The 288,358-nt window shown below is 33.2% G+C and overlaps 8 protein-coding genes across 22 annotated transcripts; 3 read left to right on the top strand and 5 right to left on the bottom strand.

The window, feature by feature from the left end:
• Positions 1-15,624: 15,624 nt before the first annotated feature.
• On the bottom strand, positions 15,625-41,797 carry LOC126772165 (prominin-1-A). 3 transcript variants are annotated; one of them, XM_050492371.1, is made up of 19 exons: positions 40,748-41,797; positions 40,616-40,671; positions 32,709-32,932; positions 29,989-30,176; positions 28,861-28,956; positions 28,066-28,268; positions 27,644-27,779; positions 27,066-27,236; positions 26,603-26,702; positions 25,738-25,819; positions 24,478-24,653; positions 23,995-24,216; positions 23,555-23,670; positions 22,009-22,199; positions 20,010-20,168; positions 18,135-18,268; positions 17,487-17,507; positions 17,335-17,394; positions 15,625-15,782 (listed from the first exon to the last, which is right to left on the bottom strand). In XM_050492371.1, the coding sequence occupies exons 1-19, from the start codon at positions 41,763-41,765 to the stop codon at positions 15,749-15,751; spliced, it is 3,387 nt and encodes a 1,128-aa protein (XP_050348328.1). In that variant the 5' UTR covers positions 41,766-41,797; the 3' UTR covers positions 15,625-15,748. The 3 variants fall into 3 exon arrangements, with proteins under 3 accessions (XP_050348328.1, XP_050348329.1, XP_050348331.1); XM_050492372.1 differs by having other exon boundaries at positions 17,487-17,510; positions 24,478-24,641; XM_050492374.1 differs by lacking the exon at positions 17,487-17,507.
• A 16,176-nt stretch (positions 41,798-57,973) lies between these two features.
• On the bottom strand, positions 57,974-71,841 carry LOC126772246 (circadian clock-controlled protein daywake-like). The gene is made up of 5 exons (XM_050492526.1): positions 71,626-71,841; positions 66,287-66,506; positions 60,103-60,233; positions 59,563-59,718; positions 57,974-58,229 (listed from the first exon to the last, which is right to left on the bottom strand). The coding sequence occupies exons 1-5, from the start codon at positions 71,705-71,707 to the stop codon at positions 58,066-58,068; spliced, it is 753 nt and encodes a 250-aa protein (XP_050348483.1). The 5' UTR covers positions 71,708-71,841; the 3' UTR covers positions 57,974-58,065.
• A 9,774-nt stretch (positions 71,842-81,615) lies between these two features.
• Positions 81,616-97,358, bottom strand: LOC126772245 (circadian clock-controlled protein daywake-like). The gene is made up of 5 exons (XM_050492525.1): positions 97,086-97,358; positions 87,119-87,338; positions 85,106-85,236; positions 84,580-84,735; positions 81,616-81,874 (listed from the first exon to the last, which is right to left on the bottom strand). Exons 1-5 carry the CDS (start codon positions 97,165-97,167, stop codon positions 81,708-81,710), a joined length of 756 nt encoding a protein of 251 aa, XP_050348482.1. The 5' UTR covers positions 97,168-97,358; the 3' UTR covers positions 81,616-81,707.
• Positions 97,359-109,004: 11,646 nt separating this feature from the next.
• On the top strand, positions 109,005-113,376 carry LOC126772244 (uncharacterized). The gene is made up of 5 exons (XM_050492524.1): positions 109,005-109,088; positions 109,347-109,572; positions 110,442-110,596; positions 112,613-112,768; positions 113,147-113,376. The coding sequence occupies exons 1-5, from the start codon at positions 109,025-109,027 to the stop codon at positions 113,320-113,322; spliced, it is 777 nt and encodes a 258-aa protein (XP_050348481.1). The 5' UTR covers positions 109,005-109,024; the 3' UTR covers positions 113,323-113,376.
• Positions 113,377-122,010: 8,634 nt separating this feature from the next.
• On the top strand, positions 122,011-126,872 carry LOC126772243 (uncharacterized). The gene is made up of 5 exons (XM_050492523.1): positions 122,011-122,200; positions 122,533-122,758; positions 124,264-124,415; positions 124,898-125,056; positions 126,652-126,872. The coding sequence occupies exons 1-5, from the start codon at positions 122,137-122,139 to the stop codon at positions 126,828-126,830; spliced, it is 780 nt and encodes a 259-aa protein (XP_050348480.1). The 5' UTR covers positions 122,011-122,136; the 3' UTR covers positions 126,831-126,872.
• A 30,731-nt stretch (positions 126,873-157,603) lies between these two features.
• LOC126772546 (uncharacterized) lies at positions 157,604-192,216 on the top strand. Its single transcript, XM_050492946.1, has 5 exons — positions 157,604-157,761; positions 173,131-173,344; positions 173,926-174,056; positions 174,576-174,728; positions 192,065-192,216. The coding sequence occupies exons 1-5, from the start codon at positions 157,692-157,694 to the stop codon at positions 192,214-192,216; spliced, it is 720 nt and encodes a 239-aa protein (XP_050348903.1). The 5' UTR covers positions 157,604-157,691.
• A 13,453-nt stretch (positions 192,217-205,669) lies between these two features.
• On the bottom strand, positions 205,670-260,251 carry LOC126772252 (uncharacterized). Of its 13 annotated transcripts, XM_050492538.1 has the most exons (7): positions 239,505-239,691; positions 238,377-239,088; positions 236,698-236,923; positions 236,282-236,495; positions 235,275-235,405; positions 234,260-234,412; positions 233,632-233,865 (listed from the first exon to the last, which is right to left on the bottom strand). In XM_050492538.1, the coding sequence occupies exons 3-7, from the start codon at positions 236,765-236,767 to the stop codon at positions 233,714-233,716; spliced, it is 720 nt and encodes a 239-aa protein (XP_050348495.1). In that variant the 5' UTR covers positions 236,768-236,923; positions 238,377-239,088; positions 239,505-239,691; the 3' UTR covers positions 233,632-233,713. The 13 variants fall into 13 exon arrangements, 9 of the variants coding, with proteins under 9 accessions (XP_050348494.1, XP_050348493.1, XP_050348492.1 ...); XM_050492537.1 differs by lacking the exons at positions 233,632-233,865; positions 234,260-234,412; positions 235,275-235,405; ... (2 more) ...; positions 238,377-239,088; positions 239,505-239,691 and adding exons at positions 205,670-205,822; positions 206,162-206,314; positions 207,252-207,272; ... (1 more) ...; positions 246,326-246,539; positions 246,742-246,853; XM_050492536.1 differs by lacking the exons at positions 233,632-233,865; positions 234,260-234,412; positions 236,282-236,495; ... (1 more) ...; positions 238,377-239,088; positions 239,505-239,691 and adding exons at positions 205,670-205,822; positions 206,162-206,314; positions 246,326-246,539; positions 246,742-246,853.
• An 8,335-nt stretch (positions 260,252-268,586) lies between these two features.
• On the bottom strand, positions 268,587-269,417 carry LOC126772545 (uncharacterized). The gene has a single exon (XM_050492945.1). The coding sequence runs from the start codon at positions 269,415-269,417 to the stop codon at positions 268,587-268,589; it is 831 nt and encodes a 276-aa protein (XP_050348902.1).
• Between the last annotated feature and the right edge of the window lie 18,941 nt (positions 269,418-288,358).

The raw sequence follows: 288,358 nt of genomic DNA, 5'->3' as shown, positions 1-288,358 counted from the left end.
TCCACTTAAACTGCTCTGAAAGAGAAGGTTTAGAGCTTATTCTATTACGCGGTATGTAATGTAAAGCAAGATACACACGTGGCAGAATTTCATCTTAGACGCGTAATTCATCATAATCTCCACGAACATGAGATGATTTATAAGCACAAATTATTGGAGTATAAAAAAAAATATCTTGTCCTGTATAATTATTTTTATTTGCAAAAGGAAGGTAGACTTGGTTGCTCAAAGACATTACAAGTAAGAAGTGTAAATCATTCAATGCTTTGATAAATATAAGATGATGATGATGTTGATGAACTAACGATGAGGCGTGACGCCTAAGTTTTAATTTTTAATAATTGCAATTAAAAAGTACATTGATATTTCAAACGACCTTTTATCGCAAGTGTCCCACGCTGAGGCAGTTGACATTATTTTTATAACATTCTTTACATTAATTGTCACTAAAACTATTTAAGATCTGTATAGTAAAGTATAAGTACATAATTTGTTTTTGTACTACGCAATAATTTAATTATATTAATGAATTCAGTGGATAAGTAAAATATAAATTATATATAATTATAAGTATTTTTTTATTATAACAGTGACATATCTTGATATAACCCACGTATCTGTAATTACACTGACTGTTCAGGTTTTACACAACGCCCTATACTGAATACAAAATACAAAACAGTATTTATCAATGAAATACTGTAATCTAGTTCCTTGTTTCTTTTTATAAATAGTCATATTGCTGTTAAAATCATCGTTCCAGTAAACATCTGTTTATCGTACAATTGTAACACTATAGGTCTCGACTGAACGCTTGATATCGCGTACTCGACATTTAATGGAATGCGTGGGATTATAACAAAATGTAAGTATCATCGTGTTATCGAAATGCTTTTCGATTTGAGGTTTATATTGATATTATTATTTATTTTATTTATAAAAAAATTAAGATTTCAGATCAGGACATAGCTATATAAATATATTTATTACAGATACAATTTAATAAGTCCATCAACTTAGTTAACAAAAAAACAGACCATAGCGAACATTTTAATCTGTAAACATATCGTTTTATAAAAAATCATTCCACAATCTCTCAATCAAATGATGCTAATGATTCACTGTTGCAAAACATTGAATTTTAAAGTTTAGTTTATATACAAATTATTTTCTTAACAAATTAAACCAATATCATTATTAAGTCAATTGCTTGTCAAATGATATTTTATGAAATTCAAAACTGGTCTGGTACCTATATTATTTATTTGTAGACTCTTTTATATGAAGACGAAAATAGGATTCATTTCGTATTGCCATTAGTTGGTTGTGAAATAAAGATTTTTCAGTTGTTTATGATCAAATGGAAGGACCATTTGATATTCAACAACTTTCATAGACTGACTATGTCAGGCACGTATGCAAAACTGTATTATTTAAACAAACTAATATTATTATATATTAGAGAAAGTAGTTAATTTCATAATATTGTGTAATATTAAAAAGACGTAAGTGAAATTTTGAGGATACAAAAATGCTTGTAATTTAATTTGCTTTTAACAGTTCTCTTATTTACTTTTTGTAGCTAAATATTGTGTGAGAAATTGGTTTAAACGTTTTTGTGAAAACCGTGATTTGCCGCACTTGTGAAGTCCATGCTTTGCAAGTCTTTGAAGCGAGCCTAAAATATTGGAAATAGTTGCTAGGTAATCATGTGGTAGATTTTCATTCGACACAATCATGCAGGCTCTTTAATGACATTATATGCCACCCTTATATGACCCACAAAAACGAATATGAATGAATATTCAGAGATGTTTGACTGGGTTTGAGCCCGTAATCTTGAACACATGTGTTCTAACAACCCCGCCAATTCGGCTCGACTGTGTAGATGCTTTGTTTAATTTTATTATTATATTCGTAAATGTTTTATCACTTAATAATTTATTATAATTAAATTAAATATAATACATTATCAAGATACATTTTTATAAAACAATATTCGAACCTTGAATCTAAAAATATGAAGAATTATCGCAACAAATTTTAAAATTCTTTTCACAAGCTAGCGCATTTATTAATAAGTTACAATGTTTTAATAAACGCTCCGTGTAATTAATTTTAACTTCAATGTTATAACATTTTCAAACACGCCTGGTATCGCGGGAATGTTCTAAAAAATAATTCGCGAGTTTTCAATTGATATAAATTTGACACCAATAAATTCTTACCATTTTATTACATAATGTCATAATACATTAAAAGGCTTTCTATACGAGATTATATAGATAATAAAAAAGCGCCGACTTTGTATTTCGATATTATACGTTTCAACAAATGATATGTAATTCATTTTAATAAGTAAAATAATATGCTGTTTGAGTTTCTCGCCAGTTCTTTTCAGTAGGATCAACAATCTTGATCGAAATGAGAACGAAAAATTAAATTGCGAAAAAACGATTCAAAAATAGGTCAACTATACCGAATATATTTTAATTTTACTACAGACATATTTTGATATGATTACATAATATTAATCATTATATTGGATGCGGGCAGCGCAAGATCGGCCAACGTGGAAATCCTTGGGGGAGGCCTTTGTCAAGCAGTGGACGTCCTTCGGCTGATATGATGATGATGAATCATTATAAACCTAAACCTCTATTTTTTATTAACCTTTAAAATTATAAGGGCTATTATTGAATGAATAAAGTAGCACCCAACTTGTATTCATCTAGATTCTAGGTAGTATTTAGCCCTTTTAGATTTCCGTATTGCTGTTGCAAGCAGTATAATAACTTTCCGGGCATAATTTAAATTATTATATGTTAGCGTAAGAAACATATTTCTATCTAAGTACTAGACTTCCTCCTTGGTCTAGTGACTTCATGTAAGGCCCCAGATCCGGAGGTCCTGGGTACAATTCCCAGGTCGGGCCAATAAAAAGTTATTGGGGTTTTCTGTCAGAAAATTCTCAGTAGCAGCCCGGAGTGTGGAAGTTGAAAGTGTGTACACTCCAGTACCTCGGAAAGCACATAAAGCCGTTGGTCCTACGCCTGATCTCTTTCCGGTCGTGTCGGATTGCCGTCCCATCCGATTATAAGAGTTAGGGAATAGAGAGTGCACTTGTGTTTGCGCACACACTTGTGCACTATAATATCTCCTGCGTAGTTGGCTAATCTCTCTTGAAATTGGCCGCCGTGACCGAAATCGGTCTGGAGAACAATATTATTATTCTATCTAAGGACTATTAAAATATGTAATATAAAAGGTTTGTTTTTATATAGGTATAAATGTTATGTAATAAGAATACTATTGTGTGTTAATTTTTTGTCGATAATGTGAATGGATTTTAGTTCGATGTATAATTTGAAATAGGTTACTTCGCACCTTCTATTTAGTGAACAAGATTTCTGAGTTGAATTAGCTACTAATAGCACACAGAAGGGCTCATTACGGGGATTGGTACCATCTCGACAAATTTAAACAAATAAGAAGTAACAAAAGTCGGCTTATAATTTTTTTTTAATTTCAACTATATTTGATTCAATTTTAAGATTTCATTTGTTTTCAATTTTTCAAATAAAATCGAACCGAATAAACCAGTTGTTGATTAACATTAAAATTTTATCATATTAGTTATTGATTTGAATTTTATTAATTTCAACTATTCTTGATTCAATTTTAAGATTTCATTTGTTTTCAATTTTTGCTGTTCGTCAAATATCTGTCAAATAAAATCGAACCGAATAAACCAGTTGTTGATTAACATTACAATTTTATCGTTCTGTAATTATTGACTAATTTGAATTGGTTTAGTTAAAATTAAAAAAAAAACATCATTTACCTAATATTAGTGATTGTGTAATAAAAATATTGTGACATAAGTTTGTAGCGTAAAATAATTAACGTTATGATTAAATGGAACATAATAATTATAATGTATAATTTGAATAAAATTAAGCCTTTAATTATATTTTTTCCGTTTATCTTAAAATAATTTTACTTTAAATACTAATTACTTCAACTACAAAATGAAATGTGTACAGTAATAGTTGCCAAGTCAATAGCAATGAATCAAAAATTTCGTCACTGGTATTTATCATCATGACGTTTAAGTATACCGCAGGTTTCGCAAGGTGGGCATGGTCGTGCGTAGAAACATACGCGTTTATCTGGATCTAGATCAGACTTTTGTGGTGAAAGGTCAATAAACCCACGTTGTGAAACACAAGCTAACTGTGAAATTGATCGGGATAGCGTATCGAAAGTGCATTACAAAAGAACCGAGTACTTAAACCATTAGGCATTGCGATATATTATGCATTATCTAGATTTTATAAATATAGGTTCGAATGCTTTGAATTTTACTTTGGATAAAACTTATGTAAGTTTTCTTGCGCATTAATAGTTGGTTTGTTGGTTTTATCAAAAGGTCGAAGTTGAATCAATATGAAAGTAGATTGTCTTGACCAATAAGTAAAAGTTATACTTTCTGTTTAAAAGTCTCAATAGTATTATTGACAAATAAAGTTTCTCTCCTAAATAGATAGACTATTACCTTATTCAGTGTCAGCGGGATGTTAAAGCTTATTAGGAGAAATTGAGAGAAAAACATTGTATTTTTTATGGGATTTTATTCCACAGTTATAACAATATCTATTCATACTGTAGTTTCAAATTTATTATCACAAATACACTTATTAACAATAAGCTAATTATACGCAAATAATACAAAAACGTGACTGCTTCATTCACAACTGATGCTATAAAGATGATTCAATCGCATCAGTGATGTAATATTATGCAGTTGTTCTAAGAAGCGCGGGTTCAGACGCGCTGTCTTTAGTAGATTGCTGGTCGTTGGCATTAGTCTAGAAGTTCAAGGTTAAAGCTCATCTTCATTTTGTGTACATATTCGCTATGAATGATAAAAATATATTCGATGGACATGGCATCCTTACTAATATTATAACGGTAAAAGTATGTTTGTTCGTTTTTCTCTTTTACGTAATAATGGAAGCGAACGGCTGACCTGATAAGAGTAGATATAAATTCGCAATTTATTACTTAAATTCAAAAATGGACTTAATCCGTCTACGATATATGTACTCTATATAAGGTTGTGTATTGTTATTGTAATTTTGTGTTTTTACTAAAATGTAGTACAAATAATAATTTGTGTTAATTAATTGTAGGTAGAAATAGCCATTTATACAGTTTACAAACATTTACATTAATATCAATTTATAAACTAAACCGAAAAACTAATTGTATTAAAATAAAAGTGAATAAAGTTCGTTTCTTTTTTTCATTCGCATTACAATTCTATGTCAATAAATATCGAAATATTGCAGACGCTTCTTTTGGACGGGGAAAGTCAGGTATTCTTGCCGAAGTTAAAATGTTTGACGCCTTGCAACGTGCGAAATTATAATCAGGTTGCGGTACGCATAATTCTATTCACTACTCTGACTGATAGCACTATACGAGCGTCTTGCGTAACTAAACCATATTTGGCAAGTACATATGTACATATATTTGAACAGAACTCTCCGGGATTAATGTATTTGACTTGATATATTACAGCGAAAGAAACTGTACGTTTATATGTTGCACCTTATGACAGCAGTTCGCGTTCCATGTTGCAGTTGTCTCAAAGATACCCCTACAATATATGACAGACGTTATTGATCACTAGCATCCTCTGGATCTCTAACTTTTGTGAGCACTGGACTGACACTGTTTGGTCATTTGCCAAACTTAAAAGCCATCTGTTAGGAATATGTCAGTCATTCTTGTCAGTTAAATCAGTGACAATAGTGTATAGTTGAATAAACAGAGACTAAAGACAAATAATAACAATAACATTTTAGAAAATTTAGGTCTAAGAAAGAGGGATCAAGGAAAGAGTAGCACCATATTATCGGCTATCACCAGCGTAAACTAAATTGTTGATTCAAACGCTGTGTGCATGGCAATCGATTTTGGTGCTCAGCTTCTCTATCAGGCCATTTACATATGTACATGTTGAAAAGGTCCGACGATGTAACGTACACCGCATTCTAACCTATTTTCGTTAGAAAGCGTATCAGACGTTTCAATTTGTTTTTTTTTGCCATATCATCAAAACATTTATAATGCTACAAGGCATTTTATATTCACAGTTTTGACTGCAGCCAATTATATTGTTAGGTCAAAAACTTAGATCCATCAACAGAATTATTTAAAAAAGTCGAATTTATTCACATTTACATTACAATTATGTGCGTTAAAAATCAGTTATATAACCTATATAATTAAAAAGATGATGAGTGTATCACTCAATTTATTCATACAAACCATTAAAAAATAAACGTATCTATGCATGTTTCATGTTGAGCTTAATATCCATTATTTATTTCCACGATTGTGTCTATCACAATATTCGCAGTTCAAGGTGATTTTTACTCATGATTTTATTTATTATTTTTATATTATTTGAATTTATTAAGCGGTCACTGACGTGAGTGGAGTGCTTTACATAGTAAGCTTCAAACTCGTATTTGAGTTTTTATCTTTTACCTGCCTCGTTGGTCCAGTGGCTTGACGTAAGGCCACAGACTCTGAGGTTCTGGGTTCAATTTCCAAGTCGGGCCAGTAAAAAGTTATTGGGTTTTTCTGTCATTCTCAGTAGCAGCTCGGAGTCTGGAAGTTGGAAGTGTATATACTCCTGTGCCTCGGAAAGCACGTAATTCCGTTGTTCAAACGCCTGAACTCTTTCCGGTCGTGTCGGATTGACGTCCCATCGGATTATGAGATTTAGGGAATAGAGAGTGCACCTGTGTTTGCGCACACACTTGTGCACTATAATAGCTCCTGCGCCGTGGCTGAAATCGGTCTGGAGGACAGTATTATTATTTAATATTTTTATCTAATCTATGTACTGTATATCAATATCGGTGTACTCATATATGTTAGGAGCTCATATAAATAACATGACATAACTTCATTCATCATCATTCATCTTAATATAATTCCATAGGACTGTCAAGTATATGAAAAGCTTATAGCGTACCTACTCGCACGTTGATCGTTCGCTGGTAGATCGTTACGTAACTACCACTAAAGCGAACGCTTTAAAATAATTGCGTATGCATTGAATGATTGTCGAAAATGCGTTTATTTCTCGTTCATTAGACTGAATAAGAGCATGGATATCGATGGTGGCAAACGCCTTTTTTACTTCAAAACGGGGCTAAAAATCCATGGATTTAGTGCTCAAAGCACATCCAGTTATCCGAAAATATGAATTGTCTGAATGCTTTTCAAGGTTTTTGAACCCACGCAAACATTGAACCCAACTTTTAATTGATAAAACTAGAAGCCGGCATGATTTTTTACTCATTACTTTTGGCTTATCTCACAGTATTTATATGGATATAGAATTTCCTTATAGATTTCATCAACCAATATGATCAAGTGATTTGGAATGAATTTGATTTTAAAATTTTAGAATAAAGGATTGTATTGTATGTACGTACACAAGCGAAAAAAGGCTGGAATTTACTTGAAATTTTTGTCACGCTGATAGCAACATTCCACATCGAAAGAGTCCAGTATGTTACTAGGAATTAAAATCAAAAAATATATTTAAAAAATATAGTAGCATAACATGCTACTCTAAAGATATATTATTGTAATACTAGCGCATAGAAGCCACATTAAGTTTAGAACAAAAATGATAACAGATTAATGCTGTCATAGACCTTGTGATCATGTTCTCTTGATTAATTTAATGTACTGTACTGTACTGTAACAGCCTGTGAATGTCCTACTGCTGGGCTAAAAATTTGACACATGCAGGATGTTTTTCTTCACCGTCAAGCACGAAATGAATTATAAACACAAATTAAGCAAATGAAAATTCCGTGGTGCTAGGCCGGGTTTGAACCCACGATCATCGGTTAAGATTCACGCGTTCTAATCATTCAATCAGGCCATCTCGGCTGTCAAAGCGATGGTGGTAAGAACGCGTGATTAATTTAATAGGTATATGTAAAATAAGGCTTTCGTGGAGAAAATCACAATTTTTATATCAATTTCATCAAATTGATTTTCAAGTTTAATGAATTCTTTAATAATATCAATTACTTTGCCTCCTATGATTCCATCAAATTTGCGAAGGTTATAATGTATAGTATATATACATAGTTTAAATAGAAAAGGGCCCAGTGTAGTGTGCAAGAATTTATCTTGCCGAATGCCTCCTTTTGAAGTAATTGTATCTTAGTTAAATTTAAATCACTGGTTACATTAGAAACCGTTGAATGTTTTAATGGAAGGCTGTGTGTAACAGGTAAAATTATTTTTTTAACCTAATCTTTTAAACAGTCGTCCATTCGCACATTGAGGACATTTTAAGAGGTCCGTCCGGTATGATCATGTCTATTGATCATGGTATAATTGTTTTGATTTTATTAATAGAAATATAACTTACATAATTGTAAGCCTTCTAGAGAACTAATAGTAATACTAACATAGTCATGTTTTGTGTGACACACTTAGGTAATATCCTTTTAACTCTTGTATAAATATTAATATTTTTTTCGTTGTTTCCTTTTAAGTATTGCATGTATAAAATAAGACTTAGACGTATTGAAAGTTTATTTTATTCCGAAACAAATATTGTGTTAGTTGCAGAATATGTTTATTTTTATCTATAATAAAATAATATAATAAATGAGAATGTAATGAATTCGAAAAAAAATTCTCGCAAAATTACTATAATTTATCTATTCTAAAGCGAAAAAAAAATGCTAATAATGAGTTGGATTCGAGCACTGAAGATTCCGTTGCAACCCTGTAATTGTTATTATGTATACTGTCATAATCATTGTTACTTGTATTATGTAAGTAATATATGTATTATTGGTATAAACATACAGGTCTATTTATAGCTGGAAAATGCTTTTATCCAGGGATAAATACTGATAGACGAGCAACACCGTTTGGACAGACAGACGGGCTGACAACGTATTACGTTCGCTTAGCGTTTCAGCCTTTGGACAAGGCATCTTAAAAAAACGAGCAGAATTTAACAAGGACGAATGCTAGAGAATCCAGAGATTACATGTTACTTTGAATACTTAGTAAAAGATAATTAATTTGAAAATTCTGTGCCAAGGTGACTCAAGTGTAATCACGTTGTCTTTACAAAAAAAAATAATGATTATTTTTTGTATATTTGTTTTATAATTTAATATATACATTAATTGTTACAGTAGAGCATTTTTATAGAATACAATTGTAAAATTTATGCAGTTTTGTGTTTATCCTTACCTTGTTAGTTTCTTTTGTAAACGAGATTCACCTTTTATCGAATATTAAATAATGATTTTATTGCTGTCATATAAATAGTTTTGGTGTTAAATAATATTAAAATAAAGGTATCTGCAACTATTTATTTTATGTTTATGGCGTACAAACAAACAGCTTACTAACTACTGCCATTATATTATTTTAATTAATAATAATCTGCGAGTACTATTATTAGTGAACTATTATTAAATTTATATCTGAATATCGTTCTATTTATACGTAAAAATAGAAAAAAAAACGATAACAATAAGAAAATCTATATACAATTGAGTTAGTTATATCTATCATCACGGTGTATCAAGGGTACGTTTATCTATAGTAATCTTGTACCATAGTCATGATCATAATAAATTATATCTTGTGGTCACAATAGCCGGTGTTAATCTGTAGGCACTGTGTTGCAACTGATTCGTGTAAGGCCGCGCTGAAATGTTAACTGGTCAAGTTTGCTTGATGGATCATTACCAACTTGTGTAATACACAGATTACAGTTTTCAACATTAAGTACCTAGATTTCCTCTTAATTGGAGCGGTGGGAACGTATTTTATAACGATTTGCAATTTCATTCTCTTGATAACGTAGTGCCGACCCTGTTCTTAATAAATAGTCCGAACACCGGAAACGAACTAAGAATTATATTTATATCGTAATAAAAAATTACATCTGTTAAAACATATAGAAATTTTTATTAATTAAAAAATATGTTAAATATGTCTATTTTCGATCAGTATCAGATTTAAATATTGCAATAAATTAAATTAATTTGACAATTACTGTATACGTGTGAAGAAACTACTTTTAATACATAAAATCGTTTTAACGATTACTTAAAAGAATTCGAGATGGCTCTGTGGTAAGAACGCGTGAATCTTAACCGATGATCGTGGGTCAACAAGCCCGGGCCAGCACCACTGAATTTTCATGTGCTTAATTTGTGATTATAATTCATCTCGTGCTTTACGGTGAAGGAAAACATCGTGAGGAAACCTGCATGTGTCTAATTTCACTGAAATTCTGCCACATGTGAATTCTACCAACCCGCATTGGAGCAGCGTGGTGGAATAAGCTCCAAACCTTTCCTCAAAAAGAGGAGAGGAGGCCTTTAGCCCAGCAGTGGGACATTCACAGGTTGTTACGGTAAAAGAATTCGATAAATTTCTATTTTTATTTCTTTTAAATTATATGATGATTTATAAAAGTCCCTTATTTATTTACTAAATAATCCAATTTACAAGTAAAATCTCTTAAGATCGCCTTTCTATCTAATTACTTGCTTTATCCCGAACGGGCCAGTAAATCGAGGCCTTATTGAGGTAATAGGGTGGAGCAAGAGACAGTCCGTTACAGCAAATATTTAAGAGCCCAGTTTCTAAATGTCACAAATCAACAGCGATCTCATTATGAAATCATGGATATAAATTGTATATATATAACTTTATGTAATTAAGATGTTGATATTTAAACATTATTCAAGAACGTATTGGCTATAAATAGATAAAAAACTCGCATATTAATATTCTAAAAACGTATAACATTAAAAGATTAAATAATTTAACCGACTTTGAAAATAAATTGATTAGTTTTTCGGCTTTTATTATATTATATGTTTTTTTTTTGTATACAGGTAGGCGGACGAGCATATGGGCTACCTGTTGGTAAATAGTTACCAATGCCCAGCACCATTGGCATTGTAAGAAATTTTAACCATCGCTTACATCGCCAATGTGCCACCAACCTTGGGAACTAAGATGTTATGTCCCTAGTGTCTGTAATTACACTGGCTCACTATCTAATGAGTGGGTGGCACCTACCCAGCGAGCTTGCGCGAAGCCCTACCATCAGTATGTGATATTTTCGCTGATCGTTTGGCGGTAGGTCTACCGCCAAGTGTATGTACACATGTTCTACCTCCAAGCAGCAATACATATATCGGTGTGTTCCGGTTTGAAGGGTAAGGGAGCCATTGTAACTGCAGGCAAAAGGGACATTGCATCTTAGTTCCCAATGTTGGTGGCCGATTATAAGGAACGCTCTTCTACCTTCCATGGGTGGAAACTCAGGGATTCGCAACTTTTGGCATAAGCACTTGATATCTTGTCTGTTTTTGGTCCCTTTTTTAATCTATACATAATTTAGTGTTTTTAAATTACATCGTTATAATATCATCGGAATAGTATTTTAATGACTAATACTTTGAGAAATAACACATTAAAATAAATAACAGGCAGATTATTTTCATGCAACTCTAACTATTAACAAACTGGAAGCTTTCAAGGTGCACTACTTTACCCTTTATACATATATATATCGTATAGATACTTATAGATTAATAAGACAGTATGCTAAAAACTTATGCATCGTATTAAAAATTGACTTCGTAAGTATGCCTAAATGTACTACGCTTTAAATAAAAACTTAACAATATATATATATATATAAATATATAAAATTGATATATCAAGTTGTTATCAGTAATCAAGTTAGATATTGAGAATCTCGTCCTCTTTTGAAGTCATTTGATATTTGGTATACGGTTACTTAACCGATGATATATGATACAACTGATGGTGCCGATATTCAAATCATGTGTAATCAACGGATTTGGCTCAACGCCAATACTTAAATGTCAAATGTTGGCGAAGCAGGTTTTTATTGTTTCCGCTTCCGTTCACAGAATCCTTGTTTTGATAGTAACAGGTAGGGCGCCATAAAATATTATATTTACCCATTTTATTTAGGTCGCCGAAACCTATAAGTTGTATGCCCTTTATTTATTGTTATGTGAAATCCATGGCTATTTGTAGCATGTTGAATTGGTTGTTTTGCTATCGGGAAAGCAAGCGTGAAACCTGAATCGTGCGCTGTGAAAACGTACAAGAAAAGATATAGTGGGAAAACTGGACTAAAGAAAGCAATATGAAGAGGAAAAGCATTTATTGGAACGGAAAATTATATTTACTAAATAAAGGTCGGTGTAAAAGTCAATAGCACCTTTTTATATTTTAACATAAATGAATACAGTTTATAACATGTAAGTATATTAGGTATTATAAAAATTCTAAGAAAGTTTTGTTGGTACATACTACATCACTCTATAAAATTCAGTGACTATAAAATGTGTAACTCAACTGAAGGTTGTGGGTTCAGGCCCGGGCGAGTACCACTAAGCTTTCATGTGCTTAATTTGTATTTGTAATTCATCTCGTCATAGTGATAAAACCTGCATGTGTCACCGTCGGTGGGCTCCATACCTTCTCCTCAAGATCTTAAGGTTTTCCCAGCAGTTAATACTTGATTTCGAGAACACTAAGTATCCCATGTATAGGCAACTCGTGTTGTACTAAGTGAAACGTCAGTTCACCTGAGTGTTGCACTCAAATTTTATCTTGAAAAACTGTAATCGTGTCCATAGAAGTTTGATTTTAAAAGAATTATCTATTGTACTTGTTTTTCTAAATAAAGGCAAATTTATTTTACTATTTAAATTGCGAGAATTAGTGTGTGTCTAAGATAAAATTACTTTTACTTAAGTTATATAATTACTTATAAGAAATTAATAATTCTACCACATTGTCGATTAAATCTCTAATTGATTCAATGTGACACGTAACTATTACTAATAAAATACATCCGCCGTAAATGTCAATGTTTATATATGTATATACATATGTAGCATATAAGATAATATTTATGAAGTCTGATTCATTTATAATTCTGCTCAGAACAATAATTTATTTCTATAGTTTAATCTAAAACCTATTAAATGTAGAAAATAATATTCAAATCCATCAATAGTAAAAGAAATAATACCGTTGAATTTGAATAATAAAATCAATAGGGCAGAGAACACCATGATTAATAAAGCTGTCATTAACATCCATCCTATAGACACAACAGGAAGACAATATATTTAAAAAAAACTGTTTTTAATCTAGATATTTGTAATAACTTCTGTTTATATGATCGATGTCTTTCAGATCAATTTCGGCCACGGTGATCAATCTCAAGAGAGATTAGCCAACTACGCAGAAGATATAATGGTGCACAAGTGTGTGCGCAAACACAGGTGCAATTTCTATTCCCTAACTTTCACAATCCGATGGGACGGCAAACTGACACGACCGGAAAGAGTTCTGACGCAAGAACAACGGCTTTACGTGCTTTCCGAGGCACGGGAGTGTACATACTTCCAACTTCCAGACGCCGGGCTGCTAATGAGGATTTTCTGACAGAAAAACCCAATAACTTTTTTATTGGCCCGACCTGGGAAATGAACCCAGGACCTCCGGGTCTGCGGTCTTACATCAAGCCACTAAACCAATGAGACAGATCGAAAAGTTTAAGGATTTAATAACTAGATAGTAAAATAATTTGTGATTAGATCATAAACTCTCTTAATAAATATTGTAAATACGAAAATACAGATATCCATAAACCTCACTAATTAGCTCTATGGTTAGTACAAATATTTGTCATGACGGAATTTGCAACCGCGATTCTATTCCAGAACACAGTCATGTCACCGCACATATATCTAAGTATATAATGGTACATGATTTACGTCTCTGTAAATGAGTTAATATTTATATGTCCATATTATAAGCTGTGTCTAAGCGAGTTATGATATTTTGACCATAAGGCTTAAGGCATTGTAGGTCACACGTGTTGTTAATATGCAACTGCATTGCCACTGGATATACCACGGACGCCCACTCACTTATAACGATTACATTTTGCATAGTTTAAAGTATTATATAAATAAATACTATCCACGATAAATATTTTGTAAAAATAGTTTTATTGATATTAATTAGTTTTATAAATATCACTCCAAATTTATTTAAATTTTATTTTAATCGTTTATTTATACATATAATATAACCTATAGCAAATTTTATGGCATATGATTTATACGCACATATACAAATTGATTACATTTTTATGTATACGCGTATATGTATATATTATGTTCAGATAGAGTAGGTAGAGGTTATAAATCTCACTTTTGTTCGTTGACTTTTGGACATAGGTCGTGCTTATGGAGTGTAAAGTTGAAGAGATATATCTCATATGGGACAACAATCGAAAATTTGTCTACTGAAAAGTGAAATAAGGTTTCTATAAATTTCCAGAATATCTCTAATGTAGGACTAGGTATTAAATGAAATTAGCGTTTATGCATTTATTGATAAATTTGACTAAAATGATCATTTGAAAATAACTTTTAAAAGTGGATGATTTACTTTCTCTATTTTCATTTTACTCTAACGAGTTTAAGCACGTTCCTTCAAGCACTCTTTTAGTCCAGCAGCACCATCTAAATTTCATTTTTTTATGGTGTACAAAAAATATTAACCATTTTTTACATCGCCAACGCGCCACCAATCTTGGAAACGAAGATGTTATGTCCCTTGTGCATCTAATTATCCCTTGTGCATCTAATTATACTGGCTGAATCACCCTTCAAACCGGAACGCAACAATACTATGTATTGGTATTTAGCGGTAGAATATCAGATGTGGGTGGTACCTATGCAGACGGGCTTGCACAAAGCCCTACCACGTAGTATACACAAAGATTAACTTTAAGGTTAATTGGCACATAAAAATAAATTGGTGTAAAGAAATTTAGGTTTTATGAGTAAAAAAATAAGGTTCACAATAATTATATACTTATATTGCTTGTTGCTATTTCTAAAATAACATTATCGAAACATTTTAACAATACAAACATTATTGTTTATTAGCTCTTGCAATTTAAACAGTAGCAAAATTAATAGAGTACATCATATAAAACATAACATTAACTATGAGTTAATTAAATTATTTATTAGATACATAATATTTGTACAATTAGGAAAACAGTAATTTGTTATACTCGTCGAATTAACACAGATGCCTAATGACACTTTAGCGATTGCTTTCTATCATTTGGCACTATCGTAATTTATTTAATATTTAATAAAATATTTTTAGCCGTATAAAATATAATCTTATTATATTGATTACAAATAAAAAATCCATGTAACTTTTTTGCAAAATTCAAAGAAAGCAGCACACAATATTAGATCTATACAGTTGTACATATACATATAGGCGATATCAATATGTATATATATATATATATATATATATATATATATATATATATATATATATATACTATATTAATATTTTGAATGCCTATTGCAATTGAAAACCTTAAAAAATTTATAATGACTATCATCTATATTTTATATTGTTTGAAAAATTATCTTGATTAACACAAAGCTGTTGCTAATAATAATAAACTTTAGGATACACTTTTGTGCTGGAAGGTAACATTCGATTTACTTCAACGCCTTTATTAAAATCCAAATCTGATCCACTTTCCATATTAGTAAATGTATAATCACCAACTGTCGTTTGTAGGTGGCGGCGGAGGTCTGGAAAATGAATTACTTAGTATTACACTAGTTCTATGTAATTATATGATAGTGCATTTGCTTTGTTGATCTAGTGGTTAGTTTATACGGCTGCAGATCTTGAGGTTCTGGGTTCAAACACTGGAAAAGATTAGTATAAAGTTTATGGTGTTTTGTCAAAACATTCTTAGTTTAAGAATTGATTAACATTATTATCATTGCCCATGCATCGGAGAGTCCTGCGCCTGAACTCACTCTGGTCGTGTCGGATTGCCATCCCATCGGATTATGAGAATGAGGGAATAGATAGTGCAGCCGTGCTTGCATTACTTGATTTATACTTGAGCTCTGTAATTTCCTGTGCGCTTGGCTAACTTAATGGCTACTTAATTTTCGTTGCTACAGATGAGAAATTTTAAATTATGTAATTAATTTATCGTTTCTATTATATTTAATTATTTTTCCTATTAAGTGTATTAATGTAATATAATTCTCGTAAAACTAAGAAAATTTTATTTAAATAATAAATAAATCCTACACGAAATTAGATTTTACAAATGAAGACGTAAAAGTATTTCTGCAGATTTAATAAATAACAAAACATGTTGTTGGTTTAGTAAATATTTCAATCCTACCAAATAATATAAAGCGGCAATTCATTTTGCGAGTAGGCTATTTAACACTTAATAAATTCCTTATTGGATTAAGTCCACCTTTGTACCTTGAATATTTAAAATAACATTAATGTTTTTTTCTGAATGAATACTTTTCGTGTTACATGTACAAAAATAAGAAAAAAAAAAACTAAACCACGATTAACGTATTATTGTTTTTGGTGCAAATTACCTACTTTTCTGATATACTAAGACGCAAAGTATATTATAAAAAGTAATATTTTATGTATATAAGATATAACTATGTAGATTTTGTCATATATTTACAAATTAACACAAACAAAACTCACGGACAAAGAGCGCGGAGATACAATCATTAATAAATATATTTTTATTAAATAAATTTTATTCAATGTTATTGCAAATACTTAAAATAAAAGGTAAATTATTTACGTTATTTTATAGTATATAACCCAGCGGCTTACCGCATGAAATATATACTACATATTTCCTGGCTTATGTGTACAATATACAATACTCATAATAACTATAGATGACAAAAACTTATATCACACACGAAAGTCATGCGATTTGTGATATGCGGTTTCATGATCTAATACTTACATAAAATAAGCATTTTGCATAATTTAAATATTACATAATATGTTATGTACTTTAAGGGCATTTCTACAATCGAATTCCAACGATGTTTTTTTAAAAAATAATTACATTATATAACAGAAAAATTATATATGAGAATAGTACTATGTACACACAACAGTTGTAGTTGTTATATCGTGAAAACAATTAGGAAGTTATTTCAAAGTCAGTTTGGGTAAGCAATGTATTTATTATATATTTTTTTCATAATTAAATTTTTTATTAGGCATTATAATATGTTTTGTAGAAGAGCTTAGTTAAATATTGAATTGTGGAAGGTAGGTTAATATTTGACTAACCCTGGGGTGGTCCAATTTGCGTCGTCACATGGTGCAGTTGCAGGTGTTCCAGGCTCCTGTCTGTTTGAATTTAATAAGTATCAAAAATAAAACATAAAGCAGAATATTAAATCATTAAGACAATTTCTATGAATACACAAAAGCGATAGTACCTCACTTCAGAGCAGAGTTCCCTGCTTAGAAAATGTGAATTTCAACCGAAGATTGTGATTCAAATCCCGGGCAAGCACAACCAATATAACAATAAACCAACATAATATTATCATTGTAACTAATTTAAATTACTAATTAATTCTAATATGAGGATTCAAAAGTGTTTGTACCAAAACCATTTCTTATGGATTTCTTTTAATGCAAATGGGCCAGCTGATTGTAAATGGCATTATATCGCCAATGCACCACCAACCTTGGAAACTAAGATGTTATGCCCCTTGTGCCTGTAGCTACACTACTATGTAATGCTGTTAGGCAGCAGAGTATGCCCAACCAAAGGTAACATACGTTATACTAGAAATATTAAATGCTTTTTAGTTTTTCGTTTTTAGCTGAAATAACTGACTGAATAATAATGTAATATTTTGTTTAGCGAAATCGTCTATCTACATATTGTGCCTCACATGAATGTAGGCGTTAGTTCCGTGGCTATAATAATATATATTCGGAGAAAGATTTACAACTTTATTTACTCATAGGCTCAACCAAATATTCTCTTATAATAGCGATTATAGATCAAAAAATATAATATTAATAATAATCCGACGAGTACATTTAAAACAAAAACATATCCAATCCACACATACCCTAAGCTTGCCAGTGACAATGTTTCCAGTGTTCTCAGCTTCTTGCTGTACGCTCTCCATAGTTTCACACATAATGGAGTGAAAACTGTGCACCAAACTAACCCTAGAAGAAATCCACAGAGCCACCAGCCGTTCTGAAACAATAATTGGTTAAAAATTATTATTTAAAATTTGATATTTACTATTAAAATGACGAGATGGCCTAGTGGTTAGAACGCGTGAATCTTAACCGATAATCGTGGGTTCAAACCCGGGCAAGCAGCACTGAATTTTCATGTGCTTAATTTGTATTTATAATTCATCCCGTGCTTGACCGTGAAGGAAAACATCGTGAGGAAACCTGCATTTGTCTAATTTCATGAAAATTATGCCACATGTGTATTCTACCAAACCGTATTGGACCAGCGTGGTGGAATAAGCTCCAAACCTTCTCATCAAAAGGGAGAGAAGACCTTAGCCCAGCAGTGGGTACAGAACAGTAACTGTTACTGTTCTGTACTCAAATTACTTTGATCTTGTAATCATTATACCAATAAAAATAGAAAAGTAGGAAAGAAGTTTGCTTTAATATTAAATACTTGATCTTAATATAGCATGTTGTTAATTCTTTTTTATTTAGTTGTTTATATCTCAGAGGTACATAATCTAAAGAAAAAATTCCAACCCGAAGAGTGAAATGACTGAAAGAATGTTAAGAAACTAGTTTTAAGAAAATATTTAAAAATAAACACTAACAATGATACTAAGGAGTAGTATTTTCTTTCTTTGTATGGTTACACAATAAATAGTCCGCATAGCTGATATTTACAAGTTAGATAAAGAAGTTTCGTATTATGTTAAATTATATCCCTACTTTTTTTAATTTAATGAAATCAATGATGCATGCAAATCACGAATGCCAACAATGTCATTGTTTGTACAATATGATTGTAAAGCAAGGTTTTTTAAACAATACTAGTTTTGCAACACGAGAATGAATGAATCGTTTTATACGCTACAACAAAGGTGCCCAAATAACCATTTCGAATTGCATTAAATGCATATAATTATAACGTTTACAATTTCATACATATTATGTTATGAAATATTAATATTATTTAAATAGATAGACAGCTCAATGGTCCTTTTGTCTGTCTAACAGAAATTAAAAACCAAATGACTGGAAAAATCCTTACAAATGCGATGTGAAGGTTTTTGTTGTAGGATGTACTAATAATTCTATTTCCCGTGAGACTCGCATATTTCCCGCAAATTTTGCTAACAATAAAAGTTTGAATTTGATTTAAAAATGGAATTAAGATTATAAAATACATTAGATTGTTGCTTTAGTCGCTAAATTATAAGACCGCAGATCACGAGGTCTTTGGTCCAAGCCCCGAGTCGAGTCATTTAAAAGTTATTGACTTTATCTCTCGAGAAATTCTCTATAGCAGTCCGATGTCTGGAAGTCGACAGTATTTGTACTCCCGTATTCCGGCAAGCACGCAATGCCTGATGGTCTTGACTGGCGTCTGAACGTTTTCGGTCGTATTGGATTTGCCGTCTCATTGGATTATAAGTGACAGAAGAGAGAATAGTTACTTATAGTTGAGCACACACTTGTGTATAATACGTTCCAATATCGGTCAGGTGGGCAGCATTATTGTATTTGATATTAAAACTTAATATATAATCCGGAACCGAAGGTTTTATAAGTTTTAAAGGCTTTATATACTCGTCCACCAAAAATCAAAGCATTATAGGCAAATCGCACTGCCACCATAAGAAATGGTTTTTAGTGCTTATAGTGTCAATATAAATGTAATGAGCAAACTACTTTGCAACTGGTGAGCGAATGAAATAAAAAAAACATTTCGCCAATTAGAATCACCTTACCAAAGCTGAAACGTATTTGGTGCATAACAACGTCCTGATGGCCGCAAACACGGCAAACAACGGTCCGCAGCGCGCTGCGTGCTCATTCACAGCGTCGATCGCATGTGTACGCCAACCAGCTGCATGTGCTATCAGTCGTGATACGAAGATTGATAACTTCTGTAAAATATAAAAATCTTAATTTATCATATTTCGTTATAAATTTAAGAAAATTAAACTATAACAAAAATGTATATATATATATATATATCATACATATATCATTTAGATGTTTTATGAAAATTATTATATAGTTTTAAAATGAGGATAAAGTAAACGAAGTCGAAGATAAAATAGTGGATCCCGGTGCGTGCCAAAAAACGTTAAAAATAACAAATAAACGAAACCTTTGTATGTAAGATTTGTAGATCTCCGAAATATCTATGGATAAATCTGTTAAACTTTAAATCCATCATATTGACATCTAAACCTTACTATTTTATGTTAAAAAATGGAAAAATTAAAAAATAGCTTTAATTCAACGCATTTGTCATCAGGGTCAGCTTGGGATAATACTGATACATTATTTGATATAAATATATTAGAGAAAGAGCCCTTATTTTTCAGTAAAATAATAACCGTAAATGTTCTATCGCTGAGCTAAAGCCTATTTTCCTCGTAAGGATAAGATTTGGAGTATTTTCCATCTGGCAGCACTTTATCCGATTCACGGAAGTTTCATTCACCGCTGAGTAAGAGTACACAACAAAGTTGAATGTACAAAAATGAAGCGCATGAAACTCAATTTGAACCCGCAGTCTTCGGTTAAGAATCTAGCTCCACTGTAGTATATAACAAAAAAAAGTTCTACGAAAAGCATACATTAATGACAGGCAATTTAAAAAAGTCTCTCATTATTTTGGAAAACAGTATGCTCGACGAAGTCCCAAGTGTGACTATTTATTTTATCTTATTTTCAATAAAATAAATCGGTTCAGACATTTTCAAATAGTATTAATGAACGTATTAATAAAAGGAATACACCCGTCAAATATATAACATTCTTTTATATTTAATCTTTTTTTATTAATACTTCTTAATATATTTTAACCAGGTTTCCAATGATGATAGACTTATTCTAAATCGGTTTAGTAGTAGTATATATGATTCCAAAAAAAACTAATCTTTCCTCTTTGTTAGTATAGACATAAATATCAAATTATATAATTATAAGTTTCATTTGATCATTTTTAACAGATATTGTAACATAAATTAATTCATTATTGTAAGTTTATATTTAAATTTAACAATAATATTGAATAAAATAATGTTTATCTAACTAGGATTTATTTTTAGAAATGTAAAAGTGAAGCCTGTAAATGTCACACTAAAGATAATTCAGTAGTGCTTGCCCGGGTTTGAACCTACAGTCTTCAGTTAAAATTCTTCGTTCATTCGTGTTTATTGGTTAGGCCACTGGCCTATCTCTACACATTTCATATTAAGGGTAAAGAAATTAAATGTCAAAACAGTGTTTATTAATGAGCCGCACGTAGCAGCCTAATTGTTTTGTATGTATAATATTCCGGTTTATTTGTGGTTTGGACGTGAAGGAATAAAGTGCCAAAATGCTTAATTAAAATACTACAATCATGTAGTACAGTATAATAAAACATGCACTTCATTATACAGTATACAGCTAACTGTGTAATCCTAGTCGAATAAACGCTGACAAAACTATAATTTGTTTAAGCTGTATCAAATGTGTCGTGACTACCTAATGTGGCCAGATACTAGATCTCGACTTCCTGGGTTAAAATCTTGGGGGTAACGAGTAGAAAGTCCTATCGGAACAGCACAGACAGAAAATAGAGAATTCACATAATTTGCGCAATTGGCTAGTCTCTCTTGAGAATTGATTCGGATTATGGAAACTTTATTAATTCAGTCATTATTAAACTTTGAATTAAATTAAATATTTAGCATACAATTTGAAATAATAAATGAATTATTGACTAACCTTCTGAGCTATAACGTCTCCTTGGTTGTCGATGTAGAATTGCGCTGTGTGAATGTGACTTAGAGATATGTTTAGTTTTCGACGAAATGGCATCATTTGCAGTTCAAGTTCCGTCAATTTGAAGACTAACTCAGTTCTCAGCTGCTCCAATGGTTTTATATTTGATAGATGAAGCCTTTGTGTTCTTGTCGCTAAAAATAAAAAATGCCATTCAACTGTTATTTCATGTTAACATATATTATATATTGCATATATGAATATAATATTATGTATTAACATACATTATGTATTGCATATATAGATATAATATTTATCCATAGGGATAAATATTTGTAAATTTTGCCGTATGTGTGACGTCATGTGGCGTTTACAACTGCTTAGAATGAAACAAAATTCAAAGTAAAAATTATGAATGAAAATCAAACGATTTCAAAAAATACAAAACCATGGTCCCATTATTTTATATTTAGTTTCAATTTATGTAATAATATATAAATGTTGAAAAAATGAAATATTTTCAATCGAAAGACAATTAAGATTAAGTGATACTGCTAGACGTCCTGACGTTATAGCTTTGAAGTATTCGCCTCGTATGACTGTAATATTACTGTTGTTGGTTAATGTGTTAAAACTTTACTGCAGAGAAAATAAGTTTCATCAATTTAAATGTCCACTATCATACAAATGATTAAAAAGTAATTTAGTTATTTAACCTTAATTCAATGGAAACTTTACGTCTGGTCTAATAAAACCAGGGTGGTTTTTATTAGGTCCGTACAAGTAATTTATATCCAGAGAGGAGAATATAAGCCGACCTTTAGTGAAGCTTTCGACTTAGATTGGGGTAAAAACGGGAAGTTCGTATAAAGACGAAGGCGTAACTTCAACTTCACCCTTAAGAGATCGTAAGAGCCTCTTTATTGGATGAACTGACTATATATTAAGAAGTTTGTAAGCTAATCAAATTTTTGTATAATTAAAAAAGTCTAACATCTTTTTGTTTTGTGTGTTCGATATTAAGTAAAACTATGGGGAGTAAGCATTAAAATTTGTAGGTTTGAAAACTTTAAGAACATTACATGTATATAGGATTGTAATTCATTAAACCTGTGACGCTTGATTTAAAATATTATTACACATTACTCTGTATTATAATACAATATCGTAAAAATAAAATCCCGCAGACCATTTTACAAATAAATAATTTACACGCTCATGTTACATAAGCATTAAAAGACAAGACATTATATCTACTGTACAAGACTATATAGATGGTTAAAAGGCTTGTTCAAGACTAATTCTTGATTTTCATACAGGCAGCATAAATTTAATTGTATAATTATGACGTATATAATGTATTTTATGAAACAAAGTAAGTTTCTTGGCAGTTTTTATGTAGCCAGGAATATACATTCCGAACCAATGGTATCTTTAAATTAAATTAAATCTTGAAAAATAACGATTCAAAAGTCCTTTTGAGAATCTACTCTTTTTCACTTCTTTTTGAATTTTGATTTATTTTATTTTATTTTGTTAATATACATACCAAGGGTCTCTAACCTTCCCGCAGTATTCAAATCGGATACTTGTACTGCAACATTTTCTAACTGGTCAACGAAGGATGGTAAATCCTTACCCACCACCGGTCCATTGAATTCCATTCTTAAATATTAAAAAACTATATATTTAAAAAACTATTATGTTAGTCACATTAAAAAAAGGAAATGAGATATTCGATATTAAAAAAAAAACACGAGCAATTCAATAAACAGTTATTTCGTTTTGGAATTAGATTAAATATATTACGACAATTTGAGGTTTATTATATTTTTACCATTCAGCAGTGCTATTTTTTACAACTCAGTACTTTATCGTCGTATTGTAGTCAATTTCGCATATCAATGTTTCACATACAAATATTTCACAATCGTCTTCGAGTTTTTTCTTACAGAATAGTTCAACTGAAACGATTGCTTTTAAACTTACCTATATTTTGTCAAATTGACATCGGAGACAAAGAGTATTCGATTCAGGAACTTATTGAAATTATCCGATATTGTCTTCAGAAAGCCAACATCGATAGTAGTCGATAATCTTTTCAAATCATCTTGAAGCTCGTCCCATTCAAAGTAAGACGTTTCTTTGTTCACATCTAATATTTTTTCTAATTGAAAAACGCTGTACGCTGGCTCATTCTTTTCACATTCTCTGAACAATAAATGAAATGTATGACATGGATTCACTTTTAGATATCATTATAGCTTTAATGATTAATTACTGGAGCCTTGTAGTAAAAGAAAGTAACTAAACTAATTAAAACGGAAGAAGGAAGAGGTTTTGTGTTCAATGCCTGCTTATTCATTTATTCATATCTTTTTTATCATTAAAAAAAAAATAAAAACATTTCTTATATTTAGTTTCGAATATAACGAATATAAAAGTATTGCTTAAAATAAAACGACATGTTACCTTAAGATGTCTTTGACAGATACTTCGATGGTTACATTGTCTAAATCTTTGAATAAAACGTCGAAAATACCCTCGTTATCTGATAATAAAGGTGACGGCTTATCTAAAAGCGTCGATAAAGTCTTGTACTGTTGTGTGTCCCACAAAATTTGGCATGCATATACCTGAAATAATAGCTAATTTGAAAAAATATAAAAAGGTTTATGAATAAATTACATCATTTTAACTACTTTATTTGGTGGTAGGGTGTGCAAGTTCGTCTGGGTAGGTACCACCCACTCATCGCATATTCTACCGCCAAACAGCAATACTTAGTATTGCTATGTTCCAATTTGAAGGGCCAGCAAAACTACAGGCACAAGGGCCGTAACATTTTAGTTCTCAAGGATGATTAATATTTCTTGCAGTGCCAATGTCTATGGGTGGTGCTCACTGACCTGGTGGCTCATTTTCCAGTCTGACTGATCATATAAAATAAATAATAATAAATTCTTGAAAATTTAAAATTAAAAGTACAACACACACCTCGTCGAGTAATATTACTGTGAATATTAAAAGCGAATAGCCTATTATAAAAGACTGAGCAAACAATATTAAATTGAAATTGCTAATAAATAACATGCAGGCGTCGAGTATGTTAAAGTAAGTTAAATTAAATTTATTGAGATGAAAATTAAAAACAAATATACAGAGTGGATTTGATTAAAAATTAAAATATCACGCTTAATCTTTTACCATTTCATTATTGCTTTTTTTAGTAACTTGTATGCTCAGTCCGATTCATAAAATATTTATAAGAATTATTATATTTACTGGTGGTAGGGCTTTGTGCAAGCTTGCTGGGTAGGAACCACCCACTCATCAGATAATCTACCGCAAAACAGCGGTACTTGGTTTTGTTGTGTTTCGGTTTGAAGGGTGAGTGAGCCAGTGTAATTACAGGCACAAGGGACATAACATCTTGGTTTCCAAGGTTGGTGGCGCATTGGCGATGTAAGCGATGGTTTACATTTCTTACAATGTCAATGTCTATGGGCGTTGGTGATCACTTACCATCAGGTGGCCGATATGCTCGTCCGTCTACTTATTCTATAAAAATATGTTTATATTTCTAACGGCGATTTAAAATGTTTGCCATTAATTGTTTTTCATATCAGATCTTATGGTTCCCGTGATTTTCTACTTACCCTTAGAGCAAAGTTGATACAATTACAATTTCTATGACTTATTTTACTTTAAAAAATTAAAATGGTTACGTACCTCAACATGACCCGCGATGAGAAAGGTCGCACATATTAAGCTCCATAATATTATAGAAGTGATGCAAATGCAGAAAGAAGAGCTGAAACAAAATACTTAAATTATGAAAAAATATTACCATATATTTTCTATAATATTTGTTTATATTTACTACAAAATATTTTTTGGGTTATTTTATTAGTTTCTATAATAATTCATAAGCAGTTGTGGTTTCTCCTTAAATTCTATGTTAAATATGCCTCACATTATGCTCTTTTAATTACTATTTGAATATTAAGATGCATGTTTAAAATAATCATATTATATTATAAATTAATACGCTTAAAATACCTAATCAATAAGTTTAAGTAAATAAGAAGAAGAATTATAATAATTAGACAGGTTATTCAGAATTTTAATTTTGATTGATAGGAGTCCAACAATGTTAATAAATTAACAAGACTATGTTTAATGTAATGTTTTTATTATACTTCTATTAAACACCTTAAGTATATTAAAATGTATATGAAACCGAAACAGACGTTTTTCTAGAAAAAACTGCTCGAACTCCTAGACAACTAGACTCGAAATTTCATAATAGTCGTTTAAATAGATTTAATTTTGAGGAGTCTCACAATCATGTCCTACACAACGAAAGCATACCAACCCTGGGAACTAAGATGTTATGTTCCTCAATACTCTGGCTTAATATAATACCAAGTATTGCTGGTTGGCACCACCTTCTTAGCTCAATTATTATGTTCTTAGAACATTGCTAAAAATATTTATTAAATTTTCAAGTCTTAAACTTGAGACAAGTACGAATAGTTTTTTGTTTTTAAGTAGACGATTTCCTTTATGGTAACTTGGCCTTATAAGTACTTACACTTGTAATGTCCTTTTTGCATGGATTTTTGCATTTCCACATCCACAAAACATCGCAAATAAAACGAGCGTCATCACGAAACTGAGGGACACGTTGCAAGCTGTCAATAAAAAAATATATATTTTTACAGATCACATTGTTCGATCATCATTTTTTCAGCGACAAAATTATAATAGGCGAATAATGTAACTTCTATGTATTACTATGAGTATAGTTGTATGTACATTCTGACACATGTGTCATAATCACATCCACTACTATGCATTGAAAAGGAGAGGCGCAATAAGCTCCAAGTCTTTTCCTTTAGCTAGGAGTGGACATTTATGGGGTAATATTTTTCTCAAATTTTTTAGTCACTTCACCTGATATATTTGTCGTTTTAGAAGATTTTAAATCTATGATATATTACGTAGTGTAAACTAATAGGTATTCAATGAGTAATAAATAACTCACTGAGACTCACCTAACAATATTATCCATCTCCATAGATCATACTTGTGCACTCTGTCCAACCCAGTGTCGAACTGTCTCGCGAGGCTATGCAAAGCTGAAGTGAGATGGCGCACTATGTCGCTCAACACTCTTGCGGAATTATGAACAGATTGTCTTCGGTTTTCTATATCTTGCAGGATATCTTTATGGCGAAATATTAAAATAAATAAAGAATTTAAAATAAGTTTTGTTTATAATGTGTTATTCAATTAAGCAATGCAATTAATTGAAATCAAACTTCTGCACGCATTACCTATTTTGATTTATTTGATCGAGTTTTTTCTTACTTCATATTTAGACATTTAAATTATTGTTAGTTAAAAAATAATTGCGCATTGAAAACCTCTTATACTAACGACTATATTAATAGCTTGAGCGCTACGGGTTTTAATCATCGTGGAATTCTATAATTTTCTCAACTTTTTTAATTGCATTGCATTTTTTTCACAACTCTAATCTCTTTGTAATCTATGTTAAAAAATGTTGTAAAGATAAAAAATATATTTAAAATATTAGATTTTAACTATTGCAAATGTAAAGGGACTTTACCTGCTCTGACAAGTTCCGTTTGCGAATATATAGCAGAAGGCAGGGTACGGAACTCTTTTCTAGCAGCGGATATGGCGTGAGTAAGGTTAATGACTCCAAGATCTTTCAATTCAAGTAACTGGTGCTCTTGAAGTATCTGTTAAAATAGTTGTAATTCATTAGGAGTTTGTTTTAAATACAACTACAATTTACGTTACAACGCACAACTACATTGTTTATTGTTTCATTCTTAATATATGATGATAATAAATGATTCTTTTAAAATGGTCTGTGTTTCTTAAAAAACAGAATTAAAGAATCCCTTACTTGAATTTTTAATCCATTTATTAGCTTAAAATATTACTTTATAGATTGCCTGTTAAATCTAGATTAAAAAATTCTTAAAATTGGTAATTAAGCGTTATTCGTATTATTATACTTACTGAATCAAATTTCATCATAATATGCAAGGAATTTGTATTAAGTGTATCACATAGAGGAGCATCTCTTTCAACGCAGTTTTTCTTCAAACTATCTAGTTGTTGAGCCAAGTCTTTAATTTTATCTGAAGTTGCTATTGCTAACAGACCAGCTTTGTGACATACATCACGCAATGATGACACTTTCATAGATAAATCCTCACTCTCTGTAATAAAAGACAAACTTTAATGAAAATAAGGCCCAGAAACCAAGGATTATCTTATATTTTAATAAGTAAGGCACAATATAGCGTGAGTGTCAAGTGGTATGTCCATATTGTATTGTTGGTGAATGAGTATTGTTTGGCGTGCTTATCCAACCACTAGTAAGGTATATCGTTTATTAAGAAAAGTTTGTATAAACTAATATGACAAACCATTTGGTGTATGATGTATTATTTAAAAATGCAGATGAAATCGCAAAGTATTTACCAGTAGGTACCACCTACTCATCAGATATTCTCCTGTAAAACAACAAAAAAACAGTAATTGGTATTATTGTGTTCCGGTTTGAAGCGATGTAAGGGATGGTTAACATTTCTTACAATGCCAATATCTATGGGCGTTGGTGATCACTTACTATGCTTACCAATTCTTTAATATATATGTATTATATATATTTATTACTTCTTATAAAAAATATATTAAGTATTATGAATGCATTTGTTTTCAGGTATCAATTTAAAAATAATTTCTCATAGATAGATTCTCTTTTAAATAATTAACATTAAAGCTGGTCTTCATCTTCATGTTAGGTACCTGTTATTATATCTGCTAGTGAATCAAGAACTAGATCAATGCCACTCTCCGAAGCTATTGCCTGCTGTATCGGTTGTCCAAGAAGCGTCTCTGCCTCTAAAACAAGTTTAAAGAATTTAATTTTTAACTTACCTATTAGAACGAAATAATGATTTTTTTAATTTATATATATTTGGTAATGTAAAAAGATAACATTCTACTATTTTAGGTTAATTAGTTTATTTAATAGAACCTTGCAAAATTTTGTTTTTGTTAAATATTGGTCCAGTTGATAAAGATTATTAAAAATGAGAAATTTTTTATATATTTATTTCTAAGAAGGTAACAGCATATTTGTATAAAAAAAATCTCATACTCTATAAAACACCTTATAAAAAAATTAAATACTTAAGATATTTTTAACTGAAAGTAACGGTATGGCCACTGTTTCTAAAATAATTGCGAGAACAATATTATTAATAAAATCCAAAAAAGTATTTTGTGAAATATATTTTGTATAAAACGATTTGATATTTGGAGATCTTTTTAACTATAAAGAGTACACTAGTCCTCTTACGATATAATGTAACCTGTCATCAGTGATTTCTTGCCGGAAATTCAAGGTTTACTTCATAAAATGTGCGTAAAATTTTGCGGGACGAATTTATTAGAAGAAATATATTTTCTTTAATATTTTACGATTTATTTTGTTATTTTAACTTTATACTATTATAAACTTCTTATTTGTTATGAACTGAAAAGTAAACTTTCATAGATTATGAAAATATACAATAGTTGTGTTTTAAAGTGAGAGCTAGGACTGGACAGTGGCAAGAACCCATACAATTTAACCCAAGATTGTGGCATCAAACTCAGCAATCACCACTGTGCTTTCATGTGTCTAATGTGTGTATAATTCATTTGTCCTTAAAAAGAACAACAAAAATACATAATGACACAAAGAGAAACAATTACTTACACAATGTACAATTACGCAATCAACATAAAGCAGCGTGGTGAAATAAGCTTCAAACCTTCTTCTTAAGAGAGAAGTAAGTGTCGGATATATATTTATTGTATGTATATGTTACATTTATTGACTATTCTTAATACAAGATATTATAATTTATATTCCTTTTTATAACTCACCTCTTAAATCCTCTTTATAAGCGTAATATACCATATCTATAGGTGGAACAAGGCTGTGGTGTAATTCTTGCGCAGCTGTCGAAAGCCAAGATGCTATATCTGCGCATGCGCAACTAATGATATTTCGACTCTCAGCTACAGCCAGCCGTGATTGTTCATTACTTAAAACCATTCCTGATATGAGGAAACTGAAAAAATACATTTTTTTTTAATAATCGTTTTTAGACATTTGTGTTTGCAGTCTTATTTAAAATATTAGAAAATGTAAATCACATGTGTGTACATATTTTATACTACATATATTAAAACTATTATTAGAAATAAATCCCGGTTACACTGTCTGTATTTCATTTCAATCCATTTCGTTCAGCCGTTACGTAATGATAGAGTAACAAACATTCATCGAAACAAAGTTATACATTTAGAATAACAAATGTTATTTGTATTTTGAAATAAACAACACCAAAGATATATGACCAATAACAATGAAAAATCGGAAAAGAATATAATATACAAAGCATATGCAATATATATTTAAAAATGGATCGTCTTCTTCGCACTTGTTTGACAAATCTAAGGTTCTTTTATCATTTCAAGATTGCTTTTGTTAAAAAAAATCCGTTCCATAGATAAAAATATATAAAAAGGTATAAAACTTTTTATTTCATGAAGTCGAAGCCAATTAGCGAGAACGCATTAACTTTACCTGTTTCAATGTTATGACAAGGTCTCTGAAGGATAGCTACAAGTAAATCATGAGTTGTTTTTGCCAACAATGTTACACTTGTAACAACATCAAAACTTTTTTTTAAATACGCCCGATCAGCTATGTATTGAGTTGATTTAAGTTGGTGAACTATCAGTATATTATGGATTAAGTCGTTTCGTTTTTAGTATTTTGACAAGTAACTAGAGAGAGTTAACTAGAGGGTAGTCACTCTCACACAAACCGGAGAATAAAAAGGCATTTCTAATATTCTTTTTTTTAACACTTCACGTGCTTCCTTAATCGTATATTCCTGTTGTAGCGAGTATCTAATTTAATTAGCTGGCAAGCAAGTATACTCGCACAAGAATGCGCGATAAAAATCACGTAAACTCCTACGTCATATGTTTACGAAAAAATTTAATTAATTATTATTTATTATTTTTGTGTATAAATGGTGTGTTGTCCGTAAAGTAAGAGGCATTCTTTTGTAAGCGTATACAAAAGAATGCTTCTTACTTTAATCCTCCTCCTGATCCTGGTTTAATAAACAAAGTCTAAATTCACTTGGCTATCTTTAATAGTAAGGTATATTATATATATATTTAAGTAAGTGGTATCGGTATATATCGCCATACCACTTCACTGTTATTAGTTTTTTTGTATTAATTTTATAAATAATAACACATATTAGTTTAGGATAGCGCAATACAATTAAGTCTTACTCTGCACCGCTTATAGTTTTACTGTGCGTTGTAAGATTAAAATCAAATAAACAACATACTTATAAAACAAGGTTTGAGCTTATAATTATTAGGAAATAAAAATTACTAAGAAGGTAACATTAGATTTTTATAGTTTCTCATTACTTAACATAATGACATATTTATTTTTCGATTGGTTGATATTGTTAAAGTCGAGATGGCCTAGTGGTTAGAACGCGTGAATCTTAACCGATGATCGTGGGTTCAAACCCGGGCAAGCACCACTGAATTTTCATGTGCTTAATTCGTGTTTATAATTCATCTCGTGCTTGACGGTGAAGGAAAACATCGTGAGGAAACCTGCTTGTATCTAATTTCATTGAAATTCTGCCACATGTGTATTCTACCAACCCGTATTGGAATAAGCTCCAAACCTTCTCCTCAAAAGGGAGAGGAGGCCTTAGCCCAGCAGGACATTAACAGGTTGTTACTATTACTGTACTGATATTGTTAGGAACTATAAATGACTTTACTAATTAGTTTATCATTTTATGACTCTCTTTATACGCCGCTTACATAACAAAACGGTATAGTTTTGTAAAAAAATTGTAATTGTATTTCTTTCATTACTCGGGATACGTGTAAGAATCGGGTAAGATTTGGGATACGATTATTATTAAATCCAGTTCCATCTGTGTTTATTGTAGTACTTTTATATCTGTGTATTAGCAAATTGAAATTACAATAAAACATGATCGGATTCTTAGGTTGTTGTATCTAATTCTATAATAACGTTACCTGCTGTAATTTTATTGAAAAATATTTTACGTCATAGTTTTGACATGGTTATAATACACGATATATCTTCTTTCGCTTGTAATAATTTGCTATTGAAAAGACTTGAGCGTGAATGCGATAGTGGTACTTTATTGTCCCCATTCTGATATCGTATCCATAACTGCGTTAAAACCTTTAGTCAGGAGTTCGCACTTGGTAATATCGCTAGGACCGTCATTAACGGTGTAATGCTTTGCGTTCCCGAGATTTCTACCTGCTTCCAATAGTCTTGAGAGCTCTTAATTGGATTGGCGGCGGTTTGGGAATAGAAAGTCTAATGGTATCTTATTTACTTCAAGAACATTCTCCTCTATTTGTTTTGAAGTTCTTTTATTTTTGCGTCCAATTGTATTAAGGTTTGTAGTCACTATTATTAACTCTTACTCGTAAATAAACTTACCACGTGACGTTATGGCTATGTTAATGATAATTTTTTAAATTATTCGAAAATATTAATACACGAACATACTTACCAGCTAATGAGTAGGAACAGGAAAGTGAAGATAACTATAATCTTGCTATGGCAGTCTCTCCTCTCTGGCTCCAGAAATAGAGTTCCAGATTCGATTTCATCGGTGCATTTTGATTTTGAGAATAATGAAATTAAACTTAATATGAAGAGATATAGAGGAATAATCAGAGCGAAAATTCCAAATATAATTATGAACACCAAAAACGATGACTCCACCCTTATTGACTGTAAAAAAGTTAGACAAATTAAATAGTAGTCATTTATAAAAGTAAAATAGATATTATTAGTTTTTAGTGATATATTTGGCTGTGGCGGATGTCTGTCCTTAATATTATAAAAAAATATTTAAGAATTATGATAATGTCGTTATTTTTTAAGATATAATATCTGTATAATCAAAAAAACAGTCGCGTGAAGTAAATTTACCATAACGTCATACAATGTATATATTACGAAACGTGTATTTGAATTACACTTATCAGGCTGGACGAAAAAAAAATCATGTACAATATGCTTGTGTTTTGACAAACGTTACAATTCTATGGCTTTAATACATGTACACTTAAGATCAATGCGATCTTTGTGTGGTCATCAAAAATTTATTAGAAAATCCAAAAATAGCAATAAAATGATATTAACGGCTTGACTTAAAACTACTTATAGTAATATATAAAGTAAGGTATAAATAAACCTCTTTTTAAAGGTTAAGCTGTTGTTCTTTTTTTAAATTATTAAAATAACAAGAACTGTAGTAATGAATGACAACTAGGGATCATTTTCTAGTTAAAGTTGCCAGGGTGTATTTAAATATTTATAATTAAAAAAAAGCTACTATTTGATTAGCCTCGTTAGTCTAGTTAGATTGGTTCAGCTTAGCTTATAAAGCTGTACCAACAAAGAGTTATTGAGTGTTTTTTAACTTTATTGTTTCCAAAGAATTGTAGGGTGAAAAGGCACAATTAACGTCATTTAGTTATTATCTGCCAGATGAACTATTGGCTAAGCAGATGATCACGATAATCTCGAAATTTGGAAGTCGATCTTACTTATTTTTTTAGTCTTTTTTTCTTTTGGTTGATTTTCATGAAATGTGAACATACGTGAACATACGTGAATATACGTAAAAATCTAACACATTTATTAATAGAGAACAGTAATTATCTATCAGTCAAATGAAATGTTAACGCGTACACATTAATCCAAGGCGAACAATTACACCCCTCATAATATAAATATATTGTTATGTCAGAAACAGACATTGGTCATAATGCGAAGTATCCATATCAACGATGACCAAATCTTGCTAGATAAGCGATAAGCTCATTTGCTAATGAGATACAATCTCATTACTCTGAGTATTTGCTCTGATAACATTTTTTATTTGTGTAAAAACTGCGGCACTTGGGCTCTAATGGATTAAGTTCGGTATGTCTATATCTGGTGTGTATGCAATTCACTCTTTTCACTGATTTATTTATGCTTATTTTTAATTTTTGAACAAATATAAAATAATACACGTTTAAGATTAATTATTATTTATAATAAATAAGTTATTGACTGATAAAAAAAAACATTAAAAGTATCATTCGCACGCATGTTAGTAGGGTTATTTCTTGGGCTTCAAACTTGCTTCGAACTAAATTACATTAAAATCGGTTTGGTGGATTAACCGTGAAAGCGTAACAGATAGGCAGACATACCTTAAATATAAGTATAGATTATATTTGGAAAATCAATAGGGTAGGATTTAAATCTGTCCCTAAGTGAATGTTCATATTTCCTGTATCATTGAAACTACTGAACGTAAGGTTTGAAAATAAAAAAAAACGGAATATAACGGGTACCAGTATCAGCTTAAAAGATAACCAAAAAAAATTCCTAAATCTATAAATTTCATCGAGTAACGATAATAATAATATATAACATAATAGTACGGTTTCGATCCGCACTTTACCAGTTTTGATTTATACATTTAAAAAAATGGATTTCAACGACACCAATTTGTAAATTTATACTATAAAAATATACCATATTTTGAAATTGCAAATTCATAAAGATTTTCCATAAATTTTCAATAATGATTATGGTCGAGCTCTGGCAACTAAGCAAACACTATTTTAAATTGAACCTATAACATGTTGATAGCAAATGTATTTATAAAATGAATTTAAATAAAATAACTCCTACTTGAATAAATATTTCGATTTTGATTAGATTATAAAGGATTTTATAATAACCCCGCGACAGATACAACAAATAACAGTAGTGAGCCATTGTAACTACAGGCACAAGGGTCATAACGTCTATAGGCGGTGAAGACATACCATCTGCTGGTCTGTCTATAGATAATATAAATTTTATAAAATAAATATTTCAGGATTCAATTAGCTCACACAATAAAACAAAAAAAATAGTTGACAAGTAGTTATGAGGAGAGACAAAAGCGGTAATATATTAACAAAAAGTTGATTCCAAGGCCTTTGATTGTAAATCGCAACAATCTCCTTTGATTGTAAATCGCAGCTTATACTCGTATTATTACAAGCGTACATTTTCTTGGCGACATTAACCTCCATTTTGGCGCTATCGACTTACAGGAAACGATCCTTTTAAAATGTCAATGTCAGCGTGTGGATCTCTTTTGTTAAATCGAGTACAGTTTTACAACGTAAGCATATTACTGACAGCCATTAAACAGAAGATATGAACTCATTTGAACTTTAACATAATAAATTATGTTTTATTATTAACTGTAGTTAATTATCCGGAAATTCTGAAAATAATTCTGTGGCTGAATTTGAACAACGGAATCAAATTCTATACTCTATCCTCACTTCAGAAATAAGAAATATTTTTATATACAAATAATTCTTATAAATATTTTATGGAAGTACAAGTCTGGATAGGTTAATATTATTATTAAAGCTTAAAGAAATTGCTTCTCCAAAATCACCAAGATTGTTTTGAACTCCATCTTGACGCGAAAATCGACGCGAGAGGGTTCCGTACCGAGCTTTCGCGCTTAAAATATTTTGCAAAAAATAAAACTATGATATCCTTAATACTATTAAATTTATAAAGTCAACAACTCTGTGTCAAAATCAGTATATGATTGGCGACAGATATAACCAATCGTCTTACAAAGTATTCTTTATTTTTAAATCATTTTTTAAGTAACTAAAATGTTATTACAGAAATGCTTATTTTTAATAGTGCTCTTTGTTATATTTAGTTGTGGTGATTCGAAAATCGCTCGTAAGTATATAAATATGAATATACATATAATATTTAAATGTTATCAATTAATAATTAAAGTGCTTTTATGACTTGTTAATTGAAAAATAATAGCGATTTATCTAAAAGAGGTAAAAGGTATTTTTTATTCTTTTATTTCTTTCTTTACTAACTTTTCGTCTTGAATTTTTGGTTTTAGTTTTTGTGTTATAATGGATTTTTTACAGTTCCGTTATATTTTATTATTAATTAATTTTATTTACTATTTAATAAGGCGAGCATGCTGATACTAAGTAGGAATTTACAGAAGTTGCAACTTTATTTTTAATATCGGTTACAGCGATTTAAATTAGTTTTTAACTACTTTGAACTGATGGTTTAGTGACTGCACAAAGAGATTATTCTTTTGTTATTGTTTTAGTTTGTTATCGTAGAGCAAGTATTTATTAAATAAGACCAATAGTAAATAAGACCAACTGTAGAAAAGCTATTACTTATTTATATAAACACTTTAGGCATATTAAAACTAATGTTAATTAACTTGTCTTATCGTAATTGATAAGATTAAGAAAATAAAATATTATTATTCTGTATGAATAAAATGTTATAAATTAACTGAGTTTTATGTATTTCTCATAAAAAACAAGTGTTCAACAAATAATTTACAATGAGACAAACTTTTATATAAATTAAAATTCTAACCTCTGATTCACAATAAACAATATTTAATTTGAAAAAAAAAGTATATTAATTTAGGCTTATAAGACAAAGAAATAATTAAAAAGAAAAAAAAAAGAATAATTACACTTACAAAACCAAATAAAATGACCTCAAAAATAATTATTTACAAGGAACAATTTTTTTTTTGTTCTTATTTATACTATAGCTTATAGAAGATACAAATTAATATACAAAGATAATTTATAATTGAAGAAAAAAAAATTAAAGAGCTTGTTCCTCAAAATGAAGACGACGACGACGCTTATTTATTTTAGTAATATGTTTTTTTTTTTATTTAGTTTCTCAAAAATTTTAGGAACATATGTTAACAAATGGTGATATATATATTTCATTGTAAATAGGTTGGCAGACTGTCAAATGGCTCACCTGAATATAAGTGGTCACCACAGCCATCAGTGGTCACCTTAGACTTTGGCACTGCAAAAAATATTAACCAACCCTTACATCGCCAATGCGCCATCAATCTTGGGAACTGATTTTATGTCTTTTAAGTCTCTAGTAAAATGCTCATTAATCATAGCAGGTAATATTATCTGGCGGTAGAATTTGAGTAGTGTTGAGTGGAGGATACCTAACTAGGCGGGCTTGTTCAAAGCCCTACCACCAAAAATATGGCGTTTTTATTAATGTTATTACTCATTTATTAATACTAAAGTTTCTTTTAGCGGATTACATAGTGCTTTGCCCGGGACTAAAATCAGAATGTCTGAAAAAAAGTATACAGGAAACAATACCACATTTCGTTAAGGGACTGCCAACTTTTGGAATTAATACAACAGATCCTTTTTACGAGAACATTATCGAATGGGATCTGCCTGGTAAAATAAAAGTTGAAATGACTGATGTAGTTATGACCGGACTAAGGAATTGCGTAATAGATTCAGTTGTGTGAGTTAAAATAGTTTTTGGTTTATATTATTGATATATGTCTATTTATTACTCCATTAAGCCAAGGAATTCCCAGTAACATCCCATTCCCAGTAACATCCCATTCCCAGTAACAGCCCATTCCCAGTAACAGCCCAAGTTTTTATTGTGGTTGTGTTAATTAATTTCAGGCATTAATGTAAGCTTAACTAAAATGTTGTGAGCTTATTCAACGTTTATATTTTTTAAATTTGGAAATTTTGTGCTTAAGAATATTTGCTTACTATAATTTATCAGGCGAATGATCGAAACAGAAAAATCTGAAACTCTAAACTGCTTGACTGATTGAGGAATATTTTTATAATATATATGTTATATGAGATTGTGGTAAATAGATATGCCAGGATATATTCAGAGGCGCAGTAAAATCTGGATCCAATAGGAGGAGCTGTCTAATGATAATTATTAATTTTTGATACATTAATATTTTATATATTCAAAGGCAAAGATGCAACGTAGTTAAGTAGTTTATTTAGATTTTTTTAAGGTCAAATATATATAAATATTAGGTATTATAAAATATTATATAAAATAGCGTGATTGTTGGTTATTGGCCATAAGGCCAGTATTGTTAAATCGACGATAGTTTTAATTGTAAAATATTTTTCGACATCTACGTATTAATAAATCGATATAAAAATGTTTAATATATATAAATTACAAACTAATGTTTCAGGTTCAAAGAACTTGATGCTTATTTAAATACGACTTGTAAGTTGCTTCTAGAAGGAAAATACAAGGCCACTGGTCAGATATTGATCTTTTCATTAAATGGGGATGGAGAGGCCAAAATAAACTCTCGTAAGTGTTTGACAAATACTTTATAAATTTAATAGAAATTAATGAGTAAATGTGAAAGTGAGTTTATTTGTCACGCTTTCACGTCTTAACCAGTATCTATTCACTAAATATAATAATAACTATTCATCAAAGTTTGCGTAGACGTTATAAGGAACACCGAAAACGACATAACAATATCGTTCATTGCAACCCTTACACAAAGGAGACTTGTTTTTAATAAGTGTGTTACCTTGTATTTACTAATGTATTTAATTATATATATTTTTTTAATGTGATCATTGTATTTTAGCCAGTATAACGTTAAGTTTCATGGCCAAGTTTGAAGACAGAACTCACAATGATGTTATCTATCGCGAAATTAAAAACTACAAAGTTGTATATAATTACAATGAAAAGGTCGACTTCTTCATTACAAATCTCTATAAAGGGAATTCTGAAATTAGTAAGTAAATTGTAAAATTATAATAGTTAGTTTATTTAAGTAAATTATACGATTAAATATAGCTAAAATCACGTGTTCTCGAAATTCGATTTCTATTTTGTCAAATTCGAACACTTATTATTTATGCGTCCTTGGCACAGCACTTCAGTTAGTACAAGTAATGTAACTTAATTTATTTATAATAATTATGTTCATAATATGTAATATTATTTTATTTTTTTATATTTCAGGTCAGGAAATACTGAAATTCATAAATGATAACTGGCAACTTATGATAAATGAGTTCGGCAAGCCACTTATTGAAACGCTAATAAATAATGTTTTTAAATCTGTCAAGAAGTTCTTTCGTTCAGTTCCACGAGATGAGATAATAATTCCTTAATATGATTGAAAAATAATATTAATACATATAGTATTTATACGTTAATAAGCAATACAGAGTGTGCATCCGAAATCGAAACGAGGGCACTATTTGGAAAAGAGCGATACTTAAAAACCTCAATTTCATCAATAAAAACTTCACATTATTAGCTTCACTTTTTAATTATGTTTTTTTTAAGTTGCAATGCTTCACTGTTTTCTTGTAGTAACCAACGTTGTAGTTTAAATTTATGAAAAACTGATTACGATCAGGGTAACCGACCATGAACAATATGCGCGTTCTATAAAGCTTTATGCTCTGTGTATTAATATTTATTAAAATTATTAGAAAAAGCAAAGAGTTTTACTCAAATGGATTAGCCAAAGACTGAAGTCAAAATACTAAATTCAAATAATAATAAGAAACCAAAAAAAAAGTTGTTTAAAAAAGTATTAACTAGAGAATTAGACAAAACGCACGCATTGATAATTTGTATTGACGTATATCGATATACAATGCTACATGTTTTGGGGAGAAAATTAGGTCAAGACGCATAGTAAAACATGTATTAAATCCGGGGAGCACTACTGAGTTTTAAAAATAAATTGAAATTAAAGTCTCAATGAATACGTTATTAGATATTAATACAATTTAATATATTTTTAAATGAGCGGTTTTAAAATTTTAAAATTAAATTTTTCTTGTTACCTAATAAAGGAGTCTTATAAAAATGTACTTAAAACACGCACCCACGTGTAACTTTAACTTTACATGAAGATATAGTGTAGATGAAATAAAAAAAAACTGTTTTGTTATATTACATTATATTGGTAAACTACAATACATTTCTGTACAAAAACGATAGTTGTTTTTAGTTTCCATTATTTGTTGAGTACAATAGTATGGGCTCCGGGCAGTGTGCCCGCTTGCTAAAAGCATTTGAAGTTCAGTTTTCTTTGTGTTAAAAGTTAAAACTTAAGTCTTAAGAAAATTCAACCGCAAGTGATCTTACAAATATAAGTATGAGTGTATTATGCAAGAGATATAGCGGGTTCAAGGGTAGTAACTAAAACAAATTACGCAAGTGAAAATATAATAGTACCTAACTATTATTTTTTCACTTGCTTAATTTGTGTTTATTTCAACCCATGCGGTGAAGACCAATATCCTGAAAAAAACCTGTATATATCTGATGCAAAACCATGTGCATCCACCAACCCACATTGGAGCAGCGTTGTGGATTATATATCTCTTCATAAGAAGAGGAGCCAATTAGCTGTCAGACCTTTATAGTCTGTTACTGTACTTACACAACATATTTTAATTAAAATAGCAATTTTTTATAGCGAATGTTATTAACATTAATATAAGTATATATTAATATATATAATATATTATCTACCTTTAGAAATGAATATGGGAACGCCGATTTACCCATTGCGATCTCCTTGACAAGACCTGAGAATTAATAAAATGTCGTAAATTTTATTTTAATGTTATATATTATGTAGTAAGCGTAATTATAAAAACTTACCAACTGGATAGTCGAATAAATTGATCACTGAAAAGAACTTGGACATAAATGTAAACGGATAAAATCCCTCTTCCAATTTAAATTTTGGTATTAAATAAGTTTGCTTTTGAGGTAAACTACTGAATTTAATATTACTTCTGTCTTTTGTTATCTCTACATAAAAGTCATCTCTTTTGGTCTCTTTTATGTAATTTATAGAGTTTTCCGTCACGATATCAAGCGTTACGTTAATTTGTTCAGTAAATTCTTTTAATATGTTCTTTGTAATCGGTATAAATGGTATTGTATTTTTTGTACTTGACGATGTTGACAATTCTAATGCTGTTGGCGATAGTAAAGTATCTTTTGTTGAAACATCAGGATCTTCATTGTTCGCAGCTCTAAATATATTGAATTTTTCGAGCCATGCGCTTAAAGCGGTTGTGCTGCTAACATTTAAAGAATTTCTTTTATTTAAAATATTTCTGTAACTTTTAATATTTTCAATGTCAATATTTCTTGAATTCTCTATATCGGTATACGATTTTGCGCCAATGTTAGCTGTATCCGTATTATCTCTATAAACATTCTCAAAACAATTATCCCAAACTAAATTTAAAGATTCTTTTGAATTATAAACTTTATCATCTTCCAATTCATTTTTCTTTCCATCTTGAAAATTCCCGTTGAATAAAAATAATTCACTGTTTCCTCCGTCTCGATCATTTCTCATTTTTTTACCGACGTTCGTTTCCCCAATCGGATGGAATGTTGAAATTGCTCGGAAATTTTCTTCTTGTACATCGAGAGAGTAACTTGGTACATTTGTATCGAAGACATCCAGATTGCTTCCGGGAGAGACCACGGGCGTCTCTTCCGACGTCGAACGGATTTGTTGGATTTGCAAGGCAAAAACCTTAGCCAAGGCACTCGGCTCTAACGTCTTTACTTCTGTCGGTAAGTCACAGTTCGTTCGTGATATAACAAGATTTGTTTGTAAGATTATTAAACCAAGTGTAAGCACTGACTTTTTACTCATTATAATATAATATGTTTCTATATTTTCTGTTCACGTCGTATAATTGATAATATCGACGAAGTACTGCGGTGCGGGGCATTGAACAGAGGATTTGTAGCACTTAGCAGTCTGCCGTACTCCACTTACGGGATTATGAGAAGTGTAATCAAATACAAAATATTACTTTAAAATAACATATTTTAGAAATATATGGAAAACTTGCTTAACATGTTTTTATTTTATTCAAAATACACATTGATTTTTTGTTTAAAAATTGATATTAAATAAAATTAATTAATGCGATCATCGTAGTTAGTTAGTTTATTAAAAGTAAGATAGCGGAAACTTTATTTATAAAAAAAATAAGTTCAATAGATATAATATCTCTAAAATGAATCTCAACTTTTATAATTTTGTTACTAATTGATTTGTTTTCCATTAATGATATGTTTTCCATTTACGTGTTAATTAATTGTTCTTAGTGAGATAAAAATAAACATATTTTTATAACGAAATTTATAAATAAAAGACGTGAAATTTCGCGATGTAGTATGTATATTATCCATTACAAACATTCTTGATTTTATGTGTTAATCACATAATTATACAAGCTTAAATTAAAATAATAGATTTAACCTTTATCTGCTCATCATTTTGAAACGACGCCATAAATCGTTAAGCCTCACAAATTCTGCGGAAACTTCTTAGTTAGTGTTTAATCTGACATTTGACCAACAAACCACCAAGGTTTAAGAAACTTAAGAACTTTGTAACCGAATACGTAAAGTTTTAACACCTTTGAAAATCATTCTCAAGTAATATTATTTAATGACTTAAGCGTGTTGAGTAATTTCTCATTGATTAAACTAGAACGAAATTTAACAAGTACTATAATTAAATTTTAACGAGTCGGAATTTGCTCAGTGGCTGTATTTAAATCTTAACAATAGATTGGGATTTCAAACTCAGGCAAATACCACAAATTTGTCATGTACTTAAATGTGTTATTAATTTATCTTGTGCTCGGTGGTAAAGGAAAACGTCGTGAGGTAGCCTGCATGAGTCGGATACATTTTGCTAAAAGTGTGTCAAAAGAGGCCATCATATTTTGTTATCGTTAGTTTTTATTTGAATGTTAAGTTAGCCTATAATTGATGTATATTTTGTAACATTATTTTAAAATAAGCAATAAGAAAATGTTTCTCTTAATATATAGTAACGTTTGCGTCCTAATGAATAAAATAAATAACATAAAAATAATACATAGGGACAGTAACTGACTTTTACTATTCTACATACTTAAAATATATGTTTTAAATTAAAATTTGTATGATGCATCTTTAGTTAGCTTTATTTAACTTATCGTTACCATCAGATCCGCTTTAAAAGCATTATTTACGATATCTATAACAGGTGGTACCATGCTATGGTATAATTCCAGCGCTGCGGTCGAACCATCACGACGGTAGACAATTCGCTATACATTTTTTAATAGACAAATATTGTTAATAAGAATTTTGCTTTTGGATTTTTAAGACAGTTTTTCCACATTTGTGCCCAATACGTATCGTATTCTATATCTTACACGTACATTACCTCCTTGAATAATTCATTGCACTATTCAGACCTGATGTCGTATTGAAATTTATTCCTACAAAATGCTGCATTACGTCAATTTACATTTTAGTTTTACGTTCATTTTGCTTGAAGTATATGAAAACATGAAATACTTTGACAAAATTTAAAAATTTACAACTTACTTTCGTTTGCTGATACTATGACAAAATATTTATTGATTTATCTGCTTTACGCGTATTCTGCCCACGTGACAGCAATTTGAATATCGTAAACATAGTGCTTTAGGTCATCATTTCTAAGAATTTTCAATCTTAAAAAGAGGAATAGCATAAGAATCTGTTAACTGTTCAAAGAAATACCGACCCTAAATTCAAAGGTATAAATAGTTACAATTTCTCCTTTCCTGTGGCAACGGAATGAGGGCACGTGACCGTTAAGGTATGTATGTGTGTTATGTCAACATGCTGCTTTTCTTTTGGCAAGATTTTCTGAGATTTTTTAAGCTAAATTGACTAGTCGCAGGTGGTTGAAGAGAAACAGGTCAGCGGGTCTCGGCGGCATGTCATGTTCATGTGTCACCAGGGTCGCATACAAGACGATTTCTTACAAGAAAAAAAGTCAAATACGTATGTGTATTTACTATATATTACTATATATATATTACTCACATTTTTAAATTTATTCAAAATTCATTTAGAAATTTAAAATGACATTCATTTATGAAATATAAAAAAGATTTTAACACATATAAAATAGACACTAAATTGTAAATAAAAAAAGAAAATTTTCATGTTCTTAATTATTTCAACTACGTTATTTAAAAATCCCGCCCTGGCCCATATTTCTATTAATTACCGTGACAACTAGGGCGTGGTATCTATCTCACGCTAGCCGAAGTCTACCTATTGCACGCTCTAAACATAATGAACAAGAATTGATTAAAAGTTTAAATAAAAGCCTTATCTCATTATCTTGCTACCTCGTACAACAAATATTTTATTTATTAATGTTAAATTAATGTTAATCAATATATGAAATCAAAATTAACGAAAAATTAATTCATCATCATCATATCAGCCGGGTAACGTCTACTGCTGGTCAAAGCCAAGGATTTCCAGCATCCAACGGCTTCCCACGACCCTTGAAATATCATCGGTCCCCCTTGCAAGGGGCTTGTCCACGTTGCGTCTTCCGGTTCGTGGTCGCCACTCGAGAACCTTTCTGCCCCAGCGGCCGTCAGCTCTGCAAACGAAGTGCTCGACCCAAGCCACATCAATTACGCAATTGATAAAAAAAAAAAATGTAAAAAGAAGTGTTTACTTTGTTTTGCAATCAATATCAATTCAAAGATGTAATCAACTAAATTGTAAATTATTTAAATTAGTTTTATTAACGCCTTAGCAATTTCAAAGATTCGTTGGTAGCTCACGAAATCGAACATAAATATAGCTTAGGGTTACCGTGTAAAAAAATTGAGCCCCTTTTTGAGTTTAAAATTAAGCATTCGTTAGAAAATTAATTATGTTACTTGTGCACCGTAATTATAATGAATATTCGTATTAAAGAGTTACAAAGAGAAATCTGCTTGGAAAATTAATGCTTAACTAGACGACAACCCTACATTGGATGCGCTTAGAAATGACCGAAGATTTATAGGCAATTTCCTTTAATATCTCAGCTTTAACTTAGTTTCAAAGATTTAATTTTGAGTGTCGAGTAACTCGATTAATTTCAAGATGGACCTTTTGATTAAATATCTGCAATCGGTAAAAGAAATTGAGAGCACGTTACTTTTTGTTGACTTATTTCATTAACTCAATGCTTGATATTGCTTTTCTAATCCTTATTATTACTTTATAAAGTATTCGAAAAATCGTCATTGAAACATAAATATGGCTCGAATGAATTTATAGACGGTATGAGAACTTATTTGAAAACTTTTTCTAAACGCGTCTGTTGGGAAAACTACTGGCTTTTGGCTGCATTGCAAACTCTAGTTCGATAAAAAAAAAAACATTCGTTTGATTCGTTTTTAATTGGATTTATTCACGGTGGAACTTTGTGACAAATCATGAGGTATAATATTAATAAATCACATAATAATAAATATTAACCCTCATTTAATTACATTTTAGATAGATGGTGAAAAAAGTAGTTGTAGTTAGTAAAATTGACTTATCAGGACATATCACTGTGTATGCTGACGATACTTGCCTTTTTATTTTACCAGAAATATAAAAGAAAAAGAAGAAATTGACCAAACACCATCTAAATAAATATAACGGTGTATTATTTACCGAAAAATACAAAAGTGTGTGAAAATATTTTTTATTTTTACTGTTTTGTAAGAGAAAACGTACATGTGTAAAATTCTATACTTACATAAATATTTAAATTTTAATGTTACTAAATTAATGAAGCGCATGTGTATTTTTTGGATTATTGTAGCATGTACTTACTGCCACAGATATAATAAAGCTAAGGTATAATAAAGCTAATTAACCTAAAAAACAACCTGGCTTTGAACTCAAATATAATATGTTTAATACAGGCATCCTTAAATAGTTAATTTTGTGATCGACATTTGCGTAAAACCAACCTCAGGGAAAGTGACAGACAACGTTTTAAAATTCACATAAATAATTAAAAAGGGCTTAAAAATGTAATCTCTGGTAAATAATCAAAAAAAAAAATTTTATTAACATTGTAATAAAAAATCACCTCATTACTCATTCGGGAAATGTTGACAATAGACTTATAATGAATATTATATCACCATAAGTGCGTTTCGTGTATTCTTCAAATCTTATAATTATTATGATCATTGTCGCATTATGTTTGAATTTTTTACACTTCACGACCGTATTCTGCGTTTCAATTTTGTTTTTACACTCAATCGAGTGATCTTCTTTTTTTTATAGTATGAGTTGGCGGGCGAGCATATGGGCCACCTGATGGTAAGTGGTCACCAACGCCCATAGACATTGGCATTGTGAGAAATGTTAACCATCGCTTACATCGCCAATGCGTCACCTATCTTGGGAACTAAGATGTTATGTCCCTTGTATCTGTAATTACGCTGCCTCACTCACCTTTCAAATCGGAACAAAACAATAGCAAGTACTGCTGTTTTGCGGTAGAATATCTGATGAGTGGGTGGTACCTACCCAGACGGGCTTGCACAAAGCCCTACCACCAGTAATTCTTTATAATTAATTTATACTTGTTTCCGTCGTTACCGTATGCCATATGTTTATGACATCATAATGATAACATATTATTTCTTCATAAACATAAAGCTATTGGCGATTATTTTTCTTGAGGTTTATGCCATAAACCAATTATATCATGATTCTTCAAAGAAATCCCGAAGCTATTGATAGCGGTATTGCTCGAAATGCACACGAAATACAATTAGGAAGTCAAACACTAAGGCTGCTAGTGGTTCAAACTAGATTTAATTACAGTTTCATAGCACTTAAGGGTTTCATCGGAAGTGCTCTTGCTGGATATTGTGCTTCCACATCCTAATCTAATTTATAAATTTGTTATAAAACTATATATAAAGATATAAATTGTAATGAATACCATTTTTAATGAATTAAAATATAGCACTTTTTGTTAATACTTAATTTATTCTGTTACTTAAAACCTATTTAGCGTATTGCCACGCCATTTTTTTCCCTGCCATACATAAGAAAAAAGTTTTAAGAAGAGCGAAATACTCTTATGAAATATGTAATACTTCTGTAAATTTTATTTTTAAATCTTTATATATAACTTTTAGTTTATTTAAGCATGTATTATCTCCTTTATTAAGTTGTATTTAAGTGAAATACTATTTAATAACATTATCTTATTTATTGTTTCAAGAACTTTTAATCTTATTTGATTTTTTTCATAAATTAAAAAAAAGTTTTCATTAGAACTTTATTCTATGATCAATCGACATCGCAATTGTATTCCATTTCATTATTCAAATCAAAATTCCAAAAAGGGTATAATGATACAAAACAAAATTCCAAAATAAATAAATTTATCATTATTATTTTAATGCTAAATGAATCATATTTAAGGCAGTAAATAACAGCAGATTCGAGTCATCTTGTCAAAAGTATTAAAGGTTTTAAACATACAAAACTTACGCCATAAATAACATAACAATGATATATAACCTTAGAATTAATTTGTACCTGTTTAAAACTTATTTTATTGAAAAGAGTTATAGAATGATGAATGGTAAATTGTTTTAAAATTATACGACGGAAATTGAAATAAAGAAGACGGTTTTGATTTTTACTATATTTACACAGAAATCACTTATTATATTATTATATTATGAATATACCTGGAAATATATGGAACATATTTTATAGATATACATATTATTTTACCTCATATAAAACCGTACAGTAATTCTGTAAAAATAAACTCACTGAAATATTAGAAAGTGGTTCTTGCAACATTTACTATTACAATCATAACATTTAAAGGACATACGTTTCAAAACATATTGAAATTTCAGCCCTAAAGGCATAAAAGTACTAGGACTTTTAAAAAGAGTATTATAAGAATCTAAGAATTTTAAGGTGAGAAGTAATTTACAATACTATACATATTTTTTTTATAGTACTTTTAACTATATTAGGTTAAGATGTTGATTTTTTTTATAGTACTTTTAACTATATTAGGTTAAGATGTTGATTTTTTTGTGTATCCTGTGTTTTAAGTATTTGTGACATAATAACATTTGCTTTTGTTTTATTATATTATTTTAATCAGTGTACACATTGTTTAAGAACCAAATAAATACATTAATTAATAAACAAGCGTATATCGGTAAGTCGGCTTACAACATTACAAGAGTGTATTCTGATAAAATAGCAATGCTGGTTAAAATTTAAAAATAATTACATTTCATTATACAAATCATGATATGACATCAGTGCACATATTGCTCGGGAGAATCAACTGATTTCCGCTTATACGCACTGTCGTCCAAGCATTTTTTTCTCACATTTCGTTGACATTTATCATTATATTTAACCGACTTCAAAAACAAACAAACCTCCTATTGTTGCCTAACAGTACAGTAGAGTAACAGCCTGTGAATGTCCCACTGCTGGGCTTAGGCCTCTTTTCCCTCTTTGAGGAGAAGGTATGGAGCTTATTCCACCACGCTGCTCCAATGCGGGTTGGTGGAATACACATGTGGCAGATTTTCAGTGAAATTAGACACATGCAGGTTTCCTCGCGATGTTTTCCTTCACCGTATAGCACGAGATGAATTAAAATCATAAATTAAGAACATAAAAATTCAGTGGTGCTTGCCCGGGTTTGAACCCATGATCATCGGTTAAGATTCACACGTTCTTACCACTGGGCCATTGCCTAAACTGTATGTTATTTAAAAAGATTTTTTTGTGATTTTTCGTGTAAATCTCCAGAAATCACAACTGTTTTATGATAGGTCTCAAGGTTCTCTTACGTAATTATTTTTCGTTGATCTCGTTAACATTTCCTATACGTATAGTCTTTGTTAGTAAGTCAAAATCCTTATTTGATTTGGCTTTTTTGTTACGAAGCTTATGTTGTAACTTTCCCTGTAATTTATAATATAATTATGTATATGAAGGTATAGCAATTAGTACAGAAAATATTAAATGCTTGATTATGCTCATAATATATCTACAGATTTTACCACTTATTATATAAAAACAATAAATTATAATTATTATGTTATTACAATTCTGACAATTTATTTCATACCTCAGTTTTATTGTTTTCTGGCTTAAGGGATGACTGTACAGTGTAACTAGCGGCGTAAGGGATATGACATATTAGTTACCAAAATTGGTTGTTATGTCCTTTGTGCCTCTACTTACACTGGCTCACTCATTCTTTAACCGGAAAATAACACTACAAAGTTTTGTTGTTTGGTGATACAACTCTGATGAGTGGCTTGGGGTGAGGTATTTGTGCAACCAACTAAACTAAGTGAATTAAAAATTAAAAATATATATGACTTCTGTTATTGATATAATATAAATAAATTGAGTTAATTATTAATTACACACATTTTATAGCAGGTTACCAATTAAACTTTTAAAATTACATATATAAAACAAAAGTGAAGAAAAATAAGAAAAATAATCATAATAATGTGACGAATTTAGATGAAATATCATCATTATCTATAAAAGCATTTACCGCTGAAAGAGAGAAAGATTGGTTCACGTATACATCATTAAGAATCGACGTTGACAGAATGCGAATATCCCATGTCCTCGGCCACGATGCCTATCTGTTCTTGTCTATATTTTATAAATCACGGACACTATTTCATTGAGAGAATACACCGTTCCAAAATCGAATCATATGAATTTTTTTTTTTCTCTAAAATAAATAAATATTAATAAAAGTTTGAAATGCACAAATTTGGAGAATGACAACCTTATGGAGTGATGTACGGCTTGAGAACGTCGTAAATATTGAAATTTAGTTTTGTGAAAATCTTTGGGATCTCAAACAGGTTTATTTATTTTATTCAGGAATAGCATTTTAATAGAATAAACTTATCATAATATTATTTTAAATACATATTTGTTTACCTGGGTGACGTCACGTCGGTAAATAATAGTTGCTAGTATATATTAAAAATAATGATAAATTTCAATATCGCTAGTACTTGTACTTTAATTTCAAATCCTCAATTATATCTCGTTTACAAAACACGTGTATGAAGCCTATGTAATGGAGTGTTTTTCGTGTAGTTTATTTTTACAGGCTTCATGGAACTAACGACTGCCAAAATAATTTTAATATTCATCATTTTCTTAACGATACCATATAATAATTATAGGTCTTGATTCTAACTTTTAAACCTATTTTAAATATAACAGTAGTAAAAGCTTAACTGACTTAAAGTATGTAAGTAGCGCCTACAATTATTATCTTAGCAATTATTGTGTAAGGTGATTTGGGGTACTTTTGTTAACAACTCTATATAAGTTTTTTTTTTATTTGACAGTGAGAGGATTTAAATAGGCCCGTATTACATATACACATACCAACAAGGCAGCTTATCAATCAATTAACAAATGCGAGCATTGTAGGACGTTGCTTGATGTTTTTATTATTACGATCGATGTGACAGCTTAGAATCATCTATACAAATTAATTGGAACCTGTTCCCACATTGTTTGTAGCACTCGGTTTAATGTAATCCGTGCTTTAAAACTAAAAACGTATAATAAGGTATCATTTCGATTATTTATGTGGAAAATGGTCTAGCGTGACTGTTAACTCTAAGATTTATCCAGTACTTGTTTTTCCCTAGACACAGCAATCATTGCTCAACTGTAATCAGGTAGTAATCCCAGTTACGCTTTGGTCATTAGGCACAGTCAGGGGATGTATTTAAAGATGTGGCTATGAATTAATATATATGTATAAACTTCTTTAATGATGGCAGTTACATTACCTTCTATTTTATATAGAATTCCATTTTTAAGCTATGTGCTTAAAAATGGAATTCACGTGGCACTGAAGTAAATTATCGATAATCTTTGATAAAATTTAATTTGTAAATAATAGAATCGACTATCAAAATATATTTTGAATCGATATTTTACAGGATAATTTAATTTAAAGTAACCACAGATTCGAAATGAAGATTTTACGGAGAAATGCAGTTAAGAAACTTAGTAGTTACTATTCCACCAATTAGGAAAGTTAGTGTCTGAATAATTTTAATTATAATGTACAAGCAAATAAACATGTGGCCTGCATGAAAATCAACAAATATCTACTTACTCTACGCTTATCATCTAGACATAATATTCGAAATTAACATATATTTATAAATATATTGATGTAGTCATATATATTAAGTCTGCCTCCGTCAAATCAAATCAAATTAAAATTTGGTATATGCCAAAACAATTAAAATAAACTCTATACATTTACAAGAAATTTAAACATAAAATTAACAACTAAACATTATTTTTTATAGTTGATAATTTTCAATATGCCACCAAGTTTGACCTGGTTAATGAGCATTGAACTATCATCACAAATAATGCGTAATATTATAATCATTTGCAAATTATAATATATAATATTACAAAACAGCATGACTTGAACCTAGGTGACTCCAGTTTTTAGCCCAAGGTACTCCGCTAATGACGCTAAGAGTCTAAGATCTTCTATCTTTCATACGATACAAGTTGCATCGTTCAAAGGTTTTTAGGTTTATATTTTTATTTTATAACTCGTAGACTTCTTAATCAAGGTTTCGATAATAATACTACGATTACCTTGACTCAATTATTCCTGTCCAGAAATGGATGTATTTATTAAAATTGCTGTTATAATTACAGGCTTATTTTATGAATGTATACAAACAGTTCACCAATTACGTTTTAAAATTACATGTAATGTACTAGACTTATAATTGACTTAGGATAAAATATATTTTATTGCAGCTCTTTAATGTATATTATCAATCAATAGCGCTGCAAATATGTAAAAAAAGGATACTATATTAGGCACATGAATGTCTCTAAGACTGATATTCGAAATACTAGAATATATTCGAAATGTCATTTTGTCAGCTTTGGATTGTCCAAGAAAATATTTTGTGAAAGATTACAAAAAAAATGTTTGTCAATTTATGTATATGTCCTGTGATTTTGATTTCAACTATGTGCCCTTTTCTTACTTATCAAGAATGCTAATAGCTACCCCCATCTACTATTATACTCATGTATATGTGTAAATCTAAAAAAATAGGTACTGACGTTACGTGCTTGAGTTCAAAAAGTGAGTCGCTGAAGAACTCCTATTTCTGCTGGTATTAATGCTGGTTATGTGCAAAATATATTGAAATTGTCACGTATCATAGGAAAGAGACTAAGGACATGAGCAATTGCCAGTAAAACTAAAGGCAATGTTTTTTTTTCATGGAAATGTTTTGTAATTACACTGTTGTTATGAGTGGGTGGGTAGTGGCAGACGAGCTTGCACAAAGTCCTACCACCGGTAAAATATTTCTTGCAGAGCCAATGTCTATGGTGGTGACCACTTACCATCATGTGGCCCATTTCCCATCTGCATACCTATTTTATACAAAATAAATATCTTGTCTACACATTAAAAGTATTCATAAAATCAAAATGTTACCTTAATAAATTCGAATGAAATGAACTTATTTTTTTTTCTGTAACTATTTGCTCTAATAAAGGCTAAGCTTTTTGGAGACTTAATTATAATTATTATATTTAGAACGTGAAAAAAATAAAATGAATAATGTTATAATTTTATTTGATCGTGAATTGTACAAGAAGTGAAGCGATACGATTATAAGGGTTTTGCGCTTATATCTCGGTCAAGGCTCTCGAGCGAGAAATAAAATTTTAAATTCTAAAATTATGAATAAGACATGATTTTGAATAAATTTATATTCATTTAAATTACGATACATTTTACATAAAATTAATTTTGTTACGTTATTACGTGATATAATTTTAGTTTGAATGATAATAATGTAATTTAAAATGCTTGGTGTAAACAAAAAAACACCTCATTAAGTTGCCGATGCTGAATAAAATTATGATCTTTTTTAATTTTTTTTTATTCTGTATTTATATATGTATATTTGTTCGTTGCTAAGCCATTCGTCTTCAGCTAAACTTTGATGAGCTGTTTTGCGTAAGCAAATGAAGATGAAGATCCAAAAAAACAAGAATTTTTCTTTGTGTGTTTATCCTTCACTATAAACGTTCTATGTAGACCGTTGACCCGTGACCTGTGCGAAGCTGGGATGTAAAGTGTAATATAATAATGTATAAGAAGCTTCACTATATAATAGACTATGCAACAATACTAATTACATTAGATACGGCACATGTAGTTCAAGGTTCTAAATGTCGGAAGGCTTGTTTTGCTTAGTGATAACTAATCAAGTTAAAAGTTTCTGGTGTTGATGTAGGCGTTAATGTAATAATCGAATTTGCCACTCCAGCTCTCTACAGTATGATTTTTTTTTTCATCGACCTAGTTTCTTTGGATATAAAACATATTTTAAGACTTGGCGAATTTTATAATATTTTGTATATTATAACTATTTTATAACTTTGACAGCAGCTTGACATAATTCCGACTTAATATTATGTGTAGACAAATGGGACTTCTAGGGACCTTCCTAAGTTAATAAACTTTGTCAGCTTAGAAAATAGCTCATGTTTTTATTACCTTTTTATCTAAGATGATAGTTAACACGGGATGTATTGATATATGTTAAAACTATCATTAAGCTGGCTTACGTTACCGTATGTATTATAATGCCCAATTTCTATTACACGTACTGGCACGTCATATTTCTGCATAAATAATGCAGAAATGCAAAAATTCTGCATAAAAGTGTATTATGTAATAAGGATACCATCTCGTGTGATTTACTAAAGAAGCCCGACAAGCGTCCATCGTTGCCTACTCCACGTTATATAATAAATTTCGCTCGCTTATTCTCTTATAAGTAACATGAGTGATAATATTTTTTAGTCATTGCATGCATTTTAGTCTCTGAATAATATTTAAATTAATTTATTATGCTAGAAGAATTATCTTCAAGAATATACTTTGAGAAGTTAAGAGAATCATATCATAAATTATGAATCTGAATGAAATCTATAAAACATATAGCTGTTAGTTCTATAATGCAAGGAAAATTCTTAACTTTTCATTCTCCGAGCCATTGGACAATAAGCTAGGGTTTGGTTAGTTGAACAAGTTCATTCAAGTTGTTACGTCCACAAGACGCTGGTTTTCGAATAAGCTAAGTCTTGTTCAGAGTCTGACCTAACTGTTTAATTTAATCGAACAAGATAATATTGTAATTCAATGTATTTTTATTCAAAATATATACTTTACATCTTTTTTTTTATTTTTTACATCTATTACTTAAATTGTCCTTTTGGGATAGATGTGACATTTGCGAGAATATTTTATAACTTACGTGTAAAATAGAAACGGAACTCAGTGCCACGGAATATTTATATTCGCTGGTCTTATTTAATTTTTAAGGAAATATTGTGTATTTTCTGTTACTGTCGTAATTCATTCGAAAACGTATATTTAATTATTTAACATATTTTAAAACTGTGACCATATATTACTTGATTTTCTTTCTGAGTTTTTAATACTTAAATAAGTATTTGTTATTTATTTAGATCAATACAGCTTAACAAAAAAATTGCATTGAAGCTAACGTTTTTTTTTTTTGGTTACGAGTACATACTTTCAAAGGCGCGCAAATACACACATACAAACATGTTTGCATACATACATAAGTGCACGAACGCACTGGTGTTAGGGCTTTGTGCAAGTTCGTCTATTGAGGTACCCACTTATCAGAACGGAAAAACTATTATACCAAAAACAGCAGTACTAGTTATTGGTGTATTCTGGTTTGAAGGGTGAGTAAGTCAGGATGATTACAGACACAAGGGACATAACATCTTGGTTTCCAAGGTTTGTGGGGCATTGGTGATGTAAGCGATTGTTAACATTTCTTATAATGCCAATGTCTATGGGCGTTGGTGACCACTTACCATCAGGTGGCACATCCTTGTCTTCTTAGTCTAAAATGTTGATAAAGTTACATAATATTGTCAGTAAAATTTATTTACAGATTATGTTACGTACAAATAATGTAAATCCGCACAGTGGGTTTTTTTAATAATACGTTTTTTGAATAAAAAATTATTGAACAAATTGCACATATACAAAAGTATTCGTGCAATTTGTTCAATGAATTAAATTAGTATGATTCGTCACGTTTACTTTTTATTGTATATAATTACTTTTGTTATTAGTGGTCCTATTGCTTTGAGTAAATCTATTTGAGTGTGTCCCACTTAGTCAGTTCTACCGTTAAAGAACGAATTTAAATGATCCTATTATCTACATTCAAAGTTAAAGCTAAAATCTTCAGTTAAAAATTTGCTAGCGGATTTACTTTAGTTATTTTATTTACTACTCAGTAGGATTATTCTTTTTTCATCAATTGTTCTTCCTTTGCACCTAATTAAGAACAATCTTTGAGATTAAAAGTCGTGTATAGAATATCATCTAGACTCTAGTATAATGGGCCTTAATCACGGAAAAAGCGCTTAGCACGGCCAAAAATTAAAGTTAAAAATATGTATTAGCTGCTGCGTACTATCTTAACGAAAAAACATTGGAATATCGTTTATAAAATGAGAGTCAAAATAGTCTGGGTTGGTTGCATAGAATTCAGATCCTATGCAGCTATATTTCATGAAATATTTCATAAAATAAAATAGAAGATGTATTTCAGAATTGTTATGAAGTGGTTTGTACATCACTTATTTCGAAGTCAAGTTTGCACGTTTGAGGCAAAATATTGGAAGTATGAAAGGAATATTCAAGCGAATATATTTTCAGAGATAATGATGCGGGTGACATCGATTTGTGGTATATAGGACATATATATTGAAATGTCATGTGCACTCTCATCTAAAAATTATAATGAAGACGTCAACGTCGAAAACAGATATTTTATATTTAATGATAACATTTTAATCCTAACCTAAAATAACTTATTTGGTTTTTTACTATTTATGCTTATTAAAAACTATATATATTTCGTGAGATCACTGTATAGAGACATGCTAATTTTATAAAGTTGTGTTCAGGTCTGTTTCAAAAAACAAGTGCACTTTTTATTTTTTAGCTCTCATAATCCGATGGAATGCCAAACCCAACATTAACAGAAATAATTCAGGCGCAGGACCGACGGATTTACATGTCCGGCCGACGCTGCCAAATTCCAGACTTCTCACTGTTACTGAGTATTACTCGATAGAAAACTTTTACATTCTAACCAGGATTGTCCAGATCTTAACTCGCACCTCGAGGTCTGTAGCTTTGTAAGCTATCCACTAGACTAACGAGAAACTCTCACTCTCTTCATATAAATGATATTAACGTAAAAAGTGAACGCTTTATGTCGGGTTTCTGTTCAATTGGCAGCGACTTGGAAAAGGCGTGTCTAGATCTTGTCTAACTGTGACTGATGATTGTTTGAACAAGACATATTGGTTACCACTGCTACCACTGTTTTTAACCCACAAATGAACTTTTGATTTATTTTTATAACAAAACATATTTTATATATGCATAGAATCAAAATCAATAAAATATTTTATATAAGCAATTTTATCATTACTTAAGCATGTTTGTTTTTATTTTATTTTTTTGTTATTTGCATTAACTAGTGCTTATGAATAAATATTTTTGCACACATTTATCTTATACATAAAAAATTGTCTGTTTTTGTTCGAACGAATAAAATTACAGACAGAGATATAAATAAATCTATTATTGACACTAGGCGGTATATTTATTAATTTATACAATAACTTTACAAATTGCTTATACAAATAGCTTTAAAATTTAATTCAAATATTACTAATTGAAATTGTTGACGAAATATTTATGCCCTCTGTTACTAATAGTTGTTGGCCGCGACGTCAACCGCGGCTCCTGTTGTCGAAATCGTGTAGTGGAAAATTAAGTTTTAGCTTCATTATAATGCTTCGAAGTTTTCAAATCAAATAAATTGAGCTCAAAAGAATAGTAGCCATTACAGGGTTCCACTTTCCACTTTTTGGCTACATCATTAGATCAGCTTCATCGTACGTCGATGCTGTGAAGGACGTATTAAGAATCTTGTGCACATTCTCCAAATAGTAACCTTTAAAAGACTTACATACTTTACGTCAATGTTTTAAAGTGTATATATATGTAAAGAATTTGTGTAAATCAACGATGCATCGCCAATTATTTTAATTATAATTTTGGATGAAGCAACTCATATATATCTATTAAGTTATTATTAAAGATTATTTATCAACAGATTTATTTGTGCAACAATATTTATTTTTAAAAGCTTAAGGATACAAAGACGAAACCGACCTAAGTTAAAAAATAACAACTATATGTTTAAAAGACTAAATGAATCTATTTAAAAAACTTATTTTACTATAATTGAATATAAAGAAACGAGTATGTTTACAGAAAAATAAAAATTCGAGGCACGGTAGCAAGAAACCTTAAATCACTTTAATCGACCTACATTCACCTGCTTAGTGAATCAAGTGGCAGAGCTGCATCAAGGCTTCCAATGCAGAATGGCAATCCTTTCCTTTTATATTTATTAACTTCTCGACAAAGTCATATATAAGTATAATATAAGTAAAATCATTTCTTACAATATTACCAAAAGCCATAGAATAAATCTTAACTTCACCTATGAGTTCATGTTATTTCAATTATAAAATTAGGTAAAATTATAGAACTGATTGTTAAACTACCTACTAGGAGTTCCACCCAATAAATTTTTGACGTTTTCGATGCTGGTGACATGCAGGTTGTATACAACGATTTTGTAGAAGAAATACGACCTAAGTGATATAATTTTTTTTTTATCTGTGGAATAATTAGTTATAATTACTATTTTAATATTTTTAACAAATTATTAAAAATAGTGTATAAAAAAACTACAGTGTAATTTATTTATGGTGTACCTATTTTTTGCACATTTTATTTGTTACAAAACCAAATAATTGGTGAATTCAATACAATACTTATATTTTAGTTTTCAATTAAATATATATTTCTTAAAACCAACTATTATAATATAATAAGATGTCTTAAATTATGTAGGTATAGGAACGTTTATGAGTTCTTCGTAAGGGACAATTAAGAAAAACTTTTCCATAGTCCGTATCGCTAAATCAACAGCATATTCAACAAAAGGCTTCCCGAATTCTTCTGCTACCGTCTTCCAGTTTTCATTTAAGAACTTTAATACTGTTTCACCTGATAAAATAAAATATTTAATGAGTATTATTGAAGCTATAAACGTAAAAATAGTGTTTTATTAATTTAAGTACAGATGCTAAACTGACCGGCTGGTAAATATATATCACTTGAAAATTTTGACATGTTATTTGCCTATTTAATGTTTTGCCACTTTCAATCATAGCATCACAGTTTTTATTTTCTTAGCATATTTTGTTCTGGGTAGTAAAATTTACTTGTTATACCAAGACAGAGTAAAAAGGAGGATTATTGCTTGATGGTATTTCATAAGAAATCTAGGTAGATTGCCTTGTATTAAACATACCAGTTAATGAAAGGATTAATGCAATTCAATTAATGCAAATATGAAAAAAAAAAATTTTATGCGATAAAATATAAATGTCAATCAAAAAAAAAAAATAGAAATAAATGTTTAAGATCAGTAAAAGGTCATTGTATTTATTAGTCAGTCACAGGTCAATCAAAAATGACGCCATTGATGACGTAAATGCGTCATTAACGATTATAAAACTCGTTTTAAATATATATATTTGCGCAATTTTCTAGATGAACATAGAAGGTTTACTATAATATTAATGAAGATATACGATACAAAACAGCCTGACTTTTAAAAAATCTTTTCTACATTTTATAAGAAATATAATTTCTTCAGATATTGAAATGACTTGAATTTTGATTTCGTAGAAAATGGTGTAACAATATATTAAGCCTTTGTTACTGTTTTTTAATGTGGTCTTTAGTCTGAAAACGTATTTTGTAAAAAATAAAAAAAATATTAAAATACATAAAATGTGGTAATATTATCGTTGTTGTTAATAATAATCAGATCATAACAGGTAACTTAACAAAATATATGTTGATATTTGGAACGGTCCTTGGGTCTATTTTTACCCAATAGACATAAGGTTGCAAGTTTTAAGGGCATAGGTACAAAATGAGATGGTAGTAAGAACGCGTGAATCTTATCCGATGAACGTGGGTTCAAACCCGGGCAAGTGTGCTTGACGGTGAAGGAAAACATCGTGAGGAAACCTGCATGTGACTAATTTCACTGAAATTCTGCCACATGTGTATTCCACCAACCCACATTGGAGCAGCGTAATGGAATAAGCTCCAAACCTTCTCCTCAAAAAGGGAGAGAAGGCCTTAGCTCAGCAGTGGGACATACACAGGCTGTTACTGTAGGCACAAAATGGGCTAAAATTTCTGCTTTTCTGTCAAAGAATTCAATTTAGAATTTAAAATTAAGAAGAAAAGGGAAATTACCAGTGGTACACGGGTGCAACTCAAGTTAAGCCTAAACAAAGTTATAACATAAAAATATACTCACTTAATTCCTGACTTTCTTTAAAGAGATTTTTAAGATCGAACATGACGCGATCTCCGTAGTCAAATGAATATTTGTAGTTTTTTATGGCGAAATGATTGACTCCCTTTTCATCTTTGATGTACTTTGTGTTTATGTCAACTTTCATTCTGAGGTTAACTGGAATTAATTTAAATCAAAATAGTATGATGTTCCATGTTATTTTGTATTTATCAAACATATAACATATATATGGTCAATTTAATTTTAATCTTAAGGCTAAAAGCTTAAGGCTACCTTAAATTTGACTGAAGATGCATCTTCCATGATGGTAAAATGAATGTGGGATACGAGAGATTCGGTACTTATATTTAAAAGGTCATATCATTTTATAACAATCATAACACTAACTTATCACTAAATATTGTAAAAGAAATAGTTTCCTATAAATAATTTAAAATAAGAACACACTACAAAAATTGTTTCACAAAAGTGTTTACAAAAATCGTATTTTTGCATTACAGTTTTAAAAATTTATTTAGTAAATAAATTTAATATTCTCACCTAATTTAACTTTAGCATCACCTTCACCATTGATTGGGAAAAGCAAGATTTTCCCGACAGCATCATATTGTCCTTTGATGGTTAAGTTGCAGTGGAACTCTAATACGAAATGCCTTTTCTCCAACTCCGATCTGAAAGTTATATAAAGTGTATTCATTACTTTTATTATAAATAATACTGGTTTCACCCTCGGCTTCGCTAGCTATGTTTAGGTATTAGGTATAATAAAATTGATTATGACCTGGGGTTCATTGGGGTTCAAATTTTATCAAAATCGCTTCTCTGGTTTAGCCGTGAACAGTGTAAGAAACATACAGAACTACTTTCCTATTTATAATATTAGTATATGTATATACATTATAATGAATATATTAAATACACATTAAATGCAACGGATGTGAAACTAGTAGCATAGAACTTTGTTGAAATACTTTATAAAAATCTAGAACAGCTTAATGCGCAGGAGATATTCTAGTTCTTAATTGTGTGCGCAAACACATGTGCAGTCTATCCCGTCACTCTAATAATCCGATTGGTCGGCAGCCTGACATGATGAAGAGAGCTTAGACGCAGGAATTATAGGCTTTACATACTTACGGAAGAGTGTTCACACAGTCAGATTCCAAACATCGGGCGACTACTGAGAATTTATTTGCAGAAAATTCTGGTTTTATCGGATTCAGACCGGGGATTAAACCCCGGACCTCGTGATCTGAAGCCTTATAAATTACGAACCAGACCAAATAGAAAAACAAATACATAAGGAATAATTCCGTTTTTAGAAAAATCGTTATTTTAAAAGTGTGAAGAATACATTTATATATATTGGAAAATATGGTCATGGAATTATATGTTATGGATTAATAATTAAATAAATATGTATATTAGGTCCTTACATATGGAATTAGCGTTTTGTCGTACTGACCACTTTGATCTGAAATATCTCCTCTTTGGTTAAGAATTCCAAATTCAAATTTATTAATTCAAGTTTTGAAAACAGTCATTCATTTGTTTTTTCTCATTATTTTTTTCTTTGGCGTCGCTTATTACCGCACAATGGAAAACATGAACAATCGGTATATTTACGAGTACGAGTTTCACTGTGGCACCAGTGCTGCAGAAATAGCTCGAAGGATTAATGATGTGTTCGGAGCTGGTGTCGCAAAAGAGAGCACGGTACGTTTTAGGTTTCAACGTTTTCGTTCTGGAAATTTCGACCTTCAGAACCAACCCCGTGGATGGCCGGAGAACAAAGTGGAAAATAAAGAATTAAAGGCTATTTTGGATGCGGATCCATCACAAAGTACTTCAGAGATAGCTGCAGGCTTCGGGGTAAGTGAAAAAACTGTATTAATCCACTTGAAGCAAATCGAGAAAGTAAAAAAGCTTGAACGATGGGTACCTCATGAATTGAGTGAATCGAACTTGCAAACACGCGTCGACTGCTGTGTTACTTTGCTCAACCGACACAATAATGAAGGGATTTTAAATCGAATCATTACTTGTGATGAAAAGTGGATACTCTACGATAATTGGAAGTGCTTGTCGCAATGGCTGAACCCTGGAGACCCCGCCAAATCCTGCCCTAAACGAAAATTGACTCAGAAAAAGTTACTTGTGAATGTTTGGTGGACTAGCGCCGGTGTCGTTCACTATAGCTTCCTAAAATCTGGCCAAACAATTACGGCAGATATTTATTGTCAGCAACTGCTAACCATGAAGGAAGAACTAGCTACTAAACCGAGATTGGTCAATCGCTCTAGGCCACTGCTGTTTCACGACAATGCAAGATCACATCCGTAACCGTAACCGTAACAGCCTGTGAATGTCCCACTGCTGGGCTAAAGGCCTCCTCTCCTCTTTTTGAGGAGAAGGTTTGGAGCTTATTCCACCACGCTGCTCCAATGCGGGTTGGTAGAATTCACATGTGGCAGAATTTCAGTGAAATTAGACACATGCAGGTTTCCTCACGATGTTTTCCTTCACCGTAAAGCACGAGATGAATTATAATCACAAATTAAGCACATGAAAATTCAGTGGTGCTTGCCCGGGTTTGAACCCACGATCATCGGTTAAGATTTACGCGTTCTTACCACAGGGCCATCTCGGCTATTATAATTATTATATTCGGCTATATTAAGATCACATACTGCACAACAAACAACCACTAAGTTAGATGAGCTACAATTGAAATGTCTGCGACATCCACCGAACTCCCCGGACCTTGCTCCAACAGAGTACCATTTTTTCCGGAATTTGGACAACTTCTTAGAAGGAAAAAAAATCAACTCCGATGCGGCAGTCCAAACCGCCTTCAAAAAATGTTTTTTTTTTGTAAAGGGATCAATGAACTACCTTTGAGATGGCAAAAGTGCATAGATAACAACGGTGCAGACTTTGATTAATTAATTATATTTTACAAAAAAAATTGATTTTATGTTCCTCCCGTACAAAACGCCAATTTATATGTAATATTTTCTGAGTAATCTAGAAAAGCCAATAATATTCAAATGAATGTAAATTCAATAAAAGTTAAACAAACGTAATTTTTTAAGCTCGAATCATAGCCAGTTTTTTCTTATATATTATTATTGCTTATTACCTTGCTAAGGTCAAGAACGGTTACATAGTTATTAAGTAACGTACAATTAATATAAAACGTGGTAGCTATAAACATGTAAATATGTTTACTAAACTCCTCGAAATAATACATAACTATAGATTTAAGTTCCGAAGTCAATGTTTAATTGGTTTTAACTTAGAAATGCAATAATTTGTAATTGTAATAAAATATAATTGAATAAGTAATAATTTCATCTTATAGATGATTACATTTATTATTAAGCCATTGCCAAAAAAATAGGCGATTGAGAGATAGATACTATGTTATGATTATTATAATATTTGTTATCTTGACCGACCTCAAGGTCAGGAAAAAATGGCTTTAGATAAAAGTTTTGTGTCAAGGAATTTTACATTGCCTGCAGTGCTATTCTGTAAGAACCCACTTCATTACTCATCTATGAAATGTTGACAGCCGACTAATTGGATATAATATTTCGGTGCGAGTATTTTTTTACATGTTATTATTATTATGGTAAATGCACATATTTTCTGACATTCCACGACCGTTTAGCGATGAGTATCGAGTGTTAAAGAATAGCAAATGCTACTGAATTCGACAGTCGGGACGTCATGGTAGCATGCGCAAGCGATTCTGTGCTGCCCCCCGAACAGATGGAGAGGATACCGCTGGTTTTTTAGTGAGTATTCTGACGCTTTCAGCGCTAGTGAGCCCCACTTATGTGAAAGGCGTAAACAAGTTTTTCCAGCGACAAAAAAAACTAGCTACTGAATTAGGAAATTGGAAGTGTTGCACTCGCTCAATAATCACATATAACTCTCGATTCTGCATCTGATCTCATTCCGGTCGTGTTGGATTGCTATTCCACTGTGTCGGATTTTGAGAGCGAGGGAATTGGTAGAATTGTGGCACAAGCTTGCGCATGCGTAATTTGCCGCAGAGATTGAACGCCATTACCGTTTAGGCAGAAGTTTTTTAATTTCATTAGTTATATTTAAACACAAAAATCTCATAAATAATAAATTAATTTAACGTTTCTTTTTGTTTACCTATATAAGTGTAATACCAGGAGTATTACAGGTAGCTTATTACGGATAGGAGGTACCCTCTTTCAGTTATATCGTCTTAACTAGAAACTAATAAATATAAATATTTGTAATCTTGAATATAAAAAAAAAAATATATTATAAGGACTGCTTGTGTAATGATTTAATATTAATCTCCACATTAAATATATGTTATAAACAAAATAAATTACAATAAAGAAATATATAACTAACAAGTATTATGATTACCATCATAGTAATTCACCAATCCAAACTTGATAAATGATAATCTATTAGAATTGATTGATGTATTTTTAAATACATATTTAATAAATATACATTAAAAACCAATTTAAAATAAATGTTGCTTATTACCTAATGACCTTGAGTCATATTTTAATAATGTGTACAAAAATAGCTAATATCTAGCCTTACAATGCTTTTTATATTTGTTTTGAAATATCCCATACGACTTTACTAAAATATTTTCCATCTTTCTCTCATCAAGTTGAACGGTATAAAAGTCAGTAACAGCCTGTTAATGTCCCACTGCTGGGCTAAGGCCTCCTCTCCCTTTTTGGGGAGAAGGTTTGGAGCTTATTCCACCACCCTGCTCCAATGCGGGTTGGTGGAATACACATGTGGCACAATTTCGATGAAATTAGACACATGCAGGTTTCCTCACGATGTTTTCCTTCACGGTCAAGCACGATGTGGCTATGTGGCTTATCTTAGTCTATGTGGCTTGGTATAAAAGTTGCAAAATTGTGACAAAATGCATTGTATATCTTCACCATGAAAAATTAAATGTACTTGCCAATTTTGATGAAAAGATTTCTTAATCTATTAATGTCAAATCTATAATAACGAATACAAATTACCATTTTATATTTACTATTTGAGGATGTTAATATTTATGAATAAAATTTGCTTATTGTAGATAATTTTTATGATGTTTGTATTTAGTGTGGATTATTCTTACAACAATATAAATTGTTATGTACGCAAAGCGTTTTTGAACTGTGTGGATGTAAGCTAACTTAAACGTCATTATATCTAAAACTCTTATAATTACGTTAATCTGAACAAAAAGAGAGTACCAGTTCCATGCCTACATTCGTTAAACTGTGACTTAGATTGAATAAAAAACATCAGTAACCAGTAAAAGTAGTGTGAACGAAGTTCACAGAAGAAATCAGTTGGGCTGTAAGAACAAACTAGAAACTCACCGCAGTAAACAGTCATATCAGAAAGTGGTTTACGACTTTGACCATAATAAACATTTCAAGAATCAAAATAGTATATCATCATAAGTCGGTTTTCGAAATTATATGTGTGAAGTGAATTCATCGGTTAAGTGAATTCTTATAAAATTGAACAACAATTTCGATTTCTTTAGAAAGGATTTAAAACAGTATTTTTTGTGCATCTTAGGCTTTCTTTCTATGATATATGTAGTAGGTTTTAATGTGCTTCTTGTAATAATAATTATTAAAAAAAATATGGCTTGCCTTTTTTAAACAATCGAGAAATAAACTGAAGTTCCAATTAGCAGATATAATTCACAATGTAATAAAACTCGAATGGAACAGTATCTTTAGCTTAAATAACGATGTCTTGAATTCAAGTGAGTTGTCCAGCTTAATTACTTTATTATTTTAAATTTTGTAGACAATTTCATAATTATTAATAGTTTAATTGCGATCCTAGTATTTTGACATGATATCCAACAGCATTACATATCAGATGTTTTTCACTTTCTCTTATAATAAATTAAAAGTTAACATTATTACAACATTCAGATAAAACCTTTTACAAATACCTTTTAAGAAATAGATGCTCAAAAACGAGGGGTAAGTATATTAATTTCTATTTATGACATATACATTTATTTGCATATAGTTTATTATGTATTTTATTTGTGGTATAGAGTAACTACTGATTTTCTTGGCGGCTTTTCTCGGTTGTATTTACATAGGGAACCGGTTACGGCTTAAAATTGAGTTTAATCAAAAATTGAACTATTAGTATTTTGCGAATTGTTTACCATTTCTCATTATTTGTATAATTCATTTAATTTTTTATTGTTATAATTTGTCAATATCGATTAACGCCATTAATCAGCCACGATGACCAGCTTTGTCAATCCATCAAAATTTGACCAGCGACTGATTGACTTCAATCATTAACTGAAACGCATATAAACAGGCCGCTGAGTATTGCATCGATGATGCATGAATGATTATGCTGAATTATAAAATCGTACTATAAAATGTAATACTGCACTTAAATTTATGTTTCCTACATTACTTAAAAAGGAACTTGGCTGCTATGCTGGCGCAATTGTTAATTTATAGGGCTGCATTCCATAATTTCTGGGTTCAAAACTAGGTCCGGAAGGCTGCCATAGTGGCAGCCCGTCTAGAAAATGACAGTGATACAATACTCCCGTGAATCGGAAAGTACGCTAAGCTTGGATTTGCGCTTGATGTTTTTCAGGTTGTGATTTCTGTCGCATTTTGTTTTATCGAGAAAAAACATTATAATAACTTACATAACGTTGTCAACGATGCACTTCTTGAAACCTGTTACTTTTCCTTGATAGAACGTCACTTTGAGACCATTTAGAGGTATCGATAGTTTCTCTATAACAAAAGGGTCTAAAGATGGAACGCCGAGATGAGGAATTCCCTTTACAAATTCAGGGATGGCATCTTGTGTTGATTTCACCAAACATTCTCTTGTGGTCGCGTTGCAGGGATGAATGAAGTCCGCTGTAATGAAAATATTTGTTATATTAGAAGTCTATATTTACATGCAAATATTTCTGTCACAAAATTTATGGTAACCACTAAACTTCAAAAAATATATGTATCTTATAGTATTCCCCCCTATAAGCATTAAAACAAAATGAAAAAGTGTTTATATAAGAAACAATAGGAAATTATGTTTGTTAAATATATTAATTTTTTAAATTATTTTCGATTTATATGGCATTTTGCATATAGACAAATGAATTTTGTAAACAGTATGAGGACGGTAGACGATAGATGTAATTTATTTTAATTATGAATTTTGTTATGTTTTCAGTGTCAGTCGTGTGTTAATTGCAAATTGTTTGACTGAATAGAAACGGTCTACTTGTCGGTATACATATCAATTAGTGTCTATAAAATAAGACTATCTGATCCCGAACTAAGCAGAGCTCGTACTATGGAAATCAGACAACTGATATACTACATATACTACTTTTCTTTTGTAAATATATACTTATATAGATAATTACACCCCAGACTTTGGACAAACAGACATGTTTATAAAAACAAATGTCTGCCCTGGGTGGGAATCGAACCCACGATCTGCGGCGCGAAAGGCAAGTATCTACCAACCACGCCAACCAGCTCGTCTTAAATTACCAATGTTTAAATAAAACATGCTGTTGAGTATTAACAAAATATATTGAAAAAGCCATTATATTACAGTGGATATAATCTTAATCGAGGAGATTTTTTAATTCAGGCAAGTAATACTGAATTTTCATGGGCTGTTTGTGTTATTACTTAATCTTAAATGCGCCAAAATGTGGTTGAGCAGTGCGGTGAATTGAACTCCGTATCATTTCCCGTAAAAGGTGAAAATATATTTGCAGATTTCCATTATTCCCCATTTATTAAGCCCATAGGTTGTTTTTATTTCTATAACTACCTTCTTAGCAATGTGCCAATTTTGACTCAGCTATACAAGGCTGTCTTTAATAGTTCGAGACAAGGTTTGACATTATGCCATATTTGGTTATAATTTTAAGATAAGGTGGTAATCATTTAAAAGCCTGTTAAAAGGATTACAGCACACAATATTAATTATAATATGCAATCTCTTGTAAGCCGCGCTATATATTGTTCATGATACGAGAAAATCTTCGGGTTTGTGGACGGCGCTTCGTGCAATTCCCTGTAATTGCATTTCAGATCCTCAGCAGACGATACAAAGATAGTCTCAATAGCTATCTAGCTAAAATATGTCTTATTGTTATGGAAATAAAGCCTAGTTGATTGATGAACAAAACTGAGATTATTGTATATCGGTACTATGACAAGTATAATTATTATATAATAAGTATATAAAATAAATTTACAAATTTTTATATTTTTGTCATATTTATAAATTGGATTGCCTATTTGTCATTTGTTATAAATTGGATTTTGTCATATTTATAAATTGGATAAGAATACGTGAATCTTAGACGATGATTGCTGTTACACTCAGACAAGCACCACTGAATTTTCATGTGTAAACAAATTTGAGTTTATCTCGTGCTCGTCGATGAAGAAGAACATCGTGTGAATACACCAACGCGCATTTGAGCAGAACAGTGGAATAAGCTCGAAGCCTTCTCATTATACGTTTAAAGGTATTGCTACTACTAATATTTTAAAGTTTGACCTTTTGAATAAGCAATTTGTATTTGTGCTTAACTGAAAAAGTAAATATAAATTAATATCTACCTGAGAACATTAATATGAATGACGTAACAATCGTAAATATTTACATAAACGTTTATATCCAGTTGTTTCTTGTAATATTTACTGATGACATTGTCGACTGTATGTCTAACACATTAATAAAATTCTTAATGACTAAACATGAATATCATTCATTTTGTCGTCAAGATGTTTTGATACATGTTTTTATGTAAACAGTATTCTAGATTAAAAAATATAAATATAATGCGACTCGAAATTTTGTAATGAAACGATTGCATCTTTTTTACTAGGGAAAGTAATAAACAAACGTATGGAATGTTTGTCAATTATCTTCTATCAATAAGCGTAATATGAATTTACGCTTTGATCTTAAGTAATAATTATTCGTTTCATTTTAGCAGCCCTTACATCTTGTTGACCTCGCATAGTTATCTCCTCTCGTTGATAAAGCACTAACTTGTAGTTAAGATGACATCTTCAACAAATTATGCAGAAATGTTTATAATCTTACTTGAATTAGTTTCTCTTTCTTTCAATTTATGAATAAGTCATTTAACAGTAAATAATATTTTTGTTTTGTGTAAATCATGATCATCATTCTGTTTTCTATATCACAGTAAAACGAATAAAAAATTTGATAGAATTTTTCTTTTATTTTGATTAGTGTTTTTTTATAGTTTTATAGTATAGGTAGGCGGACGAGCATAAGAGCCTCCTGATGGTAAGTGGTCACCAACGCTCATAGCTTTGGGAACTAAGGTGTTATGTCCGTTGTGCCTGTGATTACACTGGCTCACTTACTCTTTAATCCGGAACACAACAATATCGAGTACTGCTGTTTTGCGGTAGAATATCTGATGGTATTTACCCAGACGAGATTGCACAAAGCCCTACTACCAGTAGTGCTTAACACATCGAACGGCGTCGAACTATTCCTAAATAATTATAGAAGACATATTTTTGAAAATAGTATGTAAAATAATTCTTACAAAAAAGAATTTCTATAAATTTACGGCTTTAAAAAAATGCGATACAATAGAACCTCTGTAAGTCGAACTTGAACGAAGACGCCAAAAAATTCGAGTTATAGAGTTTTCGACTTATAGAGGACGTCGACTTAAGTGCATTTTGTCTGGATATGTTTGACTTCTAGAGGTTAAGATTTATTTCAACTAATTTTGAGTTATCATTTCATAGAATTTAATACATACAATTTTTTTTCGAGTTATACAGCGAAAATATGTCCTAAATTACTTGTAGGGACTCACTAATTATTTCGACTTATAGAGTGGCCAGATTTCGAGCAATGGAGGTTTTAGGGCTTGAAGGAAACGAAAAAAAACATTTTTTGAGTTTGAAAGGTTTTCGACTTATAGAGGTTTATATATATATTAAGAATTGGTGGATAATTTAAATTGAAAATAACCTTTTTTGCATGTAAAAGTCTTAAGAATTCCTTTTGAACAAAATATTTAGATGTAAGACTAGTTTTTTTAAAAGCATTAAACTATGTTTGAATAAAAAGCTAGCTTGGCGTGGAATAAAATTAATGAGCACTATGTGAGCAGATAGATAACTTGGATAATAATATTTGCTTCTAAATCTTAAATCTAATAGAATCATAAATATATGTTTATGTAATTTTATAATTTTACTTTTCTTAAGCAGGAATTTTACTTCTAGTATAATATGTAGTAACGCTTGGCCCGTGCCTTATCCCGCGTCATAATCGAAATTCTAGTTAAACGGTATCCCCGTAGGCCGCTAAAAGGCCAAAATTATGGCATATTTTAGTTGAAAAATTACATATATTCACAACACCACGATCTTTCGTATTTATGATATTAGTGCGATTATTATTTTCTAGTTATAAAAAGGAAATGGATATACTGAATTATTGTAATACTTAATAAATCATAGACAAACGCTCCAATTTTATTTAATTGTTAAGATTGTAATTAAATTAACGCCTTAATACTGGATTTAAAATCAAGCCAACTAGCTTTTACACTTGTTTTTGTGTAATTATCTGAATTATCAACAAGATATTGTTAAGAAAATAAACGTATCTTATATTTAATGGTTACATAATTTAGTTGATTATACGAGGGAATCATACTATTTTGAATTATCAATAAAAAAATTATATTCTTTTATAATTATTTATCTTGCACTTTACAATCTAAAACTTGTTTTAATTAATATGTAGTCTTATTTTATTAACAAAAACTTATGCGTGCACGGTTACATGCGCATCTTATCATTAACTTAAGTAATTAATTTTAATTTAATAAAATAATTAATTTAATTAAGTAATTAATTTAATTTGACCAGCCGGTTGGCGTGGTTGCTAGTTATTTGCCTTTCATGCCAAAGGTTGTGGGTTCGATTCCCACCCAGGACAGACATTTGTATGCATGAAATGTCTGTTTGTCCTGAGTCTGGGTGTAATTATCTATATAAGTATGTATTTACAAAAGAAAAGTAGTATATGTAGTATATCAGTCGTTCGGTTTCCATAGCACAAGCTCTGCTTAATTTGGGATCAGATAAGCGTGTGTGAATAATGTCCCAGAATATTATTATTAATATTTTCACTTAATTTCATTCAGATTAATTTTCACTTTGCATTCCTGTTTCAATTATTTTGTAATATTACTAGTAGATGTTTTCGATAGCTGAACTGTTAAGTTACTATGAATTCAAACGTCAATAAATATAATAATTCAATTAAAGTCTTTCCTGATATTAGTGCGTTCAGTATAAAATATCTTAAACTTTATAATATAAATGTCTATTTCATATAAGTAATATATTATAAAAATTCTATGTTTTGTGACATAATTTTACTTAGAATATTTAAATTTTAATTTGCAATGCGTTCAAAGACAAAGGCACTGTAAGAAATATTAAGCTCACATCACCAGTGCGCCATCGACTTGGGGACTAATAACTTCTACTTCTGCTTTAAAACGTATAAAGCTTAACGAAACTAATAAATACTTAAATACCAATTGTATTCATATATGCAATCAAGTTTAAATATTTAATTAATAAAATAAACACGGCTTAAATATCGGCTATACTTAAAATAGTTATAACAAAAACATTAAATTCAAGTTTGTCACATTAATAGTCTAAATTTCTACAACATGCAAAAATCTTTTTCGTAACGCGATGGATTTTCTGTATTATAGATAGAGATTTATTTTGTGAAAAAGCAATTAATGTATTTTAATAAAAAAAATTAAAGTGTAAATTTTAAAACGATAAAATAATAGAATAATATAAATAATAATATTTCTTTAAAATTTAATATTACCTTTTTATTTAATACAAAAATTTATAAACTATATAAGGTGCCTTAACTAATTTAGGCTAAAATATTTAAAATATATACAATACTTACGCGCCAACTTCGCGTTGCCTAAACCGCAGAAACAGAACACAACACTTAATAAAATTCCGAAGATCTCTCTTAAAATCATCATTGCTTATTTAATTCGTCTCCGCTACAGTGGATGCACCTCTACACCGGTCGCGGAGCAAATAACTGCTATATATCGTCTAACTGATAGATATTAAACTTTCAACCTGACATTGTAGCCGACCGGTTATATGTGGACCTTAACGCCAAATAAAAATTAAATTATACAAAAAATGAACCTTTTGTTTAAAAGCGAACGACCATGGACAAACCGCCAATTAGTATAGAAGAGGAAATCATTGAATTTTATGCAGTTCTACAATTAAATGATTAATACAGATTTTTAAAATAAAATAGGCACCGCAAGCATTTAAGACTTTGATTTTTTATTAAAACATTCATTTAAGTTTTTGTTATTCACTGCAGCAGCTAAAGATGGCATTTAAACGTGCACTCCTTGCAGCATTATTCTGTTGGTTATTATTAGTACTTAAAATGTCTAGCTAAGTTACTAGAGACCGCAGTTCCCGTGTATACACATTTTAGGACGCTATTACAATCTTTATTAAGTTAAGAAATTCTTACTTTCACTACGAGTTAGGAAATTGGCAGTGTTTGAAAAATTTATTTAGGAAAGCACATAGAGCCTGTGTCTGTGCATCGTCCGGTTATTTTAAATTTCTGTGCCATTGATAATTATTAGACGTAATTACAATTATATTACAGGAAGCATAAATCATCATTTAATTTTAATATTAAATGTTTGATTGCAGAATGTTTTTCAATATCACCCTATGTCCATCTTTTTGTACGTATATTAATTCTATAATTAATACGTACAAAAAGTTGGACTTTTTGTCTATCAAAATGTTAAAACGAGTTCTTATATAGATGCGGTATTATTTCTTCTCGTTTTATTTATTAACGAGTTTTACAAAGTATAATACATATATATACAATTTTATAAAGTATAATACATATTTACTGAGAACATATGAAAAATAAAAAGTAAAACATTTACTGCATTAATTATAAATGTTGTATAACTGGTACAGTTATTTATTACATACTCAAATTTTGTTCAGTATTGAAATCACAACGTAACCCTTACTAAGTATTTATGGCTATGTATAAGGAAAGTTTATTCGGTAACGAACATACATTCGTTCAGTAAATTATAACGATTTTTAAAAAAGAGGGATTTGTAATGAATAAAATAGACGTTTGCAGCATAATCGACTTTTAATTAAGAAATAGTTTTATTGTAATTACAGAGTATGAATTAGTTCAAGCACAACTATTCAAGAGACTCTCTCCATACTTAATACCGTATTTCTTATAATTATGATATAACTTCACTTTAAGTTAAATTGGTTCAACCGAAACCGAACCGAACCGAAACAGCCTGTGAATGTCCCACTGCTGGGCTAAAGGCCTCCTCTCCTCATTTCGAGGAGAAGGTTTGGAGCTTATTCCACCACGCTGCTCCAATGCGGGTTGGTGGAATACACATGTGGCAGAATTTCGGTGAAATTAGACATATGCAGGTTTCCTCACGATGTTTTCCTTCACCGTAAAGCACGAGATGAATTATAATCACAAATTAAGCACATGAAAATTCAGTGGTGCTTGCCCGGGTTTGAACCCACGATCATCGGTTAAGATTCACGCGTTCTTACCATTGGGCCATCTCGGCATTTTTGGTTCAAACAGTAAATTGGTTCAAACAGTAAATATTATTCACACAATTTAGCTTGAGTTCCAAATAATAGACCCGATCTTTAACTAATTACGTCGAGTGTGTGTGTGCTTTGTGCGTTTACATGAGTTTGTATGTGTTTCATTCATCTCAAAATGTTATAAAATGATAATATTAATTCGAAACTAAAAATAGCTCGTAATAGCAACCGTCGTTACCAATGAAGGTTGTTTAGTGGGTGATGAGTTAAACAATGCCGTGTCTTCTCCTTTAGAATGTCAAATCAATAATGATAGAAGAAGAGAAATAAGTATTTAAGTTGCTGGGCAAGGTTTTTTACTAAGGCCGTATATGAACCTCTAATTTTATTTGCATCGTATTTGATTCAACGTAATTTGTTTAGCAGTAAGACACTTAACTATAAATACGTTTGTAATATCCTTCCTTTTGTCAAACCAATAAAAATTGCTAAATGGACATGACATGACAAAAACAAAATTATGTTTTGTGTTTCAATGACGTTACCAAAATACATAATATCTTACGTGCATTAATTATAGAAGATCTAGTATGTGAAGCGTTAATTTATTTTAATGATGTCGGCCTTGGTATGTTAGCTTTAAAGTCTTTGACCTTTGTCTTTGAATAAGTAATATTTTCGATACGAAAATAAAGAAAATTTTAAATTGAATTTGATTTTATACACAATATGTTTTGTTAATAATTTAAAAGCGATTATTTATTATTTTATTAGTGTTCCATATTAAAAATTCATTTCCTGGTTATTTATGTAGTTAGGAGATTCTTTTATACAACTAACATCGTTGTTAACAAAAAAAGAAGCGCGCTATTTCAAACCGCCATTTTGTTGGCAGAAATAAAGGTAAAGTAATTAATTAATTATTGAAGTTACTTATATTATAATTTGTTGAATGTATTCAATATGTGTTTTTTTGGATTTTGAAAAGTGAGTAATTTACATCAATTTGTTTGATTCGGTGTTCTATTTTTAAAAAAAGACCAATTCTAGGTTTTTATAAATTCAGTTTTACTTCTGGATGCTATTATAAATATATATCATAATACTTTGATCAATCTACATTTATCTAAATGTCGGTGCTCGGCTAAATATATAAAATGATTGCAAGATTATATAATTATTATTAATAACTATTGTTATTTACTTACCCCGAGTACCTTATATTTTAACATTACTTTTTAATATACGATTAAATACTATAGTTATATCAATTTGTTTTATTATATACTCGGACGTATCAGCTGTAATCGTTATTTATTAAGATTCATGTCACGAACATATGTAGTGAATGAACTTTGCATAATGCATTAGATTCAACTACATTTTTGCAATACACGAATATTGCACACAATTGCTTCGCTTAGATCATTTTTACCAATTATCCGATACTATATTGTGAAACATAGTATAATGTTGAAAATGATTAAAACTTGATAAAAAACAGTATTTTAATTATATTGTATTTTATAAAATATAAAAAAAAATTGAGCGCAATACTTTTTTTTTAATTAAAAAATAATAATGTTAATGGGAAAATAAGCGACATAGTGTTTACAATGTTCGCTGTCTTTGTATTACACCATTCGAACCAAACCACAACAATACTATTATACTACCAAATGACCGAAATCAGTTTGGTAATATAATAAGTGCCCACCCAATATGTTTTTTTTTTTAAAAACTTCATTACCTACAAGTGCCAGCTCGTAACTCGCAAACACGATTATGAAATGTCATTAGAATGTGACATTGACTTTAGTAATCCTTATAATTATCAATTATAACGATATACCCAACAAAATAGCGTATCTCTGTAAGTTGGTTTTTAACATTTCACAAGTATGAGATACGTAGTGAGTTCTTAAATAATAACAACGCTTCTTGACTTGGGGCCAATTCCAATTTAAAACGGTTAAGGCACGTTCCCGATTATATTAATAGTTCAGGAAAACGGCCAAACCTCAATGATTATGTTTCGATACGATTGCGATAAAGTGACAATTTGTTAGAAGAATTGTCCCTGCTCCATTGTCAGACTGTTCGATATTTTAACAATTCTGTTCACAAAAACATTGCGTCGATTTATGTATGTATCAATAGACACTTAAGTTTTCTCAATACAAATGCTTACTTGGTCTCTGTTTTAGCTGTTCATGTAATGCTGGAAGATACTCACTTTTTATTATTATTTTTGGTGCAAAAATCATAAACATTTTCTTGTCATCGATTCGTGTGTCGCATGTCTTCTGACAATCATGTGTCTGTATGTATGGGCCTCCTTTACTCTTTGTCTTTTGAATTACCAAGATAAAGATGCGTTTCTCCAACGCTTATACTCTGTTCACACAGGTATGTATTTATTATATTATATGATCTATTCTTGTTAACTAATTAATAATAAATTTATTTCGTGTATCTCGGATACAATTTTTTACAATAAAACAAAAAGTAATTTATAACCCAGCATAGATCAGTGCTGCAGATAAATTAAATAGTATATAAATTATAAAAAATCCTACATGCAAATCATTATTTTAGTTATTAAATGCTTAGAGTGATATATTTTAATAATTTAGAGAACACATCAGTACACTTACATGAGCTAATGGTTCATTAAATATAGATACTAGCTAATTGATAATTGTCTTACTTAATGGCGAATTATTATGTAATAAAATTTAGATATTTCATTAACTTTAATATTTGAAACAGTAAAATTTTTGTATTTATGCTATTCAATAAAAAATTGAGAAATAAAATATTATGTTAATTTAATTTTGTAAATAAAAAAAAAGTTTATAATTAACTTGAAATATAAGACATTTTATTTATTAATTTATACTTTATTGCAGAACATGTATAGAATATACGACATAAGAGTAACAGAAAAAAAAATGGTCTGCAAAGTCGACTTATCACTTGCAGCGACCTCTCACGGACAACTTTTGGTGAAAGAAGTTTTGTAAGAGGACAGGTAAGTGCATTCGAATATCAAGAAAAAAAGCTACCATTTCATTTCAAGTTTATGACAATAAACGTTGATTTTTCTAAAATACGCTACTATTTTAGGAAACCCTTTCAGTAGTACCTTTAATAAAACATTTTAGAAATAATAAAAAAGTAGTGACAGACTGGTACTCATTAAATGCGCCATACTATAGCTGATTTGACACCTAAGGTACATTGTTGGTGGGCAATCCTTTCATCTTATGGATATATATTATTTCGATGTTATGTAATTAGGTTCTTACATATGAATTTAGCGTTTTGTCGTACTGACCACTTTGATCTGAAATATCTCCTCTTTGGTTCATCATCATCATCATCATCACCAGCCGAAAGACGTCCACTGCTGGACAAAGGCCTCCCCCAAGGATTTCCACGTTGGCCGATCTTGCGCTGCCCGCACCCAACGGCTTCCTGCGACTCGTTCTAAGTCGTCGGTCCACCTTGTAGGGGGCCTGCCCACGCTGCGTCTTCCGGTTCGTGGTCGCCACTCGAGAACCTTTCTGCCCCAGCGGCCGTCGGTTCTGCGAGCAATGTGCCCCGCCCACTGCCACTTCAATTTAGCAATTCTTCGGGCTATGTCTTTGGTTAAGAATTCCAAATTCAAATTTATTAATTTATTTAGCTGGTACATTTGAGTGTGTGAGTGAAAACAGCCATTCATTTGTTTTTTTTTTTCTCATTATTTTTTTCTTTGACGTCGCTTATTACCGCACAATGGAAAACATGAACAATCGGTATATTTACGAGTACGAGTTTTACTGTGGCACCAGTGCTGCAGAAACAGCTCGAAGGATGTGTACGGTGCTGGTGTCGCAAAAGAGAGCACGGTACGTTTTTGGTTTCAACGTTTTCGTTCTGGAAATTTCGACCTTCAGAACCTACCCCGTGGATGGCCAGAGACCTAAGTGGAAATCACAAAGCACTTCAGAGAGCTGGCTTCGGGGTAAGTGATAAAACTGTATTAATCCACTTGAAGCAAATCGGGAAAGTAAAAAAACTTGAACGATCTCATGAATTGAGTGAATCAAATTTTCAAACACGCGTCGACTGCTGTGTTACTTTGCTCAACCGACACAATAATGAAGGGATTTTAAATCGAATCATTGCTTGTGGTAAAAATTGGATACTGTAAGATAATCGGAAGCGCTCATCGCAATGGCTGAACCCTGGAGGCCCAGCCAAATCCTAAACGAATATTGACTCAGAAAAAGTTACTTGTGAGTGTTTGGTGGACTAAAATCTGGCCAAACGATTAGGCAGATATCTATTGTCAGAAACTGCAATCCATGAAGGAAGAACTAGCTGTTAAACAACCGAGATTGGTCAATCGCTCTATGCCACTGCTGCTTCATGACAACGCAAGACCACACACTGCACAACAAACAACCACTAAGTTAGATGAGCTACGATTGGAATGTCTGCGACATCCACCGTACTCCCCGGACCTTGCTCCAACATATTTCCATTTTTTCCAACTTCTTACAAGGAAAAAAATTCATCTCCGATGCGGCAGTCCAAACCGCCTTCAAAGAGTTTATTGATTCTCGCCCCCATGGTTTTTTAGTAAAGGGATCAATGAACTAACTATGAGATGGCAAAAGTGCATAGATAACAATGGTGCATACTTTGACTAATTAAATAAATTTTACAAAAAAAAATTGACTTCATATTCCTCCCGTACAAAACGCCAATTTCATATGTAAGGACTTAATATTTACATCTTCAAAATTGCGTCTGGGAATAAATATATCCATCCTGGATATCTGTCATATGGTATTTCTTTATTTTTATGATGATATTGACCACCAGCCTCAGATGTAGATATGAAAAAATAATTTAGTATACTTATTTACTTTTACAAATTTCAAACATTATAACTCATAACGATTCGCATTAATCTGTACTTTAATCGTTATAGATATTATAAACATCATCAACATTACCGAAATGGTCACCAGTTCCCTAGCCATATGGTTGCGCTGATATAATTAAATTGAATGTAGCAAATATGTTTAATATTTCTTGATGCTTTCTTTATTTTATTTTTTTACTTGATTATCCTTTCTATTTAACTATTCATTGTTTCGCTTATCTATAAAAGGAGATGTTCAATTGTAATACGGAACATTATAGTGTGAACTAGTGTAAGGATCAACTGCAATAAGCAATTTACACTGTTTTATAATTTCCATGGTTCCAGGACTTTTCACATATTATACTAAATTGCGATTATGTTCGATAATTTTCTTTTTATATAGTTTAGGTAATAGGACGAGCTTATGTGCCACCTGATGGTCAGTGGTCACCAACCCCCATAGACATTGGCATTGTAATAAATGTTAAACATCGCTTACATCGCCAATGTGCCACCAACCTTGGGAACTAAGACGTTATGACCCTTGTGCTACTCTTCAAACCGGAACACAACAATATCAAGCGCTGCTGTTTTGCCGTAGAATATCTGATGAGTGGGTGGTACCCAGACGACTTTGCAAAAAGCCCTACCACTAATAAAAATTAGCTGTCTAGTCACTGTAATAATTAGTACACTATAAAACATGAGGAAACGAAAACATCAAAGCTGAATAAAAGTGCACCTACATCTTGTTTAAGCCGTTAAAAATAAGGGAAAATAAAACTATTCATTTTTGATGTCGACTTTACAAACTTAAGCATGAGTCAATTATTCAGTTAGTGTCCCTACAGTTTTGTTATTTATTTATGAGTAATTGCCTATTTTTTCTTATGTATGTTGTTAAATTACTTAAAACTTTATAAGAATATTGTTTCTTTAATATATAAATTTGCTATATATTATTTGTGTTGCCAAATATAATAATAATAATATGAAAAACATATTTTTTATTTATTAACGCCACTATGTACGTATTTATTAATTTTACTCCATTTTTTTATATATATACTAGGGTTTCACCCGCGACTTTTTCAGATGTTACTTATAAAATAGGTCCAATTCCGATGCTTATCATCTGTCAGGTGTCTCGTGACGGCCATATTTTTTTATTAATGACGCTTCTAAGTATGGTGGCATTTTAGCTTTTTGATATATCTACAGTTTTTAGATTTGATTTTATATTTAATCTAAAATAATAAATATTTAAAAGATATGTATGAATATATTATAGTAGTATTTGCGCATTTAAAATATCAGCTACTTTTGGTTTCGGTGCCAGTCAATGCAATTGTTTTATAAATTTATTTTTAACGTAATAAAATATGTTATTCTTATGTTTTAGTTCAATTAAAAAAAGTGCCCGTCATATTTCTTTTTGTTTCGATTTTTAATTATATTTTGTATTTTTTTGATGTGAAACACTATTGGCACATCTTGTGCGTAAGAGTGAATCGTATGCCGTGACGGCAAATGGCTTGGGGCTCTCTCATACCGTCAGATCACCTCTTCGCCACCACTCTCTACTAAGCTGTGTGAGGTTCGCGCGTATACTATGTACTTCGTTGTTATATATTTATTTAATGGTTTTTACCATAAATTTCGATGTCAAACAGTACATCTACATCTGCCGCATTTATTTAAAATTTTTAATGGTAAACGAGTGGTATTTTTTTTGTATTAGATATGAAAACACATTCTATGTCTTGAAATAAAACAGTGTTATTTTAGCTATATATTTGATTATTATTATACATATTACGATTTCAATATGTATATTTTTATAGGAATCTACTAAATAAGTCCTAATGAACAAATGAATGATGAATTATAGGTATTACAATTTATATTAATCATGTACATCTTTTATATTGAATATTATATATGTGTTTCTATTTAATATCGTTACTTGTTTACAAATATTGTTCGAATCGAGTTAAACGTACTTGCTATACTTTATAAACTAGCTAATGTAACGAAAGTCATACAAATAACTTAAGAACTAACGATTTTGAATTTATAAGATTAAACTTTAATATCGGCTTCCATGTAGCTTCAAAACGAGGCGTGAAGAGGCATCTTGCGGGCCGGCAAGGCGGGGACGGCTAGTACAGAACATTCTTCCCGACTGTACTGGCCGTCGTCGCGTTTGGACTCTACTACCACTTACCATCAGGTGGAGTAGAGTCATTTGCCATCCCGGCGCATATAAAAAAAAGTATAATATACTTAATTTGGTTTTGAATTCCGAGTTTAACCGTGATATCTAAAGAATTAGTAAAATAAAAAAAAAACAATTGATTACGTATGAAAACTTAAAAGAGATGAACTATTCATATTGAAAATATATGGCGTAGCGTATGTATAATTAAATACATAAATCAGACAACAGCTGCTGCCGTGCTATTCTGCAAGAACCCACTTCGTATCTCACTCGTGACATGTTAAAAACCTACGCACAATGACACGCTATTTTGATTCATGTATCCTTCGAACGTTATAATTATTATAATCAATATCGCGTATCACTTTATGACATTTCACGAATGCGTTCAGCGGTGAATTTCGAGTATTTTCTTAAACAATACCTCTATAATATAAGTAGTCGTAAGAAATAATATAATACAGGTAACAATAGAACAAAATTACACTACAATCAAGCGCTTGATTGTGATAACCATTAAGGGATAATTGGATCGATTATTGATTCAATTAAATTTATTAGTTATCAATGCAGACGCGAACCAAATTACAGAGCAGCTAATCAGGACTTCCCAGCATATAACATATCAATATTGTAAAAAAATATAATATTTACACAATAAAAATTACATTTTCAACAAGTCTAACATCACAGTTTAATATGACAGCGAAGGCTACTTTTTTAAATGAATTTTATATGATATAGTCAGGACCTGATTTAGAGGTCCAGGTGCAACATAAGAGTCCAAGCCCCTTTATTATTCTACAAATAAATTGAATATTTTGTTCCAATCGTAGGTTTCAATAATTTATTGCGGGATAAAAAAAAAATTAACAAACATATGTAGAATTATGATTGTATAGCACTATATTTTCATACATAATTAAAGTTGAAAAATTTATGAAAAGAATATTTATTAAGAAATTGTTATGTATTTTTTATGTAACTCTTTTGCGGGTCTCCTCACTTAAGGTCCCGTGTTGTAATCCCGGGTGTCTTTCCCAAAAATCCGGACTTGGTTACAATTTTGAAAATGTCACAATTTACAACACAACAAAAGTGTTCTATATACAAAGTATTGAACAATTATGTAAGTGTAATCTCATATCAAATATGAAGGTGGTTAGTACTTACTAGCTAAATAAATTAATGTTAATACATCAAATACTTAAAAGAAACCTAATCATTATTTTATCATACATTAGTACTTTGGTAAAGGTACGTGTAGTAATTCGTCGTAAGGGACAGCGTTAAAGAACTTCTTAGCCGTTTCTATGGTGACGTTCATTGCGTAGTCCACAACAGGTTGGCCAAACTCTTCAGTCACCACTCTCCAGTTTTCGTTTAGGAATTGTAAAACTGTATTGCCTGGAACATAATTAAAAGTATATTAGACGATCACTTTATTAATTATTTTGCTTACCATTAAGAATAAATGTCACGTATATTTAACGAGTCATTTTATAATCGATCGTTTTTGAATAACGAGTCATCAAAATCTTTTATGTGAGTTTGAAATTTAAAAAACGTCTTTGTAGAGACCCTTTTGAAATAGTAAGGTGAAGGAGTAACGTAGAGAGAAAGCTAAACAAGCCATAGATTTACACATTGAATGCCATTTGCTAATAGCTTTGCTATATTAAACACAGGTACAGGTACTTAATTAATATATTTTTATTTATAGTATAATAATATGCGCCTTAACTCGTCATATCCATTTTAATTTAAATCGGTGGTAGAGCTTTGGGACAGGGACCACCCACTCAACAGATACTCTACCGTCAAACAGCAATACTTAACATTGTTATATTCCGGTTTGAAGGATGTGTGATTTACTTGTCAACATCTGAGTCCAGAGTTAGCATAGGCGATCTAAAGAATCAGGCGCCTCCTTTGCTTGTCCATCTAACTATTACATAAAAAATACTATCCATTTTCCGATGTCAATTTTACCATCTTTAAAAACGCCATTTTTTCACGAATCATAATGAATTCGAGTAAAAATCAACAGAATCAACGATTTTTCGTGCTTTACGAGACACGAGATTGTTAAACGACCAGCTACGGTCTGATACTAAGATTTACTTGATAAATATCCCGATATCTTTGTTGGATCGATCCAGGATTAAGGCTTAGGATATCATAATCTTCAGAAATTGTATCTATAAGCTGAAATGATATACACCTACTCGTATATAACATATCCTATACTTATTTTTAATTTGATATGCAGATTGCTTAAGCACAATCTGAACTGTTTGTGTATTATCAAAGAATCTTTACATTTAAAATTAGAAGATCAAACATATTTAAAGTAAATTGTATGTCTTGAAAAACATATGAGATCGACGTAGACAAACCTGTACATCAAAAACTGATTTCTGTATAAGTCCTTTATTATCTTTCGTATCTTAAAGTAACTCGATATTATCTTAATATTAATTGGTATCTGAAGCAAAACTTAATTTCTATTATCTTTGCCATATAATATGCTGTTCCATTGAATTGTATCGCAACCGATAGTAATTTAACATCATATAAAATGTTATAGTACCTCCATTGTGTATAATGCGCCTTATCGTCAGCAATATCGAAGTTTTGATTAAAAAAAAAACTTTTTAGGGACTTTTTTATTTCATTCCATTTCGCTCTCCTAACAAAATAAAAAATGAAACATAAGAGTCTGGTAAAATCATTGAGCGCCTTGTACATCCTGAGTTTTTAACTTTCATATGAATTAATTAGTACCAAAGCTGTGGAAACTTCGGTAAGGACTATGAAACTCGTTTGCGGAAACTGCGCAATGCATAATTTTGTCATTCGTAGACTTCATTTGTAGCAATTCAACCACACTTTAAATTTTTAACGAACGTTCTTATTTATTATAGTCAACGACTAGATGGCCCAGTTTATAGAAACGAAGATCTAAATCGAGGATACAAACTCTAGAAGAACCACTTTGCTTAATCTGCTTAATTTGTACTCTTTAATTGATCTTTTTTTGGTAGCTTAAATTCTGCCAGTTCTATTTTATCAACCAATCCGAGCTGAAGGCGAGCTGTGTAATGAGCTCCAAGTTCAAGTTTCTCCTTAACAATGGAGAATGCCCATCATCAGCATCCGTAACCGTAACAGCCTGTGAATGTCCCACTGCTGGGCTAAAGGCCTCCTCTCCTCTTTTTGAGGAGAAGGTTTGGAGCTTATTCCACCACGCTGCTCCAATGCGGGTTGGTGGAATACACATGTTGCAGAATTTCAGTGAAATTAGACACATGCAGGTTTCCTCACGATGTTTTCCTTCACCGTAAAGCACGAGATGAATTATAATCACAAATTAAGCACATGAAAATTTTTGGATGGAAATGAAGGTTTTTAAGGATTCTTATCCTAAAAAATACTTCTTATATTTTCTATGTGAAATATACTAGTTAAACTAAATAATATACGTAAAAAGCTATCATAGTTGCAGATAAATAATAATACATGTTTGTTTTTTTTTTTTTTCAATTATTTAGACAGACATAATATTCGTGCCTGTTATTACACTGGCTCAAGCACCCTTCAAATCGGAATACAACATTATTTAGTACTATTGTTTGTTTTATTATATATTAATAATAATAATATCCTCCAGACTAATTTCAGCCACGGTGGCCAAGAGAGATCAGTCAACTGCGCAGGAGATATAGTAGACAGGTCCATTCTCTATTCCCCAACTCTCGTAATTCGATGGGACGGCAATCGGACAGGCGCAGGACCAACGGCTTTACGTGCTTCCGATGCACGGGAGTGTACATACTTCCAACTTTCAGACTCCGGGGTGCTACTGAGAAATTTCTGACAGAAAAACCCAATAACTTTTTATTGGCCCGACTCGGGAATTGAATCCAGGACCTCCAAGTTTGCGGCCTTACATATAGCAGCGAGACAGTCACTTATATATTATATATATAATAAATAACACAAACTATAAATGTATGAAAGCCATAAAATCCCTTCCTCTCCAACATTTTTTCTTTCCTTATTATCTAACATAACGACTTCAAATAACATAAAATTATATTAGTACTCACTCAATTCCGGGTTCCCTTTGAATAGGTTATTGATCGTGTAATGTACTCTGTCACCATAATCGAACGTGTATTTGTAATTTTTTATACCAAAGTGGTCTCGGCCGTCCGCATCCTTAAAGTACTTGGTCTTTATGTTCAGTTTTATGACAGAGTTAACTGTAAAACGAAGGGAAATAAGTCGTAAAAACTTTATTATCTGCTTCCAATATTTATGTTATTATTCACATGTGAATTTTATTCTATTTTTATATTTAAATCTTTGTTTATTTTACAAATGTTGCAATCTTTCATTTCGATTCCTTGCATTATTGTTATAGCAAATCTTAAGTAAGATGATATTGCTATATTATTTTTAAGCGGTAAGTTAACGTACAAGCTATTTTTTTTATTTATTTATTATTCCACTTTGTTTGCTCCGGCTTTGCCTGCTTTTTATCCAAGCGATAATTTAGTATTATACAAATGACAATTTGAATGAATGAGTTGACTATGTTGTCTAAACATTAAAATGCACATTATTAGTTACCTATTTTGATTTTGGAATCTCCTTCGCCGTTAATAGGGAATAATAGAAGTCTCCCAACAGCTGTGTATTTTCCTTTAATAGTTATGTTACATTTTATCTCAAGAACGAATATATTATCTTCCAGGTAAGCTCTGAAACATAAAAACGCACGATTAAATATATAATTGGTGGTAGGGCTTTGCTGTTAGGGGTTGTGCAAGCTCGTCTGGGTAAGTACCATCTACCGCAAAACAGCAGTACTTAGTATTATTGTGTTCTGGTTTGAAAAGTTAATGAACAGTTAAATTATAGGCACAAGGTACATAACATCTTAGTTCTCAAGATTGGTGGTGCATTGGCGATTTTCATAGAAAATAATTATAGAGCAGCATAAATTCGCATGATCAATGCAGAGGCATGTATCTGTATTTTATTTTTTAATAGTAATGGAGAACTATATAACCTTTTTTTAAGAATGCTAATAACTTGTTTGAAGACTACGCAAATACTGAAAAGAAGGAATACAATCAAGAAAATACAATTTAAGTAAATTATAAGGCTCCAAAATAGTACGTATCAAACGTAAAACCTCTTACTTCCTTCAATTTAAAATCCCAGTTTATATTATATACCAAAATATCGGTATCGTAAATATTATTATACTCTCACGTGTGACAAAAAAACGAAAATGCTGATATATTTTAATAGGATAAACAAATTTATTCTTTGTTTGTGTTGATTTTATCGCAACGCAACACAAGTAACGCGCTCACAACATAAATAAAGCAAATATTTTCGATTTTATCACAATCCCGTGAGAATATAAACTTCATAGCTTACTATAATACAATATGTATGTAATCTGTTTCAAAGAATAATGGCAAAAATTCAAGGTTTCTTAGGAAACAGTGAAGGTAGTATTTCGTAACAAACCGACATATCATCATATTTTGGTCACGTATGAGTAAAAAGGTAAAAAAACTACGCTATAATGATGTATAACGATATAATTATTTTTTTAGTTTCATTTATAATCCTTTCATAGTAAATTGAACGTGTAAATTGATGAAATGAAATGATAATTATTTCCCTCAACACAAAGGAAAACTTTACAGGAATAATATAAAATATAATATAAAACCGCTTAACAAAGTACACATTCCTTTGTGAGAGACTATTATCCATACTAGTTTAACTGTTTTAGAGATTACTAGGCTCCCACTCTCAATGCAATGCTAGTATTACTATTGACTAAATTTAAATGTACGAATTTTAAACATCATATCATATATCATACATTATTACAAGTTACAAGGAACGCATATAAACATGTCTCCATTTTTTTATATATCAATCTATATAATAGTGTTAGATACACTATTTAAAAAAAAGAGAAACTATTGAATCTTTCGCGGGTTGTTTTTGGTAGAATTAACATTAATTATAGTAACGTAGTTGTTGTTCTTGTAGATTAATTATAATCCTGTCAAATGAGGGTTCGAAAGCTCTCGAAGCGTATAATTTTGTTTTTAAATATACGAGTGTAACACGCAATTACATGATCTAAATAAACGTTTAAAAATTGTTTCTTGTAATATATAAAAATAAATAAAGAACTTTTGCGTAAAGGTAAACCGAACGATTCATATAACATACTCGTTTCGGAAGTAACTTGATCGCCTTCCTGTTGTTGCAAATAAATAAAATATAATTAGAAACAAAAATGTTGAAATAAAAAAAAAAAAACTATAATCCTACTAGTTTCTTTCGCCGATTCTGTTCATTAACAGGCTGTTACTGGGTGCTTAGTTCAACAACAGTATTTTTGATTATAAGTATGACGAAGTCATTATTTTTATGACTCCATATTCAACTTGAATTACATTAAACATATATATCATACGCAAAATAAACGTTCTAAATTAATTCTACCTAAAAATGTTTTTTTCTTTTGTGTATTTTAGAGTCAACATCTCGTCATAATTCATGTATTACTGATATTTTATTGAGTTTTTATAATAAACTTGCACTTACTGTACGTTCAACACCTGACATTTGCGCAGTCCTGTGACCTTTCCGTCCAAAAATGTGACTTTTACACCAGGCAATTGTATTGGTAACTCGTCAATGACGAAGGGGTCCAAGGCGGGTACTCCCAAGAGCGGTAACCCTCTGGCAAATTCCGGGATCGCATCTTGTGTTGCCTGAACTAAGCAGGTCGATTCGGTATTGTTGCAAGGATGAATAAAATCAGCTGTAAATAAAATAAAAATTACTGAATAAAATTTTTATCGATAGGAAAAATATTTTTATTGCCTCTTCGTGCCAAGCTTTTATTTAATTAATTCATAGATATGCACGATAGAGCAAAAGTATATAATATGTACTAATTATTTAGATTGATTTAACCATGACTTAAATAAAATAAAATCATATAATATATTATAATATAGGTTATTATTTTTATTTACACGGAGAATATAATTATATAATACACATAAAATTTAAAAACAACTTTTTTTTTTTCAAGTTTTGCGTCTAGAATATTATGTCAATTATTTTTTACAAATAAAACCGTTGCACACAAATACGAATTTATTTTCGACCTTTTTTGAATAATTCGTATTCCAAACGAGAGATATTTATTTTTATCACTAACATATAATACAGTAAACAAGCTGTTACAGCTTGTTAATGTCCCACTGCTGGGCTAAGGCCTCCTCTCCCTTTTTGAGGAGAAGGTGTAGAGCTTATTCCACCACGCTGCCCCAATGCGGGTTGGTAGAATACACATGTGACGTAATTTCAATGAAATTAGACACATGCAGGTTTTCTCACGATGTTCTCCTTCACCGTCAAGCACGAGATGAATTATAATCACAAATTAAGCACATGAAAATTCAGTGGTGCTTGCCCGGTTTTGAACCCACGATCATCGGTTAAGATTCACGCATTCTAACCACTAGGCCATCTCGGCTTAACATATAATAATAAAAACATAATAGATTAAAAGCGAAAATTATAATTAAGAAACGTTTTTAAGTAGTACTATAATCGAGATAAGTTTTAACGTTGCGAGTAATAGTTACAACATAAGTCATTTGTTTCAAATATTACAATCTTCATTAAGTTGGAGAATAATACGTTTCTTTGTGTTGATAGATGTGTAATTTTTTCTACATTAAAAATAGAATCCGCTACAATTCCTTATGAAATTTTAAATAAGTATGTCGCAATTATCTATCTGAATATAATCGTCAACAACAACGTGTGTTTATGTCAACAACAACAAGATATTATATGTGAATAACAAGATATTATATATAATTTTTGAATTGGAAAAATATTATTGATACTAAGATTCAGCATATTAACAGGTCTATTAAAATTAATTAAAGTACTGCGTCCCATACACATTTAAATTTATGTGCACATACTCGACGTTGATAGTGTCACATACTTTAGACGTATTTGCTTTCTTGCCGGATCTTTATTCTCATTAGCTAAGGTATATAATTGAATAACTAGCTCTGAATCTCAATTAACCGCTTTTATGGATTCAGGAATATTAAATATTACAGGTGGATCTTTATTTGTTGTTTAATGGAACCAAATTATTAGCTACTCTCCATTACGTTCCTTAGACATATCAAAATTTTTGCACCATGCTTCATCCTACAGATAAATAATATTTTTTTTTACAATATTTTATTTCTAAGGGTTAATTAGTGATAATATTTTAGTCGAACTGGCTTTAAAATATTGTGGTAATATTAACTTATTGTGTAACAATTATCTTTATTTTAAAAAGATAATTTGAACCATAAAAAATTATATCAGTTTTATAGTTCATAGTCAGATTTCAAATTGTAACGATTTTATAATGTACGACATTTACATAGAAAATGTTATATAAACAAATCAGTCGTGTCTGATTAATTTCCCTAATAGGTAATGTGACACCTTTCTACAAAATAACATTCGCCTATAAAAATATACAATCAAATCAATCAATCAACAGCCAATCGTTGTCCACTGCTGAACATAGGCCTCTCCCAAGGTGCGCCAAAGCTCCCTGTTCTCCGCCTTCCGCATCCAGTTGGTGCCCGCCACCTTCTTAAGGTCGTCGATCCACCTGGCTGGAGGGCGCCCTACGCTGCGCTTTTTTTCTTTTTTTTTTTTTTTTTTTTTTTTATATTCGCCGGGAGGGCAAATGACTCTACTCCACCTTATGGTAAGTGGTAGTAGAGTCCAAACGCGACGACGGCCAGTACAGACGGGAAAAACGTTCTGCACTAGCCGCCTTCGCCTTGCCGGCCCGCAAGATGCCTCGTCACGCCTCGTTTGAAGGAACCCGGGTTGTAAGAGGAGGGGAACACGTGAGCTGGTAAGGAATTCCATTTTTTGGAAGTGCGACAAAGAAAGGAGTTGCCAAATTTCTTTGTTCGCGATGGAATTGATGTCACAGTTAGGCGGTGACATCGAGAACCAGCTCGCGTGGACTTAAGAAGGAAGGGGGAAGCAGGAATTAGAGAGAATAATTCCTCAGAGCACTCGCCGTGATACAGTCGATAGAAAGCGCTCAGTGCTGCTATCTCACGACGCAATTGTAAAGGTTCAAGGGTGTTTGTGACCTTTACGTCGCCAATAATGCGTACGGCACGTCGCTGCAACCGGTCCAAGGCCTCAAGTAGGTACTTAGCGGAGCCATCCCAAAGGTGCGAGCAATATTCCACGCAAGACCGTACCTGTGTTTTGTACAGCAGGCACAGTTGTTGAGGCGTGAAAAAGCGCCGCACCTTGTTCAGAACTCCGAGTTTCCGTGAAGCTGTTTTTATAACAGCCTCGATGTAATCCCTTGGACTAAGGTCGCAGCGAACGTCAATCCTCAGCATGGCGATTTTGCTTTGCATCACCAGCGGAGTACCACAGAGGGAGGGAAGAGGGGAAAATGTTGACTTTTTCGCCGTGAGAGCGCATACCTGTGTTTTCTTGGCATTAAACTCAACAAGATTATCAGAGCCCCATTTGGCGATGAGCTCTAACGTCCTATCGAGTTCAATGACAAGATTCTCCCGCCTCTCCTCAGTTTCCGCCCGCCCAGCCACTGCGCGTCCGTGGTATCCACCATGCACTGTACTATCATCTGCATAGCAATGTATGTTCCCAAGGGAGAGCATATCATTGATATGCAAAAGAAAGAGTGTTGGAGATAGCACAGATCCCTGGGGGACCCCAGCATTCACTACATAGAATTGTGAAGCGCAACCATCTACTAAAACACGAAGGCTACGCTTGTGTAGGAAGCTGGCAATCCAGGTGCATAGCTGAGCAGGCAGACCATATGCCGGTAGCTTGGAGAGAAGACTTCTGTGCCAGACCCTGTCGAAAGCCTTGGAGATATCGAGGCTGACAGCCAACGATTCTCCATGCTTGTCGATAGCTTCACCCCAGAGGTGTGTTACGTACGCTAGAAGATCACCTGTGGACCGTTTTGGTCGAAACCCGTACTGACGATCATTAATTAGACAGTGATCTTCTAGGTAATGGATCAGTTGGTTGTTTAAAATCCGTTCCATCACCTTACAAAGTACTGAGGTGATAGCTATTGGCCGATAATTTGCCGGGTCAGACCGATCCCCTTTTTTGGGAACCGCTTGCACATTAGCTCTTCTCCAAGCCTCCGGCACACTTCCCGAAGAGAGAGAAAGTTGGAACAGGCGCGTTAACACAGGAGACAGCTCCGCTGCGCACTTCTTCAGCACTATGGCTGGTATTCCATCGGGACCGCTAGCTTTCCGTACATCAAGTGATTGCAGCTCCGCACGCACATCACGTTGCCTGATTTTAATGGCCACATGCAGGTATTGTAGGTGGCAGTGCACTACAATCATCGATGACGGAATTGTCGGCAAAGAGTTTAGCCAGGAGATCAGCTTGCTCTTGCGGACTGTGAGCTAGCGATCCGTCCGGATTTCTGAGCGGTGGCAGCGAAGGTTGGCAGAAATTGTTTTGCACAGACTTGGTCAGACGCCAGAAGCTACGGGAGCCCCTAGGATGCGAAACAAGGTCATGACCAATCTGTACAATACGCTGTGCATCCGCTCTCGTGTATGCCTTTCTACAGGACTTGGAATTTTTATTATAGTTTGCTTTCAGTGAGTCAATGTTAGATGCCCCGCTAATACAGCCGTTGATCCACTTGCGATATGCCGCCTGCTTAGATGATACAGCATCGGCACATTCACGAGTGAACCAACGGTTACGCGTACTCCTACTGACGAGATCTGAGCTAGGAATGTAGTATTCCATTCCCAGCATGATCTCGCCAGCAACAGCAGTGGCACTAGCTGTCGGGTCATTCCCACTGAAGCAACGTTCCTTCCAAGGGACCGACGCATAGTAATCGCGCATACCGTCCCAATCCGCCGACTTATAGTGCCAAACGCGACGTTTGCATACCGCTAGTGGCGGCAGCTTGGCCTGTGGCACTCTGGTAGAAATAAGGCTGTGATCCGAAGAGCCAAGAGGAGCCTGAACCACAACCTGATATTCCACCGGGTGAGAAGTCAGCAGAAGGTCCAGTAGAGAAGGTGCTTGCCCATCAATGTCTGGGATCCTGGTGGGCTGATCAACCAGTTGGGTCAAGTCATGTGTGAGAGCAAAAGCATGACCAGTCCTTCCAGCATGGTCAGTTTTGAGGGATTTCAACCAGGATTCGTGGTGAGCATTAAAATCCCCCAAAAACACCAATTCCGCGTTAGGAAATTGCTGTTGCGCAGCATCTGCCACCCGACTAAGATGGTCAAATAATCGGCTTGTTTCCAAGTCACCATTGTGGGATCTGTAGAGGCACACGTAGACTCGGCTCTGACGAACCAGGTCCACACGTACCACCAACATGGAGAAGGAGGGGTCCTCCAAGCAGCGCAGTCGGTGACAGCAAACATCCGTCGCAGTGTCAGCGCAGAGGGGCAGTGAAATGTATTCTTTCTCCGTCACTGCACGGAAAAATTCGGCGCTTGCCGATTCGCGGTCTCCACTCTAGGACTCGTCTGCTCCAACGGCCATCGGTCCTACGACATACGTTACCAGCCCACTGCCACTTCCTGCTAATTTTGCAAGCTATGTCGGTGACTCCGGTTCTTTTCCGGATAATCTCATTTCTGATCTTATCCTTCAAAGATACTCCGAGCATAGCTCACTCCATAGCACGCTGAGCGACTTTGAATTTGTGGACTAGTCCCGCAGTTAGTGTCCACGTTTCGGCACCGTATGTCATGGCAGATAAGACGCATTGGTTGAAGACTTTCGTCTTCAAACATTGGTTCGTATATGAAAGACTTTCGTCTTCAAACGCGTTGGTAAACAGTTTCGAGGATATTACATCCCCCTGTCTCACCCCTCTGCGCAGTTGGATCGCCTTCGTCTTACAGTCCTGGATGTGGACAGTCATTGTAGCGGCGTTGTACAGACATCTCAGTACCTCGATATATCTCCAGTCGATATGACATCTCTGCAATGAGTCGAGCACTGCCCAGGTTTCGATGGAGTCGAAGGCTTTCTCGTAGTCCAAAAATGCCATACACAGCGGCTGATTGTACTCTTCGGTCTTCTGCACAATCTGCCGAACAGTATGGATGTGGTCCACGGTGCTGTAGCCTGATAGAAAGCCGGCTTGCTCTGGGGGCTGGAACTCGTCAAGTCGTCTGGCGAGACGGTTCGTGACGACTCTTGAGAACAGCTTATACACGTGACTCAGGAGGGAGATTGGTCTGTAGTTTTTCAAGAGGGTTTTATCACCTTTCTTGTAAAACAGTACCACATCACTCCCGCTCCACGTTTCCGGGGTCTTGCCATGTTAGATAACGGAATTAAAGAGGCTTGCTAGCTCTTTCAGGACCGGAGTCCCACCTGCCTTAAGCAACTCTATTGTGATTCCTACATCTCCCGGGGCTTTGTTGTTTTTAAGCTGTTCTAGAGCCGCCCGAATCTCGCCTTGGTCAACGACCGGGAGCTCCTCGGAGAAATGGCACATAAGAGGGGCGCACTGGTCATCAATACTGATTCCCACGGGTTTATCTGATCTTGAAGAGAACAACTGCCCATAAAACCTCTCTACTTCTCCGACAATCTCAGGCCTAGAGGTAACGACCCCACCATTTTCAGTTTTAAGTTTTGTCAGACGCGGCCTCCCAAACTTGCGAGCGAACACTTTCGATCCCCGATTTTGCTCAGTCGCAGCCTTGATGGCACGGGTATTGGAGCGTCGGAGATCGCGTCGCGTCAGCGTTTTTATTATTCGATTTAAGGCCTTATCTGACAAAAACGACGGTAGTTCTCGTCGTTTTCTCATGAGCTCGAGTGTCTCAGCAGAGAGTTTTGGTGCGTTGTCTCTTCTCTGTGGCGGAAAACACTTGCGGGATGTGTTTTGCAGTATTTTGACCAGCGTGTCGGTTCTCTCATCAATGCTGCTTATGGTTTCCAACGCGGTGAATTGATTTTGAAGTTCCATTTGGAACTTTTCGGAGCCTTGAGCAGCTTGGAGCATGGTAGGTCGGAGAGTAGACCTCATCATTCTCGATCTTTCGGCTTTGAAGCCGATATTTAGAGTGCCTTGAACCAAGCGGTGATCACTTCCGGTATTAAATCTGTTGATCACTGAAACATCTCTAAATATGTGCCTTTTATTCGAAATGATAAAGTCTATCTCGTTCCTTGTCACGTTATCGGGGCTTCGCCAGGTCCACCTTCTCTGAGACTTCTTTTGAAAGAAAGAATTCATCAAAAAGAGCCCCTGCGCTTCGAGAAAGTTAACCAGCATTTGCCCCCTGTGATTTCTGCAGCCCAAGCCGTAAGGGCCGACTTTCGATTCACCACTATCTTGTACTCCCACTTTAGCATTAGTCTCCCATAACAACATTGTAGTGGGCCTTCGAGGTGTCGTTGAGGGCCTTTGCGATGTCCTCGTACATCGCTTCGACCACATCATCAGAGTATGTCGAAGTTGGCGCATATACCTGTACGACCTTCAGGGAGTACCTGTCGGAAAGTTTTAGGACAAGGTACGCTACCCGGTTCGGTTCAGATTCACACTACTGATTTCCACAATGCTGCTAATGAGATCCTTTTTGACTAGAAAACCGACACCACCCTGGGAGAGGTTAGAGTTATCGTGTCCTCCCCCTGTCTTCGGACTTCAGATAACCCCAGTATATGCCAGTTTATATGACTTAACTCTACTTCTAATTCGGCGAGGTGATGGTCCAGCCTCATCGAGCGTCCATATCATAAAAACATACAATCACAAACAAATATAATTGTTTAAGGGAAAACGTCATTTCTCGAACTTTAACTTTTTTTGAAAAATGTCATTATTCCTATCAAACACACATGTGTCGGGTGTTGTACGGGTTTGCAGACGATACAGTTTTCAACAATCAAAATGACATTTTAGTGACTATGATGTTTAATCTTTATTTATGAATTAGAATTTAATACATTTTTTCTCTAAAAATACAGCTGATAATTAATCGACTTATTAAATAATCGCATTTCAAAACAAATTGGAGATATGTGATTTTTCTATTTAAGCGACGATATCGGAATTCAGCATTTATTGTCTTAGTGTATCAGTAAGGTAAATCGTATACCTTAGGAAGTCGAATTATACTATAAAATAAAAAAAATACAGATTATAGATTTAATGTTAACTATTAACGAGTTCACGGCTCGTCCAAAACCTCCAATTTGGCCTTACGGTTAAGGAACATTTCGATTATTTCGTTGTCCTAATTCGAAAGTTATATTATATGTTATTTACTGTACTGTACTTTATTATATGTGAAAGTATTTTAATAGATTGCACTGACTACTGTAAGCAAAACATGGTCTTGTGACACAAATTGTTAATGATAATATAAAGTTTAGTAAGTCAACATCGCGCCACTATGTTAGGCAATTACAAATATCGCTTTAAACGCACGCGATCTTTTTAGGCATTTATGTGTACTTCAAATATTACAAATATAACGTTATTATTTGTTATGAAACATTGTTTGTTCAAAAATACAAAATAAAAAGATATAAAAATTAATATTTGTTATAATTTAAAATTATCCTGTTCATTTCTTAATATAAATCATAACATAGACAGTTTTTCTCATTAGATTATAATTCGTTAAATATATTTATAAGCATGAATGCTTGCTTTATAACAACTTTATAAACAAATAAAACGCTTTCTAACTTGAGGAGCTAAACATTTTGTACACATGCCTTTAGGGCGTATAAACAACAAAGTCAAACTAATAATTTATGATATTTTAAACAAGCTAATGAGTTATAACAAAGGATTAAGATTTTTTCAAAAAAAGTTTGAATAGAAAATAATTATAATCGGTAAGAAGAATATCAATAGTCCAACAAGGCTTGGCCAATTGAAAACACAAGTTCGAATCTGATCTCTGGGTCAATGTCGAAATTGGCTAGTACCAGTCTTTAAAATTTTATATTTGGATCCATATGTGGCTAATTCATCACGATGTTTTCCTTCATCACTGAGCACGATGATATTTTTAAACACATGAAAAATCAGTGACGCTTGCCAAGGTTCAAACTCTCAAGCTCCTGTTAAGCTTCACGTGTTTTATTTTACCACAGGGGCCGAGATCTACTAAGCTATAACGATTACGAAACGTTCCCGATTCAATTCCGATCCATCTTTAACTATATTATATTTATTATAATCTGAACCAAATTAATTTGATGTTAACATATACCGTTATGTCAAAATCAAACTTAATTGTAGAAGTTTATGCCAATAGTCATTAATTAAATTAAAGAATAAGAAATCGGATAAACGGCAACGATCACACTTCGATTCGATTGCGATATATATATATATATATATATATATATATATATATATATATATATATATATTTGACATTTTGTTAGTAGAATTGGACCTCTGGTTCCCTTATTAAGTGTACAAATATCATAAATTCATTATAAGTAAAAAAAAAAATAAAATTACCAGAATAATGAATTCAGGCCTTATATTAAATATCACAACACAGTAAAATAATCGTAATGTTGACATGGCCTTAAATGTAATGTCATATTTGCGTGAGTCTCCGTGTCGCTAGCAAGCAACATGACATATAGGATGACACGCCTGTGTTGCATTGTACTTATTATTTTGGAACTTGTTGGGTCATGTGATTTTACATGCGATATTTTAAATGTTCAAGTAGTACTCGCAAGGTTGCATACACTTCTGTTGTTATATTTTATTTAATGAAGTGCAATTTAAGTAGCAAACTTTTTATAATTCGAACGAATATTTATGGCATAATAACGGTTTAAGTAAAAATAAACATTCATAAAATATTTTATATTTATTTCAGCGATATTTCCCTCATATTTTTTAATAAATAGGAAATGAATGAAATAAAAAAACTAGATGGCGTTAGCTATTCGAAAAGTATCTATATAAAATTTTAAGTGAATGTGACGTTTGGTACTTTCAGGTTTTTGATAAAATTGTTACGCCATAATGGTAAGGTTAAGGTTACGTCGAGATATTCATCTTAATAGATAGAAATATATTTTGAAAACTTATACTCGGAAACGTTTGAATTGAAATTTCATCAAGAATCAAAATTGTTAAAGCTTGAAATATTATAAAAAATAATTATAAACTTTTGATTAGCATGTACTAATACTTGATTATTACAATTATTTTATAAATCATTTGAATAAAATTATAACTTCGATTAATGAAATTTTTGTTTTAGCTTATATAATAATAAATATGCACCTACCTATGACATTAAAAAAAAATAGGTATACGTTGAATGTTATGAAAACAAAAGATATAAATAAACTTTTCAAACAAAACCCCCTTAATAACAAAACTACTATACTTTATTTCGAAAACGCTACGGAATTGAAAAGAAAACCTTCATAATTAGAAACTAAACAAAATATAACTTACGCGCGAGTCTTGCTGAAGAGTTGTTTACGAAGGCCAGCGCAATAGCCACTATAGTGAAAACTGTAACATGTCTCTCACACATTTTTATTTTTTATGCACAATCCAATCCAATAAATCTTTGAGTCCTGAACAATGCGTCGTCCGATCGAAGACCTACGGGCGCACTGACGAGTGACCTTCGTTAACGTTTGTACTTCTTATGTAAATTGAAACGAGTTCTTTCTCATTTTAGGTTGCATAAATTCGGATAGCTCTTTGCCAATGTGAAGCCTGCTTTTCACGCAACGCTGCCCGCTAATCCGTTTTAAAATGCGAATTTAGCGAGTGCACGCTATGCGTTGGACGTTGTGCATTCAAAAATGGGCCGATTCGAACACGCAGCTACGTCGATCGCAGTGTAGTGTAACAACTGAATTGGTATGTCATGCTGCGACTGATTCCATTTCACTTTTACTATTATCTTAAAATTTAAGGAAGGAAATGTATACCGCCAAAGGTTATCCTTAGTATTAATATTTTTATTTTTATCTACCGGTTTATTACGAATGAAAGTGAGAACAATACTTCCAAGTTCAATGACCTCAATCTTTGAAATAGTTTAAAATATTGTTATTATTCGGGTTCGACACAATTAAAATATTTACATTAAATTATTACAAATTAAAGTATTTACATTGTAGATACTCGGTTATTAACGACTTAACCTTGCTTCCATTCTCCCTCTTTAATAGAGTACTGCACTTGCATGGTGCAAGCATATATAAAGGTAATTCGTTAACTTTAACATATAACACATTTAAAAAAAACCTTTGTTTGTTTTCAACTCAAATTGAAGAGTTTGGTTATTTTAATACAAAAGATATTTATGTAAAAAAAAATCTATTTGTCAAATTTGATATAGTCATTTATTAAACCTGGGCCTATTAATTTTATAAAATGTTTACAGATTTTATTTTTCATGTTTTGTTTTTATTGGTCGAAAGCCCTAGTTTGACTAAGACATTTCCTGATAACATTTTTTGGAATATTACGTACTAGTCAAGGTATATGAAAGTAAAATATTTATGTTGTTTATTCTACATCCTTGTTGTTGTTATTCTCTTATAGTATTTAATAAACATTTATTATTTTCAATTGAAATTTGTTAATAAGTCCGAAATATAGAAATTATTTTAATTTATATTTAGTTACAATCCTAAGCAATGAGAAGAGTATACATTAAAGCTTACATTTATTATAACAAGTTTTCCTTGATTTTATTTATATTCTTACTAATATTATAAATGCGAAAATGAATTAGTTTATTTCTTTGTATGCTTGTTACGCTTACGTCATAACTATTCAATTGATGTTCATGAAATAAAATAAAAATACGTTATCAGGGAGGGGATTATAATATACAACAGCGAAGGAAATTTTGAGAAATCCCTGAAAACGTCGTGGATTTTGAAATATATAATAAATTGTGAGAATAATTACTGGGTGTTGGTTATTTACGAATTTATTTAACAACTATAGTTAGTAGCTCGACTTCTTTGTGAAACCGTTGATATATTAGAAAACTGAGAGGCGAGTTTATTTTCGGTCAAGGTCGTTTTGCAAAGAGCTGTCGGCGAGCGAGACGAGCGACTTGCTGACTTTGAGGTTTTAGAAAAGTATCACTGCTTTTCTTAACTAAAAACCATCTGTAAAGTTCTTCAGATCTTCTACGACGCTCGAGTTAAGTGTTCTCGTTGATGACAACAAAGTACACTTCTAATGATGCAACATCAACACTGGTCACTGATTATCTATACAAAATTCAAAATTTATTGATTAAAGCAGCTCATTCATTATTCGTTGATAAACATATCTTCCCTTTGTGAAGAATTGGTGCTAACAAACAGCGTGAAAAAAAAACAATAAAAAATAATTTGGGTTGTTACTAAAATAAAAGGCGAAAGATTTATACGTTTTGAAGGGAAACCAGAGCCGAGATGGCCCAGTGGTAAGAACGCATGAATCTTAACCGATGATCGTGGGTTCAAACCTGGGCAAGCACCACAGAATTTTCATGTGCTTAATTGAAGGAAAACATCGTGAGGAAACCTGCATGTGTCTAATTTCACTGAAATTCTGCCACATGTGTATTCCATCAACCCGCATTGGAGCAGCTTGGTGGAATAAGCTCCAAACCTTCTCCTCAAAAAAGGAAGAGGAGGCCTTTAGCCCAGCAGTGGGACATTTACAGGCTGTACCGGTTACTAAAATAATTGTTTCGTGTATATAGATATTGCAGAAATTTGTATCGTGTTTAGAGTCAAAGATTGTTCGTGATAAGCACTGGCTCGCTCTATGTAAAAATAGTTTCTTTGTTATGAATAACAGTAGTAATGTTATGAATAACAGAAGTAATTGGTATGTATTACTTATTTAACAAATGTCGTATAGAGTCAGAATGTTTTTGTGTCCTAATTTTGAATGTAAAGTTACTGATGAAAGATGGAGTAATCGGTGATAGAGGTGATAGAGTAATGCTAATTCCACTATACGAAATTATTTAAAAAAAAACTGATAAAAAGACTTTACTTCAGACAGCTGATATTGCTTTATTGTACACCTTAAAGATTAAAAAAGTTACAAAATGGATGGATACGACCTAAATATGATGCAACCAACGGCGTAAATAATTACTCATACTATATATATCATAATAGTGATTAGACAAATATTATAAGAATGTACATGTCTTCCATTTATTTATATGAGTTCTTTTTCTGAGTGCTGGAAGAAATTGTTTCAATAGATAAGCATTCATTTTATACTTCTTTTATTTATTGCATTTTACTTTTGGTGCATATAATAAAGTGTATGTACAAAAAACACCTTTGATAATAACACGGGTACTGCATTTAAGATCTCTTGATATCCGTTGGTAGTGTATTTGTAATTGTTAATTATGTATTACAACACATAAATTCACATAAAATGTCATGTAATAAACAAATAATAATAATGTCTTCACATTAATGTTAAGCTTAGGTCACGGTCTTATTAAGCCGAACTAATTGCTGTCTCCAGTTACATAGACTAACGTTAACCTAATGAAATTTGCTAGAAAGAACGTCCTACTTATATTTGCTAAGAAGTTGATAGCTGGTTGCTTATATTTCATTTATAGGCTAATAATAAATTAAATACTTGACTAGTATTTATAAATATCTTGAACTATATACATTTTATTTGTTTATAGTGGTTTTTGAGAAAAAATAAACGGAATATATGAATACAATAATAATAATAATGTCCTCCAGACCGATTTCGGCCACAGCGGTCAATCTCAAGAGAGATTAGCCAACTACGCAGGAGATATTATAGTGCACAAGTTTGTACGTAGAAAAGGTGCACTCTCTATTCCCTAACTCTCATAATCCGATCGAATCCGATCAAAAAAATCGAATCCAGACTGCAACCCGACACGACCGGAAAGAGATCAGGCACAGGATCACCGGCTTTACGTATTTTCTGAGGCACGGGAGTGTACGGTAGTGTAGTGTGTAGGGGCTCTCGTAGCTTCTGGCGTCTGATCAAGTCTGTGCAAAACAATTTCTGCAAACTTTCGCTGCCACCGCTCAGGAATCCGGACGGAACTTTAGCTCACACTCCACAGGAGAAAGCCGATCTCCTGGCTAAGCTCTTTGCCAATAACTCCATGATCGATGATTGTGGTGCGTTGCCACCAACAGTACCTTCATGTGGCCACACGATGCCTGACATCAAAATCAGGCAACGTGATGTGCATGCAGCTGCAATCACTAGATGTACGGAAAGCTAGCGGTCCTGATGGAATACCAGCCATAGTGCTGAAGAAGTGCGTGGCGGAGCTGCCCCCTGTATTAACGCGCCTGTTTCAACTTTTTCTCTCTTAGGGATGTGTGCCAGAGGCTTGGAGAAGAGCTAATGTGCAAGCGGTCTCCATAAAAGAGGATCGGTTTGTACCGGCAAATTATCGGCCAATAGCTATCACTTCAGTGCTTTGTAAGGTGATGGAACGAAAACTAAACAACCTACTGATCCATTACTTAGAAAATCATTGTCCATTTAATGATTGCCAGCTTCCTACGTATCCTTGAGCCTTTACAATTGCTATCACGGTGAGTACTCTGAGGAATTATTCTTCTGTGCTAAAGTAGATTTAATAATATTACCATCCATGCTTGTACCATCTAACTATACCTTTTAGCCTGAGAAGAATTTTTTTGTAGCCATGAGTGATATAAAGTAACAAAGTTAGTCACCCGAACTAAACTTTATTATTATAATTTTTATGTATACTTTTTTACACAACAAAATGGAATTGCACACAGGTTTTACGCTGTATTTTCAAAGGTTGGAGACCTTGGAATCAAATGGAAAAAGTGTTTAAAAAAGTTTCTGGAGTGTGATACAGTTTGATGTTATACAATTTGAAATTTCTCCTAATAAATATCAAAAAAGACATTTAATTAAAATTTTGACAAATTGGTCAAACACTATCAAATTTATATTTAAAGTTCTTACATATTTAATTTACTTGCTTTATTATTAAAAATATATATACAATTCCATCAGTTATTTAAAACAAAAATAATATATCACACACATAGGCACAATTTAACACGTGTTGACACTCAAAACAGTATAGATGTCCAACAAAAAATCATCACTAAATTTTCAGCTTTTTCTTTGATCCACTTCTATATGAAGTTTTGTAAAAAAGTGCTTTGTATTGATTTTAATATCTTAATTAACAATAAGCATAAAAAGAAATGGCAGCCAAAAAGTTAAATAGGAACTATTAATTTTACATAGAAAAAAACATTTGAGACGAAATTTAACATAATAATATAAATAAAATGAATGTTAAAGTATACTTAAAAAATATATTTAATTAAATAAGTACTAAACTTTATTTCCTTATATATATTTTTTCGTATGTTTACGTAAATCGGCTTGTAAACATTTTATAATATTAATTCGAGTGATACTTTATGCATTTTAATGGCATATTTTGTTCCTATATCATATTTTATCACCAAATAAATAAAATATTATATATTAATTTACATAATATATGTACAGCTTAAGATAATTAATCATTTCCTGATCCCTTATGTTAACTTGAGAACTAAGACGTACAAAGGATAATTCCTACTTGAGTAAATAAGTAGTTCTGTAATGTTATAGTCCTATAATACAGTTATGATCATCAGATTAACGGTCTAGTTAACACGGCCTGACTACACAATAATCGTTTTCCGGTAATCAGGTATTAGAAGGGAGGTAAATAACGAAACGTATCGAATTTTAAAATTCTTTAACTGATTACATTCTTAGAATAAAATAATATATTTTGGGGAAAATGGTGAAAATGCAGTGAAATGTAATTTAATCTAACTAAAAATAATTACATAAATTTGTCAGTTAATAAAATGTCACTGACTTTTTCTTTTAAGAAATTTCCCGATGTTTTGAAATGTCGAAGATGGCTGTTAGTCCGCTTCTCAGAAAGCAAGTAGACTTTTGCAATAACTTCATATCGTTAGATGAAATGTAGATGCTACGGAAAACAAACAACATAGTTTGAATAATTGTAGTACGTTGTTACTCTTTTTAACTATCACTCTTTCATAATGTAATAAATTATTCAATAATCGAAATAATATTATTTGTTTAATAATATAACAAATCGTCTTACAAATTGACAAATAATCGCCACTTAAAAAAAAAAAAAACAAAAAAAAGTTGTTTTTTTATATAAAATAGGTAGGCGGACGGGCTAACAGGCTACCCGATGGTTAGTGGTCAGATAATAAATTTTAAGTAATAATAATTACATTACATTGATTTGTAGCCTTCAAATTATTGGTTTGGACAATTTGGGTTTGCGTGTACGTTATCTATATTTTCGCCGATTGTAATCATATAAAATTCTATAAAATTATTTATATTATACGTACAATAATAACATCTATTTATTACTAATTAATACAAACTAATTAAAAAAACGAAAAATATAAATTTATTTTTTAAAAGACTTATTATAAGTTATACTAGTTTTAAAGCGTTATTTTATTATACTACGTACATTACTCTAAGTGAAATATATGACTAATTTCACCAAATGTCATTATACAATTTCCTTGATTTTTCTCCATCCAGCTATCACCTATGGAAAGTGTTTGCAATTGCCCCACTTTCCTCTATTCACTATTTCAACACGGTCAGAGAACTAGTTTGTTAAGTAATAGGCAAACAAACTTAGCAATTACAACTAATGTTTCTATTAATTCTGCATTGACATACTGAATACCTATACCTGCTTTATTGTTCATTTAAAACCTTACTCACGGTATTAAATTGCACAATTAACTGAATATAAATTTATTCTAATAAAAAATATAATTACCGAAATAATTATTATATATTATGAAAAATGTTTTATTATTTTTATTGTTAGTTACACAATTGTACTTAATTACAACTTAACCATAGTAATTAAGGACACAAGATACATACACGTACCATCTTCGATTCACTGTTTAGCGAGTATGACGCTGTAGTGGTTTGTCTATGGACCCTTTTATGAGTATACTATATGGTGCACTTACCACCGACAAGACTTGAGGTATAACTGAATAAATTCATTAATTTTAAATTAAATTATTATGTTGTTTATATATATTAAATCTTTATGTTGGTATGCATTTTTTTATATTTATAGAACAGTGAATTAAAGTAAATGTATTAGATTAAGAATTTATTTTGATGGCAAGAAATCAATTGTAGGTAAGCTTGAAAAGTCTTTGTCTTTATATTTATGCATCATAGCGGCAAATGTTGGAGGATCACTTTTTGTTCGTTTGTAGTCAGAATATACCAATGTTTGGATTTTAAATGTTATGCTTGTAATTATATATTACATTGGCTTATACACCTTTCATATCTGAACACAGTAATATTAAATTTAACTGTAGACTAACTGGTAAATGCGTGCTGCTAAAACGTACATTTTTGTTAAGCAAAGAATAAGCGCCTACAACTTTTAAAAGAGCAATTATGTCATTCAGTATTTTTACTATTACACTATAAATATATGTTTTACATAAAATTAATTAAAATTTTAATTATAGATGGGAGGGTTATGCAGCAAAAGTTTAGAGTTAAATTGTTAGGATGAAAATATTTTTTGTTATCTTTATTACATGGCTTGTATGATGACAATATTGTGTTAGTTAAAAATTATTCCAAATTTTTTCAATAACTACTTATGTATGTCGCGGATTCAAATGGATTGCCATTTTAATGGCCGCCATTGTCACCCAATATGTTGATTTTATTAAATCAGTCAGTGCGCACGTTCGGCGCTGGCGCTGTCCTGAGAGCAAGAGACCAAGAGACTAAGGGGCTCGCTCGACAAATGATCACACGCGCTACTGACAGATATACCTTTATATTTTGAGCCGGTTGGCATGGTTGGTAGATACTTGCTCGATAGTTCGATTCCCACCCAGGACAGACATTTGTGTGCATGAACATATCTGGTTTCCATAGCACAAGCTTTGTACAAGCTTAATTTGGGATCAGATGGCTGTGTGTGAAAAATGTCCCAGGATATTATTATTATTCCATCAGTCGGCTACATAATAAAATAGGCACCTGTCTTATATTTTTCACACTTGATGTCTGACAACCGATCAACCTATATGACATACATCATGTTGTGTGGTGTTGCTATTCTAATAAGTGACGTCGTATACCCGCCCGTATTAAATTTATTGTCTCTGACATGTATATGATAGGATACAACTCTAATTTTCACAATAATTTCGCTATTGATATGTTCCAGAAATTAGAATAAATTAAATTTAAAAATACTGAAATAAATAACATTTAAAAAATTGAAATAAATGAATAGAAAATTTAGAATATTGAAAAGCACCTACAACATTACAAACATTTTTACAACAAACATTAATATAATATTACAAAAACTATAAAATCTCATTAATGTCCCACTGCTGAGCAAGGATCTCCTTTTTATGAAGAGTTTGGAGTTTATTTAAATACGCTTTTCCAAACTGCAAGTGATATTTTTCTGCATCACTGATCACGAGCACAATAATTATAAATACAAACTAAGCTTTGGATTTGAAACCATAGTGTTCGGTTAATTTTGACGCTTTCACTCTATTAGACCATATATACTTTCCCCGTTAGTAAAATTGAAAGTATAAACTACTTCTGTTATATAAATATAAGTAGGTAATAAAAATTAAATCATTATTTTGATCCTTTTTTTTTGTTTATCATTTAACATAAATAACAAATATATTTATATAGGTAGACGCTGAAAGAGGTAAAATCCAATATTCAAATAACTAAAATAAAACTTTGTAAAAACATTATCTTAGACCGTGTATTGTTTGGTATTAACTATTGTCAATAACTAAAATTATATTCCTCTATAGCATATAATCTAATTATTATAGTATGTATTATAATGGATCTCTGAATTTACAACCTCGGAAATTTCGCATGAAATGGTTATGTCAACATACTTATCTACTACCATATCCCCATGCTGCCTCGTTGGTATAATGGCTCGATGTAAGGCCACAGATCCGGAGGGTTTAATTCCCAGGTCGGTCCAATAAAAAGTTATTGGGTTTTTCTGTCAGAAAATTCTCAGTAATATCCCCGAGTCTGGAAGTTGGAAGTGTGTACACTCCTGTACCTCGGAATACACGTAAAGCCTTTGGTCCCGCGCACGAACGGGTCTTCGTAGGGTCGGGCTTCTGGTCGTGTCGGATTGTCATCCCATCGGACTATGAATGTTTTGGAATAGATAGTGCACCTGTGTTTGCGCGCACACTTGTGCACTGTAATATCTCCTGCGCAGTTGGATACTCTCTGAGATTGGCCGCCGAAGCCGAAATCGGTCTGGAGGACATTATTATTATTATTCTGTGTGTTGGTCTTTGCGTCTACAAGTGAACTCTAACTTTGAGGTCATGGATGGATACAGCTTCAAAGTTGATTTCAAATAATCAAATATTTTAGCAAAAGCTAAGATTACCTCAGCTTACACGAAGAGGCTTTTAACCTACAATGGCTTAACAACTATTTTTCCAATGATTTATTATCACTTAACTACATTTATTACTTTATCTACATCTATATATTTCTGAATATATCTGTTTCTAGCATATACTAATATTGACTTTTTGTGATGACTTGCTGGTTTTTCTATGAATTTTATAGCTGTTACTAAAAATGGACAGGCTAAATCATTTGAGGTTAAATAACATTTAAAGGTTTTGTGAAACGAGTCAAACATAATATAATGCCATCTTTTTGCCGTTTCAATAGGTACTATAGTATATTATTGAGATATTTTTAAATCCCTTAACAGCAGGTGGATTTTATTTTTATATAAAATTTATTATTGTAATAACCTTATGCTTTTAAAAAGTCACAATCAATAACTTTGACATGGAAGTCATTGACTTTAGCATTTTTTTTCAAATAGTCTGTTGTTAGGTTTTTATAGTTGTGTAACATGTGTTTGTGTGGTATTAATATGAGAATTATTCTTTGTTTTCTTTTTTATTCCGGATTGATAAAAATCTACTAATCCATTTGATATAATGAGACTTTTAATTGATTATAGGTTTGAGTTTAAAAGGGCCACCGGCTTCCAAACGAATGCTGGACCTAAGGGTCAACCTCGGAATGAAAGATAATGAGTTGAATTTTCGTATATACCTTCATTTTGGCGTTCTATTTTCAAGGTGAAAGGAAAAAAACAGTTTTTCGCGATTATCTCGTGTTCTATTCTATTGACGCTTAACTGTTTTTGCGACAGAGGGAGGATATATGTATTAGCGAGAAAATGGCGCTTTCAATATCCGCAAAGTTGTAATCGGAACTTTGGAAGTTAAATTAAAGTGTTTATAACTAGTGAAATGATAGACCTACTATATCCCAGTTAATACGACTTAACTTTACTTCCAATTCTGTCAGATGTTCGTCCAGCCGCAGAGAGCGTCCATTATACATGGCCAGAAACAATCGCCATTTGTGGTACGTAGCCCGTAGCCCGGGGATTCTTAGCACCCCCTATCGCACCGTTACCGGTACCGTGGAATAGTGCGATTACCCGGAATTGGGGGCCGTGAATTTGTGTCGTCGCTCATGGGGGGGTTTGCCTTAGTTGTTGTCGATTCCCCATATATTCCCAAGTCTTGTAATATAGATGAAGAAATAGTCTAGCGTTTCTCAATATTTAAATACAAGGCCTAGCTACCTGCCCAAAATATGTTACTTATTCTACAAGCAATCTAGCTGCATACGATATGCCCTCACCATTAAAAATCGATAGGATAACAATCCTACACGATCAGAGAGCTCCTTAAAAATATTTATATATTATATATTCATATGTTTGGTACGAAAAAGTCCAGTGGCTAGAACACGTGAATCATAACGTGAAGATCGTGGGTTCAAACCTAGGCCAGCACCGGTGTACTTTCGAGTGCTTAATTTTTGTTTATAATTCATCTCGTGCCTGCTTATGTAGGATGAAAATGTGATGTCGAAGAAGGAGGCCGCGGAGCGAGAGCGGGAAGAGGACGCCGCTGCAAACCTGCTCCGCCGAAGAAGACCGGGGAGAAGAATGAGGCGCTATGCGCACCTTCTCCCTCCGCCACAATAGGCGTCGCGGGGACTAGGGGCGTTCTCAGTACTCTGGTAATCCCCCAAGAGAATGGAGGCCTGCATAGGCAGGCCGCCTGTCAGAGCGTCGTGGTAGCATGCGCAAACGATCCCGTGGCACTCCTTGTTATGACGGTAAGGGTACGGCTGGTTTTTTAGTGGGTATTCCGTTGTTCGGGGCGCACTCGGCGCCTCGGACATCGGCGAGCCCCACATATCCCCCCCACTGTTCCCGTGGGGGAAACGCGTAATGCGTTTTTCCAGCGACAAAAAAAAATGTAGGATACAAATCTGCCACATATGTATTTGACTAACCCGCAATGGTGCAGCGTGATGAAATAAGGCCCCCCTCCTTTTTGTCACCGAGCAAAGGGACATTTATAGGCTTTATTTTGCTTACTTTATTTTTGGTGAAGTACTAAATGAATATGTAATATTAGGTCCTTACGTATGAAATTAGCGTTTTGTCGTACTGACCACTTTGATCTGAAATATCTCCTCTTTGGTTAAGAATTCCAAATTCAAATTTATAAATTCATTTAGCTAGTACATTTGAGTTTTGAAAACAGTCATTCATTTGTTTTTTCTGTGCCTGTCTGCATGCGACATCCACCGTACTCCCCGGACCTTGCTCCAACAGATAACCATTTTTCCCGGAATTTGGACAAGGAAAAAAATTCAACTGCGATGCGGCAGTCCAAACCGCTTTCAAGGAGTTTATTGATTCTCACCCCCATGGTTCTTTTAGAAAAAGGGATCAACTTTTGCCATCTCATAGGTAGTTCACCTATGAGATGGCAAAAGTGTATAGATAACAACGGTGCCTACTTTGATTAGTTAAATATATTTTACAAAAAAAAATTGACTTTATATTCCTCCCGTACAAAACGCCAATTTCAAATGTAAGGGCCTAATATATAATGTATAAAAACAATACAATTTGCATAAACAATTATTGTAAGCATTGCTTCCTTAATTCGGAGTCCCCATTTTTTGCTCAGGTAATATTAATAAGTACCTGAGTTCGCAAAAATAATGCCAACTATTTGTTTACTCTTTTAAAAAAAAAACATATTAACTTGATACACGTAGGTAGGTGTTAAAAACTGGTTTTCGGTTATGAGTTTTTTGCAACAATTTTTGCTCATATATATAAAAGTGTTTGCGAACATCAAGATTATTCAATTTAGATACAAGAACACAAAATGTTCTCACTACGATATATCCTGTTCGCGTGTTTACCGCTGATTTTTACAGAGGCGTCGTACGGTAAGACATAATTTTAGTACTACTTTTTTAATATAACTTTGAATATTTTGAAACAAGAATTAAGATAAACTTAACATATTTAATTCAAAGTATATGATATAGGATTCATATATTTATCTAAAAATAGAAATAAAAATTTACTAATATTTTTAGTAAATAAAATAACTTTTTTTAAATATATATGTATAATGTTTAAGATGTGTAACATTTTACTAATTTGAAATATTCCTTATTCTTATTGATTTCTTTTTATTGCAGTTTTCAATTATTCACCATGCAGCATTAAAGATAATGATTGTATGATAGATTTATTTCAAAAAGTCTTCCATGACCTAGGGGAAAACGGTATTGCAGATATAAATTTATCCCCTATGGATCCATTGAAATTAAACGACCTCTCAATAAAAGTTTTGAATGAAATGATTATTTTTATAAAAAAAGGAGTTGTAAAGGGATTCAAAAATTGCAAAGTTAATAGTTTGAAGTAAGTTATTATTTTTGTTACATCATTTAAATAAAATAATGTCATAAAGCTTTAATATTATTTTACATTGATATGTATTGTGTATGTACAGAGCCCAGATTCGATTTGGGCATCAAATCCCAAATAGCCACTGCTGAATTTTCATATAATAAGCTTGATTTTTTTAAACTCATCCCGTGCTTGGTGAACGAAAACATGCATGTTTTTAATAAAATTCTGCCAAATTGCGTGGTGGAATTTATCTTCTGTTAGTGGAAGAAACATAACTAGAAAACTTCAAGTTGTCATAAAAAAGGTCTAACCACAATCAAATTTAAAAACATTCTTTGTTACTCGTTAAAACTGTGAAAGTGGCATTTTTCTTACTTTTATATTTTGAAAACAATTTAAAATTTAACACAAACGATTTTATATCCGAAGTGTTAATAAAGTTAGTGAAATTACAGTGAATTTTAAAATATATCAATTTTTAAATATGATACTTTGGTTGTGTAATATAATCGATTTCTATTATTCACTAGAATATTATACTGTTTAGTGTATGTAGGTATTTATTAAATAATGTTGAAAGATTTCAGTAACACACAATTATATCAAAGTGAGACATTAATAGAGAGGTGCGTGTACGATTTTTATTACAGAACATTAGCGTAATCAAAAAAAAGTATTAAATTGGAAACAGTCAATGTTAATTATAGATGCCTATAAAATTCTTTAAACTTTAGAAAAAATATCCTCAACAGCTTAAATAAACAATTCAAAATTAACTTATATATATATATATCAAAAAATTATATTTGTGATTTACGTATTAAATTTTAATATGTATATTAATTTATTGATCAATTATTTTATTATCATTATTTTAGTATCAACTTAGAAAAACAATTGGTAAATCAAGAAGTCGTCTGTGAAGATTTGACGATCAAAGGTGATTTCGCTATCGAAGGCTCGAATCCACTACTAGAAAGTCTGTTTGGAACCACTTCAATAAAAGGAGAAGGAAAAACAAAGATCAAACTGGGTATGTCTCTGTTTATAACACTCATAACAAATATAAAAAAGTCTTGTGTAAAGCATTTTCAAATAAAAATTATTGGCCTTACGTACAAACGTTGCTTAGCGACTGTTTAGTTAAAACATTAAATCCTCTCTTTTTGTAATTATCGATTTGAAATTTGAAAAAAATACACATCGTTGTTTAACTAATTACTTGCTGAATAAATTTTTATGCACAAACGGCCTTAAGAAAGTGATCCACACTTGTAATAAATTGTTATGACGTTTGTCTTGAATAAAATATATACAATACTAAGTTCATACAAAGAAGACTAATAGCTTTTTAAGCTAATTAATCTAGTATATATAATTCTTCTCGATCTCGTGATGAGTTTAAGCAATAGTTTTTATTTAACATAACGGATTAGCATTATCAAACACATAATAATTATTATATATTATATAAATAAAGTTTTGCTTACAGTGCATGCATTAATTTTCTAAAATTTAGAAATTTTATAAATGTATATTTAGTGACCAAACCTGGGCAAGAATCACAGGATTTTCTTGTGCTTAATCTGTGCTTAAAATTCATCTGATCTCACATAGTGATCATGGCTGAGACATTCGAAGACCTCGGCATATTTTCGTTGAGCTTAGCAGGATATCTTAATAAGTGGATCTTAAATGATTCGGATAAGACGCATGCATGAAGCACCTACTCAAGTAAAGGTTGGAAATTCTGCACTCGAAGTTCTAGACTACTATGTTTACATAGGTCTGTCTAGGTAGATTGACTTCAAGAAAGAGTTCAATCATCGAATCCAACTCGGCTGGGCAGCATTCGAGAAGCCACGCAATATTCTTCTCATCTCAAAAAGTCTCAAAAAGATTAGAGATGTTGTGGCTTACTATAGGCCCCCTTAGGAAAGTTCAAGGTCACTCAAAGAACAATGGAGAGAGCTATGATCGGAGTTTCCCTGCGAGATCGAATCGAAAATGATGAAATCCACAGGTGAACTAAAGTTACCGACATAGCCCAAATAATTGTTGAATTGACAGTGGTAGTTGAAGTGGCCGGGATCATCGCTCGCAGAACAGACGGCCGTCGGGGCAGAAAGGTTCTCGAGTGGCGACCACGATTTGGAAGATGAAGCGTGGCATCTACAAGGTGGACCCACGATATTGAAAGGGTTGCAGGAAGCCGTTAGATGCGGGTAGCGCAAATAGACCATCACGAAAAAGCCTTTGTCCAGCAATGGGCGTTTTCCGGTTTTATAAAAAAAAAAACATCGTGAGGTGACCTATATGTGTCAGGTGAAAGTCTGTAATATGTATATCTACCAAGGGAACGAAGTTTTCCTCGTCATTCTTGTCATATTATCTGTTATTTACCTTTAAGTTTTCATAAAATAATATAATTGTAAATTCTAATGACGTCACTATTTAAAAATAAAATAATATATTTGGATCACTTTCACATTTGTGCATAATTGTAATACTATGAACTATTCATACGCATTCGTTTCTGAAATACCTTATAACTTATGATAAATTGTATTACATACCGAAGATCATTAATAATACAATTTAGCTATTACACTTCGTCAGTATTTTTATATATTAAATAAAAAAACGCCAAGTTCTTTAATATCTCGCTTTCTATTATAAGTCTATAAAAATAATTTAATTTACTAGGTGGTTGGGCTTTGTGCAAGTCGGTCTGGGTAGGTACTATCCACTCATCGGATACTCTGTCGTGAAGCACCGAACTTAGTATTGTTGCGTTACGGTTTGAAGGGTGAGCCAGTGTAACTATAGGTACAAGAGACATAATATCTTCGCTCCCAAGGTCGGTGGCACATTGGTGGTGTAAGGAATGGTTAATATTTCTAACATCTTCAATGTCTATGGGTGGTGGTGACCAATTAACATCGGGTGGTCCATTTGTCCGTCCACCTACTTATAAACAACATAAAAAACACAACTATTTTACTGATATATGTTTATTAATAGTAATGTAATATAATTTTTTTTACAGAAAAAATAAAATTGGGGCTTGAGATACCGGTGACGGTAATCGAAAAAGATGGCAAGACATATTTCAAAATTTTGACTAATAAGCCTAAATACACTTACGATATACAGAAGATGAAATTCGAAGCCAAAGATTTTATGATTGAAAAAAATGATCTAAGTGAGTGATATATACTTTATATAACGCTTCAAAGTAATTTGAAATCACAATATACAAAAAATGAATATGATTGTTTACAAACACCTTTTGAGATTTAATCTGCCTAAAATACGGCTGTGTGTGTGTGGCAGGAATGCCACTCTTTGTATGTTCTTCTCGCAGAGTTTATTACAGTCTGTAGATATTGGTGATCTATAACTTTGGTACATTCTACATACAAAGAAATAATTATCGGAGCTCTACCTGTACATGAACTTGTATAATTTACATAAAAAAAAATTGTCGGATTGATTATAAAAGTTTGTTATAATATGCAGACAATAAACATTAGAATAATTTGTGATTGATCTTAATATTAACATATATTTTTTTTAACAGGCCAAATAGTGACGATGTATGTGAACGATAACTGGAAAACCCTATTAAAGTCGTATGGAAAAGAAATCATGGACAAAGCCATGTATATTTTATTTGACGTCATCCATAAATTCTACGACTATATCGATACTAAGCAATTAATCAAGGAAGATCTGACACATTACATTCACAACTAAGATCCTTAGGATGTATTGTATACAAGTTCATATTAAAAGTCTGTTAAAACATGATTTTTTTTTAACATAAAAATTCAAAAATTCCTTATACGTTATAGTTATAGAAGTAACACTGTACTTGCTTCATTAAAAGGTTAGCGCAACTTGAAAAGTATTCGATTTTTGCATTTTTAATTTGCAATACTTAAGGACTTGAAACAAGCATTTTAACACTACCAGCCTTATTTGCTAACAACTAAATCAATGAAGTATTCATATAATATACTTAGTAACTACTAAGTAATGAAAACAAACTAAGCCTTACATTTATATACATAGTTATCATTAAAACCATTGGTCAGTAATTTTACACGATATTATGATCAGATTATAAGAAAAAAAGAACGTGGGGCATTTAGATGTAAGATATGCTAAGCTTAAATACATCAAGTACATGATCATTATGATTATTTTTTTCAGTAATTTACTTGGTACTAAACTACAATTTGTAATTTAAGATTACCATATAATCATTCTTAAATAGTATAATTAAATAATTAATTATTATTATCAAGACTATATCATGGCTAAAAAAAAATAATCTATTTTTTTATTTAAATCTGGTTTGAAAATATAATATTAAAAAGGAGAAATCCTTGATTTTCCAGGTATGAAACTAACATATCCAATAATTTTAACGAGATCTTTAAAATGTTCTGATTACAATTTGTCTCCAAGCATACGTAGTGGTCACCCTTATTGGGTAACCTAAAACATATTGCAGGTTCATCAGTAATAGGTTTTTTTTTAATACACTTAATTAAAAAATATATACAGCCTCTTAATGTCCCACTGCTGGGCTAAAGCCTCCTCTCCCTTTTGAGGAGAAGGTTTGAGCTTATTCCACCACGCTGCTCCAATGCGGGTTGGTAGAATACACATGTGGGAGAATTTCAATGAAATCAGACACATGCAGGTTTCCTTTTTTTTTTTTTATATTCGCCGGGAGGGCAAATGACTCTACTCCACCTGATGGTAAGTGGTAGTAGAGTCCAAACGCGACGACGGCCAGTACAGACGGGAAAAACGTTCTGCACTAGCCGCCTTCGCCTTGCCGGCCCGCAAGATGCCTCTTCACGCCTCGTTTGAAGGAACCCGGGTTGTAAGAGGAGGGGAACACGTGAGCTGGTAAGGAATTCCATTTTTTGGAAGTGCGACAAAGAAAGGAGTTGCCAAATTTCTTTGTTCGCGATGGAATTGATGTCACAGTTAGGCGGTGACATCGAGAACCAGCTCGCGTGGACTTAAGAAGGAAGGGGGAAGCAGGAATTAGAGAGAATAATTCCTCAGAGCACTCGCCGTGATACAGTCGATAGAAAGCGCTCAGTGCTGCTATCTCACGATGCAATTGTAAAGGTTCAAGGGTGTTTGTGACCTTTACGTCGCCAATAATGCGTACGGCACGTCGCTGCAACCGGTCCAAGGCCTCAAGTAGGTACTTAGCGGAGCCATTCCAAAGGTGCGAGCAATATTCCACGCAAGACCGTACCTGTGTTTTGTACAGCAGGCACAGTTGTTGTGGCGTGAAAAAGCGCCGCACCTTGTTCAGAACTCCGAGTTTCCGTGAAGCTGTTTTTATAACAGCCTCGATGTAATCCCTTGGACTAAGGTCGCAGCGAACGTCAATCCCCAGCATGGCGATTTTGCTTTGCATCACCAGCGGAGTACCACAGAGGGAGGGAAGAGGGGAAAATGTTGACTTTTTCGCCGTGAGAGCGCATACCTGTGTTTTCTTGGCATTAAACTCAACAAGATTATCAGAGCCCCATTCGGCGATGAGCTCTAACGTCCTATCGAGTTCAATGACAAGATTCTCCCGCCTCTCCTCAGTTTCCGCCCGCCCAGCCACTGCGCGTCCGTGGTATCCACCATGCACTGTACTATCATCTGCATAGCAATGTATGTTCCCAAGGGAGAGCATATCATTGATATGCAAAAGAAAGAGTGTGGGAGATAGCACAGATCCCTGGGGGACCCCAGCATTCACTACATAGAATTATGAAGCGCAACCATCTACTAAAACACGAAGGCTACGCTTGTGTAGGAAGCTGGCAATCCAGGTGCATAGCTGAGCAGGCAGACCATATGCCGGTAGCTTGGAGAGAAGACTTCTGTGCCAGACCCTGTCGAAAGCCTTGGAGATATCGAGGCTGACAGCCAACGATTCTCCATGCTTGTCGATAGCTTCACCCCAGAGGTGTGTTACGTACGCTAGAAGATCACCTGTGGACCGTTTTGGTCGAAACCCGTACTGACGATCATTAATTAGACAGTGATCTTCTAGGTAATGGATCAGTTGGTTGTTTAAAATCCATCACCTTACAAAGTACTGAGGTGATAGCTATTGGCCGATAATTTGCCGGGTCAGACCGATCCCCTTATTTGGGAACCGCTTGCACATTAGCTCTTCTCCAAGCCTCCGGCACACTTCCCGAAGAGAGAGAAAGTTGGAACAGGCGCGTTAACACAGGAGACAGCTCCGCTGCGCACTTCTTCAGCACTATGGCTGGTATTCCATCGGGACCGCTAGCTTTCCGTACATCAAGTGATTGCAGCTCCGCACGCACATCACGTTGCCTGATTTTAATGTCAGGCATCGTATGGTCACATGCAGGTATTGTAGGTGGCAGTGCACTACAATAATCGATGACGGAATTGTCGGCAAACAGTTTAGCCAGGAGATCAGCTTGCTCTTGCGGACTGTGAGCTAGCGATCCGTCCGGATTTCTGAGCGGTGGCAGCGAAGGTTGGCAGAAATTGTTTTGCACAGACTTGGTCAGACGCCAGAAGCTACGGGAGCCCCTAGGATGCGAAACAAGGTCATGACCAATCTGTACAATGCGCTGTGCATCCGCTCTCGTGTATGCCTTTCTACAGGACTTGGAATTTTTATTATAGTTTGCTTTCAGTGAGTCAATGTTAGATGCCCCGCTAATACAGCCGTTGATCCACTTGCGATATGCCGCCTGCTTAGCTGATACAGCATCGGCACATTCACGAGTGAACCAACGGTTACGCGTACTCCTACTGACGAGATCTGAGCTAGGAATGTAGTATTCCATTCCCAGCATGATCTCGCCAGCAACAGCAGCGGCACTAGCTGTCGGGTCATTCCCACTGAAGCAACGTTCCTTCCAAGGGACCGACGCATAGTAATCGCGCATACCGTCCCAATCCGCCGACTTATAGTGCCAAACGCGACGTTTGCATACCGCTAGTGGCGGCAGCTTGGCCTGTGGCACTCTGGTAGAAATAAGGCTTTGATCCGAAGAGCCAAGGGGAGCCTGAACCACAACCTGATATTCCACCGGGTGAGAAGTCAGCAGAAGGTCCAGTAGAGAAGGTGCTTGCCCATCAATGCCTGGGATCCTGGTGGGCTGATCAACTAGTTGGGTCAAGTCATGTGTGAGAGCAAAAGCATGAGCAGTCCTTCCAGCATGGTCAGTTTTGAGGGATTTCAACCACGATTCGTGGTGAGCATTAAAATCCCCCAAAAACACCAATTCCGCGTTAGGAAATTGCTGTTGCGCAGCATCTGCCACCCGACTAAGATGGTCAAATAATCGGCTTGTCTCCAAGTCACCATTGTGGGATCTGTAGAGGCACACGTAGACTCGGCTCTGACGAACCAGGTCCACACGTACCACCAACATGGAGAAGGAGGGGTCCTCCAAGCAGCGCAGTCGGTTACAGCAAACATCCGTCCTGACGAACAAGCATACTCCGGCTTTCGCTTTGAAGGATTCTTCAAGCGTGTAGCCGGGATAATTAAGGTAGCTGGTATCGGCAGGACGGAGTATTTGTGTCTCCGTGAGAAACAACATTGCTGGCCGTGCTGTCTCGAGATGGTGGTGGACAGCGTTGAGGTTAGTGTGGAGTCCTCGGATGTTAGAGAACTCGACCTCAAACAGCGAGGGTATGGTGGGGGTGTGCACCGCTGTACGACCGTTATTTCTTTTTTGTTGCGCCATTTGGGAAAAATGAAATGGAAAAGAGACGTGAAGCGAGCGATGTATTGCCACGATAGGGATGGGCAAAGTGTGGAGGCGTGTTTCCCCAAGTGGTTGCCAAAAGGAAAAATACACTGACCCGCCGGACGGAAGGGGACGAACCCCCCCGGAAGTGGCCGCCGGGACCCCACCTACCGGTCACCAACCGGCACGACGGTCCACCCCGAGAGTATGCGTGGCCTGGTGGGGCAGCCTCACGAGCTGGTTAGGCACGCTCGGGCCCCTGTACTATGCCACGGGCGGCCAGCGGAACAGCCGTTTCTTCGGGTCTCCCTGACCGGCAGGTCAATACAGTTTCCCCCGGCATTGGTTCAACAGCCGTCTCCAATTGGACCAACACCCATCGCGGCAATACTCGCTCGGGCTCTGGCTGTACGCTGGCTGACCTCGAAACGCGGCTGCAAGCCACTTCACGAGTTTTTCACCATGCGTACGGTGGTAACAAGCCAGGCGGATGTTAGCATCCTACCACCAGATGAGCAGATGGTCGCTCAGATATCCCTTAGTTGCCTCTTACGACACCCATGGGAAAGAGAGGGGCAGTGAAATGTATTCTTTCTCCGTCACTGCACGGATAAAATTCCTCACGATGTTTTCCTTCACCGTCAAGCACGAGATGAATTATAAACACAAATTAAGCACATGAAAATTCAGTGGTGCTTGCCCGGGTTTGAACCCACGATCATCGGTTAAGGTTCATGCGTTCTTACCACTGGGCCATCTCGGCTCTGGTTTCCCTTCAAAACGTATAAATCTTTCGCCTTTTATTTTAGTAACAACCCAAATTATTTTTTATTGTTTTTTTTTCACGCTGTTGTACCAATATATATATATATATATGCTCATTATCACATTTTAAATACAAAAATTACTCAATAAAAACTGAATTCTTACTAAATTATAACTAATTAACAAATCGCCCATACTTAACTTAAATCTCTTGGCGCGACCGTCTCCGCAAGGAACATTATACGCGTCGTCCTGCCGGCTTTCAAGGCCTGGATGAGCAACAAAAGTGACGAGTCACCTTTCTGACTTACGCAGGTAAGGTATTGTTTTGGAAAACGCCTGTGTAAGATTGGACACGAAGCGTCGAAAACGTCGACACGAGTATTGTATCGGTCCGCATTAACGTGTAGGGCCGTAGACTAATTCTCCCTTCTATGTGACTGTCATGATCCAGAAGGAGATGTCTGAACGGGAACGGGCCAATCTCGCTCAACGAAGATGACGCCGACGCTTAAAAAATGAGGAAGATGATAAGGACATGATGCCTGAGGTACAGGACTCGCGTATCCTATTTCAGACGGCCCTGAGACGGTCGTCCTCAATCTCAGTGGTTTAAGGGGATGGGAAACCCACATAACCTGGTTCCATCCCATTGCATCCGAAGGGCCCGAGTACCTTTCTGAAGGTTTACACTGTGTGAAAAAGGTACTAGTACATGTATTTATCACAGTTGAATTAGTTTTTAAATACCTAATTAAAATATTATGTTATTATTTAATTATTATTAAGCGAGTCTTTCCCATGCTCAGCGGCGTAAAATTGTCCATTTACTCAACACGCTTGTGTAGCCGAAACTTGTTGGCTTTAATTAATTGTAGCGTATAAAAAAATAGAATGAATCGTATATATTCTCTTTTGAGTGCTGGATCGTAATAATAAGAAATAATCGTTTTTTAGATCTAAATGTCCTACGTCGGCTTCATATGGTCAGAGGCCATGACCAATTATTGTACGTTCACGTTTATTATACGTATCATTTACGTACTTATGTTGTTATTTTCCTTCAATGACATAATACAATAATTATTTAATGGTTTACTAAAGTTCATTGTCTACCAGTACTATATAGTCATATGTTTTATAAAACAGTATATATTAATGTTTATTGTAAAAGAAACAGACTTAATAAGGAAGAAAGAAGCGAGAATTAATATTATATAATAACAATTCTTTATTCGAGTAATACCTATCTATTATTATAGTTATTGTACTCATCGATTTTCATAATCATTCAATGATATTAAAATTATGATAGGTAGACTAAATTATATACATATAATATATATATACTAAATTATATATATATATATATATATACTAAATTATATATATATATATATATATATATATATATATATATATACTCATCGATTTTCATAATCATTCAATGATATTAAAATTATGATAGGTAGACTAAATTATATACATATAATATATATATACTAAATTATATATATATATATATATACTAAATTATATATATATATATATATATATATATATATTATATTATATATATATATATTAATATGAATGATTATGAAAATCGATGAGTACAATAACTATAATAATAGATAGGTATTACTCGAATAAAGAATTGTTATTATATAATATTAATTCTCGCTTCTTTCTTCCTTATTAAGTCTGTTTCTTTTACAATAAACATTAATATATACTGTTTTATAAAACATATGACTATATAGTACTGGTAGACAATGAACTTTAGTAAACCATTAAATAATTATTGTATTATGTCATTGAAGGAAAATAACAACATAAGTACGTAAATGATACGTATAATAAACGTGAACGTACAATAATTGGTCATGGCCTCTGACCATATGAAGCCGACGTAGGACATTTAGATCTAAAAAACGATTATTTCTTATTATTACGATCCAGCACTCAAAAGAGAATATATACGATTCATTCTATTTTTTTATACGCTACAATTAATTAAAGCCAACAAGTTTCGGCTACACAAGCGTGTTGAGTAAATGGACAATTTTACGCCGCTGAGCATGGGAAAGACTCGCTTAATAATAATTAAATAATAACATAATATTTTAATTAGGTATTTAAAAACTAATTCAACTGTGATAAATACATGTACTAGTACCTTTTTCACACAGTGTAAACCTTCAGAAAGGTACTCGGGCCCTTCGGATGCAATGGGATGGAACCAGGTTATGTGGGTTTCCCATCCCCTTAAACCACTGAGATTGAGGACGACCGTCTCAGGGCCGTCTGAAATAGGATACGCGAGTCCTGTACCTCAGGCATCATGTCCTTATCATCTTCCTCATTTTTTAAGCGTCGGCGTCATCTTCGTTGAGCGAGATTGGCCCGTTCCCGTTCAGACATCTCCTTCTGGATCATGACAGTCACATAGAAGGGAGAATTAGTCTACGGCCCTACACGTTAATGCGGACCGATACAATACTCGTGTCGACGTTTTCGACGCTTCGTGTCCAATCTTACACAGGCGTTTTCCAAAACAATACCTTACCTGCGTAAGTCAGAAAGGTGACTCGTCACTTTTGTTGCTCATCCAGGCCTTGAAAGCCGGCAGGACGACGCGTATAATGTTCCTTGCGGAGACGGTCGCGCCAAGAGATTTAAGTTAAGTATGGGCGATTTGTTAATTAGTTATAATTTAGTAAGAATTCAGTTTTTATTGAGTAATTTTTGTATTTAAAATGTGATAATGAGCATAAACAAAAACTTAATATAATTTATAAATATATAATTTAATCAAAATTGTATTTATGTTTGTATACAAGTATACGTGTAACGAAAATAGATTCGTTTGTTAGTAGGGCCTGTAACTGTTGTCTTTTAAATTAAGAATAATTTATTAGTTATATTGTAGAATATAATAGGATATACTTTTCTGTATACCTAAATCGTAAAAATAGAAATACTAGCTGTATTAACAAAAACAAACTTATTGTTCAATACATAAGGTGGTTTTATCGTTAGCAAAGATCTCTTTCAGGCAACTTTTGAATAAAGGCGATAGTTGATAAAGTAAGGAAGTGTTTCAAAAATTTATAAAATGCGGTGTATTTTCTTGATAAAATTATGTAATAAAGTAAGAATAACTATTGAGTTTCTTGTTTCGGATCAGAAGTAGCATTAACTTAAGCATAAAACTTATAAAATAACGATTAAAAAGTGCTTTTATGAGCGTATTTAAATAAAGTAATTTGGTATAAAAATAAATTCTTTTCGCTTTTTCCATAAAAAAGATAGATATCGAATACATAGATGGACCAGGACCATGGAAAATAAAAATTATTATTCATAAAATAAATCTAAATAAATATTTCTTAAAATTATTTATTTGATAAATATAAAAAATAAACGAATAATATTTTATAATATTATAAATTCCATGACTCTTATATAATTCACCTCAACCTATATCAATATTTTTTAATAAATTTTGACCAAAAATTAACATTCTATAATTTAATATATAAGTAGATAAATTAGGTAAAAATCATATTAAAGTTAAAAATAAACTTAAATCATAAAATTTTAAAAATTTATTAATAGAATAAATACCCATATTTCTAATAAAAAACCCTAATATTAAACCAAATAATGTTAAATAAATTACTATCATTTTCATATTAAAAGGTAAATAAATTACGTAAGGATAAGAAAAAATTATTCATCTTAAAAACTACCAGAAATTAATCTTATTAATAATAATATAAATATACTCTTTAATATAATAAAATCCTCGTCATATAAATTATAAAATTTCGAACAATTTTAAGAAAAAAAAGCCGTATAATTACTTATTATAATTATTAATTCACAGATATTATTTCAGGGATACAACAATAATGAAAACCGGTTTACTACATTTTTTTTTCAGTTTTTGTTAAACAAATGTGGATATAAATACCGGTGTTGGTTAGTTTTAGTATATAGTCTTCATAGTGGTCGTAATTAAACAGTAACGATGTTTTCGAAATGGGCTATACTTATTACGTGGGCAGTTATAAGCGCTTGCGATTGCTTTTATGGTAAGTGTTTTTTAATATTCAAAAATTAGTTCATAAAATACTAACATTTCTCGATAAATAAGATAATGGTGAATGTTATGTGATTATCTAATTATTTATTCCCTATATTGCCAATGTGCAACCAACTTTGTGAAAATAGGTGTTATATATCTTGTTGTTGTTGTTATTATCATTGGTAGTTAGTAGTCACACTAACTCACTCTCCCTACAATTAGATCACAACAATTTACTAAATGATGAGTGTGCAGTATCTGCCCAGACGGGCTTACACAAAGCCCTACCACCGAATAAGCTTACTAATAATATTAATCGAATTTATTTAATCATTTTAGTGGAGTCATTGTCGAAATGTTCTTCCAACGATGAACAATGCCTTAAGGAAAGCATATCAAAAATTTTAAAGCTTAGTAGCGAATCTGGCGTTAAAGAAATCAATGTACCCGCTCTTGATCCCCTTATTCTAAAAAATATAGGATTCTCAAAAATGAACATATTAAATATGACATTGGAAGAGGCACAGTTAAAAGGAATCAAAGACTGCGTGGTAAACAGCATACAGTAAGTGTTTACAGAAATTATACTTTATAATCGTAATATAAAGATTGAACTGCCTCGTTGGTATGCACACACTTGTGCACTATAATATCTACTGCGCAGTTGGCTAATCTCTCTTGAAATTTACCACCGTGGCCGAAATCGGTCTGGAGGACATTATTATAAAGATTAAAATTTTATTTGTTATTGATCCGATTGATATAAAATTTTGTTAAAATAGTAAATACAATTATAATTCGGTTGAGACATGTAATGAACAAGAACAATATGACATAACAAAAGAATTAATAAAAAATAAATTTATAATTTTTCTTAAACTTAATACAAGCTCTTTACACGTTTATAATATAAAAATAACATTTCATTCTTATTTGTAAAGCGCATACATACCTTTTCACATATACGTATTTTAACTAAAAATCATTTATAAATCGATATAATATATTTTGAGGATATGGAAAAATTAAGAACTCATAGTTTAGTCATTTATTTCTTACTCAGTAAGTTGTTGATCCTTATTAAAATGTATATCATATTTATTTTAAGAAATTTGAATAACAACATAACACGAAACGTGCAGTAAGATAATATAACGGATTGTTTTATAATAATTATTTTATAATAACATTTATTTACATTGGAACCTTAAATAGATATAATACACATCAAATTTAATAAAAAGCTACTGTACAAATCACGACTGTGACTGCAATGCTAATAAAATTTAAATACTGCATTTCCCTGTTACATCGCAAAAACGATTCTCAGGGCGAAAACATGACCTCCTAATCACTCATCAGTGGAGGCAATAAAAGTTATTAATATTATTCAAAAATCAAATGTAATATTTTATTCTGGATTTCTTTTAACCTTCAGACAGCTCTAATTTTGCGAATTCTCCAAACAATTTACAAAAACAACCTCTGTTCTTGGAGTCAATTTATTGAATCATTAATATTTATAATGCAGCGTAATGTAATATATGTAATATAAACGTAATATATAATTGTAAAGGAGCAGACGGATTTAATAAAGTAAGAGAATATGTACCGTTCTCAATATATTGAAATTTCACAATTTACAATTGTATCAATATGCAAATAATCACAACAAACAATCACTTAATTTATTTTTGTCATAACAATATGACTACAAGATAGACCACTAATATTTTTTTATTTATTTGGATATCCAACAGTTGAACATAACACACATTCAAAACATGCTTTACATTAACTTACACCATTCCTTAACACAATTACAAAAAAAGGTAACAAAATATACAAATAAAAAAAATTTAATCAGAAATTAGGAATGATGTATATTGAAATAAGTAAACATGTTTGTGATTCTTATGTGATTTTCATGATTCAACTACTTAAGCAATAAAAAATGTAAATTAATCCTGTCTTTAAAAAGTAAAGCGTAAAATTTATGAAGATTTTAATTTAACTTATGAAGCTTTTTATTGAGATAAATATTTAATTCAAGTATTGCATTTTCTTCAGCAATGACTTCGCAAAAGGAGAGACGAATTTGGAAGTAACTTGTGATGTTGAACTTGAAGGAAAGTTCAGTGTATCGGAAACAAACCCACTTTTCCAGAGTTTCCTTGGAAGTAATGCAATTACTATCGATGGAAATGTAAAACTTCAACTAGGTTAGTGATAATGAATACAGGTGTCACTCTTTTATTCAGGGTAATACCATCATGTGTGCTACCAAGTCTTATAAATCTGAGCAAACTAGCCCAGTGGTTAGAACAAGTGAATCTTAATCGATTATTGCGGATTCAAATCCAGGCAAACCAATAAATTTTTACTAGTGCTTAATTTATATATCTCATGCTCTGAGGTGAAGGAAAACATCGTGATAAAACTGTCTCGAATAAAAATTTGTCTCATCCACCAACCCACATTGTAGCAGAGTGGTAGAATAAGCTCCAAACCTTCTCCTTAAAAAGGAAGAATTAACCAGACCACGAGATATGAAGGTATCCCAGGAGTGAGATATATCGCATGAAACTACAATGCTTATTTTTAATAATAATGTTGATCATAAATATCTATCAAAGCATCTCACGGTTGTGTATCATATTGCTTCTTGTTAGAACAATCATAATAAAGTTATCTAATATTTCAGAGAAACTTCATATTAATATGCAATTCTTCTACCACTTTATTAAGAAGGACGATGGAAATATATATTTTAAGTGTCATATAGACGAGTTCCACCCCGAATATGACATAGGTAATGCCAAGCTGTCAGCTGACAAAATACTTTTAGGAGGGAAAGATGACAGTAAGTATTATATGGACTCATAATTATTTACATGTATGTATTTCAGTTGTAATTTAATGTCCTACTGACCTTTGATTAATTATACATTTATTAATTTTATTCTCATCTTAAAAATAAAGACGTAATCATTCGTCTAGTTTAAATTCAAAACCTTGACATAGCCAGAACGCGCTTGGCAAAAAAATAATAGTCGTAACACTAATGTTTTCCTGCTCGTATTTCTGAAAATAAAACAATGCATTTATAATTTAAATACGGCATGTTTTTTACTTAAGCTTAGTGCAGAAAAATATGTTATACGTATAATTTAATACTTGTTATGTTATGTGAATATATACCTATAACTTTATCACCTATCGTTTCGCAGTAAGCAGTGATATTAAGTATAATAATAAGTGTATATATATATTTTGACAATTGCGCATATTTTTAGACATTTAATTATATTAATTCGAATGCACGAGTTTACGATCTATAAATATAGTAGAGCCTTAAATGTATTTTCTACTATTTGTGAACCTAACAAATTTGTATAATGTTCATCACATTATTTTCAAGTATAGATGAAGCCAATGCAATAACTAAAAAAAATCGGATTAAGCCACATAAAATTATTTTAAACATAATATTATCACAAGGCAGCATACAAGGATAAACTTATCTCACTAGCAGAGATCTTTGTATGTGATGCATGAAGAGGTCAGGATACAAATACTGCTGTGTCGCAAATTTACAGCTTAATATTAATTTATAATAAAATTAATCATTATTCATAAATACTTGTTATGTTTATAATTGTGTCCGCGTAAAACAGAAACAATACTTAAGGAAGCATTTCGGACTTTAAAAGCAATTTATTTGACAAAAGGCCACCACTATGAATTATACAAATTCCCAGTGTATATAAATAAAATGACAAATTATATAATGATCAATAATAATAAATAATCAATTAATATTAAAATATACGACTTTACGAGGTATAAGTTTAAAAAGTCACCACAAAATAATGGATGATAGACAACTTTTCACCCCTTGATAGCTCAGCGTTTTTTTAAGACGTTTACGAAATGAGCACTCGTTTCAAAGGAATAAAAATACTAAATTCTGAAAATATTCCTGAAGGCTTAGAACTAAATAAAATGTATTGTAATTAGCATTCTAGAATCGTTAAGTTTATAAAATTCGGCAACCGGGTATTCTTTTTATTATCCTTAAAAACGTTGAACAGATTGTAAGCTAATGGTGAAAAAAGTTCGAAAATGATAAAAATATTCAATATTGGTTTTCAATTTCTCATTTTTTTATCATCATTGATTTGACAATCGGAAGAAGAAGACAACATTTTTTTATTAATTACTAAGTTAATTATTATTCATTATTTTATTTAAGAAAAAAAATATCACTTTTTTATTTGTTTAATTCAATTGAGACTAACTTTATAATAATATTAACATAATATTGTAACTATTCACATTTAATTTATATAGAATAAAATACATATATTAATTATTATTACAATTGAATTGCCTGGTATCATTTAAAATGCAATTTATACTTTAATTATTATATTACATGTTTTTTTTTCTTTTAAGCTGAAAACATCGTAGGCTTATTCAATCAAAATTGGAAGTACATTTGGCAGACATTTGGAAAAAGTATTGTCGATGTGGTTGTCCCGATTTTCAATGATATTTTACATCGTTTCCTCGATACTGTACCAGCGAAATCTTATTTTAGCGACGACCTTACGCCATACGTGAAAAATGTTTAATTTAATAAAATATTATGACTGTAAGGTTTCTGTTTGTAAATAAATATGATCACCTATATCATAAAGTTTTATTATTTTCAATATCCTGTCTCTATAGAAATCTAGTACTATAGTCAATATTTAAAGCTATTTTTTTATTTGTTTTAGATGTATTAATCTTAAGACGTACAGGTGCTGTTTGTTTTTTAATTATTGATATATGCATTCTAAGAATTATTGACAATTCCTTATATCACCAAGGCGTCACCGACCTTGAGAAATACGAACTTATTTCCCTTATACCTATAATCCCACTCGGTCACTCATTCTTCAAATGGAATATGACAATACAAAGTAAATTAAAAGTAAACAAGTACAGCCTGCCTGTATCAATGTCTCATTGCTGGACAAAGGCCTTCTCTCCGTTTGAGGTTTTGGAGCTTATTCGACCACGTTGTTGTTAGTGCATTTGAAATTAGGTTGCAGGCACACAAACATGCAGGTTTCCTTACGATGGTTTTATTCCCTGCCGAGCAAGAGTTATATGGGCACTGCTCAAACCCTTGATAAATTTGACAAGGGCAAGATGCAAAAATTATACATTTATAAAAATAATTACGTATTTGCTTATTGGACATTTTTATTTGTTTAAATTTACCTTAAAGAAATATAGTCAAAAGAAACCCTTTCATAGATCTTTCGAGATAATAAAACTTCATTGATAAGTATCGAAAGCTTCCACAAGTGAAGAGTGACCTTCAGAGACTAATAAGATGGTATCTGCGCTAGTACCTATTATTAGCAACGTATGCTGTTCTATTTTATCAGCTTATAATTTAGCTTTTAGTTGCAATTATTAGAGGTTTAATTATAAGGAAGCCTAGCACAGTAAGATTGTGGTCAGTCTCTATGGACTATTATTGGTGGTCAGTCATTATAGATTATTATTATCGGCCTGGTATGTCCCTTTGCTGGACAAATGTCTTCATATTCAATTTCCAAAACTCCCTCTTTTTTGCAATATAATTAAAAGCATATCTATGCAATGATTTAATCAACAATAATGAATAAAGTATATTTAATAATATTCTGGTTATATGTATTATATTCGTAGTCTTAAAGTTTTGATACAAATCATACGAAGATCTTCTTCCGTTAGTTAATATAAAGTTTACATATATTAATTTAGTTTAAATGTTCCGCGTTAAAAACATAAATTGTTAAGGTAAACTATTTTTTAAATAATGTTAGTCGTGACGTTTATTCTTCACAAATAACTTTTTTCTGAACTCGCGATCGTTTCCAATGTTGACAAAGGAAACACTTGAAGCATTCGTAGTTACCGTCCCGTACAATGTTTTATAACTTTGTTGTATAAATTGTTCCGTAACATTATACAATTCTTAGCGTCAGAATATTATATGTATTGAAAAATGTACTACTATTTTGTAGTGTTGTTAACATTTTTATGTATTCTATTTGTTACACTGTAAAACTTACTTTATAGCTACATAATATGTTTTTTATTGTGAAACATTCTAAACGTTACAAGACTATCATTATAAAATTTTTCAACACTTTATGATAAAGATAATTGACGTTAATCATTAAAAACTTTTGAATACAAAATCATGTTGCAAATCCATATAATATTGCCAGAAAAAATATAAAATTTGGAAATTAGAATTTAGGTATGATGTTTGTACAAAAGTCCATCCGTGAAATTAATATTTTCTAAATTATTATCATATCCCATGTATGAAAGGATCCGTAGAATAAATCATGAAAGAGTTCTTTAACTGTCAATGAGTAAACAATTGGAAAAGGATTTTTATTTTATTGAAATATATTTAAACGTTCTTATTAAAAATAATTAGTGGGCTAATATTAAAATCGATATATGTATGTTTCGCTACAAACATAATGTATGTAAAACTCGGTACTTAAGTCGCGGGTAAAGTTTATTGTATTTACTTGTGTGAAATACTCGACACGAAAGAAAAACTGCCCGAGGCCGTGTTGAATAATTGCATTGAATTTTCACATTGTTTATTTGCACGTTTGAGAGGAATAAAAACTAAAAATAAACTGAAAGCATTATCACACTTGTTTATTCAATTTTATACGGAAAAGTAGAACACAGGTCTTTAGAGTTTATTTAGAGGATAATATTATAATATATACGTTATTTATTTATAACCTTGTAATTAACTGTGTCAGTTATCGTCGCTTTTTTTATAGATAATTAGAATTTAAGTATCGACGATCAGTGCAATGTAAAATCAGGCTATTTCTTAATATCAATTACGGTTCAAGACGTATAAATTATACATCACAATGTCTACACATTATTAGCAAAATATTTTCTTTCGTGAATAGCCATTGTTGGCATATACATTTATTTAATTATGAATCATTCGAATACAGAAACTTGAGTTTTATTGAATCAGGTTTGACGTAGCACATAATTATATTATTTCTAAAATTCTTTACATTAAAAATAACGTTTTAGGAACTATAATATTGGATTTAAATGCAAATTACCTTGTTAAGTTATTGGTGAGGTAAGAAACACTAACCATTCCTTACCTGGCCAATACGCCACCGACCTTGGGAACTGAGATGTTATCTTATATCCTATATGTCCCTTGTACCTGTAGTTACACTGGCTCACTCACCCTTCAAACCGGAACGCAACAATACTAAGTACTGCTACTTAGCGGCTTAGCTTAAAAAATATCTGATGAGTAGGTGGTAACTATCCAGACGACCTTGCAAAAGTATGATATTTATTTACATAAACTATTATGTTATAATTAAAATATATTTAAAATGAATATTATAAAATTTTAAATTTTATAAAAACACATGCTAGCGATTTGTGTTCGATTAGTAGCGATTATTCGTTGGAATATACCAAAGACACACATACCAATATTTCGCATAGGCATTTGACGAAAATCTAATTGTAGCAAATGAAAGAGATTCCTTGACAAGCAAGTTATTATTTTCAATGGGACTCGCAATAAGGATAAGATTTGACGTCTGAAAGTAATGACTTTACAAAGTATTAATAAAGTATTTGATAAATAATAATAATAATAATATCCTGGGACATTTTTTACACACGGCCATCTGATCCTAAATTAAGCTTGTACAAGCTGGTGCTGTGGAAACCAGACAACTGATATACTACATATACTACTTTTCTTTTGTAAATACATACTGATATAGATAATTACACCCAGACTCAGGACAAACAGATATGTTCATGCACACAAATGTCTGTCCTGGGTGGGAATCGAACCCACAAGCTTCGGCGTGAAAGGCAAGTATCTACCAACCACGCCAACTGCTCGTCAATAAATATTTACAACACACTTTAATTACTTTATAAGTATTCAATATTGTATGATAATAATATAATAAATAATTGGGTTTATATTTACTAGTATTCGGAGCCGTCTGGCCTTTAGGTTCAAGGTTTCTGACTTAATGGCTATTTTACCGGTATATATATCAACACTTCGTAAGACAGTAAAAACAATAAAAAAACGGACGTTTTGGGACGTCCGGCATATTGACGGAATGGAACATCGAAGTTGATGGATAATGAAAGCAAATAATAACCCGGAGCAAAATAAATAAAAACATAGTTTAAATAATGAAATCTTTTTTTTCATATTATTATTGTATTATAATACAGCAACGATATTTATATAGTATAAGCGCCACACGAGAGTAGAGAGCGGCAGTGAAGAAAGGATATGACGAAGACAGGTGGCATGCCGTTTGCAGTTCCAGTCTGCTAGCCGGGTAGTAGTAGTAGTAGTATTAGTAGTCGGTAAGTAATAAATGTTTCACATCAAAAACAAGGAACTAATAAGTTATATTCTTGTGCCTGATATTACACTGCTTTGTTAGTCTTGTTACCTTATAGGGTTATTGATCCTGAGGTTCTGAGTAAAAAAATTCATATTCCACTGGAAACCTGGAGATTGGGATTTGGTATTGTGTACACTAGGTAAACATGTTAAGCCGTTGGCATAAAGCGTAAAAGTTGTCATCTGTTCTGTTATAGTTAAAATTTGTCAGTACATTATCTTCGATTATTGTACTGGTAAAAAAACCTCTCATACATTTTTGGATACTCATACATTTTAGAATAAATTATGATGATATCTAACCAGAATGTCTTACTCAGTCTACCAAGTGTTTATTTCGCTCATTAAAACATCTATATACCTAAATAACTTGAAATATTATTAAAGGGATACCAATACAAGGGATGACAATTAAAAAAAACTTTCAAAATTAATCTGCTGTCAGTTCAATTATATTATAAACTATGCTTGCGACGTCCTGAGTCACGGACAATTAGCTAGGGCCTTTTAATTACGAATTATATTACGATGCCTTGCGTTAAAGGGCGCCGAAATAATTAGGCACGGAGATGAATCATCAGCCACAAAGGGTGTAATGGAGTGAGAAAGCAGTCTGGAATTAAATTGGTGACGCAGATGAATTTGACTGAATTAGAGACTGTAATATATTTACTGAATAATAGACTAATGGAATAACTTTGCAAATTTGATGATTTTTTTGATAATAAAAAATCATGGAGTTAGAGTTCGTTAATTTTCACGATGAATACATAATAATTCAACTGTTTTAATTTATCTCCTACTTTAATGGGTAGAGAATAGTAACTATTAAGTTTCATTCCGGATCTCATCGATAAAATCTATTTTGCGGTGCATTACGTTTTATGCTGTAACATGACAAATTAAATGTGTTTATACGAGCCTTCTTTTGAATAATATATTAAAAGCGTATGTTTCTTGTAGTTTAGTTTATATTAAAACTAAAATTTATATCAAATTCTTTCTCACCGTGGAAAATAAAATAAAATGTCTCGTGGAACGACGCAAACACATCTATTATTCATCATTATATTTAATATATAAATTATATAAGTGTTCGAAGTCGTCATCATGATTTAAATGCGGTCAAAGGTCGATGCATTCGTAAATAACCGGCTACAGTGCTCTTGGGGCTAATTACAATTTGTTTGAAGGTTAGGTTTTACGTAGGTATGTACACTAATCATGACTACATTACATACCGCGGCTTATACCAGATCACAACAATGCTTAGTATTGCTGTTTGGCACTAGATTTTATGATGCACAAAATACATTGTATTTCTTCTGTTTATGACTTCGCTTAAATATGAACATGATATAATAAAAACTTGAGCAACTAGAAACTCATTTTAATAATATGAATCTAATAAAAAATAATGGTGATTAACCATCAATACAAAAAATGTATGATTATGATGTCGAGTGGAAAATTCTCTTGGAACGAATGCGTTGTATTTATAATGTTATCCGTATAAACAAATAACGTTATTTTTTTATAATAAATATTTTTATAACCTTTTTTACTATTTTTAAAGCATTTAAATGAAACATAATTTGTGATAACTTGTACATTTTTCTAAAAATATGTTTGTTCGATGTTGGATTATTTCAGAGCATTTTATCAGATCCTTTACATCAGCGCATTCCTGACGTGTCTGTCTAGGACAAAAGTCCCTAAATTAAATAAAGAATATTAAAAAAAAAGTTTACATTTTTTGTATTTAATTAAATTCAGTAAATCTATCAGAAGTCTATCAGTTCTTAATGATTAACCGCTTGTTAACTTTAACCGCTAATAATGAATTGGTATTTGTAATGAAACCTTAAAACATGAAGTATGAGAGTACGTACACATACACATATGTATATATATATAGGTTTACGTTTTTGTAATTATTATATCATAAGATCACATTCAATTTTTTGTTCTAGTCTATTCCAATTAAAGAAGTAAATGTGAAAAAACCTTAGATTTTTATATTCCAAGCGATTTGCTAATAGCTATGTTATATATTGCTTTATATATACAGTAAAACAGTTCTTGATTCATATATCTTTATCTTTAATACAATACTATTCTATTCTACTTTTATACAATATATGTATATAATTTTGCGAAGTTATAATAGCAATTTGGATGACATTAAAATCGCGAATCCATAAAATGAATACCGTAGATTATTTTAATGATATCGCGTCAATTAAAGGTCAAATTTGTTTATTTGTCATTACTTTTCTTGTGGTTGGAATAGAATAGACTATACATCCGAGACATTTTGTACTCCCCAAACTGATTTGAAAATAGAAGAATATATCGATAAAAACAAATCATTTGCCGATTAACAAATTTAAATGAAGTCCACTTCTTTTTTTAATAAATGACCTAAATTCGATGTTTGTTCACAAAAAACGACATATTTATGATTCGATGCGGCGCCAGAAGCGTTTTGCGAGGAGATAACAATAAATCGAACAATTTACGATTTCGGAATTGGCCGTATCAACGACCGAATATTTGTTGCGATAAAACTTCGTTCGTACATTTTACTAATTGAGTATTAAATTATATTTTTCAATTTCAATTTATTTAAATGAAAACGTTGCTACGAGAGGAATAATAGGCTGTTGCGATTTCGAGTTCATTTGAGCTATGGATAAGAGATGATGGACATTACATTTATTAATCTTATAAAACTGTAATTCAAAAATGCTATACGCGTCTACCTAAATTAAGTATTTTTTTATTTTTTATGTCAAAAGTTCTTAATTTCTGTCTAGAAACTCTTAGTGATTTAACTCCAAACCGTAAACCCCGCACCTAATATCCCGGTCTTATCGGAGTGCTGTTTCATTAGATTAAATATATAAATGTATTTAACTGGATAAATACCGCAATGATTACAAAACTAAAAAGAGTACCATTTTATAAAACAGGAGTAATCGTTGGCACCGCTGGATAAAATCGAAACTAAAGTGAGCGAGAAATGTTCAGCCGAAATGTAATTTAGCTGAGATAAGAGCGAACAATGTGCCCGTCGCGGATGAAGCAGATACGATTACCTGAGATGAAACTGTAATGCTGTTTGAAAGTTGCTGGACACACAAAGTGAGCACAATACCTAAGTTATATTTGCTGTTTGAACTAACAATTTATTGCTTCGCTTAAATTTCGTCGTGACATTTATATAAACAAAACATATCTCATATAATATCATTTATTTCAAAAAATACATTCAATTAATATTACAGTACATTTTTATTCCCAATTCGCCTTTGTATGTTGACAGACATCCAACTAACTAACAACAGAATTAGCGACGGTTTTGCTTGAGGTAAGAAAACTGGAAAAAAAGTCCACATACACATAAAAATTTATATAGTTATTATATAAAATCATTCACCATAGTCAGGTAAACAAACAATTTTGTGTAAAACAATAATAAAAGTGCTCATCGCGAGTAAAATAGACGTGATAATCTGATACGAAGTAATAACATTTAAAAGTTAGCCGGGGACAAAGTAAGACCAAAATCGAAGTTATATTTGTCCCTCAAGCGAATTTTCGAGACAATCTAATATTTATGACAAATAGATTAATTTATAAGTATTATATAAGATGTATTTCATATTATTAATCGAAAATTATTGAATACACATAATATATTTAAACTAAAATAGGTTTATGATTAAATATGTAAATTATTTTTTTGAATACTAGAACTAGAACGATGTTATCTATATTTCGTCCGTATAATTGTAAGGATCGTTAGTTTATTATAAATCTAGCCAGATTCACGTTATGAACGGATAAATGCACCTTCCACAATTTGTCAAGAAAATGTAAACAAAATATAAATACAAGGACAAATTATTGTTAATTATATATGAAAATATTGTTATCTTTATATACATAATAATATCATACACAACTTTGAAATGGCAATAATTCATACTGTGGAGTAACACACAGTACTTTCTATCCCAGGATATAAGATAAAAGATGGTTGCAACGCTATAGTTAAAAATGTCTTTATTTATCGCATATGCGTGCGATGTATTGTTCTTAATATGACACTTATATTTTTTTATTTCTAATAGGAAGGCAAACTGGTAAGTACTCACCACCAGACGTTGGTGACTACTTACCATGAGGTGACCCTATATATATAGGCACTATATGAAATACTAACTATGCCTTACATCCTCAATGCGCCACCATCCTGGGAACTAAGATGATACGTTCCTTGTGCCTTTAGTTACACTGGGTTACTCATCTTTCAAACACAACAATACTAAGTATTGCTGTAAGGTGATTATTATATAATGAGTGGGTGGTACCCAACTAGAGGATCTTCAGGCACAAGCCCCTACCACTTACCTTTCCTTACTATTAGATAGTATGGATGCCTTGGATATAAAATATTTAAGGTACGTAAAGTTACGATCATATTATTTCTGTGGTTGATTAATTTACTTATAAAATTTAGAGAAATTAATAAAAATAATAATATAATAACCTGGGAAATTATTTACACTCGGCCGTCTGATCCCAAATTAAGCAGAACTTGTGCTATGGAAACTAGACAACTGATATACTACATATACTACTTTTCTTTTTTAAATACATGCTTATATAGATAATTACACCCAAACTCGGGACAAACAGACATATTCATGCACACAAATGTCTGTCCTGGGTGGGAATCGAACCCACAACCTTCGGCGTAAAGGCAGGTATCTACCACGCCAACCGGCTCGTCAAATCATTACAGATACAAATTAAAACCAGAGGTTAAAGAACCGTCTCAATTATAGTGTCTAGTCAGATTATAATGAGGTGAAAATGTAATGTTAACCCAGCGTAAAACTAATAAAAGGAAATCGCTCCTGGTTGTAAAGCTTCTAACTTTATCTTGTATTCTAACTGCTATTTAGCGACAAAAATTATTAAAATAATAATATAATTGTTTTACAAGAATTATTCACATTAAATAGATACAAATAAAAATTGAAAATAGCTACTGTACAATCATGACCGCGTGGAATGGTGGCAAGAATGATTTCCTCTTGAATCGCAATTCAGATCCTCTGGGTGACAAATAAAACAGACATCCAGTAACCAGTACAGGCAATAAGACTAGATGATATAATTTAAAGGTTTTATCACTATTATTATTATTTTTTTGTATTTGTTGTATTTTTGTTGCATCTTTTGGTATAAATTTTATGTATATTGGTTAAATAGTTTTTTGTTAGACATTATAAGAAAGTCTACTCCTTTATTATTAAAGATAGATGTGGACATTGAATTTATTTCCACGTAGATACTATTTAACTGTCACATTTTACAAAGGAATTATGTTTCAAAATACCCCAAGTGTAAATCCAACGCTTTGAAAGATATACTAAAATTTTAACTGGGAGAATTTTATCTCGTACCGCATCAGGTAGCACGCTCAACGTTCTCTGTAAATTAAGCTACCTACGTCCAACTGTCTGTCGTGACAAAACTCGTGATTCGATGTTTCTATTTAGTATAGCACCATCCATCCGTAGTAGATTTTTAACTCATAACTGTTAAAAATTTATAAATATATTATAAATTTTATTTAAAGGCACTATAAAAAAACGTGTTTATTCGATCCAGTACAACTACAACGGTAAAAAGAGGTAAATTTACACCAAGCGAATAAATCAAACAAAACATTAGTACTTATATATTTTTATAAGTAATAAAATAAAATGTATTTTAAGTGTTTTCAGTTTAGAAAGTACACGAAAATAGGAAGAACACATTATCTAGCCATCTGTGAGAGATTCATTAAACAGCCGAATATTCGACAAGAGGCGATAACTACTCACCTTATATCTCACTGAAATGTTGAAAACTGACAACGTTGATACGCCATGATGATATTGATGCGTGAATCTTTTCAATGTTATAAGAATTATTATTTTTATACACAGTGTCGCATACCACATCCTGATTTTCACGATCGTGTTATGCGGTGTTTCGAATTTGTTTTTATAGAAAAAGAACTGATTATATGGATATATTTAGTAAAATTATCATTATACATTAAATTATACGGTAAATGGCATATTTTTATATTAACAGAATTATATATATATATAATTAAAAATGTAGCAAATAGCTAAACAATATTAAAAAGGTAATAAATAAAACAATGAAGGTTGTTCTCTTCTATATAGAGAAGTTTATGTATAAACTAGCACTGCTTTGTATTCCATTCCACTGAATAATGAATACAGTGTTTTAAGTTCACACTTTATTCTTTAAATCATACGAAATATTCATTATATAATTAATAATTAATTGTTAGTGTAATAATATTTATCTCCAAAATAAATAAAGATATTACATAGTTATCTTATAAAATTATAATTAACTTAAGCATTACAGCATTAAGCGAGAATATGGGAATAATAAATAATAATATATATATATATAAATAAATATATATATTTAAAATATAAATATTAATAAAGCTAACGCAGTGCTACCAAGATTTTGTATTTTATCTTGAAGTTTATATAATTTATCTTTATCTACAAAAAATAACGTCTCAAAAAAGATGTGAGTAAGTATACAATTTCCTATAAATTAATGAGTACTTAGATACTTATAGAAATCAATTTCTTATAGACCGTATATATCTTGATTTATTGTTAATCAAAGGTCAATAGGATATTGCGACAAGCTTATAGTCGAAGCCAATGAATAAATTTCACTACGGCTTATTCAAACGCGGCCTCAAGAAGGTATTTAAGGACAGCGTAGAGTAGGAGTTGCGACGCTTATATTTTTTCAAGTGGTGAACAAACCACCTCGAGGCATAAAAACAATTTACCCTTGTAAGCCCTGCTGTATGATGGTAAGACAGCAAAGGATCTTACTCCTGTGTTTTCAGACGACTATTTCCGTCTTAAAGGACGGGTTCGTTTGGCAAAGAGAATGCGTATAAGGCTGGGTCTTGACTGGCGTTAATTAATACTTCACGAAAGCTATGAGCACTTACCAAATTGTTTTCCTTATAAGAAATTGTATCTGCGAAGATTAAGATAGAAAGCGTTAATATGATTATCGGCTTTCCAATAAAACACATTTTTTTTTATAAATAACATACGGTTTGTTATGATTTTATAATAATAAATAATTTGTGATGGGATTTTTAATTTCACAAGGTTTATTTATTATATAAATAAAAAAGTAATATACTGAGTAAGTTCTTAAAGCTCACTAATCACAATAGCACTTCTGCTCCAGCCACATTTCACTTTTTTGCACGACCACTGACAATTTACTCGGGAACATCTGTTTCATTCTAATTAATGATATAACCACACGAAGACAATTAAATATAGTGCTGTCGACACAAGACACTATCTATCTGACAATTCACTCATTAATATGTCGAGATGACCGAGTTAGAAACCGATGATTAGAAGTTAAAATCCGGACAAGTACTAACGAATTTTCGGGTACTTATTATATTAAGAATTAATTCCAAATCTCCTCGAGTTTGTGTCAGCAATGTGTCATTTTTAATATTAAAGTCAAAACATTGTACGGGCTTTTACTTTAAATTGATTTTGAAAGGTATTATTTGCTTTTATTATTTTAATATAAACTCTAAAAACATAAAGTAATGAACGAATTTACAATAAACACAACTTTTAGTTGAGTTTCGATCGTTAGCGTAATAGTAGTTGCTTTGTATTGGTAGTGTTAGGCACTTAATAACCTTAAGATTAAAAGACCAATATTTATTACTGAGAAGCGAGACAACCAATATAGAAGATAAGTACCTCTCCTTAGTAAAGGAGTACCTTTTGATTAAAATCAATGCGGTCAGATAAGGAGCTGTTGTTACTTGATTTAGTTGATATATAGTCACTTTCGCAAATATTTATTGTAACCGTAACAGCCTGTGAATGTCCCACTACTGGGCTGAAGGCCTCTTCTTCCTTTTTGAGGAGACGGTATGGAGCTTACACGCTGCTCCAGTGCGGGTTGGTGGAATACACATGTGCCAGAATTTCAGTGAAATTAGACACATGCAGGTTTCCTCACGATGTTTTCCTTCACCGTCAAGCACGAGATGAATTATAAACACAAATTAAGCACATGAAAATTCAGTGGTGCTTGCCCGGGTTTGAACCAACGATCATCGGTTAAGATTCACGCGTTAAGAATGCTGGGCCACTGGGCCATCTCGGCTTTTTTAATATTTTATTTATTTATTGTGACATGAATGAAAATATATCGTTAAATAAATATATTATTTTACGATCTTTTTTTATTATAAAGAATAAGAAAGAGGACCTTCCCAAGGAAGAAGCAAAACGTAAGCCTGACGAAAAACGTATTACGGCCTTTGTAGCCAATCTTAATACTTAGCTAACTGCGAAGGAAACATTCACAGCTTCTTGGGATTGCAATTCAACACGACAGAAGATAAATCAGATGAAGTACCAACGGCTTTACGCGTTGTACGAGGCACGGAGCATTGGCACTATTTAAACCCGGAGTTTCCTACTGAATTTGTCTTGACAGAAAACTTTAACAACTTTATACTTCTACCCAATTTCTTCCCAATCACGGATATGTAATCAGCTGTTTTATTAAAATGCACAGAGTAAATAAACGCTATTAGAAATTATAACAAAAAAATATTCTATTAATTCTGCATTTCTGTGGCATTATAAGGTTAATAAAATGGCAAGTCATTCAATTCATTTAAACTATTGATAAAGTCTATATTTATTTTATACGATTTTTACCCTTTATTTATTATGTTTACTTCATGGCAATATTCCCTCAAAATAAAGTAAAACGGGAAATATTTTTTCCGTGTAAACTCAGTACACCGTGAAGATAGGATATTCGCTCGGGAAAATCCTTTTCTGTATAGGTTTTTCTGAACACTTCTGAATCTGGGATAAAATAGTATGACGTACCTATAAAGACTTAACTTCCACGTACATTCTGTAGCCGAAGAACAAGGGAAGGATATGTAGTATATATTTATATACCTTTTAATGTTGTAAATACCAGCTTACTCTAGTGTTTTTTAATGAATATTTGTAAATAATTTCTTAACAGATCGATTGATTGTAACTGTAAAATAGTTAAATCTCTTTATGTGCTAAAATTTGTAAGGATATTTTACTTTTTTATTTTACAAAAGCAGAGAAATCTTCGTCCGTAAGCCAATTTCTCCTGTCCCGGCAAGAGTATATTATATTTATTGATGTTAATACATATTTTGTACCTGTAATTAAACTATCTCATATACTCGTCAAGTTGAATGATCCGTTCACAATTTTTTCACTGCAAATGGCCAGATTTATTATAAACTAACGATTATTAGAATTACTAATAGATGATATTTCATGTATCATATATATGTTTATATATTATTGCTATGGAATGCACACTATTGAGGCATGTCATACTACAACAGAAACCGCGAAAGAGTTCATTTATATGCATTATTTAAGAAAAAACAATTAAAAAGTTGTTAGTAAAAAAGATGTTTCTAGGGGGTGTCACGGGGTAAGTACTAGACTTACCCCGTGACACCCCCTAGAAGAGACGAAGATGGTACCGCTGGTTTTTAGCGAGTAATCCGGCGTCCTCAGCGCCGAAGAGGATGAAACGTAAATATGCTGTTCCAGCGAAAAAAGGGTCATTTACCATCATTAGTTGTCTAAACCTTCCATAGATATTAACGTTGAAAAAAACAATTCAATACATCGCGTTGGCTCTCGGTACAATAATAGCTTCACCATACATATGTACGTATATATTTTAAATCTACCTGTCTTAATAGAATACCTAACCACCCACTCATCATATACTCTATCGCAAAACAGCGATACTTAATATTTTTGTGTTCCGGTTTGAAGGGTTAGTGAGTGTAGATTGGCTCCGCATTGGCAGGAATATTTTGTATTTCTTACAGCGCCCGTGCTGTGGGTGGTGCTGACCAATTACCATAGGGGGGCACATTTACCTAAAACATAACCTGTATAATATGATCATCAATATATTGTAGTCTAACAAAGATGAGGCTAACGACTTTCCAGATAATCACATGAAGCTGCATCCGCATAATAGTTTCTTCCGCAAAACGCCTCAAGGTACAAAAACAATTTGCTGCTGTAACTATTTTAGACCAGCTATCCATGAAATTACTACGCAATGCAATGTTAAAGATTTTAATGAATAAATTATGACTTTTGAATAATAACTTTATTCACAATTATCGTAGAATATGTTATTTTACGTTGCAATTAACATTTCATAGCAGAAAGAAAGATATAGGTCGTACATGTACTGCAGATAGTATAAAAACCTTCTACTTGAAAAAGTACCGACCCATATACTTACATCAATTTATATATGATCTTTATTATTTTTGCAGACTGTACCATTGTTCCTAGAATTTGTTTGGTAAGCATTCGGATTTACAGTGAAGGATTCTTGAAGAACCCTTGCCTTATGATTTGAGACATCTATTTCCACCTCAAAGCTACCTTGGCGGCTGTGAAGGGAATGCAGATGGAAAAATATTTTTAAAATATAATTACAAATTATAAGTTTGCATCGACATCATAGTTGGTAAAAAAATCTAATTTTAACAATAATTATGATTATAATGGATCATAAAAACATTAATACGTATTGTTTTTATGTTTTAATTGACCCATAATCTCCTAAGATAATATTCACATGCCCGAATCGTACAAACTTGAAATACGTCGTACATATGTACGTGAACTATATTATAAATTCAGAACCAACGGTCAAGACTTGTATTATATTACTTTGTTGTATATTAAACACTTATAGGAAAAAGTGAAGTAAAGCAACGTCTTGTAAATTCCCACTGCTGGGACACTGACATCCTCCTGTTGAGCATTTTTGAAACTTCTTACACCACGCTGCTCCGGGTTGGTGAATAAATATTTAGGTATGCTGGACATGTTTTTCTTTTCCCGCCGAACAAAAGAAGAAGTATAAACACAAATTAAGCACATCAAAATTAAGTAGTGCTTGCTCAGGATTGAACCTGCAATCGTCAGGTAAGTTTCACTTGTTCTAGCCATTGGACCATCTTGATTAAATAGTTATATTTAACATTTTAAATATTAGCTAAAATTATTTACGAAAAATAAGCTTATAAAATAATTACTAAAACTTAAGATTTTTTTACGATTTAAAATTTAATTACTTATGTCTGAGGATAAAAATAATTTTAAATTTTATATCATATAAGAAGACACGGTTCTTTGCGTTATAATTCTGTTAATTAAGTTTGATCCTTACCTCATAAATATTCATAACGAGGTTATTATTAACAGTACCAAGTATGAAAAATCCAAAATAATGGGCTTCAGTTTACAAATTATCTTTGTCAAAATGTTTCTGCTCGGTAAATTGCCTTCGAATGTCGTTATTATTAATTTAAGATAGCAGATTTTCCCAGAGACTTGAAATTAGTTGAGAAAATCAGGAAAAGATAAACCTAAATATGATCTACTACATATTTGTTTTGTTACTAATTTTTTTTTAATATTATTCATAACTTTTGTTAGATGGCTTTTAAAACAGACATTGTATTTAATAAAAATGATCAGTCAGTTTTATTCTAAATAATATTCATATTTCAAATATTTATCCCACCATGCTCCTCCAATTTTAATTTTCTCTATTTATTTTCTCACGATATTTCGCTCCATCAGACCTCTTATTAAATTAATTACGGGCTGCCTCATACATTACTACATATTGCTCTCACCGCTAACGCTAACTCCACCCGAATGGGTGCATTGTAGAGAGCCATAGAACGCACCGTTATTCGTCCAAACTGAAGATGACACTGATATGTCAATGTGATAATATCAGACCCTAATAAAGTAAACGAAATCATAATTCAAGGTTGTTATCGCTATCGTTAATCATTTTACATCTAAGATTAATATCAAAAACATGAAAAAAGCTATAAAGAAAGCTAAAAAAAGTGTTGACGTTTGAATAAGTTTTGAATTTAGAATGCATTTTAGGACGAGTTGATTCAATGTTTGAAATTAACTAAACCACACTAAGCTTTGTATGTGCTATAAGCAATGCAATCTGCATTCAGTAAAAGCCTGCTAATGTCCCACTGCTGGGCTAAGGTCTCCTCTCCCTTTTTGGGGAGAAGGTTTGGAGCTTATTCCACCACGCTGCTCCAATGCGGGTTGGTTATTATTGAAATGGAGTTTCTGAATTATTCTGAATTAACTTATACTGTATATAGGGACATATCAACCAAATTCCAATATATATAAATATCGTTAATAATCAATTAATTAATTATCGGTTATAAATATACAGACTAATTTTATCTAAAGTTATAAAAAACTAAAAAAATAGCAAAAATACTTGAAATCGTTGCTATGATGTATAGAAAAAGATAAAAAAGCTATATCAATCTTGACAACTATAAAATAAACACCTATAAAGTCTATGAACTTGAGATTTTTTACATTTGACTTTGAAATTTTATAAGGGAATATTATAATATAAAAAAGTAAGGATTATGTGAATAGTGATTTTTGTATTTAGTGATTTAGCTATTCAATTGTCACAGGCGTTACGTTATAATAATATATTTTACGAGTACTTTTTTACTTTTTGAACTCACGAATAATTCACAACACAATGCAGAAATGTTGAAGAATCACATCAGTCACACGCATCACTCTTAAATATTATTTTGTCGTTGTTTTGCAATTTGCAATGTCAAAGCGGCTTGTCCACAGCATGATGATATAATTATTTTGATTAACTTTAAGGCATTGATAAATACTTTAGAGATGTAAAGATGTAAAGTAATACGGCATATGAGAAATGAACATTGTTAATGTTTTTGTTTATATTAAATGATAATAAATTATAGGGCAAGATTTATTTTATTTTATTAAATAAGAAGCCAACGTCATATATTAAGGAAAACATTGTCTTATTGCACGTATAAAAATGTTTTGACAAAACACATAACAAACAAACACATAAACACATAATTTTTTTTAATCTAATTGACAAAAAACAAAAAAAACATCGTTAACTTAAATAATAAACCATATTACTAAATTTTGATAGACAATAACAAAAAAAAATCTAGACAAGTTTACGTGAGCATGACAGACTTTTTTTTTAAAAAGATAACATTTGAATTTTAAAATATTAAATTATAATTAAAATTGACACGATCGAACAAAGGTTTATGCTCCAGTCGAATGTTCTTCCTTTTTTTATAAATCGTTTCCCAAGACATATGATCCCAAAGCATGGGATGACACAATGACTTACATTCCGCTGATTAAGCATTTACTTCTATAGTCTTAACCTTTAAAGTTAAAACTTTAAGCTCGAAACCGTCAGAGACATCTGGATTCTGAAGGTTTCTACCCTTACTTAAAAAAATATTTTTTAACCTTTTTAAAATTAAACACATAACAAGTAGTATTAAGTATAAAATTAGGGTTCCTACACTGACACTATTCACTTTTATTACTGATTCTATTTCACTTTCACTTAAACTTTCTTGAAAACCGCAAATAGGTATTTTATATCATCCAAATTATTTCCTTTAATATCGATCGGCTCGGCAGGAATAGATATATTTTTATTCTGTATATCAGGTAGATTAATAATGGGTGTCACCTTGTATTCAAATTGTTTTCAATATATGTTGAAAATAAAATACGCCAAGGACGACCTCACAGCCGGGATCGATTTGTACTAGATAAGTTTCAATCATAAACGTTTTTGTTACATCGTTTCCATACTTGTAGGACATTACTTCCTTATCTCTTGAATATATTATCCAACGAGTAGCAGAAAGGCGTTGTGCTTCAATTTTTTTTATAAGAACAACGCGTTGTAACATTGTGTTAGATTACTGTGAAACTGCATCAACTGTTATATACACGTTAACATGATCATCATTTTCACAATAACTTACATTCCGCTGATTAAGCATTTACTTCTATAGTCTTCATGCTTTGAGTAGTTTACTTTATATGTTATTACTTAATATAGTTTTATCTACGCTTAAATTTTGTGCGTTTTATATGATCTTTAAGTAATTGCTCTAAATAAAACTTTTGAAAATCGACATCGAATACATTGCTAGAATGAGTATAACCGAATACTACTTCGAAGGGCGTTAAACCAGTGGCAGTATGAATAGTGTGGTTGTATGCCATGATAGCGTAAATCAAGACGGAAGCAGCGTCCGTGAACTTATGTTCGTATTTGGCTAATCTATATATTTCTATCAACATACCGTGAAATCTTTCTGTACCTGTAGAATTTGGATTATTAGGAGTAGTTATATGTAATTCAATTTTGTCCATTTCTGTTAATTCTTTCATGAACTCATTGTTAAACTCTGTACCTGAAGTTATCTTTTTAGGTACACCGTAAATAAAATAAGTATCTAATTAACGCGCGAACTACTTCTAGGGTGGATCTGCTACTAACTTTTATCGCTTGACCAGGCTTACTAAAGGCGTCTACTAATGTTAAATAATACTTCAGTTTAAGTTTAAGTTTAAAGAATTTATTTCTCATAAAGAATTGCAGAAATTCACTTACATGAGAAAGTTACAAACTAATATAAAAATCTAAGCGTACAGTGTTACAAAAATTCATAAGAAAGAAGGTAGATGCAGAAATTTTTTCTTCTCGATCGACGATCGACGAGCTTGTTAAACATATCGCCCGCCGTGTCACCTCAGGAATACAAAAGTATGGATGCGGCATATTTAATGAAATCTGTTCATTATTATTATTTCTTTTTTTAATTATATATTTTCCTTTTTTCCATTTTTTTTTCATTTTTTAGACAGATTTTTTTTTTTTTTAGAATTTTTTAGAATTATTGTTTTATCACTTATTTATATTTATAGTACTATGTTGTTTGTTATATAAAATCTTAGACTAAATAATACTTTGCTTCAATGTTAAATAAATATATGAATATTTCCTGAAACGGGCATCTTGTGTTATACGGTTAATTGAAGTACGGGGTTAATATTTTTTTTTTTTACTATTAGGCCAGCGTTTGACTGCTGACTTGCCTGATGTTAAGCATCGACACGGTCTAAGATGTAGCACGCTTGCCTATAAGAAACCTGTTTACTCTGGATTTGAAGACACCAACATTTTACCTAACGGGAAATACGGACTCAGGCAAAGCATTCAAAAGTTTCGCAGTGCGAATGATGAATGTAGACTCAAAGCGCTTCGTACGTAGGCGGGGAATTTCCACTGTGTACCTATGGCGCTTAGGTCGCGTTTGCCTGGCCGTTCGATAGGAAAAAGGGGCTGGAAGAATCAGTTCATGTAATTCCTGAGCACATTCTCCGAAATGTATCCGATAGAAGACAGTGATGCAACCACACGTCGATGTTCAAGACTTTGGAGCCTAGACTCAACCAATGCGTCGTCTCCTATCAACCTTCTGGCACGCCTCTCAATCAACTCTAGAGCCTGAAGGTGGTTCTTGGCAGAACCATCCCAAAGGTGAGAGCAGTACTCCATACATGACTTCACTTGTGCTTTATATAAGTTGAGCAGTTGTTCTGGAGTAAAGTAAGTCTCACTTTGGAGAGGATACCAAGTTTTCGAGCGGCTATTTGGGCTTTGGACTCGATAAGAGAGCCGAAATTTAGAGTCGACGTGAGAGTAATGCCAAGAAGGTCAAGATGGTTAGTTATAGAAATAGGTTGTAACGAACTGAATCTATACTTATAACAAGTATATATACACATATACAAACATACATACAAATATATAATGTGCATACATACATACGCACATGGACAAGAATGTTATAACATTTATGTAGGAAACATTCGTGTAATCGAACTACCCCTTGTCAGGAACGTTCATGTAATCAAAACAGGTTGCCTCGCGCCCGGAACGTGCATGTAATCAAGAACAGGTTACCCTGTGCCGAATGTCATAATCATCGCCAGGCATATATAGGGGCATGGTGCTCGGCGACTCCATATACTCCATATAGTATGTCGGTACCAGGCACCCGGATATGTATTGGTATTGTATTTGGCGACGATGACGTGCGATGGCGCCGCCGCGCGGCCGCGCGCTAGATCTTTATCAGTTACATATTGAAGAATGACACCGGGCGGTGCAGCTGGGCGTGTGACACCGCGAGGCTGCTAGATCTGGTTGTTAATCCTTAAAATTATATAAGAATAATAAAATAATAATGCATGCATGGCAAAATGAATATATACATGAAATGTGCGTTATGCACTAAATTTATATAGATGATTTACAATATGAAAATGATAAAAAAGAATTAAAGCTAATTTCATAAGTTTTTCTTATAATAACACAAATCGTAAATAATAGAAAACAGAAAGTAATACGTAACTTATTCACAGCGCGTCCGCCTCGGTTAGCCGCTCGTTCCGTTCTGCCGCGCAACCAGCCTTACTCTAATGTGGCATCGGCCCATTTTTACCGACGCAGACTGTTTTACCTGAGAGCTACCCACCTAGCGCCGCTAGCGTATATAGATAGGACTTATAATAATTTAGCAACTCTCAAGTACTAATTTAACAAATTAATAAGAAGTAATTATTTCTAAAATCGTCTTATAACATTTACTAATTATTTAAATTATAAAGTTAATTAACGTTATTATAATATTAAACACTTCTTCTTCACCACTCCTTTAGATGACAGAATTACAAATAAATAGTCAACTCGATTAATAACATAAATCATTGTTATAACAATGTGTAAATAATGACTTCTATAATTGTCTAAAAATATGAAATGATTTTAGAATTGTAATAAAGTTAAATATGTAAACTAATATTAAACTATTAACATTTATGACGATTCACGCATACACAACTCACAAAATCATCAATCACATAGTTATGTGTTTATAATCAACTAGATAATTACATACATTACAATAATAATGATTACACAATTATTAAAGCTTAAATAACTATGTTTTAAATAGTTTTAATTATAACAACCGCGACATAAAATCATTTTTGCGCCGATAGATACATTTATATTTTATAAACAATACGGAAATAAGCACATGAGCCTATCGAGGTAGAGCATATGACAAATTATATATTATATTTAAGTAATATTAAAATTATAATTATATATAATTTATATATAATTTAATATTTAAGTATATATATTTAAGTCAACTTGAGTGGAATCTACGTGATTTACGCAATTGATGCAATATTTATATTATTATACATTATTCCACAATGGTTGGAATTTAAACATATTATTATTATAATGGCACTCCACGTCAGTGGATATAAACGTAAAGCGTTATACTTGCATTAGGCCGCCTGGCGGTTGTGCACTTGAGCTGGAATGAGAACCAGTGACTTATCTATATTATTGCAACCTAAGGCTCGTTTTTTTTTTTTTTTTTTATGTGCGCCGGGATGGAAAATGACTCTACTCCACCTGATGGTAAGTGGTAGTAGAGTCCAAACGCGACGACGGCCAGTACAGTCGGGAAGAATGTTCTGTACTAGCCGTCCCCGCCTTGCCGGCCCGCAAGATGCCTCTTCACGCCTCGTTTGAAGGAACCCGGGTTGTAAGAGGAGGGGAACACATGAGCTGGTAAGGAATTCCATTCTTTGGTAGTGCGACAAAGAAAGGAGTTGCCAAATTTCTTTGTGCGCGATGGATTTGATGTCACAGTTAGGCGGTGACATTGAGAACCAGCTCGCGTGGACTTAAGAAGGAAGGGGGAAGCAGGAATTAGAGAGAATAATTCCTCAGAGCACTCGCCGTGATACAGACGATAGAAAGCGCTCAGTGCTGCTATCTCGCGACGCAATTATAAAGGTTCAAGGGTGTTTGTGACCTTTACGTCGCCAATAATGCGTACTGCACGTCGCTGCAACCGGTCCAAGGCCTCCATTAGGTACTTAGCGGAGCCATCCCAAAGGTGCGAGCAATATTCAACGCAAGACCGTACCTGTGTTTTGTATAATAGGCACAGTTGTTGTGGCGTGAAAAAACGCCGCACCTTGTTCAGAACTCCGAGTTTTCGTGAAGCTGTTTTTATAATAGCCTCGATGTAATCCCTTGGACTAAGGTCGCAGCGAACGTCCATCAACAGCATGGCGATTTTGCTTTGTATCATCAGCGGTGTGCCACAGAGGGAGGGATGAGGGTAAAATGGTGACTTTTTCGCTGTGAGAGCGCACACCTGTGTTTTCTTGGCATTAAACTCAACAAGATTATCAGAACCCCATTTGGCGATGAGCTCTAATGTCCTATCGAGTTCAATAACAAGATTCTCCCGCCTCTCCTCAGTTTCCGCCCGCCCAGCCACTGCGCGTCCGTGGTATCCACCATGCACTGTACTATCAGCTGCATAGCAATGTATGTTCCCAAGAGAGAGCATATCATTGATATGCAAAAGAAAGAGTGTGGGAGATAGCACAGATCCCTGGGGGACGCCAGCATTCACTACATAGAATTGTGAAGCGCAACCATCTACTAGAACACGAAGGCTACGCTTGTGTAGGAAGCTGGCAATCCAGGTGCATAGCTGAGCAGGCAGACCATATGCCGGTAGCTTGGAGAGAAGACTTCTGTGCCAGACCCTGTCGAAAGCCTTGGAGATATCGAGGCTGACAGCCAACGATTCTCCATGCTTGTCGATAGCTTCACCCCAGAGGTGCGTTACGTACGCTAGAAGATCACCTGTGGACCGTTTTGGTCGAAACCCGTACTGACGATCATTAATTAGACAGTGATCTTATAGGTAATGGATCAGTTGGTTGTTTAAAATCCGTTCCATCACCTTAAAAAGTACTGAGGTGATAGCTATTGGCCGATAATTTGCCGGGTCAGACCGATCCCCTTTTTTGGGAACCGCTTGCACATTAGCTCTTCTCCAAGCCTCCGGCACACATCCCGAAGAGAGAGAAAGTTGGAACAGGCGCGTTAACACAGGAGACAGCTCCGCCGCGCACTTCTTCAGCACAATGGCTGGTATTCCATCGGGACCGCTAGCTTTCCGTATATCGAGTGATTGCAGCTCCGCACGCACATCACGTTGCCTGATTTTGATGTCAGGCATCGTGTGGCCACGTGAAGGTATTGTTGGTGGCTGCGCACTACAATCATCGATCACAGAGTTGTCGGCAAAGAGTTTAGCCAGGAGGTCGGCTTTCTCCTGCGGACTGTGAGCTAGCGATCCGTCCGGATTTCTGAGCGGTGGCAGCGAAGGTTGGCAGAAATTGTTTTGCACAGACTTGGTCAGACGCCAGAAGCTACGGGAGCTCCTAGGATGCGAAATAAGGTCATGACCAATCTGTACAATGCGCTGTGCATCCGCTCTCGTGTTTGCCTTCCTACAGGACTTGGAATTTTTATTGTAGTTTGCTTTCAGTGAGTCAATGTTAGATGCCCCGCTAATGCAGCCGTTGATCCACGCGCGATATGCCGCCTGCTTAGATGATACAGCGTCGGCACATTCACGCGTGAACCAACGGTTACGCGTACCCCTATTGATGAGATCTGAGCTAGGAATATAGTATTCCATTCCTAACATGATATCATCAGCAACAGCAGCGACACTAGCTGTCGGGTCATTCCCACTGAAGCAACGTTCCTTCCAAGGGACTGACGCATAGTAATCGCGCATACCGTCCCAATCTGCCGACTTATAGTGCCAAACGCGACGTTTGGATACCGCTGATAGCGGCAGCTTGGCCTGTGGCACTTTGGTAGATATAAGGCCGTGATCCGAAGAACCAAGTGGAGCTTGAACCACAACCTGATATTCCACCGGGTGAGAAGTCAGCAGAAGATCCAGTAGAGAAGGCGCTTCCCCATCAATGTCCGGGATCCTGGTGGGCTGATCAACCAGTTGGGTCAAGTCGTGTGTGAGAGCAAAAGCATGAGCAGTTCTTCCAGCATGGTCAGTTTTGAGGGATTTCAACCATGATTCATGGTGAGCATTAAAATCCCCCAAAAACACCAATTCCGCGTTAGGAAACTGCTCTTGCGCAGCATCTGCCACCCGACTAAGATGGTCGAATAATCGGCTTGTCTCCGAGTCACCATTGTGGGATCTGTAGAGGCACACGTAGACTCGGCTCTGACGAACCAGGTCCACACGTACCACCAACATGGAGAAGGAGGGGTCCTCCAAGCAGCGCAATCGGTGACAACAAACATCCGCCCTGACGAACAAGCATACTCCGGCTTTCGCTTTAAAAGATTCTTCCAGCATGTAGCCGGGATAGTTAAGGTAGCTGGTGTCGGCAGGGCGGAGTATTTGCGTCTCCGTGAGAAACAACATTGCTGGCCGTGCTGTCTCGAGATGGTGGTGGACAGCGTTGAGGTTAGCGTGGAGTCCTCGGATGTTAGAGAACTCGACCTCAAACAGCGTGGGTATGGTGGGGGTGTGCACCGCTGAACGACCGTTATTTCTTATTTGCGCTACCATTTGGAAATTAGGAAAAGAGACGTGAGGCGAGCGACGTATTGCCACGATAGGGATGGGCAAAGTATGGAGGCGTGTTTTCCCAAATGTTTGCCAAAAAGGAAAATATACTGATCCGCCGGACGGAAGGGCCCCCGAACCCCCCCGGAAGTGGCCGCCGGGACCCCACCTTCCAGTCACCAACCGGCACGACGGTCCACCCCGAGATTATGCGTGGCCTGGTGGGGCAGCCTCGAGAGCTGGTTAGGCACGCTCGGGCCCCTGTACTATGCCACGGGCGGCCAGCGGAACAGCCGTTTCTTCAGGTCTCCCTGTCCGGCAGGTCAATACAGTTTCCCCCGGCATTGGTTCAACAGCCGTCTCCACTGGACCAACACCCATCGCGGCAATACTCGCTCTGGCACTGGCTGTACGCTGGCTGACCTCGAAACGCGGCTGCAAGCCACTTCACGAGTTTTTCACCATGCGTACGGTGGTAACAAGCCAGGCGGATGTTAGCATCCTACCACCAGATGAGCAGATGGTCCCTCAGATATCCCTTAGTCGCCTCTTACGACACCCATGGGAAAGAGAGGGGCAGTGAAATGTATTCTTTCTCCGTCACTGCACGGATAATGATGCACGGATGCTTCTATTGGTTTTAGTTTTGTCGTTTAAATTAAGACAAATAGTATCATACAACATAGAAGGTATACTACAAATGACCTAAAAATATATTAAAAATTTTAAGACAAAAAAGAAAAGGTTTAATACAAGATATTGAAGACAAATAAATATTTAAAGTAGAATTTACGTTATATGTATAATACGCAGTTTTTTTCTCTGTCCATATATATATGACCATAGTATTTAATAATTCAAACTGCTATACTAAAATTTCACTTACTTTTACGTTCACTTTTGACACGAAATAAAATAATATTAATAATCCCCCCTTTTATTTCCCTAAGAACTATAATCACCTAAATTATTAACATTCAAGGACGTTCAAAAATTCATATTTACTTATATTGATAGCTGTTTTCTTTGTGGTATGGTTTTATGCAAGCCCGTCTGGGTATGTACCAACCACTCATCATATATTCTACCGCTAAATAGCAATTACTAATATCCTTGTAATCCGGTTTGTAGGATGAGTGAGCCTAAGGGTGTGGCGGAGTGTAACTACAGGCACAAGCGACATAGCATCTTTGTTCCCAATGTTAGTGGCGTATTGACGATGTCAGGAATGGTTAATATTTCTTACGGATTCAATGTCTATGGTCGGTGGTGACCACTTACCATCAGAGAACCATTTGCCCATCCGCCTATCTATTTAAAAAAAAAACTTTAGGTAAATTTATTTATCACAAAAATAAGTACCATATAAATAAAATGCAAGATTGAAGCATATTATGTTATTATTGAAAGCATATACTCTACTCTGATATTTACGCTATAAAAATAATAATATAATAAATGTTCGAGCGAAAAATTCACATCAAAAGCACAAAAATTCAAAAGCACATAATAACACATCGTATGCAGTATATATATAAGCACAATATAGGCGGAGATTACTAGGCTCGGTACTGGCCGTGTTGTTACAATTCTTTTATTATTTATTTTTTATTGCTTAAAATCTTAGATTATATTATAAAAATAAGCAATATCGTAATTATTGTATGAAAATTAAAAACAAAAAAAACACCTTTTTATTTTTCATCTACTCTAAATTTTTTTTTTATAATTTTTAAAATCCTTTCGTTATATTGAGTCTGCGTTAGTTGGGCTTAATATATTTTGCCATCGTCATGTATACCTAGCACTAGACATATCAGGTGCAAATTTTAATTTTAATATATGATATGAGAACAAATAAAACAACAAAAAAATATGTTCAAGCCTTTCTCAATAATGTAATAAATTTTATCACATATTCTTATTAAATATCAATGCAATTTTTACTCATTTAATGGAATAATTTAATAACTTAAGTTAAAAAGCATTATTACATATTTAAGTTCTCGCAATACATCTATTATTCTTAGAATAAATAATCTAGTGTCACATTAGCTGCTAATGGCTTCCTTGAAGATATCGTCATTACACTCAAAGCAATAAAGATGGCTTTTATTTATCATTTCGTTGAAGTAAAATGGAAATGAAGGAAAGACGGAATGAGTTTCATTCGTTATCCGTTTGTTCAGGTATCTTTTTTAATTCAGTAAAATTGCAATTTTTAATATTTTTAAACTAAGATTAATTTTCAAAGAGATTTTGTAATAGGGCAAGAAAAGGAAGATCGCAAGTCGATCCGGTTAAGACCGGCAGTAAGTCTACAACGAGACCGGCGTAGGCATTTCGTGCGCTCGGGCGCGCCAGGCCCATGTAAATAAGGCTGAGAGATATCATACGACAATATTTTCAAAAATTGTTTATATACGATATTTTTTTGCATTTTATTTATTAATGTTATCTTATTCATTAAACCATGCTGAATGCTGGCCACATTTACGTCAAAAAGTATTTTTTCTACAACTTCTTTTCTTGCAAGTAATTAGCAAATAAAAATTTGTTTTAAATTTAAAGTTAGACTTAGGAAAAAAAAAAAATATATATTTATAGAAAACCGCTAACATACAACTGAACCCAGGTTTAAGCCGGAATACAGCATTACTACTTCAATACTTTTGGCTTTTTAACGGATGGTAGATGGGCTTACTCAAAGCGCTACCACCAATAAATAAAATAGTAATATTAAATATGAATTTTCATTTTTATTAATAAAAATTGCGAGAATTTTGCTAAAGTATAGTATAAGTATAGTATAGTATAAGTATATAGACAAATAATATTTCCAAAAAAGTTGACAATTTTTTTCTTGAAATCGGCAATTTATTATCTGTGCCATTATTCATCTGAGGGTTTAATAGGTCTGGATATTGCTGCGTGCTTTCATTTCATTGAAAGAATGTCAGACGAAATAATTGTAAGGTTTATAATGAATATAAATGGAATTGAAGAATTGTATACTGAAGTTTAATTGTAAATAAAATTAGTTAAGCTGTCATTTAATATGGATGCATATTAAATATAAGTAATATTATGTAATTTCAAGATTATAAGTACGTGAATTGTATGTTAATTTTCAAGTCAATTGATTGGCAATAACAGGTTAAAAATTCATTACCAAGGCGACAATGTGTACAACATTGATATGACTTTTAATTTACCTACAAAAATATACAATATAAAAATATATTTAATGCACAATTAATATTAATAGCATGAAAAACTGAAAACACGTATTATATATTGATAACGTAAAATTTATTAGTAAACAAATGTTGTCATGAAAGAAACAACTGTCTTAGTAGAACTATAACACGGATAACTTTCAGAAACTAGTTTTCATTCATTAGGCTTTCATACTTAAAACCAAGTCTTAATTAGAAATTTTTAACACGAAAACAACATTATAAGAAACCTATCGATACATTTCTTGATTTGCAGTCTGTAATCTTCTATTCAAGAACTTTGCATTCGTAGTTTTCAATTAAATATACTTATTTGGTTTTTAATTGGTCATTATCCATTTCAGTATATTTTTATATTAATTTATATTGTCACGTGTAAATAAACAATATATTTTGCTTAAAAGGCAAGTGCAAATCAATAAAACGAACTAAATAGCATAAATAAAAAAAAGATCGTGCAAATATTGCTGTCCCATCGGATTATGATAGTGAGAGTATAAAAAGTGTGTATGAGTGTGTTTTACGCACATTCTTGTGCGCTATATCTTGCGTACAGTTAGTCAGACCGAATCAAAGGCGAAAGAACTATGGTGGTCATTGTTAAAATACTTTGATTTCCCATTTATATGATATTATTATGTCATATATTATGTCATTTTTTAATTACTAATTCTCATTATTTTTAATATCATTATATTCGTTATTTTGCTTCAATAAAAATATGCTCTCGATAAAAATATAATCGTAACGTAATATTCATACCCTAAGTTTAAATTCACTTAGTTCACTAAGATAAATGAAATGAAATTTTAAATATAAAAACGATTGTTTGTCTATATTTCGATGAATCTCAAGAAAATATTGAAAAATTAAATTTCATATTAAACACCGAGGTAATCCATCTTATTCTTGTCGTGACATTCGCTTTTTATCGAAATTAAATTAAAATAATTTCGGGATTAAGAAAATTTAGGGACAAGTCTTTTCTATTATCAAAATGTAACTGCAAGTGCAATGTAGGCATCTCTATGGTATCAATTAGCGACGATTTAAAACCGGGTAATTTATTTCAGTCATGCTGCGATTTCTAAAAAAAAATTAATTAAGACATGGTATTTAGTTACTTTAAACATGAATGTGTATTTTAATTAAAAAAGGAAAAATATAAAAATATTCATTTGTAACGTACAATAGGGAATTGAGTGTACCTCCTTTCAACAGCACCTACTAGCTGACGTTGATTGAAAAAAAAAACAAATTATCTGTGATATATCTTATTCTAGGTTGCGCAGTGAGCTTATAAAAAAAAAACTGAATAATTCATTTGGTTATGTGATAAGATGAATGAAATTCTTTAAACAAGCTAAAATTAATCGATTATTTTTTATTTGCGTTTTTGTCGATAGAGCGTATGAGGTGAGCTTGCATTAGTACAACCAATTATAGATAAGAACAAGTTCCAATGCGATTAATGTCAACACATAAAAAGTATTTTAAATACAGGCTTATGAACAAACCCTTATAAATAAACTAGCGCTTTACACGTAGCTTCGCTCGCGTCATAAATGAGAATTACTAAATACCAATTCCATATTTTCATACAAACTTTCATCCCATGTATCATGATATAATTAGTTCTATAACATCACTAATCAACATATTTATAACTTTGGTACAATTTGTTAATAAAAGTTAGAGAACAAATGCTATGCAACATTCTCTAACGTTATATAACCTTTACACACAAACAAAGCAGTAAAAGTTAGTATCTACAGTTTTACTAATAAATAAATAAATAAATATATTTAAAATAATTAGAAATAAATAGTGTTCAATAATATATCGGTATTGTTTTATGAATTGGTTTTCGTATTGTAGTTACATCAGCACACAAAAAGTATTTTATATACAAGCTTATAAATAAACCTACTATGTAAAAGAAACCCATATGTAAAATTACATGATGCCCAGTAGTTTGGGCCGTTTTTATTACAGTCATTCAGTCAGTAATTTAAATATATATATATATAGTTAAAAATTTACATTTTAATTGTTTTAAAATTGAAATTAAACAAGCACTTGAATGTAAATGTCAATAGTATGAATATTTTTTTTATTTTGTAATAAATATTGATGATTTTATAAATCCTAAAGCAAATACAAAAACGCGATTTTGTATCAAGTAAAATCCTTAAAGGTTGATTTTAAATAGTATTGTATTTAATTTGTGTATAGGTGTTTTATGTAGCATTTTTATAGTATGTGCTTGCCCAGTAGTGTGCCATTAAAACTATCAGTTTTTTTGAAACCTCTTTTTTGAGAGAAGAAAAAGGCGTGAAAGTCCACTATGCTGTCAAATACGTGTGTATATTATATGGTCAAATAACAGTAAATAATTATGATAAATTGTTTACAAAATAATTTATAATGGATAGAAAAACAAAATGTTAGTTCCTTAGCTTCACATTAAAATTAAAAGATTTACTACCTATTATTAAACTAATCTATAGATTAAAAGACTTTTTTTTTATGTAAGAGGCGGTAATGGGGTTAAACTGATAGAAAGTGACTAACACCGCCCATTTAAATTTGAAACACTGGAGAGCTTGTAGCTTCTATGTACTGAAGGTTTTAAAATCATATCGGTTCAAAGTAACTGATCGTTAACGTCCTAATGCCAAGATTTCTGCCTCTTTCCTCTTATGGGAGAAGATTCAAAGCAATTCCAGCTGAATGCTACATGCATGATTTAGTAGATATTAACTTAATTGACCTTTAAAAATAAAATGTAATAATTTTGTAAATAAAATAATAATATTGTTCATTAATTCTTGGAGTAATATATGAGTCAAAAAAAGAATATCAGGCAAAATTACAGTTATAGCACGTTATAGTTAACAATTCGTTTCAGTTTTTTTTAAATTATTTTCTTCAAAATATTAGTTATCAACATTTACTCAATTTAATAATTTTAATTATTTCAATTTTACTGCACCAAAATGAAAAAAAAATATATATATAAAATGTGTACGGAATCCACCAAAATATATTTAAAACAATGAAAAATATAAGATTTGAAATTACTTGATAAATAGTAAAAGATATATAAAAGGCAAACGGGAATTGCAAATGTACACTTTACAATTTGGAAATCATGGCAGTCAGGGGTTGTTTGTTATATGTCGCATTTGTTGGACTCCAAGTTTCAAGTACCTTGGCAGCAGGTAAGTTGGTCCGAGAAACTAGCTATTAATAATGACCCTTGGAATAAAAAAATCTATATACCGTTATATATTCTAAATAAAAATTAAACTTAAATAGTTAAAGCATCGAGTGTTATAATAAATTCACTATATGTCTAATAAATTTATAGTTACAATATTTGTGTACAATAATCATATAAAAAATATCGATGAATTGTTTTAGGTAGAGTGCCTTTGACTTGTTTCCTTCAGAACCAAAATTTCTTTAACATATTTAATAGAAGAGCTGAACTTACTTCTAATGGGACTTCAACAAATCCTTCACAATTTGATACTATGCGCGTAAAAGGGATTGATTTGAACAAGGATGGATTTGGTTTAAAGACAACAAACCTAGAATATAGCGGCCTAAATAATGCAGTTTTAGATGACTTTGGGTAAGTCAAATTTATATATTGATCAATATATTATTTTCTATTGATTTACATAGTGTAAATTTTTTTTTTTTTATATTCGCCGGGAGGGCAAATGACTCTACTCCACCTGATGGTAAGTGGTAGTAGAGTCCAAACGCGACGACGGCCAGTACAGACGGGAAAAACGTTCTGCACTAGCCGCCTTCGCCTTGCCGGCCCGCATGATGCCTCTTCACGCGTCGTTTGAAGGAACCCGGGTTGTAAGAGGAGGGGAACACGTGAGCTGGTAAGGAATTCCATTTTTTGGAAGTGCGACAAAGAAAGGAGTTGCCAAATTTCTTTGTTCGCGATGGAATTGATGTCACAGTTAGGCGGTGACATCGAGAACCAGCTCGCGTGGACTTAAGAAGGAAGGGGGAAGCAGGAATTAGAGAGAATAATTCCTCAGAGCACTCGCCGTGATACAGTCGATAGAAAGCGCTCAGTGCTGCTATCTCACGACGCAATTGTAAAGGTTCAAGGGTGTTTGTGACCTTTACGTCGCCAATAATGCGTACGGCACGTCGCTGCAACCGGTCCAAGGCCTCAAGTAGGTACTTAGCGGAGCCATCCCAAAGGTGCGAGCAATATTCCACGCAAGACCGTACCTGTGTTTTGTACAGCAAGCACAGTTGTTGTGGCGTGAAAAAGCGCCGCACCTTGTTCAGAACTCCGAGTTTCCGTGAAGCTGTTTTTATAACAGCCTCGATGTAATCCCTTGGACTAAGGTCGCAGCGAACGTCAATCCCCAGCATGGCGATTTTGCTTTGCATCACCAGCAGAGTACCACAGAGGGAGGGAAGAGGGGAAAATGTTGACTTTTTCGCCGTGAGAGCGCATACCTGTGTTTTCTTGGCATTAAACTCAACAAGATTATCAGAGCCCCATTTGGCGATGAGCTCTAACGTCCTATCGAGTTCAATGACAAGATTCTTCCGTCTCTCCTCAATTTCCGCTCGCCCAGCCACTGCACGTCCGTGGTATCCACCATGCACTGTACTATCGTCTGCATAGCAATGTATGTTCCCAAGAGAGAGCATATCATTGATGTGCAAAAGAAAGAGTGTGGGAGATAGCACAGATCCCTGGGGGACCCCAGCATTCACTACATAGAATTGTGAAGCGCAACCATCAACTAAAACAAGAAGGCTACGCTTGTGTAGGAAGCTGGCAATCCAGGTGCATACCTGAGCAGGCAGACCATATGCCGGCAGCTTGGAGAGAAGACTTCTGTGCCAGACCCTGTCGAAAGCCTTGGAGATATCGAGGCTGACAGCCAACGATTCTCCATGCTTGTCGATAGCTTCACCCCAGAGGTGCGTTACGTACGCTAGAAGATCACCTGTGGACCGTTTTGGTCGAAACCCGTATTGACGATCATTAATTAAAGAGTGATCTTCTAGGTAATGGATCAGTTGGTTGTTTAAAATCCGTTCCATCACCTTACAAAGTACTGAGGTGATAGCTATTGGCCGATAATTTGCCGGGTCAGACCGATCCCCTTTTTTGGGAACCGCTTGCACATTAGCTCTTCTCCAAGCCTCCGGCACACTTCCCGAAGAGAGAGAAAGTTGGAACAGGCGCGTTAACACAGGAGACAGCTCCGCTGCGCACTTCTTCAGCACTATGGCTGGTAATCCATCGGGAACGCTAGCTTTCCGTACATCAAGTGATTGCAGCTCCGCACGCACATCACGTTGCCTGATTTTGATGTCAGGCATCGTATGGCCACATGCAGGTATTGTAGGTGGCAGTGCACTACAATCATCGATGACGGAATTGTCGGCAAAGAGTTTAGCCAGGAGATCAGCTTGCTCTTGCGGACTGTGAGCTAGCGATCAAAAATACAACAAAGTTAAATGTATACGAATTAGAATGAAAATAGATTGTCAGTGAGGATTGCTTATAGCATTGATATTTATCTAGATTGAAGATATTGGTCTAAGAATCTTTTAATATTATATTAGTCCAATAAAGGTAGGGGTTCTTGCTAGTTTCGCTTTGGTTGCATGAACATATAAGCCATCTACTATAACACATCAATATTGTTTTTTTGGAATACTGAGCTCATCATAATGACTTATAGCTAAAATTTGTGTAAGCACCTACTAGAATAGATGAATGAATAGAAATTCATGGAGGATTTCAGTGACGTCGAATTATTTTTTAGATTTAATTTCAACTCTAATATAACACACATAACCTTCCATACGGATATGGTGGTCACGTGTCAATACACGACAGATGGATTATTATTTTCACAACCTGTTAGCGGTTCAGGTTCCTGTATTGTGCATTATGGTAAGTTTTCCAAATACATTAATTTAGTATTGAAATAAATTGCACTTTACAACGATACAAAAATACAGAATTATCTAATGGCTTAGAAAGAGTGCCGAATTATTGTAATCGTGTTAAAATCGACTTCCTAAATATTTTACATTTTGACGTAGTTAGTAACAAAACAAGTTTAGAAGCATTTAATGACGTACATTGCAAAATTCCAAGTGGAAAACTTAACTTTCAAAATACACACTTGTAAAACTTAGTCCTGAATGAGTTTTTAATGGGATATTAATAATTTACTTGAATTTACCACACAGGGTAAATGTCAAAAGACCTGCGTGTATCTAAAAAAATTCTGTCACATGTGCACTGCTAACTAACAATGGAGTATAAGGACACTATTATATATATTCAACATTTTATATTTTACATTGAAGTAGTGCCTACACTTCTTATTAATATTAACATTTCAGATACTATTCAATTCGGTATGATCATGCCGTTTAATGTTCAGGAAGAGTACGGTCAACAGTTTATAAATCTTAGGAGCTACCGTTACTTTTACGACGTAAGAGATGGTGCTAACTTTACTTTAACCAATCTTAACTTCGGAGATAAAGAATCAAGTGAGTTGATGATATATAATATTTTCTATTTATCTTATAATAACTATATTTAACTTATGAAAAGACTGCAAACCCATCTGTATGGGAACCTCCCGCTTATCTCTTAACCTATCGAAAAACATTAATTCTTCGTATTGGTGTGTTCCAATTTGAAAGTGAGCCAGTGTGAGTCCCAAGTCACAAGGTATATAAGATCACACATCAGAGTTTTCATAGCTAGCTTTACTATACAGTCTACGGCCTAAGTGACTCCTTTCCATCTCGTGACACATTATTTTTGTGTAGTTATGACTAATTCAAAATAGATAATTTGCTTTTTTTATGTGCGACTGTAAACCCCTATTCTGATAAATTGTGGTGATTGCAAGAAATAAGCTGCATTATTTTCTTTTTAGGTGACAGAATCCATCATCTCATGAACTCCAATTGGAAATTTATCACAGAACAATATTCACCGATTTTTATAGACGCAGCAGCTGAATATATGTTTGAAATGTTTAGAAGCAATATGCGTGACATGCCTTTAAAGGGCCAAATTAGTTGCTAGTTTTTAATATTAATTAATATTTCAAGAAATAATTTTAAAAGCTTGAGCATGTTGTTGTTGCAATTTAAATTAATTCTTTATTATTTGGTATTTAGCGTGCAATTATCAATATAAATCATATTTATTTTAATGGTTTTAAAAACACGTTTTTATAAATTATGGTCAAATGTTAAATTGCTTCTATTGCTTCTATCAATTTCCGTTTTCTCGCTTAAATTAAGACAACTTAACATACAACAGAAAAGGTACTTTAAATATCCTAAAAAAATAAAAACTTAAAAAATTTTAGCTTTAAAAAAGTTTCAATGCAAGACACTGAAGAAAAATCAATATTTATAGTAAAATTTACATTATAGTATTTATAATACGTAGTTTTTTCTCTTTCTTATGACCATAGTATTTAATATTGCAAACAGCTATATTAAAAATTCACTTATTTTTGACTTGAAATAAAATAATATTAATAATCCCTCCTTTCATTTCCCTAAGAATTATAATTCCCTAAATTATTAACAATCATGAACGTTTACAAAATAAATATTTACTTATATTGATAGCAGTTTTCTTTGCGGTATGGTTTTATGCAAGCCCGTCTGGGTAGGTGCCACGCACTCATCAGATATACTACCGCATATATAGGATGAGTGAGCCTACAGGTTCTGTGTGGCGAAGTGTAACTACAGGCATAAGGGACATAGCATGTTAGTTCCCAAGGTTGGTGGCGCATTGGCTATGTAAGCGATGGTTGACATTTCTTACAATGCCAATGTCTAAGGGCGTTTGGTGATCACTTACCATCAGGTGGCCCATATGCTCGTCCGCCTTCCTATCCTATAAAATAAAAAAAAAAGTAATAAGCAAATAAAAACTTGTTTTAAATTTACAGGTAGACTTAGCAAGAAGGAATATCTTTAGATAGAAACCGCTAATATACAACTGAACTCATGTTTCAAATCGGAATACAACATTCCTACTAATTAGCTACTTCCATACATTTTGCTTTTTTAATGGGTGGTAGATGGGCTTGCACAAAGCCCTACCACCAATAAAAATTTCATTTACATTAATAAAAATTGTCAAGAATTTGCTAAAGTGAACTACTGTAAAACGAAGTTAAGCAAATAATATTCCCAAAATTTTGATTATTCTTTTAAATTCAAACACTATTTCAAAATATTTACAATTATATATTTCAAAATATTTTCAATTTCTACTCAAATTCAGCCTCATCGTTACTAACATGATTTTACCATACAAAAAGGTGCCAAGGCTTATTTTCCTGTTACTTAAAATGATAAAGTACAAATTGAGATTTTTCTCGACGCAGACACACTTTAACAACATACGAGCTCTTGCTTGGTTTGAAGTACAGCTCCACAGGCCAAAAGTAAGTGACCTAATTCGGGTTGATACTCGCACTTTCTAATCCTTCAAGACTATAAATTCATTTGATATTTTTTATACGCTCAACCTTTATCTCAATGAAACAAAACGATTGATAAATTAGAAACAAAAAAACAAACGTACAAACCGGTACTGCTTGATTGTGTTAATGTACGGCAGTGAAATATAGACACTAAAATTGAATTGTAGGTAGACGGAAAAAACTCGTGCAGTCCAAATCAAAGGTGACTGGTGTGCAATCAGCTCGTGACCAACCGAATACGTAGCAGTCAAAAGTTTAAGCAATAAAAAAAAGTTATAATCTCAATTAGAATTATATTTGTATGAAACGAGATAAATTATAAAATTCTATCTTAATTTTTTTTTTAATACTTAAATAAAGTAATAGAATAATAATTTGTGGTTTTTTTAATAATATAATACATTCTTTTGAAAACCAATTTTGATGTTTGACATATACTAACTAACTCGTTTTTTTAGCGTACGAATCGTTACGTGTATATGTGTAAGTAAAAATACGAAGTCTTTTAAATAGGATATAATATAACACAATTATTATCATAGTTACTTAAAAATAGTTCATAAAAATGATGTCAAATGATTTAACTGCAACCACTCTTTAACAAAATAGCGTCAAAAGTCGATAATGGCTGAGTAGATAGCCAGCCAGTAATTGAAGAAATAAAGCGCTTCTTTGGCACTGATTGCAGGAAAAAGCAAAAAGAACTTTCATTATTTGCAGCAATTCTGATTTATTTAAAATAAAAACTAATTATTTTCATTAATATTAAAAGTATTTTGATATGAATATTTAAAATGCCATTAAATGCACACGCAGCTTAACACTAATTAATATTATAACTCATTAATTACATACAGAAATCGCCATGTCCCAATACACGCAAACACAAACACTTAAAAGACGGTAAATACCCATTTAGCCAAAACAAATATTGGAAATGTGTAACGATCAAACTGGCGATTGTAAAGGTAGCTCATTTATGATAACTATTGCATCTAAAAATTAAATATATTTCAGAATTCTATTCCAAAGCGGATTGGTAGCTTCACATGAAGCAGATTTTTATCCGGGTCACGTAGGTTTTCCTGCGATGTTCTTCTTCAACGTGAACTAAACTGAACACGAGCACGAAATGAACTTTATTATTATATTGCAAATTAAGCAAATGGACATTTAATGTTGGTAGCTAACGCATTCTATTAAGAATCAGACATTCCGAAAAATGTAAGAATGTCATTATAAAAATCACTAAGTAAACTGGTTCCAGATTTAATGAAAGCAATTTTGTAAAACAGTTCACGCCAATTGCAGCGTTACAAAAAAAAAATACACCGGGAAGAAAATTTATATTAATGCTTTTATGTTACTGTTCCATCTGTGGTTTTACTGGTTAATTATTGCATTGCACTGGTGGTAGGGCTTTGTGCAAGCTCTTCTGGGTAGGTAACCACTCATCAGATATTCTACCGCAAAACAGCAGTACTTGGTATTGGTATTGGTACTTGGTATTATTATATATATATATATATATATATATATATATATTATATTCTAAATTTCTCTTAATTACAATTAAATAAGTTCTTGAATGTAAATGACAATAATAATATTTATTATTAAAAAAAGAATATTCATATCTTTATTTAAAAATAAATATTGATGATTTTGTAAATCCTTATGCAAATATAAAAACGCGATTTTGTACCAAGTAAAATACTTAAAAGTTGCTTTTAAATTGTATTGTAGTGTATAAATGTTTTATGTAGCTTTTTTATAGAATGTGCTTGTATATCAGTGTGCCATGAAACTGACAGTTTTCTTTAAACTTGTAAAGTAACCCCATTTTTGAGAGAAGAAATAGGCTTCAAGGTTCACTATACTGTCAAGATGTGTAAATAGTCAAAAATTTAAATAATTATTTTACAATATTTACAATTATTATTACAAAATAATTTATTATGGCTATACAAACAAAATTAAGTTCCTTAATTTTACATTAAAATTTAAAGATTTAGTACCGGATGATTATATTAGTAAAACTAAAGATATTGTTTATGTAATAAGAGGTAATTGGGTAATAGGTTAACCTGATAGGAAGTGACTTTTAAATTTGCAACGCCTGACTGCTGCACGCATGAATTAGTAGATATAAACACGCATGAGTTAGTAGATATTAACTAATTAAGTTAATTATAAGACCTTTAAAAAAATTTTTTTTATTAGTTAACTATGTACAGACATTTTTATAATATACAAAATTAAAATAAAAAACAAAATACACATTACAAATTTATAGCAAAAACACGCCGTCTAAAAGATTGTCCTGTGGCATTGTACCCACGACGCTGGCACTATTGCAAGCGGTGCAACGCTTGGGGCTAAATAAGCGCCAGTTCTTGAGTCACTAGAAGTGTAGACCAGTTTCTTCTATGAGAGAGATCTTTTACGAATTAATATTATTGTATGAGACGACCATGGACCTAATGTTTCAAAACCCAGACCCGCAAATTCATCCGTTCCGTTGGATAAAAGTGAATAAAAATAAAATGTTATAATTTCCTAAATTAAATAATAAATTTGTTCATGAATTCTTCGAGTAATATATAAGTCGAAAATAATATCAGTCAAAATTAAAGTTATAGCACTTTATAGTTACAAATTTGTTCCAGTTTTTTCAAATTATTTTCATTAAAATATAGGTTATCAACATTTACCTAATTTTAAAATATTTATTTCAATTTTGCTACAACAAAAATAAAAATATAGAAATATAAAAAAGTATACGGAATCCACCACAAATATATTTACAACAATAAAAAAAAAACATAAGATTCGACTGTACTTGGTAAACAGCAGAAGATGTATAAAAGGCATACAGGAATTGCAATTACACACTTTACGAATTGGATATCATGGCAGTCAGGGGTTGTTGGTTATATTTCGCGTTTGTTGGACTCCAACTCCAACTCCAAGTTTCAAATACCTCGGTAGCAGGTAAGTTGCTCCGACTTACTATATGTATAATAAATATACAGTTCCAATATTTGAGTAAGATTCATATAATAATTATTATCAATTATTTTAGGTACAGTGCCTTTGACTTGTTTCCTTAAGAACCAAAATTTCTTTAACATATTTAGTAGAAGAATTGAAGATACTCCTTATGGGGCTTCAAATCATCCTTCACAATTTGATACTATTCGAGTAAAAGCAATTAATTTTAACAAGGATGGTTGGAGATGCAATACAACAAACATTGTATTTAGCGGCCTAAATAATGCAGTTTTAGATGACTTTGGGTAAGTCAAATTTATATTATACGTTAATATATTATTTTCTATTGATTTACAGAGTGTAAAATATAACATAGTTATGAATTGCAATGAATAAAGAAGGTCTATGAGGATTGGTTACAGTATTGATATTTATCTAGATAAAAGAAATTGGTCTAAAAATCTTTTATTATTATATTAGTCTACTAGAGGTAGAGGTTATTGCTAGTTTCGCCTTGGTTGCATGAAAACATCAGGAATCTATAAGACATCAGTGCTATGTATTGTTCGTTTGCAATTTGAAGTGTGATTTCAGATACAAGGTATACGATAAATAATACCATGAGGTAATACATACATTACATAACCTGTTTAACATACTGTTATAAAGAAATAAAATTGACCCAACGGCAAGTCTTCTTAATAATAACCAGAAGATGCTTCCTACGGTTTGTGGAAACGGGCGTGTAGGTTATAATTTGGTTTTCATTCAGTCTGTGCAGTATAGTAACTTATAGTTACAGTTTGTGTGGACGCCTTCTATAATAGATAAATGAATAGGAAATCTTGAGCATTTCGATGATGTCAAATTATTTTTCAGATTTAATTTCAACTATAATATTATACACTTAACCTTCCATATGGATATGTTGGTCACGTTACAATATGTGACAGATGGATTATTATTTTCACTACCTATTTATGGTGCAGGTTCCTGTATTGTGTATCTCAGTAAGTTTTTCAAATAAATCTATTTCATATTGAAAAAAATTGCACTTTATGATAAAAAAAAATACTTCTGTCAATGTATTTTATGGAAATCGTATAAGCAATAGAGAATTTTACTAGTGGCTTTGGAAAAGGAGTGGAGTATTAAGACATTATTTATAGTTAACATTTTATATTTTACATTGAAATATTGCCTAAAATATTTAATCATATTCAAATTTCAGATAATATTCAATTTGGTATGATCATGCCGTTCAATGTTCAGGAAGAGTACGGTCAACAGTTTATAAATCTTAGGAACTATCGTTACTTTTACGACGTAAGAGATAGTGCTAACTTTACTTTAAACAATCTTTATTTCGGAGATAAGGAATCAAGTGAGTTGATATATATATAATATTTTCTATTTTTTATATAGTAATTATATTTCACTTGTGAAAAGACTACAAACCCATCAGAATGGGAACCTCCCACTTATCCCTTATCTTATCAACAAACATTAACTCTTCGTATTGCTGTGTTCCAGTTTGAAAGGTAAGTGAGCTACTGTAGTTACAGGCACAAGGAATATAAGATTTTACATCATAGTTTCTATAGTCTATAGCTAAAGTTTCACCTTGCCATCGCGTGACACATTTTTTTGTTTGCTGTTCTGACAAAATCAAAATTAGATTTTTATTCTGTGCTACTTAAAATCGATCGTAAAGAATTAGCTATATTATTTTCTTTTTAGGTGCCAGGATGCATCATCTCATGAACTACAATTGGAAATTTATCACAGAACGATATTCACCGATATTTTTAGACGCGGCAGCTGAACATATGTTTGAAATGTTTAGAAACGATATACGTGACATACCTTTAAAGGGCCAAATTGGTTGCTAATTTAAAAAAAATATATTAATTTTTAATTTCAGAAGTAGTTTTAAAAGCTTGAGCAAATTTTTATTTAAATTTAAATTAATTCTATATTATTTGGAACTTAGCGTGAAATTATCAATAATCATTTTAAATATGCGTTACATGTTTAAATATAAATTATTGTCAAATGTAAATTTGCTTCTATTGGTTTTAGTTTTGTCGTTTAAATTAAGACAAATCGTGTCATACAACAGAGAAGGTACTTCAAATGACATATAAAAAAGGTTTAATACAAGATATTGAAGACAAATCAATATTTAAAGTAGAATTTACGTTATATGTATAATACGCAGTTTTTTTCTCTGTCCATATATATATATGACCATAGTATTTAATAATTCATACTGCTGTACTAAAATTTCACTTACTTTTACATCAACTTTTGACTTGAAATAAAATTATATTAATAATCCCTCCTTTTATTTCCCTGAGAACTATAATCACCTAAAATATTAACAATCAAGAACGTTTACAAAATAAATATTTACTTCTATTGATAGCTGTTTTCTTTATGGTATGGTTTTATGCAAGCCCGTCTGGGTAGGTCCAACCACTCATCATATATTCTACCGCTAAATAGCAATTACTAAATATCCTCGTATTCCGGTTTGTAGGATGAGTGAGCCTAAGGGTATGGCGGAGTGTAACTACAGACACAAGGGACATAGCATCTTAGTTCCCAATGTTAGTGGCGCGTTGACGATGTAAGGCATGGTTAATATTTCTTACGGTGTCAATGTCTATGGTCGGTAGTGACCACTTACCATCAGAGAACCATTTTCCTATCCGCCAGAAACTCAAGAGGCCCTAAATTGGAACCTTGACTTATTCCGGAAAACGTAAAATACGGTTCTGAGAGTTGTCCATTAAACTGCACATACTGCCTCCGGTTACGGAGGTAGCAGGAGAAAAATTGTAACAAGGCAGGAGTAATTCCGGCGGCTGCAAATTTACGGAGCAGTAAGTCGTTATCGACCGTATCAAACGCCTTTCGGAAATCAAAATATGCAGTGTCAACTTGAAAGCCCCTATCCACCGCCATAGTAGTGTATGAGTGACCAACTCTGAATCCGTGCTGGGCATCAGACAGTTGTATCTCAACCTGTACACTTATCAAGCGATGTAAGATACTTTCAAACAACTTGCCAAATACTGACAGTACAGCTACCGGCCTATAATCACTTACGTTTGTTCCGAAATTATTCTTAGGTACCGGAACCACACGTGTGATTTTCCACACATCTGGGTACCGACAGTTTGTGAGACACAAATTAAAGAGGTACAACAAAGGGGAAGCAAACACTGACCGACAATCTTTAATGATGTATGGCGGACAACTACTATATCAATAGGAGGATGGTAAGCATCTGGCAGTGTGAGTGTATCGGTGGCCCGGTGCACAGATACATCGCCCAACGGCACACTGGCCAGAACCATGTCCAGTAACCCTCCGAAGCTATTAAGAATGCTATTTACCTGCTGTAGTTCGCAAAACTCCAGTAAATACTCAAAGTTGTTGTTAATATTAACATTTGTGGAATTCATGTTGAAGTCCCCACATATTAAAACATTTTAAAATTTCTTAAAAACCGATTCAATAACGTTAAACACTAGCAAATATTTATCTTCGTAGGTATTTAGCGGAATATAAATACACACAAGAGTAACCAATAGATGGTTTAGTATATATAACCCTACACAGATTAGTTCACACCCTGTCGACACCATATTCGTAACAGTAATCCGTCTAAGCTGAAATCGTGGAGCTGCTATGATAGAAACCCCACCACCACGTTTCGAACCTGGCCGGTCTGCCCTTAGAATATTATACCCCTGGGGCACAACCTCTTCGTCTTCGATGCCCGACGTTAACCATGTCTCCGTTAATAAAAATACATCAATCTGCGAAGCACTAATTTCGGCAGCTAGTTGGTGCAACTTCGTGCGTAGTCCACATACGTTTTGATAGTATAACACTAAACACTCGCTATCTTTACTAGACTTACTTGACCTATGTTTAATTTTCTCGTAGATCGCTGGTGTTTCTCCTACGAAACCATTCGTTCAATCTCGTATTTGGGGGCCAATTTTCCGCCTCCATGAAAAACGAAAATAAAATCTGGTACTGTAATTACAAATGAAGCGTACCTTTTATGCTTTAAATCTAACTTTTTCTTTTGCATATAAGCATGTACGAATTCGGAAGTAGTATCATGTTGAAGTGACCACAGATGTATAGAACGCAATTTTTCTATTGCTGTTAATTGTGTGTCAACCTCGCCCGTACCTTGAATGACTTGACGAAGTGCTTTACGCCGGCGCATTGTTGTCCACTACTCCGTCTCGTTGACATCTCTTAACTCATTCGGTGCCGGACGCGCCGATGAATATGCCCCATCAGTTAGTTGTCTACGCGCCGATTTATAACGACGGCCGTTAGTTTCAACTGTATCGTCGCATGATGTCGCCGCCGGCGCATCGTTGCTCGGAGGATCGGTGATCGTCTGGACTCAGACATGGTCGGGGATCGCCCGGACTCGGACATCGTCGGTGACTGTTCGGCCCTCGCCGTTTCTCGTCATAGCTCGGTTGTCGTCGTTAGTTGACATCAACGCCTTCATCTTACGCGTCAATATCTTCGCACTCGTTTTTGTTTGTTTAGTTGGGTGCTGCTCTGAAGATGACGTCGTTGGCCTCTCGCTCTTCTGATGGGTCCGATTCTTATCGTTATCTTCGATCTGCCTACCCACTGTTGAACTCTGGTATTGCTCAAATCAAATTTTGATTCTAAACTTCGAACCATGTCCACCAGGGAGTTAATTTTAAGTTCTAGGTATAATTTAAGGAAGCATCAAACTTTGCATCATCTTTAGTATATCTGCAGTTCTCAACTTCGCCATAATTATACAACTTAATTAATTAAAACACCGAGGATCAGAAAAAAGCGCGTGCACGAGCGGGCGGTGCGCGGGTATTTTTTTTATTTATATATATATATATATATATATATATAATATTAATTAAAATATTATATACATATATATATATATGATTTTTTTTTATATATACATATAAATATAAATACATTTTAATTATTTTAAAATTGAAATTAAACAAGCACTTGACTGTAAATGTTAATAGAATGAATATTTTTTAAATTTTGTAATAAATATTGATGATTTTATAAATCCTTAAGCAAATACAAAAACGCGATTTTGTATCATTCCCCTCTTCCCTCCCTCTGTGGTACTCCGCTGGTGATGCAAAGCAAAATCGCCATGCTGGGCATTGACGTTCGCTGCGACCTTAGTCCAAGGGATTACATCGAGGCTGTTATAAAAACAGCTTCACGGAAACTCGGAGTTCTGAACAAGGTGCGGCGCTTTTTCACGCCACAACAACTGTGCCTGCTGTACAAAACACAGGTACGGTCTTGCGTGGAATATTGCTCGCACCTTTGGGATGGCTCCGCTAAGTACCTACTTGAGGCCTTGGACCGGTTGCAGCGACGTGCCGTGCGCATTATTGGCGACGTAAAGGTCACAAACACCCTTGAACCTTTACAATTGCGTCGTGAGATAGCAGCACTGAGCGCTTTCTATCGACTGTATCACGGCGAGTGCTCTGAGGAATTATTCTCTTTAATTCCTGCTTCCCCCTTCCTTCTTAAGTCCACGCGAGCTGGTTCTCGATGTCACCGCCTAACTGTGACATCAATTCCATCGCGAACAAAGAAATTTGGCAACTCCTTTCTTTGTCGCACTTCCAAAAAATGGAATTCCTTACCAGCTCACGTGTTCCCCTCCTCTTACAACCCGGGTTCCTTCAAACGAGGCGTGAAGAGGCATCTTGCAGGCCGGCAAGGCGAAGGCGGCTAGTGCAGAACGTTTTTCCCGTCTGTACTGGCCGTCGTCGCGTTTGGACTCTACTACCACTTACCAACAGGTGGAGTAGAGTCATTTGCCCTCCCGGCGAAAAAAAAAAAAAAAAAAATCAAGTAAAATCCTTAAAGGTTGATTTTAAATAGTATTGTATTAAATTTGTGTATAGGTGTTTTATGTAGCATTTTCATAGTATGTGCTTGCCTAGCAGTGTGCCATTAAAACTATCAGTGTTCTTGAAACCTATTTTTTGAGAGAAGAAAAAGGCTTGAATTTCCACTATGCTGTCAAATGAGTGTGTATATTATATGGTCAAGTAAAAGTAAATTATTATGATAAATTGTTTACAAAATAATTTATACTGGATACAAAAACAAAATGTTAGTTCCTTAGCTTCACATTAAAATTAAAAGATGTACTATCTATTATTAAACTAATCTATAGATTAAAAGATTTTTTTATGTAAGAGGCGGTAATGGGGTTAAACTGATAGAAAGTGACTACCACCGCCCATTTATATTTGCAACACTGGAGAGCTTCTATGTTCTGAAGGTTTTAAAGTCATATCGGTTCAAAGCAACGTTCTAATGCCAAGATTTCTCTCTCTTTCCTCTTCTGGGAGAAGATATAATAATATTGTTCATCAAATCTACCAGTAATATTTGAGTCCAAAGAAGAATATCAGTCAAAATAACAGTTATAGCACGTTATAGTTCACAATTCGTTTCAGTTTTTTCAAATTATTTTCTTCAAAATATGAGTTATCAACATTTACCCAATTTAATAATTTTAATTATTTCAATTTTACTGCGACAAAAAGAAAAATAAATAAATATATAAAATGTGTACGGAATCCACCAAAAATATATTTAAAACAATGAAAAAAAACATAAGACTTGAATATACTTGGTAAATAGCAAAAGATATATAAAAGGCAAACGGGAATTGCAAAATACACTTTACAATTTGGTAATCATGGCAGTCAGGGGTTGTTTGTTATATGTCGCATTTGTTGGACTCCAAGTTTCAAGTACCTTGGCAGCAGGTAAGTTGGTCCGAGAAACTAGCTATTAATAATGACCCTTGGAATAAAAAAATCTGTATACCGTTATATATTGTAAATAAAAATTAAACTTAAATAGTTAAAGCATCGAGTGTTATAATAAATTCACTATAAGTCTAATAAATTTATAGTTACAATATTTGTGTACAATAATCATATAAAAAATATCGATGAATTGTTTTAGGTACAGTGCCTTTGACTTGTTTCCTTCAGAACCAAAATTTCTTTAACATATTTAATAGAAGAGCTGAACTTACTTCTAATGGGACTTCAACAAATCCTCCACAATTTGATACTATGCGCGTAAAAGGAATTGATTTGAACAAGGATGGATGGAGTTACAGAACAACAAACCTAGAATATAGCGGCCTAAATAATGCAGTTTTAGATGACTTTGGGTAAGTCAAATTTATATATTGATCAATATATTATTTTCTATTGATTTACATACTGTAAAATACAACAAAGTTAAATGTATACGAATTAGAATGAAAAATATTGTCAGTGAGGATTGCTTTTAGCTTTGATATTTATCTAGATTGAATACATTGGTCTAAGAATCTTTTATTATTATATCAGTCCAATAGAGGTAGGGGTTATTGCTAGTTTCGCCTTGGTTGCATAAACATATAAGCCATCTACTATAACACATCAGTATTGTATTTTTGGAATTTGAAGTGTTATTTCAGGTACAATATGTAAGGTACATAAGATCTTAAGATAATACATGTATTACATAGCCTGTTTAACATACTGCCATTAATAAATAAAACTGTTTTATCAGCAAAAGTCTTCTTTATAATAACCAGAAGATGCTTCCTACGATTTGTGGAAACAGGCGTGTAGGTTATAATATGGTTTTCATTTATACTGAGCTCATCAAAATGACTTATAACTAAAATTTGTGTAAACACGTACTAGAATAGATGAATGAATAGAAATTCATGGAGGATTTCGGTGATGTCAAATTATTTTTTAGATTTAATTTCAACTCTAATATAACACACTTAACTTTCCATACGGATATGGTGGTCACGTGTCAATACTTGACAGATGGATTATTATTTTCACAACCTGTTAGCGGCGCAGGTTCCTGTATTGTGCACCTTGGTAAGTTTTCCAAATACATTAATTTAGTATTGAAATAAATTGCACTTTACGACAATACAAAAATAGAGAATTATCTAATGGCTTAGAAAGAGTGCCGAATTATTGTCATTCGAAGAATTTATGTATACTTGCTATTTTTTCATATCATATATATTCATTTAAGTCAGTAGGTTAAAATCGACTTCCTAAATATTTTACATATTGACGTAGTTAGTAACAAAACAAGTGTAGAAGCATTTAATGACGTACATTGCAAAATACCATGTGGATAAATTTAACTTTCAAAATACACACTTCTAAAACTTAGTTCTGATAGTATTTTTAATGGGATATTAATAATTTACTTGAATTTACCACACAGAGTAAATATCAAAATACTTGTGTGTATCTAAAAAATTCTGTCACATGTATATACATGCTAACTAACAATGGAGTATAAGGACACTATTATATATATTCAACATTTTATATTTTACATTAAAGTATTGCCTACACTTTTTATTAATATTAACATTTCAGATAATATTCAATTCGGTATGATCATGCCGTTTAATGTTCAGGAAGAGTACGGTCAACAGTTTATAAATCTTAGGAGCTACCGTTACTTTTACGACGTAAGAGATGGTGCTAACTTTACTTTAACCAATCTTTACTTTGGAGATAAGGAATCAAGTGAGTTGATATATAATATATATAATATTTTCTATTTATCTTATAATAACTATATTTCACTTATGAAGAGACTGCAAACCCATCTGTATGGGAACCTCCCACTTATCTCTTAATCTATCGACAAACATTAATTCTTCGTATTGGTGTGTTCCAATTTGAAAGTGAGCCAGTGTGAGTCCCAAGTCACAAGGTATATAAGATCACACATCAGAGTTTTCATAGCTAGCTTTACTATACGGTCTACGGCCTAAGTGACACCTTGCCATCTCGTGACACATTATTTTTGTGTTGTTATGACTAATTCAAAATAGATAATTTGCTTTTTTTATGTGCGACTGAAAACCCTATTCTGATAAATTGTGGTGATTGCAAGAAATAAGCTGCATTATTTTCTTTTTAGGTGACAGAATCCATCATCTCATGAACTCCAATTGGAAATTTATCACAGAACAATATTCACCGATTTTTATAGACGCAGCAGCTGAATATATGTTTGAAATGTTTAGAAGCAATATGCGTGACATGCCTTTAAAGGGCCAAATTAGTTGCTAGTTTTTAATATTAATTAATATTTCAAGAAATAATTTTAAAAGCTTGAGCATGTTATTGTTGCAATTTAAATTAATTCTTTATTATTTGGTATTTAGCGTGCAATTATCAATATAAATCATATTTATTTTAATGGTTTTAAAAACACTTTTTTATAAATTATGGTCAAATATTAAATTGCTTCTATTGCTTCTATCAATTTACGTTTTGTCGTTTAAATTGAGACAACTAAGTAACATACAACAGAAAAGGTACTTTTAAATATCTTAAAAAAATATATTAAAAACTTTTAGCTTTAAAAAATGTTCAATACAAGATACTGAAGAGAAATCAATATTTATTAATATAATCACCTAAATTATTAACAATCAAGAACGTTTACAAAATAAATATTTACTTATATTGATAGCTGTTTTCTTTGTGGTATGGTTTGATGCAAGCCCGTCTGGGTAGGTACCACGCACTCATCAGATATACTACCGCATGTATAGGACGAGTGAGCCTACAGGTTCTGTGTGGCGAAGTGTAACTACAGGCATAAGGGACATAGCATCTTAGTTCCCAAGGTATGATTAATAATTCTTACAATGCCAATGTTTATGGGCGGTGGTGACCACTTACCATCAAGAGATCCATTTGCCCATCCGCCTATTTAATTTAATTAAAAAAAAAACTTTAGGTCAATTTATTTATAATAAAAATAAGTAATGCAACATTCTATATTTACATAATATATTACATATATAATGATATTATGTTTCATTATTAATTTCATTCTGCTGTTATTTTGCATGTCATGAAGTTCAAGGTGACTTTTTGTATCGTAGTATGTTTCGTAGTTGAATGTCTTCACATTATATGTTGAACATTTACACAAATAAAGTAGAAAAAGTTAAAAAAAAAACATAATTACGTGTAAAGTGTAACATTTACAAGATAAACAATAGAAATATGCAAATTACATGATTAGCACGTAAATGCTAAAGACCCACAAACATAATTCCTAAATTATATTCATTGCGAGAATAAGGAATAGTTTCTCGGGGGAGCCTCACCCCTAGAGAACGCGTCCCCAGGTGGCGGATAGGGGAGGACTCGGCAGGTATGCCGGGTAGGAGGGAAATAAAATACCTCCTGTGGACCAACAGGCCGGAGAAGGACACTTCCTTACCAAACCCCTGCTTCAGGCTTACTCAAATATCTGGAGCAAAGGCTGTAATTAGGCTGGTTGGGACGCACAAAAGGGATGGCGGAGGAAGAGCCTGCATAAGGCCAACGGCGGCGCCCGCATGTCTCCACGAGAAGTATGACCTTGGCGTCAGGTGGCAACCGGCCGTAAAACTTTAGCCAAAAACTCAAACTCCTTGTATGACAGCAAAACTAAAGATGAGAACGTTAAATGCTAGGGCGTCCCCCTCAAGCGACTTAGATGCGAAGAATGCGATACATGCTAGGGCGTTCCCCACAAACGACGCTCAAGACGAGAAACCAACGTTCGCATCCAAAAGTCTTTGACAAACTCAGACTCGCGTCGTGGAACCTCGGCACAATGACGGGACACAGCACAGAACTAAGCGAAATTCTAAAAGCAAGGAAAATAAATGCCCGCTGCGTCCAAGAAACGAAATGGAAAGGGTCAAAATCCAGGGATATCGGAAATGGCTACCAACTTGTATACCATGGTACTGATACCAAAAGAAACGGAGTAGGTATCGTATTGGATGAAAACCTGAAAACGAGAATAATCAACGTGGATAGAAAGAATGACAGACTCATTAGCATAAAACTAGCGATGGACGGCCAACCGCCTTTGAACTTAATCTCTGCGTATGCACCACAAACGGGATGTTCTGAACAAGAAAAGCAAGATTTCTGGGAGGACTTTGACAAAATTATGCAAAATATTCCTTTAACAGTACATGCATGCATAGGAGGAGACCTGAATGGACATGTAGGAGAAAAGAACGACCTTTATAGCGACATCTATGGAGGCTATGGATTTGGCACTAGAAATAAACAAGGAATAAGAATTCTTAATTTCACATCCAGGCACTTCCTAAAAATAATCAATACATATTTCCAAAAAAAACCCGAACACCTTATCACCTACAAATGCTCTGAATATAACTCACAAATAGATTATATCCTCGCCAGCAACAACATTTTTAAACTTTATAAGGACTGTAAAGTGATTTCCGGCAATGAAACTACCCAAACCTATAACAACACTCATCGGCAGAACAGACAGTATTAAGTGGAAAGAACTGCACTCCGACAAGGGCTCACCGCTTTTAGAATGGGCCTAGCCTATGAGCCTATATGAAAGAAGACATTGAGACCGACAAATCAGCTAACCAGATGTGGTCTGATTTCGAAAGACTATGTTTGGAAAGGGAAAAAGCTATCCTGGGTATTTGACGTGGAGCACTGCGCATAAGTATAGCAACGTCCTGGTGGAATGAAACTGCACAACACATAATAAAGTCAAAGAGAGAGGCATTTAAAGCATGGCAGAAATCGGGTTTGAAAGAAGACCACCTACTGTATAAGAATCTTAAAAAGATAGCTAAATTTGCTGTAGCATAATCCATGGCAAAATCTAGACAAGATTTTTATGATAGATTGGAAAAAGCCGAGGATGAGAACTCTATCTACAAAATAGCCCGACAACGCCATAGGTAACAAATACATCAAAAATTCCCAGGGTGTTTTACTAACGGCGAACAAGGATATAAACATAAGACGGAAGGAATACTACGAACAACTAATGAACGAGGAGTTTTCGAGCCTATAAAATCTATATTAGAGGAGGAGGTGAGCAAGGTTATATCAAAAATGAAATACCATAAGACCACTGGTCCCGAACAGATACCAGCAGATCTCTGGAAGAAGCTGAAAGAATTTGTAACACCCTGGCTCACCAAGCTTTTTAACGCTATTATTAAAGATGGCAAGATCCCTGAATCCTGGCATATCAGCATTCTATCACCGATATATAAAGAAAAAGGGGAATGCGGAAACTACAGCGGAATAAAACTCACATCACACACACTGAAACTGTTTGAAAGAATCATCGCCGCACGCATAAATGACTGTACCCGTATAACTGAGAACCAATACGGCTTCACGCCTGGCAAATCTACCATCGATGCCATTCAGTTAATTAGAGTTGTGATGAAGAAATATCGTTCAAACAAAGAAAATCTGTATCTCCTGTTCATCGACCTAGAAAAGGCTTTCGATAGCGTGGGTACCCAGAAATCTAGTTTAGCAGGCTACGAGAGTTCAAAACATCCCGGAATATTATGTGATACTAATACAAGATATGTACATAAACACCAAAACGCACGTCAAAAGTCCAGCGGGTCTTGGCGAGCCCTTCCACGTAAATGTAGGAGTACATCAGGGATCTGCCTTGAGCCCATTGCTATTCAACCTGTGCATGGACTACATCACGCGAGGCATACAAAAGCCAGCACCAGAGTGTATTCTTTACGCAGATGATATAGTCCTAGTGGCGAAAAATGCACAAAACCTACAGGAAACACTTATTCGGTGGGTAACACAAATAGGAAACGGTTTGCTACGCATTAGTCGAAGTAAGACCGAATATTTTGAGTGTGACTATGGAGGGACAGAAGAGACGGGATGTAATATTTACATAGACAACCGCGCACTACCCAAAGTAGACAACTTCAAGTATCTTAGATCTGTGCTTACTACTGATGCAAATATCGATAAGGACGTGGACCACCGCATTAAAACCGCCTGGATAAAATGGAAATCGCTTTTGGGTGTTCTCTGTGACCATAGAATGCCCATTCGTGTAAAGGGAAAAGTGTATAAAACGGTAGTACGCCCATCCATGATCTATGGGGCAAAGTGTTGGACCATCAAAAAGACGCACGAACAACAACTGCATACAAGCGAGATGAAATTGCTTAGATGGGCGGGAGGAATCACCCAGCTGGACAAAGTAAGGAATGAGTATGTCAGGGGATCATTCAAGGTAACACCAATTGTGGAAAAATTGAAGGAATGTTGACTGCGCTGGTACGGCCATATCCTGAGACGTAACGATGATCATCCTATCAAGAAAGCCTTAAATATCCCGGAACGACCGCGGGGAAGAGGGCGACCGCCCGCAACCTGCTGGTCAAACCTACAAAAAGAGGCCCAGAAAGAGAATCTGAGTACACAGACAACCCAGAACAGAGCTCTCTGGCGCAGACGTACAAGGAGACCCGACCCCAGCTGAACTGGGAACAGGGTTTGAACAAAGAAGAAGAAGAAGCGAGAATAAGGAATAGTGTCTACAATTTTACGGCTGTGATGTCTACAGATCGCGGTTCAACAAAGAGTTTCTTAATGCCATTTTCTCTTTTTCAGTTTATGAGAATTTATTATTGGAAATATTTCATCTAGTCTTAATTACTATTATATTAAAGCTGTAATATTTTTTAAACTTTTACATAAAGTTATTTACTCGTAGTAAAATATTCTATACTATTATATATTCACGGGCAAAGTTATGAAGGTATTTATTTCTATTAAATACAAATAACTTATCTGTGTAACTCTGCTTCATATGTGTTCTGTATTTACACCCGGACAAGCTCAATTGAATATCGATGTACTTATTTTTTGTATTTTCATCACGTGCTTAATGGTGAAGAAAAACATCGTGGAGAACGTCGTGTTAGTTAACACTCTTTCAAATCACATTGTAAAAAACATTTATAATAGACTACTACACTACTACTCATTTATTAAAAGTTGTTCAGTCGGTGTCAGTTCAGGCGTGGCGTTTCTACTGAATTTAAAGAATTTATTTTCTAAAGATTATTGACTCTTGTTTATCTCCGATTTCCTTATTTTACATCAAAGAAAAATATATTTGATTACTTAGGGACCTACCTTAATAGAATGAAGATTTAATCATTCAAATCATGAAAAAATATGGTGTAAAATATATATAACTCTTCATGTTTTAAAAAAAAGGATAAAAGTGATGTCAAAAAACATGATTCAACTAGGATATAATATGCATCTTAATTTTCAATCTACCATTGCTTTAAATAAATAAAATATGTGCTTTCAAGGAACAAGATTACAATAAATATGATAGAAGGAAGAATATTGATAAAAATGTAAGTTATTAACTTTGGGCAACGGATAGAAAGAGTAAAGTGAAATCGGTTAAATCTAATTAATTGAGAATTTATAACACCGAAAACTAATTAATCACGTACCTAGACAATTTAGGATCGACACCGTCGTCCTGTCATCGAGGCGACTCTCAAAATATTAATTTTAAATTAAGCGATCATCCACGAATAGGCTTTGTTTCATAATTTTCATATTTATTTAGTACTAGCTGTACCGTGCGGCTTCAACTGCGTCAAACATTACTGCTCCGCCCTCGTGTATTGTAGGTGTCGTGTTATATATCTTTCTTAATAATTTTACTACTATAATGCAATTTTATTAAATCGCACATTTTAAAAGCGTTCAAATAAACAATTCATTGATATTGTTTTTAATATAATAAGTAATAATAAGTAAATAATAAGTAATAATAAGTAGTAATAATAATAAGTAATCTAATGTGAGCATCCCAATAGAAATGCTGTTTATTGCTATGATGAGACAACGGGCGGGACGGGACATCGGAGCAGCTTTTACCAAACAACAATTAATATAGACTCATTATTATAAGCAAGTCTTAATACGGAATACAAAAAAAAAGTATTACAAGTAGGTAAAACTTATCGATATCTTTTGTTACTCTAGTCTACATTTATTCCGTCGCAATTATTTTTTTACAAGAAAGAGTCTTTATAAGATTACGTACTTTAACTCACGAAACTAGCATTTCACGAAGTTGATGATTAGTTGAAAGTAATTATTATATGAAAATTAAAAACAAATTATCACATTCTCCATATTTTTCATATACTATAAACTATTTTTTTTTTTTCATAGAATAGGAAGGTGGACGAGCATATGGGCCACCTGATGGTAAGTGGTCACCAAACGCCCTTAGACATTGGCATTGTAAGAAATGTCAACCATCGCTTATAGCCAATGCGCCACCAACCTTGGGAACTAAGATTTTATGTCCCTTGTGCCTGTAATTACACTGGCTCACTCACCCTTCAAACCGGAACACAACAATATCAAGTATTGCTGTTTTGCGGTAGAATATCTGATGAGTGGGTGGTACCTACCCAGACGGGCTTGCACAAAGCCCTAGCACCAGTAAACTACTTTTATTCTATTATTTTTTTATTTATTTCGTTACATAGAGTCTGAGCTAGTGGGGCTCAATATATTTTGCCAATTTTGTCATGTTTAGCGAACTCCGAGACATATCAGGTGCAAATTTTAAAATTTTAGTTGATGATATTTATGAGAACAAATATAAGCAACAAAAAAATTATATTTAAACCTTCTAATAATAGCATTTAAATATCACTGCAATTTTACTCAATTGGAATAATATAATAACTTTTGTCAAAAAGCATTATTATACATATATTGAAGTCCTCGCGATACAACTATTACTCTTAGAATAAATGATTTGGTGTCACATTAGTTGCTAATGGCTTCCTTGAAGATATCGTCATTACACTTAGCAATTAAATTTTGAATAAATGTCGTCGTGAAAGATACAACTTTGCTCTTACTACAACTATAGCAAATGGATAACTTTCAGAATCTTATTTGAAGTGGCATTCATACTTAAACCCAAGTTTTAATTAGAAAATTATAATACGAAAACAACATTACAAGAAACCTATCGGAACATTTCTTGGTCATACTCTTGCAGTCTGTATTCTTCTATTAAAGTACCTAATGGTTCATTATCTATTTCAGTATTTTTATATTAATTTATTTTATTGGGTACTTCTATAAAAAATGGCTTATCCGTACAAAATTTTTAATTTTAATTTCATCCTATTAAATGTTTTAACAGGATGAAATTAAATTAAAAAATCCTATAAATTTACACTGTATAAAAACAACCACCATAAATAATACTAAAACCAATCTGATTTGTAATACATAAATTGCTGTCTTACTTATAAGTATATAATATATTATGTTTAAAACGACAATTGCATAAAAAACTACACACAATACATTATACACTATATTGTATAAAGTGCTAATTAACAAACTAAATAGCATAAATATATATTAAAAGAAAAAAAGATCGTGCAATCGTTGCTGTCCCCTCGGATTATGACCATGAGACTACAAAAAGTGTGTGTGATTTGCGTACATACTTGTGTCTTGTTATATATCTTGCGTCGTTCGGTTAAAAGGACATAATTACGAAACAATTAAAGGCAAAAGAATTATGGTGATCATAGTATTTTTTTATTAAATTAATCATTCCCATTTATGTTATTATATCATATTAAGTGAATTTAAATTTTAAATACAATTGTTTGTCTATATTTCGATGAATCTTAGGAAAATAATAAAGATTTCAATTCCGAATCGATTACGGACGTTATCTATCTTGCTCTAGTTATGTCATGTGCTTTTATTAAAAAATATCCGCTAGCTTTATCGCGATTTTCATTGGAATTAAAAAAATGGGATTAAGAAAATTTAGAGACAATTATTTTCTGTTATCAAAATGTAACTGCAATGAAAATGTAATGCAAGTGCAACGCAGGCATCTCTATGGTAGCAATTAGCGACGATTTAACACCGGGTAATTTATTTCAGTCATGCTGCGTTTCCTAAGAAAACTTTAATTAAGACATGGGATTTAATTACTTTTAACATTAATGTGTATTTTAATTAAAAAAAGGTAATTGTCAAATATTCAATAATAAAATTAAATAAGCAGAAAAAACAAGAAGCAATAATAAATTTATTTTAAATGTACAATGATTAACGATAGTGATCGCAGCGTTGGAATATCATTTCTTTTACTTTATTAGGGTCCGATATTATCACGTTGACATATCAGTGTCATCCACAGTTTGGACGAATAACGCCAACCTAGCCGCAAGCAAGCTTTCATTTCGTAGATATTTCGAGCAAGACCGAATTTTATCTCATCGTATTTGCATGGCAGTGACGCGTTGTTCACTCATGCCAAGTTTTACAAAAGAGCGAACAATACCCGAAATTATTTGTTTTATATTTTTCATGATGTTTCAGTGCTTGAAGAAGAATATTTTGCGGAAAGAAACAAAATCGTCTTTGTAAAGAAAAACGCAAAATGTTGACATTTTTGTTTAATCAAATTAAATATTTTTAAACCATTTATAAGTTTATAATCTTTTTATTTATTTATTTTACGAAGATAAGTGTTATAATATCATATCATTTGTCTGTGTAGCTTTTAATTCCAGTAATTAAAAGACAAATAGCTGTTTAGGGTATAAATTGAATAAATAGTTTTTCTTATGGAACTGAGATGGCTCATTGAATAAAATACCTGGACCTTATTTGAAGATCGTTAGATCGGATGTCAAACAAGTACCACGAGGCAGCCCGTAATTAATTTGATAAGAGGTGAAATATCGTGAGTAAATAAATAGAGAAAATTAACATTGGAGGAGCGTGGTGGGATAATTATTTGAAATATGAATATTTAGTTAAGTATTTACGAAACTGACTGATCATTTTTATTAAATACAATTTCTGTTTTAAAAGCCATCTAACAAAAGTTATGAATAATATTTAATACAAAAATCAATGAAAAATTATCAAAAAAAAACAAAAATGTAGTAACTTGCAATTACGTTTATCTTTTCCTGACTTTCTCAACTAATTTCACGTTTATGGGAAATATTTTGAAAAATATACTTCGTAAGCTGAAGGCCGTTTTTCTTGGAATTTTCATTTGGTACTGTAAATAATAAAATCGTTATGAAATTTATATGGTAAGGATCTGATTTAATTAGCAGAATTATAAAGCAAAGAACCGTGTCTTCTTATATGATATAAAATTTAAAATTATTTATAATTCGCTCAAAAATCTTATAATAAGTATTAGCAATATATAAGCTATTAGTATTATTATTCTTATTTTATAAGCTTATTCATAGTAAATAATTTTGGCTAATATTTAAAAAGTTATGTTATTTGTATGTTACAACAAGTGAACTTAAACCGAATATCGCGGGTTCAAACCTGGGCAAGCACTACTCAATTTTGATGTGCTTAATTTGTGTTTATAGTTTCTTCTCGTTACTCTTTAAATAAATAAGTTTTGCTTATGTAGGAGTTGTTAACTTTTTTGTTCAAATTATTCAATAAAAACACGTGTAGAATCGAAAGATAATGTTTTGACAGACATTCGTATCATGATATTAATCTGTATGCAATTAAATCGCTTCATAATAAGGGTTGATTGAACACTATATAATTTCTCTTTAAATTATCCGAATCGAACCTTTGTTTAAAAGTTAGGACTGGTATGATAACGCAAAAAGTAAGGAAAATGCCTCAGTGTGAGCGAACGACGGATATCAGGAGCGAACAGTACGCGCTGTACTGTTCGCTCCTGATATGCGTCGTTCGCTTTTAGTCTATTTTTACACCTTTTATTATTTGTGAACTAGACTACACTTGAATAAAATTATTTAAATTAAGAACGTACTTCTTAAAATAAATATTTTTTTATTTATTTAAAACGTTAATCCGCTGTTGAGAAATTGAGCGACCGCGGTGCCCTTTCAAAATTTGTACATTAAACTATATGACTAATTTAAATTAACACCTTGGGGTTACGGCAAAATTGAATTTGGTGGCCAAAGATGCATTGGCGAAGTAACTGGCGTAAAGATTTCGTATGTTCCATTCGTATTTACCATGCTTATTACATATCTAAGCACAATAGACAATTTAGTTGCCAAGGTTGGTGGCGCATTAGTGATGTACGGATTGGTTAATATTTTTTATAGTGCTTAAGTCTATGGTTGGTGGTGACCATTTACCAATATTAAAGGAAACCAAATAGCAGGTCACCTTTTTCAAAAGGTCTGTCTCATAATGTGGGACGAATGTACGATGATAGTGGCTCATGTACGATGAGCCACTATCATCGTACATAGAAGCCGTAGACAGAACCTAAGAAAACAATAATGAATAGTTGCATGAAAAATACTAAGAGCGGTGCTCTATGTATATGTATTATTATAAGCCCTAGCACTTTACTGTATGGGTGAATAGATCTATTAGCGGATTATTATACTTTATTGATTAAAAAATGCACGCGAAAGTCCTTATTTTACCCGTAACCCGTACGAGGTCGAGGCGGGCAGCTAGTCATATATATATTCCTGTACATATATGGATGTTACTATATGGGTTCGTACTTTTTGAAGTAGAAGATTTCTAGACTATATATGTCTTGCTTCTGCTTGTAATTTTATTACATACATTAATTTAAAAATAATGTACTTTATGCTTATCGACACTAAGGATTGATGTATCAAATATAAATATAAAATTTAAATTAAGACTAATGTGAAATATGTAGAAAACAAATACTATTTGAAAATATGTAAGCGTATTTGAAATTTTAAGAATCATAACAAGACTGAATAATTTTATTTAAATGTAACTCTTGTATAAAATTTTAATTGCAACGTAAAATAACATATTCTGCGCTACTTGTAAATAAAGTTATAATTCAAAAGTCATACTTTATTTATTCATATTGATGAACATATTTTACAGGAAATTTGTGTTTTATTTATAAAACTTGTAAACGTGCAAATGGCCACCTGTGGGTAACTGGTCACCAACACCCCCAGCATGGGCACTGTAAGAATATAAACGATACCTTACATCGCCATACGCCGCCAACCTACACTAACTAACTCTTCAAACCGAAATACAACAATAGTAAGTATTGTTGTTTAGCGGTAGAATATATCAAAACAAAAGAGATGTACTGAATTGTTTATGTTATTTACAATCCCAATGTCTATGGAAGATTTAAGCAACTAATGTGATGGTGTAGGCCACTTATGGTAAGCCTACACTATCACATGTCCACGTCAGTAGTTGGCTCCAATTTAAAATGAACAAATTAAAATATTTAACACTTTTTATGTTGTCGTAGAATTATAATGACCGTTAGCTTATAATAAATCTGGACATATTGAAAACTGTGAAATTCTAAACGTATGATTCAACTGGAAGAGCAAATGAGACAATTTAATTACAGGCACAAAAAGATACTAACATCAATGAACATATACTCTTTGCTGGGACAGAAGACACTGGATTTATGAGAGAAAAAAAACATCCTTTCAATTTAAAGCACATAAATATATTTTACTATTTAACTGAAAGAATTAATCGCTCTGTTAAGAAATCATTTACAAATATTCATTAAAAAAACCAGTATTTATAACATTTAAAGATATATACTACGTATCCTTTGCTTGTCCGTCGCCTACAGAATGTAAATGGAAACTAAACTTAACAAAATAACGCGAAAAGTCGATAATACCTGGGTAGATAGCCGATAGTAATTGAAGAAAAAAGCGCTTCGCTGACGCTGATTGCAGAAAAAAGCAAAGAGAACTTTCTTTGATTGTAGCAATTCTGATGTATTTGAAATGAAAACTAATTATTTTCATTAGCATTAAATTAGTCATTATTTATTCACAAGTATGATCACTGTTTTCTATTATATAAATAAAAAATCCTTAAAAAACGTACAAACTATACTTCAGACGTAGATTCATATGGATGATTCTAAAAAAAATAATTAATTATTCGCTAAATAAACTTTCAACTTCCCTAATTAAGTACTAATACTAATGCGAACTTGTTGTTATTAACGCAATTGTAGTGATTAAAAAACGTTCACGAAGTATTTTGATATGAATATTGAACGTGCTATTAAATGCATGCTCAGTTTAACACTAATTGTTAATTGACTCATTAATTCCATATAGAAATCGCCGTGTCCCAATACACGCAAACACAAATATCTAAACGACGGTAAATACCCATTTAGCCAAAACAAATATATGAAATGTGTAACGATCAAACTGGCAATTGTAAAGGTAGCTCATTTATGATAACTATTGCTATTATAAAAGTTAATGTATTTCAGAATTCTGCTCCAAAGCGGATTGGTGGCTTCACATGAGGCAGATTTTTATCCGAGTCACATAGGTTTTCTTGCGATGTTTTTCTTGAAATGAACGTCGTTATTATAATACAAATTAAGCGAATGAAAATTTAATAGTGGTAGTTAACGTATTCGGTCAGAAATTCCGAAATACGTAAGAAAATCACTATAAAAATCAGTAAGTAAACGGGTTCCAGATTTAATAAAGGCAAATATATAAAACGGGTCACGGTGCAAACGTACAAAAAAAAATCGAATGAAATCTCCTAAATACTAGCTAGTCTCGTTTTTATTGGATGGACACGTTAAACCTTAATGTCCTCATTTAAAATTCTATTCCTTATATCTCTTTCACGCCTCGTCGGCCCGAACGGCTGAATCTTTTCAATTCTACTTCCATTCTAATATCATTCCTATTCCTAATCTTTTTCCTGACTTTAATGCTATAAATTTCAGGCTACCGGAAATATGGCTTTATTATTTTTAAATAATATGGATAGACTTTTCAAATTATGCTTTTATTCAGCTTATTGTTGCATTCATTATTAAGGAGGTGAAGCTAATTTTATGTCTGGGTTTAGCAAGAGCTGAGTTTGTCTTGTGTCTAAAATAAATCCTTTTGATTTCAAATCTGGGAAACCACTACGTGTTAGTAATTAACCTCGTACTAGGCGACACAAGCAGTGGGATAGGCTAGTACTTTTTTTCTAATGAATTGAATCACCAATGCTGTATCTGCTTACACCATTCCAGCAACTTGTACCTCAACAACATTCAAGTAACTTGTACCTCGATTTTTCTTACTTTATAAATAATATGGCCCATTAAAAATAACATTGAAACTGATGGAATAGCAGCATTCAACTCAGCTGATGGAGAAGTTCAACACGTGAGATGACAAATAAAATTTTGACTCGATTAATAAATTTTTATGTAAGAAGGATGGTTTTACATATGTATTTGCATACTTGAAAATTTTTCGTCATCGCAAGAGAATTGACAAAAGAAAATGTAAATCTAATTTCACAATTGTCATATTTTCGACGAAATTCATTAGAGCAATCTGAATATGAAAGTAATTTTATATGTATGACATTTCTCTTTAAGCGGAAATTACAATGTCGATAAGAACAAAGTTATACTTCGAAAACACAAACAAATAAGTTATCTTGAACATAACTATACATAAATAATATAAAAAGTGGTCTCAGGCACCCAGACGACTAAACACGTGGGACAGCAACAAGCAGAAGAAAAATCTTTCATTTCATCATGAGAGACAAACAAAGCTTCCTCCAGACTAACGTCAACAAATGCGCCGGAGCTAGGACCTGATACTGCAATCCATGAAAGAGTGGAAAACCGACTTGGCTGTTTCCTGCGGGCCCTATTTCATCCCTCTCCTACCTCAGTGGATAGGGGACTTGGAGGGCACCGTGGTGATCCTAATTTGGAACAGAACAGATCCCCCTCTCTCACTCATTGAGAAGGGTTCGGGCTACGTAGTGGCGGCGTGCACCAGCAAGGAGGGTCCGTGGTGAAGCTTTCATTCGCCACCCCTGTCGTAGCACAAAGAGTGAGGAATTGAAGGGTAGAGGAGGAGTTGGAGATTTTGTGGGCCCATGAATACATTTGGCTATGCGGCCATTGTACCGCGCAGGTTACCACGCCTAAGATGTACTGGTACATTGACGGTGGTAGTCAATGACCATCAGGTGAACGTATACGTAGTCGTTTGCCCCCTCTTACATAAAAAAATATTTTACTGAATATTCAATTCAGTGCCTACTCCAGCTCACTGCTACACGGAGGAATTAGTAAATATTAACTTAATTGACCCATAAAAATAAAATTTCTGGTTTTTATAAATAAAATAATAATGTTTTTCATTAATTCTTCGACTCACTTATGAGTCCAATAAAGGATCAGTCACAAATACAATTATAGCTCGTTATAGTTACGAATTTGATCCAGTTTTTTTCTATTTATTTTCTTAAAAATATATCTAATTTCAAATTAAATAATCAAAATTTACCTAATTTTATCACCTTTCATCAAATTTTGCTATAACAAAAATAAAAACCAAGAAATATTTAAAATGTGTACGGAATCCATCACAAATATTTTAACAACAATGAAAAAAAAACATAAGTTTTGACTGTACTTGGTAAATAGCAGCATATGTATAAAAGGCAAACGGGAATTGCAAATGCACACTTTACGAATTGGACATCATGGCAGTTAGGGGTTGTTTGTTATATTTCGCATTTGTTGGACTCCAACTCCAAGTTTCAAGTACCTCGGTAGCAGGTAAGTTGCTCCGGCAATATAGCTATTAATAGTAACCCTTGGAATCAAAACCTCTATGTTTAATTTTATATTTTAAATGAAAAATAAGCTTTAATAGTTAAAGATCGAGTGTTACAATCAATTCACAATATGTCTAATAAATATGTATTTACAATATTTCTGTACAAGAATCATATAATATAAATATTGATTAATTCTTTTAGGTGCAGTGCCTTTGACTTGTTTCCTTCAGAACCAAAATTTCTTTAACATATTCAGTAGAAGAGCTGAAGTTACTTCTTTAACACATGCGGCTTCAAAACATTCTCCACATTTTGACACTATTCGAGTAAAGGCAATTAATTTGTACAAGGATGGATGGATATTTAATACAACAAACCTAGAATTTAGCGGCCTAAATAATGCAGTCTTAGAAGACTATGGGTGAGTAAAATTTCAAATATAGGTTAATATATTATATTCTACTGCTTTACAAAATGTTAAATATAACTTAGTTATGAATTCGAATAAATAAAGATAGTCGTTGAGGACCAATTATAGCATAGATATTTATCTAAAAACGATTACAAGACATTGTTCTAAGAAGAAGAATTATTATTATATTATTCTACTAGTGTAGGGGTTATTGCTAGTTTCGTCTAGGTTGCATGAAAACATTAGCCATCTACTATAACGCATCAGTGCTTTGTATTGTTCCTTTGCAATTTGAAGTGTATACGATATATAAGATCTTGGGTAATACATATATATGTTTAACATCCTGATATAAATAAATAAAATTGAGGTTACGGCATAAGTATTCTTTAAAATAACCAGAAGATGCTTCCTACGATAAGTGGAATCAGGCGTGTAGGTTATAATTTGGTTTTCATTTATAATGAACAGATCGAAGTAATTTATAATGTATGTAGGCAAATACTAGAATAGATGATTGAATAGGAATTCGTCAAAGATTTCAATGATGTCAAATTATGTTTCAGATTTGATTTCCACTCAAATATTTTGCACTTAACCTTCCATGCGGATATGATGGTCACGTGTCAATACAGTACAGATGGATATTTATTTTCACTTCCTATTTGCGGTGCAGGTTCCTGTATAGTGTATCTAAGTAAGTTTTACAAAGAAATCAATTTAGTATTGAAATAAATTGCACTTTACAAAAAAAAAGAAGATACTTATATGCTCACAACATTGGCAATATATTTTATGGGTTATGCCTTGTAAAAGTAATAAAGACTTTTTCTAGTGGCTTTGAAAGAGAGGAATTACTTTCATCCGAAGTCTGCTTGCTATTTTTTTTTATCTTATATGTTCATATAAATATTTAATCTACTGACGTAGTTAGTTACAAACAAGTGTAGGAGCATATAATTATGTACATTGCAAAATTACCAAGTGGATAAGATAAGATAAATACCTATATAATTAAGTTCTGATAGATTTTTTCATGATATATAAACAATTCATTTTTAAATCAGTACAGAGAAATTGTCAGAAAAGCTGCGTGTCTCTGAAGAAATTTAGTCACATATTTGCACATGCTAACTATCAACGGAGTATTAGGATATTATTTATAGTCAACACTTTATATTTCACATTGAAATATTGCTTAAAAATATTTAATAATATTCACATTTCAGAAAATATTCAATTCGGCATGATCATGCCGTTTAATGTTGTACAAGAGTATAGTCAAGAGTTTATAAATCTTAGGAACTATCGTTACTTTTACGACGTCAGAGATGATGCTAAAATTACATTAACCAATCTTTACTTTGGCGATAAGAAATCAAGTGAGTTGATATATGTATATAATATTTTCTATATATGTTATAATAATTATATTTCACTTGTGGAAAGGCCGCAGACGGATATAGAAGTATGTGGGAACCTCCTACTTATCCCTTATTCTATCGACAAACATGATTTCTTCATATAGCTGTGTTGGAGGGGTAAGTATGCCAGTGTAAGTACAGGCACAAGGAATATAACATCTCATTTTTTTGCTTACTGTTGGTTATTTCGATCGATTCAAAACTATCTCCTGCAATAATGCAAAGCCCTGGATGCCTTTTTTGTTTCCAGGATAATAATTTAATACCCTTTTTTATTTTTACAAACTCAAAGTAACGCAACGTAGGATTTTCATTGAATGGACTAAATTAGTAAATTTGAGCAATTTATATACCAAAATGCTCGCCATTATGTCATATTATATACAAAACATAAAATCACAAATAACAATTATTTACTATGTTTTTTCAATCTATATTCAAAAGTAGTATTTTTTTATTTATAAGACTTAAAACCTCTATAAATGTAAATTGTTGTGTAAGCTATTTTTTTTTAGGTGCCAAAATGCTTCATCTCATGAACTACCATTGGAAATTCATCACAGAACGATATTCACCGATTTTCATAGACGCAGCTGCTGAACATATATTTCAAATGTTTAGGAATAATATGCTTAACATGCCTTTAAAGAGCCAAATTGGTTGCTAATTAGAAATGTTTAAGAATAATGCATTAATTGTTATTCTAATAAATAGTTTCCAAATGTTAAATTTATTTAAATTTATAGTTATTCTAAAGTATTTGTAATTTAGAGTGTAATCAATTCATGTTTAATATTCATTTATATTTATTATAATTATTTTAAAAAGATGCTTATATATATTTTAGTCAATGTCAATTTGCTTCTATTGTTTTTGTCTTATATAAGAAGGGATAGTTTCTTAGTATTTCAAATTACCTAAAAATATATGAAAAAGACCAACGGCAGGCTTGAATGGAAATTTTGTACCGCTACTAAAATTTCGTGTTTTAGGATATATTTTGTTTTAATTATAATAGACAAGACCTTTTTAAATTCTTAGATTTTTAGAACTTGGGACGTAAAAGTTATAATAAATAAATAAGCTAGTGTTAGATACCGGTTCATAGTTATCATAATACTCAGTTTTTTGTCGTCCGTATGACCATAGTCTTTTGTAATGCAAACGGCTATTGTTAAATGTTTTATTTCAATTTTCATCCATTATTGTAGAAGCAATTATCAATTTTAGGAATCAATTGTAAATGCAATTTTTTTACGATAATAATAAATAATTCATATTGATTTATTCAATTATCGTTAATGAAATAATTGATTGCTTAAATTTAGTAAATACTTATACGAATTTATTTTATTTTTCTAACTGTTAAAAAGTAAAATATTTTTGACTCAAAATAAAACAATATTAATAATCTCTCCTTTCATTTCCCTAAGAACTATTACTACCTAAATTTAAACTAAATTATAACCAAGGACGTTTAAAAATTAAAATCTACTTATATTAATAGCTTTTTTCATAGTGGTTTTATGTAAGCACGTCTGGTGTAACACTACATGTGTTGGTGGGTAATAACCCACCCAGACTACATAGCAGTACTAGTATTTTTGTATTTCGGTTTGTAGGACGAGTGAGACTACAGGTTCTGCGTGGCGGAGTGTAACTACAGCCATAAGGGCCATAACATCTTAGTTCCCAAAGTTGGTGGCGTATTAGCAATGTAAGGAAAGGTTAATATTTCTTCCGGTCCCAAATTCTATGCGCGGTGGTGACCACTGGCCATCAAGAGATCCATTTGCCCATCCACCTATATACTTTATTAAAAAATTTCAATTTATTTGTCACAAAAAATATAACATTAATAAAAAGCTAGATTAAAGCAAATTATGTTATTTTTAAAAACATTACACTACTTTTTGATATTTTATGAGTGAATTCGTATAGCACATAATAACACATCATATATAGTATATATGAACACAATAGAGGCGGAGAGATTACTGTGCCCGGTACTGTGTTGTTACAAATGTATTATATTATTTAAGCAAATCAGATGAGGTCCTATCTATGTAACTCGCTAAAAGCGTCTACAGAATCAAAACTGTAATCATAATAAAATATTTAAAGATGATTTGAATAACGTTTATATATTTATATTTACTTATTTTATAAAGTATTTTAATAAAAATCTTGAAAATTAATTTAAATAATATGAATTTTATGTAACGAACGACAAATTAATATGCAACATTGATTTAGGTTTTCTAATACCATTATATTGAATTTTAAAATCTGTTGTCATTTTGCATGTCATTGAAAATTTACATAAATGAATAATTTGAAATTTAAATAAAAACTTTAGTAACGTTTTTTGGCATTATAAATAAAATAATAATAATTACGTGTAAAGTATTACATAACTGCCTCGTGTAGTACTGCCTCGTACGTCTAGTGGCCAGATGTATGGCCACAGACCCGGATGTCCTGGGTTCAATTCCGAGGTCGGGTCAATAAAAAGTTATTGGGTTTTTCTGCCGAAAATTTCTCAGTAGCTGCCTGGAGTCTGGAAGTTGAAAGTATTACACTCATAATATTTATTTTAAATTAAGCGATCAGCCAAATGCGTAACAATACGGCTCGAATAGGCTTTGTTTCATATATTCTCATTTTTATTTAGCACTAGTTGCACCGTGCAGCTTTAACCGCGATAAACGTTACTGCTGCGCCCCCGTGGATTGTATGTGTCGTGATGTTATATAGCTTTCTCAATAAATTGACTAATCTAATGCGAATTTCTATTTTTAATTGGTCATTTGCTACGCGCTCAAACAAAGTACAATGTGTAGTGACATTGATATGACTTTTGATGTACCTACGTATATATTAAATTATTCAATATGAAAATATGTTTAATTCAAAATTAATATTAATAGCATCGAAAACTGAAAACACGTTTTATATATTGATAATATAAAATTTATTTGTAAATGTAAATGTCGTCGTAAAAGAAGTTTGAAGTGGCATTTAATTAGAATATTATAACACGAAAACAACATTACAAGAAACCTATCGGTACATTTCTTGATCGTGTTCTTGCAGTCTGTAGTTACTTCGCGCTTGTAGTTTTTAATTTTACATTTCAGTATATTTTTATATTAATTTATTTTGTCGGGTACCATAATAAAAACAATAATGGCTTATATAATTAAATTTTTCAATTTTGATTACATACTGTTAAATATTTAAACAATTTATACTGTTAAAAAACAACCAACAGAAATAATACTAAAAATCAATTAGCTTTATAATACATAAATTGCTTTCTTATATTATAATATATTACGGTTAAAACGGCATAGAAAAATACACACAATACATTACAATATATTTTTTAAATTGCTAATCAATAAAATAAACTAAATAAGATATATACACATAATAAAGAAACTATTGAATGGGACAAGCATTTGGACCACCTGTCCTGGCGGCATCGCTGGACGTGGCGAACAACTTCAATAGTCTTCCTTTCGGGACAATAAGGGAGGCGCTTCGATATAACGTGGTGCCTTCTTATCTCAAAAGGCTGTTGGGGGCATACTTCCAGGATCGGGTGGTCCTCTGGGAGGGGGGCGATGGTCGACTTGTCCGGCGTCGAGTAGGCTGTGGTGTTCCACAGGGGTCGATTCTCGGCCCAATCCTGTGGAACGTTGGCTTTGACTGGCTCCTGCAGGCACCCATCCTTCCCGGGATGGGGCTGCTGCTCTACACGGACGACATCCTCATCACGGCGACGGGACGTACCTTTCAGGAGGCGGTCCATCTGGCTGAGGTCGAAACGTCACTCACTCGTCGTCGTCTCTGTAACAAAAACAAGGCTTTTCTTCGGAGACCACAGAGAGTCATAGCGGTGAGAGCGATACGTGGTTATCGTGCAGTGTCTTGGACGGCAGCGGCATTTCTCGCGAGCGATCCGCATTGGGAACCTCAGGCAGAGGTGCTTGCGGAAGTGTACCGGTTCCGGGTGGAAGCAAGGTCGAGAGGCGACCGTCCAGGATTGGCGGAGGTGGAGTGAGTCAGGGCTCTAGCCCAGCGAGCCTTGATTCGCAGGTGGGAGGAGGACCTGAGGTCCCCCTCGGCAGGCCTGGTGACAGTGGAGTTGGTCCGTCCCCACTCGAGTCGCTGGGTGGAACGGAGGCACGGCACACTCATATTCAGGCTGACGGTATTTACCGGGCACGGTTGCTTCGGCAGGTATCTGCACCGGGTAGCGAGGCAGGAGGTCACTCCGTCCTGCCACGAGTGCGCCTTCGGACACGGCGCATCACACCCTGATTGAGTGTGCTGCATGGGAGCCTCAGCGCCATTCCCTGGCGGCCATTGTAGGCGGAGACCTCTCGCTACTGAGCGTGTTAAACGCCAGTAGTCACTAATGCCCATAGACATTGGCATTGTAAGAAATATTAACCATCGCTTACATCGACAATGCGCCACCAACCTTGGGAACTAAGATGTTATGTCCCTTGTTCCTGTAATTACACTGACTCACTCGCCCTTCAAACTGGAACATAAAAATACAAGGTACTGCTGTTTTGCGGTAGAATATCTGATGAGTGGGTGGTAGACGACGAGCTTGCAAAAAGCCCTAACTCCAGTAAAAGGATAAGATCGTGCAAATTTTGCTTTCTCATCAGATTATGATAGTGAGAGTATAAAAAGTGTATATGTGTTTTACGCACATTCTTGTGCGCTATAAAATATCAATGTGCGCTGTAAAATAGTTATGACTTTATGTATCAAATAAACACACGCTTAGATAATAGATCGAATCTGTTTGATCGGAAACGTGTTTAAAATTTTTCGTGGTTTTCAATATCTTTGCCGTAAACATAAGTTATTAATTTTTATTATTTAATTGATTTCAGCAAAGCTTTTATAAACCGCAAATGGACGAGTGACCTTGAATCTTAATTCACTAAAGTTGATAAGCATTTTATGATTTATTCCGCTCTCATTCTAGGTCACGATCAGCTAGCTTGGACAATTGTTTGGCTATGAAATAAGACGATTGAAATACTCTATACAAGATAAAAACAATTAATTATTTTTACACGGGACAAAAATACGATATATGATGGGAACTTGCGTCGGTGCAACCAACTGTAGATAAGAACGTTCCCGCGCGTTTGAAGTGCATTCTGTATCAGCATATAAAAACTAACTATATATATAGGCCCTTATAAATAAGCTAGCGCTTTACCCGCGGCTTCTCTCACGTCATAATTCAGAATTGCTTATTATTCTTTAAACTTGTAAATTAACCTCGTATTTGAGAGAAGAAAAAGGCTTAGAAATTGTTCCACTATTACGTCTAATATTTTGTGTTTAAATGTAACATGGTCGAAAACTTAACTAACTACACATCTGCAATATACGCATCCAAAAAGGATCAGTCATAACTACTAGGTATAGTTATCAATTTATTACAGTTTTGCAAATTATAATATCTTCTTCAAGGGTTTAATTTCAAATTAAATATTCAAAATTTACTTAATTTTAATTTCGTTATTTGAATTTTACTACAACAAAAAGAAAAACCAAGAAATGTTTGTGTACGGAATGAAAAGTGTACGGAATCCCATCACAAATATATTAACAACAATGAAAAAAAAACATTAGGTTTGACTGTACTTGGTAAATAGCAGAATATGTATAAAAGGCAAACGGGAATTGCAAATGCACACTTTACAAATTGGACGTCATGGCAGTCAGGGGTTGCTTGTTATATTTCACATATGTTGGACTCCAACTCCAAGTTTCAAGTACCTCGGTAGCAGGTAAGTTGCTCCGCTAATCTAGCTATTAATAATGACCCTTTGAATCAAAAACTCTGTTTAGTTTTATATTTTAAATAAAAATTAAACTTTAATAGTTAAAGCATCAAGTGTTATTATAAATTCACTATATGGTTATTTACTGGTGGTAGGGCTTTGTGCAAGCTCGTCTGGGTAGGTACCACCCACTCATCAGATATTCTACCGCAAAACAGCAATACTTGATATTGTTGAGTTCCGGTTTGAAGGGTGAGTGAACCAGTGTAATTACAGGCACAAGGGACATAAAATCTTAGTTCGCAAGGTTGGTGGCGCATTGGCTATAAGCGATGGTTAAAATTTCTTACAATGCCAATATCTAAGGGCGTTTGGTGACCACTTACCATCAGGTGGCCCATATGCTCGTCCACCTTCCTATTCTATAAAAAAAAATGATATTTGTGTACAAGAATCGTATAATATAAATAGATTCATTCTTTTAGGTACAGTGGCTCTGACTTGTTTCATTCAGAACCAGAATTTCTTTAACATATTCAGTAGAAGAACTGAAGTCACTCCTTATGGGGCTTCAAAAAATCCTCCACAGTTTGACACTATTCGAATAAAGTCAATTGACTTGAACAAGGATGGATGGATATATAATACAACAAACCTAGAATATAGCGGCCTAAATACTGCAGTTTTAGAAGACTATGGGTGAGTTAAATTTCAAATATAGTTTAATTTATTATTTTCTATTGCTTTATACAGCTATATCCAAAATACAACTTAGTTATGAATTAGAATAAATAAAGATGGTCGTTGAGGACCGGTTATAGCACTGATATTTATCTAAGAAGGTGACATTGGGTCTAAGAATCTAATATTATTATATTAGTCTACTGGATGTAGGGGTTTTAGCTAGTTTTGTCTAGTTTGCATGAAAACATTAGTCATCTAATATCATCATTGCTATGGATTGCTCCTTTGCATTTTGAAGTGTAATTTCAGTTACAAGATATTATTACCTATTTAACACTGTTGTAAATAAATAAAAATAGACCCAACCGCAAGTCTTTTTATTAATAACCAGAAAATGCTTCCTACGATTTGTGGAAACAGGCGTGTAGGTTTAATTTGGTTTTCATTCAGTCTGAGCAGAGTATAGTAACTTATAGTTAAAATCTGTGTGGACGCCTTCTATAATAGATAAAGGAATAGTATATCGTGAGGATTTCGATAATGTCTAATTATTTTTCAGATTTAATTTCAACTCTAATATTATACACTTAACCTTCCATATGGATATGTTGGTCACGTTACAATATATGACAAATGGATTATTATTTTCACTACCTATTAATGGTGCAGGTTCCTGTACTTCATACTTCAGTAAGTTTTTCAAAGAAATCAATTTAGTATTGAAATAAATTACTGCACTTTACAACAACAACAAAAAAATACTTCTGCCAATGGGACTCGTTTAAGCAATAGATAATTTTACTAATATATTTGAAAGGTACCAAATTATTGTCATCCATACATATAATAAAAATGGTAACTACTGATTGCTGTCTGTACATGGAAGATACTATTATTGGGGGCCTTTATCAACGCAATAGAACTCAAAACAATGATTGTTAGAATTTTTGTGCGTATACGTTAATCTTCTAAGATTAAATAAATGGATAAAAACCAGTTAAGCTGTTTCTAAACAGTTTAACTGGTTTTTATTAATGTATTGTGGCAAACTTAACTAAGAATTTAGTGTTTTTTTTTCAATCGTTTAATAAAGTAAAAGTTATGTCAATTTAAAGAATCACGTTGAACATTCATTTGATAAAAATGCTATAAAATAACTGTTCAGTCGAATTCGCTGAAACTTTAGCTACCTATACATGATATCTGTAAAGTGATGATTGAAAGCTTATTCCAATGTAAGTTGAGCTCAGATCTACATGATCATCATAAATAGGGTTCAACTTATGGTGGTACACGTCGCTTAAACACGCATACGCGTATATGTAAAACGCGCTGATTGTCGCGCTGTTGCCTATAACATAAGTTATTTGCAGCGAAGGCACGTACGTCGGAGACAAACGGTGCTCCCTGGTAACAGGGACCTGGTAAACCTCTGTCTGTATTCGTTTGAAATGTAGTTTGTTAGGTTAGGATAGTAGCATTTTTTTTTTAAAAACTACATATTACTAGACTAGAAGAGAGTACTGGCTAGAAGAGAGTAGTATATTTTAATATTAAGAAAAAGTTATCGATACATTTTGTTTTAATGGTCTATATTTATTCCTTCCTTTCCTTTATTCCGTCGTAATTATGTTCAAGGAAGTCTTTATAAGATGTATTTTAACTCACAAAACTATCATTTCACGAAGTTGATAATTAATGACTGAACGTAATTATTATATAAAAATTTAAAACAAAATATCATTTTCCATATTTTGTCTCCTCCATCTATCCTAAATTACTTTTCTATATATATATTTATTCAGATCGTTATAATGGGTCTGTGCTAGTTGGGCTCAATATGTTTTATAACTAGACATATCAGAATCATAATTGATGATAAGAGAACAAATAAAAATGATATCTGCACCTTTCTCAACAATGTGATAAATTTTATCATAAATTCATATTTAAATATCAAAGCAATTTCACTCATTTAACGGAATTATATGATAATCATTTATGTTAAAAAGCATTATTATATATTCAAGCCCTCGCGATACAACCATTACTCTTAGAATAAATGATCTGGTGTCACATTAGCTGCTAATGGCTTCCTTGAAGATATCGTCATTCACTTAAAGCAATAAAGATGGCTTTTATTTATCATTTCGTTGAAGTAAAATGGAAATGAAGGAAAGACGGAATGGATTTCATTCGTTATCCATCTGTTCATGTATCTTTTTTAATTGAGTAAAATTGCAAATTATGATATTTTTAAACAAAGATTAATTTTTAAAGGGATTTTGTAATAGGGCAAGGAAAGGCAGATCGCACGTCGATCCGGTTAAGACCGGCAGTAAGTCTACAACGAGACCGGCGTAGGCATTTCGTGCGCTAGGGCGCGCCAGACCCATCTAAATACGGCTGAGAGATATCATAAGAGAATATTTTCAAAAATTGTTTACAGACGATATTTTTTTTGCGTTTTGTTTATTAATGTTATCTTATTCATCATACATTTCAGAATGATGTTCACATTTATGTCAACAAGTATTTTTTCTGCAACTTCTAAGTAATTAACAAATAAAAACATGTTTGGCCGAAATTATTTTTATTTAAATCCGATAAAAATCGTGCCAAAGTTCGCGGGTATTTTTAAATAAAAGTGCATGTCATAACTAGAGTGCAATTTGAGCGCATAATTATTATGTGCTCAAAACTCATCGTTAACACAGGATAGCAACATTCGCATGATAAATTTTGTATTAAATATATATTTATGCTATTTAGTTTTTTTTTAATAATTAGCACTTTACAAAATATATTATAATGTATTGTGTGTGGTTTTTATGCAATTGTCGTGTTGACCGTCATATATTATATATTTATAAGACAGCAATTTATGTTTTAAAAGTCTAATTGGTTTTTAGTTTTATTTATTTGGTTGTTTTTAAAAAGTGTAAATTCTTAAAATATTCAATAGTACGAAATAAGAAATAAAAGTTTTTATAAGCCATATAAGCCATTATTGTTTTTTATGGTAGTACCCGACAAAATCAATTAATATAAAAATGTACTGAAATTTATAATAACCATTTAAAAACCAGATAAGTATATTTAATTGAAAACTACTAGTGCTTGGCACTCGGAAAAGTACTTGAATAGATTATTATAGACTGCAAGAGTACGATCGAGAGAAGTACCGATAGGTTTCTTATAATATTGTTTTCGTGTTATAATTGTCTAATTAAAACTTGCTTTTAGGATGAAAGCCTGATGAATGAAAACTAGTTTCTGAAAGTTATCCTTGTTACAGTTCTACTAAGAACAAAGTTGTTTCTTTCACGACGACATTTATTTACAAATAAATATTATATTATCAATATATATATTACTTGTTTTCAGTTTTCGATGCTATTAATATTAATTGTGCATTAAATATATTTTCATATTGAATAATTGAATATATTTGTAAGTACATTGAAAGTCATATTAATGTCGCATACATTGTCGCCTTAGTAATGAATTTTGAACCAGTTCTAGCCAATCGACTGACTTGAATATTTACACACATTTGTTATCTAAAAGCCGAGATGGCCAATTGGTAAGAACGCGTGAATCTTAACCGATGATCGTGGGTTCAAACCCGGGCAAGCACCACTGAATTTTCATGTGCTTAATTTGTGATTATAATTCATCTCGTGCTTGACGGTGAAGGAAAACATCGTGAGGAAACCTGCATGTGTCTAATTTCACTGAAATTCTGCCACATGTGTATTCCACCAACCCGCATTGGAGCAGCGTGGTGGAATAAGCTCCAAACCTTCTCCTCAAAAAAAAAAGAGGTGCGGAGGCCTTTAGCCCAGCTGTGGGACATTCACAGGCTGTTACGGTTACGGTACGGTTATCTAAAAAAGCATTAATATTAAATGTCAGCTTAATTAAGTTTATTTAGAAATTAACTTCAGCATAAATTTCTTCAATTCCATTTATGTTCATAAATAATCTTATAATTATTTCGTCTGACATTCTTTCAATGAAAAAAATGTCAACTTTTTGGAGAACATTTTTATCTAACTTCTATTTACAACTTTTGCCTTTCACGCCGATTCGGACCGCCATTTTGGTTTTGGGTTTGATTCCCACCCAGAACAGATATTTGTGTACATGAGCATGTCTGTTTGTCCTGAGTCTGAGTGTAATTATATATATATATATATATTTAAGTATGTATTACAAGCTCTGTACAAGCTTAATTTGGGATCAGATGGCCGTGTGTGAATAATGTCCCGGGATATTATTATAACATAAATTTTATTCCTGTAGATAAATGCAAATTTTGTATTTATTTACTTGATGGTAGTGCTTTGTGCAAGCATATCTGGATTGGTACCTATCACTTATTCCAACACCAAACAGCAATAAGTACTTCATTAGTTAGTTAATATTCATGTTAAAATAAAGTTAAAATTTATGTACTAATTAAGGTATCTCAAGCGTGAGTTTATTAAATTATTTTTTAAATTTTACCACTATTATTCGTCATATCGCCTTACTGTTTATCTCTTTACATCAATTGCCTGTTATTTTGTCGTTTTCTATTCCTATTTTTTATCGAAATGTGAGTTTTCCAGAACGTATGGTTACAATCAACTATTTTATATCAAAATGCTTAGGTATATCTATGACATATGATTGTTGGTGCCTTTAATGTAAACTATAAAAAAGTATTTGTGAAATTAAAAAGGAAATTGAATTGAAAACTAAGAAATTATACGTTATATGACAATATTATTTTGTTTTTTCTATTTTAAGGACATAAAATCTTAGTTCTCAAGGTTGGTGACGCATTGGCGATGTAAGTGATGGTTAACATTTCTTACAATGCCAATGTCTATGGGCGTTGGTGACCACTGCCATCAGGTGCCTACCTATACTATATAAAAAATATAATGAGTGGTTTGCATTCGGATTCCAAATATTAAGCAACATTTTTAAAAGTTCTTCGTCTCGTCGTCTTCTTTGATGAAAGAGAATAAGGCAAAATGCCACTAGATATTTTCCGTCATTCCACGCGTTATGATTTGTATGGCTCACGTTTTTCTTAGCGTATAGTAGCTAAAACATTCCTGGTTCAAACCCCAAGTTGGGCCAATAAATTCTCAGTAACAGTCCGGAGTCTGGAAGTGTGTGTGTGTGTGCCTTAAAAAATTTACTCCGATGTCCCGTCTCGCTCGTTGTCTTACCATACCAATACATAACATTTCTATTGGGACGCTTACATAATTTATATTTATTATAATAAATATGATTTGTTTGAACGCTTAGAAAATTTTCTATTTAAAAATAATATATGCATTAGATTAGTCAATTTATTGAGAAAGGTTATAGGCTATGTAACATCACGACACATAAAATCCACGGGGACGAAGCAGTAACGAGTGGCGGTTGAAGCCGCGTGGTGCAGCTAAGTGCACTAAATAAATATCAAAATATATGAGACGAAGCCTATTCGCGGATGATCGTTTAATTTAAAATAAATATTTTGAGAGTCACCTCGATGACAGGACGACGGTGTAAATCCTAAATTGTCTACGTGATTGATTCGTTTTCGTTGTTATAAATTCTCAATTAATTTGGTTTAAGCGCTTTCACTACATTATTTCTATTCGTTGTCCAAAATTAATAATTTACATTTTTTTATAAATATTCTTCCTTTTTTAATATAAAGAATATTTATTGTAACATTGACCCTTGAAATCATATATTTTATTGATTTTAAAGCCCATTGCTTTACAATTTTTATATAGAAAATTAAGATATATATTTTGAATCGTATTTACTGACATCATTTTTAACTTACTTTAAAACATGAAGAGTTATATGTTTTACACCTAAGTTTTTTTATGATTTAATCAAATTTTTATTCTATTAAGGTACCTAACAAATACATTACACATAAACTAACACCGACTAAATAACGTTTTATATATAAGCCATTATAAGTATATGTATTTATATTACTATATGGCCTATTGCGGGGATAAGGCTTCCTTCCACTGTGCTTGAGAATTTTTGTTTGAGAAGCTTACTCCAGCTTACTGATTGAAAGAGTATAATTTTGCCGTACATAACATACAATTCTTTTTTTATTAATATAATTTTAAATATTTTGATTAAAATACTTTATAAAATAAGTAAGTTAGAAAGAATTGTAAGAATGTTACACCTTCTTCTTCTTCTGCCTAGCGTTTTCCCGGCCTAGTAACGCCAGAGTCCGCTTAATGTTACACATATCATAATTAAATATATTATTAGTATTACAGTTTTATTGCTGTAAATAGTTTGTTTATAACAGTTACATACATACCTGTCCTGATAGCGCTTCTACTTTGCTTATATATTGTGTTATTATGTGCTATACAAATATTTTTGCTCGAATATTTATTTAAATATTGACGAGTCTGTTGGCGTGGTTGGTAGATACTTGCCTTTCACGCCGAAGGTTGTGTGTTCGATTCCTACCCAGGACAGACATTTGTGTGCATGAACATGTCTGTTTGTTCTGAGTCTGGGTGTAATTGTCTACATAAGTATGTATTTAAAAAAGAAAAGTAGTATATGTAGTATATCAGTTGTCTGGTTTCCATAGCACAAGCTTTGTACAGGCTTAGTTTGGGATCAGATGGCCGTGTGTGAAAAATGTCCCAGAATATTATATTATTATCATTATATGTATGTAAATGCTTTTAAAAATAACATAATATGCATAAATATTGCTTTTTATTAATATGTTACTTATTTTTTGTGACAAATAAATCGACCTCAAGTTTTTTTTATTGGTGGTATGGCATTGGCAATGTAAGAAATTATCCATTCCTTACATTGCCAATGCACCACCAACCTATCAACTAAGATGTTATGTCCCTTGTGCCTGTAGTTACACTCCGCCACACAGAACCTAGGCTCACTCAACCAGAACACAACAATACTAGTGCTATTCAGCGGTAGAATATTTGATAAGTTTATTACCTACCAACTTACCAAGGCAGGCTTACATAAAACCACTATGAAAAGAGCTTATATAATTTTGATGGTAATAGTTCTTCGGGAAATAAAAGGGAGGATTATTAATTTTGTTCTATTTCGAGTCAAAAATACATTAGTTTTTAACAGCTGGATAAAAAAACATTAATTAGAATTAATAAAATTTTGCATAATAAGTCTTTACTTAATTCAAACATTCAATTGTTTCATTAACGATTGTATAAATCAAAATTATTTAATTAATACGAATTTAAAAAAAAACGCAATTTTAGTCGATTACTAAAATTGATCAATTAAAAATCTACAATAATAGATAACAATTTACATAAAACATTTAAGTTTAGCTGTTTGCATTATAATAGAATATAAAAGTAACGTAAAATTACGTTATTTTTATTCTACTACTTTAAATATACATCGTCTTTTATATCTTGTATTGAACTTTTTTAATGTTTTAACGTTTTTAATATATTTTCTTAGGTCATTTGAAATACTAAGGAATCTTCAAATTAAATACCAATTTGCTTAAACTTTTAAAATTTCTGAAATAAAAAATGAATATATTATTTTTAAACGTTTCTAATTAGCAACTAATTTGGCCCTTTAAAGGCATGCCAAGCAGATTATTTCTAAACATATCAAACATATGTTCAGCTGCTGCGTCTATAAAAATCGGTGAATATCGTTCTGTGATAAATTTCCAATTGTAGTTCAAAAGATGATGCATTCTGGAACCTAAAATAAAATAATGGATTGGACTTATTTTTTACAATCACCACAATTTATTAGTATATGGGGTTTTAAGTCGCACAGAAAAATAAAAATAAAAATCTACTTTTGAATTAGTCATAACTAACAGTAAACAAAAAAATGTGTCACGCGATGGCAAAGTGTCACATAGACTATTGGAACACAGCACTATTAAGAAATTATGTTTTTCAATATCCTATATAATAAGCGAGAGTAGGATAAGTGGGAGACTCCCATACATACTGGTTTGCAGTCTTTTCACAAGTGAAATTTAATTATTATAAGATAAATAGAAAATATTATATATATTATATATCAACTCACTTGATTCCTTATCTCCAAAGTAAAGATTGGTTAAAGTAAAGTTAGCACCATCTCTTACGTCGTAAAAGTAACGATAGTTCCTAAGATTTATAAACTGTTGACCATTCTCTTCTCGAAAATTAAACGGCATGATCATACCGAATTGAATATTATCTGAAATGTAAATATTATATATTTCATGCAATATTTCAATGTTAAAAATAAAGTGCTTACTGTTCATTGATGAAAAAAACGCCGTAATATACTTTTTCTAACCAATAGCTCGTTAAATATGAAGTATAGAAAAAGGAAAGAAATGTGTATTAAATATATTGCTATATTTTTTTAATCCGTAATGTGTACAGTTTTTAAAAAAAAAATCTACTATCCTAACCTAACAAACTACATTTCAAACGAATACAGACAGAGGTCTACCAGGTCCCTGTTACCAGGGAGCACCGTGCGTCTTCAACGTACGTGCCTTTCATAAGCTGAACCCTATATATGATGATCATGTAGATCTGAGCTCAACTTACATTGGAATTATCTTAATCTCTGAAACTGACCATTTTTTAACTTTGTTTTGTTCCTATAAGCTTTCAATCATCATTTTATAGACTATCAAGTATAGGTAGCTAAAGTTTCAGCCAATTCGACTGAACAGTTATTTTTTAGCATTTTTATCAAATGAATGTTCGACGTGATTCTTTAAATTGAGATAACATTTTTATTTATAAGCCGATTGAAAAAAAACACTAAATTTTTAGTTAAGTTTGCCACAATACATTAAATAAAAACCAGTTAAGTTGTTTTTAAGATTAACGTACACAAACGCACAAAAATTCTAACAATCATTGTTTTGAATTCTATTGCGTTGATAAAGGCCCCCAATAATAATATCTTCCACATGGAAGATATTATTATACAGACAGCAATCAGTTATTACCATTTTTATTATATGTATGGATGACAATCATTTGGTACCTTTCAAATATATTAGTAAAATTATCTATTGCTTAAACGAGTCCCATTGGCAGAAGTATTTTTTTTTTGTTGTTGTAAAGTGCAGTAATTTATTTCAATACTAAATTGATTTCTTTGAAAAACTTACTGAAGTATGAAGTACAGGAACCTGCACCATTAATAGGTAGTGAAAATAATAATCCATCTGTCATGTATTGTAACGTGACCAACATATCCGTATGGAAGGTTAAGTGTATAATATTAGACTTGAAATTAAATCTGAAAAAGAATTTTAATATTAATATCATCGAAATCCTCACGATTTCCTATTTCTCAATATATCCTACACACAAATTTTAACTATAAGTTACTATACTCTGCTCAGACTGTTTCCACAAATCGTAGGAAGCATTTTCTGGTTATTATTAAAAAGACTTGCGGTTGGGTCTATTTTTATTTATTTACAACAGTGTGTTAAACATGTAATAATATCTTGTATCTGAAATTACACTTCAAAATGCAAAGAAGCAATAGCAATGATGATAGTAGATGACTAATGTTTTCATGCAAACTAGACAGAACTAGCTAAAACCCCTACATCCAGTAGACTAATATAATAATATTAGATTCTTAGACCCAATGTCACCTTTTTAGATAAATATCAATGCTATAACCGGTCCTCAACGACCATCTTTATTTATTCTAATTCATAACTAAGTTGTATTTTGGATATAGCTTTATAAAGCAATAGAAAATAATAAATTAAACTATATTTGAAATTTAACTCACCCATAGTCTTCTAAAACTGCAGTATTTAGGCCGCTATATTCTAGGTTTGTTGTATTATATATCCATCCATCTTTGTTCAAGTCAATTGACTTCACTCGAATAGTGTCAAACTGTGGAGGATTTTTTGAAGCCCCATAAGGAGTGACTTCAGTTCTTTTACTAAATATGTTAAAGAAATTTTGGTTCTGAAGGAAACAAGTCAAAGGCACTGTACCTAAAACAATTAATCTATTTATATTATATGATTCTTGTATACAAATATTCACATGTAGTGACTTATAATAACACTTGATGCTTTAACTATTAAAGTTTAATTTTTATTTAAAATATAAAACTAAACAGAGTTTTTGATTCAAAGGATCATTATTAATAGCTAGATTGCCGGAGCAACTTACCTGCTACCGAGGTACTTGAAACTTGGAGTTGGAGTCCAACAAATGCGAAATATAACAAACAACCCCTGACTGCCATGATGTCCAACTCGTAAAGTGTGCATTTGCAATTCCCGTTTGCCTTTTATACATATTCTGCTATTTACCAAGTACAGTCAAAACTTATGTTTTTTTTTTCATTGTTGTTAAAATATTTGTGATGGATTCCGTACACATTTTAAATATTTATTGGTTTTTCTTTTCGTTGTAGTAAAATTCAAGTAACAAAATTAAAATTAAGTAAATTTTGAATATTTAATTTGAAATTAAACCCTTGAAGAAGATATTATAATTTGCAAAACTGTAATAAATTGATAACTATAACTGTAGTTATGACTGATCTTTTTTGGATGCGTATATTGCAGATGTGTAGTTAGTTAAATTCTCGTCCATGCTATATTTAAACACAAAATATTAGACACCATAGTGGAACAATCTCTAAGCCTTTTTCTTCTCTCAAATACGAGGTTACTTAACAAGTTTAAATACTACTATCAGGTTCATGGCAAGCTGATGTACAAGTTATAAATTCTATAAAAATGCTTCTTAAAACACTATAAGACTGCAGTAATATAAATAAGTAACCTTTAAGAATTTTACGTGGTAGAAAATCGCGTTTTTATATTTGCTTCAGGATTTATAAAATCATCAATATTTATTATAAAACAAAAAATATTCATGCTATTGGCGTTTACATTCAAGTGCTTGTTTAATTACAATTTAGAAACAATTAGAATGTTTGTGTTTGAATTTAATCTATATATAAAAGAATTACTGACTTACTGACTGACATAAAAAACACATCCCAAATTACTGGGGCTAGCACTATGAATATTTACATACGGGTACTTTTTACACAGTAGTTTAGCACAAAAAATTATTTTTGAAAATGGAACCCCAAAGGCAGTGGATGAAAGTTTGTATGAAAATAAGAAATTGGTATTCGGCGATTCTGAATTATGAGAGAAGCCGTGGGTAAAGAGCTAGTTTATTTATAAGGGATATTGCGAACCATGAAAAATTTTAAGCTCTTTTCCGATGAAGCAAATAGATCGAAGCGTGTGTTTATTTGATCTGATGGGACAGCAACGATTTGCACGATCTTATCATTTTACTGGTAGTAGGGCTTTGTGCAAGCTCGTCTAGGTAGGTACCATCCACTCATCAGATATTCTACCGCAAAACAGCAGTACCTTGCATTTTTATGTTCTGGTTTGAAGGGTGAGAGAGTCAGTGTAATTACAGGGACAAGGGACATAACATCTTAGTTCCCAAGGTTGGTGGCAATGCGCCATGTAAGCGATGGTTAATATTTCTTACAATGCTAATGTCTATGGGCCTTGGTGACTACTTAGCATCAGGTGGTCCGAATGCTCGTCCCATTCAATAGTTTTTTTTGTTTGTTAATTTTATTGATTAGCAATTTACAAAATATAGTGTAATGTATTGTGTGTATTTTTCTATGCCGTTTTAACCGTAATATATTATAATATAAGAAAGCAATTTATGTATTATAAAGCTAATTGATTTTTAGTATTATTTCTGTTGGTTGTTTTTTAAAAGTATAAATTGTTTAAATATTTAACAGTATGAAATCAAAATTGAAAAATTTAAATATATAAGCCATTATTGTTTTTATTATGGTACCCGACAAAATAAATTAATATAAAAATATACTGAAATGTAAAATTAAAAACTACAAGCGCGAAGTAACTACAGACTGCAAGAACACGATCAAGAAATGTACCGATAGGTTTCTTGTAATGTTGTTTTCGTGTTATAATATTCTAATTAAATGCCACTTCAAACTTCTTTTACGACGACATTTACATTTACAAATAAATTTTATATTATCAATATATAAAACGTGTTTTCAGTTTTCGATGCTATTAATATTAATTTTGAATTAAACATATTTTCATATTGAATAATTTAATATATACGTAGGTACATCAAAAGTCATATCAATGTCACTACACATTGTACTTTGTTTGAGCGCGTAGTAAATGACCAATTAAAAATAGAAATTCGCATTAGATTAGTCAATTTATTGAGAAAGCTATATAACATCACGACACATACAATCCACGGGGGCGCAGCAGTAACGTTTATCGCGGTTAAAGCTGCACGGTGTAACTAGTGCTAAATAAAAATGAGAATATATGAAACAAAGCCTATTCGAGCCGTATTGTTCCGCATTTGGCGGATGATCGCTTAATTTAAAATAAATATTATGAGTGTAATACTTTCAACTTCCAGACTCCAGGCAGCTACTGAGAAATTTTCGGCAGAAAAAACCAATAACTTTTTACTGACCCGACCTCGGAATTGAACCCAGGACATCCGGGTCTGTGGCCATACATCTAGCCACTAGACGTACGAGGCAGTACTACACGAGGCAGTTATGTAATACTTTACACGTAATTATTATTATTATTTTATTTATAATGCCAAAAAACTTTTAGTAAAGTTTTTATTTAAATTTCAAATTATTCATTTATGTAAATTTTCAATGACATGCAAAATGACAACAGATTTTAAAATTCAATATAATGGTATTAGAAGACCTAAATCAATGTTGCATATTAATTTGTCGTTCGTTACATAAAATTCATATTATTTAAATTAATTTTCAAGATTTTTATTAAAATACTTTATAAAATAAGTAAATATAAATATATAAACGTTATTCAAATCATCTTTAAATATTTTATTATGATTACAGTTTTGATTCTGTAGACGCTTTTAACGAGTTACATAGATAGGACCTCATCTGATTTGCTTAAATAATATAATACATTTGTAACAACACAGTACCGGGCACAGTAATTTCTCCGCCTCTATTGTGTTCATATATAATATATATGATGTGTTATTATGTGCTATACGAATTCACTCATAAAATATCAAAAAGTAGTGTAATGTTTTTAAAAATAACATAATTTGCTTTAATCTAGCTTTTTATTAATGTTATATTTTTTGTGACAAATAAATTGAAATTTTTTAATAAAGTATATAGGTGGATGGGCAAATGGATCTCTTGATGGCCAGTGGTCACCACCGCGCATAGAATTTAGGACCGGAAGAAATATTAACCTTTCCTTACATTGCTAATACGCCACCAACTTTGGGAACTAAGATGTTATGGCCCTTATGGCTGTAGTTACACTCCGCCACGCAGAACCTGTAGTCTCACTCATCCTACAAACCGAAATACAAAAATACTAGTACTGCTATGTAGTCTGGGTGGGTTATTCCCCACCAACACATGTAGTGTTACACCAGACGTGCTTACATAAAACCACTATGAAAAAAGCTATTAATATAAGTAGATTTTAATTTTTAAACGTCCTTGGTTATAATTTAGTTTAAATTTAGGTAGTAATAGTTCTTAGGGAAATGAAAGGAGAGATTATTAATATTGTTTTATTTTGAGTCAAAAATATTTTACTTTTTAACAGTTAGAAAAATAAAATAAAACATTTATTAGAATTCGGTAAAAATTCGTATAAGTATTTACTAAATTAAAGCATTCAATTATTTCATTAACGATAATTGAATAAATCAATATGAATTAATTATTATTATCGTAAAAAAATTGCAATTACAATTGATTCCTAAAATTGATAATTGCTTCTACAATAATGGATGATAATTGATATAAAACATTTAACTATAGCCCTTTGCATTACAAAAGACTATGGTCATACGGACGACAAAAAACTGAGTATTATGATAACTATGAACCGGTATCTAACACTAGCTTATTTATTTATAATAACTTTTACGTCCCAAGTTCTAAAAATCTAAGAATTTAAAAAGGGCTTGTCTATCATAAAAATATATCCTAAAACACGAAATTTTAGTAGCGGTACAAAATTTCCATTCAAGCCCGTTGGTCTTTTTAATATATTTTTAGGTAATTTGAAATACTAAGAAACTGTCCCTTCTGTATATAAAACAAAAACAATAGAAGCAAATTGACATTGACCAAAATTAATATAAAAAGTTTTTAAAATAATTATAATAAATATAATGAATATTAAACATGAATATTTGAATTATATTGATATTTACACGCTAAATTACAAATACTTTAAAATAACTATAAATTTAAATAACAATTTAGCAAACATTTAGAAACTTTTTCTTAGAATAATAATTAAAACATTATTCTTAAACATTTCTAATTAGCAACCAATTTGACTCTTTAAAGGCATGTTAATCATATTATATCTAAACATTTGAAATATATGTTCAGCAGCTGCGTCTATGAAAATCGGTGAATATCGTTCTGTGATGAATTTCCAATTGTAGTTCATGAGATGCAGCATTTTGGCACCTAAAAAAAAAGCTTACACAACAATTTACATTTATAGGGGTTTTAAGTCTTATAAATAAAAAAAATTACTACTTTTGAATATAGATTAAAAGAACATAGTAAATAATTGGTATTTGTGATTTTATGTTACGTGTATAATATGATATAATTGCGAGAATTTTGCTATATAAATTGCTCAAATTTATTGATTTAGTCCATTCAACTTATACTTTGACAAAGTCATACTTTGAGTTTGTAAAAATAAAAAAGGGTATTAAATTATTAGCTGATGTCTGCCTCTGTGGTTGATGTTTAAGCATATCCTGGAAACAAAAAAGGCATCCAGGGCTTTGCATTATTGCAGGAGATAGTTTTGAATCGATTAGTAATAATAAATAAAAATAACCAACAGTAAGCAAAAAAATGAGATGTTATATTCCTTGTGCCTATACTTACACTGGCATACTTACCCCTCCAACACAGCTATATGAAGAAATCATGTTTGTCGATAGAATAAGGGATAAGTAGGAGGTTCTCACATACTTCTATATCCGTCTGCGGCCTTTCCACAAGTGAAATATAATTATTATAACATATATAGAAAATATTATATACATATATCAACTCACTTGATTTCTTATCGCCAAAGTAAAGATTGGTTAATGTAATTTTAGCATCATCTCTGACGTCGTAAAAGTAACGATAGTTCTTAAGATTTATAAACTCTTGACTATACTCTTGTACAACATTAAATGGCATGATCATGCCGAATTGAATATTTTCTGAAATGTGAATATTATTAAATATTTTTAAGCAATATTTCAATGTGAAATATAAAGTGTTGACTATAAATAATATCCTAATACTCCGTTGATAGTTAGCATGTACAAATATGTAACTAAATTTCTTCAGAGACACGCAGCTTTTCTGACAATTTCTCTGTACTGATTTAAAAATGAATTGTTTATATATCATGAAAAAATCTATCAGAACTTAATTATATAGGTATTTATCTTATCTTATCCACTTGGTAATTTTGCAATGTACATAATTATATGCTCCTACACTTGTTTGTAACTAACTACGTCAGTAGATTAAATATTTATATGAACATATAATATATAAAAAATAGCAAGTAGACATATATACTTCGGATGATAGTAATTTCTCTCTTTCAAAGCCACTAGAAAAAGGCTTTATTACTTGTAAAAGGCATAACCCATAAAATATATTGCCAATGTTGTGAGTATATAAGTATTTTCTTTTTTTTTGTAAAGTGCAATTTATTTCAATACTAAATTGATTTCTTTGTAAAACTTACTTAGATACACTATACAGGAACCTGCACCGCAAATGGGAAGTGAAAATAAATATCCATCTGTACTGTATTGACACGTGACCATCATATCCGCATGGAAGGTTAAGTGCAAAATATTTGAGTCAAAATCAAATCTGAAACATAATTTGACATCATTGAAATCTTTGACGAATTCCTATTCATTCATCTATTCTAGTATTTGTCTACAAACATTTTAACTATAAGTTACTTTGATCTGTTCATAATAAATGAAAACCAAATTATAACCTACATGCCTGATTCCACAAATCGTGTGAAGCATCTTCTGGTATATTATAAAGAATACTTATGCCGTAACGTCAATTTTATTTATTTATAGCAGGATGTTAAGCGTATATCTTGTATCTGAAATTGCAAATGCCTCGTTGGTCTAGTGGCTTGACGTAAGGCCGCAGACTCGAAGGTACTGGGTTCAATTCCCAGGTCGGGCCAATAAAAAGTTATTGGGTTTTTCTGTCAGAAAATTCTCAGTAGCAGCCCGGAGTCTGGAAGTTGGAAGTGTGTACACTCCCGTGTCTCGGAAAGCACGTAAGACCGTTGGTCCTGCACCTGAACTCTTTCCGGTAGTGTCGGATTGTCGTCCCATCGGATTATGAGAGTTAGGGAATAGAGAGTGCACCTGTGTTTGCGCACACACTTGTACACTATAATATTTCCTGCGTATTTGGCTAATCTCTCTTGGGATTAGCCGCCTTGGCCAAAATCGGTCTGGAGGACATTATTATCTGAAATTACACTTCAAATTGCAAAGGAACAATACAAAGCACTGATGTGTTATAGAAGTTGGCTAATGTTGTCATGCAACCAAGACGAAACTAGCAATAACCCCTACCTGTAGTGGACTAATATAATAACAGCACATTCTTAGACCAATGCCGCCTTCTAGATAAATATCAATGCTATAATTGGTCCTCATCCACCTACTTTATTTATTCGAATTCATAACTAAGTTATATTTAACACTTTGTGAAGTAGTAGAAAATAATATATTAACTTATATTTGAAATTTTACTTACCCATAGTCTTCTAAGACTGCATTATTTAGGCCGCTAAATTCTAGGTTTGTTGTATTAAATATCCATCCATCCTTGTACAAATTAATAGCCTTTACTCGAATAGTGTCAAAATGTGGAGGATGTTTTGAAGCCGCATGTGTTAAAGAAGTAACTTCAGCTCTACTACTAAATATGTTAAAGAAATTTTGGTTCTGAAGGAAACAAGTCAAAGGCACTGGACCTAAAAGAATTAATCAATATTTATATTATATGATTCTTGTACAGAAATATTGTAACTACATATTTATAAGACATATTGTGAATTGATTGTAACACTCGATGCTTTAACTATTAGCTTGTTTTTTATTTAAAATATAAAATTAAACATAGAAGTTTTGATTCCAAGGGTCACTATTAATAGCTATATTGCCGGAGCAACTTACCTGCTACCGAGGTACTTGAAACTTGGAGTTGGAGTCCAACAAATGCGAAATATAACAAACAACCCCTAACTGCCATGATGTCCAATTCGTAGTGTGCATTTGCAATTCCCGTTTGCCTTTTATACATATGTTGCTATTTACCAAGTACAGTCAAAACTTATGTTTTTTTCTATTGTTGTTAAAATATTTGTGGTGGATTCCGTACAAATTTTAAATATTTCTTGGTTTTTCTTTTTGTTATAGCAAAATTTGAAGAAAGATGATAAAATTAGGTAAATTTTAATTATTTAATTTGAAATTAGGTATATCTTTAAGAAAATAAATAGAAAAAACTGGATCAAATTCGTAACTATAACGAGCTATAATTGTATTTGTGACTGATCCTTTATTGGACTCATAGTTACTCGAAGAATTAATGAACAAGATTATTATTTTATTTATAAAAACCAGAAATTTTATTTTTATGGATCAATTAAGTTAATACTTACTAATTCCTCCGTGTAGCAGTGAGCTGGAGTGAGCACTGAATTGAATATTCAGTAAAATATTTTTTTCTGTAAGAGGGGGCAAACGAGTACGTGTACGTTCACCTGATGGGCATTGACTACCACCGCCAATGTACCAGTACATCTTAGACGTGGTAACCTGCGCGGTACCATGGCCGCATAGCCAAATGTATTCATGGGCCCACAAAATCTCCACCTCCTCCTCTACCCTTCAATTCCTCATTCTTTGTGCTGCGACAGGGGTGGCGAATGAAAGCTCCACCACGGACCCTCCCTGCTGGTGCACGCAGGTGTGCACCTACCCCCTGTTAAGTAGAGACAGGCTAGAGAGTAGAGCTCATACCTGGTGGCCCTGGACGATTCGTGGCAGGGTTTCTCCAGGCACGCAATTTTGCGTTGAAGTCGCCGAGACCGATCGTCGGCCTGCGGTGACTACCTGGACACCGCAGGTCTGACAGAGCCGAAAAAGATCCGGAGATCGAGCTCTGGTTGGGGGAAAAGTACGTTTCCACAATTATGTACTCTCCCCACCCCGCCACTACGTAGCCCGAACCGTTCTCAATGAGTGAGAGAGGGGGATCTGTTCTGTTCCAAATTAGGATCACCACGGTGCCTTCCAAGTCCCCTATCCAGTGAGGTAAGAGAGGGATGAAATAGGGCCCGCAGGCCACAGCCAAGTCGGTTTGCCACTCTTTCATGGATTGCAGTATCAGGTCCTAGCTCCGGCGCATTTGTTGACGTTAGTCTGGAGGAAGCTTTGTTTGTCTCTCATGATGAAATGAAAGATTTTTCCTCTGCTTGTTGCTGTCCCACATGTTTAGTCGTCTGGGTGCCTGAGACCACTTTTTATATTATTTATGTGTAGTTATGTTCAAGATAACTTATTTGTTTGTAATTTCGAAGTATAACTTTGTTCTTATCTACATTGTAATTTCCACTTAAAGAGAAATGTCATACATATAAATTTACTTTCATATTCAGATTGCTCTGATGAATTTCGTCGAAAATATGACAATTGTGAAATTAGATTTACATTTTCTTTAGTCAATTCTCTTGCGATGACGAAAAATTTTCAAGTATGCAAATACATATGTAAAACCATCTTTCTTACATAAAAAATTTATTAATCGAGTCAAAATTTTATTTGTCATCTCACGTGTTGAACTTCTCCATCAGCTGAGTTGAATGCTGCTATTCCATCAGTTTGAATGTTATTTTTAATGGGCCATATTATTTATAAAGTAAGAAAAATCGAGGTACAAGTTACTTGAATGTTGTTGAGGTACAAGTTGCTGGAATGGTATAAGCAGATACAGCATTGGTGATTCAATTCATTAGAAAAAAAGTACTAGCCTATCCCACTGCTTGCGTCGCCTAGTACGAGGTTAATTACTAACACGTAGTGGTTTTCCAGATTTGAAATCAAAAGGATTTATTTTAAACACAAACAAACTCAGCTCTTGTTAAACCCAGACATAAAATTGGCTTCACCTCCTTAATAATGAATGCAACAATAAGCTGAATAAAAGCATAATTTGAAAAGTCTATCCATATTATTTAAAAATAATAAAGCCATATTTCCGGTAGCCTGAAATTTATAGCATTAAAGTCAGGAAAAAGATTAAGAATAAGAATGATATTAGAATGGAAGTAGAATTGAAAAGATTCAGCCGTTCAGGCCGACGAGGCGTGAAAGAGATATAAGGAATAGAATTTTAAATGAGAACATTAAGGTTTAACGTGTCCATCCAATAAAAACGAGACTAGCTAGCATTTAGGAGATTTCATTCGATTTTTTTTATACGTTTGCACCGTGACCTGTTCTATATATTTGCCTTTATTAAATCTGGAACCCGCTTACTTACTGATTTTTATAGTGATTTTTTTACGTATTTCGGAATTTCTGACCGAATACGTTAACTACCACTATTAAATTTTCATTTGCTTAATTTGTATTATAATAACGAAGTTCATTTCAAGAAAAACATCGCAAGAAAACCTATGTGACGCGGATAAAAATCTGCTTCATGTGAAGCCACCAATCCGCTTTGGAGCAGAATTCTGAAATACATTAACTTTTATAATAGCAATAGTTATCATAAATGAGCTACCTTTACAATTGCCAGTTTGATCGTTACACATTTCAAATATTTGTTTTGGCTAAATGGGTATTTACCGTCGTTTAGATATTTGTGTTTGCGTGTATTGGGACACGGCGATTTCTATATGTAATTAATGAGTCAATTAACAATTAGTGTTAAACTGAGCATGCATTTAATAGCACGTTCAATATTCATATCAAAATACTTCGTGAACGTTTTTTAATCACTACAATTGCGTTAATAACAACAAGTTCGCATTAGTATTAATACTTAATTAGGGAAGTTGAAAGTTTATTTAGCGAATAATTAATTATTTTTTTTTAGAATCATCCATATGAATCCACGTCTGAAGTATAGTTTGTACATTTTTTAAGGATTTTTTATTTATATTATAGAAAACAATGACTAATTTAATGCTAATCAAAATAATTAGTTTTCATTTCAAATACATCAGAATTGCTAGTAACAAAGAAAGTTCTCTTTGCTTTTTTCTGCAATCAGCGTCAGCGAAGCGCTTTTTTCTTCAATTACTATCGGCTATCTACCCAGGTATTATCGACTTTTCGCGTTATTTTGTTAAGTTTAGTTTCCATTTACATTCTGTAGGCGACGGACAAGCAAAGGATACGTAGTATATATCTTTAAATGTTATAAATACTGGTTTTTTTAATGAATATTTGTAAATGATTTCTTAACAGAGCGATTAATTCTGTTAAAGTTAAATAGTAAAATATATTTATGTGCTTTAAATTGAAAGGATGTTTTTTTTCTCTCATAAATCCAGTGTCTTCTGTCCCGGCAAAGAGTATATGTTCATTGATGTTAGTATCTTTTTGTGCCTGTAATTAAATTGTCTCATTTGCTCTTCCAGTTGAATCATACGTTTTGAATATCACAGTTTTCAATATGTCCAGATTTATTATAAGCTAACGGTCATTATAATTCTACGACAACATAAAAAGTGTTAACTATTTTAATTTGTTCATTTTAAATTGGAGCCAACTACTGACGTGGACATGTGATAGTGTAGGCTTACCATAAGTGGCCTACACCATCACATTAGTTGCTTAAAGCTTCCATAGACATTGGCATTGTAAATAACATAAACAATTCAGTACATCTCTTTTGTTTTGATATATTCTACCGCTAAACAACAATACTTACTATTGTTGTATTTCGGTTTGAAGAGTTAGTTAGTGTAGGTTGGCGGCGTATGGCGATGTAAGGTATCGTTTATATTCTTACAGTGCCCATGCTGGGGGTATTGGTGACCAGTTACCCACAGGTGGCCATTTGCACGTTTACAAGTTTTATAAATAAAACACAAATTTCCTGTAAAATATGTTCATCAATATGAATAAATAAAGTATGACTTTTGAATTATAACTTTATTTACAAGTAGCGCAGAATATGTTATTTTACGTTGCAATTAAAATTTTATACAAGAGTTACATTTAAATAAAATTATTCAGTCTTGTTATGATTCTTAAAATTTCAAATACGCTTACATATTTTCAAATAGTATTTGTTTTCTACCTATTTCACATTAGTCTTAATTTAAATTTTATATTTATATTTGATACATCAATCCTTAGTGTCGATAAGCATAAAGTACATTATTTTTAAATTAATGTATGTAATAAAATTACAAGCAGAAGCAAGACATATATACTGCAGATAGTATAGAAATCTTCTTCTTTAAAAAGTGCCAACCCCTATACTAACATCCATATATGTATATGAATATATATATGACTAGCTGCCCGCCTCGACCTCGTACGGGTTACGGGTAAAATAAGGACTTTCCCGTGCATTTTTAATCAATAAAGTATAATAATCCGCTAATAGATCTATTCACCCATACAGTAAAGTGCTAGGGCATATAATAATACATATACATAGAGCACCGCTCTTAGTCTTTTTCATGCAACTATTCATTATTGTTTTCTTAGGTTCTGTCTACGGCTTCTATGTGCGAGTAGTGGCTCATCGTACATTCGTCCCACATTATGAGACAGACCTTTTGAAAAAGGTGACCTGTTATTTGGTTTCCTTTTTTTTTTTTTTTTATATCGCCGGGAGGGCAAATGACTCCACTCCACCTGATGGTAAGCGGTAGTACAGTCCAAACGCGACGACGGCCAGTACAGACGGGAAAAACGTTCTGCACTAGCCGCCTTCGCCTTGCCGGCCCGCAAGATGCCTCTTCACGCCTCGTTTGAAGGAACCCGGGTTGTAAGAGGAGGGGAATACGTGAGCTGGTAAGGAATTCCATTTTTTGGAAGTGCGACAAAGAAAGGAGTTGCCAAATTTCTTTGTTCGCGATGGAATTGATGTCACAGTTAGGCGGTGACATCGAGAACCAGCTCGCGTGGACTTAAGAAGGAAGGGGGAAGCAGGAATTAGAGAGAATAATTCCTCAGAGCACTCGCCGTGATACAGTCGATAGAAAGCGCTCAGTGCTGCTATCTCACGACGCAATTGTAAAGGTTCAAGGGTGTTTGTGACCTTTACGTCGCCAATAATGCGTACGGCACGTCGCTGCAACCGGTCCAAGGCCTCAAGTAGGTACTTAGCGGAGCCATCCCAAAGGCGCGAGCAATATTCCACGCAAGACCGTACCTGTGTTTTGTACAGCAGGCACAGTTGTTGTGGCGTGAAAAAGCGCCGCACCTTGTTCAGAACTCCGAGTTTCCGTGAAGCTGTTTTTATAACAGCCTCGATGTAATCCCTTGGACTAAGGTCGCAGCGAACGTCAATCCCCAGCATGGCGATTTTGCTTTGCATCACCAGCGGAGTACCACAGAGGGAGGGAAGAGGGGAAAATGTTGACTTTTTCGCCGTGAGAGCGCATACCTGTGTTTTCTTGGCATTAAACTCAACAAGATTATCAGAGCCCCATTTGGCGATGAGATCTAACGTCCTTCCTTTAATATTGGTAAATGGTCACCACCAACCATAGACTTAAGCACTATAAAAAATATTAACCAATCCTTACATCACTAATGCACCACCAACCTTGGCAACTAAATTGTCTATTGTGCTTAGATATGTAATAAGCATGGTAAATACGAATGGAACATACGAAATCTTTACGCCAGTTACTTCGCCAATGCATCTTTGGCCACCAATTTCAATTTTGCCGTAACCCCAAGGTGTTAATTTAAATTAGTCATATAGTTTAATGTACAAATTTTGAAAGGGCACCGCGGTCGCTCAATTTCTCAACAGCGGATTAACGTTCTAAATAAATAAAAAAATATTTATTTTAAGAAGTACGTTCTTAATTTAAATAATTTTATTCAAGTGCTTCTAGTTCACAAATAATAATAGGTGTAAAAAATAGACTAAAAGCGAACGACGGATATCAGGAGCGAACAGTACAGCGCGTACTGTTCGCTCCTGATATCCGTCGTTCGCTCACACTCAGGCATTTTCCTTACTTTTTGCGTTATCATACCAGTCCTAACTTTTAAACAAAGATTCGATTCGGATAATTTAAAGAGAAATTATATAGTGTTCAATCAACCCTTATTATGAAGCGATTTAATTGCATACAGATTAATATCATGATACGAATGTCTGTCAAAACATTATCTTTCGATTCTACACGTGTTTTTATTGAATAATTTGAACAAAAAAGTTAACAACTCCTACATAAGCAAAACTTATTTATTTAAAGAGTAACGAGAAGAAACTATAAACACAAATTAAGCACATCAAAATTGAGTAGTGCTTGCCCAGGTTTGAACCCGCGATATTCGGTTTAAGTTCACTTGTTGTAACATACAAATAACATAACTTTTTAAATATTAGCCAAAATTATTTACTATGAATAAGCTAATAAAATAAGAATAATAATACTAATAGCTTATATATTGCTAATACTTATTATAAGATTTTTGAGCGAATTATAAATAATTTTAAATTTTATATCATATAAGAAGACACGGTTCTTTGCTTTATAATTCTGCTAATTAAATCAGATCCTTACCATATAAATTTCATAACGATTTTATTATTAACAGTACCAAATGAAAATTCCAAGAAAAACGGGCTTCAGCTTACGAACTATCTTTATCAAAATATTTCCCATAAACGTGAAATTAGTTGAGAAAGTCAGGAAAAGATAAACGTAATTGCAAGTTACTACATTTTTGTTTTTTTTTAATAATTTTTCATTGATTTTTGTATTAAATATTATTCATAACTTTTGTTAGATGGCTTTTAAAACAGACATTGTATTTAATAAAAATGATCAGTCAGTTTCGTAAATATTTAACTAAATATTCATATTTCAAATAATTATCCCACCACGATCCTCCAATGTTAATTTTCTCTATTTATTTACTCACGATATTTCACCTCTTATCAAATTAATTACGGGCTGCCTCGTGGTACTTGTTTGACATCCGATCTAACGATCTTCAAATAAGGTCCAGGTATTTTATTCAGTGAGCCATCTCAGTTCCATAAGAAAAACTATTTATTCAATTTATACCCTAAACAGCTATTTGTCATAAATTATTTTATCTAACAGTTATTTTGAAAAGTCATATTGTTTAAAATGACCTTTTCGTAAAATGGCAAACTCATTAAGTATAAATTAAACTAGAAAAGGATTAACGATCTCTGACAATTACACAGAAGTAACTACATCGCCATTTATTGGTCCCAGCAGAACACTGCGATTCTTAAATGTAACTAAAACCCAACACGACATAGATTGTTATCAAGATACGCTAAACCAGTAATTAAAAGCTACACAGAATATAGCAAATGATATGATATTATAACACTTATCTTCATAAAATAAATAAATAAAAAGATTATAAACTTATAAATGGTTTCAAAATATTTAATTTGATTAAACAAAAATGTCAACATTTTGCGTTTTTCTTTACAAAGACGATTTTGTTTCTGTCCGCAAAATATTCTTCTTCAAGCACTGAAACATCATGAAAATATAAAACAAACAATTTCGGGTATTGTTCGCTCTTTTATAAAACTTGGCATGAGTGAATAACGCGTCACTGCCATGCAAATACGATGAGATAAAATTCGGTATTGCTCGAAATATCTACGAAATGAAAGGTTGCTTGCGGCTAGGTTGGCGTTATTCGTCCAAACTGTGGATGACACTGATATGTCAACGTGATAATATCGGACCCTAATAAAGTAAAAGAAATGATATTCCAACGCTGCGATCACTATCGTTAATCATTGTACATTTAAAATAAATTTATTATTGCTTCTTGTTTTTTCTGCTTATTTGATTTTATTATTGAATATTTGACAATTACCTTTTTTTAATTAAAATACACATTAATGTTAAAAGTAACTAAATCCCATGTCTTAATTAAAGCTTTCTTAGGAAACGCAGCATGACTGAAATAAATTACCCGGTGTTAAATCGTCGCTAATTGCTACCATAGAGATGCCTGCGTTGCACTTGCATTACATTTTCATTGCAGTTACATTTTGATAACAGAAAATAATTGTCTCTAAATTTTCTTAATCCCATTTTTTTAATTCCAATGAAAATCGCGATAAAGCTAGCGGATATTTTTTAATAAAAGCACATGACATAACTAGAGCAAGATAGATAACGTCCGTAATCGATTCGGAATTGAAATCTTTATTATTTTTCTTAGATTCATCGAAATATAGACAAACAATTGTATTTAAAATTTAAATTCACTTAATATGATATAATAACATAAATGGGAATGATTAATTTAATAAAAAAATACTATGATCACCATAATTCTTTTGCCTTTAATTGTTTCGTAATTATGTCCTTTTAACCGAACGACGCAAGATATATAACAAGACACAAGTATGTACGCAAATCACACACACTTTTTGTAGTCTCATGGTCATAATCCGAGGGGACAGCAACGATTGCACGATCTTTTTTTCTTTTAATATATATTTATGCTATTTAGTTTGTTAATTAGCACTTTATACAATATAGTGTATAATGTATTGTGTGTAGTTTTTTATGCAATTGTCGTTTTAAACATAATATATTATATACTTATAAGTAAGACAGCAATTTATGTATTACAAATCAGATTGGTTTTAGTATTATTTATGGTGGTTGTTTTTATACAGTGTAAATTTATAGGATTTTTTAATTTAATTTCATCCTGTTAAAACATTTAATAGGATGAAATTAAAATTAAAAATTTTGTACGGATAAGCCATTTTTTATAGAAGTACCCAATAAAATAAATTAATATAAAAATACTGAAATAGATAATGAACCATTAGGTACTTTAATAGAAGAATACAGACTGCAAGAGTATGACCAAGAAATGTTCCGATAGGTTTCTTGTAATGTTGTTTTCGTATTATAATTTTCTAATTAAAACTTGGGTTTAAGTATGAATGCCACTTCAAATAAGATTCTGAAAGTTATCCATTTGCTATAGTTGTAGTAAGAGCAAAGTTGTATCTTTCACGACGACATTTATTCAAAATTTAATTGCTAAGTGTAATGACGATATCTTCAAGGAAGCCATTAGCAACTAATGTGACACCAAATCATTTATTCTAAGAGTAATAGTTGTATCGCGAGGACTTCAATATATGTATAATAATGCTTTTTGACAAAAGTTATTATATTATTCCAATTGAGTAAAATTGCAGTGATATTTAAATGCTATTATTAGAAGGTTTAAATATAATTTTTTTGTTGCTTATATTTGTTCTCATAAATATCATCAACTAAAATTTTAAAATTTGCACCTGATATGTCTCGGAGTTCGCTAAACATGACAAAATTGGCAAAATATATTGAGCCCCACTAGCTCAGACTCTATGTAACGAAAGAAATAAAAAAATAATAGAATAAAAGTAGTTTATAGTATATGGAAAATATGGAGAATGTGATATTTTGTTTTTAATTTTCATATAATAATTACTTTCAACTAATCATCAACTTCGTGAAATGCTAGTTTCGTGAGTTAAAGTACGTAATCTTATAAAGACTCTTTCTTGTAAAAAAATAATTGCGACGGAATAAATGTAGACTAGAGTAACAAAAGATATCGATAAGTTTTACCTACTTGTAATACTTTTTTTTTGTATTCCGTATTAAGACTTGCTTATAATAAAGAGTCTATATTAATTGTTGTTTGGTAAAAGCTGCTCCGATGTCCCGTCCCGCCCGTTGTCTCATCATAGCAATAAACAGCATTTCTATTGGGATGCTCACATTAGATTACTTATTATTATTACTATTTATTATTACTTATTATTTACTTATTATTACTTATTATATTAAAAACAATATCAATGAATTGTTTATTTGAACGCTTTTAAAATGTGCGATTTAATAAAATTGCATTATAGTAGTAAAATTATTAAGAAAGATATATAACACGACACCTACAATACACGAGGGCGGAGCAGTAATGTTGCACGCAGTTGAAGCCGCACGGTACAGCTAGTACTAAATAAATATGAAAATTATGAAACAAAGCCTATTCGTGGATGATCGCTCAATTTAAAATTAATATTTTGAGAGTCGCCTCGATGACAGGACGACGGTGTCGATCCTAAATTGTCTAGGTACGTGATTAATTAGTTTTCGGTGTTATAAATTCTCAATTAATTTGATTTACTTTACTCTTTCTATCCGTTGCCCAAAGTTAATAACTTACATTTTTATCAATATTCTTCCTTCTATCATATTTATTGTAATCTTGTTCCTTGAAAGCACATATTTTATTTATTTAAAGCAATGGTAGATTGAAAATTAAGATGCATATTATATCCTAGTTGAATCATGTTTTTTGACATCACTTTTATCCTTTTTTTTAAAACATGAAGAGTTATATATATTTTACACCATATTTTTTCATGATTTGAATGATTAAATCTTCATTCTATTAAGGTAGGTCCCTAAGTAATCAAATATATTTTTCTTTGATGTAAAATAAGGAAATCGGAGATAAACAAGAGTCAATAATCTTTAGAAAATAAATTCTTTAAATTCAGTAGAAACGCCACGCCTGAACTAACACCGACTGAACAACTTTTAATAAATGAGTTATTATAAATGTTTTTTACAATGTGATTTGAAAGAGTGTTAACTAACACGACGTTCTCCACGATGTTTTTCTTCACCATTAAGCACGTGATGAAAATACAAAAAATAAGTACATCGATATTCAATTGAGCTTGTCCGGGTGTAAATACAGAACACATATGAAGCAGAGTTACACTGATAAGTTATTTGTATTTAATAGAAATTAATACCTTCATTACTTTGCCCGTGAATATATAATAGTATAGAATATTTTACTACGAGTAAATAACTTTATGTAAAAGCTTAAAAAATATTACAGCTTTAATATAATAGTAATTAAGACTAGATGAAATATTTCCAATAATAAATTCTCATAAACTGAAAAAGAGAAAATGGCATTAAGAAACTCTTTGTTGAACCGCGATCTGTAGACATCACAGCCGTAAAATTGTAGACACTATTCCTTATTCTCGCTTCTTCTTCTTCTTTGTTCAAACCCTGTTCCCAGTTCAGCTGGGGTCGGATCTCCTTGTACGTCTGCGCCAGAGAGCTCTGTTCTGGGTTGTCTGTGTACTCAGATTCTCTTTCTGGGCCTCTTTTTGTAGGTTAGTCACCAGGTGAATCATGGTTGAAATCCCTCAAAACTGACCATGCTGGAAGAACTGCTCATGCTTTTGCTCTCACACACGACTTGACCCAACTGGTTGATCAGCCCACCAGGATCCCAGACATTGATGGGCAAGCGCCTTCTCTACTGGATCTTCTGCTGACTTCTCACCCGGTGGAATATCAGGTTGTGGTTCAAGCTCCACTTGGTTCTTCGGATCACGGCCTTATATCTACCAAAGTGCCACAGGCCAAGCTGCCGCCATCAGCGGTATGCAAACGTCGCGTTTGGCACTATAAGTCGGCAGATTGGGACGGTATGCGCGATTACTATGCGTCAGTCCCTTGGAAGGAACGTTGCTTCAGTGGGAATGACCCGACAGCTAGTGTCGCTGCTGTTGCTGATGAGATCATGTTAGGAATGGAATACTACATTCCTAGCTCAGATCTCATCAATAGGGGTACGCGTAACCGTTGGTTCACGCGTGAATGTGCCGCACTGTATCATCTAAGCAGGCGGCATATCGCGCGTGGATCAACGGCTGCATTAGCGGGGCATCTAACATTGACTCACTGAAAGCAAACTACAATAAAAATTCCAAGTCCTGTAGGAAGGCATACACGAGAGCGGATGCACAGCGCATTGTACAGATTGGTCATGACCTTATTTCACATCCTAGGGGCTCCCGTAGCTTCTGGCGTCTGACCAAGTCTGTGCAAAACAATTTCTGCCAACCTTCGCTGCCACCGCTCAGAAATCCGGACGGATCGCTAGCTCACAGTCCGCAGGAGAAAGCCGACCTCCTGGCTAAACTCTTTGCCGACAACTCTGTGATCGATGATTGTAGTGCCCAGCCACCAACAATACCTTCATGTGGCCACACGATGCCTGACATCAAAATCAGGCAACGTGATGTGCGTGCGGAGCTGCAATCACTCGATATACGGAAAGCTAGCGGTCCCGATGGAATACCAGCCATTGTGCTGAAGAAATGCGCGGCGGAGCTGTCTCCTGTGTTAACGCGCCTGTTTCAACTTTCTCTCTCTTCGGGATGTGTGCCGGAGGCTTGGAGAAGAGCTAATGTGCAAGCGGTTCCCAAAAAAGGGGATCGGTCTGACCCGGCAAATTATCGGCCAATAGCTATCACCTCAGTACTTTGTAAGGTGATGGAACGGATTTTAAACAACCAACTGATCCATTACCTATAAGATCACTGTCTAATTAATGATCGTCAGTACGGGTTTCGACCAAAACGGTCCACAGGTGATCTTCTAGCGTACGTAACGCACCTCTGGGGTGAAGCTATCGACAAACATGGAGAATCGTTGGCTGTCAGCCTCGATATCTCCAAGGCTTTCGACAGGGTCTGGCACAGAAGTCTTCTCTCCAAGCTACCGGCATATGGTCTGCCTGCTCAGCTATGCACCTGGATTGCCAGCTTCCTACACAAGCGTAGCCTTCGTGTTTTAGTAGATGGTTGCGCTTCACAATTCTATGTAGTGAATGCTGGCGTCCCCCAGGGATCTGTGCTATCTCCCACACTCTTTCTTTTGCATATCAATGATATGCTCCCTCTTGGGAACATACATTGCTATGCAGATGATAGTACAGTGCATGGTGGATACCACGGACGCGCAGTGGCTGGGCGGGCGGAAACTGAGGAGAGGCGGGAGAATCTTGTTATTGAACTCGATAGGACATTAGAGCTCATCGCCAAATGGGGTTCTGATAATCTTGTTGAGTTTAATGCCAAGAAAACACAGGTGTGCGCTCTCACAGCGAAAAGGTCACCATTTTACCCTCATCCCTCCCTCTGTGGCACACCGCTGATGATATAAAGCAAAATCGCCATGCTGGGGATGGACGTTCGCTGCGACCTTAGTCCAAGGGATTACATCGAGGCTATTATAAAAACAGCTTCACGAAAACTCGGAGTTCTGAACAAGGTGCGGCGTTTTTTCACGCCACAACAACTGTGCCTGTTATACAAAACACAGGTACGGTCTTGCGTTGAATATTGCTCGCACCTTTGGGATGGCTCCGCTAAGTACCTAATGGAGGCCTTGGACCGGTTGCAGCGACGTGCAGTACGCATTATTGGCGACGTAAAGGTCACAAACACCCTTGAACCTTTACAATTGCGTCGCGAGATAGCAGCACTGAGCGCTTTCTATCGTCTGTATCACGGCGAGTGCTCTGAGGAATTATTCTCTCTAATTCCTGCTTCCCCCTTCCTTCTTAAGTCCACGCGAGCTGGTTCTCGATGTCACCGCCTAACTGTGACATCAATTCCATCGCGCACAAAGAAATTTGGCAACTCCTTTCTTTGTCGCACTACCAAAGAATGGAATTCCTTACCAGCTCACGTGTTCCCCTCCTCTTACAACCCGGGTTCCTTCAAACGAGGCGTGAAGAGGCATCTTGCGGGCCGGCAAGGCGGGGACGGCTAGTACAGAACATTCTTCCCGACTGTACTGGCCGTCGTCGCGTTTGGACTCTACTACCACTTACCATCAGGTGGAGTAGAGTCATTTGCCTTCCCGGGGCACATAAAAAAAAAAAAGGTTGCGGGCGGTCGCCCTCTTCCCCGCGGTCAGTCCGGGATATTTAAGGCTTTCTTGATAGGATGATCATCGTTACGTCTCAGGATATGGCCGTACCAGCGCAGTCAACATTCCTTCAATTTTTCCACAATTGGTGTTACCTTGAATAATCCCCTGACATACTCATTCCTTACTTTGTCCAGCCGGGTGATTCCTCCCGCCCATCTAAGCAATTTCATCTCGCTTGTATGCAGTTGTTGTTCGTGTGTCTTTTTGATAGTCCAACACTTTGCCCCATAGATCATGGATGGGCGTACTACCGTTTTATGCAGTTTTCCCTTTACACGAATGGGCATTCTATGGTCACAGATAACACCCAAAAGCGATTTCCATTTTATCCAGGCGGTTTTAATGCGGTGGTCCACGTCCTTATCGATATTTGCATCAGTAGTAAGCACAGATCTAAGATAGTAGTAATAGTAGAGGTAGTGCGCGGTTGTCTATGTAAATATTACATCCCGTCTCTTCTGTCCCTCCATAGTCACATTCAAAATATTCGGTCTTACTTCGACTAATGCGTAGCCCACCGTTTTCTATTTGTGTTACCCACCGATTAAGTGTTTCCTGTAGGTTTTGTGCATTTTTCGCCACTAGGACTATATCATCTGCGTAAAGAATACACTCTGGTGCTGGCTTTTGTATGCCTCGCGTGATGTAGTCCATGCACAGGTTGAATAGCAATGGGCTCAAGGCAGATCCCTTATGTACTCCTACATTTACGTGGAAGGGCTCGCCAAGACCCGCTGGACTTTTGACGCGCGTTTTGGTGTTTATGTACATATCTTGTATTAGTATCACATAATATTCCGGGATGTTTTGAACTCTCATAGCCTGCTAAACTAGATTTCTGGGTACCCACGCTATCGAAAGCCTTTTCTAGGTCGATGAACAGGAGATACAGATTTTCTTTGTTTGAACGATATTTCTCCATCACAACTCTAATTAACTGAATGGCATCGATGGTAGATTTGCCAGGCGTGAAGCCATATTGGTTCTCAGTTATACGGGTACAGTTATTTATGCGTGCGGCGATGATTCTTTCAAACAGTTTCAGTGTGTGTGATGTGAGTTTTATTCCCCTGTAGTTTCAGCATTTCGCAATGTCCCCTTTTTGTTTATATATCGGTGATAGAATGCTGTTATGCCAGGATTCAGGGATCTTGCCATCTTTAATAATAGCGTTAAAAAGCTTGGTGAGCCAGGGTGTTGCAAATTCTTTCAGCTTCTTCCAGAGATCTGCTGGTATCTGGTCGGGACCAGTGGTCTTATGGTATTTCATTTTTGATATGGCCTTGCTCACGTCCTCCTCTAATATAGATTTTATAGGCCCTTCAACAGGCGGCATATGGGGCATTTTTTGACTCGAAAACTCCTCGTTCATTAGTTTTTCGTAGTATTCCTTCCATCTTATGTTTATATCCTTGTTCGCCGTTAGTAAAACACCCTGGGAATTTTTGATGTATTTGTTACCTATGGCGTTGTCGGGCTATTTTGTAGATAGAGTTCTCATCCTCGGCTTTTTCCAATCTATCATAAAAATCTTGTCTAGCTTTTGCCATGGATTGTGCTACAGCAGATTTAGCTATCTTTTTAAGATTCTTATACAGTAGGTGGTCTTCTTTCAAACCCGATTTCTGCCATGCTTTAAATGCCTCTCTCTTTGACTTTATTATGTGTTGTGCAGTTTCATTCCACCAGGACGTTGCTTTACTTATGCGCAGTGCTCCACGCCAAATACCCAGGATAGCTTTTTCCCTTTCCAAACATAGTCTTTTGAAATCAGACCACATCTGGTTAGCTGATTTGTCGGTCTCAATGTCTTCTTTCATATAGGCTCATAGGCTAGGCCCATTCTAAAAGCGGTGAGCCCTTGTCGGAGTGCAGTTCTTTCCACTTAATACTGTCTGTTCTGCCGATGAGTGTTGTTATAGGTTTGGGTAGTTTCATTGCCGGAAATCACTTTACAGTCCTTATAAAGTTTAAAAATGTTGTTGCTGGCGAGGATATAATCTATTTGTGAGTTATATTCAGAGCATTTGTAGGTGATAAGGTGTTCCGGTTTTTTTTGGAAATATGTATTGATTATTTTTAGGAAGTGCCTGGATGTGAAATTAAGAATTCTTATTCCTTGTTTATTTCTAGTGCCAAATCCATAGCCTCCATAGATGTCGCTATAAAGGTCGTTCTTTTCTCCTACATGTCCATTCAGGTCTCCTCCTATGCATGCATGTACTGTTAAAGGAATATTTTGCATAATTTTGTCAAAGTCCTCCCAGAAATCTTGCTTTTCTTGTTCAGAACATCCCGTTTGTGGTGCATACGCAGAGATTAAGTTCAAAGGCGGTTGGCCGTCCATCGCTAGTTTTATGCTAATGAGTCTGTCATTCTTTCTATCCACGTTGATTATTCTCGTTTTCAGGTTTTCATCCAATACAATACCTACTCCGTTTCTTTTGGTATCAGTACCATGGTATACAAGCTGGTAGCCATTTCCGATATCCCTGGATTTTGACCCTTTCCATTTCGTTTCTTGGACGCAGCGGGTATTTATTTTCCTTGCTTTTAGAATTTCGCTTAGTTCTGTGCTGTGTCCCGTCATTGTGCCGAGGTTCCACGACGCGAGTCTGAGTTTCTCAAAGACTTTTGGATGCGAACGTTGGTTTCTCGTCCTGAGCGTCGTTTGTGGGGAACGCCCTAGCATGTATCGCATTCTTCGCATCTACGTCGCTTGAGGGGGACACCCTAGCATTTAACGTTCTCATCTTTAGTTTTGCTGTCATACAAGGACTTTGAGTTTTTGGCTAAAGTTTTACGGCCGGTTGCCACCTGACGCCAAGGTCATACTTCTCGTGGAGACATGCGGGCGCCGCCGTTGGCCTTATGCAGGCTCTTCCTCCGCATTCCCTTTTGTGCGTCCCAACCAGCCTAATTACAGCCTTTGCTCCAGATATTTGAGTAAGCCTGAAGCAGGGGTTTGGTAAGGAAGTGTCCTTCTCCGGCCTGTTGGTCCACAGGAGGTATTTTATTTCCCTCCTACCCGGCATACCTGCCGAGTCCTCCCCTATCCGCCACCTGGGGACGCGTTCTCTAGGGGTGAGGCTCCCCCGAGAAACAATTCCTTATTCTCGCAATGAATATAATTTAGGAATTATGTTTGTGAGTCTTTAGCATTTACGTGCTAATCATGTAATTTGCATATTTCTATTGTTTGTCTTGTAAATGTTACACTTTACACGTAATTATGTTTTTTTTTAACTTTTTCTACTTTATTTGTGTAAATGTTCAACATATAATGTGAAGACATACAACTACGAAACATACTACGATACAAAAAGTCACCTTGAACTTCATGACATGCAAAATAACAGCAGAATTAAATTAATAATGAAACATAATATCATTATATATGTAATATATTATGTAAATATAGAATGTTGCATTACTTATTTTTATTATATTATAAATAAATTGACCTAAAGTTTTTTTTAAATCAAATTAAATAGGCGGATGGGCAAATGGATCTCTTGATGGTAAGTGGTCACCACTGCCCATAAACATTGGCATTGTAAGAATTATTAATCAGTAACAGTAACAGTAACAGTAACAGCCTGTTAATGTCCCACTGCTGGGCTAAGGCCTCCTCTCCCTTTTGAGGAAAAGGTTTGGAGCTTATTCCACCACGCTGCTCCAATGCGGGTAGGTAGAATACACATGTGGCAGGATTTGGGGGTCCTGGTCTCCTCGGTACGTCGTATATACGTGTCAAAGCGTATATACGACATGAGATGATTTCACTTTGACCAATTATTAATCATACCTTGGGAACTAAGATGCTATGTCCCTTATGCCTGTAGTTACACTTCGCCACACAGAACCTGTAGGCTCACTCGTCCTATATATGCGGTAGTATATCTGATGAGTGCGTGGTACCTACCCAGACGGGCTTGCATCAAACCATACCACAAAGAAAACAGCTATCAATATAAGTAAATATTTATTTTGTAAACGTTCTTGATTGTTAATAATTTAGGTGATTATAGTTCTTAGGGAAATAAAAGGAGGGATTATTAATATACTATAGTATAAATATTGATTTCTCTTCAGTATCTTGTATTGAACATTTTTTAAAGCTAAAAGTTTTTAATATATTTTTTAAGATATTTGAAGTACCTTTTCTGTTGTATGTTACTTAGTTGTCTCAATTTAAACGACAAAACGTAAATTGATAGAAGCAATAGAAGCAATTTAACATTTGACCATAATTTATAAAAAAGTGTTTTTAAAACCATTAAAATAAATATGATTTATATTGATAATTGCACGCTAAATACCAAATAATAAAGAATTAATTTAAATTGCAACAACAACATGCTCAAGCTTTTAAAATTATTTCTTGAAATATTAATTAATATTAAAAACTAGCAACTAATTTGGCCCTTTAAAGGCATGTCACGCATATTGCTTCTAAACATTTCAAACATATATTCAGCTGCTGCGTCTAGAAAAATCGGTGAATATTGTTCTGTGATAAATTTCCAATTGGAGTTCATGAGATGATGGATTCTGTCACCTAAAAAGAAAATAATGCAGCTTATTTCTTGCAATCACCACAATTTATCAGAATAGGGGTTTTCAGTCGCACATAAAAAAGCAAATTATCTATTTTGAATTAGTCATAACTACACAAAAATAATGTGTCACCAGATGGAAAGGAGTCACTTAGGCCGTAGACCGTATAGTAAAGCTAGCTATGAAAACTCTGATGTGTGATCTTATATACCTTGTGACTTGTGACTCACACTGGCTCACATTCAAATTGGAACACACCAATACGAAGAATTAATGTTTGTCGATAGGTTAAGAGATAAGTGGGAGGTTCCCATACATATGGGTTTGCAGTCTCTTCATAAGTTAAATAAAGTTATTATAAGATAAATAGAAAATATTATATATCATTAACTCACTTGATTCTTTATCTCCGAAGTTAAGATTGGTTAAAGTAAAGTTAGCACCATCTCTTACGTCGTAAAAGTAACGGTAGCTCCTAAGATTTATAAACTGTTGACCGTACTCTTCCTGAACATTAAACGGCATGATCATACCGAATTGAATATTATCTGAAATGTTAATATTAATAAAAAGTGTAGGCAATACTTCAATGTAAAATATAAAATGTTGAATATATATAATAGTGTCCTTATACTCCATTGTTAGTTAGCATGTATATACATGTGACAGAATTTTTTAGATACACACAAGTATTTTGATATTTACCCTGTGTGGTAAATTCGAGTAAATTATTAATATCCCATTAAAATACTATCAGAACTCAGTTTTAGAAGTGTGTATTTTGAAAGTTAAATTTATCCACATGGTATTTTGCAATGTACGTCATTAAATGCTTCTACACTTGTTTTGTTACTAACTACGTCAATTTGTAAAATATTTAGGAAGTCGATTTTAACCTACTGACTTACATGAATATATATGATATGAAAAAATAGCAAGTATACATAAATACTTAGAATGACAATAATTCGGCACTCTTTCTAACCGAACCGAACCGAAACAGCCTGTGAATGTCCCACTGCTGGGCTAAAGGCCCCCTCTCCTCATTTTGAGGAGAAGGTTTGGAGCTTATTCCACCACGCTGTTCCAATGCGGGTTGGTGGAATACACTTGTGACAGAATTTCAGTGAAATTAGACACATGCAGGTTTTCTCACGATGTTTTCCTTCACCGTAAAGCACGAGATGAATTATAATCACAAATTAAGCACATGAAAATTCAGTGGTGCTTGCCCGGGTTTGAACCCACGATCATCGGTTAAGATTCACGCGTTCTTACCGCTGGGCCATCTCGACTTTTTGTTTTTTTTTTTTTTTCACTCTTTCTAAGCCATTAGATAATTCTCTATTTTTGTATTGTCGTCAAGTGCAATTTATTTCAATACTAAATTAATGTATTTGGAAAACTTACCAAGGTGCACAATACAGGAACCTGCGCCGCTAACAGGTTGTGAAAATAATAATCCATCTGTCAAGTATTGACACGTGACCACCATATCCGTATGGAAAGTTAAGTGTGTTATATTAGAGTTGAAATTAAATCTAAAAAATAATTTGACATCACCGAAATCCTCCATGAATTTCTATTCATTCATCTATTCTAGTACGTGTTTACACAAATTTTAGTTATAAGTCATTTTGATGAGCTCAGTATAAATGAAAACCATATTATAACCTACACGCCTGTTTCCACAAATCGTAGGAAGCATCTTCTGGTTATTATAAAGAAGACTTTTGCTGATAAAACAGTTTTATTTATTAATGGCAGTATGTTAAACAGGCTATGTAATACATGTATTATCTTAAGATCTTATGTACCTTACATATTGTACCTGAAATAACACTTCAAATTCCAAAAATACAATACTGATGTGTTATAGTAGATGGCTTATATGTTCATGCAACCAAGGCGAAACTAGCAATAACCCCTACCTCTATTGGACTGATATAATAATAAAAGATTCTTAGACCAATGTATTCAATCTAGATAAATATCAAAGCTAAAAGCAATCCTCACTGACAATCTTTTTTCATTCTAATTCGTATACATTTAACTTTGTTGTATTTTACACTATGTAAATCAATAGAAAATAATATATTTTTTTTATAGAATAGGAAGGTGGACGAGCATATGGGCCACCTGATGGTAAGTGGTCACCAAACGCCCTTAGACATTGGCATTGTAAGAAATGTCAAACATCGCTTATAGCCAATGCGCCACCAACCTTGGGAACTAAGATTTTATGTCCCTTGTGCCTGTAATTACACTGGCTCACTCACCCTTCAAACCGGAACACAATAATATCAAGTATTGCTGTTTTGCGGTAGAATATCTGATGAGTGGGTGGTACCTACCCAGACGAGCTTGCACAGAGCCCTACCACCAGTAAAATTGATCAATATATAAATTTGACTTACCCAAAGTCATCTAAAACTGCATTATTTAGGCCGCTATATTCTAGGTTTGTTGTCCTGTAACTCCATCCATCCTTGTTCAAATCAATTCCTTTTACGCGCATAGTATCAAATTGTGGAGGATTTGTTGAAGTCCCATTAGAAGTAAGTTCAGCTCTTCTATTAAATATGTTAAAGAAATTTTGGTTCTGAAGGAAACAAGTCAAAGGCACTGTACCTAAAACAATTCATCGATATTTTTTATATGATTATTGTACACAAATATTGTAACTATAAATTTATTAGACATATAGCGAATTTATTATAACACTCGATGCTTTAACTATTTAAGTTTAATTTTTATTTAGAATATATAACGGTATACAGATTTTTTTATTCCAAGGGTCATTATTAATAGCTAGATTCTCGGACCAACTTACCTGCTGCCAAGGTACTTGAAACTTGGAGTCCAACAAATGCGACATATAACAAACAACCCCTGACTGCCATGATGTCCAAATTGTAAAGTGTTCATTTGCAATTCCCGTTTGCTTTTTATATATCTTTTGCTATTTACCAAGTATATTCAAGTCTTATTTTTTTTTTCATTGTTTTAAATATAATTTTGGTGGATTCCGTACACATTTTATATATTTATTTATTTTTCTTTTTGTCGCAGTAAAATTGAAATAATTAAAATTATTAAATTGGGTAAATGTTGATAACTCATATTTTGAAGAAAATAATTTGAAAAAACTGAAACGAATTGTTAACTATAACGTGCTATAACTGTAATTTTGACTGATATTCTTCTTTGGACTCAAATATTACTGGTAGATTTGATGAACAATATTATTATATCTTCTCCCATTAGAGGAAAGAGAGAGAAATCTTGGCATTAGAACGTTGCTTTGAACCGATATGACTTTAAAACCTTCAGTACATAGAAGCTACAAGCTCTCCAGTGTTGCAAATTTAAATGGGCGGTGGTAGTCACTTTCTATCAGTTTAACCCCATTACCGCCTCTTACATAAAAAAAAAGTCTTTTAATCTATAGATTAGTTTAAAAATAGGTAGTCAATCTTTTAATTTTAATGTGAAGCTAACATTTTGTTTTTGTATCCAGTATAAATTATTTTGTAAACAATTTATCATAATAATTTACTTTTACTTGACCATATAATATACACACGTATTCGACAGCATAGTGAAAATTCAAGCCTTTCTCTTCTCTCAAAAAAGAGGTTTCAAGAACACTGATAGTTTTAATGGCACACTGCTAGGCAAGCACATACTATGAAAACGCTACATAAAACACCTATACACAAATTTAATACAATACTATTTAAAATCAACCTGTAATGATTTTACTTAATGCAAAGTCGCGTTTTTGTATTTGCTTAAGGATTTATGAAATCATCAATATTTATTACAAAATTAAAAAATATTCATACTATTAACATTTACATTCAAGTGCTTGTTTAATTTCAATTTTAGAACAATTAAAATGTAAATTCTTTAACTATATATATATTTATATTCCTGACTGACTGACTGTAATAAAAACGGCCCAAACTACTGGGCGTCATGTAATTTTACATATGGGTTTCTTTTACAAAGTAGGTTTATTTATAAGCTTGTATATAAAATACTTTTTATGTGCTGATGTAACTACAATACAAAACCAATTCATAAAACAATACCGATATATTATTGAACACTATTTATTTCTTTAAAAAAGCCAAGATGGCCCTGTGGTAAGAACGCGTGAATCTTAACCGATGATCGTGGGTTCAAACCCGGGCAAGCACCACTGAATTTTCATGTGCTTAATTTGTGATAATAATTCATCTCGTGCTTTACGGTGAAGGAAAACATCGTGAGGAAACCTGCATGTGTCTAATTTCACTGAAATTCTGCCACATGTGAATTCTACCAATCCGCATTGGAGCAGCGTGGTGGAATCAAAAAGAGGAGAGGAGGCCTTTAGCCCAGCAGTGGGACATTCACAGGCTGTTACGGATTACGGATTACGGATTTATTTCTTTCTATTATTGTACACTAATTATTTTAAATATATTTTTTTATTTATTTATTAGTAATACTGTACGTACTAACTTTTACTGCTTTGTTTGTGTGTAAAGGTGCCCTCACAGCAGTTATATAACGTTAGTGTTAGCTTCGATAGCTGCTTTTGTGGTGGTAAAAATAACGATGACTTTGGAAATTGAATACTTGTATTAATGATAAATAATTATAAGATGAAGAACTGATGTGTGTCGCGCACGCGAGTCGAGACGACATGTGAAGTTAAGTTGGTAGGCGCGTCCCCGCACCCCGCGATGATAGATAGTGAAGCGCCGCAACATACTCCCCGTAAGTTTGTATGAAAATATGGAATTGGTATTTAGTAATTCTCAATTATGCCGCGAGCGAAGCTACGTGTAAAGCGCTAGTTTATTTATAAGGGTTTGTTCATAAGCCTGTATTTAAAATACTTTTTATGTGTTGTCATAAATCGTATTGGAACTTGTTCTTATCTATAATTGGTTGTACTAACGCAAGCTCACCTCATACGCTCTATCGACAAAAACGCAAATAAAAAATAATCAATTATTTTTAGCTTGTTTAAAGTATTTCATTCATCTTATCACATAACCAAATGAATTATTCAGTTTTTTTTATAAGCTAACTGCGCAACCTAGAATGTGATATATCACAGATAATTTTTTTTTTTTTTATCATTGTAAATGCTTTTCTATCTTGGTGAATTAAAATACCAGGTCATTTTTCGTCTCTTTCGTTTTTTGTCTTATAAAGGCCATTTTACCTGAAACCAATATTTAACAATTTATGTTTACAGAGTTTAAAAAAAATTTAAGCTCTTTTCCAATCAAGCAAATAGTTCTAAGCGTGTTTTTATTTAATAGGTTGTATCTTTTTTATATTAATATTAAAAAAAATTAAATTCCAATTCCTTGTTTTTGGTATTACGATTTATTTTACTGGTGGTAGGGCTTTGTGCAAGCTCGTATGGGTAGGTACCACCCACTCATCAGATATTTACCGCAAAATAGCAGTACTCGGTATTGTTGTGTTCCGGTTTGAAGGGTGAGTGAGCCAGTATAATTACATGCACAAGGGACATAACATCTTAGTTCCAAAGGTTGGTAACGCATTGGTGTTGTAAGCGATGGTTGACATTTCTTACAATGCCAATGTCTAAGAGCGTTGATGACCACTTACCATCATTAAGTGTGGACGATACTCCTTGGGTTCTTCAGAAACTCGTTACCAATGGGAGCCACGTACTGGCCCAATCAACGTCAGCTAGTAGGTGCTGTTAAAGAGGAGGTACACTCAATTCCCTATTGTACGTTACAATTGAATATTTTTATATTTTTCCTTTTTTAATTAAAATACACATTCACGTTTAAAGTAACTAAATACCATGTCTTAATTAAAGTTTTCTTAGAAATCGCAGCATGACTGTGAAATAAATTACCCGGTGTTAAATCGTGGCTAATTGATACCATAGAGATGCCTACATTGCACTTGCAGTTACATTTTAGCAATTTATGTATTATAAATCTAATTGGTTTTTAGTATTATTTATTTGGTTGTTTTTAAATAGTGTAAATTCTTAAAATGTTTAATAGTACGAAATAAAAAAGGAAAATTTTACCGTATAAGCCATTATTGATTTTTATAATAGTGCCCGACAATATAAATTAATATAAAAATATACTGAAATGGATAATGATCAATTAAAAACCAAATAAGCATATTTAATTGAAAACTACGCATTCAAAGTTCTTGAATAGAAGATTACAGACTGCAGATCAAGAAATGTACCGATAGGTTTCTTATAATGTTGTTTTCGTGTTAAAATTTTTTAATTAAAACTTGGTTTTAAGTATGAAAGCCTGATGAATGAAAACTAGTTTCTGAAAGTTATCCGTGTTATAGTTCTACTAAGACAGTTGTTTCTTTCATGACAACATTTGTTTACAAATAAATTTTACGTTATCAATATATAATACGTGTTTTCAGTTTTTTATGCTATTAATATTAATTGTGCATTAAATATATTTATATATTGTATATTTTTGTAGGTAAATTAAAAGTCATATCAATGTTGTACACATTGTCGCCTTGGTAATGAATTTTTAACCAGTTATATCCAATCAATTGACTTGAAAATTAACAAACAATTCACGTGCTTATAATCTTGAAATACCATAATATTACTTATATAGAAAATGCATCCATATTAAATGACAGCTTAACTTATTTTATTTACAATTAAACTTCAGTATGAAATTCTTCAATTCCATTTATATTCATTATAAACCTTACAATTATTTCAGTCTGACATTCTTTCAATGAAATGAAAGCACGCAGCAATATCCAGACCTATTAAAACCTCAGATGAATAATGGCACAGATAATAAATTGCCGATTTCAAGAAAAAAATTGTCAACTTTTTTGGAAATATTATTTGTCTATATACTTATACTTATACTATACTTATAATATACTTTAGCAAAATTCTCTCAATTTTTATTAATAAAAATGAAAATGCATATTTAATATTAATTTTTTATTTATTGGTGGTAGCGCTTTGAGTAAGCCCATCTGCCATCCATTAAAAAGCAAAAAGTATTGAAGTAGTAATGTTGTATTCCGGCTTAAACCTGGGTTCAGTTGTATGTTAGCGGTTTTCTGTAAATATATTTTTTTTTGCTGTCTCACTTTAAATTTAAAACAAGTTTTTATTTGCTAATTACTTGCAAGCAAAGAAGTTGTAGAAAAAATACTTTTCGATGTAAATGTGACCAGCATTCAGCATGCTGTAATGAATAAGATAACATTAATAAATAAAATGCAATATGGGAATATTAATATTATTTTATTTCGTGTCAAAAGTGAACGTAAAAGTAAGTGAAATTTTAGTATAGCAGTTTGAATTATAAAATACTATGGTCATATAAATATATGTACAGAGAAAAAATTACGTATTATACATATAACGTAAATTCTACTTTAAATATTGATTTGTCTTCAATATCTTGTATTAAACCTTTTCTTTTCTGTGGAGCTGTACTTCAAACCAAGCAAGAGCTCGTATGTTAAGCCTTAGCACCTTTTTGTATGGTAAAATCATGTTAGTAATGATGAGGCTGAATTTGAGTAGAAATTGAAAATATTTTGAAATATATAATTATAAATATTTTGAAATAGTGTTTCAATTTAAAAGAATAATCAAAATTTTGGGAATATTATTTGTCTAACTTCGATTTACAGTTCACTTTAGCAAATTTCTGACAATTTTTATTAATGTAAATGAAAATGCATATTTTGTATTACTTTTTTATTTATTGGTGGTAGGGCTTTGTGCAAACCCATCTACCACCCATTAAAAAAGTAAAATGTATTGAAGTATCTAATTAGTAGTAATGTTGTATTCCGGTTTGAAACATGAGTTAAGTTGTATGTTAGCGGTTTCTATCTAAAGATATTTCTTCTTGCTAAGTCTACCTTTAAATTTAAAACAAGTTTTTATTTGCTAATTACTTGCATGCAAAGAAGATGCAGAAAAAATACTTGTTGACATACATGTGGCCAGCATTCAGCATGGTTTAATGAATAAGATAACATTAATAAATAAAATGCAAAAAAATATCGTATATAAACAATTTTTGAAAATATTGTCGTATGATATCTCTCAGCCTTATTTACATGGGCCTGGCGCGCCCGAGCGCACTGCCAAATGCCTACGCCGGTCTCGTTGTAGACTTACTGCCGGTCTTAACCGGATCGACTTGCGATCTTCCTTTTCTTGCCCTATTACAAAATCTTTTTCAAAATTAATCTTAGTTTAAAAACATTAAAAATTGCAATTTTACTGAATTAAAAAAGATACCTGAATAACCGGATAACGAATGAAACTCATTCCGTCTTTCCTTCATTTCCATTTTACTTCAACAAAATGATAAATAAAAGCCATCTTTATTGCTTTGAGTGTAATGACGATATCTTTAAGGAACCCATTAGCAGCTAATTTGACACTAGATCATTTATTCTAAGAGTAATAGTTGTATTGCGAGGGCTTCAATATATAATAATGCTTTTTGACAAAAGTTATTATATCATTCTAATTGAGTAAAATTGCAATGATATTTAAATGCTGTTATTAGAAGGTTTAAATTTTTTTTTTGTTGCTTATATTTGTTCTCATAAATATCATCAACTATAATTTTAAAATTTGCATCTGATCATATGTCTCGGAGTTCGCTAAACATGACATTGGCATAATAATAAAATCTTTATTCTATTATGATAAGTCTATCAAATAGATTTTCTTTGTCGTAAAATTAAGAAATCAGAGATAAATAAGAATAAAATAAAAATCTTTATAAAATAAATTATTTAAATTCAGTAGAAACGCCACGCCTGAACTGATACCGACTGAACAGCTTTTAATAAATGAGTTATATAAATGTTTTTTACAATGTGATTTGAAATAGTGTTAACTAAGACGACGATCCCCACGATGTCTTTCTTCACCACTAAGCACGTGATGAAAACACAAAAATAAGTACATTGATATTCAATTAAGCTTGTCCGGGTGTAATAACAGAACACACATGAAGCAGAGTTACACAGATAAATTATTTATATTTAATAGAAATAAATACCTCCATAACTTTGTCCGTGAATATATAATAATATAGAACATATTACTACGAGTATATAACTTTATGTAAAAGTTAAAAAAATGTTAAAGCTTTAATATAATAATAATTAAGACTAGATGAAATATTACCAAGAGTAACTTCTCATGAACTGAAAAAGAGAAAATGGCATAAAGAAACTCTTTGTTGAACTGCGATCTATAGACAACACAGCTGTAAAATTGTAGACACTATTCCTTATTCTCGCAATGAATATAATTTTGGCATTATGTTTGTGGGTCTTTTGCATTTACGAGCTAATCATGTAATTTGCATATTTCTATTGTTTGTATTGTAAATGTTACACTTTACACGTAATTATTGTTTTTTTTTAAGTTTTTCTACTTTATCTCTCTAAATGCTCAATATATAATGTGAAGTCATTCAACTACGATACATACTACGATACAAAAAGTTACCTTGAACTTCATGACATGCAAAATAACAGCAAAATGAAATTAATAAATAAACATAATATCATTATATATGTAATATATTATGTAAATATATAATGTTGAATAACTTATTTTTATTATATTATAAAATAAATAGGCCGATGGGCAAATGAATCTCTTGATAGTAAGTGGTCACCAGCGCCCATAAACATTGGCATCGTAAGAAATATTAACCATACCTTATATCACCAATGCGCCACTAACCTTGGGAACTAAGATGCTATGTCCCTTATGCCTGTAGTTACACTTCGCCACAGAACACACAGAACCTGTAGGCTCACTCATCCTATATATGCGGTAGTATATCTGATGAGTGCGTGGCACCTACCCAGACGGGCTTGCATAAAACCATACCACAAAGAAAACTGCTATCAATATAAGTAAATATTTATTTTGTAAACGTTCTTGATTGTTAATAATTTAGGTGATTATAATTCTTAGGGAAATGAAAGGAGGGATTATTAATATTATTTTATTTCAAGTCAAAAATAAGTGAATTTTTAATATAGCTGTTTGCAATATTAAATACTATGGTCATAAGAAAGAGAAAAAACTGCGTATTATAAATATAATGTAAATTTTACTATAAAAATTGATTTTTCTTCAGTGTCTTGCATTGAAACTTTTTTTAAAGCTAAAAGTTTTTAATATATTTTTTTAGAATATTTGAAAAAACTCTTCTGTTGTATGTTAATAGTTGTCTTAATTTAAGCGACAAAACGTAAATTGATAGAAGCAATAGAAGCAATTTAACATTTGACCATAATTTATAAAAACGTGTTTTTAAAACCATTAAAATAAATATGATTTATATTGATAATTGCACGCTAAATACCAAGTAATAAGGAATTAATTTAAATTGCAACAACAAAATGCTCAAGCTCTTAAAATTAGTTCTTGAAATATTAATTGATATTAAAAACTAGCAACTAATTTGGCCCTTTAAAGGCATGTCACGCATATTGCTCCTTAACATTTCAAACATATATTCAGCTGCTGCGTCTATAAAAATCGGTGAATATTGTTCTGTGATAAATTTCCAATTGGAGTTCAAGAGATGATGGATTCTGTCACCTAAAAAGAAAAAATTGTAGCTTATTTCTTGCAATCATCAGAATAGGGATTTTCAATCACACAGTACAAAAGCAAAATATCTATTTTGAATAGTCATAACTACACAAAAATAATGTGTCACGAAATGGTAAGGTGTCACTTAGGCCGTAGACCGTATAGTAAAGCTATTTATGAAAACTCTGATGTGAGATGTTATATACCTTGTGACTGTAATCACACTGGCTCACTTTCAAATTGAAACACAGCAATACGAAGAATTCATGTTTGTCGATAGGTTAAGGGATAAGTGGGAGGTTCCCATACAGGTTTGAAGTCTTTTCATAGGTAAAATATAATTATTATAAGATAAATAGAAAATATTATATATATCAACTCACTTGATTCATTATCTCCGAAGTAAAGATTGGTTAAAGTAAAGTTAGCACCATCTCTTACGTTGTAAAAGTAACGGTAGTTCTTAAGATTTATAAATTGTTGACCGTACTCTTCCTGAACATTAAACGGCATTATCATACCAAATTGAATATTATCTGAAATGTTAATATTAATAAAAAGTGTAGGCAATACTTCAATGTAAAATATAAAATGTTGAATATATATATTAGTGTCCTCATACTCCATTGTTAGTTAGCATGTATATACATGTGACAGAATTTCTTTAGATACACGCAGGTCTTTTGACATTTACCCTGTATGGTTAATTCAAGTAAATTATTAATATCCCATTAAAAACTCATTCAGGACTAAGTTTTACAAGTTTGTATTTTTAAAGTTAAATTTATCCACTTGGTATTTTTAAATGTACGTAATTATATGCTTCTACACTTGTTTTGTTACTAACGACATGTTACATATACTATGTTAAATATTTAGGAAGTCGATTTTAACCTACTGACTTACATGAATATATATAATATGAAAAAATAGCAAGTAGACATAAATACTTCGAATGACAATAATTCGGCATTCTTTCTAAGCCATTAGATAATTCTGTATTTTTGTATTGTTGTAAAGTGCAATTTATTTCAATACAAATTAATGTATTTGGAAAACTTACCAAGATGCACAATAGAGGAACCTGCACCGCTAACAGGTAGTGAAAATAATAATCCATCTGTCGTGTATTGACACGTGACCACCATATCCGTATGGAAGGTTAAGTGGAACATATTAGAGTTGAAATTAAATCTAAAAAATAATTTGACATCACTGAAATCCTCCATGAATTTCTATTCATTCATCTATTATAGTAGGTGTCTATACAAATTTTAGCTATAAGTCATTATGATGAGCTCAGTATAAATGAAAACCAATTTATAACATACAAGCCTGTTTCCACAAATCCTAGGATGCATCTTCTGGTTATTATAAAGAATACTTTTGCTGATAGCAATTTTGCGAATATCAGTGTGTTAAACAGGTTTTGTAATATATGTACTATCTTAAGATCTTAATTTAATTTAATTTTAATCTTAAGATTAAGGTGCATACCTTATATATTGCACCTGAAATTACACTTCAAATTCCAAAAAAACAATACATAGCGCTGATGTGTTATAGTAGATGGTTTATATGTTCATGCAACCAAGGCGAAACTAGCAATAACCCCTACCTTTATTGGACTAATAAAATAATAAAAGATTCTTAGACCAATGTCTTCAATCTAGATAAATATCAATGCTATAAGCAATCCTCACTGACCATCTTTTTTCATTCTAATTCGTATACATTTAACTTTGTTGTATTTTACACTATGTAAATCAATAGAAAATATATTGATCAATATATAAATTTGACTTACCCAAAGTCATCTAAAACTGCATTATTTAGGCCGCTATATTCTAGGTTTGTTGTCTTGTAACTAAATCCATCCTTGTTCAAATCCATTTCTTTTACGCGCATAGTATCAAATTGTGGAGGATTTGTTGAACCCCCTTTAGAAGTAAGTTCAGCTCTTCTATTAAATATGTTAAAGTAATTTTGGTTCTGAAGGAAACAAGTCAAAGGCACTGTACCTAAAACAATTCATCGATATTTTTTATATGATTCTTGTACAAAAATATTGTAACTATATATTTATTAGACATATAGCGAATTTATTATAACACTCGATGCTTTAACTATTTAAGTTTAATTTTTATTTAGAATATATAACGGTATACAGATTTTTTTATTCCAAGGGTCATTATTAATAGCTAGTTTCTCGGACCAACTTACCTGCTGCCAAGGTACTTGAAACTTGGAGTCCAACAAATGCGACATATAACAAACAACCCCTGACTGCCATGATTTCCAAATTGTAAAGTGTACATTTGCAATTCCCGTTTGCCTTTTATATATCTTTTACTATTTATCAAGTATATTCAAGGTGGATTCCGTACACATTTTATATATTTATTTATTTTTCTTTTTGTCGCAGTAAAATTGAAATAATTAAAATTATTAAATTGGGTAAATGTTGATAACTAATATTTTAAAGAAAATAATTTGAAAAAACTGAAACGAATTGTTAACTATAACGTGCTATAACTGTAATTTTGCCTGATATTCTTTTTTTGACTCATATATTACTCGAAGAATTAATGAACAATATTATTATTTTATTTACAAAATTATTACATTTTGGTACAAAATTATTACATTTTGACCTGGTTCGTCAGAGTCGAGTCTACGTGTGCCTCTACAGATCCCACAATGGTGACTTGGAGACAAGCCGATTATTTGACCATCTTAGTCGGGTGGCAGATGCTGCGCAAGAGCAGTTTCCTAACGCGGAATTGGTGTTTATGAGGGATTTTAATGCTCACTATGAATCATGGTTGAAATCCCTCAAAACTGACCATGGAAGAATTGCTCATGCTTTTGCTCACACACACGACTTGACCCAACTGGTTGATCAGCCCACCAGGATCCCAGACATTTATGAGCAAGCACCTTCTCTACTGGATCTTCTGCTGACTTCTCATCCGGTGGTATATCAGGTTGTGGTTCAAGCTCCACTTGGTTCTTCGGATCGCGGCCTTATATCTACCAAAGTGCCACAGGCCAAGCTGCCGCCATCAGCGGTATGCAAACGTCGCGTTTGGCACTATAAGTCGGCAGATTGGGACGGTATGCGCGATTACTATGCGTCAGTCCCTTGGAAGGAACGTTGCTTCAGTGGGAATGACCCGACAGCTAGTGTCGCTGCTGTTGCTGATGAGATCATGTTAGGAATGGAATACTACATTCCTAGCTCAGATCTCATCAATAGGGGTACGCGTAACCGTTGGTTCACGCGTGAATGTGCCGACGCTGTATCATCTAAGCAGGCGGCATATCGCGCGTGGATCAACGGCTGCATTAGCGGGGCATCTAACATTGACTCACTGAAAGCAAACTACAATAAAAATTCCAAGTCCTGTAGGAAGGCATACACGAGAGCGGATGCACAGCGCATTGTACAGATTGGTCATGACCTTATTTCGCATCCTTGGGGCTCCCGTAGCTTCTGGCGTCTGACCAAGTCTGTGCAAAACAATTTTTGCCAACCTTTTTTTTTTTTTTTATAGAATAGGAAGACGGACGAGCATATGGGCCACCTGATGGTAAGTGGTCACCAACGCTCTTAGACATTGGCATTGTAAGAAATGTCAACCATCGCTTACATATCCAATGCTCCACCAACCTTGGGAACTAAGATTTTATGTCCCTTGTGCCTGTAATTACACTGGCTCACTCACCCTTCAAACCGGAACACAGCAATATCAAGTATTGCTGTTTTGCGGTAGAATATCTGATGAGTGGGTGGTACCTACCCAGACGAGCTTGCACAAAGCCCTACCACCAGTAACCTTCGCTGCCACCGCTCAGAAATCCGGACGGATCACTAGCTAGCACAGTCCGCAAGAGCAAGCTGTTCTCCTGGCTAAACTCTTTGCCGACAATTTCTTTATCGATGATTGTAGTGCGCTGCCACCTACAATACCTTCATGTGGCCATACGATGCCTGACATCAAAATCAGGCAACGTGATGTGCGTGCAGAGCTGCAATCACTTGATATACGGAAAGCTAGCGGTCCCGATGGAATACCAGCCATAGTGCTGAAGAAGTGCGCAGCCGAGCTGTCTCCTGTGTTAACGCGCCTGTTCCATCTTTCTCTCTCTTCGGGATGTGTGCCGGAGGCTTGGAGAAGAGCTAATGTGCAAGCGGTTCCCAAAAAAGGGGATCGGTCTGACCCGGCAAATTATCGACCAATAGCTATCACCTCAGTACTTTGTAAGGTGATGGAACAGATTCTAAACAACCAACTGATACATTATCTAGAAGATCACTGTCTAATTAATGATCGTCAGTACGGGTTTCGATTAAAACGGTCCACAGGTGATCTTCTAGCGTAGGTAACACACCTCTGGGGTGAAGCTATCGACAAGCATGGAGAATCGTTGGCTGTCAGCCTCGATATCTCCAAGGCTTTCGACAGGGTCTGGCACAGAAGTCTTCTCTCCAAGCTGCCGGCATATGGTCTGCCTGCTCAGCTATGGACCTGGATTGCCAGCTTCCTACACAAGCATAGCCTCCGTGTTTTAGTAGATGGTTGCACTTCACAATTCTATGTAGTGAATGCTGGGGTCCCCCAGGGATCTGTGTTATCTCCCACACTCTTTCTTTTGCATATCAATGATATGCTCTCTCTTGGGAACATACATTGCTATGCAGATAATAGTCCAGTGCATGGTGGATACCACGGAAGCGCAGTGGCTGGGCGAGCGGAAATTGAGAAGAGGTGGAAGGATCTTGTCATTGAACTCGATAGGACGTTAGAGCTCATCGCCAAATGGGGTTCTGATAATCTTGTTGAGTTTAATGCGAAGAAAACACAGGTATAGCGCATAACTGTGTACCTCACAGCGAAAAAGTCACCATTTTACCCTCTTCCGTCCCTCTGTGGCACACCGCTGATGATACAAAGCAAAATCGCCATGCTGGGCATGGACGTTCGCTGCGACCTTAGTCCAAGGGTACATCGAGGCTATTATAAAAACAGCTTCACCGAAACTCGGAGTTCTGAACAAGGCGCGGCGTTTTTTCACGCCACAACAACTGTGCCTGTTATACAAAACACAGGTACGGTCTTGCGTTGAATATTGCTCGCACCTTTGGGATGGCTCCGCTAAGTACCTACTGGAGGCCTTGGACCGGTTGCAGCGACGTGCAGTACGCATTATTGGCGACTTAAAGGTCACAAATACCCTTGAACCTTTACAATTGCGTCGCGAGATAGCAGCATTGAGCGCTTTCTATCGACTGTATCACGGCGAGTGCTCTGAGAAATTATTCTCTCTAATTCCTGCTTCCCCCTTCCTTCTTAAGTCCACGCGAGCTGGTTCTCGATGTCACCGCCTAACTGTGACATCAATTCCATCCCGCACAAAGAAATTTGGTAACTCTTTTCTTTGTCGCACTACCAAAAAATGGAATTCCTTACCAGCTCACGTGTTCCCCTCCTCTTACAACCCGGGTTCCTTCAAACGAGGCGTAAAGAGGCATCTTGCGGGCTGGCAAGGCAGGAACGGCTAGTACAGAACATTCTTCCCGACTGTACTGGCCGTCGTCGCGTTTGGACTCTACTACCACTTACCATCAGGTGGAGTAGAGTCATTTGCCATCCCGGCTCATATAAAAAAAAAGTGAAGCTAAGGAACTAACATTTTGTTTTTGTATCCATTATAAATTATTTTGTAAACAATTTATCATAATTATTTACTTTTACTTGACCATATACACGTATTTAACAGCATAGTGGACCTTCAAGCCTTTTTCTTCTCTCAAAAAAAGAGGTTTCAAAAACACTGATAGTTTTAATGGCACACTACTGGGCAAGCACATACTATGAAAATGCTACATAAAACACCTATACACAAATTTAATACAATACTGTTTAAAATTAACCTTTAAAGATTTTATTTGACACAAAATCGCGTTTTTGTATTTGCTTAAGGATTTATAAAATTATCAATATTTATTACAAAATAAAAAAAAAAATTCATACTATTAACATTTACATTCAAGTGCTTGTTTAATTTCAATTTTAAAACAATTAAAATGTAAATTTTTTAACTATGTATATTTAAATTACTGACTGACTGACTAATAAGAACGACCCAAACTACTGGGCATACAGGCTTGTATTTAAAATACTTTTAATGTGTTGACATAAATCGCGTTGGAACTTGTTCTTATCTATAATTGGTTGTACTAATGCAAGCTCACCTCATACATCCTATCGACAAAAACGCAAATAAATAACAATTAATTATTTTTAGCTTGTTTAAAGTATTTCAATCATCGTATCACATAACCAAATGAATTATTCAGTTTTTTTTATAAGCTAACTGCGCAACCTGGAATGAGATATAACAGATAAATTGTTTTTTTTTTATCATTGTAAATGCTTTTCAACCTTCGTGAATTAAGATATCAGCTCATTTTTCGTTTCTTTCGTTTTTTGTCTTATAAAAGCCATTTTACCTGAAACCAATATTTAGCAATTTATGTTTACAACAAAGATATTGAGTACAATAAAAAAATTTAAACTCTTTACCGATCAAGCAAAGAGTTTTTAGCGTATTTTTATTTGATACGTTGTATCTTTTTTATATTAATATTTAAAAAATTGAATTCCAATTCCTTGTTTTTGGTATTTACAATTTATTTATTTATTGGTAGGTACAATTTATTTTACTGGTGTTAGGGATTTGTGCAAGCTCGTATGGATAGGTACCACCCACTCATCAAATATTCTACCGCAAAAAAGCAGTACTCGGTATTGTTGTAACAAGGGACATAACATCTTAGTTCCCAAGGTTGGTAGCGCATCGGTGTTGCAAGCGATGGTTAACATTTCTTACATTGCCATGTCAATATCTAATCGATCCAGCGTCGTGAAAATGTCTTCCAACGCGTTGGTGAACAGTTTCGGGGATATTACATCCCCCTGTCTCACCCCTCTGCGCAGTTGGATCGCCTTCGTCTTACAGTCCTGGATGTGGACAGTCATTGTAGCAGCGTTGAACAGACATCGCAGTACCTCGATATATCTCCAGTCGATATGACATCTCTGCAATGAGTCGAGCACTGCCCAGGTTTCGATGGAGTCGAAGGCTTTCTCGTAGTCCACAAATGCCATACACAGCGGCTGATTGTACTCTTCGGTCTTCTGCACAATCTGCCGAACAGTATGCCGGCTTGCTCTGGGGGCTGGAACTCGTCAAGTCGTCTGGCGAGACGGTTCGTGACGACTCTTGAGAACAGCTTATACACGTGACTCAGGAGGGAGATCGGTCTGTAGTTTTTCAAGAGGGTTTTATCACCTTTCTTGAAAAACAGTACCACCTCACTCCCGCTCCACGTTTCCGGGGTCTTGCCATGTTGGATGACGGAATTAAAGAGGCTTGCTAGCTCTTTCAGGACCGGAGTCCCGCCTGCCTTAAGCAACTCTGTTGTGATTCCGTCATCTCCCGGAGCTTTGTTGTTTTTAAGCTGTTCTAGATCCGCCCTAATCTCTCCTTGGTCAACGACCGGGAGCTCCTCGGAGTAATGGCGCATAAGAGGGGCGCGCTGGTCATCAATACTGATTCCCACGGGTTTTTGCGATCTTGAAGAGAACAACTGCCCATAAAACCTCTCTACTTCTCCGACAATCTCAGGCCTAGAGGTAACGACCCCACCATTTTCAGTTTTAAGTTTTGTCAGACGCGGCCTCCCAAACTTGCGAGCGAACACTTTCGATCCACGATTTTGCTCAATCGCAGCCTTGATGGCACGGGTATTGGAGCGTCGAAGATCGCGTCGCGTCAGCGTTTTTATTGTTCGGTTTAAGGCCTTATCTGACAAAAACGATGGTAGTTCTCATCGTTTTCTCATGAGATCGAGTGTCTCAGCAGAGAGTTTTGGTGCGTTGTCTCTTCTCTGTGGCGGAAAACACTTGCGGGATGGGTTTTGCAGTATTTTGACCAGCGTGTTGGTTTTCTCATAAATGCTGCTTACGGTTTCCAACGCGGTGAATTGATTTTGAAGTTCCATTTGGAACTTTTCGGAGCATTGAGCAGTTTGGAGCATGGTAGGTCGGAGAGTAGACCTCATCATTCTCGATCTTTCGGCTTTGAAGTCGATATTTAGAGTGCCTCGAACCAAGCGGTGATCACTTCCGGTATTAAACCTGTTGATCACTGAAACATCTCTAAATATGTGCCTTTTATTCGAAATGATAAAGTCTATCTCGTTCCTTGTCAAGTTATCGGGGCTCCGCCAGGTCCACCTCCTCTGAGGCTTCTTTTGAAAGAAAGAATTCATCAAAAAAAGCCCCTGCGCTTCGAGAAAGTTTACCAGCATTTGCCCCCTGTGATTTCTGCAGCCCAAGCCGTAAGGTCCGACTTTCGATTCACCACTATCTTGTACTCCCACACATTAAAGTCTCCATAACAACATAACAACATTGTAGTGGGCCTTCGAGGTGTCGTTGAGGGCCTTTGCGATGTCCTCGTACATCGCTTCGACCACATCATCAGAGTATGTCGAAGTTGGCGCATATACCTGTACGACCTTCAGGGAGTACCTGTCGGAAAGTTTTAGGACAAGGTACGCTACCCGGTTCGACACACTACTGATTTCCACAATGCTGCTAATGAGATCCTTTTTGACTAGAAAACCGACACCACCCTGGGAGAGGTTATCACCTTCGCGGAAGTAGCGTAAGTTACCGGACTCTAGAGTTATCGTGTCCTCCCCCTGTCTTCGGACTTCAGATAACCCCAGTATATGCCAGTTTATATGACTTAACTCTACTTCTAATTCGGCGAGGTGATGGTCCAGCCTCATCGAGCGTCCATTATACGTTGCCATTTTCAGTCGTTTTATACGGTAGCCTGCCGTGAACCGGTGATTCTTAGCACCCCCTGCCCTGCCGATACCGCGACCGCTACCTTGGTCGGGCCTAGCGGGCTTGCCGGTAACTGGGGGCCTTTTTTTGGGCGCATCTGCCATTTACGAGGGTTTGCCCATACTCGCCGCACTGGGCAGGCGTGTTGACGAGCACAGTAGGGGGGTGAGATGTTTATGGGGGGGGGGACGCTGCTGCCCATCCCCCCTTTTCCCCGTCCCTCAGTCGCCTCTTACGACACCCACGGGATGAGATTTGGGGAGTACTATTCTAAGCCGGTACTCCACGGAATACAATAAAAAGATTATAAACTTATAAATAAATGGTTTAACATATATAATTTGATTAAACAAAAATGTCAACATTTTGTGTTTTTCGTTACAAAGACGACTTTGTTTCTATCTGCAAAATATTTTTTTTCAAGCACTGAAACATCATGAAAATATAAAACAAACAATTTCGGGTATTGTTCGCTCTTTTATAAAATTTGGCATGAGTGAACAACGCGTCACTGCCATGCAAATACGATGAGATAAAATTCGGTATTGCTCGAAATATCTACGAAATGAAAGCTTGCTTGCGGCTAGGTTGGCGTTATTCGTCCAAACTGTGGATGACACTGATATGTCAACGTGATAATATCGGACCCTAATAAAGTAAAAGAAATTATATTCCAACGCTGCGATCACTATCCTTAATCATTGTACATTTAAGATTAATTTATTATTGCGTCTTGTTTTTTCTGCTTATTTGATTTTATTATTGAATATTTGACAATTACCTTTTTTTAATTACAATACACATTAATGTTAAAAGTAACTAAATTCCATGTCTTAATTAAAGTTTTCTTAGGAAACGCAGCATGACTGAAATAAATTACCCGGTGTTAAATCGTCGCTAATTGCTACCACAGAGATGCCTGCATTGCACTTGCAGTTACATTTTGATAACAGAAAATAATTGTCTCTAAATTTTCTTAATCCCATTTTTTTTAATTGCAATGAAAAACGTGATAAAGCTAGCGGATAATTTTTAATAAAAGCGCATGACATAACTAGAGCAAGATGGATAACGTCGTAATCGATTCGGAATTGAAATCTTTATTATTTTCCTAAGATTCATCGAAATATGTATATAGACAAACAATTATATTTAAAATTTTAATTCACTTAATATGATATAATAACATAAATGGGATTGATTAATTTAATAAAAAAAATACTATGATCAACTTAATTCTTTTGCCTTTAATTGTTTCGTAATTATGTCCTTCAAGCCGATCGACGCAAGATATATAACAAGGCACAAGTATGTACGCAAAACACAGACTTTTTGTAGTCTCATTGTCATGATCCGAGGGGCAGCAACGATTGCACGATCTTTTTTTCTTTTAATATATATTTATGCTATTTAGTTTGTTAATTAGCACTTTATACAATATAGTGTATAATGTATTGTGTGTATTTTTTATGCAATTGTCGTTTTAAACATAATATATTATATACTTATAAGTAAGACAGCAATTTATGTATTACAAATCAGTGGTTTTAGTATTATTAATGGTGGTTGTTTTTATACAGTGTAAATTTATAGGATTTTTTAATTTAATTTCATCCTGTTAAAACATTTAATAGGATGAAATTAAATTTAAAAATTTTGTACATATAAACCATTTTTATAGAAGTAACTGATAAAAAAAATAATATAAAAACATACTGAAATAGATAATAAACCATTAGGTACTTTAATAGAACTCCAACTCTATGTAACGAAAGAAATAAAAAATAATAAAATAAAAGTAGTTTATAGTATATGAAAAATATGGAGAATGTGATATTTTGTTTTTAATTCTCATATAATAATTACTTTCAACTAATCATCAACTTCGCGAAATGCTAGTTTCGTGAGTTAAAGTACGTAATCTTATAAAGACTTTCTTGTACAAACATAATTGCGATGGAATAAATGTAGACTAGGATAACAAAAGATATCGATAAGTTTTACCTACTTGCAATACTATTTTTTTTTTTGCAATCCTTATTAAGACTTGCTTATAATAATGAGTCTATATTAATTGTTGTGTGGTGAAAGCTGCTCCGATATCCCGTCCCGGCCGTTGTCTTATTATACCAATACAGCATTTCTATTGGGATACTCACATTAGATTTCTTATATTATAAAACAATATCAATGGTTTGTTTGTTTGAACGCTTAGAAAATGTGCGATTTAAAAAAAATGCGTTAGATTAGTAAATTTATTAAGAAAGGTATGTAACATCACGACACCTACAATACACGGGGGCGGAGCAGTAACGTTTGACGCAGTTGAAGCCGCACGTTGCAGCTAGTACTAAATAAATATGAAAATTATGAAACAAAGCCTTTTCGTGGATGATCGCTTAATTTAAAATTAATATTTTGAGAGTCACCTCGATGCCAGGACGACGGTGTCGATCCTAAATTGTCTAGGTACGTGATTGATTAGTTTTCGGTGTTATAAATTCTCGATTAATTTGATTTAACCGATTTCACTTTACTCTTTTAATCTGTTGCCCTAAGTTGATAACTTACATTTTTATTAATAGGTTTCCTTCTACCATATTTATTGTAATTCAGACATAAATAAGAATAAAATAATAATCTTTATAAAATAAATTATTTAAATTCAGTAGAAACGCCACTACGCATGAACTGACATCGACTGAATAACTTTTAATAAAAGAGTCATTGTTTTTTACAATGAAAGTTGGAAGAGTGTTATCCGATACTACGTTCCCCACGATGTTTTCTTCACCAGTAACAGCACGTGATGAATACACAAAAAGTAAGTACATTAATATTCAATTGTGCTTGTCTGGGTTTGAACACAGAACACACATGAAGCACAGTTACACGGATATTTTTTTTTATATTTAATAGAAAAAGAGTATATAACTTTATGTAAAAGTTGAAGAAATAATACAAATTTAATATAATAATAATTAAGAGTAGATGAAATACTTCCAATAATAAATTCTCATGAACTGAAAAAGAGAAAATGGCATAAAGAAACTTTTGAAAGAAAAAGAAATGGGCAAATAGATCTCTTGGTGGTAAGTGGTCACCACCGCCCATATACATTGGCATCGTAAGAAATATTAACCAAACCGTACATCCCCAATGCGCTACGAACTTTGGGAATTAAGATACTATGTCCCTTGTGCCTGTAGTTACACTCCGCCACACAGAACCTGCAGGTTTACTCTTCCTACAAACCGGAATAAAACAATACTAGTTATTGCTATGTAGCGATAGGATATTTGATGAATGCGTGGTGACGGGTTTTTTTATAAAAACATACCACAAAGAAAACAGCTCAGTCAAGTACAGTAAACAATCAGTATAAGTAAATATTTATTTTGTAAACGTTCTTGATAGTTAATAATTTAGGTGGTAATAGTTCTTAGTGAAATAAAAGGATGGATTATTAATATTATTTTATTTCAAGTATATACAAGTATAGCTGTTTGCATTATTAAATACTATGGTCATAAGAAAGAGAAAAAACTGCGTATTAGAAATATAAAGTAAATTCTACTTTAAATTATTTATTCAAGTAACAAGACTCATACAAAATTACAAAAAAATAAAATAAACACTACTATCTACTACTTATACAATTTACTGGTCCAGCTGAAACTTTACAACAGCGGTTTATAAATATACAATCTAGTCTGTTAGCAACCATGATTGGAATTTTGCTTGAGCTGGACCGCACGCTGTGAACCAAGGATGCACACTTTTTTCGCATTAATGCGTAAAAACAGTCTATATTCGCTTCAGCGAACATCCTATCAGCAATCTAAAGGCGTTATTGTACTGGACACGAAGAGAGTTGTATGATTTTAATGTATAATTAGCCCACAAACTATATGTATAAAAAGAGTTATAGTATGCGAGGAATAATGTTTTTTTACAGCCCTACGCACACGCAAATCTTCTGACAATCATGTTAGCTTTTATTGACAATGCTCTCCTCTCTCTTTCAATGTCATTATCATCCTTGAAACTGGTGGTTAGTATATGTCCAAGGTATTTAAATTGGAAAACCTGAGTCAAGTTCATATTATTAATTTTTACCAAAGATATTATTTTTGGACATTTATTACTACTTTCAAATATCATTATCATGCTTTTTTTACATTATATATAAGTCCATGTGTTTTGGCATAGTCTTCATTTAGTTTTTAATATATTTTTTTAGGTTATTTCAAATACCTTTTCTGTTGTATGTTACTAGTTGTCTTAATTTAATCGACAAAACGAAAATTGATGGAAGCAATAGAACCAATTTGACATTTGACCATAATTTATAAAAACGTGTTTTTAAAACCATTAAAATAAATATGATTTATATTGATAATTAAACGCTAAATGCCAAATAATAAAGAATTAATTTAAATTGCAACAACAACAGGCTCAAGCTTTTAAAGTTATTTCTTGAAATATTAATTAATATTAAAAACTAGCAACTAATTTGGCCCTTTAAAGGCATGTCACGCATATTGCTTCTCAACATTTCAAACATATATTCAGCTGCTGCGTCTAGATAAATCGGTGAATATTGTTCTGTGATAAATTTCCAATTGGAGTTCATAAGATGGTGGATTCTGTCACCTAAAAAGAAAATAATGCAGCTTATTTCTTGCAATCATCACAATTTATTAGAATAGGGGTTTTCAGTCCCACAGAAAAAAAGCAAAATATCTATTTTGAATTAGTCATAACTACACAAAAATAATGTGTCACGAGATGGCAAAGTGTCACTTAGGCCGTAGACCGTATAGTAAAGCTAGCTATAAAAACTGGTATGAGATCTTATATACCTTGTGACTTGTAACTCACACTGGCTCACTTTTAAATTGGAACACACCAATACGAAGAATTAATGTTTGTCGATAGTTTAAGAAATAAGTGGGAGGTTCCCATACAGATGGGTTTGCAGTCTTTTCATAAGTGAAATATAATTATTATAAGGTAAATAGAAAATATTATATACATCAACTCACTTGATTCTTTATCTCCGAAGTTAAGATTGGTTAAAGTAAAGTTAGCACCATCCCTTACGTTGTAAAAGTAACGGTAGTTCTTAAGATTTATAAATTGTTGACCGTACTCTTCTTGAACATTAAACGGCATGATCATACCGAATTGAATATTATCTGAAATGTTAATATTAATAAAAAGTGTAGGCAATACTTCAATGTAAAATATAAAATGTTGAATATATATATTAGTGTCCTCATACTCCATTGTTAGTTAGCATGTATATATATGTGACAGAATTTCTTCAGATACACGCAGGTATTTTGACCTTTACCATGTGTGGTAAATTCAAGTAAATTATTAATATCCCATTAAAAACTCATTCAGGATTAAGTTTTATAAGTTTGTATTTTTAAAGTTTAATTTACTTGGTATTTTGAAATTTACGTAATTATATGCTTCTACACTTGTTTTGTTACTAACTACGTCGGTATGTAAAATATTTAGGAAGTCGATTTTAACCTACTGACTTACATGAATATATATAATATGAAAAATAGCAAGTAGACATAAATACTTCGAATGACAATAATTCGGCATTCTTTCTAAGCCATTAGATAATTCTGTATTTTTGTATTGTTGTAAAGTGCAATTTATTTCAATACAAATTAATGTATTTGGAAAACTTACCAAGATGCACAATAGAGGAACCTGCACCGCTAACAGGTAGTGAAAATAATAATCCATCTGTCGTGTATTGACACGTGACCACCATATCCGTATGGAAAGTTAAGTGTGTTATATTAGAGTTGAAATTAAATCTGAAAAATAATTTGACATCACTGAAATCCTCCATGAATTTCTATTCATTCATCTATTCTAGTAGGTGTCTACACAAATTTTAGCTATAAGTCAATATGATGAGCTCAGTATAACTGAAAACCAAATTATAACCTACACGCCTGTTTCCACAAATCGTAGGAAGCATCTTCTGGTTATTATAAAGAAGACTTTTGCCGATGAAACAGTTTTATTTATTTATAGCAGTGTGTTAAACAGGCTACGTAATATATGTATTATCTTAAGATCTTAATTTAATTTAATCTTAAGATTAAGGTACATACATTATGTATTGCACTTGAAAGTATTATTCAAATTGCAAAAAAACAATACATAGCACTGATGTGTATAATAATAAAAGATTCTTAGACCAATGTCTTCAATCTAGTTAAATATCAATGCTATAAGCAATCCTCACTAACCATGTCTTTTCATTCTAATTTATATATATTCAACTATGTTGTATTTTACACTATGTAAATCAATAGAAAATAATATATTGATCAATATATAAATTTGACTTACCTAAAGTCATCTAAAACTGCATTATTTAGGCCGTTATATTGTAGGTTTGTTGTCTTGTAACTCCATCCATCCTTGTATTCAAATCAATTCCTTTTACGCGCATAGTATCAAATTGTGAAGGATTTAATGAAGTCTCATTAAAAGTAAGTTCAGCTCTTCTATTAAATATGTTAAAGAAATTTTGGTTCTGAAGGAAACAAGTCAAAGGCACTGTAACGAAAACAATTAATCGATATTTCAAGGGTCATTATTAATAGCTAGATTCTCGGACCAACTTACCTGCTGCCAAGGTACTTGAAACTTGGAGTCCAACAAATGTGACATATAATAAACAACCCCTGACTGCCATGATTTCCAAATTGTAAAGTGTACATTTGCAATTCCCGTTTGCCTCTTATATATGTTTTACTATTTATCAAGTATATTCAAATCTTATATTTTTCATTGTTTTAAATATATTTTGGTGGATTCCGTACACATTTTATATATTTATTTGTTTTTCTTTTTGTCGTAGTAAAATTGAAATAATTAAAATTATTAAATTGGGTAAATGTTGATAACTAATATTTTAAAGAAAATAATTTAAAAAAAACTGAAAGGAATTGTTAACTATAACGTGCTTTAACTGTAATTTTGCCTGATATTCTTTTTTGACTCATATATTACTCGAAGAATTAATGAACAATATTATTATTTTATTTACAAAATTATTACATTTTATTTTTAAAGGTCAATTAAGTTAATATCTACTAAATCATGCATGTAGCATTCAGCTGGAATTGCTTTGAATCTTCTCCCATAAGAGGAAAGAGAGAGAAATCTTGGCATTAGGACGTTAACGATCAGTTGCTTTGAACCGATATGATTTTAAAACCTTTAGTACATAGAAGCTACAAGCTCTCCAGTGTTTCAAATTTAAATGGGCGGTGGTAGTCACTTTCAACGCAACAGTGTAACGCCATTACCGTCTCTTACATAAAAAGTCTTTTAATCTATAGATTAGTTTAATAATAGGCAGTAAATCTTTTAATTTTAATGTGAAGCTAAGGAACTAACATTTTGTTTTTGTATCCAGTATAAATTATTTTGTAAACAATTTATCATAATAATTTACTTTTACTTGACCATATAATATACACACGTATTCGACAGCATAGTAAAAATTCAAGCCTTTCTCTTCTCTCAAAAAAGAGGTTTCAAAAACACCGATAGTTTTAATGGCACACTGCTAGGCAAGCACATACTATGGAAATGCTACATAAAACACCTATACACAAATTAAATACAATACTATTTAAAATCAACCTTTAAGGATTTTACTTGATACAAAGTCGCGTTTTTGTATTTGCTTAAGGATTTATAAAATCATCAATATTTATTACAAAATTAAAAAAATATTCATACTATTGACATTTACATTCAAGTGCTTGTTTAATTTCAATTTTAAAACAATTAAAATGTAAATTTTTTTCACTATATATATTTAAATTACTGACTGACTGACTGTTATAAAAACGGCCCAAGCTACTAGGCGTCATGTAATTTTACATATGGGTTTCTTTTAGATAGTAGGTTTATTTATAAGCTTGTATATTAAATACTTTTTATGTGCTGATGTAACTACAATACGAAAACCAATTCATAAAACAATACCGATATATTATTGAACACTAATTATTTTAAATATATTTTTTTATTTATTTATTAGTAAAACTGTAGATACTAAATTTACTGCTTTGTTTGTGTGTAAAGGTTATATAACGTTAGAGAATGTTGCATAGCATTTTTTCTCTAACTTTTATTAACAAATTGGACCAAAGTTATAAATGGTTAGTGATGTTATAGAACTAATTATATCATGATTCATGGGATGAAAGTTTGTATGAAAATATGGAATTTCCATTTAGTAATTCTCAATTATGACGCGAGCGAAGCTACGTGTAAAGCGCTAGTTTATTTATAAGGGTTTGTTCATAAGCCTGTATTTAAAATACTTTTTATGTGTTGACATAAATCGCATTGGAACTTGTTCTTATCTATAATTGGTTGTACTGATGCAAGCTCACCTCATACGTCCTATCGACAAAAACGCAAATAAAAAATAATTAATTGTTTTTAGCTTGTTTAAAGTATTTCATTCATCTTATCACATAACCAAATGAATTATTCAGTTTTTTTATAAGCTAACTGCGCAACCTAGAATGTGATATATCACAGATAATTTTTTTTTTTTTTTATCATTGTAAATGCTTTTCTATCTTGGTGAATTAAAATACCAGGTCATTTTTCGTCTCTTTCGTTTTTTGTCTTATAAAAGCCATTTTACCTGAAACCAATATTTAACAATTTATGTTTACAGAGTTTAAAAAAAATTTAAGCTCTTTTCCAATCAAGCAAATAGTTCTAAGCGTGTTTTTATTTAATAGGTTGTATCTTTTTTATATTAATATTAAAAAAAATTAAATTCCAATTCCTTGTTTTTGGTATTACGATTTATTTTACTGGTGGTAGGGCTTTGTGCAAGCTCGTATGGGTAGGTACCACCCACTCATCAGATATTTACCGCAAAATAGCAGTACTCGGTATTGTTGTGTTCCGGTTTGAAGGGTGAGTGAGCCAGTATAATTACATGCACAAGGGACATAACATCTTAGTTCCAAAGGTTGGTAGCGCATTGGTGTTGTAAGCGATGGTTGACGTTTCTTACAATGCCAATGTCTAAGAGCGTTGATGACCACTTACCATCATTAAGTGTGGACGATACTCCTTGGGTTCTTCAGAAACTCGTTACCAATGGGAGCCACGTACTGGCCCAATCAACGTCAGCTAGTTAAAGAGGAGGTACACTCAATTCCCTGTTGTACGTTACAATTGAATATTTTTATATTTTTCCTTTTTTAATTAAAATACACATTCACGTTTAAAGTAACTAAATACCATGTCTTAATTAAAGTTTTCTTAGAAATCGCAGCATGACTGTGAAATAAATTACCCGGTGTTAAATCGTGGCTAATTGATACCATAGAGATGCCTACATTGCACTTGTAGTTACATTTTGATAATAGAAAATAATTGTCCCTAAATATTCTTAATCCCGAAATTATTTTAATTTAATTTAGATGAAAATCGTGCTAAAGTTAGCGGATATTTTTTAATAAAAGCTCATGTCACGACTAGAATAAGATGGATTACCTCGGTGATTAATATGGAATTTAATTTTTCAATATTTTCCTGAGATTCATCGAAATATAGACAAGCAATCCTTTTTAAATTTAAAATTTCATTTCATTTATCTTAGTGAACTAAGTGAATTTAAACTTAGGGTATGAATATTACGTTACGATTATATTTTTATCGAGAGCATATTTTTATTGAAGCAAAATAACGAATATAATGATATTTAAAATAATGAGAATTAGTAATTAAAAAATGACATAATATATGACATAATAATATCATATAAATGGGAAATCAAAGTATTTTAACAATGACCACCGTAGTTCTTTCGCCTTTGATTCGGTCTGACTAACTGTACGCAAGATATAGCGCACAAGAATGTGCGTAAAACATACACATACACACTTTTTATACTCTCACTATCATAATCCGATGGGACAGCAATATTTGCTCGATCTTTTTTTTATTTATGCTATTTAGTTCGTTTTATTGATTTGCACTTGCCTTTTAAGCAAAATATATTGTTTATTTATTAGTAAGACAGCAATTTATGTATTATAAATCTAATTGGTTTTTAGTATTTGGTTGTTTTTAAATAGTGTAAATTCTTAAAATGTTTAATAGTACGAAATAAAAAAGGAAAATTTTACCGTATAAGCCATTATTGATTTTTATAATAGTGCCCGACAATATAAATTAATATAAAAATATACTGAAATGGATAATGACCAATTAAAAACCAAATAAGTATATTTAATTGAAAACTACGAGTGCATAGTACTTGAATACAAGATTACAGACTGCAAGAGTACTTTTTTGTTTTTTTTTATATGCCCCGGGATGGCAAATGACTCTACTCCACCTGATGGTAAGTGGTAGTAGAGTCCAAACGCGACGACGGCCAGTACAGTCGGGAAGAATGTTCTGTACTAGCCGTCCCCGCCTTGCCGGCCCGCAAGATGCCTCTTCACGCCTCGTTTGAAGGAACCCGGGTTGTAAGAGGAGGGGAACACGTGAGCTGGTAAGGAATTCAATTTTTTGGTAGTGCGACAAAGAAAGGAGTTGCCAAATTTCTTTGTGCGCGATGGAATTGGTGTCACAGTTAGGCGGTGACATCGAGAACCAGCTCGCGTGGACTTAAGAAGGAAGGGGGAAGCAGGAATTAGAGAGAATAATTCCTCAGAATACTCGCCGTGATACAGTCGATAGAAAGCGCTCAGTGCTGCTATCTCGCGACGCAATTGTAAAGGTTCAAGGGTGTTTGTGACCTTTAGGTCGCCAATAATGCGTACTGCACGTCGCTGCAACCGGTCCAAGGCCTCCAGTAGGTACTTAGCGGAACCATCCCAAAGGTTCGAGCAATATTCCACGCAAGACCGTCCCTTTGTTCTGTACAGCAGGCACAGTTGTTATGGCGTGAAAAAACGCTGCACCTTGTTCAGAACTCCGAGTTTCCGTGAAGCTGTTTTTTATAACATCCTCGATGTAATCCCTTGGACTAAGGTCGCAGCGAACGTCAATCCCCAGCGTGGTGATTTTGCTTTGTATCACCAGCGGAGTACCACAGAGGGAGGGAAGAGGCAAAAATGCTGACTTTTTCGCTGTGAGAGCGCATACCTGTGTTTTCTTGGCATTAAACTCAACAAGATTATCAGAGCCCCATTTGGCGATGAGCTCTAATGTCCTATCGAGTTCAATGACAAGATCCTTCCGCCTCTCCTCAATTTCCGCTCGCCCAGCCACTGCGCGTCCGTGGTATCCACCATGCACTGTACTATCGTCTGCATAGCAATGTATGTTCAAAAGAGAGAGTATATCATTGACATGCAAAAGAAAGAGTGTGGGAGATAGCACAGATCCCTGGGGGACCCCAGCATTCACTACATAGAATTGTGAAGCGCAACCATCAACTAAAACACGAAGGCTACTGTAGTGGTATGAATGATTAAGAAGGAGTGTTGAGCGAGTAAAAGTTGAAGAGAAAGAGTTTATAGATAGAAAGGACAGTTTATTGAGAGTCACAAGCACACACACACTAAAAGTCAGAAGAAGAAGAATAAGTTTAGAAGAGGTACAGAATTACACAGAGACAGTTACAAATTATGAATTATAAAAATAGGACTCGGCGGATACAATTTCTTAGAATTTCGAATCGAGTTAATCGCGTGTAAGCGTACAGCTGACTGACTCGATCGGCTGGTGCATCGTCCATCCGCGCGGCGCAAGCGCCGCCCCTCTGTGACGTAGTCGTTCGAGACAATGGGACCGGGCAGCGGCCGATCTATTTATTCACTACTAACAATTATGTTTGCGTGTCCGCTTTACATACAAATAAACATGTGCACTATTTTACAATACATTTCTTTACACTTACTCACTTTTATATTTATGAAAATATATAACCATGCTACATCACCCCCCTTCAGAGACCGGGTTACGGGCGATAATAGTCGGGAAATTTTACAATGCGGCCCGAGTGTGTTTTCTTAATATTATCACCGGAAAAAGATAACCTCTGATGTTTCTCTCGTGTGTTGTGATGATGAGTGTGAACGTTGGATGGTGGTGTATTGTGATGGTGTGTGAGAGTGTAGGATGGTAGTGTGTTTGTTGGATCACCAAGTATATAGGCCGGTTTTAAGCGATCTATCGATACTGTAACCTGTTTACCATTTACCATGATTTTGTACACCTTGTCGCTACGTGAAATAACTAAGTGAGGTCCGGAGTATGCTGGTGTTAGGGATCGTTTAGTGGTGTCGTCTCTGAGAAAAACGTGAGATGAGGGTAAGTCCTTATAAATGAAACTTTTGACCTTACCACTGTGGTGTGAGCTTGGCGATGGATGCAAGTTCCGCACAAAACTACGCAACCAAGACAGGTAGTCCGTCATGTCTGCCGTTTCTTCGCTACGAGGATCGAGAAAGTCGCCAGGTAGTCGCAGAGGTTGGCCGTAAACAAGTTCAGCCGGTGAGGCTTGTATGTCTTCCTTGTATGCGCTGCGAATTCCCAGTAAGACAAGAGGAAGGGACTCAACCCAAGGTCCATTACCGTGGCAGGTTATTGCAGCCTTGAGCTGCCGGTGAAACCTCTCCACGAGTCCGTTGCACGCTGGGTGATAAGCCGTGGTTCTCCGATGCTGAAAACCAGCACAGACAGACAATTTTTTAAATAGGGCTGATTCGAATTGTCTGCCCCTATCGGTAACTATATCTGTGGGACAACCAAATCGAGATATCCATCCGCTTAATAAGGCCTTTGCCACAGTTTCTGCGGTTATTTCCATTAGAGGGATTGCCTCAGGCCATCGCGTAAAGCGGTCTACGGCCGTAAGGCAGTATCGGTACCCGTGACATAACGGCAAGGGTCCTATCAAATCGATGTGGACAAACGCGAATCTCAATTGTGGCAGTTTAAAATTTCCCACTAGGGCAAAGACATGCCTGGTCACCTTACTGCGTTGGCAAGCGAGGCAATTGCGTACCCAGCTCCGGCAGTCTTTCCTTACTCCAGGCCACACGTAGCGTTCTGAGACCAACTTGGCAGTAGCATTGGCACCAGGATGACTCAAGCAGTGTAGACTTTCGTATACCTGCCTGCGTAAGTCTCTGGGAACAAAAGGTCTCGGGGTGGTGCTACTGACATCGCAGTACAGCTTATCCCGAGATCCAGGAATTTTTATTTGCTGGAGTTGCAGAGATGTGTTGCCTTTTAACAGCTCTGATAACTCAGTATCAGAACTTTGAGCTAAAGCTATTCTTTCAGGGTCAACAGGTTGGGTGATTTCCTCGATACGCGACAAAGTATCTGCCACCACGTTGTTTTTACCAGATATATGTCTGATATCGGTGGTAAATTGAGCTATCAGATCGAGGTGGCGAAACTGCCTAGGAGAACAATTGTTCTTACGATTATGAAAAGCGAAGGTGAGAGGTTTGTGGTCTGTGTAGACTACGAAGTCGCGAGCTTCTAACATGTGCCTGAAATATTTGATGCTCTCGTAGATGGCAAGCAGTTCACGATCGTAAGGCGAATACTTGATCTGAGCTGGGCTTAACTTACGAGAGAAGAATGCAAGAGGCTGCCATGCCCCCTCCTTCAGCTGCTGAACGACCGCGCCAGCAGCTCTATCCGATGCATCAGTGACCAGGGCCAGCTTTGCGTCGCAGTCTGGATGTGCTAACATGGCGGCTTGACAAAGGCTGTTTTTGCAGCTTTCAAAAGCCTCCACTTCCCGTGCTGTCAAGTTGACTGGACTGGAACCCTTGACAGAACCAGATAGTAGTTCGTTTAAAGGTGCCTGGTAAGTCGCTGCGCCGGGAATAAACCTACGGTAAAAATTCACCATGCCTAAGAAACGACGTAATTGTCTTACCGTCGTTGGAATGGGAAATTCCTTAATGGCATCTACCTTAGACGGCAGTGGTGTTGTTCCCTGAGCTGTGATGCGATGACCTAAGAACGTGACCTCGGATACACCGAAGATACACTTAGAGCTGTTTATAACCATACCGTATTCTCGGAGTCTGGTGAAGAGCTGGTGGAGGTGCATCTCGTGGGTCTGTTGGTCTTTTGAAAATACGAGGAAATCGTCCAGGAAAGCATATGTGAAGTCAAGACCTCTGAGCATTTCGTCGACGAAACGCTGAAACGTCTGTCCGGCGTTACGAAGTCCAAACGTCATGTATGGAAATTCATAAAGTCCGAACGGCGTTGTAATAGCGGTCTTCGGAATATCCTCTGGATTCACCCTGATTTGGTTGTACGCCTTTTCCAGATCTATTGTGGAGAATACAGTACAGCCGGAGAGGCTGTGAGTGAAGTCCTGTATGTGACGGATGGGATACCTGTCTGGAATCGTGCGAGCGTTGAGCATCCTATAGTCGCCACAAGGTCGCCAGCCGTCATTTTTCTTTGGCGCTAGGTGTAAAAACGATGCCCATGGTGATTCGGAAGGACGACAGATACCACTTTGCAGCATGGTTTCAAATTCAGCCTTCGCAATTTTAAGTTTGTCTGGTGCTAGCCGGCGAGGTGTACAAAATACTGGTGGTCCAGGTGTTGTTTTAATGAAGTGCATCGTATTGTGTGAGTGTGTACGGTGTATGCCAGGTGGGCGAGTAATATCGGGGTACTGTCGTAGTATGTCGTGGTATGCAGAATTACCAGAGATTACCTTTACCGATGATATTACGTCTGCTGAATGGGCAGACGAAGCCGGGGACGTAAGCGTAGTTGTGTTGTCGATAAGACGCTGGTTTCTGCAATCAACAATTAAATTGTAATAAGACAAAAAATCCACGCCTATTATCGCCTTCGTAACGTCCGCAATAATAAATCTCCAAGTAAAGTCACGGCGTAACCCTAAGTCTAAATTTAAATTAATAAAACCGTAAGTATAAATTTGTGTACCGTTTGCCGCACTTAACTCGAACTTCGTTTTCTCACGTCGTCCTGATAAGGCTGATCGGGGGAAAACGCATAGATCGCTGCCGGTGTCCACTAAAAATTGGTTTTTGGTTCTGCGATCGGTCACGAAAAAGCGGCCGGTACTCGGGCAATCACTGGCCGCCATTACTGATCGCCCTTTGCGTTTCCCGACGCTCGGTAGTCACATGGCGGTATACACTTTTTAGCACGTTCGCCGAAATGTTGATGGTACCAGCAGTGTGATGAAGATTTTGATCGCGTAGAACTCGAGCGATGACGACTGCGGTTCCGGTATCTAGACCGTCCGCGCTCTCTCGACATCCTTTCTATTTTTTCGGTTAAACTAGCGACTTGTTTAGCCAGGGCTGCAATTTCGGTATTTTCACTGCTATTACTCGTGACGGCTGATGTTGACGCCATTTGAGGTCCGACCACGTCGCTAATTCGGTCAGCTAATTCCGCCAGATCGTCCATCGTACTTTTCGATTGCGAAGCAATAATTGCTTGCATATTATGAGGGAGTCGACTTGCCCATATAGTGCGCAGGAAGTCTTCTGGTACTCCAGGTCCAGCTAAGTTCGTAAGATGCCTGTAGAACTGTGAAGGTTTTCTGTCTCCTAATTCCTCGTGCATGAGGAGCTGCTTTAATTTCTTCTCCTTGGAAGCAGATAATCTTTTTATCAACTCGCTTTTTAGCCTTTCATATTTATTAGTAGTTGGGGGGTAGGTGATTATGTCCTCCACCTCGCAAGCATATTGAGGGTCCAAATTCCCCGTTACATAATAAAACTTGGTCTCGTCAGTTTTTATATTTGACAGAGCAAACTGTGCTTCCATCTGGGAGAACCAAAGAGCTGGTTTCTCGGCGTAAAATGGTGGGATTCTTACACCAACCCGAAATGATTCATACGTGGTCTCACCCGCATGTTCCGGAACGTTCGGTGCCATTTCGATGCGTGCTTTAGACTCGCTCATCTTGCTTGTGTTCTTCGGGGTCACCAGTTGTAGTGGTATGAATGATTAAGAAGGAGTGTTGAGCGAGTAAAAGTTGAAGAGAAAGAGTTTATAGATAGAAAGGATAGTTTATTGAGAGTCACAAGCACACACACACTAAAAGTCAGAAGAAGAAGAATAAGTTTAGAAGAGGTACAGAATTACACAGAGACAGTTACAAATTATGAATTATAAAAATAGGACTCGGCGGATACAATTTCTTAGAATTTCGAATCGAGTTAATCGCGTGTAAGCGTACAGCTGACTGACTCGATCGGCCGGTGCATCGTCCATCCGCGCGGCGCAAGCGCCGCCCCTCTGTGACGTAGTCGTTCGAGACAATGGGACCGGGCAGCGGCCGATCTATTTATTCACTATTAACAATTATGTTTGCGTGTCCGCTTTACTTACAAATAAACATGTGCACTATTTTACAATACATTTCTTTACACTTACTCACTTTTATATTTATGAAAATATATAACCATGCTACACTACGCATGTGTAGGAAGCTGGCAATCCAGGTGCATAGCTGAGCAGGCAGACCATATGCCGGTAGCTTGGAGAGAAGACTTCTGTGCCAAAACCTGTCGAAAGTCTTGGAGATATCGAGGCTGACAGCCAACAATTCTCCATGCTTGTCGATAGCTTCACCCCAGAGGTGTGTTACGTGTGCTAGAAGATCACCTGTGGACCGTTTTGGTCGAAACCCGTACTGACGATCATTAATTAGACAGTGATCTTCTAGGTAATGGATCAGTTGGTTGTTTAAAATCCGTTCCATCACCTTACAAAGTACTGAGGTGATAGCTATTGGCCGATAATTTGCCGGGTCAGACCGATCCCCTTTTTTGGGAACCGCTTGCACATTAGCTCTTCTCCAAGCCTCCGGCACACTTCCCGAAGAGAGAGAAAGTAGGAACAGGCGCGTTAACACAGGAGACAGCTCCGCTGCGCACTTCTTCAGCACTATAGCTGGTATTCCATCGGTACCGCTAGCTTTCCGTACATCAAAAAAAAAAAATTATTAAAACGCTTAGAAAATGTCCAATTAAAAAAATAAAATAGCATTAGATTAGTGAATTTATTGTGAAAGGTATCACGAAACCAAAAATCCACGAGCGGAGCAGTAACATTTGACGCGGTTGGCGCCACGCGGTGCAGCTAGTGCTAAATAAATATGAAAATATTAAAAAAAAAAAAAAAAAATGAAACAAAGCTTTTTGAGCCGTATTGTTCCGAATTTGGGGATGATTGTTTAATTTAAAATAAATATTTTGAAAGCCACCTTAATGGGTCGATCCCAAATTATCTACATGATTGATTAGTTTTCGGTGTTATAAATTCTCAAATAGTTTTGTTTAAGCGCTGTTACTATATTCTTTTTATGCATTATTAAAAATTAATTACTTAATTATAATAATAAAGCTCTTTATTCCGAAACTATAACATTGAATAGATAACCAAAAACACAAAACATAAATTTTTCCAATAAAATGTATCTTATATAAAAATATTTACTGTAGTCATGTTCCTTGAAAGCACTTATTTTATTGATTTTAAGGCAATGGTTGAATCTTATTATTTGACATCATTTTTAATGTATTTTTAAACATATTTACAAATATTATTTTTTCTGATTTTTTTTTTGAGCCGTATTGTTCCGAATTTGGGGATGATTGTTTAATTTAAAATAAATATTTTGAAAGCCACCTTAATGGCAGGACGACGGGGTCGATCCCAAATTATCTACATGATTGATTAGTTTTCGGTGTTATAAATTCTCAAATAGTTTTATTTAAATTGCATTATTAAAAATTAATTACTTAATTATAATAATAAAGCCCTTTATTCCGAAACTATAACATTGAATAGATAACCAAAAACACAAAACATAATATTGCTTGACTGCCTCGTTGGTCTAGACTCTAGTGGCTGGCAGGATCGCTCCGACGACGCGTTTGCGCGCGTACCGTTCTTCGCGTCGTCGAGCGATCCTGCCAGCCTTCGAAGCCTGGATTAGACGAAAGCGACGAGTCGCCTTCCGATTTATGCAGGTAATGACCGATCACGGCTGTTTTGGTGAATACCTGTGTAAGATCGGACGTGAATCGACGACGATGTGCCACCACTGTGGTGCGGACCGGAACACTGCTCAGCATACGTTGGAGGCGTGCGCCACATGGAGTGTGGAAAGGGAGATCCTGGTCCATGACATCGGACAAGACCTGTTCCTGCGAGCAATCGTGTCGGCGATGCTTCGCAGGGAATCGACATGGAGGGCTGTAGCCTTCTTCTGTGAGATCGTCATGGTCCAGAAGGAGACGGTGGAGCGGGAAAGAGAAAGGGTCAATCCTGTTCGGCGGAGACGAAGTCTCAGCCCTCCCACAGCCCGGACGCCTGGGCGTAAGATAAGGCGTAGCTCTGGGGCTGTGGATGCTTGAGGTGGGGGCCTCGCGTGTCTTATTTCAGGCGGCCCTGAGGACGGCAACCGGAATGGCTTCGCGCTAGAGTCCGTGGGGCGAGATCATCTTCACCCCCTGAGGAGAACTCCGCCAAGCCACGAGCGGAGCGGAGCACGAGATGGGCCGCTGATGAGTTATATCAACACGATCTCGCAGCCTTTCCGATCCATGCCGAGGACGGCAATCGCAGTGGTTTTATTGGGTAAGAATCCCATAGAACCCGATTCCCCCCCATGGAACCCAGGGACCTTTGTAAAGGATTCCACTGTGTGAAAAAAAAGACTAGTGGCTGCATATAAGACTGCAGACCTGAGGTCTTGGGTTCAAAACCCAGGTCAGGCCACTAAAAGCCTATTAAGTTTTTCTGTCGAAAATTCTCAGTAGCAGCCCAGAGTTTGGAAGTTTGAATTGTGTACAATCCCGTGCCGTCCGTAAATATATACCATTTAGAAGATTATAACATAAGATTAAAATTAATTACTAAGATTACTAAGGGTAAGTATTTCGATGTATATATATAACTTGAGTAAAAGTTGAAAAAATAATACAACTTTAATATACTAATTATTAAGTGAAAATCCAATGATAAAATTCTCAGAATTAAAAAAAAAAATGGCATAAAGAAACTCTTTGTTAAACTGCGATCTGTTTTACTGGTGGTAGAGTTTTGTGCAAGCTCGTCTGAGTAGGTACCACCCACTCATCAGATATTCTATCGCAAAACAGCAATACTTGGTGTTGTTGTATTCCGGTTTGAAGGATGAGTGAGCCACTGTAATTACAGGCACAAGGGAGATAACATCTTGGTTCCCAAGGTTGGTGGCGCATTGATGATGTAAGCGATGGTTAACATTTCTTACAATGCCAATGTCTATGGGCTATAAAATTGTAGATATTATTCCATATTCTTGCAATGAATATAATTTAGGCATTACGCTTGTGTGTCTTTTGCATTTTTCTTTTCTTTGTCTTGTAAATGTTGCACCTTACACGTAATATTTTTGTTTTTAATCTTTTATCACTTTATCAATTTTAAATTTCAAATGATTATTTGGTGTAAATGTTCAATATATACATTCAACTACGATACATACTAAGATACAAAAAGTCAAAAAACAATGAAATTGATAATAAAACATAATATCATCATATATGTAATGTATTAAGTAAATATATAATGTTGCAAATTATTTTGCCGTACGTAACCTAAGTTCATATTACTTATTTTTATTATATAATCTTAAAGATTTTAAATAGAATGTAAGAATGGTATATATTACATAATTAAATATTATTACATTTTTATTGCTGTAAGTAGTCTTAACGAGTTACATACATACATCTCCTGATTTGCTCAGATAAAAAAAAATTAACAACACAGTCAATACCGTGCCTAGTAATCTCCGCTTGTATTGTGTTTATATAATTATATACTGCATATGAATTGTTATTATGTGCTATATGTTTTTTTCGCTCGAGCATTTACAGTAACAGCCTGTTAATGTCCCACTGCTGGGCTAAGGCCTCCTCTCCCTTTTGAGGAGAAAGTTGTGGAGCTTATTCCACCACGCTGCTCCAATGCGGATTGGTAGAATACACATGTGGCAGAATTTCAATGAAATTAGGCACATGCAGGTTTCCTCACGATATTTTCCTTCACCGTTAAGCACGAGATGAATTATAATCACAAATTAAGCACATGAAAATACAGTGGTGCTTACCCGGATTTGAACCCACGATCATCGGATAAGATTCAATGCTCGAGCATTTATCATATTATAATTTATATCGCATAAAATATCAAAGAGTAGAGTAAACTTACGTACTTATTTTTTGTAACAAATAAATTGACCTGAAGTTTTTTTTTAATAAAATAGATAGGCGGATTGGCAAATGGATCTCTTAATGGTAAGTGTTCACCACCGCCCATAGACATTGATACCGTAAGAAATATTAACCATTCCTTACAATGCCAATGCGCCACCAACCTTGGTAATTAAAATGCTATGTCGCTTGTGCCTGTAGTTACACTCCGCCACACAGACTCCGTAGGCTCACTCATTCTACAAACCGGAATACAACAATACTAGTTATTGCTATTTAGCTAGTAGGACATCTGATAAGTGCGTGGTACGTACCCAGACGACCCATAAAACCATACCTCGAAGAAAACAGCTATCAATATAAGCAAATATGAATTTCTTAAACGTCCTTGGCTGTTAATAATTTAAGTGATTATAGGGATCTTAGGAAAATAAAAGGAGGAATTATTAATATTATTTTATTTCGCGTCAAAAGTTAATGTACATGTAAGTGCAATTAGAGCATAGCTGTTTGAATTATTAAATACTATGGTCATAAGACAGAGAAAAAAATTGCGTATTATACCGTAACCGTAACAGCCTGTGAATGTCCCACTGCTGGGCTAAAGGCCTCCTCTCCTATTTTTGAGGAGAAGCTTATTCCACCACGCTGCTCCAATGCGGGTTGGTAGAATTCACGTGTGGCAGAACTTCAGTGAAATTAGACACATGCAGGTTTCCTCACGATGTTTTCCTTCGCCGTAAAGCACGAGATGAATTATAATCACAAATTAAGCACATGAAAATTCAGTGGTGCTTGCCCGGATTTGAACCTCCGATCATCGGTTAAGATTCACGCGTTCTTACCACAGGGCCATCTCGGCTTTTTTATTCGGCGTATTATACATATAACGTAAATTCTACTTTAAATATTGATTTGTTTTCTTTCAATATCTTGATTTCTGATTCAATATCTTGTATTGAACCTTTTATATATGTCTTAAAATTTTTAATATATTTTTAGGTCATTTGAAGTACCTTCTCTGTTATATGATACTAATTGTCTTAATTTAAACAAAAAAAAACAAACAATAGAAGCAAATCTACATTTTACCATAATTTATAAAAACGTGTTTTTAAAACTGTTAAAATAAATAAAACGTATATTGATAATTAAACGCTAAATACCAAATAATAAAGAATTAGTTAAAATTTAAATAACAATTTGCTCAAGCTTTTAAAACTACCATTTTTTTTTAAACTAGCAACCAATTTCGCCCTTTAAAGGCATGTAACGCATATTTTTTCTAAATATTTCAAACATATGTTCAGCTGCTGCGTCTATAAAAATCGGTGAATATCGTTCTGTGATAAATTTCCAATTGTAGTTCATGAGATGATGCATCCTGGCACCTAAAAAGAAAATAATATAGCTAAATCTGTACGATCATCACAATTTATCAGGGTTTTAAGTAGCACAGAATAAAAATCTAATATTGATATAGTCATAACAGTAAATAAAAAAATGTGTCACGCGATGGCAAGGTGTCACTTAAGACATAGACCATATAAACTATGATGATCTTATATTCCTTGTACCTGTAACTACACTGGCTCACTTACCTTTTAAACTGGAATATAGCAATACAAAGAATTAATGTTTGTCGATAGGATAAGGGATAAGTGGAAGGTTCAGGTGGGTTTTCGGTCTTGTCACAAGTGAAATTTTATTACTATATGAAAAATAGAAAATATTATATATACCAACTCACTTGATTCCTCATCTCCATAGTAAAGATTGGTTAAAGTAAAGTTAGCGCCATCTTTTACGTCGTAAAAGTAATGATAGTTCCTAAGATTTATAAATTGTTGACCGTACTCTTCCTGAACATTAAACGGCATGATCATACCAAATTGAATATTATCTGAAATGTAAATATTATGAAAAATTTTAGGCAATATTTCAATGTACAATATAAAATATTGACTATAAATAATGTCCCCTCCTAATAGTCTTTCAACGCCACTAGTAAAATTCTGTATTGCTTGTACGAGTTCATAAAATACATTGGCGGAAGTATTTTTTTTTTTGTCGTAAATATCAATTCATTTCAATACTTAATTGAAGATTTATTTGGAAAACTTACTGAAATACTCAATACAGGAACCTGCACCGCTAATTGGTAGTGAAAATAATAAGCCATCTGTTATGTATTGACACGTGGCCACCATATCCATATGGAAGGTTAAGTGTATAATATTAGAGTTGAAATTAAATCTGAAAAATATTTTGAAATCATTGAAATCCTCACGATTTCCTATTCATTTATCTATACTAATATTATAAAGAGGTAATTTTTGTGAGGTTGTAGGGGGTTATCACTGGATCTACTTAACCGATTTTGAAAATTCTTTTACCAATAGAAAGCCACATCATTTGTGGCTTTATATTAACCCGAAAAATGAAAAGACTTTTTTAGTAGTGAGATTTGCAAAGTAACGGTCGAATGAAAACGTTTCTTACAAACACGGTCTAAACGATGAGAGATATATTATTGAGTTCTAGAAAAAAGTTGTAGAGTTTGATAATGCCTACAAAAAAGTCATCATATTTTTAACTTTTATATTTAAGACACAAAAAGTAGTTTTTTATATAATGTTCGGCCAATCGATCACAAGTAAATGTTTAATGTCCAACGAAGTGGGCACGGGTCAGCTAGTCTATTATAGAAAGTGTCCACAAATTTTAACTACAAGTTACTATACTCTGCTCAGACTGAATGAAAACCAAATTGTAACCTACACGCCTGATTCCAGGAATCGTAGGAAGCATTTTCTTATTATTATTAAGAAGACTTGCCGTTGTGTTGATTTTATTTATTTATAACAGTATATGAAATAGGTTATGTAATGTATGTATTATCTCAAGATCTTAAATATCGTATATCTTGTATCTTAAATTAAACTTCAAACGGCAAAGGAACAATAATGATGAATGAAGCACTGATGTGTTATAGATGCCTGATGTTTTCATGCAACCAAGGCGAAACTAGCAAAAACTTAGATCAATGTCTTTTATCTAGATAAATATCAATGCTATAACCAATCCTCATCGACCATTTTTATTAATTGCAATTCATAACTATGTTAAATTTTACACTAGTAAATCAATAGAAAATAATATATTAACGTATAATATAAATTTGACTTACCCAAAGTCATCTAAAACTGCATTATTTAGGCCGCTAAATTCAATGTTTGTTGTATTGCATCTCCAACCATCCTTGTTCAAATTAATTGCTTTTATTCGAATAGTATCAAATTGTGAAGGATGTTTTGAAGTCCCATAAGGAGGATCTTCACTTCTTCTACTAAATATGTTAAAGTAATTTTGGTTCTGAAGGAAACAAGTCAAAGGCACTGTACCTAAAATAATTGATAATTATTATTATATGAATCTTACACAAATATTTATTGTACATATTACAACTTACCTGCTACCGAGGAACTTGAAACTTGGAGTTGGAGTTGGAGTCCAACAAACGCGAAATATAACCAACAACCCCTGACCGCCATGATGTCCAATTCGTAAAGTGTGCATTTGCAATTCCCGTTTGCCTTTTATACACCTTCTGATGTTTACCAAGTACAATCGAATCTTATGTTTTTTTTATTGTTGTTAATACATTTGTGTTGGATTCCGTACACATTTTATATATTTCTTTGTTTTTATTTTTGTTGTAGTAAAATTAAAATAAGTAGATTAAAATTAGGTAAATGTTGATAACCTACATTTCACGAACAATTCATGAACAAATTTATTATTTAATTTATGAAATTATAACATTTTATTTTTATTCACTTTTATCCAACAAAATATGAATTTGCAGGGCTTTTCAAACATTAGGTCCATGGTCGTCTGATACAAAAATAGATTAATTCATAAAATAACCTCCTAAATCACTTCTGTTGAACCAAGAACTGGCGCTTATTTAGCCCAAAGGCTGAGTCTAGCGGTGCAGAGACGCAATAGTGCCAGCGTCGTGGGTACAATGCCGCAGGACAATCTTTCAGACGGCGTGTTTTTGATATAAATTTGTAATGTGTATTTTTTTTATTTTGTATATAATAAAAATGTCTATACATAGTTAACTAATAAAAAAATATTTTAAAGGCTTTATAATTAACTTAATTAGTTAATATCTACTAATTCATGCGTGTTAATATCTACTAATTCATGCGTGTTAATATCTACTAATTCATGCGTGCAGCAGTCAGGTGTTGCAAATTTAAAAGTCACTTCCTTCAGGTTAGCCTCTTACCCGAATACCTCCTCTTAGATAAAAAAAATCTTTAATTTTACTAATATAATTATCCCGTAATTAATCTTTTAATTTTAACGTAAAACTAAGTAACTAATTTTTGTTTGTATAGCCATAGTAAATTATTTTGTAATAATAATTGTAAATATTGTATAATAATTATTTAAATTTTTACCATTCACACATACTTGACAGCGTAGTGAACCTTTTTTTTTTTTTTTATAGAATAGGAAGGTGGACGAGCATATGGGCCACCTGATGGTAAGTGGTCACCAAACGCCCTTAGACATTGGCATTCTAAGAAATGTCAACCATCGCTTATAGCCAATGCGCCACCAACCTTGGGAACTAAGATTTTATGTCCCTTGTGCCTGTAATTACACTGGCTCACTCACCCTTCAAACCGGAACACAACAATATCAAGTATTGCTGTTTTGCGGTAGAATATCTGATGAGTGGGTGGTACCTACCCAGACGAGCTTGCACAAAGCCCTACCACCAGCCTTTTTCTTCTCTCAAAAATGAGGTTACTTTACAAGCTTAAAGAACACTGTCAGTTTCATGGCACACTGATATACAAGCACATTCTATAAAAATGCAACATAAAACACTTATACACTACAATACTATTTAAAAGCAAATTTTAAGTATTTTACTTGGTACAAAATCGCGTTTTTATATTTGCTTAACGGTTTACAAAATCATCAATATTTATTATTAAATAAAGAAAATTCATGCTATTGACATTAACATTACACTTATTTATTATTCTTATTTAATTACTATTGGCAAAGAGCAAGCAATCATTTATATATATAAATGAATTACTGACTGACTGGGGCTAGGATGATATTTAATGATAGGTATTTAAGCATACGGGTTTCTTTTACATATAGGTTAGCACTAAGGACGAATTTTTGAAATATAGTCCCCAAGGCACGGGATGAAAGTTTGTATGTAAATATGGAATTGGTATTTAGCAATTCTCAATTATGACGCCAACGAAGCTACGTTTAAAGCGCTAGTTTATTTATAAAGGTTTGTGATAAGCCTGTATACAAAATACTTTTTTATGTGCTGTCATAAAACGCGTGGGAACGTGAACGTCTTATCTATTATTGGTTGTACTGATGCAAGTTCACCAAAGTGGAAAAGCATTTGGGCCACCTGATGGTAAATGGTCATCAACGCTAATAAAAATTGGCATTGTCAGAAATGTTAACCATCGCTTACATTGCCAATGCGCCACCAACATTGGGAACTAAGATGTTATGTCCCTTGTGCCTTTAATTAAGCTGGCTCACTCATCCTTCAAATCTGTTTTGTGGTAGAATATCTGATGAGTGGGTGGTGCTTACCCAGGCGAGCTTGCACAAAGCCTTACCACCTATATTAATCAATAATAACTACAATAATAACATATATATATAATATATATATTTATATATTATATATTCTCTTATAAGAGGCAGCTTGGAAATTCACATCATCACACTCTTCCAAAGCGGGATGGATGAAACACATTAAGATCAACTTGATCAGATAATGTTTCTTTACGATGTTTTCATTCGTCACCGAGCACGAGATTAATTATTAACACGTAGTGGTGCTTGCCAAAATTTGAAACCTGTCGGAATAAAAGCATTAATATAAATTTTCTACCCGGTGTATTCGTTTTTTTTTCAAATACATACCGCATAATAGCATAACTTCGAAAGTCTATCTATATTATTTTAAATAACAAAGCCATATTTCCGGTAGCCTGAAATTCATAGCATTAAAGTCGAAAAAAGATTAGGAATAGAAGTGATATTAGAATGGAGGTACAATTGAAAAGATGCAGCCGTGCGGGCCGACAAGGCGTGAAAGATATACATATAAGGAATAAAATTTTAAATGAGGAAATTAAGGTTTAATGTGTCCATTCAATAAAAAACGAGACTAGCATTTAAGGGACTTCATTTTTTTTTATTTGCTTTCATAAATCTTGAATTAGTCTACTTAGTGATTTTTTTAATGATTTTCTTACGTTTTTCGGAATGTTTGATTTCTAATCGAATACGTTGACTACCACCACTAAATTTCCATTTGCTAAATTTGTATTATTATAACAAAGTTCGTTTCGTGCTCGACGTTGAAGAAAAACATCGCAAGAAAACCTACGTGACTCGGCTAAAAATCTGCTTCATGTGAAGCTACCAATCTGCTTTGGAACAGAATTCTGAAATATATTTAATATTTTAGATGCAATAGTTATCATAAATGCTATCTTCCTTTACAATCACCAGTTTGATCTTTACACATTTCAAATATTTGTTTTGGCTAAATGGATAATTACCGTCTTCTAGGAGTTTGTGTTTGCGTGTATTGAGACTCGGCGATTTCTATATGGAACAAAAGAGTTATAAATAATAATTAGTGTTAAACTGCGCGTGCATTTAATAGCATTTTAAATATTCATATGAAAATACTTTATGAATAATTTTAATATTAATGAAAATAATTAATTTTGATTTTAAAGTATTTAAAATCAGAATTGCTACAAATAAAGAAAGTTTTTTTCGCTTTTTCCTGCAATCAGCGTCAAAGAAGCGCTTTATTTCTTCAATTACTATCGGCTATATACTCAGATATTATCGACTTTTCACGCTATTTTGTTAAGGAGTAGTGCATTGAAATCATTTGACATAATTTTTATGAACTGTTTTTTTAAGTAACTGATAATAATTGTATTATATTATATCCTATTTAAGAGACTTCGAATATTTACTTACACATATAATTGTAACGATTCGTATGCTAAAAAAACGAGGCCCTTAGTCAAACATCGATATTGGTTAACAAAAGAATGTATTATATAATTCAAGAAAACCATAAATTATAATTCTATTACTTTATTTAAGTATTTTAAAACATTTAAGATAGAATTTATTTATTTATCTCGTTTCATAATAATATAATTTTAACCAGTACAGTAACAGCCTGTTAACGACCCACTGCTGGTCTAAGGCCTCCTCTCCCTTTTTGAGGAGAAGGTTTAGAACTTATTTCCACCACGCTGCTCCAATGCGGGTTGGTAGAATACACAGGTGATACACAGGTGGTGGTAGAGGACACATGCAGGTTTCCTCACGATATTTTCCTTCACCGTCAAGCACGAGATGAATTATAATCACAAATTAAGCACATGAAAATTCAGTGGTGCTTGCACGGGTTAGAACTCACGATCATCGGATTAAGATTCACGCGTTCTAACCACTAGGCCATCTCGGCTTTTTAATAATAATTTTAACCGAGATTATAATTTTTTTTATTGCTTAAACTTTTGACTGCAATGTATCGGTTCCTTCGATTTGGACTGCACTAGTTTTCTCCGTCTACCTACAATTCAAATTTAGTGTCTATATTTCACTGCCGCACATTAACACAATAGGATCGTTGTATATATATTCAGTTGTTTGAAACTCAAGCAACACCGGCTTGTACGTTTGTTTTTTGTTTCTGATTTATCAATCATTTTGTTTCATTAAAAAAACGTTAAAAAATTATATATGAAAATAATTGTTATAAACGTGAAATTTTGAGCGTATAAAAAATATCAAATGAATTTATAGTCTTGAAGGATTAGAAAGTGCGAGTGTCAACCGAATTAGGTCACTTACTTTTGGCCTGTAGAGAGGTACTTCAAACCAAGCAAGGGCTCGTATGTTGTTAAAGTGTGTCTGCGTCAAGAACAAACTCAATTTGTACTTTATCTAGTTATGTAACGTGAAAAATAGCCTTGGCACCTTTTTGTTTGGTAAAATCATGTTAGTATTGACGAGGCTGAATTTTAGTAGAAATTCAAATTAAATTGAAATATATAATTATAAATATTTTGATATAGTGTGTCAATTTAAAGGAACAATCAAAAATATATATCAAGTCTGAATAGAATTGTTAGTTTTTTGTTTAATTTTATCAAATAGGAAGCCAACGTTATATATTTAGAAAAACATTGACTTGTTGCATGTATAAAAATATTGTAACAAAATATATAATTATAGGCTAACTTAACATCAAGAAATGAAAAATTCTAATTATTGAAAAACAAAAAAAAAACTTTTAATATAAATAACAAAATGAATAACTGAATTTTGAAATAAATAACATTTGTTTTATCATAAAATCAGTTCCTTTTTTATATGCATATACGTGTACAAATATAACTTCGCCTAATTTATACATATGTGTGTGTGAACATTGCGACATGCATTATGTATTTTTTAAATAAATTAAATTACTCTGTTTTATTTATAAAAACAATCAAGCAAATCAAAAGTAGAAGAAGTGCACCTTATATACCGACTTTTTGGCTCGTCTATGAAAATGTTGTTGATACATTAGTTTAGTCTCAATACTATACTAAGTACTGTTGGAGAAATTTGAATTGTCTATCTACGATGAAAAAATGATACGTGAAACGGGTCGATTGGAAAAAGTTGATGATTTACGTGTATTTTGGTGCGCGCTTTACGTTTGGGCTATCTCAAAAACATGCATAACCATATTTATTTATCATCTCGTGCTGGATAATGACAGTTCGAACGCGTTGGGTCGGTTCCAAGTTGGTGATTTATAAATGCATTGGTGCATTACGCGCATCACGATTTTCTGATCTTCAAAACTTCTATGATCATATTTGTTTGTCTCGGTTTACTTTAGGACAGACGTATCGAACGGGATAAAAATGTAAAGAAATTATTTTTGTTCCATTCATTTTATGCGCAACACCTATCATATGTTGAACAATGCACATACTCATATACGATGATCAATTAATCGATACAAAAGCGCGCTATCTGTTGTACCTTGTAACAACTATATATTTTTAAGATAGTTTATTTAAGAAACTAAATCAAAGAAGTATAAAATATTGACAAAAGTGGAATAAGTAGCGACTCGGAAGATACGCAAGCCAACAAGCCGCATTCGCTCTAACCCTGTTCCTCAAGGAGACAGAAGGCCTTAGCTCAGCTGTAGAAAATTTACAGGCTGTTAAAAGTAACAAAGTAAAGATTTTATGTATTATGAATTGACCAATCAATGTAACAAAAATATTGAAACTACTAATAACTTCTAACAAAGACAAGTACTAATTTATATATATAAGATTTTTTTCTATTTATAGAATAGGTAGACGGACGAGCATATGGGCCACTTGATGGTAAGTGGTCACTAACGCCCATAGATATATTAAGAAATGTTAGCTATCGCTTACATTGCCAATGTGCCACTAACTTGGGAACTAAAATGTTACCGACTGAACCGAAATACAAATAATATACAAATAAAATATTAAGCACTTGCGGTAGAATATCTGATGAGTGGGTACCTACCCAGACGAGCTTGCACGAAGCTCTATCACCAGTTAATGTCTGTTTCTATAAATAAGTATAGTAATTTTGACTTATAAAAACGTGTGCCAGATTACGGACGGACGCCAACCAGTCCGCACCGATAGACCGTAGGAAGAGTATCATATGTGGAATCGCAGAAAAGACCGTAGCGGCACGTAATATAGCTGAAGAATAATGATTATTTATGACTATGAGAAACACCTTGATGGAATTGTGACAACAGTGTAAATGCTGACGTTACTTTTTTTTAAATTACATTAAAAAAGTTTTCTCGCACATCATCACTATAAATTATATTTTATTAAACAGCAAGTTAATACGAGACATAATGTACATACTTGTAACATACTTATACCTACACACATACTTGATATATCCTCTAATGGTGTCACAATTTTCTAATTAAAACTTTGGTTGCAAATGTTATATTGCCTCCACGAACTAGTTTTATTATACAAGTTATCTTTTTATATTATTTACTTCGAGTCTCCTGTTTTATAAAATAATATTGTTTTATATAATAATATATTTGTCATTTCGGATTCTCGTAAAAACAAGTAAAACTATTGACATACAAGTTTTATGTTACGATTTATTATATTACAGTTTAATTACGAACAAAATCAACATTTTATGCTTACATATTATCAAATATATAATATTTATCTATTAAATATACTTTATATATATTATTTGGTGTCGGAGAGTACATTGTCTATCCACGTTGGATAGAAAATTACAGATTGCAGAAACGTCAGATTTCTAGTTTCTAGAATAAATTTAAATGTTCCTGCTAGATACCCACGAAAACCGATAGCGCCATTAGTTAGACCTTTTCGTAAAACCGTTTTAGGAAGTAACTCACCTGTGGCACGTTTTTGTAAAATCTTAAACGAGCACAGTGCCTCCCTAGATCCATTTGGTGACTCTTTATCCGTTCCGCACGAAAATGTCAGAATTATTAGCCATTTGATTGTTATTGTTTCGTTATCTATTTTTTTTAACTCTTTTTTTTTTGCTAATTGTTTTTTATTAAGTATATTTTTTTTGTATCTTTTCAATTAGCATAATATGTTTAAACTTGTAAATGTACATATTTTTATCGTGTAAGCTCATTTATATCCACTATCTTTGCATGAGGTATTCTCCTTTATAGGTAATGCATTTAGTTTTAAGCTATATGTTGTTATTGTTACTAATATTGTGTTGATGTATTTACTCCTGGAGGACCTTAATAAATAAATAAATAAACGCTGGCGAACAGTTGCACAAAAAAATTGTACTTTAGGATATGAGTTCCCGCCTGAAATAAGATACCCTGTTTTACCCGCGTGAAATAAGATTATATGGCTTTACCTTGAAAACTAATTAACGTTTAAAAGCATATGTTATGTAAAACGCCAAGTGATCTTTCCTAACCAATTAATAATATGTTGCCGTACCACTTTTTTACTTGCAGTGTGTTTATTTCAAACATTATATTATATAACGCAAGAACTCATTATTCAATGTTATACATCAATATCATACAGTACAGTAACAGCCTGTTAATGTCCCACTGCTGGGCTAAGGCCTCCTCTCCATTTTGAGGAGAAGGTTTAGAGCTTATTCCACCACGCTGCTCCAATGCGGGTTGGTAGAATACACATGTGACATAATTTCAATGAAATTAGACACATGCAGGTTTCCTCACGATGTTTTCCTTCACCGTCAAGCACGAGATGAATTTTAATCACAAATTAAGCACATGAAAATTCAGTGATGCTTACCCGGGTTCAAACCCACGATCATCGGTTAAGATTCACGCGTTCTAACCACTAGGCCATCTCGGCCTTTCAATATAAATATCATATATTTATTTTTTATAAAACTGATACAAAATATCGTAGAAAATATTTATTTTTTACTTTCAGTAACATTCCTAGCCTTGGTAACAGCTGTGGTAACGGCGGGGCAGGGGGTGCTAAGAATCCCCGGCAGATTTCGTGTTACCAACACCGACGACCTCTGGCCCTGGCAACATATAACACGCGTACACTGCGGACCGACGAGAAGATCATCGAACTGGAGGAAGAATTGAGCAGGTTACACTGGGATATCGTCGGATTATCCGAAGTCCGAAGACAGGGGGAGGATACGATGATCCTGAAATCCGGTAACCTTCTCTATTTCCGAGAGGGCGATCAACTGTCTCAAGGTGGTGTCGGGTTCATAGTCCACAAGTACCTCGTTAACAACGTTGTGAAAATCGAGAGTGTGTCGGCTAGGGTGGCGTACCTTATACTCAGAATCACCAAGCGGTATTCTTTGAAGGTCATACAGGTATACGCGCCGACTTCGACACACTCCGACGATGAGGTTGAGGTCATGTATGAGGATTTATCTAAAGCCATACATACCAACAAGACTCATTTCACTGTTGTAATGGGGGACTTCAACGCGAAGCTGGGCAAACGATTCGGTGATGAGTTAAAGGTGGGACCTCATGGAATTGGAGACCGCAACACTCGGGGCCAGATGTTGGCCGACTTTATGGAGAAGGAGGGACTCTTTATGATGAACTCCTTTTTCAAGAAGCCAGGTCAGCGTAAATGGACCTGGGTGAGCCCTGATGGGAAAACCAAGAATGAGATAGACTTCATCTTGTCGACGAGAAGACAAATATTTAATGACGTCTCCGTGATCAATGCAGTCAAAACTGGGAGCGATCACAGACTCGTAAGAGGCTCGTTAAATATCAATGTTAAACTCCAGAGGTCCCGACTGATGAAGTCTACGCTCCGACCATCACCTCTTCAAATCCGAAATCCCGAAGCCTTTCAGCTCGAACTCCAAAACCGATTCGATTGCCTAGCAGACTGCGAGGAAGTGGACACATACAACGACAGGCTTGTGGAAACTGTCCGTACGGCTGGGTCTAAGACCTTCAAGACCAGCCGTACAAAAGGAACCAAAAAGATCTCTGCCTCTACCCTACGGCTTATGGAGGAAAGACGGAAAATGATTCTGACGTCCCCAGCTGATGCTGCCGGCTATCGGCTGATCAACAGACGGATTTCAAAGTCTCTAACTCGCGACACTCGCCAATTTAATACAATGCGCATTAAAGAGGCCATCGAGCGGAACAAAGGCTCTAAAGTGTTCGCCAGAGATCTGTCTGTTGGTCAGAGTCAACTGACAAGGCTGAAAACTGAGGATGGCAGAATAGTCACGTCAAGATCTGAGCTGTTGGAAGAGGTTGAGAAGTTCTACGGTCAGCTGTACACGACAGCTCAATCACCTGTCAGTAGTCATGCTGCAGATCCCAGAGCAAGACTAACCCGACACTACACTGAAGATTTTCAGGACGTCAGTCTTTTCGAGATTAGAATGGCTCTCGGACAACTCAAAAACAACAAGGCACCTGGTGATGATGGTATTACAGCCGAGCTTCTGAAGGCGGGTGGTACACCGATCCTCAGGGCTCTTCAGAGGCTTTTTAACTCCGTCATTGCCAAAGGTCAAACGCCAAAAGCATGGCACAGAAGTGTGGTGGTACTTTTCTTTAAGAAGGGTGATAAAACCCTTCTGAAGAATTACAGGCCCATCTCACTGCTGAGTCATGTTTACAAGTTGTTTTCGAGAGTCATTACGAATCGTCTCGAGCAAAGGCTTGACGACTTCCAGCCACCCGAACAAGCCGGATTCCGGAAAGGCTTTAGCACCATAGACCACATACATACGCTGCGGCAAGTTATACAGAAGACTGAGGAGTATAACCAGCCACTTTGCTTAGCGTTTGTGGACTATGAGAAAGCCTTTGATTCGATCGAAACCTGGGCTGTGCTGAATTCTCTTCAAAGGTGCCAAATTGATTATCGGTATATCAGGGTGTTAAAGTGCTTGTACGAGAACGCCACCATGTCGATCCGACTCCAGGATCAGAACTCAAAACCTATCCAACTGCAGAGAGGTGTAAGACAGGGAGACGTGATATCTCCGAAACTGTTTACCGCTGCATTGGAAGATGTTTTCAAGCTTCTGGACTGGAACGGACTTGGCATCAATATTAACGGCGAGTACATCACTCATCTTCGATTTGCCGATGACATTGTAATTATGGCTGAGACCTTGGAAGACCTCGGCACTATGCTCGATGACCTCAGCAGGGTTTCCCAACAAGTGGGTCTAAAAATGAACATGGACAAGACGAAAATCATGTCGAACATCCATGTTGCACCCACTCAAGTCAAGGTTGGAAATTCTGCACTCGAAGTTGTAGACAACTATGTCTACCTAGGTCAGACCATCCAACTAGGTAGGTCCAACTTCGAGAAAGAGGTAAATCGTCGAATTCAACTCGGCTGGGCAGCGTTCGGGAAGCTACACGATATCTTCTCATCCCAAATACCGCAGTGTCTCAAGTCGAAAGTCTTCGACCAGTGTGTGTTGCCAGTGATGACGTATGGATCAGAGACGTGGTCGCTCACAATGGGCCTCATAAGAAGGCTCAAGGTCACTCAAAGGGCAATGGAGAGGGCTATGCTCGGAGTTTCTCTGCGAGATCGAATCAGAAATGATGAAATCCGCAGGCGAACCAAAGTAACCGACATAGCCCGAAGAATTGCTAAATTGAAGTGGCAGTGGGCGGGGCACATTGCTCGCAGAACCGACGGCCGCTGGGGCAGAAAGGTTCTCGAGTGGCGACCACGAACCGGAAGACGCAGCGTGGGCAGGCCCCCTACAAGGTGGACCGACGACTTAGAACGAGTCGCGGGAAGCCGTTGGATGCGGGCAGCGCAAGATCGGCCAACGTGGAAATCCTTGGGGGAGGCCTTTGTCCAGCAGTGGACGTCTTTCGGCTGATGATGACTCAGTAACATGCTTTGTAGTAGTACTGTTATTTAATATTATTGAGGGTTTACCCTAAAAAGTAATGGTCAAGTCTAAATTATA

Source organism: Nymphalis io, chromosome 12 (genome assembly GCF_905147045.1).
Source record: "Nymphalis io chromosome 12, ilAglIoxx1.1, whole genome shotgun sequence".
In the NCBI taxonomy this organism is placed as follows: Eukaryota; Metazoa; Arthropoda; class Insecta; order Lepidoptera; family Nymphalidae; genus Nymphalis; species Nymphalis io.
The sequence above is the reverse complement of the archived record's forward strand: the minus strand, read 5'-3'. Positions and strand labels throughout refer to the sequence as shown.

Bases quoted from the DNA above. Each gene is read 5' to 3' on its own strand.
- LOC126772165 (XM_050492371.1), bottom strand. From the start codon at position 41,765: ATGAGTAAAAAGTCAGTGCTTACACTTGGTTTAATAATCTTACAAACA. The intron at 28,957-29,988 runs GTGAGTTATAAA...AACTTGTTTTAG, and splicing joins TTATAAAGAGGATTTAAGAG to AGGCAGAGACGCTTCTTGGA. The intron at 24,654-25,737 runs GTACGTAACCAT...TTTTCAAATTAG, and splicing joins TCATCGCGGGTCATGTTGAG to CTATTATTTCAGGTATATGC.
- LOC126772246 (XM_050492526.1), bottom strand. From the start codon at position 71,707: ATGATGATTTTAAGAGAGATCTTCGGAATTTTATTAAGTGTTGTGTTC. The intron at 60,234-66,286 runs GTAAGTTATTAT...TATAACTTTCAG, and splicing joins TGCATCGTTGACAACGTTAT to ATCGGAGTTGGAGAAAAGGC. The intron at 58,230-59,562 runs GTGAGTATATTT...TTATTTTATCAG, and splicing joins TAAAGAAAGTCAGGAATTAA to GTGAAACAGTATTAAAGTTC.
- LOC126772245 (XM_050492525.1), bottom strand. From the start codon at position 97,167: ATGTGTGAGAGACATGTTACAGTTTTCACTATAGTGGCTATTGCGCTG. The intron at 84,736-85,105 runs GTAACTAATAAT...TTCGTTTTACAG, and splicing joins AGATTCCAAAATCAAAATAG to TTAACTCTGTCATAAAACTG. The intron at 81,875-84,579 runs GTGAGTACTAAT...ATTATGTTCCAG, and splicing joins CAAAGGGAACCCGGAATTGA to GCAATACAGTTTTACAATTC.
- LOC126772244 (XM_050492524.1), top strand. From the start codon at position 109,025: ATGTTCTCACTACGATATATCCTGTTCGCGTGTTTACCGCTGATTTTT. The intron at 110,597-112,612 runs GTATGTCTCTGT...TTTTTTTTACAG, and splicing joins AAAAACAAAGATCAAACTGG to AAAAAATAAAATTGGGGCTT. The intron at 112,769-113,146 runs GTGAGTGATATA...TTTTTTTAACAG, and splicing joins GATTGAAAAAAATGATCTAA to GCCAAATAGTGACGATGTAT.
- LOC126772243 (XM_050492523.1), top strand. From the start codon at position 122,137: ATGTTTTCGAAATGGGCTATACTTATTACGTGGGCAGTTATAAGCGCT. The intron at 122,759-124,263 runs GTAAGTGTTTAC...CATTTTCTTCAG, and splicing joins TGCGTGGTAAACAGCATACA to CAATGACTTCGCAAAAGGAG. The intron at 124,416-124,897 runs GTTAGTGATAAT...CTAATATTTCAG, and splicing joins AAATGTAAAACTTCAACTAG to AGAAACTTCATATTAATATG.
- LOC126772546 (XM_050492946.1), top strand. From the start codon at position 157,692: ATGGCAGTCAGGGGTTGTTTGTTATATGTCGCATTTGTTGGACTCCAA. The intron at 173,345-173,925 runs GTAAGTCAAATT...ATTATTTTTTAG, and splicing joins GCAGTTTTAGATGACTTTGG to ATTTAATTTCAACTCTAATA. The intron at 174,057-174,575 runs GTAAGTTTTCCA...TTAACATTTCAG, and splicing joins TTCCTGTATTGTGCACCTTG to ATAATATTCAATTCGGTATG.
- LOC126772252 (XM_050492537.1), bottom strand. From the start codon at position 246,811: ATGGCAGTCAGGGGTTGTTTGTTATATGTCGCATTTGTTGGACTCCAA. The intron at 206,315-207,251 runs GTAAGTTTTTCA...TTTACATTTCAG, and splicing joins TTCCTGTACTTCATACTTCA to ATAATATTCAATTCGGTATG. The intron at 205,823-206,161 runs GTGAGTTGATAT...ATTTTATTTTAG, and splicing joins CTTTGGAGATAAGGAATCAA to GTTCCAGAATGCATCATCTT.
- LOC126772545 (XM_050492945.1), bottom strand. From the start codon at position 269,417: ATGAGCGAGTCTAAAGCACGCATCGAAATGGCACCGAACGTTCCGGAA.